At 28.9% G+C, this 236,045-nt stretch overlaps 29 protein-coding genes across 36 annotated transcripts; 15 read left to right on the top strand and 14 right to left on the bottom strand.

Moving 5' to 3' along the window:
* Positions 1 to 9,032: 9,032 nt before the first annotated feature.
* LOC134833278 (protein kibra) lies at positions 9,033 to 21,058 on the bottom strand. Its single transcript, XM_063847545.1, has 10 exons — positions 20,809 to 21,058; positions 19,905 to 20,414; positions 14,230 to 14,531; positions 14,008 to 14,167; positions 12,273 to 13,574; positions 11,714 to 11,897; positions 10,717 to 11,186; positions 10,356 to 10,655; positions 9,958 to 10,167; positions 9,033 to 9,894 (listed from the first exon to the last, which is right to left on the bottom strand). The coding sequence occupies exons 2-10, from the start codon at positions 20,060 to 20,062 to the stop codon at positions 9,654 to 9,656; spliced, it is 3,327 nt and encodes a 1,108-aa protein (XP_063703615.1). The 5' UTR covers positions 20,063 to 20,414; positions 20,809 to 21,058; the 3' UTR covers positions 9,033 to 9,653.
* Positions 21,059 to 22,288: 1,230 nt separating this feature from the next.
* Positions 22,289 to 24,382, top strand: LOC134833516 (ribitol 5-phosphate transferase FKRP). The gene is made up of 2 exons (XM_063847849.1): positions 22,289 to 23,875; positions 24,132 to 24,382. Exons 1-2 carry the CDS (start codon positions 22,399 to 22,401, stop codon positions 24,380 to 24,382), a joined length of 1,728 nt encoding a protein of 575 aa, XP_063703919.1. The 5' UTR covers positions 22,289 to 22,398.
* A 207-nt stretch (positions 24,383 to 24,589) lies between these two features.
* On the top strand, positions 24,590 to 26,972 carry LOC134835959 (leucine-rich melanocyte differentiation-associated protein). The gene is made up of 3 exons (XM_063851014.1): positions 24,590 to 25,003; positions 26,121 to 26,351; positions 26,450 to 26,972. The coding sequence occupies exons 1-3, from the start codon at positions 24,947 to 24,949 to the stop codon at positions 26,945 to 26,947; spliced, it is 786 nt and encodes a 261-aa protein (XP_063707084.1). The 5' UTR covers positions 24,590 to 24,946; the 3' UTR covers positions 26,948 to 26,972.
* Positions 26,973 to 26,993: 21 nt separating this feature from the next.
* Positions 26,994 to 30,605, bottom strand: LOC134835958 (LIM domain-containing protein jub). The gene is made up of 6 exons (XM_063851013.1): positions 29,237 to 30,605; positions 28,553 to 28,863; positions 28,432 to 28,494; positions 28,211 to 28,376; positions 27,609 to 27,940; positions 26,994 to 27,033 (listed from the first exon to the last, which is right to left on the bottom strand). The coding sequence occupies exons 1-5, from the start codon at positions 30,315 to 30,317 to the stop codon at positions 27,702 to 27,704; spliced, it is 1,860 nt and encodes a 619-aa protein (XP_063707083.1). The 5' UTR covers positions 30,318 to 30,605; the 3' UTR covers positions 26,994 to 27,033; positions 27,609 to 27,701.
* Positions 30,606 to 31,910: 1,305 nt separating this feature from the next.
* Positions 31,911 to 33,373, bottom strand: LOC134835960 (serine/threonine-protein phosphatase PP1-beta catalytic subunit). The gene has a single exon (XM_063851016.1). The coding sequence runs from the start codon at positions 33,368 to 33,370 to the stop codon at positions 32,384 to 32,386; it is 987 nt and encodes a 328-aa protein (XP_063707086.1). The 5' UTR covers positions 33,371 to 33,373; the 3' UTR covers positions 31,911 to 32,383.
* A 459-nt stretch (positions 33,374 to 33,832) lies between these two features.
* On the top strand, positions 33,833 to 37,871 carry LOC134833813 (116 kDa U5 small nuclear ribonucleoprotein component). Its single transcript, XM_063848268.1, has 3 exons — positions 33,833 to 34,147; positions 34,727 to 37,179; positions 37,474 to 37,871. The coding sequence occupies exons 1-3, from the start codon at positions 34,031 to 34,033 to the stop codon at positions 37,829 to 37,831; spliced, it is 2,928 nt and encodes a 975-aa protein (XP_063704338.1). The 5' UTR covers positions 33,833 to 34,030; the 3' UTR covers positions 37,832 to 37,871.
* Positions 37,872 to 38,555: 684 nt separating this feature from the next.
* LOC134834075 (cytoplasmic polyadenylation element-binding protein 1) lies at positions 38,556 to 56,039 on the top strand. The gene is made up of 7 exons (XM_063848608.1): positions 38,556 to 39,343; positions 46,740 to 46,860; positions 51,728 to 51,996; positions 52,142 to 52,284; positions 52,339 to 53,067; positions 53,993 to 54,580; positions 54,643 to 56,039. Exons 1-7 carry the CDS (start codon positions 39,311 to 39,313, stop codon positions 54,824 to 54,826), a joined length of 2,067 nt encoding a protein of 688 aa, XP_063704678.1. The 5' UTR covers positions 38,556 to 39,310; the 3' UTR covers positions 54,827 to 56,039.
* A 2,654-nt stretch (positions 56,040 to 58,693) lies between these two features.
* Positions 58,694 to 60,679, bottom strand: LOC134834620 (peroxisomal membrane protein 11C). The gene is made up of 3 exons (XM_063849352.1): positions 60,507 to 60,679; positions 59,861 to 60,225; positions 58,694 to 59,165 (listed from the first exon to the last, which is right to left on the bottom strand). Exons 1-3 carry the CDS (start codon positions 60,573 to 60,575, stop codon positions 58,865 to 58,867), a joined length of 735 nt encoding a protein of 244 aa, XP_063705422.1. The 5' UTR covers positions 60,576 to 60,679; the 3' UTR covers positions 58,694 to 58,864.
* A 78-nt stretch (positions 60,680 to 60,757) lies between these two features.
* Positions 60,758 to 63,352, top strand: LOC134833673 (cell division cycle protein 16 homolog). The gene is made up of 3 exons (XM_063848080.1): positions 60,758 to 60,984; positions 61,041 to 61,367; positions 61,607 to 63,352. Exons 1-3 carry the CDS (start codon positions 60,880 to 60,882, stop codon positions 63,311 to 63,313), a joined length of 2,139 nt encoding a protein of 712 aa, XP_063704150.1. The 5' UTR covers positions 60,758 to 60,879; the 3' UTR covers positions 63,314 to 63,352.
* Positions 63,353 to 66,419: 3,067 nt separating this feature from the next.
* On the top strand, positions 66,420 to 69,882 carry LOC134834091 (uncharacterized). 2 transcript variants are annotated; one of them, XM_063848632.1, is made up of 4 exons: positions 66,420 to 66,846; positions 67,180 to 67,335; positions 67,417 to 67,547; positions 67,605 to 69,882. In XM_063848632.1, the coding sequence occupies exons 1-4, from the start codon at positions 66,680 to 66,682 to the stop codon at positions 69,614 to 69,616; spliced, it is 2,466 nt and encodes an 821-aa protein (XP_063704702.1). In that variant the 5' UTR covers positions 66,420 to 66,679; the 3' UTR covers positions 69,617 to 69,882. The 2 variants fall into 2 exon arrangements, with proteins under 2 accessions (XP_063704702.1, XP_063704704.1); XM_063848634.1 differs by lacking the exon at positions 67,180 to 67,335.
* Positions 69,883 to 71,042: 1,160 nt separating this feature from the next.
* On the bottom strand, positions 71,043 to 73,080 carry LOC134833497 (glucosidase 2 subunit beta). Its single transcript, XM_063847821.1, has 2 exons — positions 72,515 to 73,080; positions 71,043 to 72,458 (listed from the first exon to the last, which is right to left on the bottom strand). Exons 1-2 carry the CDS (start codon positions 72,885 to 72,887, stop codon positions 71,233 to 71,235), a joined length of 1,599 nt encoding a protein of 532 aa, XP_063703891.1. The 5' UTR covers positions 72,888 to 73,080; the 3' UTR covers positions 71,043 to 71,232.
* Positions 73,081 to 73,450: 370 nt separating this feature from the next.
* Positions 73,451 to 74,935, top strand: LOC134834979 (uncharacterized). The gene is made up of 2 exons (XM_063849816.1): positions 73,451 to 73,593; positions 74,117 to 74,935. The coding sequence occupies exons 1-2, from the start codon at positions 73,477 to 73,479 to the stop codon at positions 74,897 to 74,899; spliced, it is 900 nt and encodes a 299-aa protein (XP_063705886.1). The 5' UTR covers positions 73,451 to 73,476; the 3' UTR covers positions 74,900 to 74,935.
* Positions 74,936 to 75,871: 936 nt separating this feature from the next.
* LOC134833055 (uncharacterized) lies at positions 75,872 to 130,062 on the top strand. Of its 5 annotated transcripts, XM_063847222.1 has the most exons (5): positions 75,901 to 75,936; positions 76,002 to 76,051; positions 119,673 to 119,801; positions 124,510 to 124,724; positions 125,169 to 125,652. In XM_063847222.1, exons 3-5 carry the CDS (start codon positions 119,716 to 119,718, stop codon positions 125,495 to 125,497), a joined length of 630 nt encoding a protein of 209 aa, XP_063703292.1. In that variant the 5' UTR covers positions 75,901 to 75,936; positions 76,002 to 76,051; positions 119,673 to 119,715; the 3' UTR covers positions 125,498 to 125,652. The 5 variants fall into 5 exon arrangements, with proteins under 5 accessions (XP_063703293.1, XP_063703291.1, XP_063703294.1 ...); XM_063847223.1 differs by lacking the exon at positions 125,169 to 125,652 and adding an exon at positions 129,693 to 130,062 and having other exon boundaries at positions 75,872 to 76,051; XM_063847221.1 differs by having other exon boundaries at positions 75,872 to 76,051.
* Positions 96,038 to 98,721, bottom strand: LOC134834763 (high-affinity choline transporter 1-like). Its single transcript, XM_063849536.1, has 4 exons — positions 97,986 to 98,721; positions 97,766 to 97,895; positions 96,394 to 96,988; positions 96,038 to 96,339 (listed from the first exon to the last, which is right to left on the bottom strand). The coding sequence occupies exons 1-4, from the start codon at positions 98,709 to 98,711 to the stop codon at positions 96,183 to 96,185; spliced, it is 1,608 nt and encodes a 535-aa protein (XP_063705606.1). The 5' UTR covers positions 98,712 to 98,721; the 3' UTR covers positions 96,038 to 96,182.
* LOC134835052 (BTB/POZ domain-containing protein KCTD12) lies at positions 104,165 to 113,889 on the bottom strand. The gene is made up of 2 exons (XM_063849904.1): positions 112,785 to 113,889; positions 104,165 to 104,297 (listed from the first exon to the last, which is right to left on the bottom strand). The coding sequence occupies exon 1, from the start codon at positions 113,501 to 113,503 to the stop codon at positions 112,802 to 112,804; it is 702 nt and encodes a 233-aa protein (XP_063705974.1). The 5' UTR covers positions 113,504 to 113,889; the 3' UTR covers positions 104,165 to 104,297; positions 112,785 to 112,801.
* LOC134833054 (glutamate receptor ionotropic, kainate 2-like) lies at positions 130,036 to 139,536 on the bottom strand. Of its 2 annotated transcripts, XM_063847219.1 has the most exons (12): positions 139,386 to 139,536; positions 137,352 to 137,498; positions 137,080 to 137,142; positions 133,638 to 133,859; positions 133,121 to 133,381; positions 132,602 to 132,912; positions 131,879 to 132,150; positions 131,630 to 131,819; positions 131,209 to 131,570; positions 130,718 to 131,148; positions 130,535 to 130,639; positions 130,036 to 130,469 (listed from the first exon to the last, which is right to left on the bottom strand). In XM_063847219.1, exons 1-12 carry the CDS (start codon positions 139,495 to 139,497, stop codon positions 130,159 to 130,161), a joined length of 2,787 nt encoding a protein of 928 aa, XP_063703289.1. In that variant the 5' UTR covers positions 139,498 to 139,536; the 3' UTR covers positions 130,036 to 130,158. The 2 variants fall into 2 exon arrangements, with proteins under 2 accessions (XP_063703289.1, XP_063703290.1); XM_063847220.1 differs by lacking the exon at positions 133,638 to 133,859.
* Positions 134,819 to 135,910, top strand: LOC134833241 (uncharacterized). Its single transcript, XM_063847501.1, has one exon. The coding sequence runs from the start codon at positions 134,819 to 134,821 to the stop codon at positions 135,908 to 135,910; it is 1,092 nt and encodes a 363-aa protein (XP_063703571.1).
* Positions 139,537 to 142,112: 2,576 nt separating the features above from the next.
* LOC134834944 (glutamate receptor ionotropic, kainate 2-like) lies at positions 142,113 to 147,694 on the bottom strand. Its single transcript, XM_063849775.1, has 8 exons — positions 147,563 to 147,694; positions 145,259 to 146,055; positions 144,635 to 144,787; positions 144,146 to 144,577; positions 143,726 to 144,087; positions 143,077 to 143,275; positions 142,795 to 143,020; positions 142,113 to 142,674 (listed from the first exon to the last, which is right to left on the bottom strand). The coding sequence occupies exons 1-8, from the start codon at positions 147,672 to 147,674 to the stop codon at positions 142,136 to 142,138; spliced, it is 2,820 nt and encodes a 939-aa protein (XP_063705845.1). The 5' UTR covers positions 147,675 to 147,694; the 3' UTR covers positions 142,113 to 142,135.
* Positions 147,695 to 148,647: 953 nt separating this feature from the next.
* Positions 148,648 to 152,652, top strand: LOC134834615 (protein mesh-like). Its single transcript, XM_063849348.1, has 7 exons — positions 148,648 to 149,322; positions 149,380 to 149,686; positions 149,746 to 150,163; positions 150,281 to 150,454; positions 150,509 to 151,463; positions 151,518 to 152,124; positions 152,330 to 152,652. Exons 1-7 carry the CDS (start codon positions 148,696 to 148,698, stop codon positions 152,623 to 152,625), a joined length of 3,384 nt encoding a protein of 1,127 aa, XP_063705418.1. The 5' UTR covers positions 148,648 to 148,695; the 3' UTR covers positions 152,626 to 152,652.
* Positions 152,653 to 152,842: 190 nt separating this feature from the next.
* Positions 152,843 to 154,772, bottom strand: LOC134833626 (protein max). 2 transcript variants are annotated; one of them, XM_063848006.1, is made up of 4 exons: positions 154,566 to 154,772; positions 154,350 to 154,418; positions 153,911 to 154,018; positions 152,843 to 153,687 (listed from the first exon to the last, which is right to left on the bottom strand). In XM_063848006.1, the coding sequence occupies exons 1-4, from the start codon at positions 154,647 to 154,649 to the stop codon at positions 153,394 to 153,396; spliced, it is 555 nt and encodes a 184-aa protein (XP_063704076.1). In that variant the 5' UTR covers positions 154,650 to 154,772; the 3' UTR covers positions 152,843 to 153,393. The 2 variants fall into 2 exon arrangements, with proteins under 2 accessions (XP_063704076.1, XP_063704075.1); XM_063848005.1 differs by having other exon boundaries at positions 152,847 to 153,687; positions 153,905 to 154,018; positions 154,566 to 154,770.
* Positions 154,773 to 156,130: 1,358 nt separating this feature from the next.
* LOC134836146 (large ribosomal subunit protein uL16) lies at positions 156,131 to 157,496 on the bottom strand. Its single transcript, XM_063851380.1, has 4 exons — positions 157,437 to 157,496; positions 157,257 to 157,285; positions 156,660 to 156,965; positions 156,131 to 156,471 (listed from the first exon to the last, which is right to left on the bottom strand). The coding sequence occupies exons 2-4, from the start codon at positions 157,277 to 157,279 to the stop codon at positions 156,141 to 156,143; spliced, it is 660 nt and encodes a 219-aa protein (XP_063707450.1). The 5' UTR covers positions 157,280 to 157,285; positions 157,437 to 157,496; the 3' UTR covers positions 156,131 to 156,140.
* A 2,332-nt stretch (positions 157,497 to 159,828) lies between these two features.
* LOC134834178 (uncharacterized) lies at positions 159,829 to 161,259 on the top strand. The gene is made up of 3 exons (XM_063848753.1): positions 159,829 to 160,152; positions 160,216 to 160,350; positions 160,403 to 161,259. Exons 1-3 carry the CDS (start codon positions 159,903 to 159,905, stop codon positions 161,023 to 161,025), a joined length of 1,008 nt encoding a protein of 335 aa, XP_063704823.1. The 5' UTR covers positions 159,829 to 159,902; the 3' UTR covers positions 161,026 to 161,259.
* Positions 161,260 to 161,848: 589 nt separating this feature from the next.
* Positions 161,849 to 167,030, bottom strand: LOC134833514 (NADH-ubiquinone oxidoreductase 75 kDa subunit, mitochondrial). The gene is made up of 4 exons (XM_063847847.1): positions 166,880 to 167,030; positions 166,430 to 166,812; positions 165,248 to 166,368; positions 161,849 to 164,174 (listed from the first exon to the last, which is right to left on the bottom strand). The coding sequence occupies exons 1-4, from the start codon at positions 166,985 to 166,987 to the stop codon at positions 161,965 to 161,967; spliced, it is 3,822 nt and encodes a 1,273-aa protein (XP_063703917.1). The 5' UTR covers positions 166,988 to 167,030; the 3' UTR covers positions 161,849 to 161,964.
* Positions 167,031 to 167,634: 604 nt separating this feature from the next.
* On the top strand, positions 167,635 to 168,749 carry LOC134833937 (ras-related protein Rab-21). Its single transcript, XM_063848445.1, has 3 exons — positions 167,635 to 167,875; positions 167,937 to 168,016; positions 168,082 to 168,749. Exons 1-3 carry the CDS (start codon positions 167,744 to 167,746, stop codon positions 168,524 to 168,526), a joined length of 657 nt encoding a protein of 218 aa, XP_063704515.1. The 5' UTR covers positions 167,635 to 167,743; the 3' UTR covers positions 168,527 to 168,749.
* Positions 168,750 to 169,261: 512 nt separating this feature from the next.
* Positions 169,262 to 172,344, bottom strand: LOC134835131 (C-mannosyltransferase dpy-19 homolog). Its single transcript, XM_063849998.1, has 4 exons — positions 172,170 to 172,344; positions 170,214 to 172,087; positions 169,849 to 170,036; positions 169,262 to 169,792 (listed from the first exon to the last, which is right to left on the bottom strand). The coding sequence occupies exons 1-4, from the start codon at positions 172,213 to 172,215 to the stop codon at positions 169,447 to 169,449; spliced, it is 2,454 nt and encodes an 817-aa protein (XP_063706068.1). The 5' UTR covers positions 172,216 to 172,344; the 3' UTR covers positions 169,262 to 169,446.
* Positions 172,345 to 172,430: 86 nt separating this feature from the next.
* LOC134834668 (SCY1-like protein 2) lies at positions 172,431 to 175,240 on the top strand. Its single transcript, XM_063849407.1, has 2 exons — positions 172,431 to 172,604; positions 172,672 to 175,240. Exons 1-2 carry the CDS (start codon positions 172,478 to 172,480, stop codon positions 175,098 to 175,100), a joined length of 2,556 nt encoding a protein of 851 aa, XP_063705477.1. The 5' UTR covers positions 172,431 to 172,477; the 3' UTR covers positions 175,101 to 175,240.
* Positions 175,241 to 182,835: 7,595 nt separating this feature from the next.
* On the bottom strand, positions 182,836 to 183,578 carry LOC134833509 (uncharacterized). The gene is made up of 2 exons (XM_063847840.1): positions 183,521 to 183,578; positions 182,836 to 183,251 (listed from the first exon to the last, which is right to left on the bottom strand). The coding sequence occupies exons 1-2, from the start codon at positions 183,576 to 183,578 to the stop codon at positions 182,836 to 182,838; spliced, it is 474 nt and encodes a 157-aa protein (XP_063703910.1).
* Positions 183,579 to 192,907: 9,329 nt separating this feature from the next.
* On the top strand, positions 192,908 to 210,661 carry LOC134834916 (dynein beta chain, ciliary). The gene is made up of 16 exons (XM_063849722.1): positions 192,908 to 193,036; positions 193,093 to 193,260; positions 193,322 to 193,492; positions 193,554 to 193,642; positions 194,356 to 198,142; positions 198,198 to 198,227; positions 198,897 to 200,313; positions 200,553 to 200,785; positions 200,848 to 200,883; positions 201,086 to 201,418; positions 201,719 to 202,227; positions 202,286 to 203,927; positions 204,563 to 206,179; positions 206,839 to 210,068; positions 210,302 to 210,496; positions 210,551 to 210,661. The coding sequence occupies exons 1-16, from the start codon at positions 192,908 to 192,910 to the stop codon at positions 210,648 to 210,650; spliced, it is 13,686 nt and encodes a 4,561-aa protein (XP_063705792.1). The 3' UTR covers positions 210,651 to 210,661.
* A 7,775-nt stretch (positions 210,662 to 218,436) lies between these two features.
* Positions 218,437 to 220,362, top strand: LOC134833502 (leucine-rich repeat-containing protein 15-like). The gene is made up of 2 exons (XM_063847827.1): positions 218,437 to 220,090; positions 220,201 to 220,362. The coding sequence occupies exon 1, from the start codon at positions 218,437 to 218,439 to the stop codon at positions 219,991 to 219,993; it is 1,557 nt and encodes a 518-aa protein (XP_063703897.1). The 3' UTR covers positions 219,994 to 220,090; positions 220,201 to 220,362.
* Positions 220,363 to 236,045: the final 15,683 nt, after the last annotated feature.

The following is a 236,045-nucleotide window of genomic DNA, read 5'->3' as shown; positions in this document are numbered from 1 at the left end:
GACTGCGATCTGTAATAAACAAAGGAGATTATGCGACAATGACACTTTTTTTTTCGCTATCAAATTACCATTTAGCAATTTCACATTTTTTTTTTTTTGTTAAAAATAAAAAAGAGTTTTTAATTCAATTATTCGACACCTGCTGAGGTTGCTTCGAACTCTTCACACTCACACGACAAATTCAATTATCTTCTATTATTTCAGTGCTTCTGCCAATGATACATGCTCTTCATCATCGTCATGCCGTGTCAGGTGTTCGATGTAAATAATTTGAATGTTAGGGGAGCTGATAACGAGACAAGCCAAAAAATGATGTTTCACAACGAAACACGAAGTTAATTTGTCCGTCAACCATAACTCACCGAAAACACAGCATTTGTTAAATTTGTCACAAAACGGGAGATATTTATGGGGACAAAGGACACGTTCGGCATGTTTAGAGGAACGATATTTTACACATACATGCGATTTCGGGCGTTTTCACGAACATATAACGGATATTTTCGGTTTTTAATGACGTATTTGGAACAATTTTCATGTTTTCAATTTTATTTGTGTCGAGAGATAACATGAGATAAAAATTTTATAAAAAAAAGGTTTTGAGGATATTTGAGCGTATTTTGAAATTTTCTTATATTTTTCAAATTTAATTTAATTTAATTTAATTTTTTTTTCAATTTTTCAATTTAAATTTATTTTTTTATTTATTTTAAAAACAATTTTAATAAAAAAAAAAAATTTTCATTATTTTTTGATAAATTTGAAGTTAAAAAATTTTTTGAAAAAAATTAAGAATTCAAAAAATTTTTAATTTTTTTTATTTTAATTTATTTTTTAACTTTATTGTTTTTAATTTTAAAAAATTTAAATTTTTTTTTATTTTATGAAATTTTTTTTATTTTTTCCTAAAATTGAAAAAGATTTAAAAATATTTAATAATTTAAAATTTTTACATTTTAAAAAAAAATTAAAAATTAATTTATTTAAATTATTTTTAAATATTTTTCAATTTTAGGAAAAATTCAATTTTTATTTTATTTATTTTTTATTTTAAAAATTTTTAATTTTATTATCAATAAAAAAATAATTTGAAAATTTTTTATAACTTAAAAAATATTTTTTTTCTAAATTTTCAAAATTTTAAATTATTGATTTGAATTTTTTTTTTTATTTTTTTAAATTTTCATATTTTTTTAAAATATTTTCATAAAAATTTTAATTTTTTTTAAATTCAACATTTATAATAGGACAGACATCAAAACTTATTTTCTTTAAAAAAATCATTGAAAACCAACAAAAAAAAGTTAAACATGATTTATTCGACATTTTCTATTCCTTTTATCCCATTCGTTTATTGTTTATTTCGCGTATGTGATCTAAATAATAGAAATTCAGGAAATTTTTTGTCAATTGAATTCTCGATGGAGACGTCACGTACTTTTTTTTCATTCGTATCAAAAGTCAACCTGTTTGAAAATTCAATTTTTTCTATGAAAAGCTCAAATTAAAGATAAACATTGGGCGAAATATAGATAAAAATCAATATTTGCTTAGGTCAAATTTTATCCGTATTATTTAATAATCCGCCGTTCGCTGAAAATGATGATTTTATGCGAAGCCTGACGAAACGCATAATTATTTATTTAACGATCCGCAGTGAAAATCTAAACGTATTTGCGAAAAAACTCCCTAAATTAATAATTGGGTTTTCATTTTTGCCCGAAAATAAATAACAACATGATATAATTACAAGTCGCGCCTGTAGCTTTGTTCAATATGGTCGCGCAAATTAGAGACAAGCGTCGCAATGTTTGTCCCAAACACGAAAATCAAGTGTAATTAATTAGAGTCAATTAATAATAGTTGTGTTGGTAATTAATAAGTGCAAAATTTAGGATTTTTCGAGCACCTGTGGAAAATTTTTTGGGTAGAAAAATGTTGAAAAATTTAATTCTTTCGCGTGCTTTCCTCGAATTGAAGAGATTTTCGAGAGTAATTGAAATGAGTTTCGATTAATTTCTCGATTTTTTTATCCTTTTTTGCCAATAGCGGTAGTCTAGACAAGTAACATTTATCCGGATTTAACAATCATTAATTGCTTGTTGAAAGGAATTAAATATTTGATTTTGGGGAGAATCCTTTAAAACACTTCAATTAAACGCATTCTGAATTTATTCATAGAAAAAAGGTATTTTGCGCTTCATATGAAATTTTGTTTAAATTTCATTAACAATACTCTTAAAAATTTTACTAACATTTTTTAATTTTAAAATACAAAAAAAAAATTATTAAATTTTTTTTAAAAACATTGAAAATAAAAAATAAAAAAAATTTAATTAAAAAACTTAAATAAACTAATTTTTTTTCAGTTAAAAATTCATGTGCAAGAAAAAATAAAAAAAAAAATATTTAAGAAAAAAATTAAAATTTTCTCAAAAAAATAATTAAAAAAAAAATAAAATCATCATTATGTAAATCAAAAATGTTAAAAAAAAAAAATAAATTAAAAAAAAAATTTTTTTCTAAAAAAAAAAAAAAATTACAAAAAAAAAATGTAACCAGGTTTAACAGGTAAAAAATTTTAAAAAGTTTTGATTTAAGAAAAAAATAATTTTATCAAAATAAAAATTTGAATTTTTAAAAATTATAAAAAAATTACAAAAAATTTTTCAAAAAAAATTAAATTGATTAATTAAATTAAAAAAAAATAAATAAAAAAATTCTCAAATGAAAAATAGTACTTAAAAAATACTTTAAATTAAAAATTTTAATGGAAATTAATTTAAAATTTAATTATAAATATAATCATTTAATTTAAAAATAATTTTCAAAAAAAAACTAAATTTTCCCAAATTAAAAAAAAAATTAAATTTAATTACTTATTTTTTTTAAATTTAAATTTTAATTATTTTTTTTTATTTCAATTAAAAAATCTTCAAATTTCAAATCGAAAACTAATTGAAACACTTGAAGTCTCTTCTTCTCAATTACAAATCACTTCTTCGAACTATTTATTTCGTGTCACTCAACGACAATCTTTCGAAAAATTTGACGAAACGGATATGTGTTTGACAATCTCTTTTCTCCTTCTAATTACGCCCAAACACTTGAACAAATCTCGAGGATCTTCATCAATCAAGCGTGCACTTAAGTATTCATCTATTACGTAACGCGGTGTTGCTTCCGAAGAAAAAATAAACCAAAATTGGGAAATTGGAAGAAAGATAAAATCTAATTATTCTCAAGGCACAACACGAATTTTAATTATAACGTGTAACACAGATCCCGTAATCAGATATTATTAGTCATGGCAACAGCAGATTCTAATTTTTTTGAAAAAAACATTTTGTCCTGTTTTGTTCGCAACAAAAGGTAAGTAAATAGAAATCGTATCAACGCTTTGTTTGTTTCAAAATCTCATTGTCGTGTAAACTTTGCTTCAAAAAAAGCGAACAAAAGGTTTTTCTGTGTGCTGTTGACAATAACCGAAATTTAATTTTAGTTTTCTCTCTCTTTTTTAGGCTCGATGAGGAGTTTGCCATGGGGAGCCATGGGAGCATAAAAAGATTTCTGTTGAACCAAATTCTGAGAACACAGTCCAATGAAAGTTTTGAAAAATCTGCATCGAGCCGTAAAGCAAATGTTGATTCTATTTTCAATTTCCGGGAAAACGAAAAAAAAATTGTGATGAAATGACGAGTCAGCAAAAACTATTTGCCACGTTGTCAAATAAAGACAAATTTCACGCTGAAAGATGAAAAAAACACTAGCGTTTCACGTGAAATGTTGCAAAAACGCTTTTTTATGCAACATCATAAAAGAACCGCCATCCGTGTCGGATATAATTTGAGAAATTAATTGTTCAAAGTTAAAGTTTTTGTTCTTTTTCGGTATGAGGGAGTAAAGTCATGTACAGAAGCATGGTAAAATTGGGTTAAAATACGAATTTTGTGATGAATTTTCAGATGCAGACCAACTTTTGGTAAGCAATAAATTTTTAAATGTTTCTCAGATGTGTCGCCATGAGAAAAAAAAATTCATAAAAAAAAATTTTTGAGCTTAAAAAGAATTATAATCTTTATTTTTCTTGTGTATTTTAGTTGCTAAAGGTGAAAAAGACCATTTTGAGGGATTAAGAACGGCACTGATGCCTGCAGTTTAACAAGCAAGGTCGAAAAGAGGATTTAAACTGCCATTTATGCTGATTGAAAATGCAACGAGACATTTTATTGGCAATCAAGAGACATGTGAGATCATGCAATGCATTCAAACAAATGCCATAAACCGAACATTCACTCGAATTTTTACATACAAGAACGAGATACGCATGTATCTTTAATCAAAATTGAATAAAATCTTGTCGTTCGTTCGTTTCTCTGTAAGGTGTGTGAATAATTTAAAAAAATAATTACAAAAATAGAAAAAAAAAATTTTTAAGTTTTTTTTATATATTTTTTTTTATTACGCTAAAGGTTGAAAAAAATTATTTTCCTATTTTTTAATATTTTTTTTTATTTTTTTAATATTTTTTTTTTATTTCAAAGATTTTATATTATTTTAAAAGATTTTATAGTTTTTCATCGCCAAAAACATCGGGCACGTCATAACTAACATTTTTCTCCATGAAACATATCATCTAAGACGTATAATTTTCGAGATTATCTCTCAGGATCAAATTTTGTAGGGCAAAGTCAAAATAAAATTTATAATAAGAGGATATGGGTGAAACTTTTTTGTTTTTTTTTTTCGCGCTAAACATTCCTTGAGTCATAAGAATCACTTTTCTCCATGAAACATATGCTCGGAAACGCATAGTTTTTGTCACAAGTGCTTACTTTCAACTTTTGTAGAGCAAACTCAATAAAAGTTTTATAAATAAATAATAAAACAATAAGTTAAATTGTAGGGATTTCTACAAAGACAAAAGTCAATGTTTGTGTCGACAATTAACCTTAAATTGGGTCTGTCTTTCGGATCAAGTGTGTGATACCTTTTTGATTTTCTTTGTTTATCTCACTTTGATCAAAGCAAAATGCCAAAAGTCATTTAATAAAACAAAACTTACGAGAAAAAAGGACAAACACGTCCTTTTGATGATCAAAATGTCGAGTTGTTTTACTCCTTTTGACTGTCTCGTTTGCTCATTTTTCGGTAATTCGACCCAAAAAAATTTTGTTTTTGGGACCGAGAAATATTGAGCTTAATATTTATATTACGAAGAATTTATCCCATTTTCATGCAAAAGTTCGATATTTTTACCGAACCGAAGCACATTTTTATTTGGAGAGCACATAAAAATAACAGAATATTAATATGTTGGCATCCAAACAACCATCTGTCATAAAGTTAATTTTCATCCCATATATTTTTTCAGACAAAACGTCAACAGCTACAAAAAATGTTCCGGTGACTGTTTCTCGTCATTTCCTGCTCCAAAATTTTTTTTTGTGTGCTGTGCAAATTTGTTTAAAGCTTTTATCCTCAATTTTTGTTCTGTCCCTTTGCCTTCGAGGAGAAATGTGCAAGTAAATCGTATCCATATTACGTCAATGTCGACGAAATTTATGGAATATTTTTCAAGTATATTAGAATTGCCATTAGTGTCGGGTACCGTAACGGACAATAATATAATAATGGAGAAAGAAAACCGAGAGAAGGATTTGCTTAATTAAAATTTCAATTTTATGCATGCCCATGATGAATTGCGAAAATGTTAGTTGCAGACATTTTTTTTAAAATAATTTTTAAAACGCATTTTTTTGCTTTCTAAACATAAATAAATCACGAACATTAAATACCTAAAAATATGCAATGAACGCTTTTTCCAAATCTCTGCTCCTTTGGGTATGCAATGCACATTAAACATCAATTTTTCAATTTTCCATGGATTTTCACATATTTTTGCCCCATTTTTCAGCACAGAAACCTTTTATTAGCTAATACGGATACTTTATAGCCAGCCACAAAGTGATTCATAAAAGAGCATTTTGAGTTATGACGTTACAAAGTTTCTATGGATTTCGATAAAATTGAAAATCCATATAAATTTTGTAACGTTTTAACTTGAGTTTTGCTTTATGAATCGCTTTGGGTTTTTTTTTGTTATATTTTTCTATGAGCTATTAGAAGGTTTATGTGCAGAAATTGTTATAAAAAAATAAGAAAATTTTTAATTCAGTGAATTTCTATTAAAAATAATTATTTCACTCAAAATTTATTTATTTTTTCTTTTTTTCTTATTAAAAAAATAAAATTTAAAATAAAATAAAAATAAAAATAAAATTAAATTAAATTAAAAATAAATTAAAATAAAATAAAATAAATATTTCTCACAAATTAAAAATAAAAAAAATAAAATAAAAATATAAAAATTTATATTTAATTATTATGAAAAATAAAAAAATTTTTAATTCATTGAATTTTCATTAAAAATAATTATTATAAAGCGCTTTGATTAAAAATGTTGTTTATTTCACACAAAAAAAATCTATCGTGCTGAATATTGATGACAAAAATAAATCCTTTTTCAATTAAAATGCACTCAAAATTATATGCGGTAAATTTTCAGATTGACGAAAAAAAATTGATAACAACTCAATATGGTATCACACACATAAATTGTGTTATGTTAAATCAGATGTTGTTGTCATTTATGGTTTTGTAATCAAAGTAATGTATATGGCAAACAATACGGTTCGACATTGTAAATTCAATCAAAAAAAATGGGAATTGACATTGTCGTTTTTGTTTTCAATGTTCATTTATTTATTTTCACTCTTTTTTTGTTTTTCCATTGAATTTTATGCCAAAAAAATTCAGAAACTTGTGTAAAAATCAAATTTGTCTCATGAAGTTAATGAGAAATTTTTTTATTTGAATGATCAAAGGTTTCGAAAAATTCTTTTAGGAAAATGCGAAATTACGTGCCTTTTATTTCCGTTACTTTTCCGCATCGCAAAATTAGTTCATTAAATTGTTTTCCGTATGGAAGTTGTCAGATTTAACCGACTTATAAACATGTCATAAAACGCCAGGCAACCGCTTTTTGTGGGTGCAACTCGGTTCTGTAATGCGGGTTTGCTTAATGAAGAGACGAAATTTTGCTTTTGCCACAGTTTTCAACCAAACTTTTATCGAGCAACAGAGTTTCGGGCAAGGCACTCAATCAACATTCGACAACTATTTGTTTTTCAACATGTTTTTTGCGTGTAACAAACAACCACTTTGTACAGAATTTAATCAAATAAAAACATATACTTTAGAATTTTGCGGATAAAACGGAAATTTATGTGTACACTTTGGTTTTTCGGGTTTTTGTGTGTGTGTGTTGCCGCTGCAGATGATGTGATAAAAATTTGAATGAGATTTGACCATTTATTTGCCGCATGCAGCGAAAAAAAAAAATAAATAAATAAAAATATAAAAAAAATATTTAAAAAATAAAAAAATATATTTAAAAAAAAATATTAATTTTTTTTTTTAATTTTTTGAAAAAAATTTTTTTCGCTAAGATTGTTCGCTTACTCGAGTAGATAATTTTTCTCCATGAAACATATGCTCGGAGACGCATCGTTCTCGAGTTATAAGATCACAACATATCTTTTAGGGCAAACGCAATATAAGTTTTATAATAAGAGGATATGAGTAAAAATTTTTTTATTTTTTTTTTTCGCGTTAAACATTCCTTGAGTCATAAGAATCACTTTTCTCCATGAAACATATGCTCGGAAACGCATAGTTTTTGCCACAAGTGCTTAGTTTCAAATTTTTTAGAGCAAAAACAAAATAAATTTTATGAAAAAACAAATTGAATGACAAAAATAACAAAATTTATAAAAATTTGTTTTACTATTCTCATGTGTGTGTAGTTTAATTTCCTGTGTTGTTTTTATTTGAAAATTAAATTCGGTTTTAGCTAAAATCTGTTGCACAAATTCGTCAATTCTAATCCAAACAGCAAAAATTCAACTTGTTATGCAAAACTTTGGGAGAAGAAATTTACTAACAATCTACTGAAAATTGCATTTTTGGGGTTTCGCCGCTTTAAACGAGTAAACAAAGCTTCGTTGCATGAATTAAATTTTGAGCAAACTTGGGCTGTGGGAAGAAACGCCACGAAATCCTATCTCTGTTGATTAAAAGTTGCATTGATTTGTTGTTGAGCAAATAGTGATTCGCAAGAATACTTTTGCAAAAAGGTAAATGAAAATAATTGTAATTAGATTGTTAGAAGAAACTTTCCGAGCAATTTAGAGTTGGATTTTTGTTCGTTACGGCAAAAATAAATTATCAGATAATGAAAAGTTTTGTCAATTTCATTTGAAATCTCCGAGGAAAACTAATGAGTTTTTAATTTTTTTTTGCTTTGTTTTTTCTGTCAACAATAAACTTTAGATGGGCTCTTGCGGATAATTTGAGATTAAAGGGTACAAGTGTTTACTCACCTTTTGTGACAGTGAAACCTCCTATTGATGATTTTTTAAAATTTTCATGTTAATTTTTTTTTCTTATATTATAAAATAAAAAAAATTAAATTTAAAAAAAATTAAATAAAAAAAAAATAAAAATTATAAAAAAAATAAAAAAAATTAAATTAAAAAAAATTAAATTAAATTAAAATAAAAAAAAAATAAATTAAAAAAAAAAAATAAAAAAAAAAAAATTAAATTAAATTAAAATAAAAATTTAAATAAAAATTTAAAAAAATAAATTAAAAAAATTAAAAATTGTTTATTTGCCTAAAATAAAATTTTTGAAAAAAAAATAATTTTTTTATATAATATTTAAAATATATCTTAATTTTTTTATTTCACTATTTATATTAATATTTACAAAATTGTTTATTTGCCTATTTTTATTCATTTTTTTTATTAGTCTCTATATATTATTGTTTCAATTTACTATTTAAAAATTTTCCTTCCATTTTTTTATTATTTTATATATATTTTTTTTAAATTATTAAAATTTCAATTTACAATTACATTTAAAATAAAATAATAATTTAGAAGAAAAAAGAGAAAGAAAATATGACACAATTTTTTTTATATTTTTCTCCGGAAACCTAATTGATCACATAAATTAAATATTTATTAAAATTAATATTTATTTTTTTTTTCTTTTAAATAAAAGCAGGGGAAGAAAATTAATTTCTTTAAATTTTTTGTTTAAAACTTATTTGAGCGTTAATTTAAAAAAAACTCTTATTCATTACTTTTTAGGGCATCTCGTTTTTTTTTAGGCACGAACTTTTTTTTTATTTGTAAATTCTGAAGTTTTTCTTATCGGTGGTTGGTTCACATTTATTTAAAATTTTGATTTTTGTAAGTATTTTATTTATTCGCGAATTACATTCCAAGGCAGTGCGGCGTAGAATTTTTGGATCGTTAATTGTTTTTTTTTTTGTTTGTTTTGACTGTTTAACATTAAAATTTTTTATTCCTTATTTTTTATATTTACAAGTTAAAAAAACCATAAATTATTTAATTACAATTCAACATGTGAAAAAATCTATCGTATTGCACTTTTAACGAGTGACTTACAAAGAAGAAAAACCTTTTGGGTTCTTCCCGAATTTAGTCGGTACTCAATTGTAAAGAGGCTGAGTCGACCTCAATTGCTTCTTTTATCTTCCATGAGCGATTTTTCAATTTTTTTTACACTTCAACGCCACGCGAATCTTCCAAACCGTTGTCACTGTTTCCGCTGCATGCTGAATTCTTAAGCGAAAGAGGAATATGATGAGTATTGTATTTGATGATGGTATTATTGCTAATATTTTCAGCTAAAAAGTCTGTTGGCGCAGGCAAATTCATTGCGAGCTCCTCTGTCGACATACTGTCGATTGGTATTTCAGGTACGGATAAACCTTGGCGTGTAAAGAATGCCATTTTTTCTCTAAAATATGAAAAAAATTTCATTAAAAATTTCGATTTGTTAAAAAAAATTGTCAAAACTTACTTGAACGAAGTAATATCGGGTTGTCCCTTGCATGCTTTCGTTTTTCTCAATTTGTAAATTTCTTTGGATGTTTTGTGTAGCAACTTTTGCATGTGTTTCGTTTCGGGATTCGTTTGATTTTGCACGGCATCCACAATTTTCTGCAATTGTTCATTTTCTAAAGCCCATGTTGCGATTTTCGTATCATTATTGTCACGAGCTTGCTCTAACCTATAAAAAAAATTTGTCAAAAAATTTAATTTTTGTGAAAATTAAAAAATAAATATTTAAAAAAAAAAAATTTTTATATTTTTTAAAATTTTTTTTTAAATATTTTTTTTTTTTTTTTTAAATATTTTTTTTTAATTTTTTTTTTATTTTTTTTTAATTATTTTTTTTATATTTTTTTTTAAACTTACCTATTTTTTAATTCTCGCAGTCTAACAATTTCTTCAGTTAAATTTTCTAGTTTAGTTTGTTGCGCTTTTAAGTCTAATTCTAAATCTAAGCTTGTTCTCGGTATGGCAGGATAACTTTTTACAGACGTACTCGTTGATGGAGCGCCCACAACTCCCGGCATACGATTGTGATAACGCAGGGAACGTCGCTCAATGGCTCCCCGTCTAAAGGAATGTGGCGTGATATGATTGAAGTGCATTGCCGAGTCACTGTCGCTGCGATTTAAACGACACACGTAACGAGTTTTTGGGACAACAGCACTAAAAAAGTCAAAAAAATCAATATTTTCTCAAATTTTTCAAAAAATTTAAATTTTCATACCTTGGCGAAAAAGTTTGTGATCTCTTGACGATCCGCTCTTCCGTTTCTTTGATGACATTTTTCGACGGGAAATCTCTTTCGCGTCTCTTTTCAGGGAAAAACGCACATTCTGTGTTGGTTTCTTTGTCAACAACTTGAGCATTTTCCTTCTCGTGAACGTCATCGTACACATTGAAGAGCATCTTGTCAGCCAAATCTCCGAAAGTCACACGATCCGAATCTTCTTCTTCCTCGTCGTCGTCACTGTTGATATTTAACTGATCTTGCATGTTCAATGCCAATTGGAGTTCGACGTGATTTTGATCGCGTGTTAAAGTTGAAGTTTGGCTCGAAATTATCGTTGATTCGTCACTCGATTCTTCCTTGAAGGCGGCACTAAATGACTCCGGGTTGACCATACTGATGATATTGTACCATTTGCTGTTGCTGTCATCGTTATTGAATTCAGCCAAACTGATTTGTGCATTTCCCTGAAGACGAAAAAAAAATTGATTTTGTGAACAAAAAAAAAAAATAAAAAAATTTGAGGAATTAAGGCAGCTCGAAATGAAAATCAAAAATAAAGTAAATTTTTGAAAATAAAATAAAAAAAAAATTTCAAATACTTTTTTTCATACAAAATGTCTAAATTTTACCAAAAAAATTTTTGACAATTTTTAAATTAATTAAAAAATTAATTTATTTTTTTTTAAATTCCGATTTTAAAATAAATCTCATATTTATTAAAATTAAAAGAAAAAAATTTCATAAAAAATATTTAAAAAAAAAAAACTTTCGTAAAATTTTTAAAAATAAATTCAGTAATTTTATGAAAAATATTTTATAGAAGAAAATTTATGTTAAAAATATGATTTTCAAAACAAAAATTGAAAATTAAAAAAATTTTTTTTAATGAAATTTTTAACTTTTTTTTTATTTAGCCTCCTATTTTATTCTTTAAATTTTTGACTTTATTTTTGATTTTCATTTGTAGCGGCTTAACATGAAAAATACTTACAACCCATTCTTCTGAACTGTTTGTGATACTCATAACTTTCACTTGTAACGATTTTGAAAAGATATGTTGCAAAGGCACGATAACTGTGAAGCTGTTGTTGAAAGAAGGCTTGATGAAATCCGTAAAGGCACTCGTTCGGATTGTTTGTTGTGCATTTCCAGGCACTAAAGCTGCTCGAATGTATCTAAAAAAGACAAAAAATTATTATTTTTTGTTTAAAAAAAAATTAAATTTAATTTTAACAGAATAAAGAAATTTAAATTTTTTTTAATTTTTTTTTTTTAAATTAAAAATTGATTTTGACAAAATAAAAAAAATTAAAAATTTTTGTTAAAAAAATTAAAAAAAATTTTGTTAAAAAAAAATTTTAATTTCAATTTTTTTTTTGTTAAAAATTTTCATTTTTTTTTTTGTTGAAAAAAATTTAAAATTTCAAAAAAATAATTAAATTAATTAAAAATTTTTCATTTTTCTGTTAAAGACAAAATGTTTTTTATTAAAAAAATTTAAAAATTTTTTTTTGTTATAAAAAATATTAAAAATTTTGTTAAAAACTTACAATTGACATCCGCTGGGCAGCGAGAGAGCATTCAAATTTCTGGCACGTTCAATGGTTACCGTCAAACAGCATTCTGTCTTTGAGTATTTTAATCCTATTTGTACTTGAGCCGTATCCTTATTCTGTAACAATGCACGCGAAGCCTCAAAAACGCCCGAATCTCCCGCCACAGATTCGTCACTAACTGCTGCCGATACGGATCTCGTGTTTGATGCACTTGATGATCGCGATAAAACAGCTTGAGGAATATCGAGCGTCGAGGGTTTCTCGTAAATTGGCGATAATGGAGGTCCCAATGCCATATGTTTGATATGAAGCTCCCTCAAGTCGTCTTGCGTCAAAAGCTCCAAATTTTGGGTGTTTTCGTACATGGGTTCGTTCAAGACGTCACTCTTCATGGGAGATGCGGGCGGAGTTTCGCCCGATAAACTGCTTCGAGGCGACAACGAAACTTCTGATGTTGGATGGAAGAACGATTGCACGCGACGATTGATGTCAACCATGTCGATGTGCGGTTCTGTCGATAACGGATCGCCGTAAATGTCGGTAAAACTTAATCCGCTTAAGGATCCTTTGCTGCTTGCGGTCGATAGAGAGCCCAAACTGCTTCCGCTGCTAATTGAAAGAGTGCTGTGTGACATTGTGCTGCGTAATTGTTTCTCCAAATACGCGATTTCTTTGAAGCCATCCAACAATTGTTGCAAAAGCATTTGCTTGTCTTCGTGGATTTTTAGACGAGTTGCGATACATTGATTACTTTCCTCGTACGCGTTGTTCAAATCGTTCTCCAACTTTTTGCATAATTGTTGAATTTTTTGCATTTCTTCTTGTGTGCGACATTTCGGAGACAAACTTCGATATTCCAACAAAAGTTGTTTCTTTTCTTGGAAAAGCAAAAGTCGATCTTGATCGCTTTCTACTTCGCCCGGTTGAATTCTGTCTTCGAGCGAGGCGAGACGCGCTTGAATATCTTTCACGGATTTTCGACGTTCGTCGTATTTAGTACGAAGGATGGCTAATTCACGAGCACCGATCGGGAAGTTTTCCGAACAAAGATCCGTTTGCGAATAGGCGCTTTGGCGATCTTGCACTAAACTCATCGTTGATGCTTCAGGGCTTTCTTGTCGCAATTGCAAACGTGTCAAATCATCCTTGACTTGCGCTAAACTTTTCATGAGTTCTTTCTTTTCACGTTCGCCCGAAATCAAAGATTTTTGGATTTTACGCACTTCTTGCATGATTGCTTGTGCTTCACTGATGTTATAACAGCCATTTTGTTGCGAATTTAGTTTTTGCTCAACACTAAAAAGAAAAAAAAAATAATTTTTTAATTAAAAAATTGAATTAAAAAAATATTGAAAGAAATTTTAATTAACAAAATTAAATTTAAATTTTTTTTTTAATTTAAGAAAAAATTAATAAAAAAATAATTTTAAAAAAATTGGGTACCTAATATTAAAAATTGAATTAAAAAATTTTTTTATAAAAAAAAATTAATTCAAAAAAAATTAATAAAAATTAAATTAAAAAAAAAAAAAAAAAATTTTGATAAAAATTAATTTTTAAAAAAAAATTTTATTTAAAAATTGAAATTAATAAAAATTATATTAAAAAAAAAATTAATTTTTTAAAAAATCGTAAAAAATTGAATTTATTTTTATTTAATTTAAAAATTGAACTAAAGAAAAATTTAATAAAAAAATTTAATTTTATAATTTTTTTGAAAAAAACTCACTTGAATAACGTGTCAACGCCTCGTTTCGTGTAAGTCATTTCAGTTTGTATCCGTTGAAGCTCATTTTTCAACCTAAATACTCTTTCTTTAGCCAACGATAAATCAGCTCTCAGTAATTCTGGGTCAAATTTCGTACTGCTTGTGCTTGATGTTGAACACACTAAAAAAGGAAAAAAAAATTTAAGAATTTTTTTTTAATTTTTAGGAAAATTTTCAACTTACAACTCGTTCTACTTGCTGCCAGCGCGTTCAAATGATTGTATTCCTCCTGTGCGAGCACAAGTCGTTGTTGCTTCACATCGTAGATTTCCTTCTTCGCTTCGAGCGTTTCTTGCGCCGAGCTCATGTACTCGCGCAACATTTCCTCTTGCCGACTCTTCCATTCTAACCGCGGATCCTCGAGCTGCGTCGTTTGAGTATTATGATTGATGTAATAATGGCCTATTTGTCTATCGTAAACTTCCTCCCATCCCAATGGCAGTTCGTTCCCGATGCAGTCCGCAAAGTTTTCGGGCTTCGTGAATCTGAAACGGAAAAAAATTCCATTAATTTTTATTTTACGAAACACGAACAAAAAAAATCTTGCATGATAAAGATTAGATAAAGGTAGAAAAATTCAAAGTATCTAACTTTTTACTGCATTATTGTAACAGATGTTTTTCGTTCACCGTAAACTGACATTCCAATCTCTTACATACAAACCACGTTTGTTTGTGTGACACAACATTCCATTCTTTTTATTTTATTTTTTTTCTGTTTCTACGTTCGTTCGTTTCTGTACAAATAAATAGTCGTCTTCGTCGTCACATAAAGATTTTTTTTCATTTATAAATAAAAATGTACTACCGCGAGCGAGAACAGGTCAGGTTTTAATTATTATAAAGTTGAAATATGTACCGAGAAGCGACTTGTCAATGACAATTACTGTGAAATTCTGACAAAATGAACAAATTCACGCAAAAAAATTCAATTTTTTATAGAATTTCTGCCAAAAAATTTACTATGAGAGATGAACTCTTTGCATTTTTTGACGATTGAAAATTTTTAATTAATTTTTTAATTTAATTTTTTTTTAATTTTAATGAATTTTCCATGATTCAAATTTTAACTAATTTTTCACTTTAATTTTAATTTTTTAATTAATTTTTTAAAATCAAAATTTTTAAGAATTTTTCAAAATTAAATTTTAAATTATTTTTTTCGTATTAAAATTTAAATTAATTTTTTAAAATTATATTTTTTTAAAATTAAAATTTTTAATTAATTTTTTAAAATTAAAATTTTTTAAATTTATTTTTTTAATTTTTTAATAATTTTTTTAAAATAATTTTTTTTAAATTAATTTTTTAAAATTAAAAATTTTTAAAATAAAAATTCAAGTAGTACGCGAAAGCCTTCAAAACACGTAAAACAATTGAAGCGAAGACAATAAACACTCAAGAATTCGAAATATTTTTGACGTCAACATGATAATTTATTTATGTCATTCACAAAAAACGTCTCACATAACTCGAAATAATTCATCAAAAAATATTCAAAGAATTTCCCGCGACTGACAACAAACCCAAAAAAATACAAATTCGCTTGTCTTGTCGTGTGTGTATTAATATCAAATTAATCATTGACAAAAATTTAATTTTTTTTTATCATTCACCTTCCCGTATTTATTCAACGATCGTAAAAAATTTATATAAATAACAATTTTCTGATTGATAAGCCTCAATCAAACACGACGCTCGAACGAAAAAAAAAAGTTTATCATATCACTTGACGACATTCCATTGTACTGACACACACAGCTTTTTAACTCATCAACGAGGCAACGGAGCGATGAGACTCTAAACAAATATTTGTGCAAATATGTGAAAATAACGAATGTGCTAGAATGCGAGTTAAAGTGTTGTTGGCAAAGTGTTTAAAGTGAAAATCTAACGAAAAATTTATTTTTTTTCGTGTGCATGACTTTTAGAACACGGAATTTTCAGTCAGGAAGTCTGTACTCGCCTTTGTTATTACTAATGACAACACAAATACTTTTCTTATCATTTATTATCTTTAAGAGTAAATATTTTATTAGCGATGAAATATTTGTTATATTTGAAGATAAATCGATCGTTTCATGTTTTTTCTTCTTTTTTTTTAATTTCCAAGTATTGTTGATGATAAATAAACATAATTTTTATAATGAAACGAATTATGATGAAGAATCAGGCTGATGCAATGATAAAAAATCATTTCTTATTTAATAAAAAAAATTAAAATATTTCATAAAATTTCACAAAAATGCATTTTATTTAAAATTCTTAAAATTTTATTTTTATAATAAAAATATATTTTTTTTTCTTAAAAAATTTTAAATTTTGTTTAATTAAATTTTAAATTTTTAAAGAAAAACAATATATATTTTTACTATAAAATTAAAATTTAAATATTTTTTTTTATATTATAATTAAATTTAATTAAAATGATTGTTTTAATCAAAAATATTTGTTAATTTAAAAAAAAAATAATTAAAATTTATCAATTTTTGAATATTGTTAAATTTTTTCCAATGAATTTAAATAAAAAGGTAAATATTTTTTACAAACTATTATTATTATTTTTTTTAATATTTAAATATTTTTTTTGTAAAATATTTGAAATTTAATTAAATAATTTTTTAAAACTTTAAATATTATTTTATTAAAATTTGATTAAATAAAAAATATAATTAAAATAAATTTATTTAACAATAATTTTTAAAAAATAAATTTTATACAATTTTTTTTCATTTAAATTAGCGAAAAAAATGTTTAAATTTTTTTTAAAAATTAAATTACATTTAAATTTAATAAAATTAATTTTTTTTAAATTTATTTAATAAAATTAAATTTATTTTTTTTTTAAATTAATTTTAACTAAAAAAAACTAAAATTATTCAATAAAAAAAAAATTATTATAAATTTTTAAAATTTATAAATATTTATAATAATTATTTAAAAAAATTTTAAAGAAGAACTTAATAAAAATAAAATACGAAACATTTTTCCTCATTGCTTTAACCTCAAAAAAAAAAATAAATAAATAAAAAGGCAATTTTTCCAATTCCAAGCATTTCTTGTTATTATTTTTATTATTATTACAAAATCTCAAAACACACATTCGCTACTGTAACATTCGTAGAAACGTAGATAGACCTATAAAATATTCAATAACTGAGCAGATATTTAAACGATGAAAAATTCCACAGAACAACAACAACAACAACACGACGACGACGGACGACGGTATGAATGACGCGAACACGTTTAATAAATATTTGAATTTTTATACTACTTGTACATGAGTTGAGTGCTTTGCAAGGCATGCCAGTACGTGAATGAATCAAACTAAGTCAAGCAAAATTATTGTATATTCAAGTTATTTTTTTTTCTTTGCTGTATTTAGCTCTAAATGTGTAGTAATTACACATTCCGATGCAGTTTTGATTCGAATTGGAATAAAATGTTTTACGATGGAGTCATGTCAGTTTTGAATTCCGCCCGAAACTTCAATTTTTGTCGAGTTTGCTGCGAAAATCTAACTTTTTTTCCCTCGCTTATCATCAATAAATAATATTATAATGCATACACAGTTAAAAAAAATTCCATAGTACAGGTCAATGTCTCTTAGCTGCGTCTTCTCATGCTCTGTGTGTGTTTACAACACCTATTTAATTCTTCAAACCTTCGAACGAGCGAGCGAGCAATGTAATGCAACACGGGCATCACGGGCAACAAACAACTTTTATGTATAATCATGTGCCGTGTATTCCTCCGTGTATATAATGAAGAGATAAAACACATGCAGTTTTTCATATCTTAGATCACACGATAATATCAAGTTTTTTTTTGTCTTGCTTTCATTATTATTACCTACAAGCAAGTTGTAGATTGGTTCAATGGAAAAAAATGAGGAGGAAATGCTTTTAAATTCATCATTTTCATGAAAAAATGGTTTGGAATCAAGTTTACTTCCAGATTTTATTGAAATTTTCGATGAAATTTAAATAAATTTATTTATTTAATGGAAAAATTTCGAAAAATTCAACGAAAATTTTCATTTAATTTCAGTTTTATTGAAGTTTCAATGAATTATTTACCCAAATTCAATCAAAAGTTACTTATTTGAGGTTAATATTTTATTACATTTCAAACTTTAGTCGTTCTCATAGACTCAAACTTCAACAAAATTTTAACGCAAATCGAATGAAAATTAACTTTTAGTATGAATTACACAAATATTTGTTTTAAAAATTAAATAAAAAGTACTTTTTGATAGATTTTGGAGAGGATCAATAGTCAAATATTTATTTAGATAAGCGAAAATTGTTCAAGTTCTTCATAAAAATTGATCATAAAAGGAATTAAGATATATTTTGTTTATTCTAACAAGTTAAAATTAATAAAATTTATACAACAAAAATTTTTTGTCTAATATTTGTAATTATTTTAGTATTAAAATGTTTAAAAAAAAATAAAAAATTTAAAATAATAATTTTATTATTAAAAAAATAAATTAAAATTAAATATTTATTTTATTAATTTAAAATTAAAAAAAATTAAAATTAGAAAATTTTATTATAAAAATTTGTACAAAAATTAAAATTTTATTAAAATTAAGAAAAACAAAATTTAGTTAATTTTGTACAATTTTTTTTACTTTAATTTTAATTTATTTTTGTTTAATAAAAAAAATAAATTGTAAAACAAAAATAGATAAAATTGAAGAATTTCATTTAAAATTTGTACAAAAATAATAATTTTATTAAAATTTAAAAAAAAATAAATTTTGTACATTTATTTTGTATAAAAATTCTTCAATTATAATTTATTTTTGTTTAATAAAAAACATATATTTTAAAATAAAAATAAATAAAAATTGACCAAGTTTTTACAAAAAAATTGTACAAAATTTAAAATATTATGAAAATTAAAAATAAAATAAACTAAAATAATTTTGTACAATTTCTTTTGTATAAAATTCTTCAGTTTTAATAAATTTAAAAAAATAATTAAAAAATATTTTTATAATTTTTTAATATATTTAAATACTAAATTAATTAATTTATTTTATTCTTTTTAAATAAATTTTTAAACAAAATTCTTCACAATTTTTAATTTAAATTTAAGAAAAAAATATTTAAATATCTTTCAAACACAGCTCGTTGAACTGATTAAAAATTAAAATTTTACTACTTCATACATTTTTCAACATTGTTGTTTTTTTTTAACATTACTCGCCTTTATCAATAAAGTTGAATGAAAGATATGTTATGTACTCTCGAGTATTTATGTGTGTACTCTTTTTTATTTTTTGCTTTTCAAGTCCAAGAGACGTGTAGAAATATGTGAGAATTTTCAGAGTGAGTGAAAAAATAAGCAATGTGAATGTTTTTTTTTGCTTTCAAACAATTACACGTCATTAAAATGCTTCTTTTCTTATAATTTCTTACTTTTATTTCTATTTCGCAAACACAAAAAATGTTCACGGAAAATATTTATCAACTCTTCAAGGATCCCCGTAATAATAAATTTATGGTTTGAATATTTTTTTCAAAAGTTTCTTCGAGTACATTTAACAACAATTTAAACGTGTAGCGTGTACAGAGCGCCATTCATGCTATCTTCTGGCAAATATTCCAACTAATGTTATTTTTTTCTCTGACCTTTTAAAAATAAGCAAAATATTTTAATATGTTGTGTATATAATATCGCAAGTAAATGAGCTGAAAAGTAAACGATAAACGTGCGTTTGCTTGCAAAATATATATTTTGACTAAATTGTTTTATCATTGCGTTATTTATACACATTTGATTTTTTTTGCTGCTTTGTAGAAACGCGCGCTGCGAGAGAGAGCATGTAATTTTTCCACGTACCTGTCTCTTGGGTCAATCCATGTTGTAGTCCTGTTATTGTGGTCGATGTAGTATACTTTTCCATCGAAATCCGTACTCACTTCCCATCCATCGGGCAAATTATTTTTCCTAAGCATTGCATTTGTTTCACTAACATGTTTCAGACAATTTTTTGGCATATTTATTTGTGCATATATTTTGTTGAAATAACTTTTATAAGATGTACAAAAATTATTTTCTTTTCTTTTTTTGTATGCACGTCGCTACTTTTCTCACTTTTTATATATATCTCTATACTATATGTATATTTTTATAACATTCACACTATTTTTATATATAAACCTCTTTTTTTAATACAAAATTTTGTGTTACTTGTTGCTCAATTTTCGGATTTTTCTTGTATTTTGCGTGTAAAATTCACATATTTGCTGATTTTCGCTCCATTATTCCGCTTATTCCAGATGAAAACTGATCAAAAGTAATTATTCTACGCTTTTACACAATATCTCGCTCGTCGCTGCTTGCGCTCTCCTACAATATATGTACACAAACAACCAGAAATATTAAAACTTAAGCTCAAATATTTAATAAAGTAGTGCGAGGAGGTAACACAGCACACATCGGAATGTAAAATGGCTGCGATTAAAAAAATACATATACACACGACACTGTTTTGAACACAAATATCGGGATTCCTCTTCGCGCTTCTCGATTTTTACAATTTTTCAATAATTTTTTTAATTAATTATTTTTTTCAATCGTAATTTTTTCCTTTCTTTTCTAAATTTCATGAATTTCTGACAAATTATTTGCTTAAATCGTATTTTGCAACGATATTTTTGAACGGAGAAGCCATTTTACATTCCAATGTGTTGCCTCTTTCATTGAATTTAAGCTTGTATGTATAAATAAGTCCATTGTATACCATTTAAAATATGTGGAATTTGTTGTTGTAATGGCAACACACACATGTATAAATATTTTTATTGTTGGTACTTGTTGTATTTATTTCTCTTTTCTCGTCGATTTATGAAGATTATCCTTTTTTCATATTCCGAGGATGCGGAGACACTCGCGATTTTTCCTTAATTATTTTTTTTTTGTAATTTTTTTTCTTCCGTGGATTTTAAATTCGAAAATATTTCAATCCGAAAATGTGTGTTATGTCTGTTATTCTTGACTTTCAATGCACAACTGAGTAATATGTTCTCTCGTATACAAGCATGTTACTGCGGTCTGTTGAAACGTCAACGCATGTCTTATGAATGGGGGAACACAGTTTCATTCAAGTTTCTCATACAAGTTTTGAATGAAACTCGAATGTTTTTGCTTAAGTTAAGACTTAAGGATAAGTAGGTGACTTAATTTGACTTAAGTTGATAACTCATATGGATGAAGGAAAAATCTAAAAAATAAATTGAAATAAATGTTATAAAATAATAAAAATAATTTTAAAAATTAAAAAATATTTTTTTTTAATTTTTTAAAAATTATTCATGAACCTGATAAAAAATTTGAAAAAAAAAAAATAAAAAAAATTAAAAATAACTTTTTTTTTTTTTAAAGTTATTTATGACTTACCTGATAAATCATATAGGAGCAAAAAAAAAATTAAAAATAATAAAAAATTATTTTTTTTAAATTTTTTAAAAGATCTGAAATGAAAAATAATAAAAAAAAATAAAAAAAAATATTTTTTTTTTTTTAAAAATTTTTTAAAAATTATTCATGACCTACCTGATAATAAAATCTGAAATAAAAAAATAATTAAAAATTAAAATTAAATTAAAAATTATTTTTTTTTAATTTTTTAAAAATTATTTATGACTTACCTGATAAAAAAATCTGAAATAAAAAATAATAATAAAAAAATTATTATTTTTTTTAAATTTTTATAAAAATTATTTATGACTTACCTGATAAAAAAAATTGAAATAAAAAAATTATAGAAAAATTAAAAAAAATAAAAAATTATTTTTAAAACATTTTTTAAAAATAATTTATGACTTACCTGATAAAAAATTACAATTTAACGTTAATTCCATTAAATTTTCATTCACTTTTTCATATGCTCTTCATTCATTGATAACGATGGAATTTCCATTCTCTCATTTTTCCTGTAGTATTTCGTAATTTTTCACACGAACAACACGTACTTTGACTGATGGGAAATTGTGAAAATCATTTTCTACAAGAAGCAGTTCAAATTTCGGTCAAAAAGTTCTTTCATCACATTCCTTCCGTATTTGCCATTGGAATTGACACAAAAATATTCGGAAATTCGCATCTCATCACGGAAAAAAGTTAAAAATTCAAAGCTGTAAAAATGCAAGTGAAAATTATTGTCATTGAGAGAGCAAGAATGAAAAATGAGTAAATGAAGCGCATCCTCTGTAGGAGAGAATCAGGAGACGAAAACCCATATCAAAACAAAAACGTGCGATGAGGATGATATAAAGCAACCGGTGTTTTTGCATACCTTCCCACAGAAAAGACATATAGGAAAAATCGAAGCATGCGCATCAAGTACACGCGACTTTTTATCTTTTCCTTTGTTTTTCTCAATATGTTTGTCTTTTACTACACCTGGAAGTACTTGCTGACGACAAAAATTGTGAATTCATTGACAGCAGCTTCATATAGTCAACCATCGATCTTCAACTTAACCTCACATAACCTCAATAGTAATAGTAAACAACAATTGGCGCCAAAACCGAACGATAAGCAAGTAGCGAGTAAACACATCAAAAGTACAATTACAGTTGTTTTTCGGGGATTCTTCCATTTTGACAATGATTTGGCAGCAAGTATCCAAAGCATTTTGAACGTGATCCCGAGTATGAAGGTTTTTCTCATTTACGATGAGATCCCGTATCCGCCATTAGATGTCTTTAACAGCACATCTCTCAAAGACAAAGTTCGTCTTTTTACGCTGGATCAACGTTTGGATAAGAATTCCGTCGAAATGAGTCCTTTGGATTACATCAAAACTCCATATACGCTCCTCATGCCCGATAGTGTGAGGTTAAATGCACGTTCAACCCTGCAAAAGATTTTGCGGGAAATTAATTTGATCGAAACAAAAACTCCAAATAACAAAAAACGAATATTTGTCGTACCTTTTGCTTCGAATAACAAACATGAGTCACTCTGTTCCGCCATTGCGATGGATTTGCCAAATTGGACTCTTGAATTCTCCGGCATTAATGTCAATAAGAAGGATAATAATAATAATCAACAACACTGTGATATGTTTATACAAAAACATGCTTTGATACTTGAAACGTCTTCATTGAAGGCAATTCCGAATGCCATGACATCGCCATTTCCTGAACTTTTCTATATTCGCGCCAAAAGTGAGAATTTCACGTTGCACGTGTTAAACACAACCCTGGCTGAAGGCAAATCACTCTTTACTGCTTATCACACGAAGCAGGAGAAGAAAGATGTCAAGAAACGTCAATTCAAAGAGATGTACAAGACGTTACAGATCAAGAAGGTTGTCGAACGAACCTTTCAAACGAATGCTGCTGCGTTAAAAAGTCTCAAACGTAAACAGCAACAACAACAACAGCAAAAAGGCAAGAAGAAATCTGATGAGCCTGAGATTCAGTTCAACTTGACAAGTACTCTTTTGACAACTATCACGTATTTCGGATGCGAAAAGAATACCAAAAGCTGTGTTGGGCAAGTTTTCAATAGAAGACCCTTTTATACGTTCATTAATAAACATACGCCGCCATGTTGCATTGAAAAACTCAAAACTGTATTCCATCATGTGATTGAAGAGATCGAAAATGTCGGAATTCGATATTGGTTGGATAATGAAGCTTTGAGAGATGCAATCGATTCGAATCATTTGTCAGCGAACGCTTATGAGATCGATATCAGTTTCAACTTTTACGATTTGCAACGTTCACAGATGTTGAAAAAGGCGCAAGTCAAACCGTATCTCGATGATAAAGGATTCTATTGGATCAAAGCAACTGATGGTAAGAAGATCTTATTAAAAATTTTTAACATAACCTCAATTTTTTGACATAACCTAAATTTTTTGACATAAGAAGATCTTTTATGAAGATTTATGAAAAATTTTTAACATAACCTCAAATTTTTGACATAACCTCAATTTGACATAAGAAGATCTTCTGTGAAGATTTTTGAAAATTTTTTAACATAACCTCAATTTTTTGACATAACCTCAATTTTTTGACATAACCTCAATTTTTAACATAACCTCAATTTCAGGAAATTACTTCAAAGTTCAGTATTCAAAGATGAACCAAATCGGAGTCAATTTACTTCCTTACAATATCGACAGCAGCGATGCGAAGAACAACATGGCAACAGCAAACGGCTTTTTCGGATGGAAATCTCATGGATTCGATTTGGATTTTTTGCATCCAATGTCAACTGTTCTCTTCCTCGGGCGAAGTGTTGCGTCGCCCAATAACGTTGTCGAATACTTGGCAGCGAAAGAAATTAAAAAGGAGCCTTAAGAATGCACCACCAACTAATTGTAACAATTAAATAAAAAAATTAAAAAAAAAATTTTTTTGAATTTTTCATCAAAAAGTGCCTTTAACCCGATTCTACATGCGTTGTTTACCGCCAATTCACTACAAAGAAAATTTTATAATGTTTACACACGACGACACACTCTCTCTTGTTTCTGTAAGTAAACAATGTGAGCTTAACTATCATATCAGCGACGAGACAACTCTCAGTATTTGTTCGAATGAGAAGCAGACAAGATCAAAAGTTCAGTCGCTCGTGTAAAGGGAAGCCTTATAACTCTTAATTTGATATAAAAATAAAAAAAATCGTGCATGGAAAAATTTTTTGTCCTAAAAGTCACAAAAAATAAATTAACACGAAAAAATTATAAAAAAAAATATTAAAATTTTAATGTTTGTTCGAAGATTATGATGAAAAAAAGAGATCATATTAAAACAATGTAGACGAGTGATAATGATACAAAAACAAAAATAATACAGCGAAAAGTATAAATATTCGTGATATTAGATTCCAAAGACTGAATAGAAGTAATAGAAGAAAAGACGATGGCTAACAGAGCAATAAACTGGGGAAAAGTGATCTACAATGAGGATGAAAAGAAGGTAAAATGTAATCAGAGATCATTCAAGTAAATTGCAATAAAAAGCTATTTATAGATGGATCGGATTGAAAACTAATCTGTCGTTATGTAAACTTAAATGAATAATATGACAAACGACACACTGAACATATTTTTTAGTTTTTGATCTTGAAAATTCGCCATTTTGAAAAAAAACTAACCTCAAATTTTATTTAAACAATATTTTAATTTTTTTTGAACCAAAGTAAAAAAAAATATATGATGGAAAATAAAGCAAAATTTATTAATTTTTTACCAAACTAACCTCAAATTTGAATTTGAAAAAAAAATACGAAATTGAAATCTGTTTTCAAAAATTTGTTTTAATATTAAATTCAAAATTATGCTTTTCAAATTTTATTTTCGAAAAATGATCGAAATACGCCATTTGAAAAAATAACCTCAAATTTTATTTGAAAAATTTATAATTGAGAAAAAAATATTTTTTTTTAAAAAACGATTTTAAATTTTAAATTAATAGGTATCGATTTATGAGTTTTTGCCCTCTATTTTATTTAAAAATTGTTTTTCAAGAATTTGATCGAAATCGGCGCCATTTTGTATTTAAACTAACCTCAAATTTTAATTTGAATCAAAAAATAGTAAAATTTCATGTTTGGGAGTTTATATTTCAGAAAATAATGAAATTTATTGTATTTTACCTTTTTGAGTGTCAAAAATTTGAGAAAATTATCAAAATGGGCGCCATTTTGAATTCAATCTAACCTCAAAATTTTTGTGAAATAAAGATTTAAATGAAAATCTAAGAAAAATTTCAATTAAAAAGATCTAAAAAGAATTTCTCGATTAATTTTTGTCAAAATTTTATTCAAAGTACCTCATTTTCAACATTTCCTTCAACAAAAAAATAATTTAAAATGAAATAAAACTTCAATTAATCAAGTGATCTGTCAAAGTTGACGAGCAATTCCGGCGTGTATCTATAAATAGTTTGTTCCTATCTTGCAAAATAAAATAATTATGTTCCTTTAATTGGATTACAATCCGACATACTTACTGAACTCTGCTTGTAACTTGGCGCGAAACTGTTTGTAGCTTCGTTATGACACCGTTAAATAAGCCGCCTTCTCGAATTTCAGCTAATATTTTTCGACCAGAAAATTGTCCGAATACCTGAGGCGATTTACAACTTATTTCACGGTCGTGTGAAAATCCTCGATTTGAGTTGCAACAAAATCTCGTCGCTCGATGCCCTGCAATACTTTGACGACATGGAAGAATTGATTTTGGACAATAACTTGATCGCAGATGACGTCGTGTTTCCCCCGAATTCGCCGAACTTGCGATTACTTTCATTGAATAACAATCGGGTATGTATTATCTGTCGCTGCAAGCTTGACCTTTTTCTTGCATGAAGTCGTTCGATGATAAGAATTTTTTTTCTCTCTCTCATTTTTTTTCGTTTCAGATCAAAGATTTGAATAAATTACTCAAAAAAATTCGCAGATCTTTCCCGCATTTGGAGTATCTCAGTCTTCTGGGCAACACAGCATGTCCTTATTTCTTCCTCAATATCGACTTTGACAATTATTACGACTACAGGATACACGTGATATCGCAATTGAAGCACTTGAGGTTCCTCGATACGAAGAAAGTTTCGTTGGCGGAACGAAAATTAGCAAGAGGAAAAGCATCAATGGCAGCGGAAACAACTTCTTCAACTGCTCCAGCGAGTCTCGATTATAACGATTGCAATGGAAATGCAGCAGCTTTGATGAAACCAACAAATTTATCTGGATTATCTCGATTTTTTGCGTTAAGTTGGCTGAAAAAGGAACCAAAAATTTACAATCCATTACCCGAAAGTCGCGAAAGAACGCCTCGCGCTGCTTACGGGAAATTAAATTACAAATATATCGGAAACGAGTCGGAAGGAAATCGATTTATCAGGAATAAGGATCTGTAGGAATAAAATTTTCCTTTTGTATTTATTGCATTTTTTTATTATTTTACGTTTAGGAATGTCATACAAATACTTTTAAATTTACTTGGCTGTGTATGGAATAAGTAGATTAAGTAATTTTGATATTTTTTATATGGAATAGAGGTAGATTCCGTGAAAATGTTGAAATTTATCGCAATTCACGGATCAGAATATCGAAAACGTACATCAAAGCACATTTCGCAATGCATAAAAAAAAATTTTAAAATATCATTCGAGTTTCTTAAAAATTTCAAATTCGAAGGTTTAAAAAAGGGAAAAAATATTAACATAAAAATTCATAAAAATAATTTTTATGAAGAAAAATTGATAATTTTAATTAAAAATTTAACTTTTAAAAAATTTTTTTTTAAATTTTTTATATCAAAAATTTAATTTAAATTTTGAAAATTTTTAAAAAATTAAATTTTCAAAAAAAAATAAATTTTTTTTTAAATTAAATTTAATTTAATTTTTTTTTTTGATTTTAAAAATTAAATTTAATTTTTAAAATTTTTTAAAAATTTAAATTTTCAATTTAATTTAATTTAATTAAATTTTAATTTAATTTTTTTTCAAAAATCTGAAAATTATCAATTTTTAACATTTAAAATAATTTTATGAAATTTTTTTCTTATAAAATAACCTAATAAGCCGATCGATTATCTAAATATTAATAGTCAACACTATGCGCTTATAAAATATTGAATCAACTGGTGCAAAAAAAAAAACCGAACAATTAATTATAAAACGTAGCAGCTACTGGTTCAACCAGCTGTCTTTGTTGTTTCAACGTCGCAAGTTTCTCAATGTGACACGAACGACACAATAAACTATCCTCGTAAGGATAACAACGTTTGTCTTGCTCGTCAGTCAATTGCATGCCGCAACTTTCACAAATGTAACAATCAATATGGAAGTCTTTGTCCATGCTAACAACACGAACTGTCTCTTCAGTGCCTTCAACGGGAGTAATTCCTAAAAAAAAAATTTTTTTTTGATGAATTTGTTTTTTTTTTTGGAAAATTTTTAAAAATTTTTTGAGTTCAAGAAAACTTTTTTCAGAAGAAAAAAATTTTTTTTAAATAATAAATTTGGTTTGATTTTTTTTGAGAATTCTTTTAAAATTATCGAGTTTAAGAAAAATTTTTTAGAAGAAAAAAATTTTTTTTAATGAATTTGATTTTTTTGAGAAATTTTCAAAAAATTTCAAGTTCAAAAAAAATTTTTTAAAGAAAATTTTCATACCTTTGCCACATCCTGCACATTTAGGAGCATAAATTTGATGATAATCGTTGACACAATAGATTTTATTGTCGACATCTACTGTGAATGGAACGCCATCGAGACATTCATTACAAACGCAACATCTAAAGCATCCCGGATGATATGATTTGCCCATTGCTTGTAAAATCTACAACAAAAATTCATGAAAATTTATTTTTTGACGAAAAAATTTAAATTTTTACCATTTCCATAATCAAATGCCCACAAATGGCACATTTTTCAGCAGTTTGTTGGAAGCCAGAATACTAAAAAAAATTAAAAAGTTAAAATTTCGATCAAAATTTCTTAAAAAAAAATTCTTACCAAATAATCTTCTTCGCAATAAACGCGTCCCAAGACGTTGTAAAAAGCTTTTCCGCGTAATGCACGCCCGCATGAGCAACAAATAAAACAATTTGTGTGATACAAGTTATTCATTGCTTGACAAGCTTGTCCCGCGCCCGTCACTTTTTCCTTGCACGTGTAACAAATTCCGAAATATTCGCCTTCTTCCTCTTTTCTCTCCATTTCTTCCTCCAATTGACGTGTAAGTTCTTCGATTTTTCGTTCAGCTTCTGTCGGGCCTTGACTACGAGGAGGCGTTACGCTGTACGGTAAGAGGCTTTTTCCCATACCTTTGAAAAAAAAAAAAAATTTTGAAATTTCATTCGATTTTAAAGTAAAAAATTCAATGGAGCAAAATAAAAAAAAATTTTTGAATTTCATCAAAAATGAATTTTTTTTTGTATTTTCATACTTTTTCAAAAAATTTTCGAAAATAAAAAAAAAATATTAAATTAAAATAAAAATAAATAAAAAAAAAAATTAATTTAAAAAAATTATTTATTTAATTTTAATTAAATGTTTAAAAATGTTTAAAAATTAAAAAAAAAATTAAAAAAAAAAAATTCTAAAAGTAAAAAATTAATTTAAAAGTAAAAAATAATAAAAAATTTTTTTTTTAAATTTTAAAAAAAAATTTGAAGCAATGATTTTTTCAAAACTTACGTTTTCCTGATCCTCCGCTTAATACAGAAGGCGTCGGAGATGCTCTATTTCCAACAGTTCCGGGACGAGGCGAAACTCGAAGAGCAGTTGGAATAAGAGCATCTGCGCCCGGAAGTTGAACAGGAGCTTTCGCCGGAGGTTTTCCTTCAGCAAAATTGGGTTTTTGTTGAGCAACTTTACTTTTCAGCAACATAGAGTTGTCAATCGAGACTGAACTTGCGTTTTTCTGCCCTCCTGACATGACAACGTAATCCGATCCATTGACGCTTTCCGTTGTCGGCTTCACTTTTGGAGGCAATTGACGCGAAGTCGAGATGCTGCTGTTACTTTTCATGTGTTGTGATGTCGAATTTGTCGATTTCGGAGCTAAAGGAGGTTGTTTCGCCATCTGAGGTTGCGGCATGGGCGGCGCAGGACTCACATTACAACTCACATAATCCGGCGATAAGGGTTTTCCGACGCTATACGAGTGTTTGGGGCTTTCGATGTTGATGTAACTTTGCTTTGCCAACGGATTGATCACAGAAGTTGCGTCATGCATCATCGTTTGTTTCGCATTCGCAACAATTTGGGGACTTTGTGATCCGCTGCGATTCGAATAATAAATCGAACTTGTCGCGGGAGATGCTTGCGGTTGTGCCATTTGTCCCGAAACCGAATGTAAATTCTCGTAAATCGGGTTTGCGGGTTCCATTTCGTGCGGTTGAGGCGTATGAGCGTATCGCTGAGCATTTGCTGTCACATATCCCGTTTGCGTGTTCGGGACTTGAGGTTGCGCTTTTGCACTGCGAACTGTTCCGTAATCCGTTTCTTTGTAATATTCGACATTTTCGTAAACGCCATACGCCGGAGGAGGAGCGGGATAGCTGCCGTATTGATTGTTGCCTTGTTGATAAGCGAAACGCGTCGCGGGAGCAACACTCACATATTGAACGTTACTTTGACGCGGCGCATTAATGAACGATTCGCCCGATTGCTGATGATGCGATTGTTGTTGCTGATGATGAATCGACATCTTGGGTGATTCATCGGAGATGCGCATTTGTTGTAAGCGATACAGGTAAGCTGGATCATTTTCCATTTTACTGCCAAAAGCCTCGAAAGACAACTAAACTACAAATTTCCTTCGAAAGATCCTTTAAATTTAAATTCTCGCAGGATTGACACTTGCTTTCCGGCCCAAAACAAAGAATTCCAAACACTCGAGATTTTTATTTTGATTTTTATGACTTACATTCACGCACGAAGAACATTTCTCGCGTTTATTGTCGATTCGGAGGTATTGCGGAAGAGTTTTGAGGTATTTTTAGGTCCGAAAATGCGGGAATTACAGGATTAATTCAATTTTTTTCTCAGAAACTTATCACACCTTCGAATAGTAAATAGTTACGATGGATTTCTTTAAGGATATGAAACATCCAAGTCACGAAAAAATTCAAATTAAAATTTTTAAAAATTCGTTAGAAATGAAAATTTTCGTATTTTTTAAGATTTTGTCAATTCTACAAGATTTTTAATAAAAATTGAATAAATAATTATTATTTTTCTGAAAACAAAAAAAAAAATAAAATAAAATAAAAAAAAATATTTTTTTCAAAAATAGAAAATTTCATAATTATTATGTTAAAAAACTGAAAGATTTCAAAATTTCATTGAAAAAAATTTAATTTCGTCAAAAAATGATAAAATCTAAAATTTTCTTCATAAATATGAAAATATGAAATGAAAATAAAAATTACGTAAAAATACGTAAAAAAAATACGTAAAAAATACGTAAAAAAATACTGAATTTTTATCTTATATTCAAACGTCGAAAAAGTAAAAAAAAAATTTTTTTTCATTAAAAAAATTAAAAATTTATTTTTTTTTTAAATGATTAAATTAAAATTTGTTATTTATCAAGGAAGTAAAAAAAAATTATGTGTTAAAGTCAAAAGATTAAAATTTTTTATAAAAAGTGAAACCTTTAAAACTAAAGTTGAAAATTTAAAAGTCTCGTTCAATAATATAAAAAATTTTAATTAAATTTCCTTTAAAATATATGCTTTAACTTTACAAAAATACAAAAAAATGTTTTAAAAAATTTATAAAAAAATTTTGAAAATTTTTTTTTCTTATGTTTAAAAGTTGATAAAATGTAAAAAAAAATTTTTTTTTTCATTCAAAAAATTAATATTTTAATTTTCTCTTAAATTTAAAATTATGTTCAAAAATTGTAAAATGAATTTTTTGAAAAATAATAAAATTAAATTTTTTTTCAAAAAAGTGATTAAATCAAAAATATTTAAAAAAAAAAACAAATTTATGTGTGAAAGTCAAAAAATCAAATTTTTATATAAAAAGTGAAATTTTTCAAAAATTTTGAGCAAATGTAAAAAATTTCAGAATTTTGTTGAAAATTAAAATTTTTAAATACTCAACTTTACAAAAATACCTTTCAAACAAAGAAAATTTCGAAACACAAAAAAAGTTGTCCTACATAAAATTTTCATAAAAAACAATTTTTTTTGTCCATTCATTAAAACGTATCCTTATCGCCTTTTGAATACCTTCAGTCAAGCATGAAGAAGAAAGAAAAAAAAGTGAAAAGTTGGGGGAACGACATAAAGATAAGAACTCTTGATAAGGACTTTGGTATCGTGAAAGGTGCCCAAAATAACAAAGAAACTTTTTATTTTTCCTTTATGAGTATGTAGTAAGTATAAGTAGCAATTTTGTATTTTTTTATTTCATTTCATCATCATTTTAGCGTATTTTTTTTTATAAAATAATGAAAAAGTAGAAGAGAGGAATTAACGGGTCTGTCTGAATTTGATTATTAGTTGCTTTGGAGAAATGTACGTTTTTATTTAGAGTTTTTTTTTGTTCATGCCTTCGTTCTTACATTTCACATTAAATTATATACTTATTAACTGGTAGAGTCATTACTTTAAGGATTATATTGCTATATGTATAATATACGTTTGTTTATGTACTTCTTATGACAATTATATTAATTTTACGATTTAGTTATGTGTCGTAGGTTAAATGTATGTGTGTCAGGAGGAGAAGGAGTCGAATTGAATGGGTGAATGCGGGAAATCTACTGATAATCGTAATACAATAATAATAATAGTAATCAATTAACATCTAACAGAAACAAAAATATTACTTTTTCTTATTGGATATCGCTGCCTGATTCGCTTGCGGAGTGTGAGGTCGACTTGCGTTAAGCCCGCTGTACTGATATTTCGCCTTCTTCTCCGACGGCTTCAAGATTTGGAAGGAGCACATGAGCGATTCGTCGACAGACATCATGCCGCCCGCATTGTCAAACTCGCCGCAGTAGTTGGGCGCCGAAAAGAGTGTCACGAGTTTCCGTTTCGCAAAGAATTCGTAACCATCTTCGACGACTTGATGCGCACGACAAATCAAATCCATCTCGTATCTGTTGAGGAATTTGTTGACAACGTCGGCGCCAAAGGTAAAACTCACGCCGCGATCGTTCTCGTCCCATCCGGAAACATCTTTGTCGGGATCGCTCCATAGCAAGTCGCACAATAGGCCGGTATCGGGCACATCTGTTGGTCGCATGATGCGTCGAATTTGTTCCATGCCCTGCAAATCGGGCGACAAGCCGCCGTGACAACAAAAAATCTTCTCGTCAATGATCGCGGCAATGGGAAGGCAATTGAAGCAGTCCGTAAACGTTTTCCACAATTTGATGTTGTAACGACGCTTGCACTCGTCGTAGAAGCCGTAAATGCGATTAATGCTCGCGCATTCGTGATTCCCCCGCAGCAGGAAAAAATTTTCCGGATACTTGATTTTGTACGCCAACAAGAGGCAAATTGTTTCGAGCGATTGTTTGCCCCGGTCAACGTAATCCCCGAGAAAGAGATAATTAGCTTCCGGCGGAAAGCCTCCGTACTCGAATAAACGCAACAAATCCGTGAATTGCCCATGAATGTCGCCGCAAATCTTCAATGGCGCCTCAAGTTCGAGCAAAATTGGCTGCTGCAGGAAGATTTCGCGCGATTTTAGACACAAACCACGCACTTCGTCTTCCGTCATATTTACTTGTTTGCCCGGACGACATCCTCTCGCCTCCAAAAGCCTACATATCAGATTATCTAGGTCAAAATCGTCGCCCATTCTGTTGCTCTTAACTACTTATCTCGATAATTTTTGAATACTGCTTTTTAGTTGCCCGAAATTTAGTTGCTTCTGTCACTCGTTTTAGCTGCCGCGTACTTTTTTCTGTGGAATTTTCAATTTTTCTGACGAATTTTCACCATCAACATCAGTGATTCACACTCGTTGCGTGTACGGCGGTGTACACAAATAACTTCCTAAAAAGGAAACGTCTTCTAATGGAGCATTTTACGCGTTTCTCGCACTTTTTCTCCAATTACTACGCCTTCGCCGTGCACTTAATGCCCGAATTTTCCACAATTTTTCTGCAATTAGGCGATTTTTCTGCGTCAAAACTCGAATTTTTCTCTTTTTCGAGCGATTCTGAATGATATTGGGGCTTTTTAGGCGTCGTTCTGAATGTGCATTGTTCTAAATGAGGCGAATGGCGGTGTGAAAATGCCATGAGGGGCATAAAAAAGAGGCAAAACAAACCAAACAGACCTCGATTCACCGATTTTAATTGAAAATCAAGGGAAATACGACGAATTTGAGGGAAAAAATCTTTGAATTGTGTTTTTAATCGTCGACATTAACTGTAAAAAGTCGAAAAATCGAAGGTTTTGAATTTTTCACACAATTTTTGGATAAAAACTATAAACGCCGCAAAACGTTGTAATCATGGATGGCGATTTGTACGATGAATTCGGAAATTATATTGGACCTGAGCTCGACAGTAGCGATGAGGACGATGATCAAAGCGTTTATGGGCAAAATGAGCCCGTCGACGATATTGATGTAAGTTTCAATCTCAAAATTTTAATTTTTTCTATTTTATATACATTTTGCTACAACTCAGTACCGTATCCTGTGTCTTTCCCATAAGTTTTTTATTTTAAGAGAAACCAAAAAAGAAAAAAAAAACCAACAATAAAAAGTCAAAAATAAAAAAAAATATTAGAAAAAATATTTAAAAAAAATATTTTTGGAGCGGCCTTAAAAAAAAAATTAAAAAAAAATTAATAAAAAATTTAAAAAATAGATAATTTAAATACAATAAAAATAAAACATTTAAAAACGACTTAAGAAGTAAAAAATATATTTAAAAATAAAAAATAAAAATTTATTTTATACTTTTTAGTTCGTTTTTTAATCTTTTAACACTTTTTTCATCTATATTTTTTCAAATATTTTTTTTAAATTTTTTTTTTTTTTTTAAGATTTTTTTTTTAATATTTTTTTAATTTTATTTTTTTAAAATAATTTTTCCAAATATTTTTCTTTTAATTTTTATTTAAAAATATTTTTTTAAACATTATTTTTTAAATATTTTTAAAAAAAATTTTTAATATATTATTTTTTCGTAAATTTTCACAGGATGACATGCCCGAAGATGAAGAAATGGAACCGGATGAAGACAAAACCAGTCGTGCCGTTGTTTTACACGAAGACAAACGCTACTACCCAACGTCTCTCGAAGTTTACGGACCCGATGTCGAAACCATCGTTCAAGAAGAAGATGCCCAACCCCTCGAAAAACCCCTTATCGAACCCGTAAAACGTTTAAAATTCCAACTGAAAGAACAAGAACTCCCCGAAACGACTTACAACATGGAATTTTTAGCTGATTTAATGGATACGCCGCCTCTCATCCGCAACGTTGCTCTTGTCGGGCATTTGCATCACGGAAAAACGACCTTCGCTGATTGCCTAATTCGTCAAACACATCCGCAATTTCAAACGATGGAAGAAAAAAGTTTGCGATACACCGACACACTTTTCACGGAACAAGAACGCGGCGTTTCAATTAAATCGCAACCGATAACTCTCGTTTTACCGGATTGCAAATCGAAGAGTTATTTAATGAATATTTTCGACACTCCGGGACACGTTAATTTCTCCGACGAGGTAACTGCTTCGATTCGATTGTGCGATGGCGTGGTTTTGTTCGTTGATGCAGCCGAAGGAATTATGCTCAACACGGAGCGAATTCTAAAACATGCGATTCAAGAAAGACTTCCCATCACGTTGTGCATCAACAAAATCGATCGATTGATTTTAGAGTTGAAATTACCGCCGCAAGACGCTTATTTCAAAATTAAACATGTCGTTGAAGAAGTCAATGCTTTGTTAGCTCTCCAAGCTGTCAACGGACAAACGTATCAAGTATCGCCTGCTTTGGGAAATGTTTGTTTCGCAAGCGGATTATACGGAATTTGCTTCACGTTGAAATCTTTTGCGAAATTATACGCTGACACCTATGAGGGCGTCAATTATGTCGAATTCGCCAAAAGACTATGGGGTGACATGTATTTCCATGCCAAATCTCGTAAATTTACGAAAAAACCTCCCCATAATTCGGCGCAACGAAGTTTTATTGAATTCATTCTTGAACCTTTATACAAACTTTTCGCCCAAATCGTTGGAGATGTCGACGGCACGCTCATCGATACATTGAACGAACTCGCAATTCGTGTCAACAAAGAAGAAATGAAATGTAATATTCGACCTCTGATGCGTTTAATATGTAATCGTTTCATGGGCGATTTTAGCGGCTTCGTTGACATGTGTGTCGAACATATTTCATCTCCATTGGAAAATTCAAAGGAAAAAATCGATCATATCTATACGGGACCCAAAGAGGGATCCATTTACGAGGATATGTTGAATTGCAATCAAGATGGCACTTTAATGGTTCATTCAACGAAGATGTATCCGTCGGAAGATTGCACTTTGTTTCATGTTTTGGCTCGTGTCATGAGCGGAACAATCCACGCCGGGCAAGAAGTCAAAGTTTTGGGCGAAAATTACTCCCTGCTTGACGAAGAAGACTCCCGAATCTTGCAAATTGGGCGTTTATGGATCTACGAAGCACGTTACAAGATCGAGCTGAATAGAGTTCCTGCTGGAAATTGGGTTTTGATTGAAGGAATCGACCAGAGTATCGTAAAAACGTCGACAATAACGGAAGTTAATGTTGTCGAGGACTTGTACATCTTCAGACCATTGAAGTTTAATACACAAAGTATCATCAAAATCGCCGTTGAACCTGTAAATCCCTCAGAATTGCCCAAAATGTTGGATGGATTGAGAAAAGTTAATAAATCTTACCCTCTGTTGGCGACTCGGGTCGAAGAATCTGGCGAACATGTCATTTTAGGGACAGGAGAACTGTATTTGGATTGTGTGATGCACGATTTACGCAAGATGTACTCCGAAATTGACATCAAAGTAGCAGATCCGGTAGTTGCTTTTTGCGAAACTGTCGTTGAAACGTCGTCCTTGAAGTGTTTCGCTGAAACTCCAAATAAAAAAAATAAAATTACGATGATTGCGGAGCCGTTGGAGAAGGGTTTAGCTGAAGATATTGAGAATGAAACAGTTTCCATTGGATGGAATAAGAAAAAATTGGGAGAATTTTTCCAAGTTAACTACGATTGGGATTTGCTTGCGGCACGTTCGATTTGGGCATTTGGTCCGGATAATACAGGTCCGAATATTTTAGTTGACGATACGTTACCTTCGGAAGTTGATAAGTCACTTTTGGGTTCGGTCAAAGATTCAATTGTTCAAGGATTTCAATGGGGAACGAGAGAAGGCCCGTTATGCGAAGAACCAATTAGAAATGTGAAATTTAAGATTTTAGACGCAGTTATTGCGAATGAACCATTGCATCGGGGAGGAGGACAAGTTATTCCCACAGCACGTAGAGTTGCGTATTCGGCATTTTTGATGGCGACACCCCGATTGATGGAACCCTATTTGTTCGTTGAAGTGCAGGCGCCCGCAGATTGTGTCTCTGCTGTTTATACAGTTCTTGCGAAACGACGGTAAGTTACCTAAAAATTAAAATTTCTTTCATTATTTTTTACAATTTTTATATTGAGTTTGCCTTACAAAATTTGTTCATGAGAGATAATCTCGAAAACTATACGTCTCAGAGCATATGTTTCATGGAGAAAAATGTTAGTTATGACGTGCCCGATGTTTTTCGCGAAAAAAAAAATTTGAAAAAAATTTCAAGTTGAAAATATCAAAAAAAAAAATTTTTTTTTCTTTTTTTAATTTTAAGAAAATTTAAAAAAAAAATGTATGTATGTTTTTTTAAATATTTTTTTTTTCAGAGGTCATGTTACACAAGATGCTCCTGTACCCGGATCTCCATTGTACACGATAAAAGCATTCATTCCCGCGATCGATTCTTTCGGATTCGAAACAGATTTGCGAACTCACACGCAAGGACAGGCATTTTGTTTGAGTGTTTTCCATCATTATCAGATCGTGCCGGGAGATCCGCTTGACAAAACGATTATAATTAGACCGTTGGAGCCTCAACCAGCGACGCATTTGGCGCGTGAATTTATGGTCAAAACACGCAGAAGGAAGGGCTTGAGCGAAGATGTGTCGATTAACAAATTCTTCGATGATCCTATGTTGCTTGAACTTGCGAGACAAGATGTTTTACTCAATAGTGCGTTCTAAAAAAAAATATGGAAATTTTCAATAAAAATTAATTTGAATCGTATTTGAGGTTTTCATTTTTAAAGATTTTCAGTTAAAATTACCTCCAACCTACAAAGTAAGTAAAAATTTAAATTAAAAAAAAGTTGAAAAAATTAATTAAAAAAATTTATTACAATTAAAAATAATGAAAATTAACAAAAAAAAATTTAAAAAAAAATTAAGTAAAAATTTAAAAAAATTAAAAAAAAAATAAAAAATAAAAAAAATAAAAAAAAAATTTAAAAAAAAATATTTAAAAAAAATTTTTTTTAAAAAAAATTTTTAAAAAAATTTTTAATATTTCATAAAATTTAAAAATTAAAAATAAAAAATTATAAATGTGAAATATTTTTTAAAAATTATAATATTTTTTTTTTTTTTTTTTTTTTAAATTTTTTAAAGACGTACAAAAATTATTATTTTAAAAATTAATTTTTTTTTAATTTGAAAAAAAATTTTTTACGAAATTTTCATTTATTTTACATAAAAAACCATGGAAAATTTGTTCAATTAAATGAAAAAAAAAAATAATTAATTTTAATTTTTTTTAAGATTTAAATTTTTTATCAACGTTTTATTTAAAATTGAGTCCCAAAAAAATTTTCTTTCCTCTAATTCAACTTTTCGAATGAGAAAAAAGCAAATTCAAATCGTTCCCGTTACGAAACTCAACTGCCGTTAGTCAATCGCAGTTTGACTCGCATCGTGATCAGACGTGTTTCTCAAGCCTTTCTACAAAATATTTAAAATAATATTAAATTTTTCCATGTCTCGTAAATTTCTCTCAAATTAACTTCTAAATCCGATAAGAAAAAAAAGTGACTTTGTGTAATTTAATAATTAATTAATAATAAATTCTGTAGTGCTAAAATTTCTGCCTTTGTCGTGTAAAAAAAATAAATTTGATAAAAAAAAACGTGAAAAAGAGTAAACGCCGGGCGATATTTATTGAAAAATAGTTATATATATTTTTTCGGGGTGTATTTCTCTCTCAGTGTACATAAGCTCGTATGTATCTCGTCGTACGGTGAACGACAACGACGACAACGAGAAAGTACATAAAGTGATAAAAAGGATGGCAAAAAGTGTGTGTGCATAGTTATTGTTCGCCAGTTGCATTCAATTAAATTTGGGCGAAAAAAAGGAAGAAAAATCGGGAAAAACTGCGAAAAAACAAATAAAAGAAGACGAACTGTTGGCAAAAACAAAAAGCCTTAGGGCTCCAATCATTATCATCATCATCATCTCTCCTCGCTGTACATAAAGTGCACGTCTCTCGCGTGTCGACGTAGCTGTTTTATCGTCGTGTAGCGCGTGTGCACACAAACAATATAGACAACAACGTGGTTTTCACGTCGTCGTTCTTCTTTTTGGCGAATCGATTTTGTTGAATTTTCCTTTTGTTCAGCATTTTTTTTGGGAAACGCAACAAAAAAAAAAAAAAAAATTGCGAAATCTATGCACGGGAAGAAAATGCCGTCATTGCAACAGGTAAGTTCATGAAAGAAAAAAATTCCTTCTTGTCTGTCTGTTTGTCGATTAAACGTGCTGCTTCCAAAAAACAAGGAATTTCATCATCATCATCATCGACAATTGATAAGAGATGCATGAGTGTCTATCCAATTGGGATTAAGCTGAAATGTTCGTGTGTGTTAGTTGTTTACAACAACAACAGCAGCACTTCACTCGATAAATTAAATATTTAATAAAAAAGTTTGCGTTACTCGAAAAAAAAATCGGTGTATGTGTTCGACTATGTGCGAAATTTAATTATCAGCTTTAACAGTTAGTTTGGTTCGTCTTGTTTTCTTAGATTTTTCGGTTGCAAAATGGCTGATTTCGACGTAGTTGTGAAATGCGGATATTGAGATCATTTTTTAAAGCAATTTTTGGAATTAATTAGTTCAATTTTGGAATGAAAATAGAATTTTTTATAAAAAATTTATTTAAAATATTAAAAAATTAAATAAAAAAATAATTTTTACATAAAATTTTTTTTTTAATATTTTTTTAACTTCTTTAAGATTTTTTGACATTTTCTGTTCTTGAAAATAATAAAAATTCATGAGTGAAATGAAAAATTTTAAAAATGTTTTTTTTTAATTAAATTGATTTTTTGAAAAAAGAAAATTATTTATTATTTCTGAAAATTCGAATTTCACAATTATGGGTAATCAAATTAAAACTACTTTTAATATCATAATTAGATTAAAATTTTTATAAAGTATTCTTCTATATGAAAAAATTTAAAAAAATTAAATTTTCTTGAAATTCTTTAAGTAAAAATTTAAAAAATCTTTACATAATATTTTGATAATATTTTGGATGAAATTTAACTTTATTTTTTTATGGAAATTTTAAAAAATTTTGATTTTTCATTTAAAAATTGAACAAATATGAGCATTTTCGAAAAATTTACCAACAAAAATTGAAAAATTATGAACCAAAATTTACTTTTAAGAATCTTTTTTGGACAAAAAGATCAAAAAAAAACTTTTCAAATTTAAAAGACACTTTAAAGAGAAAAGTTTCAAATAAGATATTTATGATTTCTCATACAAAAGAATAAAATTGCTTGAAAATCAATTTTATAAAGTGAAATTTTAGATTTTTTTTTAGAAAGTCTTTGATGAATTAGAAAAAACCTTAATTTTACATTGAAAATTGAAAATTTTTATCAATCATGAGCCAAAATTCACTTTTAGATACTTTTTTGCTTTTTTTAGAAGAAAAAAAAATTAAATAAAAAATTCTACAATTTAATTTAAATAATTTTTTTGATTTAATTAAATATTAAATTATTATTTAATATTTATATGCATTTTAATTAATTATTTTTTTAAATATTTTTTTCATTTCTCAAATATTAAAAAAAAACCTTAAAAAATTCAAGTTTATGAAGTAAAATTTTCAATTTTTGCTTTTAAAGCTCAAATTATGATTCATCGACTAACAATTTTTGCTTCGAAATCACAAATTTTGTCATTCGATCTTCCACAAATTGAAATCCATCTCGAAAAATTCAATTACATCTTTAGAACATTCCAAAAATATCGATATAATAAATTGCATTGTGCTCGTATAATATTTATTTACATTTTAATTTATCACACTGCAATGAAGGAGAAGCACCCATAATGAAATATAATAAAGAGAGAAATGAGAGTGAAATGCCTTTTTGCCTCCTCCTACACTTATTTACGTTCCTCTTGCGAGCTGCGACCCTCAAAAAAAGCATAACAATACAGAATTTTTTGGTGTGTTTAATCATGGGACTCATAAAGAATCGGATATATGACAAATTTCTGTGTGGCGTAAGTCTCTGTTGGCTTGCCTTTATCAGCAAAAAAATTCTATTTTACGTTGTTTTTTGAGGACTGACTGTTATTTATCGTGCCGTTCGTACGATTATCGACAACAATCGGAGGAAATGACATTAGAATGTGCGTTTGTTTTAGACAAACGATTTTTGTTTTATGGCAATGTGAAGTTTTTTTTTGATTGACTGTCTGACGATCCTCCCACTTTTCACTTCATTTGAGTCGAAAATTCAGCAAGTAGAGCACTTAATATTCAAATTCCTCCTTGAAACTTTTTACATTTTACATCCAATAAAAGTCACAGCGTCGTACGTTGAAACAAAAGTTTGAATTGATGTTATGAGTCAAATGACAATTTTCAGAACATTGTTCATAATTGTCGTCGTCTTGATGTTCTTGTTCTTCGTCGTTGCACTTTTGACAAAAAAAACTAAATTTTTTATCTTTTTTTTTAGTATTCAAGTTCATATTAGGGGATTTTTTGGCGTTGGATTCAGATATGGGTCAACGAGGCGATTCTCGAACGTGTGAAATGGAGAAAATTATGATGAATGACGATGATAATGAAGCACTTGACAAAAGCGAATCCGAACAATTAAACGGCAAAACGACTTTTACCTCGGATTTTAGTTTTGTTTCAGGGCTGTAGAAGGATTTTGAAGAAGATAATACCAATTTTTATTTTTTTGATGAAATTCAAGTCTTCTTGAAAAATTTCAGTTCAAGTTTTGTTGAAATATACCTGCAAAAAAGAAAATTTTAAAAATTTTTATAAAATATTTAATTTAAAATTTTTTTTCATGATTTTTTTAAATTTTCGAAAATTAGAAATATTTTTCGAACATTCGTTTGGACAAGTTTTTTGATTGACATCTTTTTTAACAAATTATTCTTTTATTTTTGAAAAAAATTTAAAATTTTCGAAGTGTAATTTTGAAATTAATGATTTTCGAAAATTTATAAAATTTTTTCGAACATTTGTTCGAACATGCTTCTGAAAATTATTTTTTTTAAATTTTTATCAAAAGTATATTAAAATATAAAAGGTAAAAAAGAATTTTTTCGAATAATTGACAAATTATTCTTGTATTTACAAAAAGAAAATTAAATTTTTTAAAAATAAAAAATTATGAACAAATTTTTTATGAAAATTTAAAATTTCTTTTGATTCTGAAAAATGTCTCAAAAATATATAAAAAGTGTCTAAAACTCAAAATTATTTATTTGAAAAATTTTTGAACTAATTTTTTTATCTTCGAAAAATTTTACAAATTTTCGAAAAAAAAATAATTTCGAAATTAATTAAAACTTTGAATTTTTTGACAGAATAAAATTTTTTTTTATGAATTTTCAAAATTTTTATAAATTTCAAGCTTTCAAGGCAATTAAAGTAACATCTCTGCCTGATTCACTTTTTTTTTGTGGGACAAAAGATTTCCCTCTTCGCATTCAGTGACTTTGCGCGTCATTCCTACTGATCTACAAACACACATCATCGCATGCATCGACAAAAAAGCATCAACTGCGTGGAAAAATGATGTCTTGATTTACATCCTTTTCCGTAAAATTCAAAACACAAGACAATTCATATCCTCTCTGCGTGTCTCTCGCTCTCTATCTCTATTTATTTATATAAATTTTCAGTTTTGTGCCCGAATGTTGTCGTCGTCTCGCAAACACACACATACAGAAGGAAAATGGAAAATTATATACAATGAAATGACATTTAATGCGAAGTACGACGACGACGACGGGCGTAAATGTATGAGCAAACAATATTACGGCGAATGTGTACGCTTATTGTCAAGTCATGGAGAAGAGGAGAAGAGCCTTTTAAATGGTTTAGTTGCATTTGTGTGCCTGTCTGTCTCAATAGTAAGCAGTTATGTGTCCTTTTTTCCTCTGTGATAATGAGCGGAGTTTTTTTTCCATCAGAAGTTTGTGTTTTGTTTGTTTATGGAACGCATTCCGAAGCTGCGAGGCAAATTCTCGGCAATGTGGTTTTATTTTATATGAAAAGGGTGAGCAGTTAAATGATGTTTTTTGTTCTAATGAATAACATTTTTCCTTAAAAACAATTTTTTAAAAAGTTGAATTAGCAAAAAGCGAATTTCAAATTTTTTAACGGTCATTTTTTGAATTGACATTTCAAATTTTTTCAATTAAATTTCAGTTTTTGATCATTTTGGGACAATTTCTAACAGAAAATGTTTTAAAAAAGTTTTTCTTTTGCTACTTCCCTGTCATGGCAGCATAATAAGCTGCATTCAACTCATCTTAGCTGTTCTATTCTCTTACACAATACTGCTCTTCCTTTTTTCTTGCATAATAATTACATACAAAAGTGATATATTTATATGGGGTAGAGACATTATGACTCGTCTTCTTCTTATTCTTCATCATCGCTCCATTCATGCATTGCCGCTTGCACTTACGGATTCGCCGTCGTGCTGTGCGTTCGAAGAAAAAGTACATCAAAAAAAGTGTCGACACACGATGGATTCTCGCAATATGTGGCAAACATTGCTTTTACTGCTCCAAATCTCTCCGTTTTTCTCTCAAGTTATGTGTAAGTGCTTTATAATAAATATTAAGCTCATTACGAGGTTCAACATATTTTTTACTGCAAAAACGCATCTTTTGTTCCATTTTTTCATTAAATGGCACCTGCACAACACATTTTGAGCACATGAACCTACCTCACTGAGTAACTGTGTGCACGAGAGATTTTCATTTGTTTTTGTTCGTAATCACCGTGTAAATGCTGCGCAAAAAAAGTTTTATATAGTTTGCTTTTCACATAAAATTGTAGGTACCTACACAAAGCAACAGGTAGATTTTGTACATTTTCATTTGCTCTTGCCTGCTGCTTGTCTGCCAAACAAATAAATGCGAACGAAATATATTGTACCTACATGTGAATTGAATTGAAATGGAAATGTTAGATAGGTTAGGATATCGTTCGTGAAGTTATTTCGAAATTCGAAAAAAGATTTTTTTTTCTTCAAAGATCAATATTTTCGGTTTGAAATGCTTCGAAAATATTTTTAGAAAATTTTTTAAATTATTTTTTAAAGAAATCTGAGCTTTTTAATATTTTTGGAAGATTTTCGAAAGTATCAAATGAAATTTTCGAAAATTTGAATTCGAACATTCGTTTGAACAAAATTTAGAAGTTTTTTGAATTCTGAGAAGATTTTGTATCTAATCGACAATTTATTCTTTCATGTTCGAAAACTTTTTCAAATTTTCGAAAAATAATTTCGAAATTAATTATTTCTATTTATCGAACTATTCTGACAAAATTTTTAAAATTATAAAAAAAATAATAAGATTTTTAATTTAATAAAAATTTTTAAATTAAGAAAATAATTTAAGATTTTCGAAAAATAATTTTGAAATTCGAAAATTTGTTCGAACATGAATTTTAATTTTTTTTTTTTTGAAAAATTTTCACAAAAGTATAAAATGTTTCGAAGATACAAAAAAGTGTTTATTTAAATAATTGATAAATTACTCTTGTATTTTCAAAAAAAAAACAAAAAAAAAATTTTCAAATTTTCGAAATTAAAAGTTTAAAAAAATTTTTTTCGAAATTAATAAAAATTTTGACTTTTTTCAACAAAAAATTGTCTTAAAATAAAATTTTCAATGAAATTCGAAAAAAAAATACAAAATCTAAACTCATTTCGAATACTTTTCACTTCATGATCACAAATCGGAAGTACGCTCGTGGTAAAAATGGATGTTTTAATCAACATATAAATAGTATAAAAACGTCACTTGGGGACAAATGTTGATAATATTTGACAGTCAGGAACATTCATTATCATTTGTTTTGTTTTTCTTCTCTTATTTACATTCTTTCGTTCGTGTGTTTGTATCCGTTACTCGCAAAGGGCTTGTTCTTCGTTTCAGTAGCTGATTTTCATCATTTTTGTGTTTCTCGCATTAACGGAAGATAAATTGACATCTTACATGATTTTCGTTTCGAAACCTTCTTTTCCGCAAAATGTTCAATTGTCTCGATGCTAAAAGAAGAAGAAAAAACGAAAAATGGGTTAAGACCCTTTGGCTTTTTTTGAACAAGAAAATATTAATTTCTTACTCTCGAGTTGAAAAGAAATTTTTTCTTTAAGAAGACTTTTATGAAGGTCGTTTCCGAAGTCAATCACGAAAAAATCTTCAAAAATTTAGCTGCTATTCAAACAATCGTAATCCCACTTGTCCTTTCATCATTTGTGTATGAATGTAAAGAGATAGTAGAGCCACACAAAAGCCTCGTAAGCCGATACATGGGGAAGTATAAAATAGCTTTTCAGCACATCATCAACTGTTGAGCTGCTTGTCGTTGTAACATTTCCACACATACACACGTCTCACATGTTCCGAATTGCAAAAAGGAGTACAAAAACTGAAAAGCATTAGGTACATATCTACCACTTTCATATCCTGTTATTCTGCAAACAATGGGAAAAGAACATGAGTATTTTGCATATATTGTAAGAGGAAAATCGCAATGAACATTTTTTTGTCTAAAATTTTTTTTTTATGAAAAATTTCATTTGAGCGCTTTTTTAACAAAAAAAAAAAAAATTAAAAATTCAATATTTTAAGAAAAAATTTATTTTAAACTGAAAATCTTAAAAATTTTTCGAGAATTATTTTTTTTCAAAAAGTTAAAAAAATTACTTTTTTTTTCTTAACAAAATTTTGAAGAATTGAAATAAATTTTTCTAAAATATTTGAAAATATATGAAAAAATATGAAAAAAAAATTTTTTTTTTTTTGAAAAATTTAGAAGAAAATTCATTTTGAACTTTCTCATAAAAAAAATTTGAGAAATTAAAATAAATTCTTCTAAAATATTAAAAAAATTAACATTAATAATTTTTTTGTTTTAAATTTTTAGCAAAAAATAATAATTTTTCGAAAACATAATTTTTGCTTAACAAATTGATATTTATATTTTTCATAATATGAAAAAAAAATTAAATTTTGAAAAATTAAGAGAAAATTTGCTTCTTATTTTCATATAAAAAAAAATAAAATTTAAAAAAATTATAAAATTTAAAAAAGTAAAATTTTCAAAATTTTTTTTTATAATATTTTATTATTTTTCTCTCAAACGGATGGACAATAAAATCCATCAAAAACAAAATTTTCAAAAATAACGTCATTTCACAGAAAAAGAGAGAGAAAAACCTGAAGACACACAAAATACATTTTTTTCCTTCTACAATGACGACTACGAGCTACTACATGAAGATCAAAACGAGTACATGTACTTTTTATATTTTTTAAAGTTTTCTTGTTTTCCTCTTTTTTTTTACATTTTTTTCGTCTCTCACACGATTTCAAGTCTTAGAGGATCTTAAGTCAAGCATTTTTCGCATACATATTCAAATAAAGGGATGAAGTGTAATATTTTCCGCAAATATAAACAAAAAAAAAACGACAGATTAGGTTTTCGTGATGAGCGAAGAGAAGTTAATTATTATCCTTGTTGCGTGATGTGATTTTTTTTTCGATAAAATCAAAACTAATTTGTTTTTCTTTTTTTTCAGATCAAAGACTGCCAAAATACAGATTTAACGGGATCGGACATCCTTCAGAAGCACTCAATCAATTCCATATTGGAGCACAATAGTGACATTATCAATCGAGGTTTGGCATCGCCGAACGAAGGTAAGTTTTGCGTTAATTGTCTGCCAACCGCTTACATCATTTTGGCATTTTGTCAAGAAAAATTACAAAAAAAACTTTTAAAGAAGATGTTTTTGATTGGAAAGACATGAGAAGCGTGTCTCATGTTGATAATTAATCCAGAATTTGACGAATCAGGTCGTCGTGAATGGCTCACCTGTTTGAGTTGATCGCACTTTTAGGTCTCCGCGTACGTTCAAAAGCATGCTCAACTTATTAAGAATGCTCAAAAGTATTAATTACCGCTTTATATCGTTTATAAATAACAATAATTATATTCTTTTCGCTTCGTTCGTTCGTTCTACGTGTGTCTCAGGTGCTGCTGCTGCGGGAATGACAACAAAGCCGGTGCATGTTAATTATACTTGTGTGTGTGATTTACACAAGAAACGACTAAAAATCTAAAAATTAATAGAGTAGCAAACGGAGTACATGCTCAAAATCCCTAAAATTAAGTTGACAATGCCACTTGATAATAATGCAATTATAAATTTTGTAATAAAAGTGACAATTGTAGACAACAATTGTGAGTTAAGCCGTAATTGGAATGGAATTTGTACGATAATCATGAATGAATAATTATTATACCGTTTATCATTTTATATTTTATAATACGTTACTGAATTATTTTTCGTATGAAAGTTGTTGTACTGTTAAGTTCTGATTTCAAATAAATTTCATTAAAATTAATTCGTTGAAAGAAATTTTTTGAGGAAGTTCAAATTTTTGATTCTTATTTATTTGTAGTTGAAGACAAAAGTTTATTAAAAATTTTTTAATAATTTAATTTTTAATTTATAGATTGATAAAATAAAAATTAATAATTTATTTTTCATAAAAATTCGATAAAAATATTTCTTTAAACAAAAATAAAAAAAATTATTTAATTTTTTTTTAATTTATAAAAAATTATTTTATAATTTATTAATAAAAAAAAATTAAAAAATAATTTAATTAAAATTAATTAATTAAAAATAAATTAAATAAATAAAAATTAAATTAATTAAAAATAATTTTTTCAAATTTTTCATTTAAAAATAAGATAAAATTATCTTCATTAAAATTCTTTTTAATTCAAAATGATAAAAAAAACTTTTAGTTAATTAAATGAATCATAAAAAAAATATTTTTTTTAAATAAATAATTTTTTTCTTATCTCGAAAATAAAAAAAAATAAAAAATATATTACAATAATTATATTTGACGTCAAAATGATAAAAAAAAATAATATTTTTTTGAAAAAATAAAATTTTGAAATAATGTTTAATTATTTTTTTAGATAATATTTATTTTTAAAAGATGAAAAAAAAATTCTTTAAAAAATAATTATTCGAAAGATTAAAAAAAACAAAAGAAGATAAAAATTCTTCTATATGACGTCAAATATATTTATTTTTTTCATTTTCGAGATAAGAAAAAAATAATTTTTAAATAACTCATTTGATAAAATTCAATCTCTTACAAACAAAATGAAAAAGAAAAACAAAAAACCAAAGATAAACTTTAATTTTTTTAAAACTTACCGCACATCGCATGCAAGAAAAAGCAAAAATCCTCCCAAACAATCAATTTAAATCACCAAAATTCAGCAAAAAAGTGACATCATTATCATTCGTCGTCCTCTTTTTCGTCATATTATCCTGAAACATTTATGTCACTTGTTATAATCAATTTTCTCCTCATAAAAGCACGACGACGACGACAACGACGTGTTTTGATGAAGGACGACGTGTCACACATTCGTAAAGTTTTGTGATTGATGTTTCCCATCCGATTCCGATTTGAATGCAAGTCATTTCCATTTGATAACTGCTCGGCAAAAACAAAAGCGGCAAATGTGTATTTTAGGAACAAAACACTTTTTAGCATTACTTGCCGCTCATTTCGACGCAAAATTGTCACAAAACTTGATAATTTCCTGCACACATGATGCCAATTCGTTTATCGGGAGCAGCAGATAAGAAATGTCGCCTGCCAATTTCGTCTCGATGATGACCATTGTTCGCAGATTTCTTGACATATTTTATCGTCGTTGGTCCGACTTTGTTATCGCCTTATGAGATATCGCTCTTTGTTGCATTTTTTCTCCCTCTGTGATAACTCGAAATGCCATTTTTTTTGTAATCATGCCAAGATTTAGCATATATTTTGTTTTGGCATTGTTGCATTTGTCTCTTGTGAAGAAAAGAAAAAAAAACAAATAAAAGGAAATAATAAGAAACTATTTGTCAACTCGAAACGAAATATAATAAAGTTGTAAGACATTTTTCGAGTACATTTTTCTTATTTTTTCGTTTCAAAGCCAACTTTTTGCGAATTTTCAACATTTATCACTCTCTTGAGTTAAGCACTTTTTAAGAAGAGTTCTTAAAAAGTTTCATTGTTTTAAATTCAAATCGATTTAGACTTACCCAAACATTCGAATATGGAACAAATCTCGTCAGATGGGCGTTCTTTGTAACGATAACCGGAAAAGTGAGTGAAACATGATTGAGTTTGATTGACACACAAATCCGTGTCGCTCGATTTTCTCGGGATTTGTTGTTATTATCATCATTTTTTATGAAATGTGACTTACTCAAACCTTGAAATTGGATTTTTATTCCAAAAAATTACTTTTTTTTTTTGCTGAAATGAGAAAAACAAAATTCAAAAAAACAATATAAATTTAAAGAAAAAATAAATTTAAAATAAAAAAAATTAAAAAAAAATAAATTTTTAAAATAATTAAGTTTTAAAATTTTTAAAATAATTAAATTTTAAAATTTTTAAAATAAATAAATTTTAAAATTTGATTAAAAAAATTAATTTTAATTTTTTTTAAAAAATTAAATTTTAAAATTTGTTAAAAAAATTAAATTTTAAAATTTGTTAAAAAAAAATAAATTTGTTAAGAAAATTAAATTTTAAAATTTTAATTTTAATTTAAAAAATAAAATTTTTTAGTCAAAAAAAGATAAAAATATAAAAAAATAAAATTTTTTCTAAAAATTTCGTAAAATTTCCGAATAACCAGAAAGTAAACAAACAAAAAATCGAAAAATGTGAATGAACTTGACTCACGTGTGAACTCAAAACCCATTTGCTGTCCTAACAAAACATTCTCCCTCGAAAAAATAAGCACATAAATTACACGGAGCTCGGTAATCCGGTAACGTACGTTCGAATTTTATACTTTTTAATTATTATCATTATTATTTTACTGCAACTTTTGTATTTTTTAGCCATTATCGTCAAAAGTAAATGACTGGAAGACAACAACAAAAGTAACGTTATCATAAACAACTATTTTTTTTCTATTAATTATGTATCCCATGTCCGTTTATGGTGTGTTCACACTTCAAAAATTATTGTTCATCATCGTTTTATTACCCGCTCGTACTAACAACAACAACAAACATTCATTCTCTCTATTAGCAAAGGGAAAAGAAGCAGAAAAATAAATGAATTTTCTACTACAAAACATGAGGTTGAACTTCAACCAAGCGAAAATTAGATAGATATATTGCTTGTAAGCAAGTCGGTTCTTGAAGGAATAATTATTATTATATTGATGTGTGATGCGGGGAAGAGAATTGCATGTAAAAATTCTGATTATTTTTTTTTTATCACATATAAAAAAAAATTATTTTTTCTTCGTTTTGAGTTCTGTCTGAGTTAATTTTGAAAAGAATTATTTATTAAAAAAAAATTAATAAAAAAAATTCAAAAAAATATCAATTAAAATTTTTTAAATGAATAAAATAAAAAAAAAATTGTAACAAAATTTCAAAATTGAAATAAAAAATAATAAATTAAAAATTGTATTTAAAAAAAAATTAAAATAATATATATGTATGTATAATAGGTATACCTATAAAAAAATTAATTTTCAGAAAACAAAAAAAAAAAATATTTAAAAAAACTAAAAATAAATAATAGGTATTTTATTTTTTTTATAAGAAATAAAAAATAATAAAAAAATTTTAAAAACTTGAACTAAAATAAATTGAACGAAAACTCAAAATTAATCAAAAATATTTTTTAAATTAAAATTTGAAAAAAACAAAAAAATTAAATTAATTAACTATTTCAAATTTTATTAAAATTAATTTTAAAATTTAAATTAATTTTATTAATAAAATTTTAAGAATATTTTTGCTGAATTAAAATTTATTTAAAAAAAAAAATAATAAAATAGTGTTAATTATTTAAAATAACAATTTCAAAAAATTAGTTAAAAAAATAAAATTTTAAGAAAATTTTGAATTTAAAATTTTTTATGAGAAATTTCGAAAAATTATTAAAAATTAATTATTATTTTTTAAATAATTAATATAAATTTAATAAAAATATATAATAGAAAACAATATTAAAATAATCAAAAATACCTCTCAAACATTAAAATTAAAAATATTATTAAAATGCAGTTAAGCTATTCATTTCACGTTAGTTCTCTCATGTCTTTTTCGAGTTTATTGAACACTCGCAATGTTGTTTTGTTATTCTTCTTGTAATGTGTGTTTGTGATTATAACAGTCTCGAACGAACGAAAAACAGTTTAGCACAATTGGAGCTTTAAGACGCCGCATGCGAAAGAAATAAAAATTTTTGCAACAAAAAAAAATCTCAACTTTTTGACATAATTCGTATTCTCGGAAATGGTAGGCGGCAAATGATAAAAATAAAAAATAATGAAAAATAAAATAAAATAATAACGAGCATGATTTAATGCATGCAATTTTCTGGAACGACTGACAATAAATCACGCGCGAATTGCATTTTCTCCATTTTTGTTGCCAATAATAAAAATCTTACTGCTTGATCTTACAAGGACTAATTTTTCCTATTTTTTTTTTCTTTTTTTTAGCAAAATCCATTGGATCATTTGACATTTTTGGCGCAAACGCTGGCACTAATAACCAAAGTAGTTATTACTCGGTTCACAGCAATCACAACGGATTCCTTTCGACAAGTCCCAACAATCAAGTAGCATCGTCTCCGAGCTCGACGCACTCTTCATCGACATCGCAACAGCAATTGACGACAAACAATCCAATGATGGTATCGAATGCAAATTGTAACGGCAATCACAATCAAATGCAATCATCAACCAAAGCATCAGCAGCTGATTTTCAGGTAAAATGAACGAGATAATGGCTTTTCGGTTATCTTTTCGGGTCGTTATTGTGCGAATTTTGAATGTATTTCGACTTTAAGTGCACAATTATCCCTTTTTTGGCTCATTTCCGATCTTTATGGGTGATTTTTTTGCCTTTTTCAGTTCGAAAATCGTTCCTTTTCTGGTAGCAGCAACAATTTGGGACAATCGAAGACGTCTCAAATGAAAGCCATGTCTCGTAATCACTTGACTTTGGATTGTTCGTCGGCATCTCCTCGTAATTTCGCGGCATCTCCCTTGTTTGGGTAAGAAATTTACCAAATTTTTGCGATTTTTTCTCATTTTTGTGTCTTTTTCAGCAATAGCTTCAATAATTTCGATACAAACTTGACGGCAAATAGTATGCCTTCTCCTTACGCGTATCAAACAAAGTCGATTTCGCCCTTTCCCGATTACACAAACACCAATATGGACAACGGAAGTCACGATTTTTCCGTTTTGGAAAATCATAACATTTTGCATCTCATGAACTACTTGAATTTGAACCAAAGTTCAAGTTCGATCCCGAGTTATCAGCAAATTCCGCAGCATTCGAGTCAGCAATCGGCGCAACAAACCACGCCTTTCGGGAGTGTTGGAAGCGGCGGCAGCGGATGTACTTCGCCAATGTCTCCGAACGAATTTGACATGGCGCGTCTTCAATCGATGCAAAAAATGAACACGCTTCGTTTGTTACAGCAGCAGCAACAACAGTCTCAGCAACAAGCTCAATTGTCGCCGATGCATGGCTTGAATCCGCTCACGTTGAATCATCTCATGAACGGCAGTTACAATCAATACAAGAATTGGCAATTACCTCCGACACCGATTACGCCTACAACGCACAACGAGGTTGGTTTGGATCGTTTTGCGAAATTTCATCGCAGCTCGGCAGCAATTAATGATCCTTCGTGCACTTGGAGTGGTTCGTTGCCCATGAAATCGCATCGAATTTTGACATATTCGCCCAAATTCTTCCTCGGAGGCATCCCATGGGACATTAGCGAACAATCTTTGGTTCATATCTTCAAGGAATTTGGACCTATTCGGTAAGAAATTTCAAAATAAATTTTTTTAATTTTTTGTCCCAAGAACTTTTTTTCAAAATTTGAAATATTTTTTCATACAAAATGACAAAATTTTAAAAAATTTAATTAAAATTTGTTTCAATTTTTTTTTGAGTAAACTTGCATTACATACAACTTTAATTTATCATTTTTAATCATTTTATAACTCAAAACTGCCAAAAAATTGAAACTGAAAAAAAAATTTTTCTTTGACATAGTTTTGTTTTGAAAACTAAATCAAGAGCAAAACTGTGTCAAAAAATATGTCAAAAACTGTGTCAAAGCAATTTTTGTCAAATCTTGCTCCAAATGGATAAAAATTTGTCAGAGGGCTCTAATTTATCATTTTTAATCATTTTTTAACTCAAAACTGCCAAAAAATTGAAACTGAAAAAAAATTTTTCCTTTGACATAGTTTTGTTTTGAAAACTAAATCAAGAGCAAAACTGTGTCAAAAACTATGTCAAAAACTGTGTCAAAGCAATTTTTGTCAAATCTTGCTCCAAATGGATAAAAATTTGTCAGAAGGCTCTAATTTATCATTTTTAATCATTTTATAACTCAAAACTGCCAAAAAATTGAAACTGAAAAAAAAAATTTTCTTTGACATAGTTTTGTTTTAAAAACTAAATCAAGAGAAAAACTATGTCAAAAACTATGTCAAAAACTGTGTCAAAGCAATTTTTGTCAAATCTTGCTCCAAATGGATAAAAATTTGTCAGAGGGCTCTAATTTATCATTTTTAATCATTTTATAACTAAAAACTGCCAAAAAATTGAAACTGAAAAAAAAAATTTTCTTTGACATAGTCCTTTGACATTTGAAAAAGTTCAAAAAAAAAAAAATTTAAATCGACTTAAATTATTTTTATTTTAATTTTTTAACAAAAAAAAAAATATTTTTTTAGCGTCGAATGGCCCAGCAAAGATCAAAAAGGTTTCGCTTACATAATTTTCGAGTCGGAAAAGCAACTGAAAGCACTTTTGCAAGCGTGTCATCAGGCACGCAAAGATCATCATTCGAGTTCAGGTTCGCTCGAAAGCAACGGCTCATCTGTTCCGAGCAAATATTACTTCAAAATCTCCTCGAAACGCATCAAGGCGAAACAAGTTGAGGTAATTCCGTGGGTTATTGCCGACTCGAACTACGTAAAAGCGCCATCGCAAAAGCTCGATCCAACCTTGACTGTTTTCGTGGGTGCCTTGCACGGAAAATTGACAGCTGAGGGTTTAGCTACGGTCATGAACGACTTGTTTGAGGGCGTCGTTTACGCAGGACTTGATACCGACAAATACAAATATCCAATTGGATCGGGACGTGTAACTTTTAACAACACTCGTTCTTACATGAAGGCAGTTTCCGCAGCATTTATCGAGATAAAGACGTCGAAATTCTCGAAAAAGGTACAGGTTGATCCGTATCTCGAGGATTCTCTTTGTTCGGCATGCGGCGTTACTCATGGCCCGTATTATTGTCGCGATTTGAGTTGCTTCAGGTAAGAATTTTTTTGAAAAATTTCAAAAATTCATTAAAATTTTTAATTTTTTTTTTTTTTAGATATTTCTGTCGTACTTGTTGGGCAGTTCGACATTACAATGATTCGACATTGTGCAACCACAAACCATTGACTCGTAACTCGAAATCGACACAAATTATTGGCGTCGGCCCGCAAAATCACGTTAATACTCCGACAACGCCTACAACTCCCAATGTTGTCAACGCATTTTCGCCACAAATCTAAATTAATCAACTTTTGAATCATTTTGGGATCAAAAATCTTTCGGAACTGTGTGGACCATCATCTTTAAAAGAAAAAAAATGTACAAAAAATGATAATAATTTTCTTGCCGATGCAGCAGATTTTAACCGACAACAGTTTTTAACCTGAAAAATTGGACATTTTATACCGCAAAAGGTCTCTTCAACGCTCAGAATCACAAAAAATCATGCAATAACTTCAATTTTTCGCAAAAATATGTTTTTGTACAATTTTAGACACTTTTAGTAATGATAGTTTTGCTTATCATACACCCTCTTGACCATAAAATATTTCTCACACAGTTCCTCAAACTCTCGCAAACTCAAAAAATCACAAAAAAAAAGTAGGAACAAAAGTTTTTATCCAAGAAAAATTATATTTATACACAAAAAACGTCTAAAAATGATACAAAAATTATAAATCTTAGACAGCTTCAAACCTGACTCTCTGAAAAAATTTCGTACACTTTTTTATGTACTGAATCCCGACACCGAGAGCAGAAAAATTTAGTTTTTAAGATGAAAAGTTTCGAAATACTCGAAAAAATCGGAAAAATCCAATATCAATGTCTATTATAATGATTATTAAACGTTTATTATTATTTTAAAACATAAAAAATGTTAAAAGCGGGCAGTTGCCAAACAGATCCTGATACAAAAAAGGACTAAATGACCAAAAATGTTAAAAATAATAATTGAAATCATTGTTATTAGTACTAAACATTAATATTAAAGGAATAATAAAAACGTTAACATGTTTGATTATTATTATCGAAGCGAGCTTATTATCAAAAAAATCACAAAAATAAGAAAAAAAATATTTATTGATAAAAAATAAAAATTCAAACAAATCAAAGAAAGGAAAGACTCAAAATATGCAATGTGTGCTTAATTAAAAATAAAATTTTAGATGTTAAGAAAATCGTAGAAACAACAAAGTTGGTATAAAAATCGTATAAAAAAAACGAATTTGTGTAAGAAAGAGGTTTCAGGGTTTAGAGAACAGACAAAAAAAGACACAAAAAAGACTTGAACCGAAATATTTGTTAAGTTGTTAAAATTAAGAAGAAAAAAAAATAACTCGAAAAATTTCTTTTCGAGAATCGTTTATGTTTTTGTACTACATACCAATTATTATAATATTACGAAATTTTGTTAATTTTTTGTATTCTTCATGATTAAAATGAAAAAATTTATTCGACAAAATTTTTTTAAAACAATTTCTCAAAAAAATTTACATTTTTTCATAAATTTTTGACAAAATTTATTCAAAAAGTATTTAAAAAAATATAAAAAAAATATTTTAAAAAATATAAAAAAAAAATAAAATAATATAAAAAAAATTTAAAAAAAATAAAATTTAAATATTTTATTTTTTTATATTTTTTCTTAATATATTTTTTTATTTTTTTAATATTTTTTTTAAACATTTTTTCTATTTTATTTTTTTAAAAATATTTTTTGAATAAATTTTGACAAAAATTCATGAAAAAATGTAAAATCAATAAATTATTTGAATTAAAATACTGAACATTCCGCCAAACATTCCACAAGTAACTTATGATGACACGAAATGAGATTAGACCCTTTTTAACTGCATTTTATTCAAAAAAATCTACCAAAAAAAATTTTAACCTAAACTTTTATCTTGTGCATTAAATTATGTGTGTTCGCAATATTTGATAAAAAAAATCGCATGTATAAAAAATCAAACGCCTGTCTGCCTAAAAAAAACACAAAAAAAAATATTCACAGCAATTAATGACCAACCATATTTTATACCTTTTATAGATGATGATGATGATGATCGACGATCGAGTACTCGTGTTTTTTAATCGTTAATGTTAAATTTTACGATGTTGTTATATTGATGTTTTCTGATCGTTAAAAAAAGTTACTTCCATGATAATTTTAAATGATATTTTAAATAAAAGATAAAAAAGTAAAAATACTCCTGTCACGTCTCTTTACTTAAATTAGATTAATATTTTTAATATACAATGAAACCTTTTAAATTGTGATTTTAACTCAATTTTAACACACAAATTAAAAATTATAAATTGTTCAAGTTTTTAGATAGACGAATTTTTCCTTATTGCTCATTAATTATTAGTGCAATTCCTATTTTTAATCTTTTATTGTTAACAATTAAATAAACAACCAGTGTTATAAACATATATATTAGTCAAGATGAATTTTATACTCAATTTTTAAATATGAAACATTTTTAACTTCAGTTTTTATTTGAAAAAAAAGAAAGATTTTTATATATATTTTTTTAAAAATTTAATTCTCTTTAATTTCCTTTCGCTTTGTCACAAAATGGAACACAACGGTTCTATTTCCATAAAAAAATTTATAAAACAATAACTTACCAAAACAAAATACTTACTCACCTTTGATACAATCACAAAGTTCTGCTTATTTTTATAAATAAATAAATAATAAACAATCAATAAAAAACAATATGTATATGAAACCAAATAAAGAAAAGACGCTTCTTGCTTAAATTAAACTTACATCACACACTATTTATTCGTACATAACATATATAAGTATATATTAAAATTATTCTTCATTATTATTATGTGACGGACAAATTTAATTTTTTCTATATTATATTTATATAATACTAATATATAATATTATATTATATATTATATATATATAATAATATAATAAATTTATCATAATATATAATAATAATATAATAAATTTTTATAAAAATTTTTTATTTACACCTAATTATTTTTCAAAAGAATTTTTTTTAATTTTTTTTTTTTAAGTTTTGACGAAAATTTTAATTTTCATATATTATGAAAAAAATTATTTTTCAAAACAAAATTCAAAAAATTATAATTTTTGGAAATTTATTTGATCTGTTTTGCAAAATTTTCAAAATTTTTTTAATTTTTTTTTTAATTTTTTTTAATTTTGCGAATATCACAATTTAATTTTGTTTCAAAATTTTTTATGATTTTTTTTATAATTTTTAATTTGAATATTTTTCATAAAATATTTTGATAAAATGTAAAATTTTTGAAGAAAAAAATCTTAAAAATTTATTATTTTTGAAATGCATATAATATAGAAAAAATTAATTTTCTCCGCAGCTTTACTAATTATTGTTTAATAATTAAATAACATAATAAAATAAATATACAAAACACAAAAAAAAATATTTACAACAATCGTGTTAGTTCACTTAATGATAAAAATAGACAAAAAAAAGTTGCATATTATGATTATTATTAATAAAATAATTCAAAAGATATATAAATATTATTGCAATCAAGACAATACAGCGCATAACCAAAAACAATAAGTAAAATATATATAATATATCGCATTTATTAAAAAAATATTAATATTATTATTATTAATATATATGATAATAATAAAAGTATTATACAAGATATACAAAAAAAAATATTTTTAAGCTTATACTCGTGATTTTATCCTGAATTGCAAATCATAAATAATAAAAAGCGTACCTTTATAATAAATAATAATAAAACGACGTTATTTAGGTACGAACATGAATTTATTTATATATAATGTATGAAACAATAAAGTATATACAAAAAATTTGCGAGAACTTAAAAAAAAATCTCAAAAAATAATTTTAAATGACGCAAAATGAGGCAAATGAAGATAATCAAAAATAATATATATTACAACATTATGACGTAAGAAGTTCAGCATTTAAGGTACCTATTAGTTAAATATAATTATAATAAAAATATAATTCAATGTATACCAAAAAGTGCAGAAAATCTCATAACGGCTGAAAATCAATCAATAAACAAGTATACCAAAAATTGTTTTTTTCTTTTGAACTTTATTCGTCATTGCTATACAAAATGTAGTTTTACATTCAAAGTCTTAAATTAAAATAATTAATTCCTAACCAACACCTGGTTAAATTTTTTTATAAATATCGTTTAAATATCCAATTCAAAAAAAATGTCTCTAAAAATTTACAATGTCACAACACATCATGGAATAATTTTTTTTCGGTTTACGATTTGGCCAATCGTCGTTTGGCGAGGAATTGATACATTCCCAAGAGACTAGAAAGTGTTCCGATAAACGCAACTTGCCATGCGGGGATTTTTCCGCCCCATAATAATCCTTTTGGAAGTGTCGATCCGGCGTGAATGATGTCGATGCAATTTCTTATCATGGAAATTTTTTGGAGGAACTCTTTTTGTGCTTGAACTTTGCTAAATGCGATTTTGACTTCTTTCTCCGCGGATGAGGAATGTCCGTTGCTGAGACATTTTTTGTGGTTTTGTGTTAACTGCATGAAACGCCATGTTCTGAAAGAAAAGAAAAATTTAAAAATTAATGAAAGGTAAGTTTAAGATTTTATATATATTTTTTTTTTCTTGAGAAAAAAAATTTTTGAGATAAATCTTAATTTTTAGACATTTTTAAGTCTTATAAAATTAATTTCACTTAAAAATAAAATTTTTTTTTTATTTTTAAATATCATAAGTTAATTTTCTTTCAAAATTTTTTTATGAATTTTTTTTAAATTTTGACAAAAGAATTATTTTTTGGAATATTTTTTTATGAAATATTTTGATAAAATGTAAAATTTTTCAAAAGTTAATTTTTATTAAAAATTTTTAAAGATTGTAAAATTCGTTCATTTAAAAAAAAGTTTTTTTTGAAAAAATTTTTTTAAAAAAAGTTTTTTTTTCAAGAAATTTTTTAAAAAAATATTTTTTGAATATTATTCATAAAAAAAATATTTTTTGAGTATTTTTCATAATTAAAATATTTTGATAAAATGTGAAATTTTTCAAAAAAAAAATTTTTTCATGAAATTTTTTAAAAAAATATTTTTAGAATATTTTTCATAAATAAAATATTTTGATAAAATGTGACTTTTTTCAAAAAAAATTCTTTTAAAAATTTATGATTTTTAGAAAATTTTATAATTTTTTAAAGCAAAATGTTAAAAAAAATTAATTTTTTCAAGAAAATTTTTAAATACATTTTTTCTTACTTTATCAAACTCAAATAATTCGACATCAACCAAAACAGCGAACTCAAAGTATCCCATAACGTCGGATTTTCTACATGAAGCAATTTGTATTCTGCCAACCAGCAGATCTTATCGATGGGATAATAAATCGTATCAAAAATGTTCGAGAGAACGCCTATCACAGACAAAGTTCGATCTGGCTCGTGTTTTCCCCATCCGTATTGCAGCGTGCATTGGAGCATCGGTAAATCGTCAAACAACCTCAGTGTCGCTCTCGTTTGTGACATTTTTGAGCTGAAAATCTTCAATTTGTTCGCCGCATCGGGATGTTTTTCCGCATTCATCACAGAAGCGAGTTTCGCAGCGTAACATAAAGTTCGAATCACCTGCAAAAACAAAACAAAAATCAATATTTGCGTAAATTCTTAAATAGATCAAGAACACGGAAGCAAAATTCTCAACCGGTTCTTCGTGACATTGAAGAATTTTATTGTTGGCGAAAGTGAAAGTGACTTAAAAATTAGATAAAAAGCCCTTTGACGATGACACGTATTCATTTTTTCATGAGCAAATTTAAAATTCGAACACAATGAAATTCGATAAAAAGAACAAAGTTCAAGAATTTCACCCAATTCCTTATCAACGATATCAAAAGTAAACAAATTACCTTATCCCTGCCGCTATAACAGGACAGCATCTCACAAATCTCGTCAAGAATTTCCTCAAACGTTCCCATTTTGCCTCTGTCTTCACCGCTCTCTATCGTTGATTGTTGCTGCAAAACTCAAAATCTTATAAGAAATTCTTCCGAAAGCACGAAAAACACGAACACGAAAACAATTCTCGTTACCGAATGTGCATTGGGCGACTTTTAGAAGCGAAAAATTGTGCATTTGGATAAAAACCGGTCAAAACAAACGCAATTCACGGGAAAGCAAAGAATTTTCCTCTTCTCAAGTGATTCGGAAGCGACAAACACGAGCCTCAAGATACCACGAAAACGCAGACGGAACAGGGCACATAATAGGAGCACAGAGAAAATGACTGCGGAAGCTGCGAAAGACGTTGAAGACAACGAAATGTCGGAAAAGTCGCGCATTGACATTGAAAGTTATCGCAAATTAGTTCAGAATTACATTCAAGTTGTAAGTTTTTCCTCATTTTCGGTTGAATTTCGAATTTTAATTGAATTTTTTTGTAGAGACGACACAAAACGGCATTATTTTGGGCGGAAAAAGCTTCGGCATTGTCGAATTTTGAAGTAAAAGATGTCTATTGGCAAGCACAATGTATGTTTTTGTTGAAGGAATATCATCGAGCAGCATCGTTGATTCGATATTATGGATTTGAGAAGTCAGATGTGTTGTGTTTGTACCTTTTGGCGGAGTGTTTGTACGAAGCGAAGGAATATCAAGAGGGATTAGATGTTCTAATGAGTGCAGAAATTGAAGATTTGGGACTTACAACAACAACTGTCGAGCAGGAAGGGACTTTGATTCATTTGACGGCGAATGAAGAGAACAAAAATGTGAGTTTTTATCCATTTTTAAGTTTTTTGAGATAAAATTTGTCTCTTTGGAGCTAAAAATTTACTTTTTCTCATTAAATTTGACCTTTTTGAGATGAAATTTGTTTCTTTGGAGCCAAAAATTTACTTTTTCTCATTAAATTTGACCTTTTTGAGATGAAATTTGCTTAATTTAAAAAAAAATTTAATTTTTGAGTCAGTTTTAGAACTAAAAATTAACATTTTTCATGTGTTTTTAGGAATTGCTGGCCTCAATTTGTTACATTAAAGGAAAAATCCTCGAAGCAATGGATAATCGTAACTTGGCAATGGATTCCTACGTTCAAGCTTTGCAAAAATCCGTTCATTGTTACGAAGCTTTGGATGCTCTCGTGCAACATGAGATGCTTATGGCATGGGAAGAACGAGTTTTACTCGATAAACTTCCGATAATCGAACAATGCGCCGACGGCGAAGACAAAATCCTGCGAAAATTGTACGAAAGCAAACTCAAAAAGTACTCAGATTCGGTCGTGCCTCAAACAAATGCCGAAATCACGCCTGTCGCGAAGAAATTGAGCACAACTCTCATCAACGAACTCACGGAAAAGATGAAAAACAGTCGAAATGTCACAGATCCCAAGGCTTCGACGATCAAAAGTAACGCGAAATGCTTCACGCCGGTATCAGCAAATGTCGCAACGCCCAATTCGAACAAAATGTTGGGAGATTTCAAGAGTACGCCATCGTATTCGATCCATAATAGTCTTTTGAAAGTGTCGAAAAGTACCCCAGATTCTGCTTCGAGTCATAAAAAGAGCACAAAACGTTCTTTGTTGACAGCAATAAGTCTTCAGACGGCATTAACGCGCCTCAACCAAAGTGTCGACGTGATGTCAGCTCAAGCGGAGAAGCTTTTCTACAATGGAGAATACAAAAAATCGTTAAAAGTGATCGATGACATCCTAAAACGGGATATTTATCATACACGTTCGCTTACTGTCAAGATCGAATGTTTGATGGAACTCAAAGAAACAACGGCTTTGTTCTATTTGGCGCATCGTTTGATCGATTTGTACCCCGATGAAGCGATTGCTTGGTATGCCGTTGGCTGTTATTACGATTTAATTGGGAAAAGTGATCAAGCACGACGTTATTTGTCGAAGGCAACATCGTTAGATCGCTTATTTGGACCTGCTTGGCTCGCATATGGACATTCCTTCGCCAAAGAGAACGAACATGATCAAGCTATGGCGGCATATTTCAAGGCGACACAGTTGATGCGTGGATGTCATTTGCCTCTTTTGTACATCGGAGTCGAATGCGGCCTCACGAAAAACTTGGAAATGGCGGAAAAGTTCTTTTTCCAAGCCATGAACATTGCTCCGTTGGATGTTTTCGTGTTATTCGAACTCGGAGTCATCAAATTCGAATACGAATTATACGAAAGTGCTGAAGAAATTTTTCGCACAACTTTGGGAATGGTAACGGAAATGGCGCACACGAATGGCGAATCGATTTCGTCGCGTTGGGAGCCTCTGTTGAATAATCTCGGGCATTGTTGTCGCAAAAATAAGAAATACGAAGAAGCTTTGGAGTTTCATCGACGTGCTTTGATCCTCAAACCGTTGTCAGCAAGCACATATACGGCATTCGGATTTTGTCAGGCACTGATGGGACGTTTAGAAGATGCGGTTGAGTCATTCCACAAAAGTTTGTCGCTCAAGAGAGATGATGTCGTTACAACAACAATTCTCAAGCAAGTTATCGAAGATCTCATTGAACGTGATAATTTTGTTGGAGGACTCATGTATGATGATATTCAAGCGAAAGAAACGAGTATGGTGACTGCTGATGAGACATCAACTCCCACAAATCGGCTAAATTGCGTAAAACTCATTAGATTTGATGATGACTCGAATGCTTCACAAACTTCCGATAATGTTGATATGAGCATCGATTATTAGTTTTAAACTTTTTTTTTGTTAAATAAAATCTGAAATAAAATTCATCAAAAAAAATTTTTTTTTTTGAAAATTTGGAAAAAAAAATTTATCTCTTTGTAAAACGCCTTCTCATGAAACTTACCCTGAACAATGTTTTTCATCAAAAAAAAATTTTTGACAAAAATGGCTTTGACACAGTTTTTGACATAGTTTTTCTCTTGATTTAGTTTTTAAAAGAAAACTATGTCAAAGAAAAAATTTTTTTTCAGTTTCAATTTTTTGGCAGTTTTGAGTTATAAAATGATTAAAAATGATAAATTAGAGCCCTCTGACAAATTTTTATCCATTTGGAGCAAGATTTGACAAAAATGGCTTTGACACAGTTTTTGACACAGTTTTTTTGCTCTTGATTTAGTTTTTAAAACAAAACTATGTCAAAGAAAAAATTTTTTTTCAGTTTCAATTTTTTGGCAGTTTTGAGTTAAAAAATGATTAAAAATGATAAATTAGAGCCCTCTGACAAATTTTTATCCATTTGGAGCAAGATTTGACAAAAAATGGCTTTGACACAGTTTTTGACACAGTTTTTTTGCTCTTGATTTAGTTTTTAAAACAAAACTATGTCAAAGAAAAAATTTTTTTTCAGTTTCAATTTTTTGGCAGTTTTGAGTTATAAAATGATTAAAAATGATAAATTAGAGCCCTCTGACAAATTTTTATCCATTTGGAGCAAGATTTGACAAAAAATGGCTTTGACACAGTTTTTGACACAGTTTTTTTGCTCTTGATTTAGTTTTTAAAACAAAACTATGTCAAAGAAAAAATTTTTTTTCAGTTTCAATTTTTTGGCAGTTTTGAGTTATAAAATGATTAAAAATGATAAATTAGAGCCCTCTGACAAATTTTTATCCATTTGGAGCAAGATTTGACAAAAAATGGCTTTGACACAGTTTTTGACACAGTTTTTTTTGCTCTTGATTTAGTTTTTAAAACAAAACTATGTCAAAGAAAAAATTTTTTTTCAGTTTCAATTTTTTGGCAGTTTTGAGTTATAAAATGATTAAAAATGATAAATTAGAGCCCTCTGACAAATTTTTATCCATTTGGAGCAAGATTTGACAAAAAATGGCTTTGACACAGTTTTTGACACAGTTTTTTTGCTCTTGATTTAGTTTTTAAAACAAAACTATGTCAAAGAAAAAATTTTTTTTCAGTTTCAATTTTTTGGCAGTTTTGAGTTATAAAATGATTAAAAATGATAAATTAGAGCCCTCTGATAAATTTTTATCCATTTGGAGCAAGATTTGACAAAAAATGGCTTTGACACAGTTTTTGACACAGTTTTTTTGCTCTTGATTTATAAAATGATTAAAAATGATAAATTAGAGCTTGATTTAGTTTTTAAAACAAAACTATGTCAAAGAAAAAATTTTTTTTCAGTTTCAATTTTTTGGCAGTTTTGAGTTATAAAATGATTAAAAATGATAAATTAGAGCCCTCTGATAAATTTTTATCCATTCGGAGCAAGATTTGACAAAAAATGGCTTTGACACAGTTTTTGACACAGTTTTTTTGCTCTTGATTTAGTTTTTAAAACAAAACTATGTCAAAGAAAAAATTTTTTTTCAGTTTCAATTTTTTGGCAGTTTTGAGTTAAAAAATGATTAAAAATGATAAATTAGAGCCCTCTGACAAATTTTTATCCATTTGGAGCAAGATTTGACAAAAAATGGCTTTGACACAGTTTTTGACACAGTTTTTTTGCTCTTGATTTAGTTTTTAAAACAAAACTATGTCAAAGAAAAAATTTTTTTTCAGTTTCAATTTTTTGGCAGTTTTGAGTTATAAAATGATTAAAAATGATAAATTAGAGCCCTCTGATAAATTTTTATCCATTCGGAGCAAGATTTGACAAAAAATGGCTTTGACACAGTTTTTGACACAGTTTTTTTGCTCTTGATTTAGTTTTTAAAACAAAACTATGTCAAAGAAAAAATTTTTTTTCAGTTTCAATTTTTTGGCAGTTTTGAGTTAAAAAATGATTAAAAATTATAAATTAGAGCCCTCTGATAAATTTTTATCCATTCGGAGCAAGATTTGACAAAAAATGGCTTTGACACAGTTTTTGACACAGTTTTTTTGATTTAGTTTTTAAAACAAAACTATGTTAAAAAATGATTAAAAATGATAAATTAGAGCCCTCTGATAAATTTTTATCCATTCGGAGCAAGATTTGACAAAAAATGGCTTTGACACAGTTTTTGACACAGTTTTTTTGCTCTTGATTTAGTTTTTAAAACAAAACTATGTCAAAGAAAAAAAATTTTTTCAGTTTCAATTTTTTGGCAGTTTTGAGTTAAAAAATGATTAAAAATGATAAATTAGAGCCCTCTGATAAATTTTTATCCATTTGGAGCAAGATTTGACAAAAAATGGCTTTGACACAGTTTTTTTGCTCTTGATTTAGTTTTTAAAACAAAACTATGTCAAAGAAAAAAATTTTTTTTTCAGTTTCAATTTTTTGGCAGTTTTGAGTTAAAAAATGATTAAAAATGATAAATTAGAGCCCTCTGATAAATTTTTATCCATTCGGAGCAAGATTTGACAAAAAATGGCTTTGACACAGTTTTTGACATAGTTTTTCTCTTGATTTAGTTTTTAAAACAAAACTATGTCAAAGAAAAAATTTTTTTTCAGTTTCAATTTTTTGGCAGTTTTGAGTTATAAAATGATTAAAAATGATAAATTAGAGCCCTCTGATAAATTTTTATCCATTCGGAGCAAGATTTGACAAAAAATGGCTTTGACACAGTTTTTGACATAGTTTTTCTCTTGATTTAGTTTTCAAAACAAAACTATGTCAAAGGAAATTTTTTTTTTCAAATTCTTTTTTTAGGAATTTTAAGTTTTTAAAACAATTTGTTTTTTTCAAAATTTTTTTTTTTAAATGTTTTTTTTTTTAATTTTAATTTTTTAAAAATTGAATAAATACTCATTCTAAAGATGATTTCTGTTCATATGAGGTCGATAATAACTGATAACATTCAAAAAATTTCAGAAATCCTCGTTACTAACCTCACATCGAAATCCATTATTTACGTTAGTCACCTCTGTGTGTGTAGAAAAATTGGCAGGTCCAAACCTTTTTTGCGATTTCGTAACAATTTCTCGGCATTTCAAGTCAATTCAAGTGCAATTCGCTCCGTCAAGTGTCTCTCCATCTCGTTGACTTGCAGGAAATCCATCTGGCATGAGCTCCATCGCAAAACACGAAACGTAAGAGTTACGCGTCGCAAGTGCACATAATATGGATGACGATGAAAATAATGCCAAAGTTGCAAAAAATAAACATTAGAAGGACAGAAAACGAGAGCGAAGACGAACTTGATGAACAAAAGTGACGAAGAATACGGTAAAAGTGCATCGCAGACTATTATGGAAATAGCAACAGATGATTCATTCATGCTAATTTGTTTCATCTCAATTGTCGCAATGGGAATTATGATAACGCTAATTGGAAATTGTCTGTGTTGTCGTCGGAATAAAGCTCAAAAGTAAGTTTTTGGCATGATTTTTGCATTTTTATTGTGAATGGCATGCACTTTTGGAGCATTTTAGCGTAGAAAAGACAGAAAAACGAGACGAAACATCGACACGACACACGAACAAATAGAGAAAGTCTCGCATTCACTTCTCTTTTGTTAGTTGTTGTGATTTTTGATCTATTTTACGTGTGTAAAATTCATTCAATACGAAAAAAAGTCAAGTGATGACGACTTTTTTGCGGCATGATTCATCGTTTGTCGTGCGTTTCGATCGTTTTTTGTCTGGATTTGTGTTTTTTTTTGCTTTAATGTTTGTGTTTCCTCGACTTTTTGACGTTACAGAAGCGAATTTAGCGGAGTTGAGGGCATGGTAAAGATAAAAAAGCTCGACGAAGGCGATTTTGCATCGAATACGAATCTGAATGCGAATGCAAATAACGTAATTGAACTTAAACTGCATGGAAATGATAATAGCACTCAAAGCAATGAGATTAAAAGGTGTTTTTTTGTTTGTTTTTTGTCGTAAATGCATGAAAACTTTAAAATTTCAATCTAAATTTTGCTTTTTTGATCATTTAGAGTAACGAACGCTCCTCATAGAAGTCTTCCTGATTTGCCAGCTGAGATCGGAGACACTGCAATGGATAATAATTCGGATTTATATGCGACTGTCGGGGATAAGATGCAGCAAAAAGCTCCCGAAAAGAGTCGTAAGTCGCATTTTTGGACAATTTTTGATGAAAATTTTAATTTTTTTCCGTTTTTAGCATCAACTTTGAAGAAACAAACAAGTATTTCGCAACACAGTTCCATCAGTCAAGCCGATGACTTTAGTTCGCCATATGCGAGAGTTCGTTCGCCGCCTCATGCGTATGATAAGGTTAAACGTGCTGAACATCCGTATGCGCAAGTTGGCTCACAAATGTTGCAAGATCAAAGTTTAGACGAGACAGATGGCGAAAATTCGCCGTCGCAACGACAATCAAACGGAAATTTGCCCGAAACGGAAGACAATCGACAAGATTCCATCCCCGCAGCATCAGCAATCGCAGGTCGCGTATCCGCAAGTCAAGATTTGCCTTATATGACGCCGCCCATTCATCCGCCCCAATTGCATTTCAGCGGAGATTCGCAAGATTCGTCGAAGGGATACACGAGTATTAGTGTCCGTGAGCCTTTAGCTAACATCATTGCCATGACAAACGAACAAAATGCTCAACGGAAACGTCGGGAAATGAGTGATTCGCATTACGCGACAGTTTCTGATGATTCGGATGAGATGTATGCCGCCATCGATGATCCGAATCACGTTGATTTGTACACAAGCGGATCCGAAACTTACGCTCAAATACAACCGCCGAGTCAAATGACGGTTTCTGTGGAAATTAATGCAACAAATCAAGTTGTGCCGCAATCGCAAGACGTTCCTGCGTCTTCGACAACGACTCGAGAAGCTCAAATAACGCAAAATTCGTCGCAAAACGACGCGGTTGTCGTTCAAGTTAATCCAACGCCCGTTCCGCCCTCAATTGACAGCTTAAAAACTCACATGCATTCACGTCAGGCATCCGCAAGTAGTTGTTCCAGCTCTCTCGGATACATCATTGGAAGTCCAAAACCCGAAAAACGTCAAGCAAACTCTCCCTTACCTCCGACGCCAAAAAGTCTCCATAAAACTTCGTCATCGAATTTGACGTCAGGCAGTTCAAATGTCACTTCGGGACGAAATTCGGCAGCTTCGGTCATCGAAGTGAGCAACGTCGTTGGAATTGGAAAGATGGAAACGCCCAAACATGACACGAAAAAGAAAAGTCCCTCGAAAGACATTGAAGGCATGTACGCCAAAGTGATGAAGAAGACAAAACTTTTCACAAATTTACCCGAAAACAACGGAAATGTACCCGAAATGTATGTTTCGGATCCCGATATTACCAAAGAGATGAACATCGACTTTGACAAACACGAGACAGCATCTCCGGGCAAAAGTAGCGTCACTTCCGACAACAATTACGAGACGATAGACAAGAAGAAGCGCAATCGCACGGGATCTTTCACGCAACGAGATCCGGGTTACGAAACAATTCCCGCAGAAAAGCATCGAAAATCGGATTTGAAGCAAAATGCGAGGATGTCAGCGCCTGTTGGTAGTTTAACAACAACAAAAATCGAAATTCAAGAGGAACCGGGATACGAAATACTGCTTCAACCGTCGACAGTTGCTGTTGATCCGGGATACGAGATCTTGAAACAAGCAAATAACTCGGATTACGATCCAAATTATGAAGTTTTGAGACCCGTGGATGACGGATATGCGCGAATTATGGATAAATATCGGTCCCAAAATGACGAAGATGATGATTTGGGAGTCTCCCCGCTTGATGGTTACGCGAAAATTGGCGAAAAGAAACAAACGAACATCAATAATAATGTCGTCGTTGCACCCGTTGACGATGATGCGACGTCAAATCTTTATTCAAGTCTCACAAATCCACCGTACGCAAGTTTAAACGAAGTCAAATCCAACTCAATTGCTCAAAATACCGCAACGCCATCGACGGAAAGCTTTACATCTTCGGAAAATAATTTGCTGAGACCGTGTGATGCGAGTTCGTTGACGGGCAGCGATACCGATCCCAATTACGAGTCTGTGAGATATTTAAAAGTCACGGAAAATCCGTACGAAAGGTTGCACAGTGAGAAAACGAGTCCCGTGAGTGTTGAAAGCGGCGAAAAATCTGAAAATGCACAGAAAAACGTTTCGGATTTCTTTCAAGTGTGAGATAACGAGAAAAATGCCCATTTGTTCAAAGAATGGCTGGCATGAACATCACACACTCACTGAAAAAAAAAAACTAAATTTACACACGTTTCCTTTAAAAAATGTGACCTACTCGTTATATTTAATACTACTCGTTAAAAAAAATCGACAGACTGAATTATTTCAACGTTGTACCCGTGTAAAAGGTATTTATATAAAAAAATAATTAATTATTAATTAATATAAAAAAATAGAAATTTATTATTTTTATTAATATTTAAGAAACGTTCCATTAGATTTTAAGAATAAACGCATAAAATTAAGACGATACCTTTAAAAAAATATTTATAATTTAATTTTTGACAATTTTTTTAATCGATCAATTTTAGATGTTTAACAAAAACAAACTGAAGCAATAAGTAAAAATATTTTTCAATTTTTTAATTTTTTTTTTGTCAAAAAAATAATTTTCAAATTTTTAACAATAATATTTTGAATTGAAATTTACACAAATTTTTATTTTTCACAAAAATTCAAAATTTTTTTTTATTTTTCACACAAATTTAAAAATTTTCTATCTTTCACAAAAATTTAAAAAAAAAATATTTCTTACACAAATTTAAAAATTTTCTAAATTTCACAAAAATTTAAAATTAATTATTTTTTACACATATTTAAAAATTTTATATTTTTGACACAAATTTATAATTTTTTTCATTTTCACAAAAATTTAAAAAAAATTTATTTTTCACAAAAAATCAAAAATTTTTTTTTTATTTTTCACAAAAATTTAAAAATTTTATATTTTTCATACAAATTTTAAAATTTTCTATCTTTCACAAAAATTTAAAAAAAAAATTATTTCCTACACAAATTTAAAAATTTTCTAAATTTCACAAAAATTTCAAATTAATTATTTTTTACACAAATTTAAAAATTTTATATTTTTGACACAAATTTATAATTTTTTTAATTTTCACAAAAATTTTAAAAAAAATTTTTTTCAGAAAAATTCAAAAAATTTTTACTTTTAACACAAATTTATTTTTTTTTTATTTTTCACAAAAATAAAAAAAAAATATTTTCCACAAAAATTAAAAAAAAAATTATTTATTTATTAAATATTATTTTTTATTACCAAATATTTTTAATTATTGCATCAGTCTAACAACTTTTTTTATAAGAAATTCGTTTTTTTTTAAATTTTTTACTACTTTTTAATTATAAATTTAAGAAAAAATTAACCTTTGCAATGTATCGACAACATTGAATTAGTAATTTAAGATTAATTTGTAAGATATAAGGAAATATTTGTAAGCTTTTGTGCGATGAAAAAAATGCGAATAACGTTAAAAAAAAATTATTTAATAAAATAAAATTTGAAGCCTTTACGAAAAAAAAAAGTTTTTTATTTTTTTTAACATTTTTTTTTTATTTCTTAGAAACATTTAAACAGCTCCGTCATTTTTTTTTGTGTCTAATTTGGAATGCAATTGCAATCATCATCAAAAAATCAAAAAAGTAAAAACAATACTACAATTATTCTTAATAAAATTTATTTAATTTCCTAAATTTTCTTTCAGTTGTGTTGTGTGTGAGTTTTTCCATGAGGCAGGAATGGGTAAGTTTCTTGGGATTTACAATTCGTCGTGTTCGCCGTGCGTTTGTTCCAAAGTTTCGTTGGGCGAACAAGCAGCTGGCGTCTCAAACACGTACAAATATTCGCATCGATTTGGTTCCGTGACACTCGTAACTCGCGTATCCAATCCGCATTCGACTTGAACTGTCGCACTTCGTTGCGGGCCATTCCAACACGATGTCCCATGTTCGTACAACATGACGGAATATTTGTTATCTTTGCCTGCCCATTTGCCCCATGTACCGAGACGTGTTTCAGATCCGCCATTTTTGGGCGCTTGAACTGCTTTGTCGAAGGGGCAAAGTTTGTAAATGTATTCGCGATCTTCAAAATTGAAACATTCGCCACTCAAGGGAGCAAATTCTTCCTCCGGACCGTAATCTTTCTCCAAAAGCTCCTTAATTGATGAAAATTCGGAGTCAATGTCACGGAATTGCTTTTCTGCTTCGTCGTACGTGGCTCGAGCTTCGTTTGCGCGATTTATCAGTTCTTGTGTTTCGTCGTCGTAGACAACGGGCTCTTCTGGGGGTTTTTGTTGTTCGTCAACGACTTCTTCGATATCGCCTTCGCCAACTTCTTCTTCTTCGGATTCGTCGTAATCTTCGTGCGGATGTTCTGTAGCGCTTTCTTCTTGATTGTCTCCCTGATTTTCGTCGTTTTCTTCATGTTCTTCAGTCTCTGCTTCTCGTTCCTCTTGGCTTATCGGTGGTTTAAATAATCCCTGATTCAGCATTAACATGGGTTTGATACGAGGCCATGACACGGTAACGAATTGTTCCAAATCGACAGTGTCTTGATCGTTCAAAAAGTAATGAGCTTCTTCGACGGAAACTTCTCCGTTGCGATCTCGATCGAAAACGACACGAGCTTGAAGTTCCGCAACCTCAATGACGCCATTTTCGTTCGAATCGTAATGCGCGAATGTTTGTTCCGCCTCTTTGCGATTGGCAGCAGCTTCTTCTTCGACTTTTTTCTTCTTTTCTTCCTCCTCAAGTTCACGATAGTACCTCAAGGCGTCACTTTCCAAGTCTTCCGCTTCTTTTTTGAGCTTTAATTTTTCATCGCGCAACGCTTGAGCTTCATTTCGTGTCTTTTCGAGTTCATCCAAACGATTTTTGTGGTCTCCTTTCAGCGATTTCCCCCGTTGACTCATCTCTTGTCTCAATTGGTTGCCTAATTTTGCCTTTTCGACGCGTTGTTTCTCCCGTAAACGATCTTCTTTGCCTGAAATTCAATGAAAAAATTAAAAATTTACAAAATTGAAGCAAAAAAATTCCTACCTAATTCGAGACAATTGTTATGACAATCCGCTCCGCTCGAATATTCATCAGAAGCATCGCAACAATCGCAAATTCCGTCATTCACGCGACTACTGGGGATGTTTTTCGGTCGATATCCGGAGTTTGTGCAATGAAACGATCCCAAAGGACATGCCGCAGTACCCGGTTCGTCGCTAAAATCCTCACAATCACAGTATTCGTCGTTAATTTGTGTGTACAAAATTTCCTTTTTGCCATCTAAGCACATCCAATTGTCGCTTTCGGGTCGATACAAGCTCGCTCGTGATATGGAAACGCCTCGCGGGCGAGGAATTTGTTCGAAACTGAGTTTCGTGCCGAATGCCAGCAGTAACACGGCGATACGGAGAATCATTTTGTGATGATGCAAGCCGGTAAATACGTTCCCAACGGGATTTCTGACAGTTTGAGCCTTTTTTGTCGGATGCCAAAGGATGTTTGGGATGCGATGTGATGTTTTTTCGATGATTTTACGAAGTTAAATTACCAAAATTCCTGAAAAATGCTCCAAAACACGAAAGCTTAAAAGACACATCAGCTTTGGCGAATGTCGAATTGAACAGCTGACTGTCAAAAAGGGCGAATTTGGAATCGACTACGGTAAATTTTTGAATTTTCATCCCGTTGAATGAACTTTGACTTTGAAAATTTTTAAAATTTTCATAAAAACCTTGAATCCATGAGAAAATTCGAGACGCTCATTCGAATTTTGAAGGTTTTATCAATCAACCTACGATTTTCAGTCAATTTTGTAAATTTTTCATGTATTGTTGATTGTTTTCCCGGCGTTTTCTTCTCACCCACAGACCATCTTCTATTTTTAGCATTGACTTCTCGACTTTTCGAGAAAATCTCTTTTCTCAAATAAAAACAGAAAAACTAATTTTTCTTCAGTTCAGTATTAAACGGAGAGTTGAAGACGTAAAAACTTAAAATTTAAAAAAATGCCTGGATTGTTAGCAAAAACTTCTGCTTCGGGACATGGAGCTGACATCACGGGACTTGCTTATTGCCCGAAAAATAATCTTCTTTATACTTCAGGAGGCGATGGAAAAGTTTTGGTAAGTTTTTAATTTTTTTTTTCTTCATTAGGCTGTTCCAATTTTTTTTTTTTTCGATGTTTTTGTCCCATTTTTAAAGTCAAAATGGGGCAAAATAAAAAAAAAGTGAAAATTTCATCAAAATTGACCTTTTTCCATATTTTTTCAAGAAATTTTTAAAATTTTTTTGAAATATTTTCAATTTTCAAGAATTTTTGTATTGAAAAACGAAATTTGACATTGAAAATTTAAACAAAAAAATTTCATAAATTTTATAAAATTTTGAAAAATAATTTTTTTTAAATATTTTGTAGAAAAGAAAATTTCGTTTTTTAATACAAAAATTCTTGAAAATTAAAATTAAAAAAAAAAAATTTGAAAATTTCTTGAAAAAATATGGAAAAACATCAAAAAAGGTCAATTCTGATGAAATTTTTTATTTTGCCCCATTTTGACTTTTAAAATGGGGCATGAGACAAAAACAGAAAAAAATGTGTATCGACCTTATGGAAAGACTTACGCAACTTCCTCTCGTCGTTCGTAGGTATGGGACAAAGAATGCAACTTGAAGAAAGAAATTGTCGCGCACGAAGGTTGGATTTACTGCATTGCCGTCTCGAACAACGGAAAAGTTTACACGGGATCCAACGACGGCACAATTAAGATGATCGAAAATGCGCTCGGCGACAAATGCGAAGCCGTTCAAATCTGCAAAACGATGGATGAGATCGAATCGCTGTACGTTCACGGCGATACCTTGTACAGCGGCGATGACAAAGGTGTCGTTGCGTTCTTCGAAAACGACAAATTCATGTCACGCATCGAAACTTCCGAAGAAGTAAAGGGACTCATTGCTGAAAAAGGCTTCATTTACACGATTCGCGATCGAGATTTGTCCATTTTTGCCGCAGACACGAGCAAAAAAGTCGCTGGATTACAACATCGTGCGGCAATTCCGGGCAGCGCGCCAATTTGCATCTTCGGACCAGTTGAAAAGGAGAAACAAAAATACATTGGTATGTTGATGCGACAAGCAAAAGGTCTTCAAGTCATCAAAAATCATCCAGATGAAAAGTTTGCGGTGTTATGTGAAAAAGACAATGTACACGAGATGCTCATAAATGCTTTGACGGGCATCGATCATTTCATGTTCTCCGCAGATTACGTTGGAAAAGTGAAGAAATGGAGTGTTGAAAGCGGAAAACTCGAATTAATCGCAGAACTTGATGCTTGCCCGGGCGTTTGTATTAATGCGATTAAAGCAATTGACGCAAATACTGTGTATATTGGATCCAGCGATGGATTGTTGAGAAAATTGACATTTTGAGTGTTTGTGAATTATCGTTAGTTTGTACCTTGTTGCTTTTTTTCTAACATTCATTTTTAATTTAATCAATAAAAATTGAATTTTTCCATTTTATAGAGTTTATTTTCGAGATACAAAATTGTCGTTTGCACCCTCAGGTCAAATATTTGAAGAATATTAAAAATTGAGTGAATTTTTATTTGTGGAAAATTATAAATTTTTTGAAATCTTAAAAATTTTTCGAAATTTTTTTAATTATCATTTTTTTTAATTTTATTTTTTTATACTTAAAAAAAATCATTTTTCTCCAAATTTTTATTTTTAAATTTTTTTTGAATTTTTTTTTTATTTTTTTAAGAGAACATATTTTAAATTTTTCTAAAATTTATAATTTTAAGTATTTTTCAAATTATTTTCATTTTTTTTTTAATTTTTTTTCTCAAATTATTTTTTTTGTCAAGTTTTTAATTTTTTTTATTAAACTTTTTAAAAATTTGCCTATATTTAAAAAATAATTTTTTTTTAAATTCTTAATTTTTTTTTAAATTTTATTTTCTCAAATTTATAATTTTAAATATTTTTTTTAAGAGAATATATTTTAAATTTTTCTCAAATTTATAGTTTTAAATATTTTTCAAATTATTTTCAATTTTGTTCTTTTTTTTAAATTTTTATTATTTTTTTAATACTCAAATTTATTATTTTTCAGTCTTGAAAATTTTTTCAAATTTTTTTTTCTCAATTTTTTTTTGTCAATTTTTTATAATTTTTTTTTTTATAGAATTTTTAATTTTTTTTTTCATATTATTTAAAATTTATTGAAATTTTGTGTCAATATTTCATGAATATGTCAACGAATTTTTCATTTGAATTCGAATTTCTCGTTAGGCTCATTGGGGTCGGCAGGAATTATTTTTTGCATGCTGGGGCGGCTCAGCTGTTGGTATTGAGACGAATGAAATTGATAAATACTCGACTAAATTATGAGGAGTACGAAATTGTAGAAGTAAACAACAGTCGAACCAAAGCATTCGGTCTTCGTTTTAATCAATTTCCAATAAGAAATTCCCAAAAAAATACAACTTGACTTCATCCAAAAGTCAATTAAGGCGATAATTAACAAAGTTTTCCAATTGTTCATCCAATCCCTTCCGCAAAAGCAAGAGAACTAAGGTAAGAAATTTTTCATTAAATTTTGCCGATAATGATACAGCAAAATAATTCTTTCCTGCTATCTTTGGGGTTTAATTTTCGATGTTCTTGACTGCTTATCGTTCGTAAAATGATTGATAACGTTGTTTTTGTTTCGTGCCTCGCCCAAAAAAAAAATAAAAAAAAATCTTATGCAATGCGTAATTTCGTAATGTTTCGTCATAAAAGCAAAAAATTTGCATACGAGTGTGAGAATGGTCAGTGACAGACAGCAAAATTGAAGGTCATCGTCTCAAAAAGTTCGCTAAAGAATCCAATAAGAGGCGAAAAGTGGTTCTTTTGTGTCTTTGTGCCTTCCTCGAGTGCGTCGTAACATCAAAAGAAACTCCTCAAACACTTCATATTTCACAGTAATTTTGTAAAAATAAACAAGAATGTCAAACAACCCTCAAACAAAGTTCTTCTAACGAGTACATGAGTGACTTGTTTGTTCTTTAATGTGAGATTTTATGCGTTATATGCTCGGTTTGGAGCAAAGTTTCTTTATTTAACTCATATTTATGGTCCTTAACGACGTCGAGTGTTACAAACTTTTCAAATTTCATCCGTTCTCTTATTTCTCTTTTTTTTTCTTTCAGAGGAAATCTTATACTTTAATTCTATCTAATTAAATGTGACGACGGTTGGCGAAAGAGAATTTCCAAAGAAAAACGGAATCGATAATAATTTATTCATGATCATGGCATTAAAATTAATTAATGGAGCTGAGATAATGATTTTTCTTCGAGATCATGAAAAATTTTTTTTATTGCCCCGATTTCACATTTGAATAATTAAGGCAATTTTATCGCCGCAGGTGTTGTGTTTTTCGCAAAAAAAAAATTCGGTGACATATTGAATTGTTTTAAATTGAGTCTCAAACCGCAGAAAATGTGAAAACATATTTTTACAATTTTTATATTAACTTTGCCCTACAAAATTTGTTCGTGAGAGGTAATCTCGAAAACTTTACGTCTCAGAGCATATGTTTCATGGAGAAAAATGTTAGTTATGACGTGCTTGAAGTTATTCGCGAAAAAAAAATTTCACAAATTTCATAAAAAAAATATTGAAAAAAAAGAATAAAAAAATATAAAAAAAATATTAAAAAAATAGAAAAAAATAGAAAAAAAATTTTTTTTTTTTAAGTTTTCAACTTCTTAAATCATTTTTTTGAAAAGTTAAAAATTTCAAAAAAAAAATTATTTCTATTTTTTTTTAAATATTTTTTTTTTACTCAAAGAGACGGATGAAATATTGATAAAGTGTTGCGGTTTTCTGTCGGAAAATATGAAAAATGTCCGTCAAATAATGGAAATTTATGAAAATATGCGAGTTACGTCAAGTGTCAGTCAAAAAAAATAAACTTTTTATACAGAAATTTTATGATTTAAGGTTAGATCTTGACATTTTTTGATATTTCTGTCCCTTTGACGCTTCATGGCTGTTAAAAAAATCTCACATGTGTCGAGAAAAAAACATAAAAAAAAATAAAACGGTGATTTTGTCCCAACAAAAAAGCAACCCAAAAGATAACTTTTCTTTTTATATGTCGGTTGGTCGATTGACAGGAAGTGTTCGTTCCCAAAGGCGTGTTAAAATTTGTTTTATATCCGTCGCGTATCGCACGCAAAACTCTATATAAACGTCGTAATTACTCCCTGTCACAAGATAAATAAGAAGAAAAAAATCTTCAGCATGTGTCGCCGAGACAATTTAAGCAAATGGAGACGCCCCGTACTCCGTTTTCCTCCAAATTTATTTCAATTTATTCCTGCTCCAGCTAATAATTTTCCGCAAGCTGTGCGGTTAACATATGTTCTTGTGCTCTGCTAAACGCATGACGAAATTAATTAAAATTTAATTTTGAATTTTAGCTTCTTTGTGAGTCTCGCGAGAACATTTATTACGTTGCAGCGAAAGAACGAATGAACTTTTGGAATTGAATTTAAAATGGACTGAATACGTGATTGTGGTTAAAATCTCACACATGACCCACAAAAAGAAAAGAAAAAAAACGGAGACAACTAAAATCAATGAAACGAAAGAAAGTGATAAAATACCTGAAAAATACTAAAAGTTGAAGGGAAAAAACGGAATCCAGACAATGTACGTGCCTTGACATTTTTCCATCGATTTCTACACTCGACATGACTCGTTCGAAGCATGAGAAAAAAGGACGAGGACGACAAAAAAGTGTAATAATAATTTTAAAAGGGATAAAGAATGTGTGAGAACACGCATCGCCGTCGAGTCATAAACTCGGAGAGAGAAAACTTTCTTTTTTTTATTATCATTCCCATTGCTGCTTAACTGTGAAAAATTAACGTATCGCAGCTTTTTTTTGTTAAAAAAAATTTTTTTTAATATTCTTCAATTTTAATTGAGAAGATTTTTTAAATTAATATGGGTTGAATTTAAATAGAATAAACAAAAATAAAAATTTTTAAATTCATGTTTGATTGAATTAGACTTTTAAAGTTTCAAAATTTTCTTTTAATTAAAAAAATTAACTTGAATCTTCAAAAATATTTGAAAAAAAAATTAATTTTAAAATTTTCTTTAAAGTTAAAATTTTAATTTTTTTTTAAATTCTTAAAAATTAAAAAATAAATACAAAATATTTTTTTCTTAAAATTTTTGTTTATAATTTTTTTTTTCATCTCAACTGTACCTTTATTCTAAAAAATAATTTTAAAAAATTTAAAAAAAATTTTTATTATTATTTTTTAAAAATATTTTTCGAAATTTTCAAATAATTGAAAAAAAAATAAATTTCAAATAAAAACTTAATTCTTCGAAAATACAAAAAATAAAAAATATTTTTTTTTTGAAAAAATGAAAAAAAAAAATTAGAATTAATATTTTCTAATTTTTTTTAATTTTTAACAAAAAAAAAAATTAAATAAATAATAATTTTTAAAATAATTTTAAAAATTTAAAATTTAAATAATTTTTTTTCTGAAGTTTTAAAATTTTTATCATCATCTTTTAAAAACTTGAACATAAAGTATTTATTTGAAAATAAAAAAATGTAATGAAATTTCGCATCATGTCTAAATTTGTGAAAAAAGCACGAAACGTATTTTCCTCACAATTTATGCATTGCGATATAACAGTACATAGTGTGAAATGAAAGTCCCTTTATATGTATAATATAAGACGAGGCATGCACGGAATAATAAAATTCTAGATTTATGATATTCTGACAGAAATTTGTTCGTAATGTTGGTCATGATATTCATAAGAAACGAAACAAGTTGCGTCTAAATAATTTACTCTCGACTGTTTTTAAATGCGACCAAGTGATTTAATTTGTATTCTTGTGCGTTCCTCGAAGAGTTCTTCTCTGTGCAAAGTATGTTTGCTTTTCTATTTTCAAGAAATGTTGACACTTGAGCTTCGGCATTCATAATATCGCACACAGCAGAAAGCTATTGGATGCGGATAAGAAGAAAAAAGGGGAGAAGAAGAAGAAGAAAAAATCCACTTATAAATGGAGAGTTACAAAAACGGAAGCACAATCAATTTTCAAACAGAACGGCATTTGACTCGAGAGTGTGCTTATTTGTGTTTCACAAGAGAAATCCATTATTATTATTTGTGTGTGCGTTGTTGACTCTCGTGAAGGAAAAGTACGTGAAAAGAAGAAAAGAAAGCATTAACCCTTTTTGACCTTCTTTTCCATATTCTTTATAATACATTCAAATGTATGAAATTCGCTCGCAAAACAATGAGAGAGACAGAAAAAAAATCTAAAATAACATCACAATGTTGACGACTTGACAACCGGAGCAAGCAATAAGATTGGATTTCGTCATCAAAATAGAATTTAATGCAAATAGTGATAAATATAAACATTTACGACGGTGTCGATGTGTGACGATGGAAGCAAATTGTCCAAAAACATCAAATTCGACGGAAATTGGTTTGGGAAGACAATAAAATAAAATCTAACGTCAACTAATAATAATCATAAAATACGGTAAGGCAACGATTTGATGTTTAATATGTACTTTTCTTGTAGTTTTAGGTCACTTTTTGATGGAACAATGCGATAAATACGAAATTAGTAATTAATTGATTATGGAAGAGCGATAAAATTGTATCAAGAAGTGAAAAAATATTACTTAAGAGACATATGTGAAACGAAAAAAGGCATAAAAATGGATCAAGAAGCTTTAAAAAAGAGTTTCAAGGATAAAATTAAGCTTATTGAAGGAATTTTCAGATCAAATTTTTGTTGAATGAAAAGTTTTTTAGGTCGAATCATATAAAAATTTTCATTTTAAAAGTTTACGTGAACTGAAATTGACTTAATTTTTTAGCATTTAAAATTTAAGCCTTGTATAAAATTATTTTTTAATGAAAATTTTATTTTAGGCAGAAATCGTGAAGGAAACGAAATAACTTGGTGTGATAATCGATGACAAACTTAATTTAAAAAAGAACGCAGAACATGTTAAGCAAAAAATGGCAAAAATGGTTGGTTTTCTAAACAGAAACAGGAAAAAATTTCCACACGAAACGAAATTGACTTTGTACAAATGCATGGTTGGAGCCCATATTGACTACTGCAGCTCAATACTGTACCTGAATAGAAAAGAAGAAATTAAAGCATTACAAAAAATTCAAAACAGAGCGTTTTAAATCTTGACGCATGGAAATATAGAAAGCAGTGTTTGTCGAATGTTACAAGAAACTAATTTGTTAAGTGTCTACCAACGTTTAATGTTTTAATCCTAACTTTTAAGGCAACGAAAAATCAACTCCCGAATCATATTTAAAGTAAGATTTCATATCAAAATAGAACTATTTTTAATCTAACTTCTCGCAAATTCTCGGTTTTTGATGATGCTCAAGTATTTAAATAAACTTTGCGAGAAACAAAGAAGTAAATTACACAAACATGCTCTTACCATGCCAACAATAGAGCTGAAAACCTTCAAATTCCGAGTAACTAACAACAATTACCGTGCACACACATAACTAAATTATTCAAGTTGAGTGGCTTTTTCATGGATAAAATTTTCGATGAAATTATAATTAGGTGAAAATGTAACACAAAATACATTCTCGTGGATGGCATGTACCAAAAATAATAATAATCATAATAATAAAAGGTAACAGTGTAACTAGATGTTAAATATTCTGCTAAATTACACGAGATCGAAGTGTATCAATTTTTTGGCTGTAATAACATGGTAGCACATTCGCGTTAATTGATTTATAAATGGTTCGTTGCGTAGTTTATGGAGCGCGTGCAACATTTTGGCGGCTTTCAAAAACTGTTTTGATTGATTATTTTTCGGTTGTTTCGCGTCAAACCTCCTAATTGCAGGTCAATATGTTGCAATTTGTGAAGAAAGCCTTTTCAAGAGTACTTAATGTGCGCAAAATTAACCAAGAACTTGACGCTTAACAATTTTTTTAGTACTTTCACAAGTGTTTGTGTGAGAAATTATTGCTCGTGTAATGTCATTGAGGGAGGAAATTGCTCTACAAGAAGAAAAAAATGTCGTAAATATGTACAAAGAAAGAAAAAAAGCGACACACATGACTTACATCTTATTCGCTTTCATGAGCTTCGTCCTTCACGAGAGAGAAAAAATTTATTAAACAACACTTGAAACGCCCTGCGATGATGCCATAAATAGCAATGTCTTAAAACGCACGTCACAATCCGAGAAATGTATGTTCCTCTTGTCTCTCGTGCTGCTGTTCGTTGTTGTTGTTGTAAGGAAATAGTAAAATAAAAACCAGATATTTATCTCGCAATGCATGGAAAACGCTGTTATGGGAGAGTGAGATGGTTTATAATAATAAACAAGTTTAAATGATAGCATGCTCTGTACCAATTTATTTTATATTAACCGGATTTTTTTCTGTGTGCGGTGAAAATTTATGGTCTATGTCCGTTTCACTCGTTTTTCCATATTCAATGCCGAGCGCAGAGAGATTTATTATCGTTTCTGTTGTTTGCGCGCTTCAATAAACTCCTTCTCTTGCTGATTCGTTTTTTTTCTTCTGTTGCGGATTTCCGTATACGACGTGGCTTCAATTTTAAAATGAAAGAAAGTCCCTAATCCGGAGTTGTTTGCATGGATGTTTGGTTTGCCATGCATGATAATGCCCGATAATTATCAGTTTGCCTTTGGTTTGCTTGAAATTTACTGTCTGAAACCCTTTTTTGGACTTGAACGAAGGTCACCTAAAGTTGATATTAAAGAAAAAAAAATTAAAATTAAAAGTTTTTGAATTTTTTTAAATTTTATTTTTTTTATTCATTTTTTTTATTTAACGATTTTTCATAAATTTCTTAATTTTTCAATCATAAGTAGTTTTTTAAAATTATATTTTTCATAAAATGACTTTTTTTTTAATTTTCATGAATTTTCAAAAATAAAAAAAAAATTACAAAATATTTCAATTTTAAAAATTTTACAAAAAAAAAAAAAAAAAAAATTATAAATAAAAATCTTAATTAAAAAATGCCTTAAAAGCGAATTTTTCAAAAATTTTCTCCAAAATGCATTTAAAAACAAAACTTCCGTATTTGAGGAAATTTAAGCAAATTTTAACTCTCTTACGTCATCAGACATGCGATAAAATACACAAACGCAAAATCTGCAAAAACAAGTAAAAATCGAGTATAACACATGTGAGCTTCATAAAAGCAAAGCAAAAGAAGAAAAACGGAGACAGTAAATTACGAAAACGATAAAATTTCACTCATGTCTCTCCTCGCAAAAATAGCTTATCAAGCGACTTCCTTTTAAATTTATGAAAAAAAAGCAACACAAGGTATTTTCCTTTATGATTGATGAGCAAAAGGACGTACGATTTTTTCGACATTTCTATTTATTTTTTTTCGTGTGGCTTTCTTGCGAAAAAAAAAATCACGCAAAAAAGTGTCGGATGTTATTTTTTCATTAAATTATTATTTTTATTTTATTTATCTTAATTTGCATATTTCTCGTAGGTTTATCTATTCATCCGCGAGCCTTGAGCAGATTTCGCGCTTGTTAAAACAAACATTTTCGGGCATCCTAACTGAATTTTAAGAAGAAGACGACGAAGATCTATTACGTTGCTTGTTTGTTTACATTACATCATATTGTTGCGAATCTCAGCATACAGTTTTCGGGGGATAATTTTGCTCCGCAAAATAATGTGATATCTTATAATAATATGTAAACACATAAAAAATAATGTGACACGCAAAAATATTAAATTCCCGCAATTTTTTTGTTGTCTCTTTTTTTTGTCATATATTTTAGCGGTAAGATGAAAATATGCCTTGTGTCACATTATGAACCCAAAATGAGACAAAGATCCTTTAATTTTTTACCGAGAACTCGGCTTGATGTTTTTTTGATGGCGTCGTGCAGAGCGAACAATAAATTAAGCGACATTTTTGACGTCAATCTGAAATAAATTTTTTTTTTTGAAAATTCATGAAAATTTTTTTTTAGTTTTATGAAAAATTCGCTCGTAAGGCATTTTTTATTAAAGATTTTTATTTTAAAATTATTTAAAAATAAATTAATAAAATTTTTTTATAAAATTTAAACAAAAAATATTTTATGAAAAAAAAAATTATTTTATGAAAAAAAAAAAAAATAATTTTATGAAAAAAAAATATTTTATGAAAAAAAAATTATTTTATGAAAAATTTAATTTTAAAAAATTAATTTAGATTCATAAAAAGGCGAAAATAAAAATTTTCGCAATTATTTGAAGAAATTCTAAAGCAAAAACTTAAATTTTGTCAATTTTTTACGGATTATTTTTCGTAGGAAGCTTTCGACGTTGGAGTGAGCGACATAATTGAGCAACAAATTCCGCTAAGCTAATCCTATTTGACATTTTTATGATGAGCCTTATGAAAATGACGATTATTAGCTGTGATGACATCATTAAGCAAAGTATGCGTTGTAATCCGGTTGTTTCTACGATGACGAGGGATACATGCCTTTGAGTGATTTGTTTATCGATATCCAACCGCGACACGTAATTCGGGCGAAAATTGAAATTCGTCGAAACTTTTCCATAAATTACACATGTTTTAAACAAATAATGTAACAACAATAACTGTAACTTACCCTCGGGGCTTGTATCTCGTTTTTGTTCTAATGTTAACAAAACACACACGAATACGGAGAATTTTCATCATTCTGAAAGAAAAAAGGCATTATAAAACTTTTGTTATTATTTTACAAAATGTTGTGTAAGACAAAGTTCTTTGCACGTCATAGGAGCCTTTTGCATATGTGAAACGTTCTCGACACACAAATAACGAATTTAATGTTGTATATTTTTATCGCACAAAGAAACTTTTTTGCTCTCGAATGAAAATACGACAGAAAAATTTACAATAGTCCCGCATCTTTTTACAATTTTGCTATTTATGGAGTTTATTTTCGAGATATGAGATTGTCGTTGGCACTCTCAGGTCAAATATTTGAAATGCAATGGATGACCGGGAACTGTCGCAAGCAACAATGATACATATTTGATACTAAATTTACTTTATTTGAAGAATATTGAGAATTGAGTGAATTTTATCTGTTAAAAAATTTCAAATTCTTTAGATTTTTCAAATTTTTTTCGAATCGTTTTCACTTTTTTTTAGATTTAATTTATTTAATTTCTTTTATTTTTTAAAAATTTATTTTAATTTAAAAATTAATTTTTTATTATTTTTTTTTTGTAAAATTTTAACTTTTTATTTTTTCTTGTATTTTTTTTTAATTTTCGTATTTAAAAAAATTTTTTTTTTTCAAATTAATAATTATTAATTTTTTTTTAAACATTTAATATTTTTTTCGAAATTCGCTTTTTCTTAAACTTCAATTATTTACGAAATTTCTTGTTTTCTAAAATTTTCATTTTTTTAAATTTTTTTTTCTCAAATAAATTTTTATTATTAAATATTAATATTATTCATCAAATAATGTTTTTATTTATTTTATTTTAATTATTTTTTAAATTTTTCATTATTATTTTTTCAAATTTATTTCTTGTAAAATTTTTATAAATTTTTTTTTTTAATTTTTTAAAAAACTATTTTAAATTTAAAAAAAATTTCCAATATTTTAATTAAAAATATCTTAAATTAATTATTTTTTATCAATATTTCAAGAATTTACGGAAAGACAACCATCGACAGAAAATATTTTAAAACAACCCAAAAAATGATTGAAAAAATGTATGTTGGTTTGTTCCTCTTGTTACAGGACAAAATATGAAAGCAGAGAGACAGACAATTATGGAGAGTTGTTAAAATTTTTCAAAGTTTTTCCCGGAATTACGTTTGGCATGTTACAATAGAAACACTATTGCACTGTATCAAACGAATAAAAGAGGATTACAAACACAAAATAATACGATTTTGTGAGAGAAACTTACTTTGAACTTGTTAAAAACTCGATAAATTTGTGTGAAAATCACGTCTTTTGTGTGTCCCAACGCATCAATCTCGGCAAATTCTTCACATGACAACTGCAAATTGCACTTTTGCTTAATTATGACTTGAATTTCAATTGAATTCAAATTTCAAAAGAGACAAATAATATTCCGAGAATTTTTTCCAATTTTCAATTTCAATCCAAATAACAATCGTAAAATAATTCGCTATGGGCTGTTATTTCGTGGAAAAAGCCTCTCATAAAAATTTCATTGCCACATCAAAACCTTTTTCCTCCCATCTAAAATGCTCGTCGTACGTCAGGTGCAATCATCGCCATTGTTCACGTTCCATTGTTGTTTATTTAGTCTGAGCCACACACAGAAACACACGAGTTTATTGTTTTTAAAACTAACATCTTCTTGTGCAAATTAAATAAATGCATGAACGCGTCTCCATACCAAAGCTTTGCTATAAGGGAGAGATGTGACAAAAAAAGCGACGTGACGTGACAAGGATATTAGTGAGAGACAGATGAATACAGGTAATAAAAATGTCAACTAGATGATATTTTTTGTGGCATTTTCTGAAACTAATGATGATGATGATGATCCTTAATGAAGGTTTTTATAGAGGAAGAAAAAATACAAGGCGTCTCCATTTGTTGCTTCGTTAAGGGAAAATTTAATTCATAAAAATTTTTCAGATTTTCAAGAATTTTTTTTTTAATTTTAAATTTAAGTTTTTATTAAAAAAAAAAATACAAAAATTTATTTAAAAAAAAATAAATTTCAAATTTTGTTAAAAAAAACTTTTTAAATTGTTTTTTATGTTCAAAAAATTTCTTTGAAAGTTGGAAAAAATTTCTTTACTATTGCAAAAAAAAGAAAATGTGAAATTATTTAAAATTAAAAAAAAAATAGTTAAAAATCTTATAAAAAAACGAATCAAAAGCATTTTCTTAAATATTAATAAGTTTTGACATTTTATTAAAAAATTATTAAAAAATTTGTGAATGTCAATTCAAAAAAAATCCGTTAAAATTTGAAAAAAAATTTTCGTCTTGTTTCAAATTGATAAAAAGTGAAATTTTTGAAAAATTTAAATGAATTGGAGTCGAAAATCTTATTCAAAATGTTTTATTTAATATTTTTCGCCATTTTTTCAAAAAAATTTTAAATATCAATTTAAAGAATTTCCGTCAAGAAATTCAAAAATTCAATATTTGAAAAAAAATTTTCCTAAATAAAATTCATTTTTATTCAAAAATATGATCCTAAGTCTATATTTCTCATCGTTTTATCCTTAATGAACCATTTTCTTCACAAAAAAAGATAAAGAAAACCGTTTTGCGCGACACTAAAATTTTATGACACTTTAAAACAAAAGGCAGAAAAAAATCATCATAAAATTGATGTATCACACTTGAGCGTTTATCATATTTATCGCGCGCCGCGCTTATTTTGCCAACAAACAATACAAAGTCCTTTCCTCTCAATTTACTTTACGTATTTTTTTAATCTTCTTCATTCTTTTATGCATGCAACGCGGCGAAAACGAAGCGAAAATAAAGAGAACGAAGAGTCATTAAGGAAAAAGGTCGATCTCGAATAATAATAATTTTATCTCTCGTTCGTCGTAATAAAATAAATACATTCAAAAATATGTCAGTTTAAGACATTTTTCGGATGGGTTGGCATGCAAATAAATAACCGGAACGGACTGAATTCCTTCGAAAACAGCGGCACATTGATTGATGATGATGATGATGATGAAAGGATTTTTCTTTTTTTGCATAAAAAGGGCTTTTTATCATATATGGGAAAATTGAGCAAAATGATGTTAATTAAGATTAATATTTGCATGGAGAGGTCTGGTTATTCGTAAACATCAAAAAAAAAAGTGAAGAACAAGAAAAAAGCACTTTTCATAATAATAATATTTTCCGCTACAACTTTAAAAGAGGCGGAGAAAGAGGAAAAAAGAGAAAAGCGAAGAAGCAGAAGAAAACATTAACTTAATTACATGTATTACTTGACTCGTGTCACAGCAGACAAGCAACCAAGGCAGCGTTCATCTGTGAAAAAAGCAAAAAAAAAAACATTTATTAATAGTAGAGAAAAGTGTTGTCGCGAGATGATGAGAGAGGTAATGTAAATTATTTGCATAACGCGAAGGAGTGAAGAAATTTCTCTTAACAACATTTTTTTGCGTTTTTTTTTTCATTCACATTTAAAGGAAAATTTTTCGGTTGAAAAATTATTTTTTTTTTTAAATTGAGAAATTTTCTTGATAATCTTTTTAGCTTTAAAGAAAATTTAAAATTTAAAAAAAATAGAATTCTATAAGTAAAAATGGAAATTAAAAAAATAAATTAAATTCTAAAAAAATTAAAATTCTAAAAAAAAAATAAAATTAAAAAAATAAAAATGAAAATTCTAAAAAAAAAATCTTAGTATAATTTTAATTCGTTCTTTGTCGTTTCAAGCGATAAATTTCATTTAAGTGCAATGAAAAAAAAAACAAAACGCAAAAAGAAAAAAACTGAGAATTTTCTTATTTATTTAACACGAATGATGATGACAGATAACAACGCAACATTTCCCGCGACAAATCTCATTAAAAAGAAATAAAAGCGGTTTCTGCGAACGGAAATGAGATCAAAAAATGTTTTATGACGGATTCGCTGCGAGAAAAAATGGACAAAATCGCGCAATAAAAGCTTTCACATCCCATTTACGCCCGATTTCAAGGTCGAAAAATCGCAAAATGAAGGAAGCTAACATGTCCCGATAAAAATGGATGAAAGGAAATAAGCATAAAAAGCATTTCCCTTGATAATAAAATAAGTTACGCACACACTGATAAAAAGTGCTTACACACTTTACTTTTACATTACCTACCCATTCAATCATCGTTGCCACAAGAAAAACAAGACGAGAGGGAACTAACGTCATCATCGACGTTATGCTGATGGTAGTTGGCGGAATGATGGTTATTATCTGGATAAATATCGAGAACATCGAGAAGAAAAATATCGTCTTGTTTTTCATCTCAGTCTCTTATCTCGTCGAATATTTTGCTTCTTGTACAACGACATCGAGAGAACATAAAAATAGAACACCTGCACAAACACTTTTATCGTCTTTGTCATAAAATTCGCAAGGATTTGTTCCGTGAAGCGATGCAATTCAATGCCATAAATCTCCAAAAGCCTTCCAATAAGGCTGATCCAAATGAAAATCTCCCAAAGTCGAAAAATCCTTTTTTAAATAAATTTTTTATTTATTTTATTTTAATTTTATTTCAAAATTAAATAATTAAATTTATTAAATATATTTAATAAAAACTTTATTTTTCGGTTTAAAAAATTTTATTTTAATTTTTTTAAATTTATTATTTAAAAAAAATATTTTATTTATTTTTTTTTAGTTTAAATAAATTTATTGTATTTAAAATTTTTTAAATAAAATTTTATTTTTATTTTATAATTTAATTTTTTTATAAATTTTTATTTTATTTTTTCTATTTAAAATTTTGTTGTAAATTAGAAATTAATTTTAAAGTTCATTGAAATTTTATTTTATTTTAAATTTTTAAAATTATTTTTTTTAAATTATAAAAAAAAATATTTTAAATTTATTTTATTATTTTATTTTATTTTTTTTATTTTAATTTTTATTTATTTATTTTTATAAATTATTTATATTTTTTTTTATTTTTAAAAAATTTGAAATTTATTTTTGATTTTCATTTGGAGTGGCCTAACGAAAAAAAAAATATTTGGAACCACTGAGACGAAAAATAAGCTTTTATTGTTTTATGCACACAAACACACACATTGCAGCATGAAACTTGAATAAAATTCAATTTGGATGCAATATAAATATTTTTCAATTTTTTCGCCTCAATAAACACACAATCGTTGCTCTTCGCCAACGAACATACGAGAGAAAAGGCTTGTTTACTCGAAATTTAATTTGAGAAAAATTTTTGCGTCATTTATTGTGAAAAAATGAGGAATTTTTCCTTCTTCCTCTTCTAAGTCTTCTTATTTTCTTATTATCGAAAAAAAAGTAAAAAAAAAAATATTCTCATGTATTTGATAGGAGAACAAAAAGTTATTGAAGTATGTAATTCAGAGCGAAACGAGAAAATAGATGGAATTCTGAGGCATTATCATCGCAGTTCACGGAGAGCAAAAGAAATAATAAATAATCAGATCAGTATTTGCATAAAATTACTCATGCATATCGATTTTCGGAGTAACGATTTTTTTTCGACGTAATCTGGCTTAATGAGAAAAAAAGGGATTGATTTGTTGTTCAAGAAGGTCGATAATAGTTTTTCGGCAAAAGTCACGTACTTTTTTTTGAAGGATTCGTGATGAAGTATCACGATTAGCTTTTGGTTAAAGTTTGTTTTTTTGCTTTGACGCTGCGTGAATGGTTGTTAATCAACAGTTTGTAATTTGTTTGTCGGGTAGGGGGGAGAAAAAGTGATATTGACACGTGCCATGTGTGTTCATGTGGTTATCACAACAAGAATTATGTTGCTCGTTACTCGTCATATTATGATGGTTGATGATGGAAATGAATGGAAATCGTCAAAAATGTGAGTTGAAACGTAAAATGTATCAATTTTGAACATTTTTTAAATCCATCGAAGCAGCGATCCAATTAAGTTGTTAATTTTTTTTCATAATCTTGAGAACATTTTTTTTTTCTTTAAAGCTTGAAAATGAACATTTTTTTCCTTGACTTTTCCCTTCTTTCAAATCTAAAAAAAAAATAAAAAAAAAATAAAAAAAAAAAAAAATAAAAAAAAATTAAAAAAAAAAAAAAAAAAAAAAATTAAAAAAAATAAAAAAAAAATTAAAAAAAAATAATTAAAAATTAAAAAAATTTGTAAAATTTTTTTTTCGCCTATGATATCGAGGACGTCAAAACTAACATATTTCTCCATGAAACATTTATAAAACGTATAGTTTCGCCAAAAACGCGTTGCGTTCAAAATTTTTGGAGCAAATGCAATATAAGTTTTGTAATAAAAATATTTCAATGAACCTTCAATAGACTTCGATAAGAAAATTTTCTTCAAAAACCGGATTTGATCAACCTAAAAAGATAAAAAGTGAAAAATTTTAAGTTCAAACCGCCTATCAGAGTGTTTTAAAAGTCCTTATCTGATGAAAAAGTGTTAAATTCCTCCCTGTTGCCGCCTCAAAAGTCTTCAAAATCGACGCATGACGCACACAAACCTCATAAAAAGCGGCAAGAAAGAAAAGCTCATGCTGATATAATCATAATGATCGCAATAAAAGACACCTTTTTTGTCTTTGAAGCTCTTCCTTGTTGTGCCTTTGCGTTTTTCTTCTTCGGCAACAACAATAATCGTTTTATCTGTAATGTTATTGCTGTCATCATTACACTTCCCATCCCAAAAAAAATAACGTAATTCTCACCTGATGTGTTCGCAACAACTGTAAATATTTTGGCAAGAGCAATAAATAAATATGAAATTCGTCTAATCAAGCGCCGTCGAACAGGTGCGTCGCTCGTGATAACAAAATTAATGAGAAATTTTATTCATTCTTCGACGTAATTTACGTTCTGCCATTAATTGCTTCTAAAATGTTTCAGATGTTACTCCAATTACGGAATTTTTCGCGCGATATTCAATCAATATTTTTCTCCCCCGAAAATACGACAAGAGAGAAAAATGTATCACATTTGCTCGCATGCTGTGTGCGAAAGTGATTGAGTAGCTGTTCGAGCGTTTTTCAATAAAAAAAAGTGAAATATGTTACCTTTGGCAAACAAAACATCATCATGAAAAGTGCGTACTTGAGCATCTTTGTGCTTTTATTTTAAACAAAACACTTGTGAAAGGCGAAAAAACACAAATATGTTGATGATGATGAAAAATCCCCCCTCGCTTTTACTTGAAAAAAAAAATCAAGAGGGGGAAAAAGGAGGAAGAAGCGAAACAAAAGAAAGAATTGATCCTCTTTCTAATCAAAAAAATAAATTCAATCATGTTCTAACGTAATTTATGTGTGAATAATTCGTTTATGTTTGATACTCTTTAGCGCGCAGACAGACACAGATGTGCTTTGAGCGAAGAAAAGTTTCGAGTAATTGAACAGACAGAACTTGTTCAAAAAAAAGTTTGAAATAAATTCTTGTGTCTGTCTTACTTGTTGCCAAAAATAGATAATTTATGGGCGAAAGTTTTTAATGAGTTAACAAATTTGTCGTTTAAAAAGTACAAGAAGTCTCCATTTTTGTGAATTTTTTGATGGGAAATCCATTAAATACTTTGACCAAAGTTTTAAAGAAGAGATTTTAAACAAAAAATAAATTTATAATTTGAACAATTTTGAGATTATTTGGTATCAAAAAATTTACATAAGAATTGAAAATGCTCAGAATATAAATTTTTCATAGAAAAAATAATTTTTAAAAAATTAATAAAATATCAAATTTATGAAAATTTTATAATTTTTCATTAAAAATATTTAAAAATTGATAAAATTATTTTTTAAAAAATAATTCAAATTAAAAAAAAATTAATTTAAATTAATTTTTAATTTTTTTTAATAAAAAAATTAATATTAATAAAAATTTCCATTAAAAATTAAATGTAATTTTAAAAATTTTTTTTTCAAAAAAATATTTATTAAATACCAAAACTAAAAAAAACAATTTGAAAAATTATTTTTTTACAAATTTTAATCATTTTATTTCAAATTTATTTTAATAAAATTATTTTGTCGAAAAAATAATTAACAAAAAATAAATTAAATTATTATTAAAATTTATTTGATTTTTGAAAGTTGATTTTATTAAAAATTTCAACAATTACAAATCAAAATTTTTAATTAAATACAATTCAAATTTTTCTCAAAAAAATTTTTTTTAAAAAAATTTTTTTAAAATTTTTTAAAAATGAAAAAAAAAATAATTTAAATTTAATTTATTTAAAATATTTTTTAATTTTAAAAGCATTTAATTTTTAAATTAAAAAAAATATTTTAAATTAAATTTAAATATTTTTTTTTAATTTTTATAAATTTTTAATTAACTTTTAAATAAATTTTTAATTTAACTTTTAATTTTTGATTAAATTTAATTTTAAATATTTTAATAAAATAATTTATTTTAAAAATAAAAAAAAAATATGCAATAAAAAAGTGAAAATTTTTAAATGGATTCTTCCGAAAAACGTTTAACGAGCAATAATTTTCGCTCAAACGTCACATTTGAACTTGCGTGGCGACGAAAATACTGCCATGCCATCGAGTTCAATTTACCGAAAGTAATAACGAGGAAAGTACGAAATGAACGAGAATCGATGAGGAAACATTTCGAACATTAATTTTATATGGCAAATATTTTAGTTATTGGAAAGTTTTGTGGGAGTCGTAAATAAAGTAAGACTTTTACTGCATCGCCGCTTCGGTAAATTGTCGAGAATTATTAACAGCAACAGTTTGAACGACATATTTTTTCATCCACGGCGACGTGTTCTCACGCAGCTGAACGACGACGAAAAAACTATTTATTATATTGAAGAAACAATGACATGACAATTGACACACGAAAATGGCTCAAAATGTTACGAAAGGAAACATAATGAATACGATGAACACACGAAAGAATGTCGATTCTCACGCGTGTTAATTTTATCTGTGTTCTGCTCCTTGCTCGGATGAGTGTGCGACGCGGAGATATGCGAAAGAAGGGCTTTGCGCGCGACACACAAATAACTTGTCATTGTCTTTTGCCGATCTTTTGTCATCGTCACTCGTCGTGTTGTCGTGTTAAACATGCCAAACATCTTCGGAGGGAAATGTAACGTGTAACATGACTTTCAATTTTCAATCAACTTTGAAATGCTGGACGGTTATTTGCATGAAGCGAAGGAATGTCGAAAGAGAGACAACGACCTGATAAAATTATTTACATGAGTTATTTTGGAAAAAACTTTTTTTTTCTTCAACAATTGACTCCAAATGGGATGAAAAACAACTTTTTCGTTGACCAAAATTCACATTGAACCGCAAAAACACAGAAAATGTCACAAACATGCAAAGAATAAAAGTTTCTCTAACGAAATTAGGATCACCTGTCACCTCCATTTGCATTTCATTGGTTTGGTTTGCGGAATGTGTTTTGCATGTTTGTGACTTAATTCGATAAATTCGTTGTCAGATAGATTTCCTTGAGAAAAATTTCTTTTAAAATGATACAAACTTGCATTTTTCTTTCAATCTCTTTGCAAAAAATGAGAAACTTTTGAAAAGAATTTAAATTCATCACGAAAAAAGATTCTTTTTCAATGCAATTATTTCTCTTTTCAATTGAAAATGTGAGCCACAGGCAAAAAAATAAAATCTCGGCTTGTAAAGACATCCGACGATATCCGTACGTTTTGCAAAAGGAGCAAAATGATGTTCAAATGAAAAAGAAAAACTCGGAACCAAAATAGAAAAATTTAATTTCCTCTTTCTTTTCTTCAGTACTTCAATTTAATTTTTGTTGCTGTCCCTCCGTTTCACTTCATTTCTCCATGAGAAAAGAGGAAATCCAAGGGCATTCCCGCACCAAATGAAATTATTATTACGATAAAGGCATCTTTTTAATATTAGGTTGATGCAATTAATGAAAATGTTTCATGTTTCAAGAAATTTTTCTAAATTTTTTAAATTAAATAAAATAAAAATTTGTTAAAAGTGAAAAATTATTTTTTTTTAAAAATTTTGAATAAAATTGTAAAAATTTCAATTCAAAAATTAAAAAAATTTTTTAAATAATTTTTTTTTTCAAATCTGATAAATTTGACAAAAAAAAAAAAAAAAAAATTTTTAAAATGTTAGTTAAAAGAAAATTAAAAATTTGAAAATCGGTTTCATGCTAATTCTAAAAAAAATTAAATTAAATGAAAATTTATTTTAAAACTAGTTTATTTTTATAAGATTTTGAACAAAATTTTAGTTCAGAAAAAAAAATTATTAAAAAAATTTTTAAACTTGAATTAAAATTTTTAAACTTGAATTAAAATTTTTTTCAAATCTGATATTCAAAAAAAAAATTAAAAAACTTAAGATTTCAAAAAAATTTTAAATTTGGAATTTTTTTTTCAAAATTTGATATTCACAAAAAAAAATTAAAAATTTGTAAATTTCAAAAAATTTGCAAATTTTTAAGAAAAATTTTTTAAATTATGAAAATTGAAAAAAAAATAAAAATTTGAAAATCGCTTTCATGCTAATTCAAATATTTTAAAATTACGAAAATTTGTTCAAAAAAATTTAAAAATTTATAAACGTAAGTTTAAAAAATCAAACGTTAAATTTAAAAAATTAATTTTTTGACATTTAAAACTATAAAATAAAATAATTTAACTTGAAAAATAATTCAAAATTTCTTGTAACATGAAACATTTTTCCTCATTGCATCATCCTAAAATGAAATTTGCGAAAGAAACTGTAATGTAATACAATTATTATCATTATGACACACAAACACGTTTATTATTAAACAATTTTTTCCATTCCGTATGGATGCCTGTTGTGTGTTTCTTCTGATATTTTGGGAGCGTCAGCTGTGCGAACAGCGATTCCCTTTGTCATTTCGCATCGTCTTTCACTTCATTATGTCTCTTTTGCTGAAAATCGCTGCTGCTGTTCGTCAATTGACTTCGTGCATGCGAACCAATTACATTTACGTGGCTTTTTTTTCGAAAAATGTATTATTATTAAAGTTGTCTGTCAATCACAGCGAGCGACACACAGAGAGCGCTTTGATAAATTCGGGGATATATTTCAATGTCATGCGGTTGGTCCTCGCATTTGATTGATTTGCTTATTATTCTTCCTCCGCTTACTTGGAGCAGTTCATTATGTGAAGAGTGTCTCCAAATGAACGCAAAGATGCGGTAATTAAGGACAAACAAACACACTTTGCCGAGCGAAATGTGTGTGATTTACGGAATTTCAGAACGAAACTATTTTGTAATCTACTTATGACTTCCATTAAATGTCGTCGTTGGAATTTGCGGCATTCCGTTGGCAATAAATAAGCATCTTAAAGTATTATTCATCAAATGTTTTACGAGGAACGGTTCGAATCCGCTTATAATTTCATCTTTTCAGTCACTAACTTGGTAATGACAATCATTTTACGGGTAATTATCGTGTGATGACGTGATTTTGCTGAAGAAATTTCCCCTTTTCGACCATATTTTGACACAAAATGCAAATTTTCGACACCTAATACATCAAAACTTGAATTTCTTGACTGACATGTGTCGAAAAGTTTTATAATTTAGCGAAAATTTACATTTTTTGTGTGAAAAAGGAAGCAAATCCTCGATAAAAGGTGCAAATTCTATCAACACTCGACGTTCTTAACAAAAAAATATCGATTGCTGTGCGAAAAAGTGACCTGACAACGAAGGACTTGAAAAAAGGAATTCCTTAAAATACTTTTGTAGTAGTTGGAAAAGTGCTTCGTCATCGTTTCTTTTCATTTTCTTTGGTTTTTTTCCTTTCTTCGAATCGTTTAGATAGAAAATGAACTTTATTTGCTTTTGAAACACAAACAAAGTGAAGATATTTTCTAAAATTTAAACAGAATTCCTAACAATTTTATTTACTTTTTATAAGTTGAAGCAAAATTAATGCGAATTTTATCACAATCAGCGTACAGAGTGTTCCAACGCAACATTACCAATCCCGAATAACGTCAACGATTGATCTTTCGTTCTTGAATCCAATACGACAGATTCTCGTAAGTCATCGAAACATCCGAAAACGTCATAATTTTTGCTCAAAATGTTCTTTTCAAAGAGATTTCTAAAAAAAAAATTAAAAAAATCAATAAACTTTTTCGAAAAAATTAATTTTTACCTCGAAATCCATGAAATCAGTATCAAAGTTACAAGACTCGACACCATCGCGAACGTTCGAAATGGAAATTCTTGCTCTCCCGTGACTTCATTGTATCCCGGATAGAAAACCAACGCCGGAATTCCGAGAGTTTTTTCTCCGCCTGCGCCTCGTAACACAATTGCAACGATATATGCCGCCAAACTGCCATAAGTGTTGCAATTTTTCTTGAAATGAACGACCATCAAGAGTTGCGGGAACAAAACAACGTACACAAGATCCGAGCAAATTGCCCATAAATCGTATACGGAGGAGACCGTTATCGCCATCAGTGTTGCCAAGATGCCAACGACAACAATTGCGACACGCATCACCCATAAGACTTCCTTTTCCGATGCTTGCGGGCGAAAAATGAGGCGATAAATGTTGCGTGCGAACATGGAACTTGCGGAAAGGATGCTTGAATCGGCGCTGCTCATAACGGCGGCAGCTACGGCGCCTAATCCGAAGAACGAAACGTATTCGGGAGTGAGATATTGCAAGACCATCGGGAGAATCATGCCGCTTTCTTTGGGCGTGAGAGGAAATGGTCCTTTGTATGTTGTTTGATCCCATGCTGAAATTTAAAGAAATTGTTAGTAAATTTTTTTTTGAGAAAAATTTTAATTTTAATTTTTTTTTTTAAATTTTAAATTTTTTAAATTTAAATAATTTTTTTTTTTTTAATTTTAATTTTTTTTTTTTTTTTTTTTTTTTTAATTTTAATTTTTTTTTAACTTTTTATTTTATTTTAAACTTAATTTAATTTAAAACAAAATTTTTTAAATTTAATTTTAATTTTAAAATTTTAATTTTATTTAAAAACTTGAAATTAATTAAAAATTTTTAATTTAATTTTAAAATTTGAATTTATTTTATTTCAAATTTTAAAAAATCTAACTACCTACTTTTTTGAAAAAATTTTAAATACGGAAAAAAATTCTGAAATTTTTTTGAATGTCTCTTTGATAATTCATAAGCTTTAAAATTAAGTAAAAATTACGTAAAAAATACGTAAAAAAATACGGAAAAATAATGAAAAAAAAAATTTTTATTCGAATGTGAATTTGTTGATTTTTGAATTTTTAAAATTGGTTAAAAATTGATCAATAAGAAAATTAATTTTTGAGTCGTTACGTTTACTACTTTGGATATTTTGAAATAAAAATCATCAAAAGTTTTTCTTTTTTGAATCTATTAAAGCTAAATTTCATCAAAAATTTAATTTTTTGAAATTATAAAATTAAAAATTGACGAAATTTGATCTAAAATTGACTTTTTTTCTAAATGTATGAAAGAAAAATTTCAAAATTTTAATCAAAAATGAAGTTTTTTGATAAAAAAAAATTCTTACCCGTCGCTTTTCCAATGATCCCAATGAGCACGGGAGGAATTGCCAACACGATACATCCAATAGCTGCTGCGAACGACAAAATTTGCGCTCTTCCAGGCGTTTTCGTCGACAAAACACGTTGAAAGTATACCTATCAATATCAATTACACATTGTTTTTGAATAATTAATCTAAATTAAAATTGATTACAGACTCTCTTTCTCTCTCCCTACTGCACATACCTGCCATGGAATGCCGCCAAACATCAGCAACAACCCATAATCAATGTAAAACCCAATTCGATTTGCTTCGACATGGCCCAACCAATCAACGGAATTAAGCGATATTTCGGCTACATTCTCATTATTCCACGCAAACGGAATACAAATCCACAATCCGATAAAAATGCAAAAAAGCTGAATGACATCCGTATATGCGACAGAATACAATCCCCCAATTAAGGTATATGCAACCGCGACAAAGGCTGACGAGATAATCGACGTGCTGTGATCCAAATCAATGACAACGGAAATTGTTGCCCCGAGAGCTGCCAAAATACCCGCAGCCCAAAATACTTCGCCACAAAATGCGGGCAAAAAAAGTAATCCGCCCATTTTTTCGCCAAATCGATCTTGCAACGGATCGAGCATTGTAACGTAACCTTGTTTCCGCATGGGACCCGCGAAAAAAATCCCGCCAAAAATCAGGCTTAAGGCGTAACCAAAGGGAGCTTGACACCAAACGAGTCCCGAAGTATAAATCGCTTCTGCTGTCCCATTGATGTATCCGCCGCCAACCCATGTTGCTGTCATCGTGAAAATTCCGACGAATAATCCAATCGATCGTCCTGCCAACATGATTTCTTCCTCGCCGTTATCGTCATTGCGCCTTTTTCGACTTGCCCAGATCCCGATGAGCACGATGAGGACATAGAACAAAATTATTCCCGCAACGCCCGAATAATTCATTGTAACGTGATCGCGACGTAGATAAATACTGAACTTAGTTTAATTAAAATATTTCTCAGCACTTCAATTTAGAGACGCCTTGCAATTTTAGTTTTGTCGCCATACATTTGTTGTCGAAAATAAAACTAACGACACTTTAATAGTTTTTGATTCAATTACAACTATCGACAGAGCAATTCGACGTGCAATTGAGAAATTCTCGATTTTTTTTGAAACTTTTCAATGAACAACTCTGTTCCAATTTCGCCCGAGGTCGATTTTGTTTATATTTACGTTTTAGAAAAAAATAATTGTTTTTGTAAAGTTCAAGTTTGATTATTGTGGCAATGAATGTCGTCGCGTTGGAAAGAGAGAATTTTGTGGCGTCAGATAGTCTCTCATTCCATTTTTTTTTTAAATGAAGAGTGAAAAAAATCACGAAACAATAAATTTTATGATTAAATTTTGATAAAATAAGGTTTTGATTGAAACAGAGAGCCTCCGGATATGTTGTTGATGTTTACTTTGAGTTGCGAAATTTTTGTTTATTTTATGGATTCTTGCGAAATTATGGCGATTTTAATTATTTTGAAAATTATTTTTTTGTGTTTTGTGTGTTTTTCTTTGGGTTCGCGTTAATCTTTGTAAATGATCTTGATTAATTTTGTGATTTTAACAGGAGTGTGGCATTAAAAGGGTTTCTTTTATTTTGTCTTCCTTTTTTCAAGATAAAGTTCAACATTTTTTAAATTAAATGAAATATATTTAAATTAAAAAAAAAATAAATATAAAAAAAAATAATATAAAATTTAATTTAAAAAAATTAAAATAAAATAAATTCTTTTCAAATAAAAATAAATAAAATTTTTAAAATAAAAAAATATTTTTTTTTAAATAAAAAAACAATTAAAATAAAATAAAATTATTTAATTTTAAATAAATTTAAATAATTTTTTTTAAAAATAAAGTTAAAAAAAAAAATTAAAAAAAATAAAATTAAAAAAAAATAAAATATAAAAAAAAGTTTTGAAATACTATTTTCATACAAAATGTTAACAATTTTTGAGCGTTAAAATATTTTTGATATTTTTTTTTACTTTGAGATTTGCTATTTTTGAATAGATTTAAAAATATTTCATAATAAAAATTAAAGAAAAAAATTTCTTAAAAAATAACTGTCAAAAAAAATTTAAAAGATAAATTTTGTAATTTTATGAAAAATATTTTTTGAGAAGAAAATTTAAGTTAAAAGATGATTTTCGAATCAAAAATTTGTTAAAAATTATCAATTAAAATATTAATTTTAATTAAAATATTAAGTAAAAAAAATATTTTTTTCTTCAAAAATTAAAAAAAAAATTCATAAGAAAAAATTAAACAATATCAAAATTTATAAAAAGCTTAAAATAATATTTTTGAGAAAAATTAAAAGAAATTTCATAAAAATTTTGACAATCAATTAGGTAATTTTAAATTTAAATTGATTGAAATTTAAAATTTTTAAAAATTTTTTTAACTTCAAGATAATTTTTTCTTCATAATTTCAACAAATCGAGCTCAATACCGAATTTTTTTTTTTACAAAAATACAGTAAAAATCGTCAGAAACTTTAAAATTTTTCCTTTGAACATCAAAAAATGTTTTCCTTAATTAAAGTTTGAAATTGTCTCATCCGAAAATTTTCCTTTGGTAACGTTCCTGTGTTGTTTTTAACTTCAGTACACGTGCGTTAGACTACAAAAAATGTAATTTTTTACTTTTGATTAATTACAACATACTTACCTTTTTACGAGTAAAAATGGAATTTTGATGAAAATGTGCTTGAACAGCTCAAAATCTCTCCAAGCTATAGAATATCACAGCAACTTTCGGGTAATTAAGAATAATAATAAAGTTTAATATCAGGATTTTTTCTCTGTTTATAAAGGACTGAAGCATAACTTAACGATGGTTAAGAGTATAAAACTTTACAAAAATATGCAAAATTTTCGGAGAAAAACTTTGAGGAGTATTTTGACAATAAAAATGTAAATTTTTTTTTTGTGTGTTCACATTTGACCCTTTCCCATGCGAAAGGAGAGCACATGAAAAAAAAAGTTTACATTTAAAATTATGACTCTTCTGGTTTGTTTTTTCACAATAAAAATGCCGTAAGGCCCTAATCAACAAAACATCTGGGATCGCTCGTACATCGCTCGCTTGTAACGTTAATTTTTGTGTGCGCCTAAAAAAAAGAGAAAAGTGTGAGAGACCAACTTTTAAATTCGATTAAGGAGGGAATTTTGCTATTTTTTACTCCAAATTGGGGTTCAAGGTCGCCCAAAATTGTCCCAAAATTGCTTGTCCCGTATCAAAAATGCGTAAATTACATCAAATTCCTTTAAAAAATTTGTCGTAGTAAGAGAAATGTGGTTTATTACGCATTGTCATACATACCGCTTCTTTCATAAAGTTACAAGGGCGTAAAGAAACGTAGAAAAGGAAACCCTTTTTCGTCACTTTCTACCTTTCTGCCTTTGTCATTCTTTGTTGGAAAGCAAGTCAAAGTCTCTGCTCGAGTTTTACGTTCATCCATAAAATAAATGAACTGAAAAACATTCGTTCGATCTAAATTTACTCCAAAGCCTGAAAAACATTTGGTATTTAGTGAAGCATGAATTTCCCTCGACGACGCCCGATAACGCTCGTAAAACATATTTCCATGCATGGTAATTTAATGCTGATTTATTGCCTATGAAAAAGGGATTTTCGTGGAAAAGGATTTGCCCAGCCTGTTTAAAAACAATTTTAAACTATTTTAACATATATTTTTTATTTTATTTATTTTTTTTTTTTGATTTATAATCTTTTACATTACACTTTTCATTTTTTAATATTTTTTTATTTTTTAATAAATACCACATTTTTTATTTATTTTTATTTTTTCACTACAGCGATTATTTTATTTTATTAATTTAAATAATATTTCATGATTTTTTGTATTTTTTTTTCAAATACACTTTTTTTTTACAATTCGACCCGTATCATCAGATTTTTTTTTAATAGTAATAATAAATACTTTTCTTCTACGAATGTTGCATAGTATGGTCATGCTAATGATTTTTATTTATTTTATTAAGATTAAACAATTTTAACTACAGATCAATTCATGACGATGCAATAGTTGTTAATTAATTTGTAATTAATAATATTCCTTGATGTCATTAATTATCTCATCATCATCGTATATTTTATAATATTATAATAATTACTATTAAATATATTATTTATTATTAAACTTTTTTTTAAAATATGTATGAAAAATTTCATTGAAAATGAGAATGTACCACGTTCTTCGTGTTCTGTTTTATCACACTACTGCTTTTATGTTTATATTTATTTTATTTGTTATAGTTTATGCTTTATGTATGAAGCAACGGATGCTCTTACATGGTTTAAATTTTATCGTGTTTACTCTTGCACACGACGACATAATAATGATGTTGATAATATTAAATGTGTGGGGTAGACAAAAAGTTGTCAGAAATCAATGGGTCATATTTACCAAATTTTTTTTTCATTTTTTTTTCATTTAAAAATAAGCGTTTTTTGCATTGGAAGTTTTGAAAAATAACCGTGCAGGGATTTTTTGAAAATAATTATTTTTTTTAAATTATTTTAATTAAAATTTATATTTTAATTCAATGAAAAAATTAAAAAAAAAAATTAGAAAAAAATAAAATATTTTTTTTAAGATCAGAAATTAATATATTTTATCAAAAAAAGACATTTTGACATAGTTGACACTTGTATATTAATTATTTAATTAAATTTAATGAATTATGTAATTTAATTTAAAAAATTGATTATTTAATCAAAGTAAAATATAAATCAAAATAATTGTTTAAAAACCTAAAAATATTGTGAAATATTTTAAATACAATAATTTTAAGATTCGAAATAATTATTTTGATTTATTTTTAATTTTGATTAAATGATTAATTTAATTGAATTTAACTAAAATTAAATAATTCATTTAATTATGATTAAATAATTAAAAAACTGCCTTTATGTCAAAAAGTCTTTTTTTAAGAAAATATATTTTTTCTACTTTTAAAAAATTTATTTATTTTTTTGTTAATTTTTTTTTAAAATTTATTCATTGAATTTTAATTTTAATTAATTAAAAAAATAATTATTTTTAAAAAATTCCTTTCAAAGCAAAAAATGTTCATTTTTAAATGTAAAAAAATTTAAAATTATGACCGATTGATTTCTGACAACTTTTTGTCTGCCCCATACATCTATAATGATAAAGAGTGTCGATGATCAACTTTTTTATTTTTTTTTGTATATAGTGAAAAATATTATTATTTTTTATTGTTGTTGAAAAGTTGATAAATTTCTGCAGAGGAAAATATGGTTAAATCGATGTATATGTTGTATTATTTCTCTATTTTGTGTTAAAATTATACATATATAACTTGTAAAACTTTTATTTATTATTTTATTTCATATATTATTTTACGTGGATTGTTCCGTTTTGCTCATTTTTGAAATTTTATTTTTTTTTTTCAGTAAAATCGGGTTTTTGTATTTATTTGACTTAATTAAACATATTATTATATTCATAATGAATAATTATTATTTTATTTATTTGTTCAACGTAAATTTTATTGTTGATTGTACATATTTTTATTTTTTTTATGGATTGTTATGCGGAGCAAATTTTTTTTTTTTTCACTAATTAATGTTCACTACAACACGCCTTTCTATGGCAGATTTTATTTAAAAATTATTTTTTTGACAAATTCTCTCATATTTTATTTAAATATTTATGATGATGATATTTATAAAATTATCTTCCGTAATGAGCTTCTGTTATAATTTCGTGTTCATTCCAATTTGATTCCAATTAAAAATAGTAGTTTCGTGTCAGGAGCAATTTAAACATGATAAATATTAGTTTTTGCAACGTCAACAACGAGGCTTTCAATCAAACGGCAAATGAAGATAAATATGTGTCAACATCAAAAATTCATATTTTTGTCCATTATTTGCCGATGGCTTGTTTAAAATAATTAAGTTTAGTATTCCATGCGGATATGCGACAAAAAACAAACTTTTTTTGAACATTTTCATGACATGAGTGATGATCATTGCTGCATGTTATAAATTTTCTCGTTTTTTTTTTGTTTGAGGGCTCAATTAGGCGATTTTTTTTTATTAATTTAGAGAAAAACTGCAATGTTCTTCATTCTTGACACGAAATAATGAGTTCATTAAAATAAAATACTTTGACACTTTTTTTTTCTTTTTCATTAAAAATCACGTGAACTTTGGGTAATTATATATTTTCATAAAAAATTACAAACTTTTACGTTTGCAAAGGAAAAACTTTTACTCATAATCCGTTTAACAAAAATTTTCTCGTGAACGCTTTTTTTGTGAATTAAATGAAATAACACAAATTTTTACACCATATTTCTGTGTCTCGCTAATACTTTCATCAAAAATTTAAATGAAACATGATATAATCATCATAATACTTAATAACGATACCGATGTTGACTTTTTATGTTTTGCTGCTGCTGTTATCCGTCCGTTTTTATCATTTGAACCATCAACCTGCGAGTAAATAAACAAAAAATATCACTAATTAATGAGTGTTATGATGATAACAAGATAAAAAAAAGTTCGCAGAAATTTAGTCCTTTATTAAAATTATATTCATTAATTACATTTTTCGTCTTTTTATGCGTACTTTTATGAAAAAAAAAAAATTAAAAAAAAAATATTTTAAAAAATATTTAAAAAAAATTAAAAAATTTAAAAAAAAATTTAAAATAAAAAATTATTAAAAAAAAAAAAAAAAAAAAAAATAAAAAAAAAAATTAAAAAAAAAATTAAAAAAAATTAAAATTAAAAAAAAAAAATATAAAGAAAAATTTAAAAAAAAATATGAGTGAAAATTTTTTGAAATTTTTTTTTGCGCTAAACCTTCCTTGAGTCATAAGAATCACTTTTCTCCATGAAACATATGCTCGGAAATGCATTGTTTTTGCCACAATTGCTTATTATCAACTTTTGTAGAGCAAAGTCAATATAAATTTTATAAAAATAGGTCAAATATTTTGATCAATTATGCAAAATATGTTTAATGAAACATAAAAAATGAATAAAAAAGGGTCAAATATTTGTCAGTTTTTTCAAAATCCTCTTATTTTTATCCTGATTGCAGCCCGATAATCTGCTTAAAAATGTTATTTAATAAATTTCACATACGAACATACAAATTGAACGAACCCCGGAGCATTTTTCGCAATGATGATGAAGGATTATTCTCTCTCTCGAGCACACGTGTACATGGAAATTTAATTTATTATTCGGTTCGTTTTGTGTCATCTTTCTAAATTGTATCATTTTTATCGTTGAGTGTCTGCCCCTGACAGAATGTGACAGAAAAGCTTTGGAAACAATGATGACACAAATTATGATTATTTTTTCCTTTTTCTCTTTTGCAAAAAAAAAAAGTTGAGAGACCTGAGTTGACAAATGACGCAAAATTAAAGTGCATGCCGTAAATTGACTACGCAGCACTAAATAAGCACTATTGTATAAATCAGAACTGTTATCATCAACCTTTCATCTTTTTTTTTGCTTTTATGAGTCGTCATTAATCGTGGTTTTTCATTCCATAGTTATCTAAAGCAAAAAATCGTCATAAAATGTGTTGCCATTTATGTGATAATGTCGGCGATGACATTTTGTTGCGTTTTTTGCTCATTAACTGATAGATTTTAGTTGAAAAAGTACCTCATTGCTCTTCAGAAGTCGAAATTTCAGGTTTAAAAACTTTAATTTTGCTTGATTTTAATAGTTTTTCAAATTTCCCCTATGAAAAAAAATGGGGAGGCATGAGAAAAAGTAATGCAAATTGCATACTTTAAGCCGTCATATCAAATTTCATAGACATCAACAACTTGAAAACTTCTACTTAATCCATCATAATAATCGTATCATGTTTCTGCATATAAATTTCTAACTCAATTTATTATATGGTCGATATAAATTGCTTTTGTTCAACGGGATGCATTCATTAGAAGAGCAGCGAAAGAAAAACTTTTCTGCAAAATGCACATAACTTTGTTTGTCTCTCGTTCTTGTATCTCCTCACATTGTTTAAATGCAAAAAAAAACTTTTGTTGTTGTCGTCTCGGATTACCGCTCTCTTGTTCGCGCGTTTCACTCTTGCCGCTAAAAAAAGGTAGAATGAGGGAGAAAAAATGAAAAATTGTGATTGTTCTTGTCACGCTCCGTGCTTGATATCATCATTTTTAGTTTTTTATTGCATAACGTCAAGAATGAGTAATTGAGTGAAATTTTTTCCTTTTTCAATGCAATTTGATGCGCAAATCTTCGTTTTGACAAATCAAGGACGACAAATGTCCTCTCCCCCCTGTGACAGGAATGGGGAGGGATATGAAAATGTGAGGCAAATTGCATACTTTTGAGCAACAAACAAATTTTCTTATCACGTACATGCCATTTTTAACCTGAATGCCGTTCCCTTTTTCCAAGTAATGTAATGCATTTACATAATTTACTCTTTTCGAGTCGCACAGAGAGCATGAGAGAGCAAAAAATTGTTTATCGGGAAAATAACGTCGGTACATTTGTCTCTGCGTATGTAAAAAGATTCTGGAATTTAAATTTCATCTAATCTAAATATAAGTACATTCCGTATCAAAAGGCTCGGTTGAAATATTTTATTTTTCATGGAGCTGCTTTGCATTTTCTTTTCATCTTTTTCAAACGTGGCAAAGACGACGAAGAAAAAACGAAAAATGGGGCTTCGAATGAATATTTGATGATGTTTTAAGAGACTGAAGAGTTCATCGTCGTCCTTTTTCCTTGCAAAAAAAAAAATGCGAGTTTCGCACAACTTTTAATCTAACCAACAACAATAAGTACGCTTTTAAGACGTTAATGCAAGTTTTATCGATTTCTTCTTGTTCGCATCCCGGCTTGAATTGAATTATTCAATTATTTCCTGTTTATCGTTCGTTCGCAGCTAATCTCCTTCTTCTCCGAAGGGTAAAGTCCATAAAATTTGTATTATTTTCGAACCACAGGAATAAAATTACGTCAAAATATACAAATTCCCTTTGCGTCATGCAAACCAACGAGCGAGCGAGGTAAATGTTGTTTTGTCACTTGACTTCCTGCGATTCAATGCATAAATTTTAGTTTTTTTTTCCTCTGTTAACACATGCTAATATCATGATTTTATTGTTGAATTCCCGTGTGTGTTGTCGTCATCTCGCACACACAAAACTCTGCGGTTCGGTGCATTTCATCGCAAGTCCTCAGAGCAATAAAAATACGCTTTACGACAATGTGTAGATGAGATTACGGTGTCATCAAAACGGAAAGGATATGAGATACGTAAGACTTCTTAGATGACATTGTTGACCCGCTTCTTGTCAAATGAAATTTTATTCTGGAATCCAATTTGAATCCAATTTAAATGGAAATTACAAGTTCAATTTCATATTTTGTGTCAAATCATTTGACTCTCTATCCGAGTATTTTATGAGTTTATTAAGGATTCAATGCGAGTTTCGTATCGCATGTGAACAGAAAGTTTTGCATTGTTCAAAAATTCATGCGAGTGTTGAGTGTTGGACATAAATTATTTACCTCTTATATCATCGTCATGTCATAGAAAATATTTTTCTTTTAAATTATCGATGAAAAATTGTACATTTTTTTCTTTTTGAATTCTTATTTGAAAAAAAAAAAATCGTAAATTTAATTTAATTTGAAAAATTCCCCCAAAATTTTTATGGGGCGGTATATGATAAGTAATGTAAATTGCATACTTTCAAAAAAAAATTGAAACAATTTTTAATTTAATTTTAAAAAATTTAAGTTTTTAATTTTTATTTTTTTAAAATTAAATTTTTAAAGTTTAAAAAAAAATAATAAATTAAAATTTAGTTAATTAAATTTAATTATTTTTTTTTTAATTTTCAAAATTTATTTTTTAAAATTTTTAAAAATTATTTTCTAAAGATTTTTTTTAATTTCATATACTTATTTTTTTTTAATTTCAAAGAAAAAAAAAAATAACTTCAAAAAAAATTTAAAAAAAAAATAAAATAAAAATTAATTAATTTTTAAATTTAAATAATTAAATAGAAAAATTTTATGTTTAATTTGAAAACTTGAAAATTCGATAAAAATTAAATTTAAATTTGTTTTAAATTTTTTTGAGTATGCAATTTGCATTAAATTTTCATATACCTTTTTTTGAAAAATTTTTCAAATTAAATTTATTTTTTTTTTAATTTAAAATAATTTTTTTATTTTAATAATTAATTTCTAATTAATAATAAAAAATATAAACTTAACTTTAAATTTATTTTTTTTTAAATTAAAATTTTTATTTATTTTTTTTTAATTTGAAGAAAAAAATTTTTAATGGTAAAAGTGAAAAAAAGATATTAATTTTCTTTTTTTTTCATTGAAAATTAAGGCAAAAATCGTAAAAATTTTCTTTGAATTGTACTTTAAAATAATTATTTCCCCCGAAATTATATTGGGGAGGTATATGAAAAAGAAATACAAATTGCATACATTTTAACACAAATTAAAACTTAAAGTTTTCTCTCGAAAAAGTCAAAACAATACATTTCCAATCAAAATTTCATGCTTTTATGCAAAAATTTCTCTCAGAGGGGTTTCGAAATTGCATCGATACGATCACATAAACTGCAATTGTTGTTGAGTTCCTTTTGTTTTGCCACATAAATCCATTAAATTTTGAAAGGAAATGCACTTGAGCATGATCAAAAGACGACACAGGACAATTAAATCATAGTTTCCTCTTTCTCGTCCTCATTTCGCATTGTCTCCATTGAGGTTGAATCAATTAAATGCCTTGCTTGCAGGCAACACACCACTCATTATTCATCGTTAATTAATAATATTTCTCTTTGCCATTTATCTGCAATTACAAGGAAGCACAGCGAACGGAATTGAACAAAAGCAGAAGAAGTAATAAGTCGTGTAATATATTTATCGATTATCATTATTCATTTTTATTGTCATTTCCCACGACGTTTTGTTTGCTTTTTCAATCCACGGACTCGTATTGATTGAATTTATCATCGACTGACATACATTCGCGAGACCTTTGTGAATGCCAAACAACAACAAGAGGAGAAGTCTGGTTATTGATTTTTTTTATGTCGAAACAGCTGTTTGAGTTTTTTCTTTCTGCAGAACTTGATAAATGGTTTAGTTAATAATTCAAGACTTGCCGAGATTAAAACAAATCACGCAATTCTTGTCAATTAAGGAGAAACGGTTCGTAATGAAATTATTCGTCGACAATTCGCCGAAAAAGGCCCATATTGGACCCAAGGCAATCATTACGACAAATGTCGGTAAAGACAACGTCGACATTAACAATTAATAAGGGCTCGACGTTGGCATATAATGAACAGAAAAAAACACGAGCAGATTGGCAATAAAGGTTAATATTAATAACTCCTCCTCCCTTCCTTCTTTTTCTCAATAAAATTTTTTTCTATTAAAGAAAAAAAAGCCAAAGTTCGCCCTATGGTCGAAAAACGGGTCAGATTGAATCTTTAAGGGATCAGGTTGACCCCTCAGGAGTCAAATTGATCCCTTAAGGAAATTTTTTGATCAAAAAATTCACTTAAGGGACCAAATTGACCTCTTAAGTGTTCATTGGGATAAAATTGACTCCTGAGGGGTCAACCTGATCCCTTAAAGAATCAATCTGACCCGTTTTTCGCCCATGAGGCGTGATATTCAGGAAGCATTTCGTCGCATGAGCATGACTAATAAACAATCATACATTATTGAATGGAACGGATTTTTACGAGTCCCTCAGCAACAGTTTTATCGTTATTTATGGGAATGAATGGGGAGAAAATTTGTCAGCTCTAATGACAATGAATGTCTCATTGTTCGCACTTTTCTTCCTTTCCTGACACGCCATTTACTTGTCACAAAAGAAAAATTCACTTTGCTGCAATAAAACAAAAGACCAGGCGTCAGCATCTAACTTGATGATAATTTATTATTCATCCATAGATTTCTTTCAAGTAGAGCGCAAAAAAGGGACGTTTCTGTGGAAAAACGAATGAATAATGAAAATGAGGCAGAAATTAAATTAATGCTCATATTTTCGTTTCAATTCATCCTCATTCCAATCTCGGAAAATTGAATTAGACTGATTTCACAACGACGACGAAAGAAAAGCCAGATTGATCCTTCTTGATTCAGATCATTTTCTCCTATTTTTCGTGAGAAAGAGTTTATTGTTGTTTTTTTACGAAGGTTTTTGGAATGAGTAAAAACACAAAAAAAAAGATGAAAAGGAAGTACGAAAGACAAACAAACAGAAAAAGGAGAGAAAGTCAAAAGACACATAAATAAGCACTCGAGACGCAACAGGAGTGCCTTGTCTACTTATTTTGATTATTATGACAAAAAAAAATGATAAAAAGAAATAATTTCTCGTTATTTACTTCTTCTTTATATCAACAACTGTTCAGCACGAAGTCAAATGTGTTTCCATTAAGTCTCACAGAAATATTTGTTTTTTGCGGTATTTCTGAGAATTTTTTTTTCCGTTGGTCATTTAATGTGTTTTTGAAACCGTATCTTTCAGAAATTTTGTCAAAAAAAATGTTTATGAAATTTTTTTTTAATTAAAAAATTCATGATGAATTTTTTTTTCCAAAAAATTAATTAAATCTCGTGAAAAATAACAAAAATTTAAAAAACTAAAATCATTTAGAAGGAATGATAAAAAAAATTATATAAAATTTAAAAAAAATTATGAAATGTAAAAATATTTTCTAAATGATTTTTGAAAAATTTGGAAAATTTATAAAAATTATCAAAAATGGTAAAAAATTATCAAATTTTTTCTTAATGAAAAAATAATTTTTTTTAATTTAAATTTTAATTATTTTGAAGAAATTAGAAAATTCATGAAAATCTAAAAATTTTTAACTTACGTTGTAAAAATTTTCAAAACGATTCGAAAATTTTTGTCTACATAAGAAAGTTGAAAAATGTAAAAATTTTTGCGAAATTCATAAAAAAATTTTCGAAATAAATTTTTTTTAAATTAAAACTTAATTTTAATTAAATTTAAGAAATTCAAAAAATTAATGAAAATGTAAAAAATTTCTCAAACGGAAAAAAATTCAAAAAATTCGAAAATTTTTGTCAATATAAAAGTTAAGTTTTTTTTTTGGAAATTCATGAAAATTTTAAATTTTTTAACAAAAAATTAAGAAATTTGAAATTTTTTGCTAAATGCATAAAAAATTATTTAATTGAAAAATTCATGAAAATTTTAAAATTTTTCTTATCAAAAACCGCATTAAATTGAAATGCGGTTAAACTCTTCGTTTAACATTTTTTTCTATTTATCTCGTTTATTTATTTTTTTTTTTTGCTGTGACTTTATTTAACGAAGAAACCTCGCCAATATTTTACGGAGGAATGAACGGGAAATTACTCTGATAAATTCCAAGAAATGTTTTGTCTACCTTTTTTTCTCTTCAACCATCAAAGACGAAGGATTGAAGCGTAAAAAAGGGAGCGTCGTCGTCATGCTTCATAACTTAACAAGGTACAAAAAAATTAAACAAAAAACACTTGAAAATCGAAAAAAAGAACGAAATAATTAATCATTAACATTATTATTCGCAAACAGCACGAAAATACGTCAATTTTTGATTCGTCACTCATTCGCTTGGCAATAACACGAAATAATATCATGACAAGTTTATTTTTGATTTCACGTCTTTTTGCGCCGCTGACGTGAAATAAAAACTAAAAATTAAACAATAGAAAGTCGTTCGTCGCACACAATAAATATTTGATTAATTCTTTTAAAGTTTCCATTCATCTCATCCGTCGAACGAAAATTCTGAAAAAACTGAAATGAATTGCAGTTCGTGTGGAAATGAAAATTTCTCGTATTTGATATTCATCTGCCAACATCGCGTCAACGATTTTTTTTTGTTCTGGAATTTATATTCTATTATTACTATTTTTTTCGCGTTGAGTTCTTGCATTGTTCGAAAACTTGTATTGTTTGCCCTTATCTCTGCGATGTTTTATTTAACAGAATAATATAAAATTTAGCGCAGTGACATTTTTTCGGGCGCTATCAATACAAGAATGAATGGAATTTGCGCCATAAAAATAGTGAAATATTTAGTTGTGAAAAAGTTTTTTTTTTCATTTTGTGGCAAGTATTAAAATGTATTTTATGCGTTTTTCTGTTGTTGGCGGAAGAGTTTGGGAAAAATTACACGCAAAAAACATGAAAAAGCAATTTAAAAGGTCGTGAATATTGTTTTATGTTACGAATCTAATCCATTTGAAACAATAGAAACAACAAATTTATTAAACTTTGACGAATTTTAGGTAAAAAAAAATTTTTTTTTGTAAATTTGAACCTCTTTTGTGAAGGAATTGTATAAAAAAATGATTTTTTTCGAGATTTAACATGAAAGTGTTGATAAAATGAGAGTTTTATTCATTTTAAAAAGTTCTGCAGTTAAATTTATCTGGTTCATGTATCATTTTCTTCAAAAAAATAACTTGAAGAGACGAAGAAAATCCATAACTTATCTTTATAACCATAAGTTTCGAGCAATAACTTTTGAAAAGTACGAGATTATCGTCGTTTTTATGACAATTCAAGATATTATCGTTGTTTTCGTCAAAGTTTTTGCTGTTTTTACTGCAAAGATGATGAGGATTTAATGACTGAGAACTAAGAGACGATAAAATGTTTAAAGAAAATTCATTGACAAGTTCTTGTAATGGCATTCAAGCAAGAATTGTCGAGATAATGGAAGTTTTTCTCGTGAAATGCATGATTTATGTTGTAACTTGTCACCTTAGCTCCTTACGAGTATTCAATTTTCCCATTTGTGGATTAAATTACGTAACATGGCAGGAAGAGATAAATCTACAAAGCCATTTATCAGATCAGGAAAGTGTCAAAAGAGGGAGAAAAGTTGTCTTTTAGTCCCAAAGTGAACTTACCGAAACTAAAATCCTGTTTAATCTCTTACAAAAACGAATTCGTTGTAATGATTCCAGCGATTTTCTTCAGGTTCAACGCCGGGTTTCAATTCCGTTGGTCCTCCGCCTGCAGTACCCGATCCGCAAGCTCCTGCCAATTTGAATCCATTTTTCTGCAAATCGTCGAAGGCTTGTTCGATCAACGTGTGTTTCAGGAAGAAACGTGCCGTGTATCTATCGGGACCTCCATGATCCGGATCACGTGATTCATTTAACGAATCGCCAAATACTTCGCGACACAATGCGACTCTTCCGCAAACTAAAATTCGAGAGAGTTTACGAAATTTGACATCAGCTAAACCATCTTTGCCAAATTGAAAGCTCCCGCGATATCCAACTGTGATGCATCCGGGCGGATGTTGATCGACAAAAGTCGTGAGAACTTTCACGAGACCTGTAACGTTGAGATTTTCTGCTTCTTTACGGAGACGTTCGCGTTCTTGGAATCCCTCGGGGAGTTTTAAGTCCGTATCGCGAAGATAATCGAGGATGTAGCGGAAAAGAACGCCATCACGATCGAGAAAAACGCGTCCTTTGGAGTCGCGAGTTACGTCTTTTGCACTGCCCTTGAACATCTGATGCAACTTGGAATTCTCTTCGCTGACTAATGTCTTGAGTGTGGTCGTGTAATGAACACCTCCGACGTTTAACTCAACGATATCCGGAAATTTGTCACCCATTTCGAATGTAAATTTATTTAATTTTTTTCTTCGCTTCTCTTCACTCACACAAGATTTATATTAGATTAAGTAATTTATTTTTGGCAATTTGTTTTATTTTTATTATTTTTTGGCCTTTTTTTCCTCTTCGCTGTTTATTTTTATTATTTACTTTCTGTTGGGTCAGAAATACACAGCAACAGTAGCGCGCAAGGAAGCTCGTAAAATAACAACTCACTTTTCTGTAATATTTCCGCCGAAAACGAATTTATTAACGCGAATCACGAAAACGCGTTTGAAAGCCGAGAAGCAAGCAAAATTCTCTCACAAGCTGTTAAAATTACTTAAAACCAAAAACTTTCAAGTCGATGGCATTCAACGCGATCTGTGTCTTGTCGATGCGAATGGATCCGTGTTTCGTATGAGACTGAAAAAATTTTTCAGTTTGTGTGTTGATATCGCAGTTTGTGCGTACTCTCAGTTCTCGACTGGAAGCGGAGAGATTGTTTGCTTATGCGCAGTTCGAGCACGTTGTCACGTTGTGTATATTGTGACGGGGAATAACATCAAGGAAGTGAATGTCGTCACTCGTTTTTTGGGGTGCAACAGGAATTTTTGCGGCTTTGGGACAATTTCTCTTTTTAAAAAAAGAGTTAAAAAATCAGATTCATGCCTCAGATCATTGTCAGTATTTGTTTCAGTTTTGATTTGAAAAGTAGGAAGTTGTCGGTACGTCGAAGTTCAAAAGTTGAAGAAGTTTATCTTTTCATGAAAAACACTGTTTCGTGAGTAGTTTGTTCGAGACAATGGGATTTGTAATCTGGATCTTCTTCTTGTATCGTAGTCATTTCGGTTCTGAACGAGAGGAATTGACAGATTTGTCCTCAATAGCCCTTTTGTCATTTTGTATATCGTCATTGCTTGTTCGTATTTTCAAAAATCTAAAAATAAAAGAAAAAAAAAAAAAATATTATAAAAATGTTCACTTTAGTTTGTCAAAATGAGATAAAATTATAGCCATTTTCGTTAGAAACCATCAGTCGAATATCATCTGAGCTCCGTTACGGATCTCTTTTCATCTTTTTGGGTAAGAAATTTTTTTTTGGCAATTCCTGAAAAAAAAAAAGTCATTTCAAATTAAAACTCTTAACAATAGCGGAAAAAATCTCTTGTTGCTTATCATTTTCCTTCTTTCTACGTGCATTGTGTGTGTTTGTTCGTGTGCGCCGCGGCACAGCTTCCATGATCAATATTGTATGAAAAACGAGCCTTTTAATTTTCCCTACTGACTCTATTATCAGCAGTAACTTTCACGCGATTGATGCTGTAAATCACACAAAATGGAAAGTCTCCACACTCACTTTGTCTTCCTGTTTTTCTTCTCTTGCTTTCCATTGTAACCGCATACAGCATGCAGAATAAAGACACGTGCAACGTTTGTGTGATGTTGATAAGAAACAACCAACTGGAAAGTCTACAAAATTTATTACACACGCATTATGGAGAAAATTTTATGTGTTCTTCCAATTCTTCTTCTTCTTATTTTTCTTTTCTCTGCTGCGTTATCGTATACTCACACACATTTATTTACATGAAGTAATATTTCCCTTCGCATCTGTGAAATGTGTAACACACAGCGGATCAACGTAATGTAGGTCATTGCTCTTTTTTTGTTGTACATATTTTCCTCTTCTTCTGTTTGTTTAAGAAATTTATCCGATTCAGGCTTTTAACGGAAGACTTTCATTTAATTTCGAGTAATTGACCAGACAGCTCCTCGTTTTTCTTTTCTCTCACACATCTGGGTAATAAATTTTGTTGATTTTTCGAATTATAAGCAAAAATGAAGGTAGAAGGGAACAAACAGCGGTAATTGAGGTGTTTCATGTTGATATTGACTGAATATCTGGAAAAGGTTTTTTTGCTTGGTTTGGATTAATTAGAATTGATTTTTTGTTTAATTAAAAATTTTCTTCTGATTTCTTGAAAAGTTTTTGATTTCCTGAAAATAAAACAAAAAAAAAAAGTTTTTTTTTAAATTAGTAAAATTAATAATTTAAAAAAATAATTTTTTTTTTGTTTTTAAAAATATAAATTTTTTTTTTTAAAAAATTTTTTAAAAAAAAAAAAAAAAAAAAAAAAAATTTTGAAAAAAAAAATAAAAAAAAATAATTTTGAACATTCAAATTTTTTTAAAATTAAATTCTAAAATAAAATCAAATTTGAAAAGATAAAAAAAAATTGAAAAAAAAAAATGTTTTTGAGAAAGTTTTGAACATTCAGAATTTTATGAAAATTAAAAAAAAATAAAATAATACCTGTTTGAAAATTTTTAATTTTTACGTGAAATACCTCATCATCTCGAAAAAATCTCTTTTGCCTCTGCATGTTTTTCTATTATTTTTTTTATAAGAAATGACATAAGGGCTTTTAGATATTTCGTAATTTATACGAAAAATGTCATGGGAGCGATAAATTTGCTGTTATGATATTTAGATAGGTGTTGCCTTCTTTTCTTTTCGACTTCTTTTGTTTTTTGTGCGAGCAACAGTCATGCAAAGAGAACGAAAAAAAAAAATAAATAAACAAACAAACAACAAGTAGACGATTATTGCTTATCGATTTCTTTTTTTCCTTACCGCTCGCATTGCAACTCAATCAATTTCGAAGTCAATCTAATTTCAATCAACAGCTACTCACACATGAAAATATAAACAATAATTTAACCAGAAACTTGATGAATATTTATGTGTGCTTATGTGCCCTAAAATATGCCCGAAAAAAAACAGTTTTGATGAAATCATGGAGATGTCGATAGATAACGTCGTTCAGGGATGTCAACCTCTTTGCCATATTTTGACTTGAACTCAAATTTGTTTTATTTCTGCCCAAATCCCCAAACGTACAACTCATCTACCGAAATATTTATTGAACATCACACACACATGATTTTGAGGGATTTAATACTGCATGAGTGATAGACATCATAAATAATCATGTTCCGTTCGTATTTTCTCTCTCGTTCGCATTCGATACGGGTTATATGCCCCCAATTTGCTGACTTGTACTGAAAATTTTGATAATTTTATTCCAAACTATGTCGATACATGTAAACATCTGAAAAATAAAAATTTATGGAAATTTATTCAAACGGATCAACTCAGTTTTATTAATAAATTGTAAAAGATATTAATTTATATTCCCGCATGTTGGTTCGGATTTTTGCAGAAATTTATAAATTTCACATTTTTTGCTGCAAAATAAAATTAAATTGAGAGCAGTGAACAATTTCAGGTCATATTAAGTTAATCTGAGGAGGCAATTTCGATGAAAGTTTAATATGAAAAATTGATTTTCATGGAAAATGTGCAATGTAAGAGTTTTATTGATTTTTGTATCGGATGATTAATTATGCAGAGGAATCAGCTGTCAACTGTTTTTTAATGGATTGAACAAGTAATTTTCTTGTCAGTACTCGAAATTGACGATTCTAAAAAGATTAATTTAAATAAAAAAAAAATTAAATTAAATTAAATTAAATTAAAATAAAAATTTTATAAAATTATTAAAAATTTGGCAAAAATTTACAAAAAAAAAAATTATTTTACAAAAAATTTCAAAATTTAAAAAATTGGAAAAAATTTAAATTGAAAAAAAAAATAAAATAAAAAAAATAATTTTACAAATAATTTAAAGATTTAAAAGAAATTAATTTTATAAACAAAAATTGATTTTTACAAAAAAAAAAAAAAATACAAAAAATTTAGAAATTAAAAAAATAAAAAAAAATAATTTTGCGAATAGTTTGAAGATTAAAAAAATAAAATGATATAAAAAAATAATTTAAAAAAAATGTTCAAAATTTTACAAAAAATTTCAAAATTAAAAAAAAATTAACAAAAGTATTAATTAAAAGTATTACATATAAAAATTAAATTAAATTTACAAAAAAATTTTCTAATAAAAAATTAAAATTTTACAAAAAATAAAAAATTTCATAAAAAAACTTAAAATTTTACAAAAAATTTCAAAATTTTATAATAAGATTTAAAAAAAAAAAATAAAAAATTAATAAAATTGAATTATTTTTTTTTAAATTGACAAAAAAAAAATTTTTTATAATTTTTTTTCCAAAATTGCTTGATAAATTTGAAGTTAATTGACAATCGTTTGACATTTGTCAACAGATGATCAAATTACCTGTCAAATATTTCATAAATTGCTTTCCAAACGAACAATAAATAAAAAATGGATCTATAAATAACATATAAATTTAAAAAACGAACCTTTCATGTCACACAGCAATTTTCCTTCTGTTTCCTTCATTTTTACTCCTTCCATAATTTAATTATTTATTTGTATTTTTCAATTTTTCAAGCGACACGCGATCTTTTGTCAGTCCATTTTTAAATTTCCCCGAGTTCAGAAGTCAATTTCAGTGTTCAATAGGTAAATTTTTCCCTTTTTTCAAGGGCAAGAAGTGTTAATTGGTTGTGACAATGTCAATATTTGAAGAGTAAACAAAAGTTGTCTTCGCACAGCTGCGGAAGAAGTAAAGTGATTAGTTGTTATTACACGTTATTAGTCATCTCGTCATATTTATAGTTATGACTCGGCACCGTTTTTAATATTTATTTATTTTTCATGTTTGTTGAGGATATTTATTTACTGCTTGGATACATATTTGGGGATAATGGAATCCGACGCGTGTGGATATTTTTTTTACTATTATTATTTTTTCGGAAATATATCGCTTTTTTAACACCCAATTTATTACAAATAATAAAAAAAAAGTATAAACTAATGTTCGGAGTAAGAGTTTTCTGTTGTTGTTGTGGATAAATCAATATGTCGTGTCAGGGAACGTGTAATTCGAGTATGAGTGGCATAACAAACGAAAGTAACTGTCATGAATAACATTATTTTGATGAAGGTCTGCAATAATATTTTGTACGAGATATCGGAGATGAACATTTTTTTTTTGCTGAATGGACGAAGGTCGGCATATTGTTTGCTCGTAAAAGTATTTTGTGGGTATGGAAACAAGCTGATATATTGGATTTTGACGTCAAATGAACTTTTGTTTCGTGTTCAGTGAGATTTTTTTCTTCAAAAGTTAAAAAATTCCTCCCAAATTTTTTTTTCCATTTTGCTTCAATTTTTTCGCTAAAAATAAAAAAAAATCCTTTAAAATATTTAAAAAAATTTAAATAAAAAATAAAAATTAAATTCAAAATTTAAAAAATTAAATCTCAAAAAATTTAAAGAATTGAAATAATTTTTTTAAATTATTTTCAAAATGACGAAAAAAGGAAAAAAAATTGGAAATATTTTTTAACAGTTCAATATTTTTTTTTTTTTTTGAAACACAAAATTAATTCTTCTTATTAATTCTAAAAATTAGTTATTTTCTCAAAAAAGCTTTTGAGGAATTAAAAAGACAAACAATTAAAATAAAAATTTTACAATATTATTAAAAATTTGAAAAAAATTCAAAATTTATGAAAAAATTTAAAAAAAATCAAAATTTTACAAATTAAAAAACTATATCTTAAACTTAACAAAAAATTCAAATAAAAAAAATAAAATTTTAAAAAAATAAAAATTTTATAAAAAAAAAAATTTGTAAAAAAAAATAAAATTTTATTAAAAAAATTAATTTTAAGATTGATAAAAAAAAATAAAAATTTTGCTTCTATTTTTCACTAAAAATCAAAAATTCTATAAAATTCTTTAAAATTTAATTACTTACCTTTAAAATTGTTGCTCATTTGGTACAAATTTTTCGGTTGCCAAAGTCCATATTCATTAAACGCACACAAAAGACTTGGCAAAATTAAAATTCTTTTGAAATGCATGCGAAACGTCGACTTTTTCCCTCGAGGCGTTCACAGAGTCTCATTTTATTTTATAATTTGTTGAATAAATATCATCCTCTGCTCTCGTTTTTCCATCTCCGCACGTTGCTGACGACAATGCATGACGAAAAACCTCAAAGCTAGCAAAAAAGAGTTATCAAAATATGTACCAAAAGTGTGCATTTTATTTATTTATTCAATAAAAAAAATGTTCTTTGTGTCTTTCTTGCACTTTTTTGTCCCGTTTGCCGTGCAAAATACCGTAAAAACGATACACGTGACTCGAAATTCGACTACAGGCTATTTTTGTTTTTCATTTATCTTGTTCACAGTGTTCGCACGACATAAAATAAGAGAAGTTAAATTCAATTGAGGATGCTATTTAATTTTGGACAAATTCCAAAAACGCTTGGATTATTCAGTACTGCTGTTGTTGCTTTAAGATTCATTTCAACTACCAGGTACCGTTTCTTTTTACCTCTTTTTTCCCCATAGATGTAGATTTTTAGTGTAGTAACGCCATTATTTTAATAAATTTATTGCTTTTACGTTTCTTTTTTTGCATCGTTTACTTGCATTCTTAATCCTGTCGTTGCTAACGGACCATTTGCATGTTCACTAACAAACTTTTATCATGATATTTTAAGCAATTCGCATGCTTTACGGCTTAATCGTGAGCAATTTTCGGAATTGCTCGCATGGAAACGGGCTCCAGATGTGTTTTTTCCATGCAAAATAACGTCAACACGCCAAAAAATGCATCATTCTGTTGAACAAGATCTTCTTTCTCGTGCGACATGATGATCCAACATGTCATCTCTCGTGCAACATCATCATCAAGAGCGTCACTAACGAACCGAATACCAACAAAAAGCTGATTCGCACCTTTTTTGCTGAGGAAATCATGTTCTCTATAACAGTAACATGTCACAATTGTTGATGCATGATGATAACAATCTTCCGCTTTTGCATGACTTTTCGCATATATTTTATATTCAGATGCAATTTCCTGTGCTCGTCTCTCATATACGTGCCATTGTTGAAATTTTTGCCGTAAATTGATTTCTCTCTCTTCAGGCTCAAGTGAAAAGTGTGCTGTGAACATAAAAAAAATTATAAATAGATTGTCAATATTTTTTGGGGTTCTTAAAGTCATTGGAGCGTGCACTTTTTTATGATTTTATCATGCGGCAGAAAGAACGCGAGTCCATTTTTGTTTTATCGCTGTGTCGTCAGGCCATTGATTCCAATCTATCGAGCAAAAAAATATAAAAAGAGAGAAAAAAAGTGAAATCCGATTATTATTATTTCAGATTTTTTTTTCTCGAGTGACTAATTGCTCATCGATTGTTTCGTGTGTGTGTGCGAACAATCTATTGAATGTGAACACGAAAAAAGCAACGGAAAAGAATCTGACGTGCGGATTTGCTCAATTTTGTGTAATTAAAGTGTCGTTTTGTAAAAGGATTTGGTTTTAGATGTCAAAGGTTCGTTGGATTTGTTTTAAAAAAATATCAATTTTTAGAAAATTTCATTCAATTTTTTTTTTTAACAAAAATTTTTTTTATAAAAGTTAAATTTTATGAAATTTTTATTTTTCAATTTTTTTTTGAAGACATTTTTTTTTACTTTCAAGTTTTAATTTTTTTAAGATAAAAATAATTTATATTTTGAGAAAAAAATTATTTTTTTAACCAAATTTTTTTTTAAGAAATTCTATTTATTTATTTTTTTTTTTTCTTAAAAAACCTTTTTTTAATTTTATCTTCAACTTTTAGTTTTCTGAAGACTTTTTGTCTTTTAGCTCTAAAATTTTTAAACGAAGCTAAAGTTTCAATTTTTTTTTTTAACTTTTAATTTCTTCGATTAACAATTTTAGAGTAAAAATTGAAATGAGAATTTTTTTTTTTTAAATAAAAATGATTTTTATCTTAAAAAAATTAAAACTCGAAAGTAAAAAAAATTTTTTTTTTTGAAGAATCCGAATTGTAAATTTTTAAAAATTTATTTTTTTTTTCAACAAATCCAACGAACCTTTTTTTAATGAAAAACTTTTTAGAATCTAGTTTTTTTAACAAATTTAGAATTTTTTAACTTTTAAGTTTCGAATTATGACATTCTATCTATTTTTTGTCTTTTAGCTTTTTTAGATTTTTATACCTTTCAGGTTTATTTTTTTCCAAAAAAAAATCAGATATTGTCTTAATTTGAAAATTTTTTTTGAAGAAAAATTAAATTTTCATTTAAAAAATTTTTTTTTTAACTTTTTTAAAAAAAATTCAGTTCTTACTTTTTAGCTTTTCCAATTCAATAACAAATTTTTAATTTTTTATGTTTCAAAACTTTTTTCAAATGATTTTTTGAAAAAAAAATAATTTTTTAACTTTAGCTTTCACTTTTTTTTAAATAAAAAATTAATTTTTCACTCTCCATATTTTAATTTTTCAACTTTTAGATTTCAAAACCCAAACAAAATGTTAGTTTTTTGTCTTTTAGTTCTCCATTACTTCAATAGAAAAACTATTTTAAAATCAAATTTCAAACATTTTTCACTCCTATTCGTTACTCGTTATTTTTATTAGTATTATCATTGTCATGACATGTTGCTGCCCCCGTTCTTTTTTTTTTCAAATTTATTGTCCTCTTCATTCGATTGAAATCGTGCACTTTACCATCACGGCACTATATGAGAGATTTTAATGACTGTCGTTTGATTGATCCAAATTGGATTTTATGCCGCATTTCTGAAAGGATAATAAAAAAAAAGTTGTTAAATTCTGCTGAGTAATTTTTTGTGCGGTAAAAGTCTATTAAAAATTAGTCACTCGCTTCAACATTTCTTTCACGTATTAAACGAATTTTAATAATAAAACATAAAGTTCAAGCTCGGATATTCAAAAAAAAAAAAACACAACCGCTTCATTGTTTTGTTTTGTTTCGGTTTAGTTTTTCATTATTATTAAAACAACATTCGGTTTGCTGTTTTTTATTGTTCATTCGCTCGTCGGTGTAACAACTGCACTTTGAGCTTTTACCATTTTGTGTGTTTCATTATGAAAAAAAAGCGATGAAAAGCGAGAGATAGGAGAGAAACAACGTCAACAGATGTTAAATTTATAGCACAGAGGGTGCATTAAAGTAACAGCAGGCGATGTTTTGTGCGTCGTTTGTTATTTATGAAGCAAAAAATGGGCAAAAAGTGCATAAAATGAAATTACATTGGCTTACTTGACTTTGATTTGGGCAAACAACGTGCATCGTAATCCCTCAAAGTGTTGTTAGTTGTTTTGTTGTAACATCATGAATCTGCAAAAAATGAAGAAGGTAAAAAAATCCCTCAAGGAGCAAAAAAATGTTTTCTTTTCGCAACAATACAAGACACTCACAGCAGATTTCCGTTAACAATGTACCGTTAAGCAAATTGGATTGTGCAAGTTTTTTGTCAAGTGCCTTCTTTTCAGCTTCTCTTTTCAAATATTCATAGAAAGAGACGAAGAAAACTAAAGTTGTACTAAAAATTAATGATGATTGTGTGTTTTCTCTCTCTCTGTGCGGTAAGATGTGTGTTAAAAGTAAATTTCGTTGCGGTTGCCATAAAAGCTAATTTTCAAAAAAAAAAAAAAAGGAAATTGGAATGGGAAATTAAGTTTCGACGTGAATTAGTCGAGATTAGAGATTTGATGATGATTTGCGAAGCAATTCAATCAATTTCAGTTTGAACGGATTTTATTGATTTTTCTCTGTTCGCCTTTTCATTAAGTTTAAACTTCATGCCGTTTTATATTCGGATGTTTTTGGGCTTGCAATTCAATCCCTTTAACTCAATTACGTCACACACAGAAGGATTTTATGTTTACTTTTTGCAAAACTCTCATAAACAACAAAACTTTTGTGTTTACTTTATAAATTTATTCCAAACTAAAATAACATTCATGTTTTATTTAACTAGTTTTTACCTAAAAGCGACACTCGTGCAAAGTAAAATGTTGTGTGCTTTTTGTGAAAATATTGCTCTGTGGGTCAAATTTAGTGAAAATTCTTGAAAGATTTTTTTTTAATATTTTTTAAAAAATAAAAACAAAATTTGTTTGAAAGTCAAAAATTAAAGTTTTGAGGAAAAGAAAAAGTTTATTTTTTGAGTAATTTTTTTAAAAATTTAAATTTAAAGAGAAATTTCATCTCTTAGAAAAAAATTGAGGCATTTAAAAGAAAAATTTAGATGAAAAAGGAAATTTTTATTCTTTGAAAAAAATCTCTTTGAAATTTAAAAATTTCTCTCAGAAAATGAGATTTTTATATTAAGATTTAAAATTTACTTCAGATCCTTGAAATTTTCGCTAAAAATATTAAATTTTACCTTTTAGAGTTTCTAATTTGCCCTTTGAAGTTTAAAATTTCCTCTAAAAAGCTAAGATTTTACTCTTAAAGATCTAAATTTACCTTTCGAGAGTCTAAAATTTCCTCTAAAAATTAAATTTTGCTCTTTCAGTTCTAAAATTGCCCTTTGAATGTTTGAGATTTTTTTCTAAAAAATGAAATTTGACTTTTGAGGTCTAAAATTTATCATTGAAATCTAAAAAAAACTCAAATGATGAAATTTTAATGATAAGGTTAAAAATTTTCATTCAGATGATTTAATTTTTTTTTATTAAAATTTGAAATTTTTTCTCAAAAGTTGAGATTTTTTATTTATAGATCAAAATTTACCTTTTAATGCTCTTTGAATATCTAAAAAAAAATTTTCAAAGAATAAAAATTTCCTTTTTCATCTAAATTTTTCCTTTAAATGCCTCAAATTTTTTCTAAAAGATGAAATTTCTCTTTAAATTTAAATTTTTAAAAAATTTTCTCAAAAAATAAATTTTTACTCTTGACATAAAAATTTTCCTTTAAAAATTTCACAAAAAATATCAATTTTTTTTTCAAAAAATAAAATTTTCTTCCAAAAATGTTAAATTTACCTCTTTTCGATCCACAGCGTAAATAAATGAAGATACTTGTATTAAATGTAGCTCAATTGGGATTTTGTTGTTAAATTATTTTACATTTTCTATCATTACGAATGCTTTTGTGTGTGTACTTCTTTGTCCCCAACTCCATAAGCTCTTGCAATTATGTGTTATTATTCAGAAACTCATCAAAATTTTGTTTTTTTTTCTCTCTCTTTAGCGTCGTAATGGCAGCATCCACGCAACAAGGCGATCCCAAAACCGCAAAAACTGTCTATGAATTTACCGCGAACGACATCAAAGGCGAGCCCGTGAGTTTGGAAAAGTATCGCGGACACGTGTTGATCATCGTGAATGTCGCTTCGAAGTGCGGCTACACAGCAGGTCATTACAAGGAGCTAAATGAGCTTTATGACGAGTTTGCCGAGTCGAAAGGTAAATAAATTCCGTTTGATGCTATCATTAGTAGTTCTTAGAAGTTTTTTTTTTCGTGTTTTTATGTTGCTTTGAGATAAATATTTTAATTAAACTTTTTTTTTCGCTATTTTATAATTTTCTATCTTTTAATTGCCGAGAAAATACAAGCTGGGCAATTTGTTTGTTCGTAATTAAGAGAAATTAAAAGCTTCCATGAAAATTTTTTGTTGTCAGTTGCACGAACATTGTCAATATTGATAAAATTTTTCATTATCGGACACAATTTTTGCAACAAGTGAACATCGAACAATCGAAATTAATTAAAAAATTAAAGCAAATTAAGAGCTTTTGTTGAAAAAAAATAATGAATTAAGGGAATTTCATCAATTTCGTGTCTCCTGAGAACTACTAATGACGTAAAATCGAACGATTTCATCAAAAAATGCCTTTTTCCTTTGAAAGGTCTTCGTATTCTCGCTTTTCCGTGCAATCAATTCGCTGGTCAAGAACCCGGAGATGCGGAACAGATTCAATGCTTCCTCAAGGACAACAAAGTCAAGTTTGATCTTTTCGAGAAAATTGACGTCAATGGTAAAAATGCGCATCCTTTGTGGGCTTTCTTGAAGAATAAGCAAGGAGGTTTGCTCATTGATGCCATTAAATGGAATTTTACCAAATTTATCGTCGATAAAAATGGAAATCCTGTTGAACGTCATGGCCCGAGCACGAGTCCTCAACAAATGAAGAAGAATTTGGAAAAATATTTCGATGAACCGAAACAAGAGTTGTAAATTTTTGTTCGATGAAAAGCGAAATTTTGCATTTTTTCATGTTTTCTTTTTAATGAGTTTTCATTGTGTTTGGTGACCAATTTGATTCGAAATCTTGAAAAAAATAATATTTTGTAATTGCACAATAATTGCTTTTATGATGTATCAATAAAATTTCATATATATTAAAAAAAAAAAATTAAATTTTCAAATTTTTTGAAAAATATTTTTAAGATAAAAAAAAATCGAAAATCGACCATATATGCATGGAAATTATCTTTAGAATGCATAATTATTAACTTTTAGCTTTGAAATCCATCAAATATGGGTTGAAACTTGACTTGAGAAAAAAACAACGGTTTTTGCTCCTCATATGATAAAATCGTTGTTTTTTTATTTATTCGAAAATACATGCATGGAAATTATCTTTAGAATGCAAATTATTAACTTTTAGAAATCCATCAAATATGGGTTGAAACTTGACTTGAGAAAAAAACAGCTCCTCATATGATATGCATGGAAATTATCTTTAGAATGCATAATTATTAACTTTTAGCTTTGAAATCCATCAAATATGGGTTGAAACTTGACTTGAGAAAAAAACAACGGTTTTTGCTCCTCATATGATAAAATCGTACTTTTTTTTATTTCTTCGAAAATCGAGCAGATATGCATGGAAATTATCTTTAGAATGCATAATTATTAACTTTTAGCTTTGAAATCCATCAAATATGGGTTGAAACTTGACTTGAGAAAAAAACAACGGTTTTTGCTCCTCATATGATAAAATCGTTGTTTTTTTATTTCTTCGAAAATCGAGCAGATATGCATGAAAATTATCTTTAGAATGCATAATTATTAACTTTTAGCTTTGAAATCCATCAAATATGGGTTGAAACTTTACTTAAGAAAAAAAAACAACGGTTTTTGCTCCTCATATGATAAAATCGTTGTTTTTTTATTTCTTCGAAAATCGAGCAGATATGCATGAAAATTATCTTTAGAATGCATAATTATTAACTTTTAGCTTTGAAATCCATCAAATATGGGTTGAAACTTGACTTGAGAAAAAAACAACGGTTTTTGCTCCTCATATGATAAAATCGTTGTTTTTTTTACTTCATTAAAAATCGAGCAGATATGCATGGAAATTATCTTTAGAATGCATAATTATTAACTTTTAGCTTTGAAATCCATCAAATATGGGTTGAAACTTGACTTGAGAAAAAAACAACGGTTTTTGCTCCTCATATGATAAAATCGTTGTTTTTTTATTTCTTCGAAAATCGACCATGTATGCATGGAAATTATCTTTAGAATGCATAATTATTAACTTTTAGCTTTGAAATCCATCAAATATGGGTTGAAACTTGACTTGAGAAAAAAACAACGGTTTTTGCTCCTCATATGATAAAATCGTTGTTTTTTTACTTCATTAAAAATCGAGCAGATATGCATGGAAATTATCTTTAGAATGCATAATTATTAACTTTTAGCTTTGAAATCCATCAAATATGGGTTGAAACTTGACTTGAGAAAAAAACAACGGTTTTTGCTCCTCATATGATAAAATCGTTGTTTTTTTTATTTCTTCGAAAATCGAGCAGATATGCATGGAAATTATCTTTAGAATGCATAATTATTAACTTTTAGCTTTGAAATCCATCAAATATGGGTTGAAACTTGACTTGAGAAAAAAACAACGGTTTTTGCTCCTCATATGATAAAATCGTTGTTTTTTTATTTCTTCGAAAATCGAGCAGATATGCATGAAAATTATCTTTAGAATGCATAATTATTAACTTTTAGCTTTGAAATCCATCAAATATGGGTTGAAACTTGACTTGAGAAAAAAACAACGGTTTTTGCTCCTCATATGATAAAATCGTTGTTTTTTTTTTATTTCTTCGAAAATCGAGCAGATATGCTTGAAATTATCTTTAGAATGCATAATTATTAACTTTTAGCTTTGAAATCCATCAAATATGGGTTGAAACTTGACTTGAGAAAAAAACAACGGTTTTTGCTCCTCATATGATAAAATCGTTGTTTTTTTATTTCTTCGAAAATCGACCATATATGCATGGAAATTATCTTTAGAATGCATAATTATTAACTTTTAGCTTTGAAATCCATCAAATATGGGTTGAAACTTGACTTGAGAAAAAAACAACGGTTTTTGCTCCTCATATGATAAAATCGTTGTTTTTTTATTTCTTCGAAAATCGAGCAGATATGCATGGGTTTTTGCTCCTCAAATTATCTTTAGAATGCATAATTATTAACTTTTAGCTTTGAAATCCATCAAATATGGGTTGAAACTTGACTTGAGAAAAAAACAACGGTTTTTGCTCCTCATATGATAAAATCGTTGTTTTTTTATTTCTTCGAAAATCGAGCAGATATGCATGGAAATTATCTTTAGAATGCATAATTATTAACTTTTAGCTTTGAAATCCATCAAATATGGGTTGAAACTTGACTTGAGAAAAAAACAACGGTTTTTGCTTTGCATGGAAATTATCTTTAGAATGCATAATTATTAACTTTTAGCTTTGAAATCCATCAAATATGGGTTGAAACTTGACTTGAGAAAAAAACAACGGTTTTTGCTCCTCATATGATAAAATCGTTGTTTTTTTATTTCTTCGAAAATCGAGCAGATATGCATGAAAATTATCTTTAGAATGCATAATTATTAACTTTTAGCTTTGAAATCCATCAAATATGGGTTGAAACTTGACTTGAGAAAAAAACAACGGTTTTTGCTCCTCATATGATAAAATCGTTGTTTTTTTATTTCTTCGAAAATCGAGCAGATATGCATGGAAATTATCTTTAGAATGCATAATTATTAACTTTTAGCTTTAGAACCCATCAAATATGGGTTGAAACTTGACTTGAGAAAAAAACAACGGTTTTTGCTCCTCATATGATAAAATCGTTGTTTTTTTATTTCTTCGAAAATCGAGCAGATATGCATGAAAATTATCTTTAGAATGCATAATTATTAACTTTTAGCTTTGAAATCCATCAAATATGGGTTGAAACTTGACTTGAGAAAAAAACAACGGTTTTTGCTCCTCATATGATAAAATCGTTGTTTTTTTATTTCTTCGAAAATCGAGCAGATATGCTTGAAAGTTATCTTTAGAATGCATAATTATTAACTTTTAGCTTTGAAATCCATCAAATATGGGTTGAAACTTGACTTGAGAAAAAAACAACGGTTTTTGCTCCTCATATGATAAAATCGTTGTTTTTTTATTTCTTCGAAAATCGAGCAGATATGCATGAAAATTATCTTTAGAATGCATAATTATTAACTTTTAGCTTTGAAATCCATCAAATATGGGTTGAAACTTGACTTGAGAAAAAAACAACGGTTTTTGCTCCTCATATGATAAAATCGTTGTTTTTTTTTTATTTCTTCGAAAATCGAGCAGATATGCATGAAAATTATCTTTAGAATGCATAATTATTAACTTTTAGCTTTGAAATCCATCAAATATGGGTTGAAACTTGACTTGAGAAAAAAACAACGGTTTTTGCTCCTCATATGATAAAATCGTTGTTTTTTTATTTCTTCGAAAATCGACCATATATGCATGGAAATTATCTTTAGAATGCATAATTATTAACTTTTAGCTTTGAAATCCATCAAATATGGGTTGAAACTTGACTTGAGAAAAAAACAACGGTTTTTGCTCCTCATATGATAAAATCGTTGTTTTTTTATTTCTTCAAAAATCGACCAGATATGCATGGAAATTATCTTTAGAATGCATAATTATCCATCAAATATTTGACTTTTTTGCTCCTCATATGATAAAATCGTTGTTTTTTTTTTATTTCATTAAAAATCGACCATATATGCATGGAAATTATCTTTAGAATGCATAATTATTAACTTTTAGCTTTGAAATCCATCAAAAGTTGATTAAAACTTGACTTGAAAAATCTCTCTTTCAAAATTTTTTGTAAAATATTTTTAAGGTAAAAAATTTATAAGCAAACTCATCTGAATTTTTTATGATTTTACGAAAATTCTTTAAAACTTTTAATTTTCTTCAATTTTTCAAAAAAAAATTTTTTTTATTTTTGGAAAATTTTCAAGGTAAGAATTTTTCTGTATCGCATTTTGTTTGTTTTTTTTTACAATTTAAATAAAAAAAATAAAATATTTTAATTCTTACCTTTTTTTCTGTACTTACAGGACTTCGTATTCTTGCCTTTCCATGCAACCAATTCAACAATCAAGAGCCCGGAGACGGCGAACAAATTCAATGTTTCTTAAAAGATCGCAAAGTCAAATTCGATCTTTTTGAGAAAATTGACGTCAATGGCAAATCCGCTCATCCTTTGTGGGATTTCTTGAAGAAGAAACAAGGAGGAACGCTTTTCGACGCCATCAAATGGAATTTTACCAAATTCATCGTCGATAAAGAGGGAAATCCTGTTGAACGTCACGGACCAACAACAAGCCCAAATGACATGAAGAAGAATTTGGAAAAGTATTTTTGAGCATTTGAATCAATTTTACAAGTAGTTGAGGCATTTTGAACAATAAAAATTGTACTCTGAAAACTAATTCTATTTTTTTTTTCATCTAAAAGCTAAATTTGAGTGAAGGCAATAAATAAATAAAATAAATACTTGTGCGTGAAAAAATCAACTAAATTCTACAACTCAATAGAAGATGATCTCGAACGTTTTGATCGTGTATAAGATGAAATTTCGCTCGTCGATCTCCGTACAGGTTTCGATGTGACATTCACTTTAAGCGCGAATTTTAATTCCCTTTTGAAGGCCTCCCATTGCGACATTTTTTCCTCAACGGCAATTTTCCGCACGTTCCAGATGAATTCAAAGAATGCAATTATAACGCCCATGCAGATGCCGAGACCGACAAGTAAAAAGACACCGCCGACACTTGCGATATCCAATTCTGCTGCGCCTCCCGCTGATGCTGTGCTGTCTGTTGCACAAGAACCTTTGTTTCGACGAAGATAAAAATGTTAGATAGCAAAAAAAAGTAACGACATCGTCATAAAATACCTTTAACGCCCTTCTCTTTCCACCATCGCGTTTTCAATTTATGCAATTTTCCCTCTTCCGACATTTTTAATATTGCGCCCGTAATTGCTTTTCTATATGGAGAGTCTGTAATGTGCATCCGTGTTGTTATTTTTTCTCGTTTTCTCGCTTTTTGTCATCGATAAATATAAAGAATAAACGTACCTCGAGGCATTGCAATGCCATATCCCTTTGAATCCAACAATCCGCCGATTTGTGTCAAGTTACAATTGCGTTCCGTCATGTATTCGAGTGTTGTTGATTCCATAAAGAACGCATAATGGCTCTTTGGATTCAAGACACGATCTCTGCCTTCGTCATTACTCTTCGTAAAAACACTTGGCGATGAAGATTCCATCGCTGCCCACATTCGTTTGTACAAAGAAACGTTCGAATCGCGGAAAAAAGCTGCTGAACTGCCTCCTTCTAACACGCCATACTTGATTTTTGTCTGTTTCGCGAGATCTTCGGCACTTTCGATCGTTGCTTCCATCCGATCCATCGTTAAAAAGGCAGCTAAATTCGCCGTGTATGACGCCAACATGATCAACGCGAAAAAATACCACATTCCCGTAACGAGTCGTGTTGAATTTCCCCTAAAAATGAAATTTTTAAATAATTTTCGAGAAATTTTCGTTCAAAAAATTTAAACTTACTTTGGAAGAATATCCGATCCTTGTCCCATAACACTTCCCATCGTCAGCCACGTGCAATTCAACAAATTCCAAATGTTTTCTTTCTCTTCAGATTGTCTCTTGCATGGATGAGGATCTTCCCATTCAGCATCTGCCATGCGAGCAAGTACAAAAGTCAACAAAGAAACACCTAAATAAGCAGCAGCTGTGCAAATCCAAACGTCATTCGACAACGGCGATAAGAAAGAAAACAACTCTTTCTCCTCTTTTTTCGGTTTTTTATACAAAATACTAATTCCCAAGGTCATGAAAGGCATCGTAAAGTCGACAGCTTTTCTACGTTGTTGCGTAATCGTCAAATCACAAATCGCAAAATCAGCTTTCTATAAGAAAATTTTTTTGAAAATTTTAAGTTTTAAGAATTTTTAATCGAAAATCTTACTCGATCCAGAAGATGTTTAACTAATCCATCCCATTTTTTGGTTTTTGGATTGTATGAACCGTATTTTCCATCAGGGACAAGTTCAAATCTGTACGTGAAACCCAAAACTTTGGAAATTCCTTCGAACAAGTCGAGAGAGTAACCTTCAAAACGGGCGTTTCCTTCCAAAATTTCGCCATTTTCAGCTTTTCTGTAAAATTTTTATACATAAAATTTTATGAATTCTTGAAAAAAGTGAAATTTTCTTACCGATATGAAAGAAAAGGAGCTCCAATACGAGATGCGACAATAAAAGTCTTATTTTGAAATGATTCTGTTAATTGTTCCTTGATTTCTCCTTCAGTACGGGTGTAAGTAATTTTGTTTAAGGCATCCCAAGTACCAATTTTCTTGAAACCATTTTCCGAATAACTCAATGGAGCGTTTTTCTTTTGGAAAAATTCAATGACTTCAAGGAGGAAGTCTCGTCGATGCCCGTTTTCGTCGATAGTTAAGGGTCCCGATATTCCTGTTACTTCTTTCTGTGAAAATAAAAATTTAAAATATTAAATTTTACTTAAAATTTCCATAAATTATCAAATTTTACAGAAAATTTTTTTGATTAAAAAATTATTTTTAATTTAAAAAAAAAATTTTTAAAAATTAAAAAAAAATTATAAATAATTAAAATTTTGAAGATTTTTAAAAAAATTTTAAACAAAAAAATTTCAAAAATTATCAAATTTTTCAATTTAAAAAATTAAAAAAAAATTAAAAAAAAATTCAAAAATTATCAAATTTTACAGAAATTATAAATAATAAAAAATTTGAAGATTTTTACAAAATCTTAAAACAAAAAAAAATTCTAAAAATATCAAATTTTACAGATAATTTATAATTTTAAAAATTTTTACGAAATTTCATAACAAAAATTTTCATCTAAATTTCTTTTCAAAAACGAAACTTGATAATTTTTGAAAAAAAAAATCTTACTCTCTTCATATATTTCGCTATTCCATATCCATCATTCCATCCCGCAGACTTTTCTTTGCACGAAAAACTCTCAACTTGAATGTCATTGACGGAGTTCATGTCTTCAAAGGCTTGTGCGAACAATTGCACTGCATCATAATACATCACAGACTCCGTTTGCATCTGTTTCATGTACTCCTCCTTCGTTAGATACGTAATTCGACCCAAATTTTTTTCCTCATTTCTCATAAAACTCGCTGCGTTGTCAACTTCGTCGCTTGTTGGATCCAACAATCGAAGCGCTGTTATGTTTGACGTAATTTCTCCTACCTCTGTGAATGAAAAAAAAGCAAAAAATGTATTTAACGCGACATCATCATTAGAGATAATGATAAAGTTGTGCATCATTAACAAGAGAAACTCTTGATCCTTAATTCAAATATTTGTTGTCTCGTAATGTGAGAACCACACAAAAAAAAACTAATTAACAAAGTTTTTCAATTATCCTCGTTCTCCGTGAATGATGATGAATGAACTAACCTTTCGTTAAATCAATCGTGTGAGCATCCAAGCTAATGATAATGTAACTTTTATACTCGTCTAACATCCGTACGTCGCGCGCTTGATTCAAAATTTCCGCAATTTTGTGTGTTTCCACGCTAATGATGATATGCGGTTCCGTCGAATAATAAATTTTCTTGAGTGCGGGACGATAATCTGTGCCTTGATCGAGTTCAACAATCGTACATGGCGGATCTTTCGGGCCATGTAATCCCAAGACGTCTTTCAAACGAATCAAATCTGTCGAAAAAAGGAGTAATGATGAAAGAGAAATAGTTAATTAAATTGTATTTTCTCCGTAAAACACGATAAAATCGGAAATAATAAAAAAAACAAAGAGAAAATGAGTCTATTAATCTTTTTTGATGGCGAGTCAAAGAAGATTAAATCGATTACTTATTTGACCTTTATGGGTGTTTTGTGTTCGAATGTGTTCAAAGGTCAGTAATTAATCATAAACATTTTCTCCCAAACTATATCGACAGATAATACTTACTGTCTGGCGTATCGTACAATATTGTGTAACTTGTCCAATCGTAATCTTTGATGAGGTCAGCTAATGCCGCCGATAACACATCCGAGTCGGGATACACATTGATTGTCAGATCACGTCGTCGTCGCTTTTTGCTACTTGCGTAATGGTAACTTTTCGGATCATAGGTCCAATGTGTCATGATATGAGGGATCTGGAAAGTGTTGCAAATTGAATCGACAATACCTGAAATGAGAAAAAATATATTTTTATTTAGTTGAATTTTAATTTATTTAAATTTTAAAAAAAATTTTTATTTAAAAATTTATTTTTTTTATTTGAAATTTTTTTTTTAAAAAAAAAATAATTTTAATTTTTTCTTTAAAACTTTTTTCAAAAAATTTTTTTTTAAAAATATTTTAAAAAAATAATAATTAAACTTTTTAATAATTTTTTCAAGAAAAAAAATTTCGACCTTAATATTTTTTAATAAAAAAATTTTTAATTAAATTATTTTTTCATATTTTTTAAATAATAATTTTAATATAAAAATTTTAATATTTTTTATGAAAAAAAAATATTAAATTTTTTATGATTTTTTAAAAAATAATTTCAAATAAAAAAAATATATTATAATTATAAATCCTTTAAAAATTTTTTAATTAATTTTCCGATAAAAAAAATTACTTTTATAATTATTTATTTTTTCACGATCATATTTTTTATGAATTTTTTTTTTAAAATTTTAATATTTTTTTCAACGCCAATGTTTTATTTTATTATTTTTCGATTTTTAATATTTTTTTAAATGTATATTAAATTTTTTTATTTTTTTTAAATTTTAATTTTTTCACTTATTGCTTATTAATTAAATTTTTTATTATTACTTATTATTAATTACTTATTATTATTTTTTTTGTTAATTAAATTTTATGATAATTTTTAATATTTTTTAAATATTCTGATAACAAATAAAAAATTTTGCACACGCAATAAAATATATAACACGTCACATTTTCATTAGAAATGTGTTTCTATGTACGTCAACTAAAAAAGTTTTGACAATCATATCAATATTTTTGTCATATTGATTCAAGTGTTAAAAAATTTTCGGTCAATATTTTTGCCATTTTTCACTTTTTTGATCGTATAAAAGCGATGATTTTTAGGAAGATATCATCAGTTAAGCTTCATAGTAGTACAAAATGAAGTTCTTCATTGTTCTCTTGGCAGTTTTTGCCGTTGCTCTCGCCGAAACAGAGGAAGAGCAAGAAGCATGGACCAATTTCAAAGTTCAATTCGGCAAACTTTTCTTGTCGCCCGGCAAAGAAAAGTCCCGTAAGAACGCTTTTCTCGACAATTTCCGTGACATGAAGCAACATAACGAAGCTTACGAACGCGGCGAATACAAGTACCCTAAGGCAATTGGCCCAACTGCTGATTTGACGACAGAAACTTTCTTAAAACGCTTCACGGGTGTCAAAGTACCCGAAGCCTTCGAAAAGGAAGTTGAGATGCGTTCGCATCATCATCACCATCATCATCATGACCATCATCATGACGGACCAAAAGCCCCAGAATTTCCCGCTTCGATGGATTTGCGCGGACAAGCTGGCGTCGCTCCCATCAAGAATCAAAACCCATGCGGTTCATGTTGGGCCTTCTCGACACTCGCTGCCGTCGAATACGCTCATTGGAAGAAAACTGGCGAAGTTATTGACTTGTCTGAGCAGAATTTGGTCGATTGCGTTTATAACAACTACGATGGCTGTCAAGGCGGATGGATGGCAGATTCGATGAACTACATCGAAAAAAATTCAATTGCTACTGAAGCTGACTATCCATATGCTCGTGCCAAACATTCAGGTCCATGCAAAGCTGACAAAGTCAGAAAACACCATATTAAGATGAAGCCCGGCAAGGCAAACATTAAAATTGAGGATAATGACGATGCGATCAAAGACGCGTTGCACAAATATGGCGTTCTTGCGATTTGCGTTGATGTCCTTGATTGGAACTTCTTGTACGGTTTCAAAGATGTTTTCGTCCATAAAAATTACAACCAAGTTAAATGCCAACATGCCGTCAACTTGGTTGGTTATAACACTGGTTATTGGATTGTCAAGAATCAATGGGGCACCGATTGGGGTAACCAAGGTTACATTTATCTCGATGCAAGACGTGACAAGACCACAAACAAGAATATGGGAGGATTTTTGACAAATTATGTTTGGGCAGCAAATGTCGATGCGAAACCCAAGCATGATCATGATCATGAACATCCTCATCATCATTAATTCTTCTTATTTTTCAGTAGATTCAGATTTTTGAGTTTTTGTCTAATTTCATTTTCTAATTTGCAATTTTAATTTTTTTTTGTTTTAAACGTTAAATAAATATCTTTTCAAACTTATTTTTGAATGTTTTAATTATTTTTTTTTTCATATCGAAAATTATCGAAAAATTTCATCTTAAAGTTTTCGTAAATTTTTATGATTTTTTATGTTTAATTAAAAAGTTTAATTAAAAAAAAAATTAGATATGAAATTTTTTTAAAAAAAATTTTAATTTCCGCACAATTTTTTTTATCATTTTTTTGATTTTAAATATATTTTTTTCATAAATTTGTTTTTTTATGATTTATTTAAATTTTCAATCTTTAAAATTAATTTTGAGAATTTTTTTTAAATTTTTTTAATCATTTTATTTATTCAAAGTTTTATGATTTTTTACCATATTTTTTTAATCAATTTTTTTTTTGATGTAACTTTTATAATTTTTTCATAGTTTTATTTTTTTCTTATTTTTTATGAATTTTTTTAAATTAAAGATTTTGATATTTTTTATTTGAAAGGCGAAAATTTAATTTCTGCAATTTTTTTTTTCTTTTTATTGTAAACTTTATTTGATTATTTTTCGATTTTAAATATTTCTTAAAAAACTTTTTTTTAAGATTTTTTTTAAATTTAAGATTTTGATATAAGAAAAAAAAATTAATTTCTTCAAAAAACTTTTTCATTTTTTTTTCTTTTTTTGTAAATTTAATTTGATTATTTTTCATAAAATTCATTTTTAAAATTTTTTCAAAATCTTTTATAATTTTTTTCAATCGTATTGAGTAAAAAATTAAAAAAAAGGCAAAATAACGTCTTAAAATGCAATTAAAGAATTTTTGAATAATTCTAAAATATTTCATAAAAATCGAAAAAATTCACAAAAATTTTTTCAAAAAGTGCCTCGATTCATTTTAATTCTATTTTTGGTAATTTTCCATGCCACACCGACAATAATTGCATCAGTTATCAAAATTGACCTCTAATCCAATCAACATTCAATCCAATGTTACCAATAACGCGCTAATTTCCATATTCATACACGAGCGAACACTCTCCGGGGAATCGCATGCATATTTTATCATAATGTGCAACAATTTGTCGACTGAAAAACAAGTTATGAATATCATTACCTGACGTGATATTTGACGCTGGTCCAAAAATAGCAGCAACTCCTTCTTCCAACAACTCGCAAGCTACAAAAAAACATAAAAAAATATTAGGCGGATGTAATTTGTGCACATAAATTATGCATATTGAAAATGAAAAATGTGTCGATTTTCTCAAAAACATAAAAAAATTGTCTTCAAGTGCATTTTAAATCCATTTAATTGATTGCTTACATCGGATTTGTCGTCTGTTTGCATGCGAAATTACACGTTAAAGCCGATTTTATTGAATTTACCTGCCATTTCCGCCTTGAAACTATCTAAATCCGAGACATGCTTAATCGATGGTATGAATTCAACTTCGTTCGTGTGAAGATTTGCACGTTTTATCGCAGCGCGGAATGCAATTTCGCTTTGCGTGTAGATCGGAGGGAAAATTGCACCTAAAAAAAAAGAATAAAAAAGAATTTTAGTAAAAAAGGGTAAAAAAAAGTTTTGTTCGACAACATCTGGATGTTATCAGAGTTTTTTCTTTCGTCGAAGGAAGTAATTATGATTTGAAGTTGTTGGGAAATAAAATGAAGTCTATTGTTTGAAAAAGTCCATAAAATTGTTGAAAAAGAAAGTTTTCGAGGTAATCAGTCATAAAAATGAAATTACTAATGTAATTCCGTAAAGTTGATATTTTTGAGAGAAGTTTTTTTTTCTTCATTAGAGTTTGTTGTTTTCAGCTGTCAATTTTTATTTTTAAAGCGAAAAAAACTTGTTTAAATATTTATTCGATATTTTGTGCGAAATAATAGTTTATTCAATTGTTAGATGACAAAAATATTGATAAATATAGAGTTTAATAGAGAACAAAAAAATAAATAAATATTGAAGGTTGAAAAATTGACAAAAACAATTTTTTTGAAAGTTTCTTTAGAATTGTTTTTTTTTTCTTAAATTTTTTATTGAATAAGTAATTTAAAAAATAATTATTCATTTTAAATTAAATTAAAATAAAATTTTAATTATTTTTATTTAAATTTTAATTAATTAAAAAATTAAAAAAAAAATTTTAAAATAAATTTTAAAAATTTTTTTTAAAAATTTGAAAATAAAAAAATTATTAAAAAATTTTAAAATTGAATTTCTGTTAGATTTTTTTCTTCATTATTTTTACAATTAATTTTGAAGTTATTTAAAAATCCAAAAAGAGTGAAAATTTTAAAAAAATTTTTTAAAATTTATTTAAATTAATAAATTAAATTAATTTAAAAAATTTTTAAAAAGTAATTAATTTATTTTTTAAAATTTTTTAAATTAAAAATAATTAATAATTAATTAAAAAATAATTAAAAAAAAAAATTTTTATTTAAATTGAAAATTTTCAATTTTTTTATTTCAATTTTATTTAATTAAAAAAAATTTAACAATTAAAAAAATTAAAATAATTTTTTAAAAATTTAATTAATTATTTTTTTTTAATTTTTATTTTATTTGAAAATTTTCAAACACTTTTCACTTAATAATTTTTGTTTAAATATTTTTCTTAATTTTTTTTTTAGAAAAACATTATTTTCACAATTATTGACTTTACGGTACGAAGTAAAGTTAAAACAAGCTTCAAACTTTTTATTATCATTTTCTTTTCGAGCAAGACGGACGGAAGAAATGTAATATAAAGTAAATAATTGTTCGAAAAAAAAACTAATGAAGAGAGATTTTAATGGACTGAAATTCCCTTCGTTTGCAATTAAAACATTATTGAAGTTTTTCTCATTCTCGCGTAAAAAGTGCAATTTTGACTTTTCCAACTATTTTCTTTCGCGCCGCTTAAAAAGACATTTTTTTCTCGTAATTCTTTCACTAAAAGCTTTTTGGTTGTTTAAACATGCATTAAAAGGATGATTACTTCTCTTTGCCTTCCTCTGAGACGACAAGGAAATTTAAAATAAGAAGGCAACCAACGTCATTTCCTTCTTACACGAAGCACACAAAAAAAAAGTAATTTAATCTCCTTTTTAATAAAATATCATTAATTACTTCCAACAGCAGCGCTTGATGCCATCTGTGTGTGAAATTGAGGTAAAATTTGTCATTTTCACGAGAGAGACGAAGAAGAAAAAAATTACACAGGTTTTTCCAAAAACGCAAAAATTTATCGTTGTAGAGTAAAAATGTGTCGCCACAAACCCGGCGTACGTCACTATATTTAACTAACGTAGCGACGTCTTGTCACACACTTGTCGGCTCACCAATGTAATGCGATTGTCGTTTTTTTTCCATGAGAACTCGTAAATTTTCATTAATAACGTCGCAGATGAAAAAAAAAATTTTTTTTTTACCTATCGGAATTTCACGTTTTCGACCTCCATTGACCTCGTAGAAGAGCGAAAAAGCAATTAATACGATTAAAATGCACTTTTTCCTCATGCTTTCACTTCTGTCGTTGCTCATCGATGTAATTAACAAACAATTAAAAGCAAATATTTCACATATTGGTCAGCGCGAAAAGCAGGCGAGCGCACAAAACGAGATTGCGGCACGAACTAAATGAAAATTTTCTTCTCGAAAAATGTTCTCTGTACGTTTTTATTTTCGGAAAAGAGATGATCGAGCGTTTTGGAGAAAATTTCGTGAGTTGGTATTGGTAAATATTTTCAAAAATATTTTTTAAAAATAGATCGCACGGACCATCAACAAAACATGTGTCAGTGTTGTCGTTCTTCACAGAAAAAAACGTGAATGAATGCACCGCCGGGTTTTTTTAGCCGAATCACTGTTTGTTTGAATGATGAATGGGATGAGTACTCGTGTGTTTTTTTGCTACTCTCATGTAAATAACATTTTAAAATTGCTCTTGTTTTTTTTAGAATAGAGTGATCTTCATTTTTTTCGGATTTTTAAATAAATTTTCTTCAAGCGAGATGTCGACACCCTATTTGAAGAGCAAATCGTTTAACAAAATGATTAATGCAAACGAGGGAAAACAACAAATACGGAAGCGTCGATATCTGATTTTTCAATTTCAAATTCACATGAGAATTTTTATTGGTTTGAATTTTACAAAATGAATTACTGTTCCAATGAATCCAAACCAAGCTTAATTCTGAAATAAATGAGAGATGCACATAACTCGGAGCGAATGTTTTTTCTAATTATTGAGCTGTGATGCAGAGAGAAATTGAAAGGTTATTGAAACAATTAACACTTCGGGGCGTGACATTGAATTTTAGTTGATTGATGAAAAAGCTAAAATTAAAACAGTGCATTTAAAAATTTAATGAAATTGAAAAAAAAAAATTGATTTAATTAAATAAATTAAATTAGAAATTAAATAAAAAAAATAATTAAAAATTAAATAAAATAAAATAAAAATCTTAATTAAATTTTAAAATTAATTAAAAAAAAAAAATTAATCAATTAAAAAATAAGAAAAAATAAAAGGCTGAAAATCAAAAAAAAATAATAAATTTGAAGTAAAATAATAAAAAATTAATTAAAAAAAAAATTTTAATTTTACCAATTTAATTTAAAAAAAATTTAAAACTAAATAAAATTAAATAAGAAACTAATTTATAAAATAAAAAATTCATTAAAATTAATTTTTTTTTTCAAAAATATTTTTTTCTCAATTTATATTTTTTTTATAATTTTCTTTTAGTTTTTCAAATTAATGTATCTTAAATAGTTTAAATTATTTTTTAAAAAAATAATTAATTAGTTTAATTTATTTAAATTTATTTTTTTTAAATTAATTTTAACATAAAAAAATAAAGTTAAGAAGATTTTGATGAAAAAAAATTAATTTATTAATTTTAAAAATTTTAAAATTTAATTTAATTTAATAAATTAAATAATCTTTAAAAAATTAAATTAAATAAATAAAAAATTTCAATAAAAAAAATAATTTTAAAAATAATAATTAAAATAATTTTAATTATTTTTTTTAATTAAATTGAATTGAAGTTAATTAATTAAGATTTTTAATAAAAATAAAATAAATTTAATTTATATGAATATGAATTTAGAAATTAAAAAAAAATTAATAAATAAAAAATCAACTTAAATAATAATAAAATAAATAAATACTTACCAATGAAATTTCCCTTCAACTCTCCTCTTTGCATCGTTTTTCATAACAACTTAAAATACTTCTGAAAACGTCTCAACCACAAAAACACTCCAAAGTTCACTCACTTTACGAATATTTGTTGAACAAGGATTTGTTTTTATATCTTCAATTAAAACCATTATTACATCTCTATGGGTCTTTACCCACAAATACGAGTATAATTAAAAATTACACAAAAAGTTTAATTAATTAAAGACAACTTTTAGCTTCTTCTTCGTTTGTTTTTTCACTTTTTTGCTTGAAACGTATGATATCGTCGTGCAAGGAACTTTTTAAAAAAAAATTAATAAATAAAAAATCAACTTAAATAATAATAAAATAAATAAATACTTACCAATGAAATAAAAAGTAATAAAATTTCAAGCGAGCGATAGGATTATGATTCGAATTAAAGTCATGTTAAAAATCAATTATGCGACAAAAGTTGCAAATTGCAATTGCCGTAAGAGAAATGATAGGAAGACAAACAAATTATCAACTTTGAAGATAAAATTTAAAATAATACTTGTTTATTTGTGAGAAAATGCATGAGTTTCTGTTGAGTAAATATTTACATGAAATATGATTGATCTTTCGCTTACATGTTGTCTATGTTGACATAAATTTTTTATGACTTCTTTTAACTTTAAATTTAAAATTATCGATTTTTATGTTATTTTAAAGTACATTTTGTTCCTGAAAATCCTTTAAAATCCTAAAATTTACCTTTTTTACAATAAACCAGACGTTTACATCATGAAAAATTGCCATATTTGTTAATTCAACGCATAATAGATGGCGTTACTTGTCTTTTTGAGACGAATGAAATTGATAATCCCGTTATTTTTAGCATTTTCTAATTTTCATCAACCAAAAAATGTCTCAAATTCACAAAATGCTCGTTAAATGTCTTTATTGGTTACATAGTTACAATTAAAATGGAAACACACACAACGAAATACAATGAAAAATGCAATTTTTTCACTCTTTATCACTCTTTTTGCCGAAAATCTTGCCGATTTTGTTCAAATTTGTCACACTAATGGATTTGATTTTTGCCGAAAGTGTGTCGGATTGTTGTCTCAAATAGCTTTTTGGTTCAGGCGCCATTTCGAAATCCATTCCGATTATTTCTTCCGTATCTTCGACATGCCCTTCAGGTTCAGGCTCCGACGGAGGAACAGGTTTATTTGAGATGGAAAAGTTCAAGGCGAAGGATAATTCGCTCTTTAAGGCTTGCATTTGCGAAACTTTTGTTTCAACGGCAATTTTATGAACATTCCATAAAAACTCCATAATTCCGATGGCAAATGCACAAGCAAGCCCAATACCTAAAACGAGAAACACACCGCCAACATTTCCAATTCCGAGTTCAGCAGCATCGCCTCCGCCTTCGTCGCCTGAATCAACACTCGAACAACCATCTTCTTTTTTCCACCAAGTATTTTTAATTTTGATGAGTTTTCCTTCTTCTTGCAGCTTTATAACGGCTTGACTGATTGTCGTGCGATACGGAGAATCTAAAAAAAAATTAAAAAAAAAAAATTTTTTTTTTAAATTTTATGAAAATTTTAAAATTTTTTATGAAAAATTTTAAATTAAATTAAATGAAAAATTTTTATGGGAAAAAAGTCACTTACTTAAAGGCAATGCGATGCCATAACCTTTCGAATCCAACAATCCGCCGACTTGAGCTAATTCACAATCGCGTTCCGTGATGTATTCAAGAGTAGTTGACTCCATAAAGAAAGCATAATCTCCTTTTTTGACACGATCTTTTCCTTCGTCGTTATTTTTTACAAAAACTGAAGGCTTTGCTGATTCCATTGATGCCCAAATCCTTTGGTAAGTCGAGAAATTTGAATCCTAAAAGCATAAAATGTTAAAATTTTTGATTATTTTTTGTCAAAAAATTGACTTACTCTGAAGAAAGCTGCTGTACTTCCTCCATCTACAACGCCGCATTTGACTTTACTCTGTTTCGCGAGATCTTCTGCACTTTCAATTGAGGCATCCATACGTTCCATCGTCAAAAAAGCAGCTAAATTTGCTGTATAAGACGAAAGCATGATCAATGCAAAAAACCACCATGAACCGGCAACAAGTCGAGTTGATGCTGATCTAAAAGAAAATTTCAAATTAACGAAATTTAAAAGAAAAATTAAAAAATTTCAAAAAGTTAAATTAAATTTTGACATTTTCGAATTCGAAAAAATTCAATTAAAAATTTTTCAAAAATTTAACAATTTTCAAGACTTACTTTGGTAAAATAAAGTTAAATTAAAAAAAAAATCATTAATTAAATTAAATTAAAAACAAAATTAAATTTTTACATTTTCGAAAATCAATGTTCGAAAACATAAAATTTCAAATTTTTCTATAATTTTTTAATAATTTTTAGAAAATTTAATATTCGGAGAGAAAATTTTTAACTCTTAATATACAAAAATTAAAATTCATGAAGTCTTTTTTTCAAAAATTAAAAATTTTTATCTTCAAAAACAAAAAACTTCCATTTTCGAAAAACAAATTTTCGAATTTCGAAAAAATTTGACAATTTTTAAAACTTACTTTGGTAAAATATCACAACCTTGTCCCATAATACTGCCCATTGTTAACCAAGTTGCATTCATTAAACCCCAAATATTTTCAACTTCTTCATTATCTTCTTTACAGGGATGAGGACTCTCCCAATCGCTTGCTGCCATACGAGCTAACATAAAAAGTAACAACGAGACGCCCATATATGCGGTGCAAGTGTACAACCAAACATCCAACGATAACGGAGACAAGAAGGAAAATAGCTTTGGAGGCTCTTTAATTGGTTTTTTATACAAAATACTGATTCCGAGTGTCATAAAGGGCATCGTAAAGTCAACAGCTTGTCTTCGTGCATGAGTAATCGTCAAATCGCAAATTGCCAAATCAGCTTTCTAAAACGAAAATTTTAAAATTTTCATAAAAAATTTTAAAAAAAATGACAAATCTTACTCTTTCAAGAAGTTGTTTAATGAGACCATCCCATTTTTTCGTTACTTTGTTAAAACTTCCGTATTTTCCATCAGGCGCAAGTTCAAATCTGTATTTAAATCCGATGTGACGTGCAACAGCATCAATTAAATCCAACGAATATCCCTCAAAACGAGCATTTCCTTCTAAAATTTCGCCCTCTTTAGGCGTTCGCCACATGAGAAATGGCTCTCCGATGCGTGACGAGACAATTACAGTTTTATTTTGCAAACTTTCGACAATTTGTTGCGTGATATCGCCTTCTGTACGAGTATATTCGACTTTGTTCAAAGGATCCCAACTTCCGATTTTCTTGAAACCATCTTTGGATAATTCGATAATTTCTAAATTGAAAATTGTTCGTTCTCCGAATTCGTTGAAGCCAATTTTGCCGGTTATGCCTTCGCCTTCTTTCTGTAAGAAATTTAATTTTATTTAAAAAAATGAAATAAAATTTATATGAAAATTTACTTTTTTCAGAAAACTGACGATTCTGTTTCCATGAGGCCATGGTTCGGGACTTTCGCATGATAAATTTGTTACTTCTATCTCTTCAACTTCATCGAGCTCCAAAAATGCTGTTACGAAGATCTTCACAGCGTCGTGAAATATTCCCGAGAGTGTCTGAAAAATTATTGTAAGTAATTTTTCAATGATAAAATTTTAAAATTTTCAAAAATTTTTAAAATATTAATTCAAAAAACATTAAAACTTTGATTTTCGAACATTGAAAGTTCAAATTTTCGAAAAATTCGAACATTGAAAATTTTTTTAATATTAAAAGTTAAAATTTTCTTACCAAATATTAAATTTTTGAAAAATTTCAATAATTTCAATTTTTTTTTTCAAACTTCGAAAATTTTATTTTCGAAAATGGAAGTTTTTAAAGATAAAAACTATTTCATGAATGTCAAAATCTTAATTTTTGTAAATTAAAAGTTAAAAACTTTCAAAATTTGATTTTCGAAAATTTAAAATTTAATGTTTTTTTTGAAATGAATTTTACTTTCGAAAAATTCAAAAATTTTTTTCGAAAATGTAAATTGCATTTTCGAAAATTAAAATTTTTTAATGAAAAAAATTTAATAAACTCACATAATTTTTCACGCCTTGCAATCTCATATCACGATCTCTTTGTTTCCACAGCTGCGTCATGTACATCAACTCATCGTTATCCGTGTGAATTAATCTCATCGCCGTAATATTCGTGCCTGAATGCGTAATTTCCTCGAAATCTATCGAATGAATATCCAAATCAGCAACAATGTATTGCACATAATCTCCGAAAAGCTTAACTTCCGCCGCTTGTCTCAACAAATCGACAACACGATCCTTATCCACAGACAAAATCAATCGAAATTCATCCATATCCTGAATTGCCTTCAACATGGGACGATGATCGTCTCCATCTTCCAACTTTCGAACCGTTATCGGATGATCATCAGGTCCATGTGCGCCAAGAACATCCTTCAAATGAATCAATCGTGCATCTTCGTCGTAAATTATCGTAAAATGCTTCCAATCGTAGTCGTCAACCAAATCGAGTAACGCCTCCGACAACACTTCGCTATCGGGAAACATGTTGATGGTCATGCGATGATTTAAAGGGTTCATTGTTACGGGTATCCAATGTGTCATGATATGCGGAATTTCCAAAGCATTCGCTATTGAACTCACAATGCCCGAAGTCAAATGCGATGTAGGCCCGAAAATTGCAGCAACTCCATTCGAAGCCATCTCACAAGCAACTTGACCCGCTTTGAAACTATCTCCCGCCGAAATGCGATGAATCACGGGAACGAATTCGTATTCGCGCGTTTGCATATTTTGATAATCGATTGCCGATTGGAAAGCAACTTCACTTTCGTGATCATCTTCGTCGAAAATTGCGCCTGTAAGTAAATGAAAAATTCTCTCTTATTAAAAGTTTCTTTGAAAAAAATGAGAAAAAGAGAAAAAACAAGAAATTTCTCTGTTTGTTTATTTTTGTGAAGCAAAAAAAAAAAATTCATTGATGCGAATTTTGGCGAGACGAAGAAATTTGTGTTGATAATTTATTTGAAGTGTCATCGAGCTCTCGTTTTCATATATTATGTTAGGCATTAATTATCTTCTGAGTTAAATACAAATGATGACAGACACACACATGTGTGTACCGATAATGAGCAAAATTTAAAACAATACGAAGAATTTTTATAGGCGTCAGTTGCATTTTAGGTCAAAATGAACAGGAAATGTTTTAAATTGCTCATTGAAATTGAGTTTATGCTTTTTTTGTAAGTTTTTCACTTTTTTAAAAAAAAATTTTTTTTTTGAGAAATTTGATTAATTTTTTTTTCTCAAAAAATACTTTTAAGCTTTTATGTTAAATTTTTTTATTTATAATTTTTCTATTAATTTTTTAAATTTTTTTAAACACATTTTAATAGTACATAAAATTTATTTTTTTTTTGTCAAAAATTTACTTTTTATTAATTTTTTTTTGTCAAAATTTTTTTAAAAACTCTTTATATAATTTTTTTTTTTTTTTTTTTTTAATTTTTTTCATAAAAAAATTTAAAAAAAAATTTTTTCAAGCTCTCATAAATTTTTTATTTTTTTAATTTTTTTTTTTATTTTTTTTTTTTTGATGAAATTTTCATTTAAATTTTTTTTTTTTTTTCTGAAAAATATTTTTTAAGCTTTTATGTTAATTTTTTTTATATTTAAAATTTTATTTTTTTTTATTTTTTCTTTACACAATTTAAATTTTTTTTTTGTCAAAAAATGACTTTCTATTAATTTTTTTTTTATAACTCAAACTTGAGTTCAATTTTTTTTTTAATTTGTTTCATAAAAAATAAAAAAAAATTTAAAAAATAAAAAATAAATTTTTTATTTTTATTTAGCTTAAAAATTCATATTCACAGCTTTTTTAATGAAACTTTAGAAATTTTAGTTTTCTCATTAATTTTTTTTATCCTTTTTCCTTTTGATGTGAAAAAAGACTCGAAACTTGAAAAGAATTTCAATTAAAAGGAAAAGTCTTTGTTATTTCACTTTTATTATTATGATAATTCCGCAACAGACGGTTATGTTTTGCTTGTTTGAGTCGATTTAACATGACATAAAATGAGAATATAATAGATTTTGCTAAAATTAAATTTTTCTAATTTTATAATTATAACACTGCTACGAACGCGCGAATATCACGAGAGGCGTCTGTATGTGAAATTATTTTAATATGCGGTCTTCTCAACACTTTTATCGTCGTCTATTGTAGTTTCATGCAAAAATTTTCACAATTTTGGTAGAAAATTCATTCAACTTTTCTCCTTTTTTTCTCTTTTAGCTGTTCAAATCATCAAGTCTAGACATCCGAGAGACACTTTGGCATCTGATTAAATGATAAAAACTCACCTAACGGAATTTCCTTTCGCTGAACGGGCTGATATTCTCTCCGAAGTTCAACCAGATCGACGAGAAATCCAAAAATGAGGATCTGGATGACAAAAATGCTTGATTTGAGCATTTTATTTAATTATTTTTTAAAAAATTTTCTTGACCGACGCGACATCAAAGCAAGTCTTTTCACGAACAAAGTCTCGCACCAACTGCCAACAAAATTTCTCTAACGTTTTTTGTTCGTACAGCGAGGTTGGATGTGAAAATTGTGATTTTTTAAGAGACGAGATGTGAAAAAATGCACAAATTTCACTCTCAAAAGTGTCTAACAACGAAAATTTATTCTTTTCGCTCTGCGATGTTACCTTTAAATATGCTCTGTAGTTCTCATAAGTTAACATGAGAGATTCGGCTTGACGAAGGAGGAAAATCATTAGGTACATGTATCGCTCGTTTTAATTTGAAAATTTTTCGTAATAATAAAACAAGTTAAACTTTTCAGTTTTTATGCAGAAAATGAACTTTTAAACAGGCGAAAAAGCAGACAGCTGGAAATGGTTCCTTAATGACAGTGCAAATAGTTTTCATTTTCCTGACATCTAAATGAAAAAAGTAACAGGTGTTTGAATTTCCTGCACGTCGTGCGAGTTTGAGTAATTTATTATTTATTTTTAATGGAAATTTGCGAGACACGTGATGAATGTCGATGTCAATGTTAATGTTGACGGCAATTAAATCATAATTCAAGAGCATCTTTCTCGTCTGGATGCAAAAGTTACACTGAATGTAGCGTAAAAATACATTCATTAATGAAAATTTGTTATCTTATCATGTGTTATCTGTAGTTAAAAGATAAGAAAATGTTTAATTTTGACTTTTTACACCTGATTCAGTCGATTTGTGAACGTAAAAGTGAATTATTGTTAAAAATTTTTCGACATTTTGAACGAAATTAGTTAAAAATGTTCTTTTGAGTCTCAAGAAAGTTGAAATTTGAAGAAAAATTTATCAAAAAATTTCATTTTGAGCAAAAATTAATCAAAATATCAAATGAAATTTAATAAATTCAAAAGTTTCAATGAGTCATCACACAAACAAACAACATTTTATCATCGCAATTCGAAATAAAGTGACCAAATTCGGCAAAAATGTTGTCTAAAATCACATTTTTGCTACTTTCGACTCTAATTGTCGTTCAAAGTTACAAATTAAAAGAAGTACGAAAGCCGAAAATTACTGAAAACCGACTTGCTGAGCTTCGTTCATCACTTTTATACCCATTTAACGACACAGGAAGCTCCAATGGGCTCGGAGATTATCAAAAAGATTTGCACAGCTCGACGTCACAAATTAATAAAAACCTAAATTTCACATTTCCCTTCTTTGGAATCTCCTATAATTACATCCGAGTGTCGATGAATGGATTTTTAGAGTTTTCAGATCCTCCGCCGCATTATACGTATCCATTAGTGTTTCCGATCAAAGAATGGCCTGCAAAAAATGATCCTGCTTTTATTGGAATTTTTCATTCAAAATGTCGAATTGGAGATGTTAGCTTACGGGATAAGGATAAAAGGATGCCGGGAGTGTATTTTAGCGTTTTTAACGATTTGGATAAGAGTTTCGATACAAAAGAAATTGAATTAAGAGAACGTTTATTGGCGGATTTGCACGAAGGAATAATTGGAGCGACGGATTTTCAACCAAAACATGCGATAATTGTTACTTGGAAGAATATGTCTTTTGCTGGAGGACTCGATAATACTCTGAGAAGGGTAAAAATTGTTAATTTTAAGCATTTTCTGATCATTAATGTTTGATTTTAATTACAGACAAACACTTTTCAAGCTGTTTTAACAACCGATGAAGACAGAACTTACGTAATTTTCAATTATGCTGACATAAATTGGTCAACTCACACCGAAGCAGGAGGAGATACGGTTAAAGGAGAAGGCGGAACACAAGCTTTCGTTGGATTTAATGCCGGAAATGGCTCTCGTTCGTTCGAATATACGCCATTTAGTCAATCTGAGCGTATTTTTGATCTCACACAACGAGGATTTGGGAATAATTTCAAAGGAAGACACATTTTTCGAGTAGATGAGGAGATCCTTCAAGGCGCTTGTAACGAGAATGATGGTAAAATTTCATAAAATTTGTATAAAAATGATCTTACCTGAAAATTTTTACATTTTTAGCTTCTGATCCTCCTTTGTACATCGCTCCAACGTCAGGAAATATGTTAGGAGGAACAATTGTTAACGTCACAGGTCCATGTTTTGATGAAAAAATCACTTCCGTTCGTTGTATTTTTGGTTCGTACGAAGTTACAGGAGTGATTGTTGATAAAAATCGCGCAATTTGTGTTCAACCATTTCTCAAGAGACAAGGATACATTGATCTGAATGTTCGAGTGAACAATGACGATCGAAAAACTTGGCATGGAAAGTATTTTGTTGAACCTCCAAACAGTGTTGAAGCCGAAATTTGGTTTAAAACGACAGATGTTTACAGCAAAACTCTCATTAGTCTCCCCATTGGATGGAAAAAAGAGAAATTAAGTCGTAATGATAAAGAATCTGTACAAATTTTGCTTTTTGGATATCGTGAAGTGACGTAAGTTTAAAAAAATATTTTAATTTCGAATTTTCGAAAATTTGTATTCGAAGTTCGAAATGAAACTTTTTTTTCATCTAAAAAAATCAAAATTTTAAATTTTTTTGTTTATTTAAGGCATGAAATAGTTCAAATAGAAAAACTTACGACAACATTGAATTCTGGAGAGCACGTATTCAACTCGCAAGACTTCAAAAACAATCAAAATGATGACTTTTTGGATATAGAAGTTGGAATTATTGCAATTAATTTAACTTTCCCGCCAAAAATTAATGGAATTTCCATTTCAAAGTAAGATTTTATAATTTTTTTAAATAAAATTTAAAAGTTTTTGTTCAATTTTAGTACATTATGGTCTCATCCAATCCCGTTAGCTTGGTATTTTGGCTCGCAATGGCGTTCAAAGTACGGAAACTTATGGCCTGAAGCTCTTTGTGACAATTGGATTGAACGAGAAATGAAAATGAAAGATTTCGCCAACACAATTCCTGTTTGTCCTTGCACTTTGGATCACATTTTGAACGATAAAGGACGATTCCTGCCTGATTTATCGACAAACATGTCGGAAAATTGTTTCAAAAGTGCATTTTTGAGTTCTTCAAATGCAGAACAGCAATGTTGTTACGACGAAGAAAAATTTCTCATGCTCTCTAATGACAAAATTGACGCTTCTCGTCCAAAACGAAGACATAATAACGCATTTGTTCCTTCATTATCGCAATTTTATCATGACGAAGCCCCATTTTACGCTTGTTGCTTATGGCAAACTGAATATTCGAGGTCTTGTGAGCAATTTCGCATGGAAATGCGTATCAGTCAAGATTGTGTCGGGTATCAATCTCCTGCAATAGCTTCTGTTTTCGGAGATCCTCATTTCATAACGTTCGATGGACTTGAATACACCTTCAATGGTATTGGAGAATTTGTGTTGGTAAGGAGTAAATATGTCGATGTGCAAGGAAGATTCGAACAAATGCCTCGAGGAGTGATGGGAGATGTAAAATCATCATTTTTGAGCTCGATTGTTGTTAAAGGAAACAATTCGTTGGTAATTGAGATTCGTTTGAGACCAAAAAGTTCGTTGAAATACCGTTTGGATGTCTTTTTGAATGGAAAACGAACATTTTTCGACAATCACGGGATGAAACAACAATTTTTCAAAGGAATTGTCGTTTATACTCCTTTAGAAATTACAAATCAAAGCAAAATTATTGTCATGATGGATTCCGGAATAGGGCTTGAAGTTCAAGAAAATCACGGAATGATGTCAGCTCGGGTTTTTGCTCCATGGAATTTCATTGTAAGTCGTTTAAAATTAAAAAATTTGTTTAAAAAAATTAATTTTTCTTTTTAGAACTCAACTTTTGGGCTTTTTGGAACATTCAACTTTGATCCTGATGATGACCTTACTTTACCAAATTCGAAAATCTTGAATGTCAATACAAACAACTTCGCCATCGTTCATCGAGAATTCGGATTAAAATGGCTCTTAAGCGATAAATTTCAAGAAGGAATCGGAAAAAGCTTATTTTTGCGAGAATATGGAAGAACGTCAGATTTTTACACAAATGATCTTTTTCGACCAAATTTTATTAAAGAACCAAGTGAATTTTTACCTTCAAATATGTCGGAACACGTAAAAATTGCTGCTAAAATTTGTGATGAAAGTTATCAATGTCGATATGACTATGGAATGACATTTGATGAAAAAGTTGCGAATAACACAAAAATTTGGTATGAAAAAACGTTGAAAAGTAAAGAAATTAATGGAAAACGTGTAATTTCTTGTGGCATTCTTGATACTCCTCGATATGGCTTTAAATCGAATTTTTCCTTTGTAAACGGAACAAAAGTTGAATTTTCGTGTCACGAAGGTTTTATTATTTCGGGAGATCCAACAAGAACGTGTAATGATGAAGGAAGATGGACAGAAGAAATTTATGGATTTACAACTTGCATTCGTACGTTTTTTCAATTTTTTAAAAAATTCTTTTAATTTAAAAAAAAAAAATTTTTTTTTAAATTTATTTAATTTTTTAATTTTTTTTTTTTTAAATGAAAATTTTTTTTTTTATTTTTTTTGTCAATTTTTTTTTATTTTTGTAATTTTTTTTTAAATTTCATTAATTTTTTTTTTAAATTTTTTTAAAAACAATTTTTTTTTAGGACTCGAAGAACAAATTGCTCGTACAACAGGCATCTCTCTCGCCATCATACTTTTTATCATCGTACCATTATCGTTACTTGCAATAATCTTTCTGAAACAACATTTTAAAGCACTTCAAGAGAAACAAGAAATATTAGAAGAAGAAAATCGATGGAAAGAAATTGAATCATTGCGATTAAAACAAAGGGAATTGATCGAATCAGCAAGTAAAGAACAAGAAATTGAATTAAAAGACATAGAAACGGAAGAAAAAATTAAAGATGAAGAAAAAAAATTAATCGAAACACCATTGTGATACAAAATTGTCAGGCAAAAATTTAAAAACAACTGAAATAATGAAAAAAAAATAAAAAATTGAAGAAGTGAAAAATTAATTTTAAAATTTTTTAGATTTTAAAATTTTAATTGAAAAAAAATATTTTTACGAAATTTTCGAATTTTCGACCCAAAAATTAAATAAAAATGCATCAAAATTTGTTTGAACATTGAAAACTTATATTTATTTCATTTTAATTAATCATACAAATTTTATACCAATGTAAAAACTTGAAAAAAAAAATTATAATAGAACTTAATAATGTAAAACGTTAACACTAATTAGCGCTTTGAAAAAGTAATGATGAGAGAATTCATGTCTAAACAAAAATTTCAAAGTGTTAAAACGAAAAACTTCAATTTCGGTAAAAAAAAAGAAACAAATGTTTGTAAGTAGTTACAAATAATTGAGACATCTTCTTAATAATTTTCCTATTTTTAGAGTTTTGTGTTTTTTTATGTTTATTTATTAGAAAGACATTCAAGGACTATTTTTGCTTTGAACTATCCTATTTTTTACTTTAATGATTAATTAATGAAAAAAAAGTACAACCTAAAATGCAATATCTTTGAAAAAATATTTTTTTTCTCGTTTTTGCTCGTTTTCTCGCGTTTTTTTGATGATTTGTTCCTCTTACTTAAGAAATTTACTTATAAAAAAAAATTAAACTGTCCATGTCGCTCTTTTTTGTGTTCATTTTTTTTTTTATTAAGCGAGCGACCTTATTGCATAAAGTTAGCGCAAAATTTATCCAACATACGTATTTGGTTTGAGTTTTTTACTGCGTCGCGCGGCGCCGGCAACGCCCGCTGCTTCATCGCCCTCTTCGGAAGATTCACTTTCCGATTTGACGGCAGCCAAACCGAGTTCAGCTGCATCGAAATTGCCCGTTGTTCGTGCACGTTCAAGGGTGCGAATTTGCGTTTCGAGCATCGAATTCTGTCGTTTCAGATCGTCGATGTCTTGTTGGTGGGAACTATTCTTGCGTCGCATAAACTGGATGTATTCCGCTGCCTTTTTCAGGATTTGTGCACGACTTGCCTGTAAAAAAATCGAGAGTTAATTGAAGAAATTGTAATTTTTTGAACGAAATGAGACGTCTTTCGACTCGAAAAGGCGTCACACGAAAAATGTTAATGAAAAAAAAAATGAATTTCAAGGATCGTAATCGCGAGAAGGATGAAAATGAATGAGCGCAAATACGATTCAAGAAGAAAAAATGGAAAAATGTTAATAAAAATTTGACGTTAGCACATACAACTACCTTTTCGCCTTGCAACGAAGGTACCGAGTCCCGCAGAGATGTGAAACTGTCTTTTATGTGGTCGCGTCGTTTGCGTTCGAGCGCATTGTGATGTGCTCGTTTCTCAGCCTGAAACGAAAAAAACACGATTAAACACGTGACTCATGTGTAAATAAATGAAATTTGACATCCTCAGAGCAGCAATTAATTTACAATTACAACAACAACAATATGTCTATGTATACGTGTGATATACGCCTAATTTTCATTTTTCGCTTCTTTACGTCGCATTAAATCCCGCCGAAGCGAGTTTCGAGCATAAATGAGCACGTCATGACATATGTTGCTTTTTGTATTTCCGTAAAACGCTTTGAAATTGCTTCAAGGTCTTTTGCTTTGGTTTTTTCGTTCAGCAACAAGAAATGCCATCACAAAATATAACGAAAAAAAAAACGCTTACCTGTGAAAAATATTGACCTCCTGCCTGTCTTGATCCATTTTTGCTCTGAGAATCGGAGTCATCGCCATCCTATCGAACGAATAAAAATGCAAAAGATAAGAAAAATTTTGTTATTGATATTTTTTGTATGTTTGAATGACGATTCAGACATTTTTTTCTCTTCGCTGTATGTTACACATACAGACAAGTATAAATATATTTTTTTGAAATTCTTACATCACTCAAGTCTACGTCGTCTTCGTGGCTCATGTTGCTAAATTGGTTAGCTTTTGCTGATGGATTTTCACCTGTGAAGCGCATTCAAAAGACTCTTTTTGCACGGATTTACGCGAGAAATTGGGACTTTTTTCCAAATTTTTGTTTGTTGAGTTTCGTGATACTTGATGGATTTGTATGAGTGAGACAAAGAATGACGCATGCGTGTACTTATTCGCTTCGTTGTAAAATTTGAGTTCGTTAATGCTTTTGTAAATGTTGAATTAATATTTGAATATTGTTTTTAAAAAGATTTTTATAAATTTATTAAAATTTTATAAATTTAAATTTATTTCATTTAAATTAATGTTCTTTGAATTTATTTAATAAAAATATTAAAAATTACAATAAATTAAAAATCTAAATTTAAATTAATAAATTTAAAGCAATTTTTTTCGAACTTATTGTCCCAAAAATTTTTTTTTCAAAATGGGGACAAAAAAAAAAAGATTTGAAATAATTTTTCATACAAAATGACAAAATTTTAACATTTTTTTTTGTCAGAGCAATTCAACTAAAAAATTGAAAAAAAAAAATCTTTAAAAAATTTTGAAAAATTCTTTGAAAAATTATCTTTAAGGTTCATTTTTGATGAAATTTTTAACTTTTTTTTATTTTGTCCCATTCGATTTTCGACTTTTGAAATGGGACAAAAAATTTATAAAAATTTATATTTATATTTTTTTAAATAAAAATATTTATAATGGGATATGCAATAAATTTTACACGCCATTAATTTTTCCATTATAAATCATAATTTTTTTGATTCAAAACCTTCTTTTAGCTAAAATTGACATATTACAAAAAATCTTAAAATGATTCGTGAAGTAGAATTTTTGCATTTCAAAGTTTGTATGGATTTTTAGTTTGAAATCATTTTCAATCGTTAAAAAAACATAATTTTCAAAATATTTCTTCAAAATTTTTGATGTATCAGTTCTATTTAGACTATTTAGACTCTCAGCATTAATTTAAGACTTCATTCGCTTAATTTTGACATCTGAAACAAAAATTACAACTTTTGAAAAAAAACAGTGAAATTTGCTTTTTGCATGATTTTTAATGAACCTTTATGCATATTGAAAATTTATAAAAAAAATAACATAAAAAAAAATTCGAAAATTATTTTTTCGAAAAAAATATTTTTTTTTTCTTCAAGATATCAACAGAAATGATTTAATGAATTGTTCATTTCTAATTGTTCATTTTTTTAAACTTGAAGTTTGTTGAAAATTGAAAAAAAAGCTGACATCGAAGCAAATTCGACAAAAAATATGGCGAATATTGTATTGACGATAAGCCAAAACTTCAAATTTGACATTTCTCTTCACAAAAAATCTGTGAGGCGAGACAATTTAATGAGCTGATGTATATTCAAATGCGAGAAGTAAATGCTGAACAATGCTCCAAATGAACGAAGAAAACACAAATTTTCTGACCATTTATCAAATATTTTATTTACTTTCAAAGTACGAGGGTTGCTCTGCATGGCCAACAAAGCAACACGATGTTGATGTTGAAAATTCTTTTTAAATTTTAGGCGCCGAAGTGTTGTCTTTGAGCATGTTCCCATGATGCCATTGTACCGTGATCGTTGAGGTATTGAACGTTGCATCCGTCATTTCGCAAGCGTCCTTCTTCGCGCAACTTTTCAAAGTCTTCACGATCGAAACGCGTGAATCCCCATTTCTTCGAGATGAAGATCTTTTGACGTCCGGGGAACTTGAACTTGGCACGACGCAAGGCTTCGACGACTTGGGCCTTGTAACGATCGCTCGAACGTACACTCATGATTGGTTGTCCGATGTGAACACGAGCGACAGTTCCTTGTGGTTTGCCAAAAGCTCCACGCATACCGGTTTGAAGCCTGAAATGTTACAAAAAAATCGATTTTTAGTTGAAATAATTTTTTTTTTAAATTTTAATTTTTTTTATGGAAAAAAGTCAGTGTAGTCAACGTGAAATATTAATCATGGTTTGATCATATCCCAGTGCTCAAGGCATCTTTCATCACGGAAAAGGGGATTTTCGGAAAAAAGCAATAAGAAAACTCACCTATCGGCTCCGGCGCACGACAACATCTTGTTGATGCGGATAACGTGGAATGGATGCAAACGCATACGGATATGGAATTGATCTTTTCCGCAGAATTTGACCAAATATTTGTTGCAGCAAATACGACCAGCTTCCAAGGCTTCGCTGCTCAACTGTTCATATTCGTCGGATACCAAATGCACGCACAGCGGGAAATCGTCGACATTTGCCTTTTTGCGACCCAAATCGAAGATACGGATCTTGGCATCTGGCACACCGCGGCAGAAACGCGATTTTGGATAAGGTTTGTTCTTACAATAGCGATAACTGAAAGAAAAAGAGAAAAAATTTTGTTAAATTTTGACAACAATGCACTGCACTGCCATTTTGTTTTTCATCACACACGTCGTCTTCCATAGAAAGAGCTATTTATGTTCGTCGCTTTATTGAGGTTAAAATTTTCGAGACAATTTTTACCTCACCCTAAAAGCAATAATTTGCTTTTCCTTCTTTTTAAATTCTTCTCCAAAACTTGCGTCGTAGTTTTCGATCGTGTTTTGGTGTCGGAGAAGGAAACTTGCGGTTTTTCGTGAAACGTGAAAAAAATTGTACACTCACCATCTTGCAGGACGGCGACCCATCTTGAGCTGCAATTTACGAAAAAAATCCAATTAATTTCTCGTGTACTCGACTACATTTTTGTCAATGGAGTGCTAAAGAATATTTTTTCAATATTTTTAGCACATTTTGTGCATTTTTAAGCACAAAAATTATGGAGAATTTGTCGCGCACACTTACCTCCGTGAAATGTTTCAGCCAAAAAGAACGAATGACACGTGCGGTTTTGACATTCGGATGTGCGAGACGAACGAAAATGATAAACGAAACTTCAAAAGTGACATTCGAGACAGGAAATTTTGAATTAGCATCATGGCAATTTTGAAAGTTTAGCCATTATTTTTTGATTTTCGACGAAAATTATTTTATATTCTCAAAATTTTGATTTAAAAAAAAAATTTAATTAAATTTTTTTCTCAAATTGTTCAGATTTGTCAAAAAAAAGTTTTCTGAAAGTCTCTAAAAAAATTTTAAAAATAAAAAAATATTCAATTAAGAATCATCGAATAGGCTTTCAAAAATTTGTTACGTTTTTTCATAATAAATGAATTTCTCATAATTTCTGATCAATTTAATGCTTAAGCAGAAATAGAACAACTAATTTCAAATAAAAAAATAATTTTTTTTTAGTTTCAATTTTTTTTTTAAAGTTTTGAGTTATAAAATGATTAAAAATGATAAATTAGAGCCCTCTGACAAATTTTCATCCATTTGGAGCAAGATTTGACAAAAAAAAGCTTTGACACAGTTTTTGACACAGTTTTTTTGCTCTTGATTTAGTTTTTAAAACAAAACTATGTCAAAGAAAAAAATTTTTTTTTAGTTTCAATTTTTTGGCAGTTTTGAGTTATAAAATGATTAAAAATGATAAATTAGAGCCCTCTGACAAATTTTCATCCATTTGGAGCAAGATTTGACAAAAAAAAAACAAAACTTTGACACAGTTTTTGAGTTATAAAATGATTAAAAATGATAAATTAGAGCCCTCTGACAAATTTTCATCCATTTGGAGCAAGATTTGCTCTTGATTTTTTTGCTCTTGAGTTTTTAAAAACAAAACTATGTCAAAGGAAAATTTTTTTTCAGTTTCAATTTTTTGGCAGTTTTGAGTTATAAAATGATTAAAAATGATAAATTAGAGCCCTCTGACAAATTTTCATCCATTTGGAGCAAGATTTGACAAAAAAAAGCTTTGACACAGTTTTTGACACAGTTTTTTTGCTCTTGATTTAGTTTTTAAAAACAAAACTATGTCAAAGGAAAATTTTTTTTTGAGTTTCAATTTTTTGGCAGTTTTGAGTTATAAAATGATTAAAAATGATAAATTAGAGCCCTCTGACAAATTTTCATCCATTTGGAGCAAGATTTGACAAAAATTGCTTTGACACAGTTTTTGACAGTTTTTTTGCTCTTGATTTAGTTTTTAAAACAAAACTATGTCAAAGAAAAATTTTTTTTCAGTTTCAATTTTTTGGCAGTTTTGAGTTATAAAATGATTAAAAATGATAAATTAGAGCCCTCTGACAAATTTTCATCCATTTGGAGCAAGATTTGACAAAAAAAAGCTTTGACACAGTTTTTTTGCTCTTGATTTAGTTTTTAAAAACAAAACTATGTCAAAGGAAAATTTTTTTTTCAGTTTCAATTTTTTGGCAGTTTTGAGTTATAAAATGATTAAAAATGATAAATTAGAGCCCTCTGACAAATTTTCATCCATTTGGAGCAAGATTTGACAAAAAAAAGCTTTGACACAGTTTTTTTGCTCTTGATTTAGTTTTTAAAACAAAACTATGTCAAAGGAAAATTTTTTTCAGTTTCAATTTTTTGGCAGTTTTGAGTTATAAAATGATTAAAAATGATAAATTAGAGCCCTCTGACAAATTTTCATCCATTTGGAGCAAGATTTGACAAAAAAAAGCTTTGACACAGTTTTTGACACAGTTTTTTTGCTCTTGATTTAGTTTTTAAAAACAAAACTATGTCAAAGGAAAATTTTTTTCAGTTTCAATTTTTTGGCAGTTTTGAGTTATAAAATGATTAAAAATGATAAATTAGAGCCCTCTGACAAATTTTCATCCATTTGGAGCAAGATTTGACAAAAAAAAGCTTTGACACAGTTTTTGACACAGTTTTTTTGCTCTTGATTTAGTTTTTAAAAACAAAACTATGTCAAAGGAAAATTTTTTTCAGTTTCAATTTTTTGGCAGTTTTGAGTTATAAAATGATTAAAAATGATAAATTAGAGCCCTCTGACAAATTTTCATCCATTTGGAGCAAGATTTGACAAAAAAAAGCTTTGACACAGTTTTTGACACAGTTTTTTTGCTCTTGATTTAGTTTTTAAAACAAAACTATGTCAAAGGAATTTTTTTTTCAGTTTCAATTTTTTGGTAGTTTTGAGTTATAAAATGATTAAAAACGATAAATTAGAGCTATTCTGATAAATTTTTATGCATTTGGAGCAAGATTTGACGTATTTTTAATTTTTCAAATTTTAAGCTTGTGAAGCATCCAATCAATTTTTTTTAAACCAAAATTAAAATTTACATCTTGAAATTTTGAATGACATCATTCCGTTTTGTTGACAAATATTTTCAAAGAGCAATTTTCCTCAAAAAATCTTTCGTTACATTTAGTGTTTCCGCAATGGCTGTTGTACTTCGAAACTTGTTAAAATTGAACAAATCAGCATCTTATTGCCCCATCATTGCACGTCAATTCGCATCAAAATCAGAAAATGGTGAAAATGGCAAAGAAGCAAAAGCCGAAAAAGAAGAAGAAAAAATTCCTGAAAATATTTTAGTCGAGAAAAGTGATGTTGTAACGTTAATTGGGATTAACAGACCTCAAAAAAGGAATTGTGTGGATTCTTTAACGTCGAGTCAATTGATAAAAGGTAAATTTGTTCGAATTTTTTTTTTAAATTTCAAAAATTTTAAATTTTTCTGTAAATTTTTAGCAATTACTGACTTTGAAGCTGATGAAAAATCCCCGGTTGGTGTTTTGTACGGCATTGGAGGCACATTTTGTGCGGGATATGATCTTGCTGAAGCAGCTAAAGGCGGAGCAGAATCCATTATTACCAATACTGATGGTAAATTTTTGATTTTTCATCAATTTTTTGACTTTTTAATTTTTTTTCACAGGGGCAATGGGACCTACTCGATTGATTACAAAAAAACCTCTTATCGCAGCAATTAATGGATATTGTGTCGGCGGCGGCTTAGAACTTGCTTTAATGTGTGATTTGCGTGTCGTTGAAGAAAATTCGATTCTCGGGTTTTTCAATCGTCGTTTTGGAGTTCCTTTAGTTGATGGCGGATGTGCTCGTTTAGCTCATTTAATTGGATTGTCGCGCGCATTAGATTTGGTCTTAACAGGACGACAAGTAACGGCACAAGAAGCTGCAGAAATTGGTTTAGCAAATCGTGTTGTTGCAATTGGAGCTTCTTTGGGTCAAGCTGTGAATTTGGCGAATTGTATTGCAAAATTCCCGCAAGAAGGCGTAAAACACGATCGAGATGCTTTGTATTATTCATGTTATGATAGTCCGAATTTCCAAACATCCGTTAATTATGAAGTTATGACATGCACAAAGGAGTTATTTGACGAAGCAACCGCTGGCTCGGGCAAATTTATTGAAGAAGGAATCGGAAAGGGAGGAAAATTTCATGATGTTCGTGAAAAAGATTTGCCGGAATGGGAAAGAGAGGAGATTCAAAGAGAAAATAAGGCAAAAGAGGAAGCGGCAACGGAGAAAAAGGAATAAAAAAATGTTTAGTTTAGTTTTAAATATTATCTAGTCGATAAATTGCGCAGATTTCTTTAACAAATAGTCATTTTTTTTCATTTTCCATTTATTTTTTAAGGCTTTCCATCAAAATCCATCGAAAATTTATGGACCTCAACCCCTATCAATCTTACGATACCGTGAATGAATGGCTTCTTTTATTAATTTTATTAATTTTTTTTTTTGCAAAAAAATTTCATAAAAATCGAAAAATTGCACAAAAAATTTAAAAAATTAAAAAATTTTAATGGCTATAAATTTTTTTTTTTTTTTAATTTTTATAAAAATTAATTTTTCGATCTTTCGAGCACAAAAAATTTAATAAATTCAAAAATTTTGAAATACTAAAGATTTTAATGAAAAGTTAAAATTTCAAAAATTTTTATAAAAATCAAAAAAATTAAAAAAAAAATAAAATTTTTATGAAAATTTGATACCTACATTTTAAAATTTCATCAAAAGTTGAAATAAAAACATTTTTAATTAATTTTTTAAAAACTGAAAATCTAAAAAAATTCATGAAAATAAGAAAAATAAATGAAAAATAAAAATTTAATTGAATTGAAAAATATTTTACCAAAAGAATTTTCGAAAATATAAAATTTTTAATGAAAAATCAAAAATTTCATGAAAATTTTAAAAAAATAAATATTTCTTAAAATTTTTGAATTTAAAAAAAAATTTTGATGAATTTTTGAAAAATTTAATTTTTAATGAAAAAAAAATTATATAATGAAAAGTTTAAGAAATTGATTTAAAAATTTTTTTTTTATCTTTTTTTTAAAAAAACTCTTCTAACATTTTTTATTAATTTTTTTCATTTATTTATATTTTAAGGTTTTCGACAATATTTCATCGATTTTTATTTTTACAATTTTTCCTTTTAGATGTCTACGAAAAAACGAAAGAGATAAAAATTTAGTGATTAACATTTGCTGCGGCAACAGTACACTTTGCCATTGTTGGCGATGCTCTTGTAATGGGATCCGTCATGAAGAAATCTTTCAGTAATTTTTGCTTAAAGTCAATGTTGGATTCGAAGCGTCCCGTTCCCGCGGATTTTGCCAATTCTTCGCCGCTCTTTTGATAATTTGCCGGATGTAATTTTCCGTATTGCACTAAATGCGGTGCAATTTGCTCCATGCGATCGCGTAATTCATCCAAGGTGTCATATGGCAATGGTTTGCCGACAATTTCTGACAATGCGCGGATAATTTTCCAATCTTCACGCGCCATGCCCGGAGGAGTAACCGCAACGAGCGTTTGTTGTGCCCGTCCTTCTGTGTTGACATAAGTAGCTTGTTTCTCCGTGTAAGCAGCTCCGGGTAAGACACAATCTGCCATCGAAGCCCCGTTATCTCCATGATGTCCTTGATAAACGACAAAACAATCGGCTGGCAATTGATCACGTTTGATATTTCCCGCATCAGCGCCCAAGAGGAACAAAACTTTGGGCTTTGCGGCAATTGCGGCATCAACTCCGCCGTGATAACCGACGTCTAAAGCGCCTGTTTGTCCTGCTGTGGTTTGCAAAACGTTGAAAGGCTTCCAATCGGGACTTTCGGGAGACAATTTTCCGCATAATTTTTTCGCAGCGGCGAGGAATGAAGCTCCATCATTTCGTGCGAGAACATCAGCTCCGACAATAACCAAAGGACGCTTTGCTGCCTTCAAACGAGCAAAGAACGGATGTTGCCCATCAGCAATTTGGGCCAAAACTTGAGGATCTGCACCCAAATTTTCATGCGGATATGACAAATCAACATTGGGTCCAATTAAAGCGATATCAGTCTCGTTATGAACGTATCCTTTGCGCAAACGAGTGTTGACTAAAGGAGCTTCGTAACGCGGATTTGTACCAACAAGCAATACTAAATCAGCTTGTTCACATGCGGCAATTCCATTATTCATGACGTAATTTGATCGCAAATCAGCGCCGCTCGGGAAAGATTGTTCAGTGCAAACAACTTCAGATCCCAAGCGTTGAAGAAGATCTTTTAGAGCAACCATTGCTTCGACATCAGCTAATCCTCCGGCGACAACGGCAACTTTTCCTTGAGCAGCTTGCAAATTTTTGGCGACAGCAATGAGAGCAGATTCCCATTCAACAGCTTGTAATTCGCCATCAGGTTTTTTCAACATGGGGGCAACTAAACGTTGACGTTTCAATCCGTCGCAAGCAAAACGAGATTTATCCGATAACCATTCCTCGTTGATTTCTTCATTTTCACGTGGCAAAATACGAAGAACTTCATTCGTGCGGGTATTTACGACAATATTGCTTCCAACGGCATCCATAACGTCAACACTGTCAATTCGACGAATCTCCCAAGGGCGAGCTACGAAGCTATATGGCTTGTTAGTCAATGCTCCAACGGGACACAAGTCAATTACGTTGCCCGATAACTCACTCAAGAAGAATTTCTCGACATATGTGCCAATTTGCATGTCATTTCCGCGTCCCGTGGTTCCCAAATCATTCACTCCGGCAATTTCTGAGGCAAAACGGATGCAACGTGTGCAATGAATGCATCGCGTCATAATTGTTTTAATCAAAGGACCAATATCCTTATCCTCAACTGCTCGTTTTCCCGAATGATTTATATCCTCGAAGCGGGAACGATCACTTCCGAATGCCATTGCTTGATCTTGCAAATCGCATTCGCCGCCTTGATCGCAAATTGGACAATCCAACGGATGGTTCATCAGCAAAAATTCCATGACGCCTTCGCGTGCGCGTTTCGTCATTTCCGAATCCGTTTTGATGCGCCATCCCTTCATGACGGGCATCGCACATGCCGCAACAGGCTTTGGACTCCGTTCAACTTCTACCAAACACATGCGACAATTTCCGGCGACAGCAAGGCGTTCGTGATAACAAAAACGGGGAATTTCGATGCCAACTTGCGCAGCTGCCTGTAAAACAGTCGTGCCAGGCTCAACCATAACCGGGATGTCATCGATAAAAACTTCGAATTTTTCGGGAGCTTTGCTTGGGACAGCACTTGCGGCGCTACTGCTTTTGCAGGCGACTTGCGTTGAGGCGGAGAGAACGCCGCGAAGGTTGCTGATGCGACTTAATGGAGTGCGAATCATTTTTTTGAAGATTTTTTCGGGTATCACTCGCACTCACTTTTCGTAACGAAAGTTGTTAGAATTCGCTCGGAGATGATGTGTTATTGGTCTGAAATGATGAGCGAATAAGAATTTTAAAGAATTAATGCGAAATGATAAAGAAATTGAAGAGAATTCACCTTCGTTTTCACAGAAACCTCTTTTTTGAGAATTTTTCGTGTTTATGTAATACTTGACAGCTGACAAGGATTTGACACTTGAGTTTGGCAAGAGGCTGTTACAATTAACGAAAATGCTCACACTTTATTCTTTTTCAAAAAATTAATTAATTTTTAATTAAATTTAAATAATCAAAAATCAATTGATAAGATTTTAAAATAAAATTTAAAATTAATAAAATTTTCAGAAATTTTCAAAAAGAAAGTAATAATAATAAAATTATTAATAACACAAAATTAATTAATTAATTAAATTTTAAAATCCATTTATAATTTAAATTTTAAAAAATTTTGAAAGAAAAAAAATTTTACAAAAAATATTAAAAAATCTTCTAACAAATATTTTGAAATTTATTTTCGTAAAGGTTTACAAAAAATCAAAAAATTTCATGAAAAGTTGAAAAATTAAATTTTTCATGAAAATCAAAAAATTTCATGAAAAATTAAATTTTTCATAAAAATCAAAAAATTTTATGAGAAGTTAAAAAACAAAATTTTTAATGAAATTTTGAAAAATGATCATAAGTCAAAAAATTTAATGAAAAGTTAAAAATTAAATTTTCCATAAAAATCATGAAAAGTTGAAAAATTAAAATTCAATTGAATTGAAAAATATTGAATGATGAATTTTCGAAAAAAAAATAATAAAAATTTGAAAAAAAAAATTTTTATGAATCTTTGAAAAAAAAAAAAAATTTTATGAATTTTTAAAAATAAAATTTTTAATGAAAAATCAAAAAATTTAATGAAAAATTTGAAAAAATTATGAAAAAATCTTCTTTTTCATAAACTCTTCTAACAAACGTTTTTTATTTTTATTAATTTTTTTTAAGTACAAGAAGACGTTCAAAAACTGTTAAACTCGTAAAAACTCAATTTAAATATTTATGTAAAAAATATTTTCTATGTTTCCATAGATTCTTCATCTCCTTGTTCTGATCTCGGTTCGCTCGCTCTTTCACTCTCCGTCCCTACATCAACCCAACTACTGCTTCTTCCGCTACTTTCGCGATCCGATCGACTTCTTTCTGAACTAATGGCACTTGATTTTTCTACAGAATTGCTATTGCTTTGGATTTCTTCGTCTTCCTCATTCGACTTTGAACTGATTTCCGTTGCTTGCGAACCTTCTCTCGTCGTATTTATCGTTTCGCTGATATCCATTTCTTGTTCGGGCGACTTAAAAAGACGTTCAAAGGTCCCCGTTGTGTTCGAGGAGCCTCGTGATGTCCCGTTTTGTTCGATAATTTCGACAACGGGTTCCGTTAATGGTTCGTCTTGGTCTTCAGGTTCGTGCAAAAAGTGCATGTAACACTTTAACACGCATTTCGGAGGTACATTATGGACTGGATGTGTTGGCAGGACTTCGTTCATGGGATCTCCAATAACGATGGGATCACGTTCGATGTCACAATGTTGTGCGACAGACAATCCGCTTAAATTGTAACACGTGTGATACGGATCTGCGGGTTTGCCGGGTTTATCGATCAAACCTCCCGTCGGGCGTTGACAACAAATGAGGATGTATTCTTGCAAAGCTTCTCTATGGAACATCGGGCGTTTCATAAAAGCTCCCAATTCGGGTTCTTCTTTCGCGATAAGTGCTTGTACGATGGGAATTAGAGCGCCTTGCCAAAAAGAGTAACAACCGTCGACTAATTTGTTTGTTCTTCCCTGAAATCCTCCTTCATATCGTGTTTGACGATTTACGGTCCATCGTAACAAGGCATGCAAGTCAACGTGAGAAGTTGTTCCTAACATTGCTAAAGCTGCTGCTGCACAAAACGAATATCCGCCATGAGCTTCGAGATCGGGAGCTCCTCCGAAGCCGCCTTCGTAAGTTTGACACTCGGCAATCCATTTTGCGGTATTTCGAAAGAGAATTTGTTCATCTTCTTTCGAGACATTCACTAATTTTGCCGATGAAATTGCACAATAAGCTCCTCGAACATCAACTTCGCCGCCTACATGCATTCGATAAGCGCCATTTGGTTCTTTGACGGACAAGAAAAATTTTTTTAACGAATTTCTGAAACATAAAAAATTAATTTTTTAAATTTTTTGATGAAATTTTCAACGAAAAAACTCACTTATCAATCGCTTTGAATGCCTTTTCCGTGCCAATTATGACTAAAGCATTCACAGCTGCATAAGTAGGAGCTAAATGGGCAATTTGTTGAGGTCCTCCGCCAAATCCGCCCTCGGGACATCGACATCGCGTCAAAAAATCAACAACATGATCGTACGTTTCGTCGCTAAAACGAATATTAAGTATCGCCGCAGCATTAAGAGTCCAATAAACAAGCCATGGGCGCGAGGCATCAAGACATTCAAACGAACTGGAAAGACTCTTTAACACTCTTTCCAAAAATGCGGCGTGATTTTTGCGATTTAACACGGGCAACGTCGGATCCAATGCGGCATATTGCTCGAATCGATCGTAAATTTGTTCGATTGTTTGTTCGACCTTTTTCTAAAAATAAAAAAGTGAATGAATTCGTTGACCTGGAATGCGTTCGACAGAAAATTCAATGTTTTACCTGTTCCTTCGACGTGACAGTCTCGACTTTCTCATCGTCAAATAGATCCTGTTTGATTTCGCTGAAATTTCGCACTTTTACGCCCGACGTATTTACAAAAGCTTCCATTTTTCCCGAAAATCAACGAGCAATAAATAATTAAAAATTTATGAAAACATCAAAACTGTCAATGAATGACGGCTTGCGCTCAGTTCCCATTACGCAAAAGGCAGTTTGAATGTTGAAAAATATTTTAAGGGGTAAAAGAGAAATTTGGAATGAGAATTTTTAAAATTTGCAAAATTAATTTTTTATTTAAATGTTTGAAATTTAATTTTTTTTTTGACAAAAAATGCATGAAAAATTGTTTGTGCACATAATTTTTGAAAAAAAAAAATTAAAAAAAATAAATTTTTTTGAAAAAAAATTTTTTTATTGAAAAAAAAATTTAAAAAAAAAATAATTTTTTAAAAAAGAAATTTAAACAAATTAAGTTTAAATTTTTCATGAAAAGGAAAAAATTTAAAATATTTTGAAAAAAAAAATTAAAAAAAATAAAATAAAATTTTCAAAAAAAAAAAAATTCTCGAAATTTTCTTTAAAAAAAAATAAAAAAAATAATTAAAAAAAAAGAAATTTTTTTAAAAAAAGAATTTTTGAATAAATTTTTGATAAAGAAAAATTTTAAAGCAAATTTTCACAAATTTCAATTATGGGGTATAAACTAAAATCCGAATCGCAAAATTTTATTCGCCTAATCAAAACAAATAGTAGAAATCAGCTTTTTTTCGTGATAATTTCATCGGATCGTCATTAAAAAAGGTTTTCCGTAAATGTTCTAAAGGAAGTTTTTCGTCTTTTTATCGTAGTTTACCACGTAGAAAAATGGCAAATAGTGTTGGAAATTCGTACAATTTCAAAGTTGTCCTTTTGGGAGAAGGAGCTGTTGGTAAGACGTCGATCGTCTTGCGTTATATCGAGTCAAAATTCAATCCGAAACACATAACGACGTTGCAAGTGAGCTCATCATAAAATGTTTCAATGTTGCTTCAGAGATAAGAATCACTTTTTATTACAGGCATCGTTTCTGAACAAAAAAATCAACATTGACGATAACAGAGTGAATTTGAGCATTTGGGATACTGCGGGACAAGAAAGGTAACATTTTTATGGCTTCTCTGATTACATGATTCACTTTTTTTTTGCATTACGAAACGATTTAGATTCCATGCTTTGGGTCCAATTTACTATAGAGGCTCGAACGGGGCAATTCTCGTGTATGACATAACCGACGAAGAATCATTCCAAAAAGTCAAGAGTTGGGTAAAGGAGCTCAAAAAGATGCTCGGGAACGAAATTACGCTCGCAATTGCGGGAAACAAAATGGATTTGGCCAAAGATAGACAAGTTTCGTTGGAAACGGCGGAAGAATATGCCAAAAGTGTCGGAGCGAAGCATTATGAGACATCGGCGAAGCTCAATGAGGGCATTGATGACTTGTTTTTAGCACTTGCGAAAGATATGATTGCTGTTAGTAATGCGAAAAATACGAATTTGAATAGACAGGGTTCGATGAGAAGAGGAAATGCGCTCGTTTTGGAAGACGATGCGGATGAAGATGGAGCTGAAAACGATACGAATGCGGGAAGAAGCAGGTGTTGTTCGTAAAAAGCGAAAAAAAAACGAAAACAGTGACTTGTAGAAAATTAAAATGTGATTCAAAATTTAAAAAGAAAAGAAAAAGTAAATATTTTTAGTCCGCCTACTCTTATCTATAACAACTGAAAACAACTACTAAAATATACTACTTGAAGTAACGTGTGCGTAAATAATAAATATTTAAAGTGAAATTATTTTTATGCTGTATAAAAAAAATAATGATAAAATAAAATATTATTGCAAAAAAATTTTTTTTTTCTGAAAGTTATAAAGACTTAAAATTTTTACAAAATACAATGTTTTTTTTTAAATTAAAAAATAAAATCTTTCATGAAAAAATTGAAAATAAAAATTTTTTTATGAAAAATTGAAAAATTTAATTTTTTCATAAAAAGTTGAAAATACAAAATTTTTCATGAAAAGGCCAAAATTTATAAATTTTTTAATGAAAAGTTGAAATTAAAAAAAAATTTAATGAAAAGGCAAAAATTTTTAAATTTTTCATGAAAAGTTGAAATTACAAAATTTTTCATGAAAAGGTAAAAATTTTTTATTTTTTCATAAAAAGGTAAAAATTTTTAATTTTTTCATAAAAAGGTAAAAATTTTCAATTTTTTCATAAAAAGGTAAAAATCAAAATTTAAATATTTAAATTTTTAATGAAAAGTAGAATTAAAATTCAAAAAATTGTAAAATATCGAAAACTCAAAATTTTTGATAATATGAAAAAAACTTCATTTTAACTTGAAACAATTAAAAAAATTTGGTTTATTTCAAATAAAAAATATTTCTAACTACAAAACGTTGAGCAAAATGGAATGCTCACAAGTCTAGAGATCACAACATTCATGACTTAATTATTCATTGTATTAAATGTAAAGTACATAAGAAAGAATTCCTTTCTTACAATTTTTTTTCCGTAATAAAAACTAATACAGTTGCGTTGTTCGGTATTTCGAAGGTAGCAATTTGATATCACTAAAGTCACTCAAATTCTCCGAGAAAACTCGCACAACGATAAATTTCTTGTTTTCGTACACTTTGAGGAAACTCGTGAACGCATTTGCGAACAATTCGCGACACAATTGCGGTTCGTGCTTCAAATCGGGCTCCAATTTATCCCAAAAATCGACTAGATAATTGCCTTTTTGTGTCTTGTTGAAACACAGTTCGTGCGATACAATCACATAATCGACACGCATCGTCGACAAATCGTTGTGAACTTGCACGGAGGGACGACGACTGTACATTGCATAAATCGATTTTGTGCGTTTTCTAAAAGAAAAATGTCATTTAGTAACTTTTTGATGAAAAATTAATAAAAAAATTACCTAATTTCGGGTAACTCAATGTGTTGATGATTGATAATGGGACGCTTTGTGATCAATTGAACAGCTGAAATGACATCTACAGGCCCGCCAAATTTCGCATCGTGAGCTGTTGTTGTGTCAATCCATTTAAGAAGCTTCAAAACTTCCAAATTTTGGGACTCTTTGAACTTGTATTGATCTTTGATGTTCTAAAAATTAAGATTTGGCAATGAAAATTTATGAAAAAATTTAACAATTAAAATTTAAAAATTCAATTTTAACTTTTGGGGTCTCAAATTTCCTCTAAAAGCAACGAACTTGACTCTTGAGGTCTTAAATTTCATTACTTTCAATTTAAAAATTATAAAAATTAAATTTTTCCTTACCTTAAAGCCTGGATTAATTAAAGTACATATCATCATGACGACATAAATCATGAAAAATACATGTGTATTCTTCAGGAACCATTTTTTCGAGGGAGACACAACAGCAACGACGCACGCAAACGGAATGAAAATGTATTTGAGCTTTTCTACCATAATTTGCAGCAATCCCAAAGCTGCCAATTGACTAATGTTGTAGATGAAAACGGGATCTGGCAACGAAAAAAACTCTGAATAATTGGAATCTGATGAATTTTGAGTTTCGGGATTCGTTTTTGACTCCTTCGATGATTCGCTATCTTGCTTTTCGACGTTGTTCGAAGCATTTGTGCTCGTTTTGTTGTCTTGTTGACGACTTTTTTCCTTCTCATTTATCTGATCTTTGAGTTTTTTGATGTCACTGAGGAACGAAGTCTTTTCCTTTTCAGCTTTCAAGTTGTTTGCCTTTCGTTGTTTGTACGTCAAATAATCGTAATTGCAATTTTTCAGCAAATCCAGACAATTTTGGATCGCTTTCTCCGTATTTGGGTTCGACAAGTCGTTCATTTTGATCCGATTTTCCTCCATATAGTCTTCAATAACGTAATTTTTGACACGTTCCTTAATATCGCCCGTTTCCTCTTGATACGATTTCTCACGTCGATTCTGCAAAAATTTTCCGAGGAAGACGATGATAAAGAGACAAATATTTTTGACACAGAAAACATTAAACATCGCTTTCAAAGTCTCAAAACGAACATTTCCATGTAAAATTGAGTTTTCCAAGAGAAATGACGAAATGGAAGCGGGAAACATGTTGAAACGAATTGCCGCAAGACGAATGTACGACAGTGTGATGTTGTCATCCTGATAATCGCTGAAAATTTTGTTCATGATGTCAAATGTGATGTATGCGAAAAAGACGAGTAACGCCAAATTTCGTATAAATCTTCGAATGCGTGAAATTCTGCTCGGATCTGGCGATGGCGTGTACATACTTGACTTCAAAATGTGCAATTCCAAGCTGATTGCCATCGTAAAATGGATCGAAGTAAGGAAATATGAGGATTTATTGGTAAGGGCATATGCAAAAACGTTCGCTGATATTTGTGAAAATGTATAATCGTGGATGAGACCCTTTTGTAAGACGCCTGTTTCATACAAAAAGTACATGACGATGATCTGTGTGCTAAAAATCACGGAAGAAACGGGCCAAAAAATGATCGAAACTGTCGTTATGAGTGCCATATCCGATATTATCGTCAAATTTCGATGTACAGGCTCTTCAGGTAATGCCCGTCGTTTGGCAATCTCTTTGCTTAAGATGAAAAATTGGATTAACAAAAATGGTACGGCGAAATTTTCACGCGAACTTGGATGATTGTGAATATTTGTCGCATGCTCGTGCAGTGTAAAGTAGTAAATTACACAAGCAAAGCCTCCAAAGATGTGTTTGCTCAAAAAAGTACCGTACATGTACATCGTAAAAACCAACAATCCCGACAAAATCCAAATTATCGAGAGATAAAAGTACATCGGGTCTCCGAGACCATTACATTCGACACTTTCTGTATCGTCCCAACACCAAAGCGACGAGACATCATAAAGCTCCGTCACGTTCATGAACGTCAAATACATCAAACTCGTAAAAATTTCGGGAACAACGAAGAATCTGTGAGCACTGTTGATCGTCCTCGGATATTCCGTCATGTTGTCGAACAACACGAGATTCAATCCCGTATCGAATTCCTTACTTTCGACAATTGTCTTGTAAAAATAAAAGTATTGGTCTTTGGAGAAGATGAGAAATCGCTCGATTTTCGACAATTCACTAAATCCCGTTTGAAATTCAAAGACATTGCTCGCATGAAAAACGTGAATACAAGCAAGCCCGATTCCTGCAAAAGAAAAAAAAATGAAAAATTAGGCCGGCGATTGCGTAAACAATTTTCCAAAATATAAATAAACAAATTTTCTTACCAATGAGTGCGGAGGAAATGATAAAAACGAGTCGGCTTTCATACATTTTTGCGATTTTCAGTTCAACTGAGCTTTAATTTACTCGTCTCTTGACATTTTCTTCATAAATTTCCCTTTTTCTTTGGATTTTCACTCGATTTTCCTTCGTTACGAGGGTTTGTTTTGATTTTCCTCATTGAAATTTGCCTCAACTGATTCAAATGAGACGAATGAAATTGAAAAACGTCAAAGAAACCAACCAAAACAAATCCAATTTTCGATTTCCGTGCAATATTTTAGCTGAAATTTCCCTCGAAACTCCCCCAAAAATGGATGTTATCAACAAATTATACTCTTCCGTAAGTAGTACGGTGTCTCAACTATCAGGAGTGTTACCTGGCAATCCCGTAACTCGTGAATTTGAGGCAGAAAAACAAATTGCATCGGCAGGACGTGGTAAGTTGTTAATTATTACCTATTCTTTTATCATCGATAATGACTCATACTTTTTAATTTTTTTAAGGTCTTGTATGGAAAATTTACAAAGGATACAAAAAATCCACGAAACAAGAAGCAGCAATTTTTGTCATGGAAAAACGAATGCTCGATAAATGGTCAAAAGATGATCGTGATTCGTTCATTGAGCAACTGAAACGTTCCGTAATTCAATTGACAAAAATTCGACATCCGCAGATCCTGACAGTGCAACATCCATTGGAAGAAAGTCGAGAATCGTTGGCGTTCGCGACAGAACCTGTATTTGCATCTTTGGCAAATGTCCTTGGCGATACGAGTAATTTACCTTCGCCGAATAACGTAGCAGGTCACAAACTCTTTGACATTGAAATAAAGTACGGATTGATGCAACTTGCGGAAGGAATAGGATTTTTGCATTCCGACGTGAAATTGCTGCACAGAAATATTTGTCCCGAGTCGATAATTGTGAACAAACAAGGAGCATGGAAGATTTTCGGCTTTGATTATTGTGCGATGAATCAACCAATGAACGATGGAAAACCATATTGGCCTCTTGTCGAATATAATTCATCGTGGCATGTCTTGACACAACCCAGTTTGGAGTTTATGGCTCCCGAATACGGTTTGATTTCGAGTCATTCGCCTTCAAGTGACATTTTTTCCCTTGGAATACTGATCTATACAATTTACTCTCGTGATGGCAAGCCTCCGAAACAGTTTGGAAAGGATTATAATGCTTACAAACGCTTTGCTGCAGACCTAAAACAGGGAAAATATCCAAATTTATCAGAAATCCCCGAGCAACTTGTTGACTATGTGAAGCTCATGTTAAATGCAACGCCAGAAATGCGTCCCAACGTTCATGAATTCGTCAAAATTCCATTTTTTGAGGATGTTGGAGTTAAAACCTTAAGTTACCTTGATTCACTGTTCCAATGGGATAATTTACAAAAAAGTAAATTTTACAAGGGATTGCCTCAGATCATCCAAAAATTGCCGCATCGCATAAACTTGTATCGAATCAACCAATGTCTCGTGAAGGAGTTTTTGAATCCGCAAATGGTCCCGTTTGTGTTGCCAAATGTCTTAATGATCGCCGATAAGTGTTCGCAAGATGAGTATTTGAAGTATATTTTTCCTCATCTGAAGCCTGTCATGAAAATGCAAGATCCGATTCAAATTTTGTTGATTTTTATGCAAAAAATGGAGCTTTTGCTGCGATTGACGCCTGCGGAAGATGTAAAATCGGATGTTTTACCCATGTTATACAGAGCATTAGAATCTGACGCCCAACAAATTCAGGAATTATGTTTGTCGGTTTTGCCAACATTTGCTTCGTTGATCGATTATCCCGCCATGAAGAACGCTCTCATGCCAAGAATCATGAAATTGTGTCTCGGAACGGGATTTGTGAGTGTTCGTGTGAATTGTCTCCTGTGCATTGGGAAGTTATTGGATAATTTGGATAAATGGCTCGTTTTGGATGATGTTTTGCCGTTTCTTTCGCAAATACCATCACGAGAGCCCGCCGTGATAATGGCAATTTTAGGAATTTATAAATTATGTTTGAACCATAACAAGTTGGGAATTACAAAGGAAGTCATGGCGAACAAGATAATTCCCTTCCTTGTACCGTTAAGTATCGAAAATGGTCTTTCAGTAGCGCAATTTAACGCAATTATGTCGATGATCAAGGAAATGGTGCAACGAATCGAGACGGAGCATCGTTCAAAACTCGAACAATTGAATTCCATCAAAAATGAGACGAAGGAGATGGATTTGAATTTACAACCAAATAGCGGATCTCTGCTTCCAAGTGTTAAATCGCCTCCCACGAACGAAATGGATAAAATGTTTTCGGATCTCGGCTTGGATGGATACATGGATTCACAAACATTCCCCGAAAATTCGTCGCAAAATGGATTTTTCAGCCCGACAACGCCCAGCAACATGTCAAGCAGTCTCTCTTCGGGCAGTTTAAGTTTGCAAGACAAACAACGAATGGTAGCTCAGCAGGAAATGAATCAACGTCTTCAAACGCAAGCTCCAATAATGCCATCTGCGGCTCCCCAAAAACAAGTGACTAAACCAAAAGACCTCACATCAACGTTAATCGAGTCGAATTTAAGTCAAATGCGCATCACGCCAACGACAAATAATCAACCAAACTGGCAACAACCCGCGAATTTCGCTTCCTTTGGTAATGCATTCCCATCTCAACCCGCAGCTACAACAACAACAAATTGGAATACAACTCCGTCATGGAATTCGACAATTCCCAATTCGAGTAGTTTGAATTCCTTGAATAGTTTGATGCCGATGAAAAATGATAAAATTCCGATGAATCAAATGCAGAAAACTTTAACAAGTCCAATTGCTCCGAGTATGAGTTTTATGAATAGCACGAACAATAATTCGACGTCGACGACGACAAATGTGCTGTCGAAAGATGACATCATGGATTTCTTGAATTAGAGTCCTTAAAAATTTAAAAACTTATGATGAACGAAATTCTTCTTATGTTTACTTCCATTTCTTTTTTGAATTATCTTAATTTATGACTTTTACTGTTTTTTAGTTTATTTAATGTGAATGATGATTAACAATAAATATAAAAAAAATTAAAAAAATAAACAGGCGTTTCCTTTTTTTATAAAAAAAATTGATATCTGATCGATTTTTGATGAAATAAAAAAAGTACGATTTTATCATATGAGGAGCAAAAATCGTACTTTTTTCCTCAAGTCACTTTTCAACCAAATTTTGATGGGTTTCAAAGCTAAAAGTTAATAAATATGCATTCTAAAGTTGATTTCCATTGATATCTGATCGATTTTTGAAGAAATAAAAAAAGTACGATTTTATCATATGAGGAGCAAAAATCGTACTTTTTTCCTCAAGTCACTTTTCAACCAAATTTTGATGGGTTTCAAAGCTAAAAGTTAATAAATATGCATTCTAAAGTTGATTTCAATTGATATCTGATCGATTTTTGAAGAAATAAAAAAAGTACGATTTTATCATATGAGGAGCAAAAATCGTACTTTTTTCCTCAAGTCACTTTTCAACCAAATTTTGATGGGTTTCAAAGCTAAAAGTTAATAAATATGCATTCTAAAGTTGATTTCAATTGATATCTGATCGATTTTTGAAGAAATAAAAAAAGTACGATTTTATCATATGAGGAGCAAAAATCGTACTTTTTTCCTCAAGTCACTTTTCAACCAAATTTTGATGGGTTTCAAAGCTAAAAGTTAATAAATATGCATTCTAAAGTTGATTTCCATTGATATCTGATCGATTTTTGAAGAAATAAAAAAAGTACGATTTTATCATATGAGGAGCAAAAATCGTACTTTTTTCCTCAAGTCACTTTTCAACCAAATTTTGATGGGTTTCAAAGCTAAAAGTTAATAAATATGCATTCTAAAGTTGATTTCAATTGATATCTGATCGATTTTTGAAGAAATAAAAAAAGTACGATTTTATCATATGAGGAGCAAAAATCGTACTTTTTTCCTCAAGTCACTTTTCAACCAAATTTTGATGGGTTTCAAAGCTAAAAGTTAATAAATATGCATTCTAAAGTTGATTTCCATTGATATCTGATCGATTTTTGAAGAAATAAAAAAAGTACGATTTTATCATATGAGGAGCAAAAATCGTACTTTTTTCCTCAAGTCACTTTTCAACCAAATTTTGATGGGTTTCAAAGCTAAAAGTTAATAAATATGCATTCTAAAGTTGATTTCAATTGATATCTGATCGATTTTTGAAGAAATAAAAAAAGTACGATTTTATCATATGAGGAGCAAAAATCGTACTTTTTTCCTCAAGTCACTTTTCAACCAAATTTTGATGGGTTTCAAAGCTAAAAGTTAATAAATATGCATTCTAAAGTTGATTTCCATTGATATCTGATCGATTTTTGAAGAAATAAAAAAAGTACGATTTTATCATATGAGGAGCAAAAATCGTACTTTTTTCCTCAAGTCACTTTTCAACCAAATTTTGATGGGTTTCAAAGCTAAAAGTTAATAAATATGCATTCTAAAGTTGATTTCAATTGATATCTGATCGATTTTTGAAGAAATAAAAAAAGTACGATTTTATCATATGAGGAGCAAAAATCGTACTTTTTTCCTCAAGTCACTTTTCAACCAAATTTTGATGGGTTTCAAAGCTAAAAGTTAATAAATATGCATTCTAAAGTTGATTTCAATTGATATCTGATCGATTTTTGAAGAAATAAAAAAAGTACGATTTTATCATATGAGGAGCAAAAATCGTACTTTTTTCCTCAAGTCACTTTTCAACCAAATTTTGATGGGTTTCAAAGCTAAAAGTTAATAAATATGCATTCTAAAGTTGATTTTCATTGATATCTGATCGATTTTTGAAGAAATAAAAAAAGTACGATTTTATCATATGAGGAGCAAAAATCGTACTTTTTTCCTCAAGTCACTTTTCAACCAAATTTTGATGGGTTTCAAAGCTAAAAGTTAATAAATATGCATTCTAAAGTTGATTTCAATTGATATCTGATCGATTTTTGAAGAAATAAAAAAAGTACGATTTTATCATATGAGGAGCAAAAATCGTACTTTTTTCCTCAAGTCACTTTTCAACCAAATTTTGATGGGTTTCAAAGCTAAAAGTTAATAAATATGCATTCTAAAGTTGATTTCCATTGATATCTGTTTTTTGATTTTTTATCATTGATATCTAAAAGTTAATAAATATGCATTCTAAAGTTGATTTCCATTGATATCTGATCGATTTTTGAAGAAATAAAAAAAGTACGATTTTATCATATGAGGAGCAAAAATCGTACTTTTTTCCTCAAGTCACTTTTCAACCAAATTTTGATGGGTTTCAAAGCTAAAAGTTAATAAATATGCATTCTAAAGTTGATTTCAATTTTATTTTGAAGAAATTAAAAAAGTACGATTTTATCATATGAGGAGCAAAAATCGTACTTTTTTCCTCAAGTCACTTTTCAACCAAATTTTGATGGGTTTCAAAGCTAAAAGTTAATAAATATGCATTCTAAAGTTGATTTCCATTGATATCTGATCGATTTTTGAAGAAATAAAAAAAGTACGATTTTATCATATGAGGAGCAAAAATCATTTTATCACTTTTCAACCAAATTTTGATGGGTTTCAAAGCTAAAAGTTAATAAATATGCATTCTAAAGTTGATTTCCATTGATATCTGATCGATTTTTGAAGAAATAAAAAAAGTACGATTTTATCATATGAGGAGCAAAAATCGTACTTTTTTCCTCAAGTCACTTTTCAACCAAATTTTGATGGGTTTCAAAGCTAAAAGTTAATAAATATGCATTCTAAAGTTGATTTTCATTGATATCTGATCGATTTTTGATGAAATAAAAAAAGTACGATTTTATCATATGAGGAGCAAAAATCGTACACTTTTTTTTGATGGGTTTCAAAGCTAAAAGTTAAGATATCTGATCGATTTTTGAAGAAATAAAAAAAGTACTTTTTAAACCAAATTTTGATGGGTTTCAAAGCTAAAAGTTAATAAATATGCATTCTAAAGTTGATTTCCATTGATATCTGATCGATTTTTGAAGAAATAAAAAAAGTACGATTTTATCATATGAGGAGCAAAAATCGTACTTTTTTCCTCAAGTCACTTTTCAACCAAATTTTGATGGGTTTCAAAGCTAAAAGTTAATAAATATGCATTCTAAAGTTGATTTCCATTGATATCTGATCGATTTTTGAAGAAATAAAAAAAGTACGATTTTATCATATGAGGAGCAAAAATCGTACTTTTTTCCTCAAGTCACTTTTCAACCAAATTTTGATGGGTTTCAAAGCTAAAAGTTAATAAATATGCATTCTAAAGTTGATTTCCATTGATATCTGATCGATTTTTGAAGAAATAAAAAAAGTACGATTTTATCATATGAGGAGCAAAAATCGTACTTTTTTCCTCAAGTCACTTTTCAACCAAATTTTGATGGGTTTCAAAGCTAAAAGTTAATAAATATGCATTCTAAAGTTGATTTCAATTGATATCTGATCGATTTTTGAAGAAATAAAAAAAGTACGATTTTATCATATGAGGAGCAAAAATCGTACTTTTTTCCTCAAGTCACTTTTCAACCAAATTTTGATGGGTTTCAAAGCTAAAAGTTAATAAATATGCATTCTAAAGTATTTCAATTGATATCTGATCGATTTTTGAATAAATAAAAAAAGTACGATTTTATCATATGAGGAGCAAAAATGCATTCTAAAGTTGATTTCAATTGATATCTGATCGATTTTTGAAGAAATAAAAAAAGTACGATTTTATCATATGAGGAGCAAAAATCGTACTTTTTTCCTCAAGTCACTTTTCAACCAAATTTTGATGGGTTTCAAAGCTAAAAGTTAATAAATATGCATTCTAAAGTTGATTTCCATTGATATCTGATCGATTTTTGAAGAAATAAAAAAAGTACGATTTTATCATATGAGGAGCAAAAATCGTACTTTTTTCCTCAAGTCACTTTTCAACCAAATTTTGATGGGTTTCAAAGCTAAAAGTTAATAAATATGCATTCTAAAGTTGATTTCAATTGATATCTGATCGATTTTTGAAGAAATAAAAAAACATTTTTGGGGCACAGCGTTACTGAAAAAAATTAGACTCATAACGAATTTTCACTCCGATGCACTCGTAATTAATGGCTTTCAGGAATTAATTAACTTAAAAGTGTTAGATTTAATTTGCTCAAGTCTCTTCATCTTGCATGAAAAGCTGTTTTCCATCACATTCTCCGCCCAACTAAAATATGAATCGAATAAATATAATAAGATTAAGGAGCATTATCCTTTATGGCAAATGCAATTAATAACTCACAACCTCAGAAGGAATCCATTCCCTTACTCTCTCCGCTGTGTCGATATCGATTCGTTGCGTGCATCGAATCATTGAGCTGCAAAATTTCATTGCATTAAATCCGATTTCTCACTCGTACTCTGATTCTTTCGAAATTCTTCGCTCGTTCGTGTGCCAAAGGAAAAAAAACCTCAGAAAGATAACTAAATTTAAACTCTTTTTATTGCATTATGCCGAACGATTGTGCTGCGGTGAGTTGAGTTGCCCGCAACACAAGACGACGACGACGAAGGAGAACTAAAAATTATTTTTACAGACAAGATATTAAAACGTGATGTCACGTATTTGCGGCGAACAATTCAATACCAAATTGAGTGTTTGTGCGATTATAGGCGACAGTGTGAACCACTAAAGATGCAATTTTCGATTGGAAATTTTATTGTTGCAATTTGCACACAATGGAGACGTCTTTTTCTTTGTAAATGTTGAAAAAAAAGCAAAGAACGAGGAAGGCGAAACTTTAATTGCCTTATCAACAGTTTAAAAAGTTAGCGCGGTACTATTTCTAAATCTTTGCCAATTTAAATTTTTTTGACAAATTTTCCCGTATTAGTAAGGCATCTCTATTAGTAAGGCATGGCACGTAACAACTCATAAATTCAAAACATATGAAAAAAGTTTTGTAATAATTTTCACTTTAATACCGTACAAATATTCATAGAGTTTCAGGAATTTCCTAAAGCATTCGCTTGACTTTCACTTGCAAATTTGTTTTTTTTTGTTTTCTTTAAAAAATTTTTTTTACAAGTTTTGATAAAAAAAATATTTTTTCTTTAAATTAATTTTGAAAACTATTTTTATTATTTTTTTTTTTTTAATAATTTAAACTAAAAACTTAAAATCAAGTAATTTTTTATTTTAAAAAATGAAAATTTATCTTAAAAAATAAAAAAAAATTTTCATAAAAATTTTGAAAATTTATTTTTAAAAATTTTAAATTAAAATTTAATAAATCTTTTTCTCTTCTTTAGAAAAATTTTGCCAAAATTAAAAAAATCTAAAAAAATTTTTTTTTTTCTTAAATGTCAGTTCAAAAAATTACCGTTAAAATTTGTAAATTGATTTTCGCTAATTCGAAATTTTTATAATTTTTTTTACTCAAGAATCTTTATTTTTATGAAAAAAAATAAAATATTTATTTTAAAATAAAATATTTATTTTAAAATAAAATATTTATTTTAAAATAAAATATTTTTTTTTGAGAAAAAAAATAAAATAATTTTTTTTGAGAAAATAAAATAAATTTTTTTTATAATTTTTTTTTATTTTGAATGCATATAAAATTCAAAAATAAAATTCAAAAATAAAAATTATCATGAATTCCTGAAATTTTTTAAAAAAAGCACTTAAACAAATTTTTCAAATGACTTTTTACAAATTTTTCTCATAAAATTTAATTCTTATTTACGGAATAAATATTGTTTAAAAAGTTCATGTGCGCGCCAAGCATTCCATCTCATATCCTCACACACACACATCCAGACATAATTATTCATATCTATGCAAGACAGCGTGTTGTTTTTATTTTTTCAACTCTCCCAAAAAAAAGAAGAAGAAAAGTTGAAGGAAAAAGTTAAGCAAGCAACGAACGATGAATATGTTTCTGTTAGCATATGTTGTTGCTTTTTCGTGTTGAACTTATGAATTAAAATCTTCTCTTTTCTCTCGAAATTTCGTTAAAATAGTGATGAAAAGGGTAAAAATTTTTAATAGTACGACGACAAAAGATTCTGTCACAAACACTTTAATAACATTATTATCTAAGCAATTTAGCAATGACTCGTTTGTCATAAAATATAAAATATGAAATATAAAATTTCGCTAAAAGAAGGCAAACTACTCGAAAGTAGTACGAAAGGCATCCTTTTCGACATAAACTTGCCAATTTATTCAAGTTTTTTTGTGTGTCATATCAAACTTTTGGTGAATGAAATCAGGAGTTTTTCGGGGAGGGTGAATAAAATTCTGCCTCGTACAGCACAAAAAGTTACGTTTGTATGAAGTGCACTTTAAAATTAAAGAACTTTTGTCGTCATGTGAGTAGATTATGTGACGAGGGTTAAACACTTGTGGTGTAAGTTTTCTTTAAAAAGTAAATTTTTCGCAAGGATCAAAGAGGAAATTTTTTGTTTATTCTTGAATTTCATTATTAAACAATGAAATGAAACTTTTGAACAAAGAGTGCTTCAGAAGAAATAATTAAACTAGATTTTGGAGTTTACTTTGTGCTATTTTATGTTTCAACTATTTTATGAAGGATTTTTCGTTTATCGAAAATTTTATAGAAGTTTAAGGAAAATTTAAAATATAATTTCTTTCATAAAAAAAAATCATCTTTTATCATTTTATAGCCTATAAAATAAATAAAATATAAAAAAAAAAATATAAAAAAATAAAATATAAAAAAAATTTAAAAATTTAAAAAAAATTAAAAAAAATTAAAATAACAAAATATAAAAAATTTATATAATTTCTACTCAATATTTTTATGATTTTTTTTTCATAATTTTTAATATAAAAAAATATAAGAAATAAAAAAAAATTAAAAAAAAAAATAAAAAAAAAATAAAAATATAAAAAAATAAAATTAAAAAAAAAATTAAATATTAAAAAAAATAAAATATAAAAAAAAATAAAAAAAAAAAATAAAATATTTAAAAAAAATAAAAATTAAAATAAAATAAAATAAAATATAAAAAAAATAAAATAAAAAAAATTACGATTTTTCACGAAAAAAAATATTTTTTGATCAATTTTATGCCTTAAAATTAAAGAAAAAAATATAAAAGTTCATTCAATTGAAAATCAGAAAAAAAGAAACAATTAATCAAATTAAAAGTTAAACAAACCCCTTCATTATTACATGAAATGAGAAAAACCCAAGAAAATTAGTGGCAATAAAATTGAATTTATTAGCCACATCTTAATCTTTTTTTCTCTCTCGTTCTATTTCAAAGAAAATTTTCCTATCTGCCGCTGTTGGCATATATTTATCATGCGAAAGTCTGCTTATTTGTACATATGTACATGTAAAATGGGGCAAAAAAATGAATTGCAACATAATTTAGCATTATGCATGTTATTATATTACATAAGAAGAGCAAGAGAAAAGTTCGTCGGACTCGAACATTTCTGTGCAAAGAAAGTCGTAAGACGAAGTAATTTTCTACGAATGCGAAATAAATTATAATTCATGTGCGAGATTATTGTGTTCCGAATTTCCTTCTTCTTTTAACTTAATTTCTAAATAAAACGAAACAAAAGTATTTCTTTGTAAAAAGACGTTTATTTAACCGCTGAATCCAACAGAGTTCGAAGATCCTCCCGTAACACCTCCGGGTCCCGCACTAAAAGTACCTCCGTAAGCAACATCAATCGTTTGTCCATTTGGCAAATTATAAGCTTGACTTCCGCTTAATCCAGCACTTCCTTGAATACCTCCGGGTCCTGCATGGAAATTTTGTGTTTGTGTTCCGGCATGACTTGCTCCAAATCCTCCCAATGGACCTTGCGATTGGAATGCTTGACCTTGAGCATGAGCAGCGCCTCCCCCGAATCCATTAGGACCGAAATATTGATTTTGTGCTGCGGCATTTGCTAAAGCTGATGATTGCCCAAAACCGCCGCCGCCGGGGCGAAATTGACGTTTTGCACGGTAAAGACGTCCTTGCGGAGCGACAATCAACACTTCAGGTGATAATAATTCTGTAAATAACGTAAAAAAATTAACTGGTTTCAGCAAGATTTTTATTGATTTTATATAATCAACGGGTTTTTTGTGTTGTTCTTTGGGTTCTTTGAAGGACAAATTCTTACAGATGTATTGTTTTGATGCTCGACACACGAAGGCGAGTGATAAGGAATTGTAGGTCACGAACGAAACAGGTTGATATGTCAAGTTTATTTTCAAAAATTATCTGTTTCTTTGTTTTTTTCAATTTTTTTTTCATTTTTTTCAGAAAATTTCTCCTTACCCGCAAAAGCTGTTGCCAAAATGGCAAAAATCACCGTTAAGCAGAATAATTTATTCATTTCGATACTTTTTATGTTTTTCTACTTTAAAAAAAATTTCTCTAAAATCCGAAAATTTTTGTAAAAAGACGTCTTTTTCGTATAACTGCCTCCGAACAACTGACTTATATTTTATTTACTTTATTTCTTTTATTTACCTACTTACGCCGAAGATGATGTTGAAGTACTTAAAACAACACGAAACAAAACTTGATAGTAGCCAACGACCTTTTGATGTTGCGCGTATGCGACGACACATGTACAGCGGTAAGAACTTTAAAAGTTACTAAAATAGGCTATCAATATATTATGTTATGGTCATTTAATGATGCCACAGACGAGAACGAGAGCACGAAAAAGAGAGACAAATCTGACGCGGAGGAGAATGTCGATCCAGTTTGAACCAGATATTAAAAAAGGTAAACAGGAGACGCCTCAAAAGACGGAGAGAAAGCTCATTTATCAATCAGGATTACGATTTTAAGAGGATTGCATGACAATTTTTTGATCCATACTTCGTTTTTTCTCAATATTTTTTTTTCTTTTTTAGTCGATTTGTGACTTTGTCTGTTCGAAAGATCATCAAAGGGCTCGAAAACATCGTAAAATTGGAGAATTTAATGCATAATTTAATCGAAACCTGTTTCATATCATCTTTCGGAATATCCAAAACAAATTTTTCTACTTTGAGTTGCTTTTACAAGTTGCGACGTCATCGTTCATTCAAGCAACTTGTTCAACTAATAATTAGCGAATGATTAGCAGAAAAAGAGTTTTGGAGAATGACGATGATAAAAATAAATAATTTATGTTAATCGATCACTTACGGAATGAAGAAGATTTTACTGAGAGAAGAAATTTTTATGGAAATTCGGTAAGTTTTAAATTTTTTTTCTCATAATTCATTTTTTTCAAAAAATTGTTTTTATTGAAAATTTTTTTTTTTAAAAAATTTTTTTTTTAAACTTCATTTTTGAAAATTTTTTTGGTAAGTTTAAAAAAAAATTTTTTTTCAATTTTTTTTTTTAATTTTTTTTTTAATTTTTAAATAATTTTTTTTTTTTGTAAATTTTTTTTTTTATTTATTTAATTTTATTTTCAAAAATATTTTATTTTTTTTTATTTAAAATAATTTTTTAATGTAATTTTAGAAAATTTTTTGAGCCTGTACAAATTAAAGTTAAATGTTGACGAAACATAATTCAATTTTTTTTTAAAAAAATTTTTTTCTTTCGATTTTTTTTTTTTTTTTTTTTTTTTAATAATTTTTTATAAATATTTTTTTTTTATTTAATTTTTTTAATTAATTTTTAATTCAAAAAAATTAATATTTTTTAAATTGAATTTTTTTTAAATTTATTTTTTTCACAATTTTTTTTTATTTTATTTTTTTTTCGAAATTCATTTTTTTATGTTTATTATTTTTAGAAATTAAAAAAAAATTGGAGATCGCAAACAGTCAAAAATTAAATTAATCAACAACTTTCAGCATCTCCATAAAAATTTCTTCTCAATGTGTTAATTACTTCAAAACAACTCAACTCGGGGATTTTTCCAAACAAAATATGTCAAACACTCAACAAAAAATCAACAATTTTATTCATCAACAAACACTAAAAATATCATCCCGTATAAGAATACGTTGGCGCAAATGATCCTGAAGCTCCTTGCGGATTCGCACTAAAACTTCCTGAATATCCGACACTCAATTGTTGTCCTCCAAAGTTGTAATTTTGACTTCCCGAAAAGGATTGAGCTGCATCGAAACCTTGCGGGCTGTAATTAAACGACTGAGAAGCTGCTTGACCCGCACTTGCGCCAAAATTGTTGTAATATTGTCTCTTGATGCGATACAAACGACCTTGAGGAACAAACAAAATTGGAATTTCTTCAAAAGCGGAGACAAAAGTGACAAAAAACGACACAAAAAATATCAAAAACAAAATTTTCATCTTTTTTTGTGTCTTTTTTGTCCTTCAACGAGAATAACTAAAAAGTAACTGAACTGCTTTTTATACGTTCTTGCTGAAAAAAGTGCAAATTTCGTAAAACAAGTTTCTCATAAAACTCATTAAAAAGTAAAACTGATGAAAGTCACTTTATTTTAATGTCACAGAAATTTATTTTAATTCAAAATTTCGTTTTAGGTCTTATGAGAACGAATACGTTGGAGCAAATGATCCTGAAACGCCTTGATTGTTAGCACTCAAACTGCCGGAATACCCGACACTCAACGTTCTATCGCCAAATTGATAAGATTGACTTGCGCCGAGTGCTTGAGAATAATCCAAACCCGTTGCTGGATTGAAATTGTACGAATTTGAGCCTGTATTGCTGTAACTCGAGCCAAAATTGTTGTTCAAGCCTCCAAATCCGCCTCCGCCAAATCTTCCAAATTGTCTTTTCACGCGATATAATCGCCCTTGAGGTGCAAAAATTAATTTTTCAGGATCCTCGATGTCAATTTGAGACGCCGCAACGACCGTTACAAGCAAAATTACGGCAATGAAGTACTTAAACATCTTCAAAATTGATATTTTTCAAACTGTACGATGCGTTCTCGTTGATTTTTATGTCTAGACTGACTTTGGATTCGTTCGTGAACTTGATTCTAAACATCATTTGTGCAACTTTTGTCCGAAAAAACCAAATCAGAACGAGTTTATCAGGTTTCTCGGTGCGGATTTTGTCAGTTATTGCTCCTGCTGGATGATATATAGATGTTTTTTCGCCAAAAACTGTCTCGAAGTCGTCGTTATGTCGTTAAAAGTTGTCGTTTTGGTAACAATGAAGACCTAATTTAAATTATACATTACGAATTGCGTTCATTATTCGCCATTTTTACATGCGAAATGTTTCAGAATTGCAATTTTGTGCCGAGAAACGACGCTTAATTGCATAAAATTCTAATTTATTGTCGTATAATTAGTTGTTTTCTCGTCGAGGATGCTTGTAACGAGCATTGCCAAAAGAAAATGGGCCATTTTTCACCTTTCCGTTGGAAAAATTTCAATTAACATTTGTCCATTTATTTTCGGATCGCATCGCACGCTCGAAGGAAGAGGCGAAAACGAACGAAAATGGAAGAAAAACACTTTCAGTCAAGATGGATATCTATCGGTGTGTTGTTTATAAATAAAAATGTAAATTAAATTCAGCACTTTTTGCCGCTACAACAACAACAACAACACACAAATAGTGCAATTGCAGCAAGAATTATCTCCTTTCACTCCATTTATATCCATTTCTCGCATTTTTTGTCCTCTTCTATTATTTTATTTCCAACACGATAAATTTTACACACTAAAAAAGTGAACTAGTTGCCTGTTTTTTCGTGCCTCGTTCGCCCGCTGTGTGTCACAATTGCTCGGATGATATATCAATGTGCGAATGTGATATATGGATATTGTCGCGATCAAGCATGTTTCGTGCTGCAAAGCCAAAAAACGAGTGTCTGGCAGAAAGCAGGACTGCCAACCAGCAAAAAACTGTCACAAACATATTAAAAAACGGAAACAAATATCTCTCCACAATGCCTGTGTGTGTTTGTCGAAATATCGAAAAAATCTAGAATGTTGCTGCAGGTCGAGGTTGAGAATTAAATTATTCATCGTTATGTTATTGGTATGTGAATTTTTTTCGAACAAATAACGATTTAATGGGTGAAAATTTGCATGAAAGCTAAAACTCATCGAATTTCGAAAAATTATTTTGCGTGAAGAAAAATCTTTCGTGAGATTTAAATGTAAATTTTCTTAATTCAAAAAAGTTCGTGCGAAAACTCCCCCCTTTTTCCATCAAAAGTTTCGCATGCAAACAGCAACAATTTAAATTACCAGCATCAGATATGGCTTTCCATTAAATTACATTGTTGTAACTTATTTATTTGTATGTTTTATTTAATTTCATTATTTCGTAAATTACGCCAAAAATTTTCTCGTCTGTTTATTTAAATTTGCGTGTTTATCAACTTGATTATCGCGATTAATTAATTTTAAATATTATCTGTTTTTGTGTAAACGTGTAAACATTTGTCAGCGCATGATGAACAATTTATCTCTTTGTTTGTCGTTTTGTTGCATAAATGAGGGAAAATTAAAGCAATCAACAACTTTTACCCGTTGTTTGAATAGAAATAAATCAGTTCGCGTTATGAAATTAAAGGAAATATTCTTATTTGCATTTTTATTTTTTTTTTCGAAAATATGAAAAATTTTGATTTCGAATTCTCGAAATTTTGTATTCGAAGTTCGAAATTAAAAGAAAAATCAAGTAAACTATTAAAAAAATGTTCTATGAAGAAAAAATTAAAAGGAAATTTTCTTTTCAAGTTTTTCGAAAAATTTTTGATTTCGAATTTTCGAAAATTTGTATTCGAAGATCGAAATGAAACAACAAATAAAAAGTTAATAAAAAAAAAGTCGAAACAAAAATTAAAGAAAAAATTAAAAGAAATTCGACAAACAACGCAAAATTTTCCTATTATGCAACTTGAATACTAATTTCGAGCGAGTTCCTTTCGCAATTTAATGGTATTTGCTTTACTTTCGTTCCTCTTTCACTCTGCAAAATTAGTTCAAGCCAAACATTTGTAAGAAATTTGATTGTCGATGTTGCGAAACGTTGGCAATAATCTTCATGTTTGTCTTTTTAATCTATTTCAAGGGTGTTTCTGCCTCTATTTGTGCTTTTTCAGCAAGGCTCATGTCTGTAGAAATATTTTAATAACATTACTTTTTGCATTTCCACACACATACAAATATATTTATTTTGTGGATTAGATTAAAAGAGGTGTGGCAATGTCTGTTGTTTGGTCAAGGTGTTTTGCATGCAGTGAAAAATACTTTTTTTTTGCTGTGTCTGCACTTCAAAATTCAACTTCAATTTCGAAATTCCGTCGGAAATGAAAACTTCGTGTTAGATTAAGTGAGTTATGTAATCGAAATTTGAGTTATAGGCGAACACGGGTTTTGTCCAGACTGTTAAAAGGTGTGCTTTTTCTGCATGCGTGCCCTTAATTATGATGTAAATAAGATAATGATTTAGGCAAATGTGTGCGAATACTAATATATGGCGGATATTTATGCGAAACTGGGTTGTTTTGAGGGTAATTAACGATTTATTGTGTGTGTGTTTTCCTCATTCCAGACGACAAACGCGAGCACTAACTGCCTCAAGTGGTTTGCGGGTAATTGTGCGGTTGATAAATGTTGAAATTTCGTTGCGTATGTTGTTCATAATTGGGAGGATAAATGTCTTTCGTCCTTCTCGAGGGACTTTTTGCTGGTTATTAAGAAATTTTGGCGAAGATGTTTTTATTTGATGAATAAGGAAGGGAATTTAGTTGGGGACTCTCAATGGCGTGAAGGAAAATAAACAAACAATTTTGTCGAAATTAAATCTTGAGACGACTTAAAGGCGAGATTTTCATTAAAATAATAATTTTTAACGAAATATTTGCTCTGTGGATGAAATTTTTTTTTATTGAAACATGAAATTTATATTATTTGTTGATTAATTAAATTTTTATTTAAAAAGAAAAATTAAAATTTTCAAAAAATTAAAAATTTTAAAAAATTAAAAATTTTATAAAAATTAAAAAATTTTATTTTTCAAAAATTTATTCTAAAAATAAAAAATTTGTTATAAAATAATTTTTTTTTTATTTTTTACGAATTTTTCTGTTGTTTAATAAATTAAATATTAAAGTGAAAAAAATAAATTTTATAAATAATAAAAAAATAAAAATTTCTAAAAATCAAAAAGGAAAATTCAAATTAAAAACTGTTTAAAATGCAAATTTTATACTAAAAATTAAAATTTTTGTATTTTTTTATTAATTAAATTTAAAATTAAAAAAAAAATTTTTTACAAAAAAAAAAATTATAAAAATTAAAAAATTTTATAAAAATTAAAAAAATTTATAAAAATTAAAAAAATTTATAAAAATTAAAAAAAATTTTAAAAATAAAATATTTTGTTATAAAAATATGAAATTTGTTAAAAAATTAAAAAATTCTTAAAATGATTCGAAAAAATTATTCTAAAACTGAAGAAATTTTAAATAATGATCAGAAATTCAGTCCTAAAACTAAAAAAAAAATCAAAACAAAAAAAAAAATCCTTGACATCTCAATTCCTTCAGTAAATTTCCATAATTCAGCACATTTTTTCACATCATCAATAAATATTTGTGTTATTTTCAACTACTAAAACAAGATTTCCTACAAAAAAAAAAAAAAAAGAAAAAAATATCGTCATGTTCTTTTGTAACAAGATTCCCCTGTTATTCGTAAGTCAAGAGAAAAAAAAAGAAAAACAACAAACAACAGCAACAAGAAATGAAATGTGTTAGGAAATATTATGTTATGCGAGAGTAAGCGGTTTTACAGAATAATAAAAGGAGTCGCGACAAATAAAAAACAAAACGAAAAACTTTTTTCCTGCGTGCTCCAACTTTTGCGTGCATGCCAAATCAACGTCGCTCGTCGCTCGGTATGAACTGTAATGTTTTTATTGAATTTATAAATATTTATGTATTAATATTATATTATTATGTTTACATCATACTTTACTTTTTTTGCGTCGTCCGTTGATTTTTTTGTAACGAGCGTTGAGTAATATCAATAAAAACAAGGAGCTTGGGGGTCTTTATTACCGCAATTTATGGGTGTTTTTTTGCGGAGTCAGGAAATGAAATCAAATAAATTAAAACGAGAAGTTCAATGATGCGGAAATTTCAACAGAATTTTAGATTTTTTTTTCGGCCATCAATCAGAACAAAATGAAAGACAAACATTCGGGAAGTCATGTTAGAGCAAACAAAGCCTTATGTTGCATTGTCAAACAACAAGTTGTGCAATCATCGGAGGAAAGACAACCGGTAGTTACATTTTTCCGTGTCCTGTGTCTGTTTTCTTTTCATCGCTCAACACTATCAATTGCCATCCAACGAGAAAAAGACAGACTTTTTTTTACAATAATAATATTTTGCTTACATCTGTTCCAGTTTTATTCCTTTTTCGAAGAGTTTGCCTGAAACTGCATTCGGATTGCAATGAGATAAGAGCGAAAGAGGATTCGTACTTACTTACAAAAAAAATTGCAGGCAGAGAGAGAGAATAGACAAATGCAAATAGGATTGGCACTCTGTTGCCGTTGTTTCGTCGTCGTCATCGTCGTCTGCATGAATGGACCATTGATGGGTATCTAATAGGAAAAACAAACATGCCGTGTGTTTGAACTCGTCTACAAGAGAATGGAAAATGGGCTAACACGTTGAAAAAAATCCCATTGTGTTTTTGTAAGTAGATGTGAATTGCGATGCGTGTGCCATTTGTCGATCGTTTGCACTCAAAAAAGCGAAAACTGTAACTGGCTTTGTTCGGAAAATTTATTCAATGATTGGATTGTTATGCGAATAAGTGATAAGGAACACTTTTGAAGCTATTCACGAGAAATTGGTAAGTGTTTGAAATTTTATTGGAAAATTTTTTATTTGTTTTTGTTTTTTGTTTCAGGTTAAAAATGGAATAAGTTCAAGCAAAAAATAATTTCCTTTTAATTCAAACCAAGCAAAAATTTCACGAATTTGATATTTCAATAAGAAGAAGGTTCAAAAAAAATATTTTCTTAAATTAGATAAATTTTTAATTTTTTAATAGGTAATGTTTCTTCATTTATTTTTTTTCTACTTTAAAAAAATATTTTTATTTTAAAATTTTTTATTTCAATTTTTTAAGTTTTTTTTCTTCATTAATATTTTTCCCTATTTTTCAATGTTTTTTAACTTTACATTTTAATTTTTTTTTAATTTTATTGATATTTTTTTTTAAATAATATTTATTAATTTTATTTTTTTTACTTTTTATTTTTTTACTTTTTTATTTTTTTTAATATTTCTACATTTAATTTTTTTCTGTTTTCAAAAAAAAAATAAAAATATTTTTGTAATTTTTTTTAAATTTTTTTAAATAGTTTTTCTTCATTAAAATGTTTTTCTCTATATTTCAAATTTTTATTTTTTTTAAAAATATTTATTTCTTCATTTAAAATTTTATTTTATTTTGAAAAAATTTTTTTTTCTATTCTTCCAATTTTTTTTAACTTTTTTTTAATTTTTTAAAATAATATTTCTTTATTTAAAATTTTTTTCCTCTATTTTTCCAATTTTTTTTTGTTTTTTTTAACTTTTTATTTTATTTTTTTTAACATAATATTTCTTCATTTAATTTTTTATGTTTAATTTAAAAATATTTTTCATTAAGTTATTTCATTATTTTTTCAAAATAATTAAAAATATTTAATTATTTTAATTTTTTTCTTTTTTTTTCACTTTTTTGAACTCACAATTTTTTTTTTAATATTATTTATTTTTAGTTTTCAACACGTAATTCATACAAATTTTCACTTCCAAATCCATCCTTGTGCCAAATCGATCGAAATTTACACTTCCAAAACACTACAAAATAATCGAAAATTCCTTTTCCTGCAAAGTTCTTTGAATTTAATTCACGCCAAAACCCAATAGTAAACTTACAATGGTAAATGATGAGAAAGGAGACTTTATCTCGAAAGCCCAAAAGATATTAATTTCATGATGACATTTGCGGTGACATTGTGCTATGTGCTGTTTGTCCCTCCATTCACCCCAAAATAATAATTTAAATACATTGAAACGAAAATTTCAATTGCTTCAAATTCCCCAAACACGAAAATTCCTAAACCCAAAAATCTAAACTTGTCGACTATAAAATATCGTCGAGATATCCGAAAAGCACTAAATCAGTTGTAAAAACAATTCATCAAAATTACACCATTACCAACGTCGCTCCGTCGACCATTCGTTGCCGACATCATAGACCAAAAATTTGAATTTTGCCGTATTTTATGGGTGCAAACTCCGAATGGAAAGGAAAATTCATTAGATTTTATTAACCGCAATAACTTTTTGAATGACGGTTTCTTGATGTTTCACTTTTTTGTCGGAGTGTCGGAGACAAAAATGCCGCAAAAACATCAGAAATAAATCAAATTTGCCTACTTTTTATGAGGCAGTTAAAATTTTTTGCTTAGTTTTGTTTTTTTGACATACGAAAAAAAAAAACATGAGTGACGTGAATTGAACAAAAAAGGGTCCAATCATAGTAACACTTTCATTAATAAAACTGCAAGTAATGCGTATCCAGGGCAGTCAATCAACAATTGTTGAATCGATAGAGGAACGTTTGTTGTTGCATCTGATTAGAAACTTGCAGCAGTAATTAGTGTTAGTTCGTCGGTTGTGAAGAAAAGTCGAGCGCATTAGAAAAAAAAAATTTTTTTTTTGAAAATATCGATCGCTTGACATCATGAGCGAGGAAAAGAAGAAAGAAAAGGAGGATGATCCTCGGTTGGAAATTGTGCGTTCATTCGTGCTCAAATCGCATCGTTTGAAACTCGAACGATGGCAAAAGTTAGTCGGCAATGACGAATATCGGGTAAGATTTCGTGTCAAAATCGAGCTCAATGAACATTTTTCGTTGCCTTTTTTCAGAACATCATCTACAATTGGCTCAACACACCATCCATTAAGCAACTTGTCATATCGAATAACGTCGGAAATTTGGCTGCCTCGTACAATGCGCCGGCAATTCACAAACAAAAGATTAGCTATTTCGCGAAAAAGGGAGAAATTGAGTTGACACTCGAAAATATACGAACCGTAAGTTTTTTTTTCAAAAAAAAATTGGTTCGATCAAAAAAAAATATTTTTTTTATTTTAGAGTCTTTTGATTGGAGAAATGTCTCCAAAGCCCATTGATGATTTGGCGATAATGATTGACAATTTGTACTATCCGTTACTTACAAACCCGTTGAATCAAAAAGGATGGACCGAGACAATGTCGAAAGATATGGAAAGTCATTTACAGGAGTTACGAAACACGATTGCTGAGGTAAAATAATTTTCTGAATCGTATGGAAAAGCTAAAAATACATTCGGGTGTAAACTTACAGGTGCGTGGTAACATAATTAATCAAACTTTACTACCGATGCCAATCATTATTGACAAGGTCATGCAAATACAGACAGAAATTGCACTTGGGTGAGTATAAAAACATGAAAATATTTTTCAATCTATTTTTACCTTCAATTTTTCATGAAAAATTTTCTTATTGACTTTCTTTAAATTTTATTAAATAGTAAAATTTTATGAAAATTATTTTTTTTTTATTTTTTTATCAAAATAGTCTCAATAGTAAAAATTAAAAAAAAAATTAACAATATTTTCGAAAATTTATTTAAAAGTAGAAAAAATTAATTTAAAAGTGAAAATAACAAAATTTAATATTTTTTTTTAAATTTTCAAAAATTATTTTTTTTTAAATTTGAAATTTTTAAGTGAAAATAACAAAATTTATTAATTTCTTTTTTTATAATTTTTAAAAATTTTTTTTTTTTTTTTTAACTTTGAGTTTTTTTTTTAAAATAATAAAATTTTTAATTTTTTTTAAAACAAATGTTAAAAATTATTTTTTTATTTTTTTTTTTTTTAAAATTTTGAGTAAAATAACAAAATTTTTTTTTTTTAAATTTTCGAATAAATTTTTTTTTAAATTTTCAGAATTTTGAGTAAAAATAACAAAATTTCATAATTTTTTTTTTAATTTTTTAAAATTATTTTTTTCAATTTTTTTATTTATTTTTTCATGATTTTTGGGTAAAATCTAAAAAATCATAAAAATTTTTTTTTTAAAACTGTTTTTTTTTCAATTTTAATATTTTTTATTTCATGTAACTTTTAATTTTCTTTTTCAGGCACACTGACACAATCGACATGAAAATGAAAAACTCTCTCGAAGGAATTGTCATAAAATGGGCAACGCAAATCGACGCTGTCTTAAAGGAGGATTCCTCATCATTATTCGACAACAACAAGCAACCCGTTCCTTTTGACGAAATAAACTTTTGGCAAAGTCGTTTAAAAAACTTGGAAAATATCTACGAGCAACTTACGGATCCACGTGTTAAAGCTGTCGGCGTTGTTTTGCAATCCATTAATTCCGTGTACTTTACATCCTTCAGTCAAACCTTCAAAAATGTTGTAGCAACGTTGCACGAAGCACGCGATATTACATTGTACTTGAAACCGATGGAAAAGTACTTTGACGATTTTGAGACACTCGAATTTTTGGATTTGTATCCGACAATTTTACCGATGCTGCATTGTGTGTGTCTCGTATGGGCTAATTCTCGTTATTATTGCAAGAACTCCCGAATGGTTGTAATGTTCAAAGTTATTCATAATATGTTGATTTCCGCTGCTTCAAGAGCTTTGGATCCTGATTCCTTGTTTCAAGGCGAACCATATGAAATTTTGGCGAAAGTTGAGAAAGTTATTGAAATGTTGGAGCATTATCGCGAGCAATATCACGAACACAAAGCAAAACTCAAGGAATATGAAATCCCGGAATCAACCCCGATTTATTGGAGTTTTCGTCCGAAAGATATTTTTGAACGTTTCGATGCTTTTGTGACACGTTTGTCGCATGTTCGAGGCATCCTGATGACAGCAGATGATTTTATGAAGTTGGAACGTGTTGAAATCGGAGGATTGAAAGGACGAACAATCAGTCGAAAGATTCAAGAAATCTATCATGAGTTCGCCGATAAGATCTACAAAGGATGGCGTGAACTTAAATTCGATCCTCTTAACGTTGATCCCCGTCAAAAGCATTTCGAACGCGAATTACGAGTTTACACGGAGAAAACTGACGTTCTTGAACTCAAATTAGCAGTTCAATTTCGTCAAGCATTCGAAGATTGCTCAAACTTGGATCAACTAATCAAATTAGTTCATGTTCTCGGAAGTTTGTTAAGTCGTCCTTTGATCTCCAAACAAGTTAGTGAACAACTTCTCGGATTAATTTTCCTCTTCAACAACGATTTGGATATGGTTAAGGATTGTTTCGACAAAGGCATGCAAAAATATCAAACAGAAGGCTTAAGTGCTGTGCCTGTTGACGACGCATATCCTCCTGTTGCCGGAACTCTTATGTGGTTATATAAACTTCGCGCGAGAATCACTCGTCCTGTAACTGATATCGCCATGTTGGAATTCCCCATCTTCGATAACGATCAAGGACGTTACATTTTGTCACGAAAAGATGAGATGCTCGAACTTTTACAATCGTTCGAAACGAAGATCTTCCATGAATGGCGTCAAACTGTACCGAAAACAATTGCTGATGGCATGAACGAACATCTCATAGTTCGCGACGAAAAGAATCTTGTACATCTGAACTTTGTTCAAGCTTTGTCGGATGTTCTGACAGAAGTTAAATACTTGAAAAGCATCGAAAAAGAAGACATCCCAACGGAAGCTCTTGACTTATTTGAACTTAACAACGAATTATGGCATACGAAACTCAGCATCTCTCGTGTCGTTGAATGGTACAATGAAGTTCGAACTAACACGAATGAAGTTGAATTCGCAATCATTGAAGCTGAAGTTGCTGAACTTGATGAATTCATGGAAAAATCAATTTCGGTTGATACTTGGAAGGAATATTCAAAAAGTTATGTCGATGAACTCTATTCAAAAGTTAAAGATTTGAACATGAGAGTAAAGAAATCACACAAAAACATCAAAGATCTTCAAGAAAACATTCGGAAATACGGAAGACTTCCTTTGTACGAAAGAAGAGACTTGAAATCACTCATTGTTTTAGATGATCGTGAACAACGTTTGGCACGAAGATCCAACAATTGCAAAGAAACACGAGAACTAATCACTAAAGTGATGGATGAAAACTTCCGTCTTTTGTTCAACCATCCTTTGATCGTTGAAGAAACCATTGAAGAACCTGTTCTTGAAGTAAAATCATCAAAAATGTCAAAAATGAGCATTGAATCAAAGAAATCATTGGTTGACAAAAACTTTTCAAAAGAATCTCAAACAGGATCATCCTTAACTGAAATCAAAAAATCCAAAAGTGAAGAAATCTTGAAAAAAACTGAAAAAGAAGTTGAACTGTACTTACCTTATGAAGAGTACATGGATAAACTCGTTGGCGACGAAGTGATGGATGCGATTCGAACAAGTGTGAAATACATCAAATTCGAGATGGAAAATCGGCATGAACGAAATGTACCAATTTTTGAGGTTAAAATGGATTTACAACTTGACAGAGTTGTTTATCTTCCCGCTTTGGATTTGAACTACAAGAAATTCAGTCTAATCGCTCTTGTTGAAGATCTTCTCATGGATATTTATGAGATGTCTGATGAGATATACCGAATAGTTCAAACTGAAGATGAACCTGAAACCTATGAAAGTCGTCTCCGACAAGAGAAGGAAATTGATGCCATGAAACTTGACATCATCACGAATACGAGACAAACTTCACGTGAAGCTTTGGAGTATTTCAAACTTTATGACAAGTACAGTTACATCTGGTTAGATGACAAAAAAGTGTTTCTCGAACGTTTTTTGCGTTTTGGTAGAGCTTTAACCCCTGATGAAATTGAAACTCTTGACACGAGTGAATCAACTCTCAAAGAAGAGAAAGAAATCACTTTGGCAATGTACAAAAAGCAGATCGACTATTATTACAAATTGTACGATGAAATATCCGAAATTGAACAATCTCATGTTTTTCGAACATGGCTCAATGTCGATATGAAAGGATTCAAATGGGGATTGTTGAATGAAGTGAATCATTGGAACAACATGTTCAAGCAACATTTGGGCAATCAAGTGAGAGATAAACTTCAAGAACTTCAAGATTTTGTAACTGCAACCAATGATGTCTTTGATTTGACACCAAAACTCGAAAGAGATGATTTCGGAAGTTTATTGAAGATTCTTGAAGCTCTAACACAGATCAAAAATCAGGAAATCGCAACTGACAACATGTTTGAACCATTGAAGGAAATCGTGAATTTACTTGCAGAGTACAATGTTGAGTTTGAGGATACAGTTCACAATCAATTCGCTGAACTGCCTGAACTATGGATGCGATTGAAGAAGACAGCACTTCAAACGAGACAAGATATTGCTCCGATTCAAGAATATCAAGTTGGATTGATTCACAAACGGATTCAACTGTTCAACTTCAGGATGACCATCTATCGTGATATGTTCAAAAAGTTGAAGATTTTCCATGTTCCATGTACAAACGCTTATGAAATCTTCGATAAAACTCGTGCTGAACTCGATGACAAACAATCGCAATATTCGGAGCTTGTGACTTCAGCAAATCTCTTTGAACTCGCAAAACCAGAAGAAAAATTGCTGAATTTGTGTGACAGAGAGTTGAAACTTTCGAAGCAAATTTGGGATTTTGTTTATACGGTAGAGTCGTGCGTTGAAGATTGGAAGACGACGCCATGGAAAAAGGTTAATGTTGAAGATTTGGAGCAAGAATGTAAGAAATTTGCAAAGGAGTTGAGGCAATTAGACAAAGATATTCGAGTTTGGGAGCCATATGTGTATGTCACGGATCTCATTACGAATCTGATGGCATCGTTGAAGGCAATTACGTCATTACAAAATCCAGCTATTCGGGATAGGCATTGGACTGAGTTGATGAGAACGACACAGGTAAGTTAATTTTGTGTTAAAAGAAATATTTTTTGATCGAAATTTTTAATGCAAGCTGCATAAAGTTTATGGATTAGATGCGCTGGTTTGTAAAAAATTATCTTTTCTTGAAGGATTTTTAACGAAAAATCTAAAAAAATTTTTTTTTATTTTTCAAATCAAAGTTCACATCAAAAATTAAAAAAAAAATTAAACAAAGAAATTTTCCAACCAAAAATTTTTTTTTTTTAAAAGTGAATTTTCAAAATTTTTGATTTTAAAAAGTTTTTAAAGTGTGATTTAATTTAATTTTTTTTTATTCATTTCATGAGTTCACATCAAAAAATTTTTAAAAAAAAATAAAATTTTTTTAAAAAAATAAAAAAAAAATTTTTTCAAAAAGTGAATTTTTGAAAAATTTTAAAATTTTTCAAATCCGAGTTTACATCAAAAAATTATTTTCAAACAAAAAAGTTTCAACTAATTTTAAAAAATTGAAAAAAAATATTTTAAAAAAATTTAAAATTATATTCAAAAAAAAATAAAAAAAAAAACAATTTTTTTTTTAATTTTTAAAAATGGAAAAATTATTTGTTTTCCATAATGTTAAATCAAAAATTTTTTATTTAAAAAAAAAATTTTTTTTAAAAATTTTTCTATAAAAATTTTTAAAAAAATAATTTTTAAAATTTTTTTATAAAAAAAAAATAAAAATTAAAAAAATAAATAAAATTTTTTAAAAATTTTTATTAAAAAAAATTTTTTAAATTTTTAGGTTCGTTTCAACATGGATACAAAAACAACATTAGCTGACTTGTTAAACCTCAATTTGCACAAATACGAAGAAGAAGTCAAAAACATCGTCGATAAATCCGTCAAAGAAGAAGCCATGGAGAAAGCAATCAAAACTCTCGCATCAACTTGGAAATCTGTCGACTTCGATTGCGACATCCACGAAAGAACTCAACTCAAAATGCTCAAAGTTTCGGAAGAAATAATCGAAACACTCGAAGAAAATTTATCTCAACTCCAAATGTTGCTTGCTTCTAAATTCATTGCCTTCTTTTTCACCGAAATCCAAGATTGGCAAGACAAACTATCAAACACGGATCAAGTTCTCGACTCATTTTTCGAAGTTCAACGAAAATGGATGTACTTGGAGAGCATTTTCATCGGTTCAGAAGACATTCGAAATCAACTGCCCGAAGATTCGAAACGTTTCGATCGAATTGATCAAGAGTTCAAAGCAATTCTCGCACAAATGGTTGCCGATTTGAATGTCGTTAAAGCAACAAATCGCCCAAATTTATTCGAAAAACTCGAATTACTTCAACAAGAATTAATTCAATGCGAAAAAGCGTTGAACGATTATTTGGAAACTAAGAGATTAGCATATCCGAGATTTTATTTCATCTCTTCGGCGGATCTGCTTGACATTTTGGCAAACGGAAATCATCCGGAATTGGTTGCGAGACACTTGACAAAATTATATGACTCTCTCGCAAAGTTAGTTTTTGAGGAAAAAGGAAGTAAAATAGCAAAAGGAATGATTTCGAAGGAAAACGAAGAATATGTCGAATTCAATGGAAAATGCGATTGCAGCGGAAAAGTCGAAAATTGGTTGAATCGTGTCACAGACATTATGCGAGTGACTCTCCATCGATTATTTGACTTGGCTGTCAAAGCTTACGTCGAAAAAGAACGCGATCAATGGTTATTTGACTGGCCAGCTCAACCCGCTTTGTGTGCGACACAAATTTGGTGGACAATTGAGGTAAATCACGCTTTTGACAAGATGGAAGAAGGATACGACAAAGCAATGAAAGAATATCTCGACAAGCATATTCGTCAATTGAAAGCTTTGATCATGTTACTCGTTGGCGAATTGACTCCGGGAGACAGACAGAAGATTATGACAATTTGTACGATCGATGTTCATGCTCGAGATGTCGTTGCGAAGATGATTGAACAAAAAGTCGAGACTTCAAGTGCTTTTCAATGGCAATCTCAGTTAAGACATCGATGGGATGAGGGATTGTCGGATTGTTATGCGAACATTTGCGATGCGCAATTCCGTTATGACTATGAATATCTCGGAAATACGCCGAGATTGGTAATTACGCCGTTAACTGATCGATGTTACATTACGTTGACGCAATCTTTGCATCTTATTATGGGAGGAGCTCCTGCAGGTAAATTTTTTTTTAGTCAAAATTTCATTAAATTCACAAATTTTTATAATTTTTCATAATTTTTTTTGTAAAAAAATTATAATTTTTTGCAAAATTTTTAAAATTTTTTATAATTTTTAAAAAAATTTTAATATTTTTTCATAAAATTTTAACAATTTTCATAATTTTTCGTATAATTTTTTAAATTTTCATTAATTTTTTTAAATTTTTATAAAATTTCAATAATTTCTTACTTTCAGGCCCCGCCGGAACAGGAAAAACTGAAACAACGAAAGATTTGGGACGAGCATTGGGCATTATGGTCTACGTTTTCAACTGTTCTGAACAAATGGATTACAAATCTTGCGGAAATATCTACAAAGGATTGTCTCAAACAGGCGCTTGGGGATGTTTCGACGAATTTAACAGGATTTCCGTTGAAGTTTTGTCTGTCGTTGCTGTTCAAGTGAAAAGTATACAAGATGCCATCAAGGTAAGTGCTGAAAATTGTAAAAATTTGACATGTTTTTAATAAATTAATTAAAAAAATATAAGGGAGAAGAAAAATTTACGATCATTGATCAAGTAAAGGTAACGCGAATTATCAGAATTGTCTGTTTTTCGCTTGGATTTCACTCGCGATTGTAACAAACACGCTCACATTCATCATGAAAAGTCACTTGAAACACAAAAAATGCTTAAAATTTTCATTTTTCTAATTTTTCATTAGCTTTTCATTAAATAAAAATTTTTAAAACAATTTTTTAATGATTTTTTGTTTTTTTCGAAACAGGCTAAAAAGAAAAATTTCAACTTTATGGGAGAACAAATCGATTTGATACCGACAGTTGGTATTTTTATCACAATGAACCCCGGATACGCAGGAAGAACAGAGTTACCTGAGAATTTGAAAGCTCTTTTTCGTCCATGTGCTATGGTTGTTCCTGATTTCGAGCTCATTTGTGAAATTATGTTGGTTGCTGAAGGATTTCAAGAAGCTCGGATGCTTGCAAGGAAATTTATTACGTTGTACACTTTATGCAAGGAGTTATTGTCGAAGCAAGATCATTACGATTGGGGATTGAGAGCTATTAAATCTGTGTTAGTTGTTGCTGGATCGTTGAAAGTAAGCATTTTTATTAAAAATTTGTTAAAAAAGTAAAAAAAGAAAAAGTTAAAGTTTTCAAAATTTTTCAAAAAAAAAAAAAAAAAATAAAATTTTCCATAAATTTTTTATAATTTTTGATAAAATTTTAATAATTTCATAATTTTTCATAAAATTTTTAAAATTTTCATAATTTTTCATAAGATTTTTAAAATTTTCATAATTTCCAAATTTCATAAAATGTTATATCTCTTCATAAAATTTTAAAAATTTTTCATAAAATTTTTTTTTTTAATTTTTATTTTTTTTTAAATTTTTTAGCGTGCTGACAAACCTGACACTCCCGAAGAACATGTTCTGATGAGAGCTTTGCGTGATTTTAATTTACCTAAAATCGTTACTGAAGATGTTCCTGTTTTTCGAGGTTTAATTGGAGATTTGTTCCCGAACATTGAAGCTCGAAGACAACCTGATATGGAATTTGAACGTTTGATCGCCAAATCTGCTTTGGAGCTCGGATATCAACAAGAAAAAGGATTTATTTTGAAAGTTGTTCAACTTCAGGAACTATTTGAAGTTCGACATTCAGTTTTTATCATCGGAAATGCAGGAACAGGAAAAAGCGCCGTTTGGCAAACGCTTCACAAAACATATCACAATCAAAAAGGAACTCTCAAACCTCATTATGACGACTTAGATCCGAAAGCTGTGACAAACGACGAGTTATTCGGGATTATTAATCCAGCGACGCGCGAATGGAAAGACGGCTTATTCTCCGTTGTGATGAGAAATCAAGCTAATATGACGGGAAAAGGATGGAAATGGATTGTGTAAGTCAAAAAAAAATTTTTTTTTGAATAGATTTTAAAAAAAAAATTATGTTTTTAGTTTGGATGGCGACATTGACCCAATGTGGATTGAAAGTTTAAACACTGTGATGGATGACAACAAAGTTCTTACTCTCGCAAGCAACGAAAGAATCGCTTTAACACGTGACATGCGATTACTTTTTGAGATTTCAAACTTACGAACAGCAACTCCCGCCACAGTTTCACGCGCGGGAATTTTATTTATCAATCCGCAAGATTTAGGATGGAATCCTTATGTCGCTTCTTGGATTGAAAAACGCGAAAGCAAAGTAGAAAAGGGAATTTTGCCTGTTTTGTTTGAGAAATACGTGATTCCGTTGTTAGAACACAACGTTCGTTTCAAAAAAATCACTCCAATATCGGAAATAGCTCAACTACAGATGACTTGCTTCTTGCTTGAATGTCTCTTGACGCCAGATAACGTTCCAAATGGATGTCCCAAAGAGTGGTATGAAATTTATTTCTGCTTTGCACTCATTTGGGGTTTCGGATCTGCACTTTTTCACGATCAAATGATCGATTGGCGTAATGAATTTCATAAATTTTGGATGAACGAGTTCAAAAGTGTCAAATTTCCGGCTCAAGGAACAATTTTCAACTATTACGTCGATCGAGAGACGAAAAATTTTCTGCCATGGAACAATTTGGTGCCCGGATATGAGCTCGATATTGATATTCCGTTGCAACAAACGCTCGTACCAACTGCTGAAACAACTCGTTTGCGATGGTTCATGGATCAACTGATCGAGAGACAACATCCCGTTATGTTAATTGGATCTGCGGGTTCGGGAAAAAGTGTTATTGTACAAGATAAATTGAATTCGCTGTCAGATCGTTATGCTGTAACGAATGTTCCTTTCAATTTCTATACAACTTCGGAAATGTTACAAAAAATCCTCGAAAAACCTTTGGAAAAGCAAGGAAGACAATTTGGACCTCCGAAGAATAAATTCATGATTTACTTCGTTGATGACATGAACATGCCTGAAGTTGATGCTTATGGGACAGTAGCGCCTCATACACTCATTCGACAGTTTATGAACTACAAACATTGGTACGATCGCACGAAATTGACGTTAAAAGACATCAAAGACTGTCAATTTGTGTCTTGCATGAATCCAACAGCGGGATCTTTCACCATTGATCCGCGATTGCAACGACATTTTTGCGCTTTTGCTGTTAATTTTCCCTCTGGCGAGCCTTTATATCACATTTACAACTCAATTTTATCGCAACATCTCGCTTCAACGCCAATTCCTCCCTTAAAGCCCTTTTCCAATGCAACGCAGAAGATTTGTCAGCAACTTGTGCAAACGGCTATTACTTTACATAATCGCGTTGCTCAAGCTTTTCTTCCGACAGCGACGAAATTTCATTATATCTTCAATTTGCGTGATTTATCGAATATTTTTCAAGGCATGTTGTGCACAGGAGGCGATGCTGCTCCCGATTCTACGGGATTAATACGACTTTGGATGCATGAAGCAACGCGAGTTTATGCGGATAAACTTACGACGACGGAAGATATTGAGACGTATCATAAAATTATGATTGAAACTGTGAAGAAAGGATTTGAAGAACTTGATGAGAACAAAGTTTTTATGCGTCCTTTGCGTTTTTGGCATTATGCTGATGGACTTGCCGATTCGAAATATATGCCCGTAAGTTTTTTAAAAGTTTGAGTTAAGTTTTCAAATTAAAAAAAAAATTATTTTTTTCGAAATTTTTTTTAATGTCTTTTAGTTGATTCCTTGAAAATTTGAAAATTTTTCAATATTTAAATACGTAAAAAAATACGTAATTTTCATTTTGAGAGCCCATTTGATGGTTTGTAAGCTTGAAATTGATCAAAAGTTATGAAAAATGCCTTTGGATGTCTTTTGGATGGTTCTCAAGCTTGAAAATTGAAAAATAAAAAATACGTAAAAAATACGTAATTTTCATTTTGAGAGCCCATTTGATGGTTTGTAAGCTTGAAATTGATCAAAAGTTATGAAAAATTTGTTTGGATGCCTTTTGGATGGTTCTCAAGCTTGAAAATTGAAAAATAAAAAATACGTAAAAAATACGTAATTTTCATTTTGAGAGCCCATTTGATGGTTTGTAAGCTTGAAATTGAACAAAAGTTAAGGAAAATGTCGTACAGGCAAAATTTCAACAAAAATTTTTTTTTTTGAATTTGAATTGATCAAAAATTATGGAAAATGTCGTAAAGGCAAAATTTTAACAAAAAAAATTTTTTTCTAAAAATTTTAAAATTTTTTTTACAATTTCATTACATTTTTTTTTGTTTTAGGTAAGAGACGAAGAACTTTTGAAACGTCTCATGAACGAAGCCCAACAAAACTACAACGACGAAGTTGGAGACATGAATTTAGTACTTTTTGAAGATGCAATTGGGCACATTTGTCGCATCAATCGCATTTTAGAAGCGCCCCGAGGAAACGCCTTGTTAATCGGAGTCGGAGGTTCGGGAAAACAATCACTTTCACGTCTTGCAGCTTACATCTCAAATTTAGACGTGTTCCAAATTCAGTTGAGAAAAGGTTACGGAATTGGCGATTTGAAAACTGACATTGCTGCAATTTATCTCAAAACGGGATTACGAAATATGGGATTCATGTTTCTCATGACAGACGCTCAAGTTGCTGAAGAACATTTTCTCGTGCTAATTAACGATATGTTAGCAAGCGGAGAGATTTCAGAACTGTTTCCGGATGACGAAGTAGAGAACATTGTGAATGGTTTGCGGAATGAAGTGAAGCAATTTGGGATAATGGATACCAAAGAGAATTGTTGGAAGTTTTTTATCGATCGTGTGAGACGAAATTTGAAGATTGTTTTGTGTTTTTCGCCTGTTGGATCAACTTTGCGTATCAGAAGTCGTAAATTTCCGGCAATTGTGAATTGTACAGCTATCGATTGGTTTCATGAATGGCCCAAAAATGCTTTGGAATCTGTTTCGCAAAGTTTTTTGCAACAATTGGAGATACTTCCGATCGAATTAGTGAAGCCAATTGCGGTTTACATGTCATATGTGCATAACACAGTTAACGAAATGTCCCAAATTTATTATCAAAACGAACGACGATACAATTATACGACTCCTAAATCCTTCTTGGAGCTTATTGCGCTGTACACAAAACTTCTCACAGAGAAAAACAAAGTTTTGAAAGACAGAATTGTCCGTTTAGAGAATGGAGTTCACAAATTACACGAATGTGCGATTCAAGTTGACTCGTTACAAGAACAACTCGCCGAACAAGAAGTTGTTTTACGTGAAAAAAACGCCGCAGCAGATGAATTAATCGTAAAAGTGAAACTCGAGAACGACATTGTTCAAGCAGAGAAAAATGCCGCCGCTGAAGAAGAGAAAAAAGTGAAAATCATCGAAGAAGAAGTAACGGCAAAAGCAAAAGGATGCGAAGAAGACTTGAAAAAAGCTGAACCCGCATTGAGAGCTGCCGAAGCTGCTTTGGATGTCGTCAAAAAGAAAGATATTGACGAAATGAAGAAAATCGCAGCTCCTGTTCCCGTCGTTCAACTCATCATCGATGCGGTTCATGTGTATCTCGACAAAGCTCCCGTACCAAAAGATCGCAGTTGGAAGTCATGTCAACTCATGATGGGTCAAGATCAGTTCCTGAATAACTTGAAAAATTTCGAAAAGAAGAAAATTCATCCCCAAACAGCGAAAGAAGTGAAAAATTTGTTGATGAATCCGATGTTTAATGAAGAAACAGCGTCGAAAGCGTCTCAAGCGTTGCGTGGATTGTGTGAATGGGTTCAAAATATCGACAAATTTTACGATGTTTATTTGGATGTTGAACCTAAAGAACGTGCTTTGGAAAGTGCAAGAGCGGAATTACAATCTGCACAAGAAAAGCTTTCCGTTTTACAGGATAAGATAAAGGTAAATGTGATTTCTGAACAAAATTTTAAAAATAATTAAGGCTGCTCCAAATTTTTTTTCGAACTTTTTGTTCCAAAATTTTTTTTTTTCAAAATTTTATCTTGTCTTGAAATGAGAATTTCTTGTTTAAAATTGATTTCAGAGCAATTCAACTAAAAAAATAAAAAAAAAATTCATAAAAAATTTTTTTTTTAAATTTTGAAAACATAAGTTCAATAATTTTCAAAAAATTATTTTTAGAGAAGAAAATTCTTGTAAAAATATTATTTTTAGTAAAAAAGTTTAAAAAATTAAAAAAAAAAAAAATAATTTTTCATAAAATTTTGTTTTTTTAAATTTTGAAAACATTCAAAAATTAAAAATTATTTTTAGAGAAGAAATTTAATCAGTAAAAATATTAAAAAAAAAAAAAAAAAAATAATTTTTCATAAAAATTTTTAATTTTGAAAACATAAGTTCAATAATTTTCAAAAAATTATTTTTAGAGAAAAATTTAAAAAATTTTTTTTAAAAAATTATGAAAATATACCAAAAAATTGTCGTTTTTGGTAAATTTTTAACTTTTATTTATTTTGATTTTTGACTTTTTAAATGGGGCATGGGACAAAAAGTTCAAAAAATATTTTTTAACAATTTTTTTTTTTAATTTTAATTTTTAGGCCCTCGAAGACAAATTAGCAGTAATTAAAGCTGAATTTGACGCCGCAAAAGAAGAAAAAGATCGTTGTCAAGCTGATGCGGATCGAACTGCTTTCACAATTGACCTTGCAAATCGTTTGGTTAACGGTCTTTCATCTGAAGGCGTTCGTTGGCGTGATTCCATCGATCAACTCAACAAACAAGAAGTCACTCAATTTGGCGATGTTTTACTCCTATGTTGTTTCTTGTCATATGTCGGATGTTTCACGCGTCGATATCGCATCGAATTGCAAGAAAAAATGTGGATACCAACATTTAAGAAGACAAAACCCGCAATTCCGTACAACGATCAAATCGACACACTTTCGTTGATTGTCGATGAAGCTCTTATCGCTTCGTGGAACAACGAGGGTTTACCAACGGATCGAATGTCAGCAGAAAATGCCGCTATTTTGATAAATTCTTCGCGATGGCCTTTGATGATCGATCCGCAGCTACAGGGAATCAAATGGATTAAACAGAGATACGGAAGTTCTTTGGTAGCATTGAGACCTACGGGAAAATATTTGGATGAAATTGAAAAAGCAGTTACAAATGGCGATGTTTTGTTGCTTGAGAACATCGATGAGACATTAGATGCTGTTCTTGATCCCCTTTTGGGACGACAATTGATCAAAAAAGGCACAGTTCTCAAGATTGGCGATCGCGAAGTTGATTTCAATCCAAATTTTCGTCTCATTTTACAAACAAAACTCGCAAATCCTCATTACAAACCTGAAATGCAAGCACAAACGACGTTAATTAACTTCACCGTAACTCGTGATGGCTTGGAAGAACAACTTTTAGGCGAAGTTGTCAAAGTAGAACGACCTGATTTGGAACAGCAACGTTCCCATTTGACACAACAACAAAACGAATTCAAGATTATCTTGAAAGAACTCGAAGATGATTTGCTCAGTCGACTTTCGGCAGCAGGAGAAAACGTTTTAGAAGATGTCGAATTGGTTGAAAGTTTGGAAAAGACGAAACACACAGCAGCAAGTATCACCCAACAAGTCGAAGATTCAAAGAAAACTGCTATTGAGATAGATACAGCACGTGAAAGTTACCGCTCAACCGCAGAAAGAGCTTCAATTTTGTACTTCATCTTGAACGAATTGTACAAAATCAACCCAATTTATCAATTTTCGCTGAAATCCTTCACTGTAGTGTTCAAAAATGCCATTTTAAATACTCCTGCGACGGAAACTCTAACCGAGAGAGTTGTGAATTTGATTGATTCGATCACTTTTGCCGTCTTCATGTACACAAGTCGTGCGTTATTTGAAAAGGATAAACTTATTTTTATGGCTCAGATGGCAATTCAGATACTTTTACAAGCGAAAGAGATACAACAAAGTGAATTAGATTTCCTTTTACGTTTCCCATATATCCCGAACTTGACATCGCCCTTGGATTTTTTGACAAATAATGGATGGGGAGGCATCAAAGCTCTCTCGCAAATGGACGAATTCCGTAATTTAGACAAAGATATCGAAGGTTCAGTCAAACGTTGGAAGAAATTTGTCGAAGCTGAATGTCCTGAACGTGAAAAACTCCCCGGAGAATGGAAAAACAAAAGTGCATTGCAACGTTTATGTATAATGCGATGTTTAAGACCTGATCGCATGACATATGCTGTTAGAACGTTCATTGAAGAGAAATTAGGTACGAAATACGTTGAAGCACGAACAGTTGATTTTGCAAAATCTTTCGAGGAATCCAGTAGTTCAACTCCCATTTTCTTCGTTTTGTCTCCCGGAGTTGATCCTTTGAAGGATGTCGAAGCAATGGGCAAAAAATTAGGCTTCACGACAGATCGGAGGAACTTTCACAACGTTTCGCTCGGGCAAGGACAGGAAATTGTCGCTGAAGATGCGATTGATGTTGCTTCCGTCGAAGGTGCTTGGGTTATTTTACAAAATGTACATCTCGTTGCGAAATGGCTTCCAACGTTGGAAAAGAAAATGGAAGCTGCTGTCGAAAATGCCCATCCTGATTATCGATTATTTATCAGTGCAGAACCTGCGGCATCAGCAGAGTATCATATCATCCCGCAAGGAATTCTCGAATCAGCGATTAAGATAACGAACGAACCGCCGTCGGGGATGTTGGCGAATGTGCATAAAGCATTGGATAACTTCAACCAAGATACGTTAGAGATGTGTTCGAAAGAAACGGAGTTCAAAGCAATTCTTTTTGCTTTGTGCTATTTCCATGCAGTTGTCGCCGAAAGACGTAAATTTGGTCCCCAAGGATGGAATCGCGTTTATCCCTTCAATGTTGGCGATTTGACGATCAGTGTGAATGTTTTGTACAATTATTTAGAAGCAAATAACAAAATTCCGTGGGAAGACTTGAGATATCTATTCGGCGAAATTATGTACGGAGGACATATCACAGATGATTGGGATCGTCGTCTTTGTCGCACGTATTTAGAAGAATTCATGCAACCAGATCTCGTTGATGGCGAATTGTTTCTTTGTCCTCATTTCGTTGCTCCGCCAAATATTGACTATAACGGGTATCATGCGTATATTGACGAAAATCTTCCTGCTGAATCGCCTACTTTGTACTATTTGCATCCAAATGCTGAAATCGGATTTCTTACAACACTTTCGGAGCAACTTTTCAAAACGATTTTCGAATTGCAACCACGTGATGCGGGATCAGGCGGAGGTCAAACAACATCCCGAGAAGACATTGTGAAAGGTCTTATTGAAGATTTCATGGATAAAGTACCCGAAGAATTTAATATTGCTGATTTGAATGCTCGTGTCGAAGATAAATCGCCTTTTATAATTGTCGCGATTCAAGAAGCGGATCGCATGAATATTCTCATGAGAGAAGTACGGCGCTCGTTGCGTGAATTAAATTTGGGATTGAAAGGCGAATTGACAATTACGCCCGATATGGAGGTTCTTGAAGAGAAATTGTTTTACGATCATGTACCGGAGTCATGGACAAAACGTGCATACCCGAGTATGTTGGGTTTGCAATCTTGGTTTGCGGATGTTCAACTTCGTTTGAGAGAACTTGAGCAATGGACAAGCGATTTTCAATTACCGCCGAGTGTTTGGTTGGCGGGTTTCTTCAATCCACAGAGCTTTTTGACGGCAATTATGCAAGAAACGGCACGAAAACGAGGATTTGCCTTGGATAACATGAGATTAAGTTGTGATGTTACGAGAAAATGGAAAGAAGATTTCACGTAAGTTTTGAATTTTTACCCTATGGGTGAAAAAGGGGTCAAATTAACCCCTTAAGCGATCAAATTTACCTCTAAAAAAATAAATTAACCCCTTAAGAGGTAAATTTGATCGTTTAAGAGGAAAATTTGACCCCTTAAGAGGTTAATTTATCAACTTAGGGGTTAATTTCACCCCTTTTTTGTCCATAAGATACATGAAAATGTTCAAAAATGTAACTTTTCTTTCCATTTAGTGCCCCTCCAAGAGAAGGCGCTTACGTTAACGGGCTTTTTATGGAAGGCGCACGATGGGATATCGATAACGGTACAATAGCAAATGCGAGATTGAAGGAATTGTATCCCGAAATGCCCGTAATTTTCATTAAAGCCATCACACAAGACAAAGTAGAGACAAAAGGAATATACAATTGTCCCGTTTATCGAACAAAGTAAGTGAAAAATTAATTTAAAAAAAAATATTTTAATGAAAAAAATTTTTTTAGGATGCGTGGACCTACATTTGTATGGACCTTTGACTTAAAATCGAAAGAAAAACCATCGAAATGGACTCTTGGAGGAGTCTGTTTATTATTACAGGTTTAAAAAGACACCACCGTTGACATATTTATCGAAATTTGAGTGAAATTTATTTATTCTTGTTGTTATAAGTGTCTACTATAATCGAAAAAATATACATAAAAAAAATATTTACTGTTAAAAAATCCACGATAATGACATTTTTTTATTTTATTAACTTTAGTCTATAAATTTTTATCGTCGTTACTTCAAAAAGTAACTAATTTGACACGTTGTAGAATTTATTTTTATTCAATTTTTACTGCTTTTCATTTTTTTCGTTCGCAAGATGTTTGTTTCCATTAAAATTTTATTTCACACAAAAGAGCTGTTAAAATTTTTTTTTATCTATTTTTTCTCCCCTCCATACAAAATGACTCTCATAATCACAGATTAGCGATTTTCATGTTAATTTTATTCAAATATTGATTTTATTAATGTTTTTAGCGGAAAATGGAGAAAAGATGAACATATTTTGAATAATAATAAAAATTATCCAATCATTAAATTGCAATTAGCTTGAAAATAAAAGTAGAAAATGAGATAGAGAGAGAGAGAAAATGGAAAATATTTCGCTCAAAATTTTATGCAAAATTGAATTAAAATGAGAAATAGAGAGAATCGTCCCTCGGAAAATTTTATTTCTTGCTTTGATAGCTTTTGCTGGTTCCATTTAATAATTTTATTATTACGATTATTATATCAGAGAAGGGGTATCGTTTCAATGTTGGATAATATTCGTATAATAATAATTATAAAATGGAATTTTAATCACATATTAAAGGGGGTAACTAACACACATGCGAAAAAATGTTTGGTATTCATTGAAAATTGTTTTGAGTAATTTGATCGCTTTTTTTTTAAAGTTAAAAATAAAAAAAAATAAAAAAAATTAAAATTAAAAAAAAAATAAAATTAAATTAAAAATTAAATTAAAAAAAAATAAAATAAAAAAATTTTTTTTGAAGAAAAATATTTTTCGAGAAAAAATTTTCATGAGCAAAATGAAAAAAAAAATTTTTTAAATTTAATTTTTAAATAATTTAATTAATATTATTTTAATTTATTTTCATTATATTTAATTTTTTTTTTAATTTCAATATTTTTTTTTCAAAAAATGATAATTTTTCATTATTTTACTTTTTGTAAAAGACAATCCGTTAAACACAATATTTTGTAAGAAATGCATTTGAAACTCGATACCGTTTATGATATGAGGAAATTATTTATAAATAATACTTTATACATGTCGCGTGTATTTATTTTCTATTTTATCGGTTATTTTAGCGCTAAATTGGCAAAACATTTTACGATTATTGTTATTAGTTATTTCGTTGAATATCATAACTTTTCCCGAAAACGTTCCTAAAATCATATTCGGGATCGAAAATTTGCCCTCTGGATAGCTTTTTTGTAATCTAAACCATCGTCGTTGTTTTCTAATTTAAACGTAATGATGTTTCGAACAACGAACGAAATTTATTCGCATTCCATCCATTTTTACTATCATTAAAAAAATGCGAATATTTGATGTCTCTTTTTTATTCGCTTTCAAATATTTCCGCACAAATATTTTCCTTCATTTATTATTTTATATAATAATTTTTTATTATTTCGTTGAAAAGTGTCATCGATGCATCATCCTTTTTTTGCGATATACGGAAAAAGTGCACAAAATATTCATGTTTGAATAATTGTGAGGTTTGTATAATTTATATCCTGTCTCTCTTGCAACACAGAGATAGTTAATGGTTGGTTATGGCTTTAAAATCAGTGTCATAGAGAGGTTATTATTTATATCAGGAAATGGCGTAACATTGTGTGTGAAAGCGTGAAATAATAATGGGTTTCAATCGAATTGGGACACACGAGGTTAGTCTTTTTTTTATAGAAAATTATTTTTTCATCAAAAAAATTTTTATCAATTTTAACTTTTTAATTTAATTTTAAAGTAAATTTTTAATTTTTTTGGATTAAAATAACAAAAAATAATTTTTAACGGTCATTTTTTGAATTGACATTTACAAAATTTTTATCGAAATTTCACAAATTTGTTTTTAACGGTACTTTTTTGAATTGACATTTACAAAATTTGTATCGAATTGTTAAAATTTTGTTTTTAACGGTAATTTTTTGAATTGCCATTTACAAAATTTGTATCGAATTGTCAAAATTTTGTTTTTAACGGTAATTTTTTGAATTGACATTTACAAAATTTGTATCGAATTGTCAAAATTTTGTTTTTAACGGTAATTTTTTGAATTGACATTTACAAAATTTGTTTCAAAATATCAAAATTTTTTGATTTTTTCAATATTTTGTCTTCATTACATCTCATCTCGCTTCAGATATAATTTCCATATAACGCTTCGCTAAAATAAAAAATAAGAACATTAGTGTCGCTCGAAACACCTTTTCATACTTACATGACATTTTCCAATGAAAAAACCGATAATTTCCATGTGCAGAAGCAAAAAAAAAGAACATTTCTATTGAAACACATTTATTTTCAATGATAGTCCTTTCCGTTACTCATAACCCGGTGTGAATGTCCTATGATTGCAATGCAATCCTCTTCTTTTTTGCGCTGCTCTACTAACTCACCGTTATCATTATTTTATTACAGGCAGTCAGACATTTATTCATTTATATGAATGGCGAGAACGCAAAAAACAGCAACAAAACAACAACACGTTGCACACTGAAAATTATGAATACCATAGTTCTAATGAAAATCTATAATAATAATCATACTCCCTCTGGCTTAAACATCGTCGATATTTTTGTGCCATGCTGTCTTCAGCTTTTTTCATGCCGTAACGCTGTGTGTGTGATGTTAGAAATAGAATCAATAATAAAATAATTTCGAAACTGTTGCTTTAAATGGCGGCGTAACAGAAAAAAAAATTGTCGGTATTGACACGCTCAGCTAATTTTTGTTTATAGATGAAGGTGAATTGCTCTTTTGTGCGACACAAACTGACACACAAGACTAAAGCAAATAACATTTTTAATATGTACCTCGCATATCCTTTGCTCAATTTTCATTAGTAGAACGTTCTCGCTCGTCATCAACGTGTGTCTCATCAGATGAAGCAAATTTTTCCTGTCAATGTCCCGGGTATTTATGACTAATTAAAATTGAAATAAAAAGAGAAATTGATACGGATACGTGTCGTCATGTGCTGCATTTCTGGGTTCACAAGAGGCGAATGACATTGGCGATGATCAATATTGACAGCGACGATGCACAACAAAGTAACGTACTTGTCTTTTTCGATGCAAAAAGGGCCCATTTTTGTGATTTTCTTAAATTTTTATGCTTGGTTTGAATTAATTGGAAAAATTGAAAGTTTAATTTTTCATTTTAGGTCCCTTTTTGAAGCTCCAATGATGTTTCCGTCACTGTCGATGAACATCGGGATGATTGCATTTAATATTCACAAAGAAGTAGCGATCGTTATAATTGAAAATTCTTCATAGTAGCAATAATGACATGCGATGACAAACCTACAATGAGAGAAAAAAACGACAATAAAATTGGTATTTTTACAATGGGTTCAAAGAAATTGCTTTGTCCTTTGTCATCGAATCAAATGTTAATTGGAGATTGTTTTGTTTTGCCTCGTACTTGATTATGAAGCAAAACAAGTTACAGAGAGAAAAAGGCAAATTGAAAATCGTAAAGTTGACAACTTTATTGTTGAGAAATTTCCTTATCAACAAGCAAGTTGAACCTTTTTTCTTCGTTTTAGCATTTTTTTTGGCGGCGATGGCGAATAATTGAAGACATTTGTTACTTTCCGCACCTTCGTTTTCTGCTTTTTTTTGGTTTGATGGTCAATGGTTGTTCTGATAAGGAAATTTATGAGAACAAAAGGTGCAAATAAATTGTCCGTCATCCATCTTGTAATAATCGATATATGGTATGCGTGCAAAAAAACGTCTCAATCTGAAACACGTAAGGAAGGAGCAATTAGAAAAAGTTTTTACATTTCAAAAACAATAGAAAAAAAATAATTTTTTTCTTTGTAATTTTGACTGTTAAGACGTTAATGAATTAAAAATTATTAAAAAATGAAATTAAAAAAATGAGAAAAAAATAATTTTGTTTTGTAATTTAAAATATTAAAACGTTAATGAATTAAAAAATAAATTAATATTTAAAAAAAATTAAAAAAAATTTTTTTAAATTAAAAAAAGTTAAAAAATTTTCAAAAAAAAAAAAATTGAGAAAAATATTTTTTTGTTATTTAAACGTTAAGAAATAAGTTAATTAAAAAATTTAAAATTTTTAAATTTTGAAAAATTAAAAAAATAAAAATTAAATAAAAAAAATAAATAAATAAATAAATAAAAAAAAATTGTGAAAAAAATTTTTTTATAAAAATTTTTTGTTATTTTAACTATTAAGACAAGAATTGAAAAAAATAATTTAATGAATTAAATTAAAGAAAATTTATAAAAAAATGAAAAATTATCAAATTTCGTCAGAATAAAATATGAGAAAAATTTTCTTATTGCATCCGCCTTGCGAAGAAAATCTTTCGGATAAAAGTAGGTCCAAAGTCAAGCAATTACTTTTGGCAATATTTCAGACCAATCGACAAATTTACACCTTTTCCTGTGGATTTGTGTGAGCCAATAATAAATTACTATCCTGATTCTGATGAATTTGAGGTCGTTTATATCCGTCTCGGTGCCTTGTATCATCATAAAATGTACTTTGTTAAATAAATAATCAAATTATAAAATTACTTGTGTCTGAGTTGCGGAAAATCGGTAACAATACAACAGCAGCAGTGGATTTCCATTTCAAAAAAGGAAGGTAATTAACTGAAAGTTTGTGTGTTGTTTGTTGGAAAAAGTATAAAGTAAAATTTATAACCACTCTTCGTTCTGCTTCGTTCTGTTCCTCAGTTATGTTTTATGAAGTAATTTTACTTACCGCCACACGAATTTCCATAAAATAGTTTTCAAGTATTTTTCCCCATTGAAGGCAGCAAAAACAGGAAATAGTGGTTAAGTACTTTTGGTTCTTCTCGAAGTTATTCAGAGACCGAAGAAACTTTTTCCAAAAAGGAATATCAAATATTCATGCGACGACGATTCGATCTGTGTTCGCCATTACTCATCGATAACCAAGTCTCTTCGGAAACTCCGTTAGAACGAGCCATTCTTTAATATTTAATGAAATATCATAAATTTCATCATTTTTCGGGTGTTTAAAATGTTTGTCATAAACTAAAGAGCATCAAATTTATCATCGTATCTCCCGTTTTTGTACCTTTTTTGTTTTATCGTAAAATATTTATTAAAACATAAAATTTTATAGTGTGCCGCTCAAACAATGTTTCAAATATGTACTTTCAACCGATATGTAGACTGAAGCTATGCGAAAAACAAAACAAAAAACACATAAAATTCCAATTATCTGAAGAATTGCCTCTTCATAAGTGTGAGTAGATATCCTCCTTTTTCCTCTTTTTTCATACAAATCCATATGAATGGAAAAAATGGAAGCAATGCTGAGGTTGTTGCCATCGTTTAACATCCTATTAACACGTCAAATCATCCGTCGTCGTCATTCAATCACTCAAATCTACTTCTAATCATCATCGTTTCTTTCGCCTGCTTTTTTTTTGTATTTATTACTAAAATCAACAATCTGCAAATTACATGTGTAAATATTTCAAACCGTCGGCATGTCATGCCATATGATTTGTTGAAAGTAAAGTCCTTGTTGTTGTTGTTTTTTTTTTGCTGTTGAGTGGCAACGGATGTGTCTGAATTACTTCTTTATTTGTATTTTTACACCGCGTAACGAGTTTTTATTTTACACTGTTAGAAAAAAAAATCAGTTAGTTAAAATTTCAAATTAATGTAAAATATGATTTTTTTAAAAATATAAAATTTTTCAAAAATATAAATTTTATGAAAAATTTTAAATTAAATTTTAAACATTTTAATTCTAAATGTAAGTTTTCAAAATTTTATTTAAAAAAAAAAAAAAAAAATTATTTTTAAATTTTTAATATTTAAATAAGAAGCTTTTGAAAAAAATGACTTCAAATTTAATAAAAACAAAAATTTTGAAAATTTAAAAATTTAAAGTTTTAAAAAATAAAAATATTTTTTAAAAAGCTTTTAAAAAATTTTAAAAAAAACTTAAATTTTTCAAAAATCTAAGAATGAAAACTTTTTGAAGTTTGATTCATCTAATTAAAAAAATCAAAAAATGTAAAAAAGTTAAATTTTTAATAAAAACTTTTAAAATTTAAATTTAAAACAAAAGAAAATCTAAATTTTTAACTTTTAAAATTTTATTTTTAATTAAAAAAAATTTTTCAAAATTTTAATTAAAAACAAAACTTTCGACCTCATTCTTCAAAAATTAAAAAAAAAACAATTTTTGTTAATTTTTTTTTTGTTTTATATCTCAAGAAAATTATTTTTTATTTTGAAAAAATTGTTAAAAAAATTTAAAATTTTTTTAAAAAATATTAAAATATGATTTTAATGCCTTAAATTTTTTAACAGTGTACTTTGTTCTTTTTATATCGGTAAGTTCTTGTAATAATAATTTTTACCTGTTTTTCTTTCGTATTAAATTTTCATGCATTTTCTTCCACAGAATTTGCGGTTCGACACGATTTGAAGTCTCTTTGCGTCGTTTTTCCGTACATCAAAAGAGCATGTCATCATCAAAGAACATCATCTGACGGCTTTCCCTTCATTACATCACGTGGCTTTTCCAAGTAAGTGTACATCGATAAAACAGACACACATCGTTTAATATATCGACCGACTTTTTACCTATATAGATTCACTTCCAACGGCAGGATACGATGATAAATGGTGTAAACTTCCAATCAATCAATCAAAGTCTGTGTAAAATTTTAATGTGTGTGCAAGGATTGAACGATGCATCATCGAGAAAGATTGCTTCTGGCTCGTGTCTTCTCGACACTCTCTTGTGAAATTGAGATCTTGTGTGAATTTTCAATTTTCCTTTAATCCTCTTTAATGCAAATTATTGCAATTCTTGCCAAATTTTACAATATCCTTTTGTATCGTCTTACAATTTCCTTTTGCAGAATTCAATTTGCCCATCAATTATAGGAGAATATGGAGCTGTTGGAGCACTTGACCAAGAGCAATGTGTTGGAGTATGCGTAAAATTGGTCAATTGATCATACAGGATTAATCAACTTTGCAAAATTTATGGTTACAAAATTGGCTTTTGGATATATTGGATGAACTCGACACAAATTAATGTCTCTGACCTTTGTCTCCGTAGAACTATGTGACAAATTTATCGGTTTTTGGTATGTAAAACTACTCTGTGGGCTAAAAAAGGGTGAAATTATCCTCTTGAGCGATCAAATTTACCTCAAAAAAATAAATTAGCCCTTTAAGAGGTAAATTTGATCGCTTAAGAGGATAATTTGACCCCTTAAGATGTCAAATTATCTTCTTGAGGGATCAAATTTACCTCAAAAAAAATAAATTAGCCCTTTAAGAGGTAAATTTTACATCTTAAGAGGATAATTTGACCCCTTAAGAGGTCAATTTATCTCCTAAAGGGGTTAAATTGACCACTTAAGGGGTTAATTTCACCCTTTTTTCGCCCATAGGGTAGCTACATGATTAAATTGTGCGGTTGGTCACTTTAAATCTGCCTCTGTGTTATACATTCGTTCATGTCGTCATGCAAAAAGTTGTTTTTATCTCAATTCTGTGATAAGCAAGTGTTGTTTTTGCATTAAAATGTGGAGTAAGTCAGTGCCTTTTCAACTCTCAAGCAACCAAGATGAATTACAAATTAAAATTTTTACTATTTTCATGTTTTTTCGCATCCTTAACTGCTGAACAGAACTACGAGTGCAAGGAACATTTGCCTTTTCATGACTATGGATCGTGTCTCATCAACAAATTCGAGCCGGGACGCAATTCTTACAACTTTTTCAGCAACAAAAACCCCAAATTCATCAACAAAGTTCATTTTAATGCATCACGTTATCCCGAACTGCCATCTTTAATCTTCCATACGTTTAAAAATTTGACATATTTGAACGTGACTTCGATGGGCATCGATCATATTGACCCAAAAAACATGGGAGACGCTTCGTCGTTGTTGGATTTGCACTTAAGCAAGAACCGGATCAAGGAATTGTTGGATGAATCATTTGCGGATGCGCCTAATTTGGAGTCTCTGTACCTGTCGAAGAACGAAATAAAAACAATTAGTAAAAATTCGTTCAAAGGATTAGGAGAATTGAGGATTTTAGCGTTGGATAGTAATAAAATTGAAGTTTTGGATAAAGATACGTTCCTGTATAACGCAAAATTGCATCGAATTGACTTGGGAAATAATTTGCTGAAAGAAGTTGATACTTTACTCTTTTTCCCGTGTAAAGTCTTGAAGGAATTAATTATCAACAAAAATCGACTTGTGTCTCTGACACTCGTGTTCGAGTATAATTTCCTCATGAAATTGATCGCGAATCAAAATAAAATTGTAACTCTCACATTGGATGCCGATAAAGTATCTCGTTCGCAAAATACCTCGACTGTCATTCAAGCAATCGAAAATAACATCGAAAATTTCTTCGTTTCCGACAAATATAAGGTAACGGCATTGCATTTGTACAAGAACAAGTTGAAAGATTTTAAGCCGATTTGGAAATTGGAGACGCTTAAATCGCTCAGCTTGTCTTCGAACAGCATCGGGTACGTGAATCAATCATCTTTTGCGAATATGGGAAAACTTGAGGAGCTGTACTTGAGTCGAACGGATCTTTTCTTCAGCGATCCCGATACTTTCAAGGCCTTGAAGCGATTAAAAAAGCTCGATATTGGCTACAATAATTTGAGATTTATTGATTTTATGGATTTTCGCCCGCTTGTGAGTTTAGAAGATTTGGCAATTCATGCGAATGCTCTCACGGATCTCAATGTTCATTCGTTGAAGCAAAGTTTGCCGCATCTCAAGCGGATTTTCATCAGCGGAAATAACTTTTTATGCGATGTGCTTGCGAGGATTGTTGAACATTTAGAACGCGTCGGGATTCAACCAACGGGAGACTTTAAAACTTTGTCGAAAGTCGATGCCAGTAAGATTCATTGTAACCCGAAGCAGGATAATGACGCCGAAATGGTCAACTCACGCGAACAAATGCTCTATTTCGAGGGAAAAATCAGTACGATGATGAAAGAAATGGAACGTCGCATAAACGAGCAGTTTACAGAAATTAGTGAGAAATTTTGTCGTCTCGAGCATTTGTTATCGCAAACAACAACAACGTCGAAGGGCGATACACGCAACTTGAAATCGACGGCGGAATCGTCGCTATGTAGTGACTTTTGAATAATTTTACTTTTTTTTTATCAAAAATTTTGATTCAATGTCGCGACGATATACGATACAAACTGACCGAATATGAACTTAAGCAAAAAAGAACGAGGTAAATAAAAAAACAAGAGTCATATAAAAATTATATGATTTTCCTTTTATGACTCATTTTTTTTTGTGAAGGGTGATGAACATATGCTCAAGTATTTTTTTTTGTGACAGAAAGGCACAAGGCGATTCAAACAATGATCAACATTTACCACAAAACGCATAAAAAGTTTATAACTTTTGACAATTACCGTCTTTATGGAGGGAATCATAACCGCACGTACGAAGCGCCAACACTCGGGCTAATAATAATCATAAAAGAAATTGAAAATATAAGTAAACATTCGTTCATTCGTTCCTCAAGGATAACTAATTCCGGGCTATGGGCGTCGAAATAACACTAAAAGAAAGAAAATTTTATCAAAAAATTATTTCAAAAGTCAAAATCTTTTTCAAAATTTTAAATTTTCTTACCTTTTTAAGTTAAACAATTTTGAAAAAAAATATCAATCGCCTTCCCATGAAACTTGCCCTGAACAATGTTTTTCTTAAAAAAAAAAAAAAAATTTTTTGAAAATTTGGAAAAAAAAAATTTATCTCTTCGTAAAACGCCTTCCCATGAAACTTGTCCTGACCAATGTTTTTCAAAAAAAAAAAAAAAAAAAAAAAAAAATTTTTTTGAAAATTTGGAAAAAAAAAATTTATCTCTTCGTAAAACGCCTTCCCATGAAACTTGCCCTGAACAAGTTTTGACATAAAAAAAAAAAAAAAAAAATTTTTTTTAAATTTTGTAAAAAAAAAATTTATCTAGTTGTAAAACGCCTTCCCATTGAAACTTTGACCTGAGCAATTTTTTTTGAAAAAAAAAAAAAAAAAAAAAAAAAAATTTTTTTGAAAAAAAAAATAAAATTTTCTATAAAAACATAAATATTTAAAAAAATTCAGCTTAAATTGTTTTTTCAAAAAAAAAAAAAAAAAAAAAAAAAAAAAAAAAAAAAAAAAAAAAAAAAAAAAAAATTTTAATTCAGGAAATCAAAGAATTCAAAATTAGTGCCCCCAATTTTTGAAAATTTGGAAAAAAAAAATTTTTTTTCTTCAAACTTTCTTTTTTTTTCTTTTAAATGTTTTGAAGTCCTTTAATAACAATTTTTCATCTTGAATCCCCTTTTTGTCTCCTTTCTGTGTGTAAAAAAGTGATGATCAGATGGGTACTCAACGTTAATGTGTGCAAAATTGTTATGACTCCGTTACTGAAGCGAAACTTTATAACAGAATTTCTCCCAAATGCCTAAATGAACATCCGGCTCTTGAACTTCGTACGTTTCTCAGCGACGAACGCAGGTGTAGTTAATGTCAATTTTTACTATGGTAAGCTTTACTTTCCTTTTATTATGTCATACATATGAGTGAAATGCCTCGAATATGGGAGCGTTAATTTTTTTCTGCGTTCATTTTCCTTCATTTTTTTTTAAAGAAAGAAAAACAAACAACGAGATTATTGCTCGGAATATAAAATTTCACGACAGACATGTGTTGGCATTTCTCACATGTTAATGCGAAAAGGGCTTGGATATTAAAATCATTTGAACTGGAAACGTGAAATTAGAGAGCAAATTGTCTCAACAACTGTTGTCGGGCTTTCTTCTTCGTAAGTGCGTTACTTGTGTCGTTTTTTGTCTCCTCTCGAAATAATTTTGGGCCCTTTTTGACTGAAAAAATGAGTTTATATGCTTGGTTTGGATTAAAAAGTAAAATTTTTAAATGCTTGGTTTGAATTAATTGAAATATTTTGATAACTTTTGTTTGATGAAATGAGCCTAAAGCTGAATCTGTCACTGAAAATGTATCAATATGTTTCCATTAACGTTTCTATTTCAATGCACAATCATCATCATCATCATTAAAATTGTTGTTGTCAAGATGAGGAAGAAGAAGAACTTTCTTGGTCTCTTGCCAAAATGCTAAATAAATTTCGTCTTCTTCCTTTATTGTCTCTCTCCGTTGTTTTGTCCAGATGTGATTTTGAAATTTTATTAAGCGCCATATCTCACGTATGGCAGGTAATATTACATTTCATTAACTCTCTTTTCTCTCTCTTGCTTGATGAATATAATTGTAAAACAAAGGGATTACTTGTGTGTTGATGGATGTACTTTTTGTTATTTCAAGACGCAAGTAGCACAAAGGCAGGTAAAGGAACATGTGAAACGTGATATTTACGAAATTGGATTTATTATAATGTCGTTAGCACAAGAGAAAAGCTCTGAGTTTGCACAAATTTTGATTCGGATTTTTTTTTTGCCTTATTGTTTTGTGCGAAGAAAGGATTCTTTGTTGTCTTGGCAATGTTTGATCTTGAGGTTTGCTGCGAAAGTGACTGAACTTGTGAAATGAAGGACGGACAAAGGTGAAAAATTGCAGTTTTTGAGTTGATATTTTCATCTGAAAAATAATTTTAAAAAATAATAAAAAAAATAAAAAAAATAAAAAAATTAAAAAATAATAAAAATTTTAAAACGTATCACAAAAAATAAAAAAATATAAAAAAAAAAATAAAATTTTTATTTAAATTAAAAAATCTTGAAAAATTTAATAAAAATAAAAATAAAAGAAAATTAAAAAAAATAATAAAAAAATCATTAAAAAAAAAAAAAAAAATAAATCAATTAATTAAAAAAATAAAAAAAAAATTTAAAAAAATAATAAAAAAATTAATAAATAAATAAAAAAAAATTAAAAAATAATAAAAATTAAAAAATAAAAAAATAATAAATAAAAAAAATAACAAATTAAAATTAATAAAATAAAATTTAAAAAAAAATAGTTTATTTATTTAAAAAAATAAATTAAAATAAAAATTAAAAAAATAACAGATACCTAAATATTAAGAATTAAATATTAAGAAAAATAAAATTTAAAAAAAAATTAAAAAAAAAAATTAAAAAAAATAAAAAAATTAAAAAAAAATAAAAAAAATTAAAAAAAATATAAAAAATAAATATAAAAAAATATAAAAAAAAATTATAAAAAAAAATAAAATTTTTATATAAAAAAATGATTAGCATCATAAAAAAATTAACATAAAAAAGGAGCATCGTAACCATCTCATATTTACAACATAAAACTTACCATCAAAGTGCATGTCGTCGTGTGCATTTATTGTCCCCCGCCTACACACTAATTAAAATTGATGAGGTGTAAAATTATGTGTGCAGCATTGGAGTTTTCATAACGACCATGATGATGATAATAATAATAATAAAACCAATCTAAAACAAATGTCGTACCTGCTGTTGCACGCCGTCGTCGTCGTTGTTTATTCTGGTCAATAATAATCGTGTTGGGTGTTTGCATATTTGGACAAGTTGTGGATACCATTAGTGTGATTAGCTGTGTGTATTTGTAAAATATTTGCATTATTTATCCCTGAACCCAAATTTACATCATTTCACGAAAGAGAAGCAATGAGGTCACGTTTTGTCGTAATTGATTTTTATTGTCTGCAAGAAGTTTTGCTTCGTAAATTAGATGAAAATTGCTTTTTTTCCTGCATTTCGTCTGGAATAATAGAAAAATTTTCCTCTTTACAATAAATTAAGTTCACCTTGGAGCTCGAATTGCTCGAAGAAAAGTAAGAAAGGTTGGCAAATTGAATTTTATTCAAATATATTTACTTCCATTTGAACGTTTTGTGCAGCCAAAGGAATCAAAATATGAATTTAGGGATGCAAGTCATGCATATTCCGTTTTTTATTGCATTAGGCTCAATTTGAAACGAGAACTTTTCTCTCTTGAAGACTTCTTCGGCTTTCATTTTGTCAAAAAATTCACCTGAAATGACAAAAATTCGTTAATTTTGGTAAAATTTTTTATTGAAATGTATTTTTAATCATGAGTGAAAACGTTTTTTATTACCTTCCAAAAAGTTTTTCCTTGTAAACCATCAAAAAGTCCATTAAAACAATATTTTAACGATACAATAAAATATTAGGGGCCCAATTGGCTCATAAAAAAGTACATTTTAGGGGGATTCATTAACGAAAAAAACTAAAACATTTCGTAATTAAAGCGAAAAATGTCATTTCTCAGTTTTTTTGTTCACGCACACAGTTGCTTAATCCGTTTTCGGAGCAAGTTGAGCAACCCCTTAAGTAGTCTTAACACTTACCGCACTCACATAACTTTTCATTCGCATTTTCATGCACTCGAGAGAAACAACATTGTCATGCATTTGCTCCCAAAATCCCATTTTAAATACACTTTATGATGGTTTCCGCATAGAAAAAGAGGTATTAGCTACGAAAAAAGGTATAAACAACACTTTCTGTAGACAAATTTTTAGACCATAAAATATTCTTTTTTTTTTTTTTGCCTCAACCGAAAAAAAAAGTTTGCATCTGCTTCCAATTTTTGCCTCACCTACTTTACTTTTGCTCGAATGAAACAACCGCATGCACGAAAATTTTCACCAAACATCGTGTGTGAGCTGCGAATCCCACAAAAGGAAAGAGACAATTTGCAAGCGACGTCGACATGGAATTTTTTTGAACAACGAACGACGTTTCCCACAGAGAAATCATCGTAAAATACTTAATGCATCAATAACAAACGCTCAATAACTATCTACCAAGGCATGCGAACGAACGAGGGAAATGAATTGTGTGAGACTCACTGATTTTTTTTTCGTCGTCGTCGTCGTGCCTAACGAACGAACACACACTTTTGGCATCACGATGTCATAGACAATAAGGATAAAATTGAGAAATTTAAATTTTTGAACTTCTCGTTGTCTTTTCCTCGTCTAAAGGGTTTTCATTTTGTGTATTTGGGATTTCGCTCCTTGTGTATCTGCTCGAGTGTGATGATGATGATGACGACGAAAACATCGACATGGCAGAAAATTGGGTAGGAGGATGTGACAATCATGTTTATTTTTCTGTAAAGAAAAAAAAACAAAATTGAGAGATTTGGAAGCGGAAATTGTTCGTTTATTCTAAAATTGATATGAATAGTGAAAAATAAATAAAATTGCTGACAATCGATATCAAAGTGAATTTTCAATTTCAATATAAGAAATAAATAAAAATTAATAAAAAAGTGAAGAATAAGATAAAAAATAAAAAAAAAATAAAAATTATTAAAAAAAAAATATAAATTAAAATTAAAAGAAAAAAATAAAATATGAGAAAAAATAATTAGAAAAATTAAAAAAAAAATATAAAAAATAAAAAATAATAAAAATTGAAAAATAAAAAATTAAAAGTAAAAATTTAAAAAAAAAATTAGGAAAAAATAATCAGAAAAATAAATTGGAAATAAATAAAAATTTTAAAAAATTAATAAAAAAAAAAATATAAAAATATAGGTTATAAATAATTTATAATAAAAATTTAACAAAAAATTAAAAATTATTAAAAAAAATAAATTATTATCAAAGAAAAAAATTAAAAATATAATTTTATGTTTTGTTATAAAATTAATCAAATACAAATTCTAAATTTTTTGTACAAAAACTTTATTTGCTTGGCTTGAATTAATTGCAAAAATGCAACAAAATTGACTTTATCGGAAATTCACACGAAAACAAAAATTATTCGAACATTTCACAAAATTTTACTGACTCACGTATTTGCGATCGAAATATCGAGTAATAACCTCGACATAAAAAATTATTTGATTTAGTTACTTAGAGAAGTGCCGTGCCATGCAAAAGTAGAAACTTTGTAACAAGAGGCTTGACAAAAAAAAACTTCGAGGCATTAATACCCCGAGTAATAGATAAAGATAATAAAAATTTTGAATACAAAAAAATCGTAGAAGAGAAAAAAAAAGTTTTATCCAAGCAGAAAATACTTGAGGTAACGAAGGAGAGACATAAAACTGCATTATCATAAATTTTTATGTCTGTTATGGAAAAATCATAAAACATTTCTTGTCGTACGTATGGAAAAAAGGGCAAATTCAATTCACTTTTGAAACAATTTTTTTTATTATTATGATAAGAGAACGTGATGTCACGTCATTGTCTTACTCGTAACTTTTTCTTCTTCGTCTTCCATAGTGCGAGCGAAATTACTGACGCACAAAATTTATCGGAAAATGCTCACTGACTTGATTTCGCAATGAAAAAAAGACCAACAGGTTTGTCATTCAAAGACGAAAAAAATGCCAACAAAGAGGTTAAGAACCTTTGGTTATGTTAATTTCGAACAAAAAAACACTTTTATGAAAAGTACTTCAAAAAAAAAAGTAAAAACAATCCAGACTGTCAATTATTTTTGTGCACTCACACCTAAATTTTTAATTACATCTTCCGCTGCCATTTTTTGTTCCATCATAATTTTGCAACGATCTCCGATTTTAAGCACTGCAAGTAATTGCACTTTTTTTGCATGCAAATTTTTTTCTGCAATGAAATGTTGAGAACAATTGCCTGCGTTTTATTTTTTTTTTCGGAGAAATTTGTCGTTCCCTTTTTTTTTTTCCAAAAAATATTAATCACTCAAGAAGGAATTTTCGTTGATTGGTGTCGATGACAAGAGTTCGTTAGCCCGTTGTTTTCTCCGTCAAAACGTGACTGATTAGCAGTTGTCTGCACAGAATTTCCCGAAAAAAGTGTCTTGAACGATGATTGATTGGCTTTTCATGTCGGGATGGACTTAATATGTGTCGAAACTTTTGCACGTTTGATCTTTAATTTTGCTTGTAAAAAGTTTTTCCCTCATGTGAAACGAGAAAAAATGAGTTTTGTTTTTCCCTCGTATCCCTTAGATTCTGAAAAGCAAGAGAAAAAAAAGGAAATTGAATGAAATTTTTCATAATTTAGTTACAGCCGACTTTTTGTTGTTTAATATGTAACTCACGTTTGCTCCTATTCATCATCTTGTAACAGAATACTTCGCTTTGATTTTTGAAATTCATCCAGTTGGTATTCAAATTTATTCAGTTCAGAGAAAAAAAAAATGCCTTCGCAGCGGGAAATCCTTCACAGTTGGCGCTGTTGACATTTCCTGAGCTCAGCAGATTTCTGAAACCAAATAAAATAAAAAACTTTTAAAGCCGAAAACTATTTTAACTCGCGAAAATTAAACACAAAAGTACCTCATTAATACTTTAAAACTCTCCAGCTGCTTAAAAAATGACAAATTTCGTGTGTATGCGGTTTATGAGCGTCGACGTCGTAATAAAAGGAAGACTCTTGATCTCGGGAGTAAAGCGGAAAGTTACAGCATTTCATTATAATAAATAATGTGCCATATGCCTAATACATAAATAATGGGAAAACACGTTCGTTCGTTGGATTTTTCCTTTTTCGCACTCAAAGTCCCGCATCCGTATGCTAAAATAAAGAAATAAAATTTTAAAAACCTCTTTTTTTGTTTTTTTTTTTTTTTGTTACCTTTCGTCTTCTTGACATCTCTCCGTGTGATAGCTTCATGAATTTCTGGCAAATAGACAGAAAGTTAATGCATTTACATAGATATTAAAAAGATACTTTTTTACTTTTCCTCGGGATCCTTGGAGATTCTGCTTTATTTTTATTTTTTTAAAGATGATATTTTTTTTTTGCTTCTCAGGTGAGCGTCGTTCGTTGGTTGGTGTCTCATTAAAATTAAGGATTATGCAAAAATTTTGTTTTTTTTTTTGTTTTTGTTTAATGTCTCTCGAGTGTTTGTGATGTTGTTATTCATTGCAAACGATTTTCTTCTAAATGGTGTGCGATGCATTCATTATGGCTCCTTCTTCGTCGAAAAAAAAACAACACAGAATTAAAATTTATGTGCGGTTTCTACATTTTCTTCATTTTTTTCTTCTGAAGGGTGACCAATTTTTCGCTGTTTGAAATGAAAATCAAAAATAAAGTTCAAAATTTTTGAACATAAAATAAATTTTAAATAAAAAAAATTTTTTTTCAAATTTAAAAAAATAAATTAAATTTTATTTAAAAAATTAAAAAAAAAATTTTAAATAAAATTTAATTTTTTTTAAATAAAATTTTATATAAATAAATAAAAAATTTATAAAATAAAAAAAAATATAAAATATTTTAAAATAAAAAAAAAATTATAAAATATTTTAAAATAAAAAAAATAAAATAATTAAATAAAAATATTTTTTTTTAAATGAAAAAATAAATTTTTAAAATAAAACTTAAATAATAAGTTCAAAAAAAAAAATTAAAATAAAATAAATAAAATAAAAAAAAAATAAATAAATAAAATAAAATAAAAATAAAAAATAAAATTTTAAAATAAAAATATTTTTTTAAATAAAAAAATAAATTTTAAAAAATAAATTCAAAAAAATTTAAAATAAAATTTAAAAAATAAATTCTAAAACATTTAAAATATAATTTAAATAATAAATTCGGCCTAAAAGTGAATGTTTAAGAGACATCCTAAAAAATATTTTTCATTTGAAGATCTTGACTTTTTAAGAAGAGTAACAAAGCAGTAATTAACGTTGACTCACAAAACCGTTCTTTCTTTGACCATTCGGATGTGTTGAGATTTTCCAAAAGCTTTTTTTGTTTTTTTCTCAAAAAAACGTAATTACAGTTCTTTCATATTTCCCTCGATATTTCCTGATTTAAGGTTATTGTGTGCACTGAAGTCCATCGCAAAAGAATTGAAAAGGATTAAAATCCAAGTTTTTGAACAACTTTGCATCCAAATGAACTGAAAATAAAACAAAAGTTGCAATTATTTTACATAAATTACCGATTTAAAACAATTATTTCAACACTTTTCTCTACTTTTCTGCCATTATTGCAGCAATGGATTGAGCAATTAACATAAAAAGTCTACGAGATAATTTTTCATTTTCAACTTTTTTTTTCTTAAAAAGGGACATTCGTTTGTTTGTGTGCATTTTCTTACAGAAAAAATAATAAAAATTAGTTGAACAATCATGAATAATGACACTGAATTAGAGTGCATTTCTCTCTTTTTCTTCTGTCATGTAAAATAAATTACTTCAAGAAGCACAAAAAAAACTTTGTGATCATAATAATTGTAATAATAATAAATTGAAAGTTTTCTGGAAGGAAAATTTTCGAATGTTACAACGTTAATTTATGTCCTCGTTGAAATAAAAGTGGGATGATAATAAAAAAGTTATTAATTTTCTTGCACAACTTTATCTTGGGCGTGCACAAAATCATCTCTTGATTGTCCCAAATGATGTCTCGACGAGTTTCTTTTCATCAATTGTCTTTAAAAAGGCACGAAAGGGAGTGAAAGTGATGAAATTTTATAAATAAATAACCTTTTCACGAATGACTTGCTTCAGTCTAAGAGGATTTTGCGTCTTTTTTGTATTGGATGACTTTTATTTTTCATCAAAAGCTGCTTATCGGGTGTAGGGATGACGAAAATTCAACAAAGTTTAAATTTTTCACACAGTTTGCTCACGAAAGAGTGTCAAATATTGCCTGAAAAGAAAAAAAAAATAAAAAATTCAGTTACTCTTAACACTTTTTTTTTGTGAAAATTCAATTCCGAAATCAATGCAATTGCAACAAACACACATTTTTATTGCCGATGGGTAAAAATTTGTTGTCTAAACATATCGGAGTGAATTTTTTTTTATTTTATTGTTTTATCGAATTTTTATCTTTTCGTCGTTTCGTTGCTTGCCTTTCCTTTTTTTCAATATTTGATTATTTTTATTATTTATTTATGATTTTCGCTTGAAATCGAAAACTTGTTCAAAAATTTACTGAAAAAATATTTCTCTCAGGAGCTTAACCTTTTTTGAAAAGTATCATGATTCTCCATCGCAAAAAAAATTCAAAAAGTCACGACATTATGCGATTACATAAATTCTCGGAACATCTTGACAGTATGCAATTTGACTCTGTTTAACCAAAAAATGTCGAAAAATATAAATATTTGAATGTAAAATATTTTACAAGGCACTTTTAGCAGCAAAATTGAACGAAATGAACACGAAAATGCAATTGCTCTGTCGACTTGTTGGGCAGATACACGAGCTTCGGTGTCTTCTAACTCATTTCCTTTGCATGTTTTTCCTGTGACAGTTCAAATATCGACATTTATTTTATTATAATAATATTTCTCTGCCTCGTGTTCTGCATGAATTCTAAAAAAAATGAAAAAATATAAAGGAATTTAGTTTTTTTTTCTTTAATTTTAATTTTTATAATGTCAAAAGAGAATTATTTTCATATTTTTTTATTTCTGCTATGTGTGTTATTTTATCCTCACATATAAATATTTAATATTACTGTCTCGTGCCATCCAGGTAGAGGCCTGATGTGCATAACACAAAGAGATTGTCATTTTATTTTCATAGAACGAGTGATATATTAATACAAATTTTTATTCGCATTTGGGAAAAATATACAAAAAAAAAAAAAAATTGTTAAAAAAATTATTATTAAAGCAAGCAAGCTGACGTGCCTCAAACTCTCTCGGCTTAGAATCAAGAGATTTTTCATAAATTGAATTTTATACATTTTTTCGTATTCAATATTCATCCGTTTTGCGATATTGTCGACAGAACATGCATTTTTAATGTTAGAGAAAGGCAAAGTGAATCTCGTTGCACAAAAACGAAATGAGACACAAAAGACTCGTATTTTCATAATAAATAAATATTTATATTAAAAAGCGCCATTTGTAACATTTCGGATTCGGACTTTATCAATTCACTTCAGAAAGAAAAAAAAATTTAAAAAAAATATAAAAAAAAATATTAAAAAAAAATATAAAAAATATTAAAAACAAAATATTTATAAAAAATACAAAAATTAAAAAAAAAATAATTTTTTGTAATATTTTTTTTTATTTTTTTTTTAATTTTTTTAAAATTTTTTTTTTAATTTTTTTTAAATTTTTTTTTTTTAAATTAAATTTTTTTTTAAATTTTTTTTATATTTTTTTTACATTTTTTTAATATATTTTTTAAATATTTTTTTTTATTTTTGACTTTTTAGTGTTCTTTCATTTAAGAAATATTTTCTTAATTATAGGGAAAGAGAAAATTTTCGGAAGTGAGTTAAAGGAAAATTTATATAAAATGCAAAAAAAAACATTAATATAAAATTTTCATGAACTCGAGTCAATTCAACCACTTTTTCAACAATAAATTTACCTGTCAATGACAACAAAATTTCAACAAAATTAGTGGTTTTTATTGTTGTTGCTGCTGCTGCGGATGATCATTTGTCCTCCCCCATCCAATGTTGTCGCTGCATGCTCGATGTTGATAAAAACAAATAAAAATATTTCATTTTTTTTCGTTTCGCGGGGTGTCATGTTGGTCCATCGCTGTAAAATTGTGCAGTTTTATCGTAAAAATGGACATTTTTGGTATGCGGCGTAATTATGTGGCGACCAAACCATCATTATGTGTGTTAATATTTGCCCGTATCTGAATTTTTGCGGTAAATCTGTTGTAAATTATTTATTTATTACAAATGTGTGCAGCAAATTATTCATCATCACATTTTTTTCGGAAAAAAATATTGTTTGTTTATGTACTTACTAAATGTTAAAATGACAAAAAGTGGGTAATATCCGTAATTCTTTGTCCATAAAGCATGTTGGAGTGACAAAAAACGCACAAACAATGGACAATGAAGCAATTAACGTCGAAAACAAAAGCTTTTGAGTCTCTCGAGACCTGAAAATATATTCGATCATTTAGTTATTGAAGGTAAAATGGAGAAGTTTGTACCTATTTTGGCGATATTTTTGATGACGATTGCAAAATCGCAGTGTCAGGTAAGAAATTTCCTCAAAAAATTTTAAAATATTAATTTTTCTTGTAGCAAAGATTCGCTGCGGGAAACGAAATGTGTCAAATGAGGCTCCAAACGTCGATCAAATGTCCCAATACGGATGCTCTTTCGTGTTGCATGTATCCAGAATTGTTCCTGAAGAAGATCAAAAGAGAATGTAAGAATAATGCATTGGAAGTTACGAACCAAGATGGATCAAAATCGTATTATGAGGATTCTGTAAGAAATTTTTTTAATGATTTTTATGAAAATTTTTATAATATTTTGTTTCAGTGTTTCATCACGTGTCTCTTTAAACACTCGGGATTCAACCCAAATACGAATATTACCGCAGATTTCTTTAAAAAAGCAATTCCTGCTAATTCAGAAGTCTTTAAAACGTATTTGATGTATGCTGATGAGACGCTTGAACGATGCAAAGGATTTTGTGAGTCATATTTTTTTAATTTTTTTTTTTACAAAAAAATTCTTTAGAAAAATTTTTTCTCCTTTAAAATTAATTTAATTTTTTTCTTTAAAAAAAATATGCTTTTAAAAAATATAAAAATTTTAAGGAAAAAAAAATTTTTTGACAAAAAAAAACTTTGAGAAAACAAAAAAACATACCTTTTGACTAAAAAAATTATTTAAAAAAAATTATTTAAAAAAAAAAAAAAAATATTTAAAAAAAATTATTTAAAAAAAATTATTTAAAAAAAATATTAAAAACAATATCTCAAAAAAAAATAATAAAAAAAATTATTTAAAAAAATTATATTTTTTAAAAATTCAGTTTCTCAATTTTTTGGCAAAAAAAAATTTTCTGTATAAAGAATTAATTTTTTAATATTTTTTTTTTTGTTTTTAGATGGTTACGCAAGTCGATCTCAGGAGTTTGCAGGACTCTATCGGAAGACATTGAACAAACTCGACACAAAACGCCCCTTATGTAACATGAAACTTGCCGCTGTTTGGGATTGCTATCACATGTTTTTGATGGAAAAGTGTCCATTCCTCATTCAAACGGATGAATGTTCCAACATGCAAAATGTCTTGAATCGTTGCTATACTTGGGGGTCTGAGTAACGGGCTGTTAATTAAATTTCATTCCTTTCATCTTTCTTCCTTCCCTCTGCTTCCTTGATGACAAAGAACAAACAAAGACACTTTGCGAAGCGACACAAAGGACATAAATTGTTCATTTAGCCACACATCACGCACCTATTAATTTAATAAAAGGTAGATTGAAGAAGAAGAAGACAAAAACAAAAGAACAAAGTCTCTTACCTGCAAGTTCTGACAATGTTTGCTTTTTGCCAAGACGTGCACGAATTAAGACGCAAGAAGAAGTTAAATCACTTAGAAAGTACCATCATTGCTTGTAATATCATGTGATGATGAAATTTCTCTTCACTCTTGTCTTTTCTCTGAGTAACGAACAGGTGAACGATACAAATTACAATATTTACTCTGTTGCTTTGATTGAAAACTCTTCTGATGCCTCTGCATCGACTCTTTTCCTTTTTACTGCGTAACGTTAAAAGGGACACGAACGAACAATTTAATTGAATTAAAGTCAATTAAACTCTGTGAACTGTGAAGAGAACAATATCAACTTCATGTTTCGACTTTTTGCGACTTTCCATGTAAAACAAAAAAAAAATGTTCAGACAAAGCCTCCCTAACACTTGCCAACCACAAATAATTTAAGAAACAAATAAAAACGGGTGCAAACTTTTGTTTGTTTATTCTTGTTTATTTCTCAAAAGAAAACAATTTAAAAGTTTTCACACAAACACACACACGTAGGAAAAAGTTCAAAAGCAAGAAACGAGAGATTCAACCACAGATATTACTTGTGTATGTGTCTCCGTTTTATTGTTGTGTGAAATCGAAATTGTTTTGCCTGTGCGAGGATTTGGCTTGAAACAAGAGAGAAGAAAAAACGACACGGAGACACATTTTAGTGCAAGCAATGTCTCTCTACTTTATATTTTAATATAATATTCTGTCGTATGCTCGTCGCATGTAACACTAATTTAACGATGAATGAGTCGCTCTAAGTCTATGTTTGTGCAACGTGAGGTAAATTTGCGAGTAGGCAACTTTTTCGTCTTCGAATCGGAGAATTTTTGTGAGAAAAACCGCAAAAAACACGAACGACATGCATTCAATGTGCTTTAATTGAACTAAAAAAAAAACAGGCCAGCTAACAAAAAATTCATAAGTATTGCTGATCAAAGAGACTTGGCTAACAAAAGGCTCTTATTTCCATAAAATCCTCTTTTTGAGGAACAAGTCGAGAACATCATCGATGATTCCAAGCCCAATCATTGGTTTAAATTCGTTTCTTTTTGGCACTCCAATTGTTTTTAGCGTCTTAGCTATCTTATTTTTCGTATTTTTTACGTTGACGACTCTTTGCAGGTACCCCTCGAAAACCTTTAAAAGATAAAAAATGATTAATTTCAAAAATTTTTTACCGCATTTCGAAGAAAAAATTTTTGTCAAATCTTGTTCCAAATGGATAAAAATTTGTCAGAGAGCTCTAATTTATCATTTTTAATCATTTTATAACTCAAAACTGCAAAAAAATTGAAACTGAAAAAAATTTTCCTTTGACATAGTTTTGTTTTTAAAAACTAAATCAAGAGCAAAAAAACTGTGTCAAAAACTGTGTCAAAGCAATTTTTGTCAAATTTTGCTTCAAATCGATAAAAATTTATCAGAGGGGCTCTAATTTATCATTTTTAATCATTTTATAACTCAAAACTGCAAAAAAATTGAAACTGAAAAAAAATTTTTTCTTTGACATAGTTTTGTTTTAAAAACTAAATCAAGAGCAAAAAAACTGTGTCAAAAACTGTGTCAAAGCAATTTTTGTCAAATTTTGCTTCAAATCGATAAAAATTTATCAGAGGGGCTCTAATTTATCATTTTTAATCATTTTATAACTCAAAACTGCAAAAAAATTGAAACTGAAAAAAAAAATTTTTTCCTTTGACATAGTTTTGTTTTGAAAACTAAATCAAGAGCAAAAAAACTGTGTCAAAGCAATTTTTGTCAAATTTTGCTTCAAATCGATAAAAATTTATCAGAGGGGCTCTAATTTATCATTTTTAATCATTTTATAACTCAAAACTGCAAAAAAATTGAAACTGAAAAAAAAATTTTTCTTTGACATAGTTTTGTTTTAAAAACTAAATCAAGAGCAAAAAAAAAACTGTGTCAAAAACTGTGTCAAAGCAATTTTTGTCAAATTTTGCTTCAAATCGATAAAAATTTATCAGAGGGGCTCTAATTTATCATTTTTAATCATTTTATAACTCAAAACTGCAAAAAAATTGAAACTGAAAAAAAATTTTTTCTTTGACATAGTTTTGTTTTAAAAACTAAATCAAGAGCAAAAAAACTGTGTCAAAAACTGTGTCAAAGCAATTTTTGTCAAATTTTGCTTCAAATCGATAAAAATTTATCAGAGGGGCTCTAATTTATCATTTTTAATCATTTTATAACTCAAAACTGCAAAAAAATTGAAACTGAAAAAAATTTTTTTCTTTGACATAGTTTTGTTATAAAAACTAAATCAAGAGCAAAAAAACTGTGTCAAAAACTGTGTCAAAGCAATTTTTGTCAAATTTTGCTTCAAATCGATAAAAATTTATCAGAGGGGCTCTAATTTATCATTTTTAATCATTTTATAACTCAAAACTGCAAAAAAATTGAAACTGAAAAAAAAATTTTTCTTTGACATAGTTTTGTTTTAAAAACTAAATCAAGAGCAAAAAAACTGTGTCAAAAACTGTGTCAAAGCAATTTTTGTCAAATTTTGCTTCAAATCGATAAAAATTTATCAGAGGGGCTCTAATTTATCATTTTTAATCATTTTATAACTCGAAACTGCTAAAAAATTGAAACTAAAGGGTCATGAGAAGTACGAAAATGTGAATTGAGGAGAACAAAATGTTTTTCTTTTTTTACCGAAAATCTAAAATTTTTTTTTTGAAAATTCAAAGCGTTTTAAAAATTAAACTTAAAATTGTGAAAAAGTTTGTTCGAAAAGACAACTTTTGACTGTTCAAAGCCATTAACGAACAATTTCTCAAAAGGAATTTTCCATGTAAATGCATCGGTTTAGTTAAAAACTAAATCAAGAGCAAAAAAACTGTGTCAAAAACTGTGTCAAAGCAATTTTTGTCAAATTTTGCTTCAAATCGATAAAAATTTGTCAGAGAGCTCTAAACTTTTATAACTCAAAACTGCAAATCAAGAG

Source organism: Culicoides brevitarsis, chromosome 3 (assembly GCF_036172545.1).
Source record: "Culicoides brevitarsis isolate CSIRO-B50_1 chromosome 3, AGI_CSIRO_Cbre_v1, whole genome shotgun sequence".
Taxonomy (NCBI): Eukaryota; Metazoa; Arthropoda; class Insecta; order Diptera; family Ceratopogonidae; genus Culicoides; species Culicoides brevitarsis.
Note: the sequence above shows the minus strand (reverse complement) of the source record. Positions and strands in the feature narration are given on the sequence as shown.

Coding starts and splice junctions, on each gene's coding strand:
- LOC134833278 (XM_063847545.1), bottom strand. CDS start 20,062: ATGCCAAAAAATTGTCTGAAACATGTTAGTGAAACAAATGCAATGCTT. Junction 13,575..14,007: donor GGCGTTGACACGTTATTCAA/GTGAGTTTTTTT, acceptor TTTTCTTTTTAG/TGTTGAGCAAAAACTAAATT. Junction 11,898..12,272: donor CTGCCCAGCGGATGTCAATT/GTAAGTTTTTAA, acceptor TGTCTTTTTTAG/ATACATTCGAGCAGCTTTAG.
- LOC134833516 (XM_063847849.1), top strand. CDS start 22,399: ATGCGCATCAAGTACACGCGACTTTTTATCTTTTCCTTTGTTTTTCTC. Junction 23,876..24,131: donor TTGGATCAAAGCAACTGATG/GTAAGAAGATCT, acceptor CCTCAATTTCAG/GAAATTACTTCAAAGTTCAG.
- LOC134835959 (XM_063851014.1), top strand. CDS start 24,947: ATGGCTAACAGAGCAATAAACTGGGGAAAAGTGATCTACAATGAGGAT. Junction 25,004..26,120: donor ACAATGAGGATGAAAAGAAG/GTAAAATGTAAT, acceptor CTCGAATTTCAG/CTAATATTTTTCGACCAGAA. Junction 26,352..26,449: donor TTTCATTGAATAACAATCGG/GTATGTATTATC, acceptor TTTTCGTTTCAG/ATCAAAGATTTGAATAAATT.
- LOC134835958 (XM_063851013.1), bottom strand. CDS start 30,317: ATGGAAAATGATCCAGCTTACCTGTATCGCTTACAACAAATGCGCATC. Junction 28,495..28,552: donor ATTGCGAAGAAGATTATTTG/GTAAGAATTTTT, acceptor AATTTTTTTTAG/TATTCTGGCTTCCAACAAAC. Junction 27,941..28,210: donor ATGTGCAGGATGTGGCAAAG/GTATGAAAATTT, acceptor TTTTTTTTTTAG/GAATTACTCCCGTTGAAGGC.
- LOC134835960 (XM_063851016.1), bottom strand. CDS start 33,370: ATGGGCGACGATTTTGACCTAGATAATCTGATATGTAGGCTTTTGGAG.
- LOC134833813 (XM_063848268.1), top strand. CDS start 34,031: ATGGATGGCGATTTGTACGATGAATTCGGAAATTATATTGGACCTGAG. Junction 34,148..34,726: donor AGCCCGTCGACGATATTGAT/GTAAGTTTCAAT, acceptor AAATTTTCACAG/GATGACATGCCCGAAGATGA. Junction 37,180..37,473: donor ACAGTTCTTGCGAAACGACG/GTAAGTTACCTA, acceptor TTTTTTTTTCAG/AGGTCATGTTACACAAGATG.
- LOC134834075 (XM_063848608.1), top strand. CDS start 39,311: ATGCACGGGAAGAAAATGCCGTCATTGCAACAG. Junction 46,861..51,727: donor TTTGGCATCGCCGAACGAAG/GTAAGTTTTGCG, acceptor TCTTTTTTTTAG/CAAAATCCATTGGATCATTT. Junction 51,997..52,141: donor CATCAGCAGCTGATTTTCAG/GTAAAATGAACG, acceptor TGCCTTTTTCAG/TTCGAAAATCGTTCCTTTTC.
- LOC134834620 (XM_063849352.1), bottom strand. CDS start 60,575: ATGGGAACGTTTGAGGAAATTCTTGACGAGATTTGTGAGATGCTGTCC. Junction 60,226..60,506: donor GTTATAGCGGCAGGGATAAG/GTAATTTGTTTA, acceptor TTGTTTTTGCAG/GTGATTCGAACTTTATGTTA. Junction 59,166..59,860: donor AATTATTTGAGTTTGATAAA/GTAAGAAAAAAT, acceptor CTTTTCTTTCAG/AACATGGCGTTTCATGCAGT.
- LOC134833673 (XM_063848080.1), top strand. CDS start 60,880: ATGACTGCGGAAGCTGCGAAAGACGTTGAAGACAACGAAATGTCGGAA. Junction 60,985..61,040: donor TTCAGAATTACATTCAAGTT/GTAAGTTTTTCC, acceptor ATTTTTTTGTAG/AGACGACACAAAACGGCATT. Junction 61,368..61,606: donor CGAATGAAGAGAACAAAAAT/GTGAGTTTTTAT, acceptor ATGTGTTTTTAG/GAATTGCTGGCCTCAATTTG.
- LOC134834091 (XM_063848632.1), top strand. CDS start 66,680: ATGAACAAAAGTGACGAAGAATACGGTAAAAGTGCATCGCAGACTATT. Junction 67,336..67,416: donor CAAAGCAATGAGATTAAAAG/GTGTTTTTTTGT, acceptor TTGATCATTTAG/AGTAACGAACGCTCCTCATA. Junction 67,548..67,604: donor AAAAGCTCCCGAAAAGAGTC/GTAAGTCGCATT, acceptor TTCCGTTTTTAG/CATCAACTTTGAAGAAACAA.
- LOC134833497 (XM_063847821.1), bottom strand. CDS start 72,887: ATGATTCTCCGTATCGCCGTGTTACTGCTGGCATTCGGCACGAAACTC. Junction 72,459..72,514: donor TAACAATTGTCTCGAATTAG/GTAGGAATTTTT, acceptor ATTGAATTTCAG/GCAAAGAAGATCGTTTACGG.
- LOC134834979 (XM_063849816.1), top strand. CDS start 73,477: ATGCCTGGATTGTTAGCAAAAACTTCTGCTTCGGGACATGGAGCTGAC. Junction 73,594..74,116: donor GAGGCGATGGAAAAGTTTTG/GTAAGTTTTTAA, acceptor CGTCGTTCGTAG/GTATGGGACAAAGAATGCAA.
- LOC134834763 (XM_063849536.1), bottom strand. CDS start 98,711: ATGAATTATTCGGGCGTTGCGGGAATAATTTTGTTCTATGTCCTCATC. Junction 97,896..97,985: donor TTGGCGGCATTCCATGGCAG/GTATGTGCAGTA, acceptor TGATATTGATAG/GTATACTTTCAACGTGTTTT. Junction 96,340..96,393: donor CTGATTTCATGGATTTCGAG/GTAAAAATTAAT, acceptor TTTTTTTTTTAG/AAATCTCTTTGAAAAGAACA.
- LOC134835052 (XM_063849904.1), bottom strand. CDS start 113,503: ATGGGTGACAAATTTCCGGATATCGTTGAGTTAAACGTCGGAGGTGTT.
- LOC134833055 (XM_063847221.1), top strand. CDS start 119,716: ATGCTATTTAATTTTGGACAAATTCCAAAAACGCTTGGATTATTCAGT. Junction 119,802..124,509: donor AGATTCATTTCAACTACCAG/GTACCGTTTCTT, acceptor CTCTCTCTTTAG/CGTCGTAATGGCAGCATCCA. Junction 124,725..125,168: donor CGAGTTTGCCGAGTCGAAAG/GTAAATAAATTC, acceptor TTCCTTTGAAAG/GTCTTCGTATTCTCGCTTTT.
- LOC134833241 (XM_063847501.1), top strand. CDS start 134,819: ATGAAGTTCTTCATTGTTCTCTTGGCAGTTTTTGCCGTTGCTCTCGCC.
- LOC134833054 (XM_063847219.1), bottom strand. CDS start 139,497: ATGAGCAACGACAGAAGTGAAAGCATGAGGAAAAAGTGCATTTTAATC. Junction 132,913..133,120: donor CACGATTGATTTAACGAAAG/GTTAGTTCATTC, acceptor TTTCATTCACAG/AGGTAGGAGAAATTACGTCA. Junction 130,470..130,534: donor GAAAGAGAAGGGCGTTAAAG/GTATTTTATGAC, acceptor GTCGAAACAAAG/GTTCTTGTGCAACAGACAGC.
- LOC134834944 (XM_063849775.1), bottom strand. CDS start 147,674: ATGCTCAAATCAAGCATTTTTGTCATCCAGATCCTCATTTTTGGATTT. Junction 146,056..147,562: donor GCGAAAGGAAATTCCGTTAG/GTGAGTTTTTAT, acceptor ATTTACTTACAG/GCGCAATTTTCGACGAAGAT. Junction 144,788..145,258: donor TGCAAGGCGTGAAAAATTAT/GTGAGTTTATTA, acceptor ATAATTTTTCAG/ACACTCTCGGGAATATTTCA.
- LOC134834615 (XM_063849348.1), top strand. CDS start 148,696: ATGTTGTCTAAAATCACATTTTTGCTACTTTCGACTCTAATTGTCGTT. Junction 149,687..149,745: donor CGCTTGTAACGAGAATGATG/GTAAAATTTCAT, acceptor TTACATTTTTAG/CTTCTGATCCTCCTTTGTAC. Junction 151,464..151,517: donor TTGCTCCATGGAATTTCATT/GTAAGTCGTTTA, acceptor TTTTCTTTTTAG/AACTCAACTTTTGGGCTTTT.
- LOC134833626 (XM_063848005.1), bottom strand. CDS start 154,649: ATGCGCTTCACAGGTGAAAATCCATCAGCAAAAGCTAACCAATTTAGC. Junction 154,019..154,349: donor GAGGTCAATATTTTTCACAG/GTAAGCGTTTTT, acceptor TTTTCGTTTCAG/GCTGAGAAACGAGCACATCA. Junction 153,688..153,904: donor TGCAAGGCGAAAAGGTAGTT/GTATGTGCTAAC, acceptor ATTTTTTTACAG/GCAAGTCGTGCACAAATCCT.
- LOC134836146 (XM_063851380.1), bottom strand. CDS start 157,279: ATGGGTCGCCGTCCTGCAAGATG. Junction 156,966..157,256: donor GGTCGCCGTCCTGCAAGATG/GTGAGTGTACAA, acceptor TTTTTCTTTCAG/TTATCGCTATTGTAAGAACA. Junction 156,472..156,659: donor TCGTGCGCCGGAGCCGATAG/GTGAGTTTTCTT, acceptor GTAACATTTCAG/GCTTCAAACCGGTATGCGTG.
- LOC134834178 (XM_063848753.1), top strand. CDS start 159,903: ATGGCTGTTGTACTTCGAAACTTGTTAAAATTGAACAAATCAGCATCT. Junction 160,153..160,215: donor GTCGAGTCAATTGATAAAAG/GTAAATTTGTTC, acceptor GTAAATTTTTAG/CAATTACTGACTTTGAAGCT. Junction 160,351..160,402: donor CATTATTACCAATACTGATG/GTAAATTTTTGA, acceptor TTTTTTTCACAG/GGGCAATGGGACCTACTCGA.
- LOC134833514 (XM_063847847.1), bottom strand. CDS start 166,987: ATGGAAGCTTTTGTAAATACGTCGGGCGTAAAAGTGCGAAATTTCAGC. Junction 166,369..166,429: donor GCATTCAAAGCGATTGATAA/GTGAGTTTTTTC, acceptor TTTATGTTTCAG/AAATTCGTTAAAAAAATTTT. Junction 164,175..165,247: donor AGATGAAGAATCTATGGAAA/CATAGAAAATAT, acceptor ACGAAAAGTGAG/TGCGAGTGATACCCGAAAAA.
- LOC134833937 (XM_063848445.1), top strand. CDS start 167,744: ATGGCAAATAGTGTTGGAAATTCGTACAATTTCAAAGTTGTCCTTTTG. Junction 167,876..167,936: donor AACACATAACGACGTTGCAA/GTGAGCTCATCA, acceptor TTTTTATTACAG/GCATCGTTTCTGAACAAAAA. Junction 168,017..168,081: donor GATACTGCGGGACAAGAAAG/GTAACATTTTTA, acceptor GAAACGATTTAG/ATTCCATGCTTTGGGTCCAA.
- LOC134835131 (XM_063849998.1), bottom strand. CDS start 172,215: ATGTATGAAAGCCGACTCGTTTTTATCATTTCCTCCGCACTCATTG. Junction 170,037..170,213: donor TAATTAATCCAGGCTTTAAG/GTAAGGAAAAAT, acceptor CTTAATTTTTAG/AACATCAAAGATCAATACAA. Junction 169,793..169,848: donor ATTGAGTTACCCGAAATTAG/GTAATTTTTTTA, acceptor TTTTTCTTTTAG/AAAACGCACAAAATCGATTT.
- LOC134834668 (XM_063849407.1), top strand. CDS start 172,478: ATGGATGTTATCAACAAATTATACTCTTCCGTAAGTAGTACGGTGTCT. Junction 172,605..172,671: donor AATTGCATCGGCAGGACGTG/GTAAGTTGTTAA, acceptor AATTTTTTTAAG/GTCTTGTATGGAAAATTTAC.
- LOC134833509 (XM_063847840.1), bottom strand. CDS start 183,578: ATGAATAAATTATTCTGCTTAACGGTGATTTTTGCCATTTTGGCAACA. Junction 183,252..183,520: donor TTTGGCAACAGCTTTTGCGG/GTAAGGAGAAAT, acceptor CGTTATTTACAG/AATTATTATCACCTGAAGTG.
- LOC134834916 (XM_063849722.1), top strand. CDS start 192,908: ATGAGCGAGGAAAAGAAGAAAGAAAAGGAGGATGATCCTCGGTTGGAA. Junction 193,037..193,092: donor TCGGCAATGACGAATATCGG/GTAAGATTTCGT, acceptor GCCTTTTTTCAG/AACATCATCTACAATTGGCT. Junction 206,180..206,838: donor TTTTACAGGATAAGATAAAG/GTAAATGTGATT, acceptor TTTAATTTTTAG/GCCCTCGAAGACAAATTAGC.
- LOC134833502 (XM_063847827.1), top strand. CDS start 218,437: ATGAATTACAAATTAAAATTTTTACTATTTTCATGTTTTTTCGCATCC.